Source organism: Taudactylus pleione, unplaced genomic scaffold (assembly GCF_031769625.1).
Source record: "Taudactylus pleione unplaced genomic scaffold, aTauple2 ptg000683l, whole genome shotgun sequence".
Lineage (NCBI taxonomy): Eukaryota > Metazoa > Chordata > Amphibia > Anura > Myobatrachidae > Taudactylus > Taudactylus pleione.
The window spans coordinates 796,730-1,085,087 of record NW_028285085.1 but is presented as its reverse complement, the minus strand read 5'-3'; the positions used below and the strand labels follow the sequence as shown (position 1 = coordinate 1,085,087).

At 45.6% G+C, this 288,358-nt stretch overlaps 3 protein-coding genes across 4 annotated transcripts; 2 read left to right on the top strand and 1 right to left on the bottom strand.

The window, feature by feature from the left end:
- The first annotated feature begins 93,063 nt into the window (after nt 1–93,063).
- IL10RA (interleukin 10 receptor subunit alpha) lies at nt 93,064–116,727 on the top strand. Its single transcript, XM_088455993.1, has 7 exons — nt 93,064–93,145; nt 103,607–103,727; nt 106,740–106,909; nt 109,280–109,449; nt 109,854–110,001; nt 112,899–113,023; nt 114,557–116,727. Exons 1-7 carry the CDS (start codon nt 93,073–93,075, stop codon nt 115,292–115,294), a joined length of 1,545 nt encoding a protein of 514 aa, XP_088312119.1. The 5' UTR covers nt 93,064–93,072; the 3' UTR covers nt 115,295–116,727.
- A 22,055-nt stretch (nt 116,728–138,782) lies between these two features.
- SMIM35 (small integral membrane protein 35) lies at nt 138,783–185,445 on the bottom strand. Its single transcript, XM_088456006.1, has 4 exons — nt 185,392–185,445; nt 147,280–147,396; nt 145,214–145,247; nt 138,783–138,900 (listed from the first exon to the last, which is right to left on the bottom strand). The coding sequence occupies exons 2-4, from the start codon at nt 147,386–147,388 to the stop codon at nt 138,783–138,785; spliced, it is 261 nt and encodes an 86-aa protein (XP_088312132.1). The 5' UTR covers nt 147,389–147,396; nt 185,392–185,445.
- Nucleotides 185,446–186,993: 1,548 nt separating this feature from the next.
- On the top strand, nt 186,994–285,926 carry LOC148477911 (transmembrane protease serine 4-like). Of its 2 annotated transcripts, none has more exons than XM_088456000.1 (13): nt 186,994–187,149; nt 229,101–229,146; nt 231,117–231,533; nt 242,066–242,218; nt 242,326–242,452; nt 263,944–264,042; nt 267,389–267,429; nt 280,091–280,253; nt 280,451–280,617; nt 282,794–282,892; nt 283,266–283,399; nt 284,492–284,647; nt 285,181–285,926. In XM_088456000.1, the coding sequence occupies exons 1-13, from the start codon at nt 187,147–187,149 to the stop codon at nt 285,190–285,192; spliced, it is 1,617 nt and encodes a 538-aa protein (XP_088312126.1). In that variant the 5' UTR covers nt 186,994–187,146; the 3' UTR covers nt 285,193–285,926. The 2 variants fall into 2 exon arrangements, with proteins under 2 accessions (XP_088312126.1, XP_088312124.1); XM_088455998.1 differs by lacking the exon at nt 186,994–187,149 and adding an exon at nt 195,371–195,684.
- Nucleotides 285,927–288,358: the final 2,432 nt, after the last annotated feature.

Genomic DNA, 288,358 nt, shown 5'->3' with positions numbered 1-288,358 from the left:
TGACTGGAGGGGAGTCATCACCGGAGGCCCGATCACCGGTCCCTGGAGTCAGGTAAGTAAAAAAAAATGTTGACAATTTTTTTTCTTTTTTTTACAGTAATCAACTTGCAGTCTGTTTAGACCACACAGCTGATTACTGGGACCGATTCCCGGCTCTGCTCTCCCCGTTAGAGCGGAGCAGGTGTCCGGTAACTGGGGGGGACCCTGGATAACACCACCTCCAGGTGGCATTATTATCACAGGGCCTCCCTAGGTATTTTTTTCACATTTTATTTTTAGTTACTCTGGTCGGATCACATTTCCCATTGCAATTATGGGAAATGCGATCTGATTATTAAAAATAAGTGATACTTAGGGGTTGGAGTAGAATTTTATGAATTCTACTCCAATTGCCGTGTAATAACTATAGGTGATACTAAAATAATGTGAAAATGGTGTGAAAACACCCTTTTTCACTTTATTTTAGTAAAAATAATGTTAATAAATAGAGCCCTTTGTGTGGTGGTCATAAAAATGCTCTCAGTATACTGTAGCATGTTGGTTACAAAAATGCTCTCAGTATTGTATGGTGATCACAAAGGTGGTGTCACTATTTATTGTTTGATGTAAAACATAAATAGCATGGCGTTAACAAAAATGCTCTCGGTATTGAATGACAGTCACAAAAGTGTTAATATTTTCTTATACTGTTAGTGTTATTTTTATAATTTATGTTGGTAAAACATCTAAAAATAAATCTAATAATATCTCAAGAAGCCCAGTTTTATGTGAGGAGTTGAGAGGAGGGAATTGGGGGTAACAGGGGCAGTATTGTTTAGCTTTGCCTAGGGCACCTAGAAACCTTGCACCTGCCCGGGGACGTAACTAGGGTATTTGGAGCCAAGGGCAAGTTACAAAAACGGAGCGCACCCCCCAAGTATGTTCGCGCACTCCGAAAAAGTGAGCATGGTCACATGCCACAAGGGGCGTGGCCACTGGAAAATGGGGGCAAGTCAACATGACACACCACCATTTCTCGTCACTCTGGGAACATTCCTTTCCATTCCATATGCACCTTAATGCCCCAAGTAGCAGTGCCCCTCTTGCAATGCCCACTGTAGTAATGCCCCCTATACAGTGCCCCCAGTAGTGCCCCTTATACAGTGTCCCCAGTAGTGCACCCATATACAGTGCCCCCAGTAATGCACCCTTATACAGTGCCCCCTGTAGTGCCCCTTATACAGTGCCCCCAGTAGTACCACTTATACAATGCCCCCAGTAATGCCCCTTATACAGTGCCACTAGTAGTGGTCCTCCTATGCAGTGTCCCCAGTAGTGGCCCCCCCTATGCAGTGCCCCTTATACAGTGCCCCCAGTACCGGCCCCCTTATGAAGTGCTCCTAGTAGTGCCACTTATATAGTGCCCCCTGTAGTTTATCCCCCTATGCAGTGCCCCAGTAATGCCCCTTATATAGTGCCCCCAGTAGTAGTCCCACCTATGCAGTGCCCCCAATAGTGGTCCCCCCTTTGCAGTGCCCCCAATAGTGGTCCCCCCTTTGCAGTGTCCCTTATATAGTGCCCCCCAGTAGTAGTCCCCCATATGCAGTGTCCCCAGTAGTGGTCACCCCTTTGCAGTGCCCCTTATATAGTGCCCCCAGTAGTAGTCCCCCCTATGCAGTGCTCCCAGTAGTGGCCCCCCTATGCAGTGCCAGTGCCCCTTACATATATAAGAACAAAGACACAAAAAAAAAAAACTTACCTGAATTCCCGCTGTATGACTGCCATCATCCGCTCCTCCATCCTCCCAGCCCGAGTCTGCAGTACACTATGGGAGAGACGTCATGATGTCTCTCCCATGACCCACTTTGGGAGCCAGGAGGCGGAGCTCATGCGTGAGCTTCAGCCCAGCTCTGGCAGTGGGCGCAGCAGCCAATGAGAGTCTGTCTGGCTCTCATTGGCTGCCAAAACAAACACATCACTGGCGGGTAGTATGAGTGTACTACCTGGTGCCGGCAGTGGTGTTTGTTACTGTGAAGTGCGGACCTCACTACACTGAGCAGTGTCCTGGTCCTCGTCCAGTGGTGCCCCCCCACTCCGCCGGTCCGATGGAGGCAAGGGCACGTGCCCTTCTCGACCCCTCCTAGATACGCCACTGACCATCTGTATCAGTCAATTCTTTATTGTCAACTTTAGACAGTTTTGTAATCTGGACCTGTGCCCTTTTGGGAAGACTACACACCTTTAGCTATTACTGTAAGCTAAAAGTCACTGCAAGGTATCTTATACACTATTACAAGATGGACTTTTAGGGAATTTCCCAACTTTGACACATCTGTCCCCTCTTGTACACCAGTATAATTAATGAGGACATCTCTATGGTCCCACTGCTGCTGACAAACATCATTCTTCTGGAACATCTTACTTCGTTCCTGCAATTCACCGCTTGTTTGCTGTCCACTGCACAAGACACTTGGTACCGGAAGCATATGACTCTTCATGCTAGTCTTTTAAGGATCAACCAGCAATAATTGCTGCTTGTGTTTATGTACTTCTGTCACACAGGGTTCAGTGAATGCCATTTTGGGTCCAGAATTCAATTTCAGAAGCTTATTCAACTTATTTTCCTCTTTTGATTTTCCCACTGCCTCATGGAACTTTTTCTAAGTTGCAGACAGCTGCTCATCCAGCTTGGCAATGTTTGACATGGCGCCTTCCAACTTGCTCTCCGACTGCAGAAGATTTCTCTCCATAACTTTAAATTCAGCAAGTCTCAACTTTTGTCTATCTACTTTAGACTTTGCCACATTTAATTTACATTGCAGCTCCAATTCTTTTGTATTCCCCTCCATTTGGAAGTTTTGAAACTGGTTCTGTGTAGTTAGCAGACATTTCTCAAGGTTCTCATTCTGTTCTTGCAATTTCACAGCCCTGCCATGGGCACGTTTAAAGTAACTCTCTCCCCAAAGCTGCACTGTGCTCTACGGTGTCATGCAGCCTTTCCTCCAGAAATTAATTTCTTTCCGTCACACCCTCTGAAACTGATCTAGCTGCAGCCAACTTGGATTATACAGTTTGTTCTTGCTCTATACAGCTGACTTCAAGATGGACAACCTCCATGTCCTTTGCACCATGCTCTTTCTGCAGCATCTGGAGAAATTTTTTCCTTTCTTCCATACATTCACGAAGCTTCTCAGACAGAGATTTATTTTCTAACTCACACTCTGCAAGTCTTGCTTTTGCGGCGACCACTAGTAAGTCTTTTTCTTCTAATATCAAAGTTAGATTCGCCACTTTTCCTTGTGAGCGCCCTGCATCACTCTGGTGTCCCTTGAGGCATACTTTTAAATCTTCCACTTTCTGCTGAAGCACCAGACACTTTTGATGCAATGTAACAATGTCTTGCTCTAATACTTCATTCTTTGCAAGCAGCACATCATTCTCATACTATGCAATAAATTTGAATGTTTCAGCTCCTCAAGGTGTTCAGACAGATACAGCTGCCAATTTGAGGGCTCTCTGTTTAAGAGCCTCAATTCCCAGCTCTTTCTCATCTTGCTCATGTTTAAGTGACATTTTCAAAGAGAATAATTCACTGAGCAACATTTCTTCAACTTGCTTCTGTACAAACATTTCTTTAGCTGACTTCCTCTCCAAGTCACTTATTTGTGCATAATAATATGTCAGTTTATCATGCATCACTTTGTTCATATGGTCAAACTCTTCCATGCTGACATAATCTGGTGGATCAAGCACCTTATTACACACACTGACAGTTTTACTCTGCTTTGGCAATTTAAATGTCTCTTTCTCTGGAACATTACTCGGAGCCCCAGTATTTTTTTGCTCCGAGCTTCGGAGCGAGTGAAGGTCTCACTCGCTACGGGGCTCGCACATGCCGCACGTGCTCACTGGGCCACCATCGACCCACTTGCGAGCGCAATGCGCTTGCGAGCGGGTCTGAATCAGGCCTTTTGTCTTCAAAAGTATTTTCAATACAGCAATACATTTTTGTTCATGTTGTACTACAATTACCAGCATATCAAGCATTGTCTCTTTAACAGACTTTCAATAGGAATCTCTGCTCTCTCTCAGTACCACACCCTGCTTTAATGAGCCAGAGAAAAATAACACTTTTGGTGCTTTGAGCCAGATAAACACAGTTTTTTCTTTCATTGTCATAACCTTTTGCATTTCTTTTAAATAACACTTTAGCAGTTTTACAAACAATTTTCCAGTTAGACCAAAGCTGGCGTGTATTGGTTCCTAGCCACACAACAGCATCCTGGCCTCTCATCTGCTTCCCTGCTCCGCAAGGTGCAAGTCTGTAGGGTTTGTTATTCTTTTTCCTTATGGATTTCAAAACTGGATAGAATGAAAGGTATATATGGATTTAGGTGACCGATAAATTGGGTAGAGGGAGCTTTAGGGATGGTATATTTAGTCCAATAAAATATTTTGTCACGGTGTGTATTTGTTTCTAACAGTGTTTTTTCCCTTGGTACTACTGGTTCCAGTGGGCCTAGATGCTAGGGCATGCTAGTGCTTGTATTTCTACAAGTGACAATGCTCTGGCAACCATGGTATACTGCAACCAGTAGTGCCAAAGAAACAATGCTGAATTCTGGCCCTGATTCAGAGCCGGATGCTCTGACAGAGCGCTCGCTCTGAATCAGGGCCGTCCTTCTTCATTTTTAGAGCGGCCTCCTGGCAATGGGAGAGGGCTGTGGGAAGCCCAGCTAGTGAGGCTCCCCCCAGCCTGATCTTATTGGAGGCGTGCCATGTGGGCACGCCTCCAAATAACGTCAAGTAGGTGGCGTGGCCTATGGTAATTAGGCCATGCCCCCATTTAAAGGCGCCCTCTTAAGAGCCGGCACAGGGTGCTCTAATCCCTGGAGCCGGCACTGCTTGTGGGTTCAGAGTTACAAAATACAGACCATAAGGGAGATGTATCAATCCTTGGAGAGAGATAAAGTGGAGACGTTGCCCATAGCCACCAATCAGCTATCATTTTATAGACTGTGCTAGATAATTGACAGTTAAATGCTGATTGTTTTCTTTGGGCAACTCCTCCACTTTATCTCTCTCCAATGGGGGTCTATTTACTAAGCAGTGATAGGAGACAGAGTGAAAAGTGATAAGGTGCCAGCCAATCAGCTCCCAACTGCCATCTCACTGGCTGTGTTTGAAAAATGACAGTTGGGGCTGATTGCCTGGCACCTTATCACTTTTCACTCTGTCTCCTAACACTGCTTAGTAACTAGACCCCCAAGGATTGATACATCTTCCCCCAAGTGTGGAATCTTGGTGTTGTCCTGGAATGTGCCGTGACACTTAAACAACAGGTGTCAGCCATGATCAAATCTTTATTTGTTCATCTGAGGGACATAGCCAGAATCAAGCACTTGATTCCCGCGACAGATCTGCCTACACTCATACATGAATTAGTATAATCATGCTTGGACTACAACAATGACACGGTCCCACAGCAAAAGTATTGCATGGTTTTCAACTGGCGCAAAATGACTGGTCCCTAAGTTTCGAAGTTTTATGTAGCCCGTGTACCCATTAGGAATCCTCATCACAGTCCATAATCTCTCTCCCCTTCTTTGCATACAGTATCAGAGCGGTATGCAGTTAGGAAACCGACGGTCTAAAAGCCGATCGCCGGCTACCCGACTGTGCAATCCCGACAGGGGACTAATGATAGCCATCAAAATCCCGACGCCTATCATTATCCCTACACCGGGAGCCCGACGCCCGGCATACCGAACAAAGGTAAGCCGGGCGGCGAGGGTTAGGTTATCGGCTCCTGGGGGGGGACTTAGGGTTAGGCACTCCCCCGGGAGGGTTAGGCTAGGAAAAGGGGAGGCTAGGGGCAGACGCCCCCGGGGGGAGGTTAGGGTTTTAGGGTTAGGCACCCCCCCGGGAGGGTTAGGTTTAGGCTGCGGGGATGGGGGGGTTAGGTTTAGGCACTTACGGGGTGGGGGTTAGGGTTAGGCACTAGGGCGGGAGGTTAGGGTTAGGCACCCCTAAGGGAGGGTTAGGTTTAGGCTGCGGAGATGGGGTGGTTAGGTTTAGGCACTAGGGGGGATGTTAGGGTTAGGCACCCCTAAGGGAGGGTTAGGGGGAGTAGACGGTTAGGTATAGTTAGTGTACTTACCTGTCGGGATCTTCACTGCTGACGGTCTTGCGGCATCGGGCTTTGAACCACCGGACATAGGTCCGGCGGTCATTTATAACAATCCCATCAATGCTATCCTTCCCTGAGGTATACCCTGTAGCACTTTATCTCTGGCTAATGCAGGAGCCAGCTAATCCACTGAGTATTCCTAAACACTTGACAGTATCACCTAAGCACATTAATACTTGACAGTTCCATTGCATAAGTAGCACATACTGTAAATACCATACTAACAAATAATCCATTATTTATGTACTACTGAAAGCTTTTCTGTTTATGCTTGCTCAAGTGTTTCTTTGTGCTTTCTGTGGTTTTAGTATGTGTATTTTGTCATTATGTTTATACAGCACCAGTTTATTTTATTGTGATTGTGTTTTGCAGCTTGTGATTTATAGTTTACTTCAACAATAAATGTTCTATATTCCGGGCAAAACATTCAGTTGACAATGAAACTCCTATAAATGATTAGAGGTTCCACATCACTCAGCTTCGCTCTGTCAGGGCCTGATTCAGCAGAGGACGACGTTGCTATCACAACTACTAACATGGCAGCAGCTGCGATAGCACTATTATGGCAATGCAGCAGGAGCCATCACGTCTCCTGCCTACATTACTGATCTAAACTTCGTCCATGGATCATCTGCAATCCCATAGGCGGCTAAGTGACCCATGGGGTCATGCAAGCCGGCCGCCGCAGATGCACAAAAGAGGCCAGGAAATCTCCATCAACCCGACGGAGATCCTGATCTTTTCTTCCCCAACCAACACTGCCCCCTCCCATCCCAGAATGACAGTAGACTGTCAATCACTGCCAGTCTTCTGCTGGCCTGCGTGCGGGATCACAGACCCATTTGGCACATGCGCATAGTACCGATAATCGGGAATCTGCGGTCAGCTTATTCAGGCCCTCATTGCATTACCACCTGAAACCTATAGACTCACCTGATCTTTGGAAGAGCCCTAATTCCCTTTAGTAGTAGGACTACATTGTCTTTTATAAAGAAACCTTTGTGTAATACTGTAATGGCCTCGGTTACCATGGCTATATGTGCAACTTACTGTATGTAAATATGTTTTTGTGTTTGTCACCCACTATGAAGGTCAGGAGAGAGATAACTCAGAACTCAGAAAGTCGCTCCCTGCGGTGCCATCTTTTCTCACTCAACGTCTCAGTGTTTCCAAAGTCTGCACCCAACGCACCGCCAATTACTCATGTTGTCATTCTTCAGGGACAAGGGGCATGCAGCTGTACCACCTTCTGGCCCTGGATGGCGGTAATGACCATACCATCCTCTGGGCCTAATTCAGATTTGGCATCTGTCTACGCAGCCTCTGTGCAAAATTATGCAGATGTCGCAGCCGATGGGATTTGTATTGAGACGCCCACCTGCGACAGTGCAAATCCAAGCATCTACGTTCAATGAATCGGCATCGGTCGCAGAAGTTTCAGTTAGTGCAGTTCTAAGTGACCCTCCGGCTTCTAAGAGTGTTGGTGAGAAATTACATTTTTATTATATATGGGATCGCAGGCGCAGGCTGTGACAAGCCCCGAAAGCAGATGCGACACGCCTGCGGTTTTTGCCGCCACTCCCCAATACCTCCGCCAAACGCTCCCTGGCTGTCAATCACACTGCAAGTAAAAAGTCACACTATGGTAATGTACCTTGATGCATGCGCAGTGCGACACATTCGTAGTTTACTGGTAGTTGCTCAACTGCATAAATATTGGCTTAGCGGGCATCTCTGAATCAAGCCCTCGATACGGCCCTGACTGACCCAACCAAGCAGGGGCGAGATGTATTACTGATCACGTTTATAATGTTTGCATACTCACCTACTGGATTGTCCTCCAGCATGTACTATACTTTTCTTCCATGATACATAACTGTCCCAGCCAGTGGCGGACCCAGCACTGGGGCTGCAGCGCAATCCAAAATTCAAATAGGGGAGTCACACCAACTGCCAGTGAGTCCCAGCCTCTATGTTTGGCAGCATTTGAAATGTCAGTTGGTGTGGCTCCCCTATTTGAATTTTGGATTGCGCTGCAGCCCCACTGCTGGGTCCGCCACTGGAGCCAGCTATGACTTGACCTCCGGCTTCCTGACCTGTTGGTTGAAATATGCATTGTGCAGCCATCGGCCTGCGCATACGCATGGGATTTGTGACTGTATATTTTCGAAAACAAGCCCAAAGGCTTCTCTAGCCGACACAAGCTCTGGAAAGTTGCGCTTTCTGGAGCTTGATGCATGTACATTTGTGGAATGATTTGCTTCATCATTCACCACCTCAGAGATATCCGTGTAGCATGAACCGATGATCAGCTGTGTGTTTTCGCACAGATTGAATTCGTTTTCGTCCCCACTTCAGAACTTTTTTTATGTACAAAAAGTTCTGGCATTTGTACCAACAACCTACAAAATGTATAGATCCCAACATGTTTTGCAGGAATTTTTTAAAAGATATGATGGAAAAGCTGCAATGGTAAGAGGAGTTTTAACTCTTGGCTATTGACATGGGTACCAGAGCTAGGAACAGTGGGTCTCATTCAGACCTGCTCGCAAGCGCCGATGCGCTCGCAAGCGAGTTGATGTAGAGGCCCTGCGCACATGCAGCGTCCGCACTGCGCGTGCGTAAGCCCCACAGCGAGAGAGAAATTCTCTCGCTCCGGGGCTTACTACAAAAGGGGCGGCTGTCGATGGTGATCGACAGCTCGCACCGCCTTGTAGGCAGGGCGGGGGGGTGGCTTGCCAAATGGAGGCGTTCCCGACGGAACGCCTGCCGTTTGGGGGCGGCCCCACTGACATCACTCGTGATGTCAGTGGTGAGCTTCCGGCTCTAATAGAGCCGAAAGCCCACTGGGGCTTGTGGCAGACGAGACCCTACCACAAGGGTCTCGTTGCAAGCCCCGATGGTCGCGATGGTCTTGACCATCGCGACCATCAATCTGGCTGCTCGCTAAAGCTGTGAGTGGTCACCCTAGCCTAGCAAGTGGCCAGGAGGCCAGGCCAGAAAATAAATGCGGCCGCCCTCATTCAGAGCGAGCACTCGCATTTTGCGAGCACCTCTGAACGGTCTGAATAAGGTCCAGTGTCTTTCAAATATCCATACCTGATCTTTCGAGTTAATAGGCTGTTCTTTATATTAAATCTTTCTCAAACAATGGTAGTTTCATAGTTCCGTTTAATTTCAGATATGGAAGAACCCATCTTGATTCCTTGGATGACATTAGGGCCTTAATAATCTATATGGCAAGAATGGTAGATGTTAGTAAATCAGATTGTCTCCTGGTCCTCTATGATGCCTACAAGAAGTGTTATTTGCAATGCTTACATTAGGCAGGGATGAGAAACCTGTTCCTTACAAATGCACATTCTACCAGATAGGTAAGCACTTTGTAGTTGGGGAGGCACAGGGGTGCTTAGGGCCTGATTCAGAGCCGGACACTATTTGCGCTCGCTCGTTCAGAAAAAGGGGCCGGATATTTAAATAGAGCGCTCGCTCTTTGCGGTCTGTTGACGCCTTTATGTCTGAACGAGCGAATGAAACATGCGCTCGCTATTTTTTAAAAACCGGCCCCTGGCCGCTCGCATCCTACATCATCTCCGCTATTTATTAGATTAATCGAGTACATCGAAAGGCGTATGAACTGCTCGCAGTGCTTGTGGTAGCATTTTCCTACCGCAATCATGCGAGCAGTTCAGGCTAAAAGACAACCAAGTGATGTGGTCGATGACGCTGCTTTGTTAATTATGCACACCCTTAAACGCCCGTTTGGCACGCCTGCGTTCCCCACTCCCCGTTTTCAAGCACCTTCCCCTGTTATCACCCACAAACGCCTCATTCTGTCACTCAAATTAGCAGGCATTCGCTATTTTGCGAACACACAATTTCCGACAGCAATGACTGGTTCGCGCATGCGTATTACAACCAATATGCATGCGCAGTTGTGCGAACATCGCGGCTCTGAATCAGGCCCCTAAATTGTTCACCAGGGCCGTAGGGAGGGTGGTGCGGCTGGTGCCTCCGCACAGGGTGGAATCCTCCAGAGTCACCAGCCACAAACTACCCGGCTCCAGAGGTCTGCAGGAAAAGACCTCCTGCCGTGCTTCGCGGCGTTCCAGAAACGCAGAAGAAGATCCCCACCCTCCACCCACCCCCTAGAGGAAAAGGTATGCGCTCAGGGAGAGAAGGGGGGAGTGGGGAACGAGAGAGGCGGTGCCGTCCTGATACGTAGCTGTTGTCCACTTACAGGTGCAATCAGCATTTTGCCATGAGAGCCGGGCAAGATACCGTCTGATGTATGTCGGCATAATAGCCAGACAGCGTCGGGCACTATAGATGACAATATAAATACAAAAAGTACAGGATTACAATAATTAGACATTGTGCAGATCGAATTTTAATTTTAAAATTAAAGTCAGAATCAAGCATTAATATAAGGAATCCTTAGTGCTCACCTTAACCTCTTGCCAAATAAGCATGGTCATACCACTCCATAGCCTCCAAGGGCAAAAATGTGTCCTGCAATCAGCCACCAGTTAAAATTTGGCAGGGTATAACATCATGTAGGATACCGGGGTGGTTCAGTAAAAGTACATGAATACATTGGGAATACTTTTTTGCACTACCAACCTGAACACTGCTGCTCATTGAATCTAGTACTGTAGATAACTTTGTTGCCTTTTTAATTGAATATTGCCTCTATCTATATAATCTAGAAGTGTAAGAATCAATGTTCGCACAGGGGCACCTGGTAGGTGAGCTTGCACGTGGATTTGGAGGGAACCGGTAGGCTCTTTCCAGTCTGAACTAAAGCTGCCACACACAAAGCGATATTTTACCCATTTGGATGATTTCGATGAATCGTGACAACAAATTGTGCAAAATATGACCAAATCGTGAGTTTCTACTCATGATCACGATGACGATGCGCGTCCCCGCTCGTCGTACTTCGCATCTTCAGATCTGCCATGCTGTAGTGCAGATTTGCCAATCTGGGACACGATTAGGTGCCTATCGTGAGTAGTTTTTTCCTCACGATGTTTCTCACGATTCATCATACGTTGCGGAATTTGACAGACAGGACCTGTACACGCCCATCCACCATCTTGTGCAGGTTCATGAATAGAAGGAAGCACGATTGGGAACCTGCACACTGAAGTCTGGATTGCAGCACTTTGTGAGTTTTGGTACTGTATTTAATGCAACCCCACTGCGCACCAATGTGTGCCTCTCACCTACCCACCAATGTGTGCCACCCACTTATAAATGCATGACCCAGCCACTTCCCGCTGGAATGAGGCGGGTGGTGGCTGGGTCATGCATTAACCTCCCACTGCCCACCAATGTGTGCCACCCACCTACCCACCAATGTGTGCCAACCACTTATAAATGCATGACCCAGCCACCGCCCACAGTAATGAGGTGGGCGGTGGCTGGGTTATGCATTAACCTCCCACTTCCCACCAATGCGTGCCACCCACCTACCCACCATTGTGTGCCACCCACCTAGCCACTCACTGGCCACCAATTTTACGGGCCACTTAATAAATACCTTCAAAATTATAAAACACTCAAAATATATTAAAATGCCATAAACAAATTTATTTCAACAACAAAAAAGAAAACATTACAACAACATCAATACATATATTCAATTTGTTTTTGTTCTTGTGATACATTTTATGATGTTTGAATGTCAACAACATAAACAAATACATTGCAACAACAACAAAAAATATATTCCAATACTTTTAAAAACACACTACATTCCTGTAAAAAAAAAATATTTTAATACAATAAAAAAATCATTAAAATCCTGAAAAAAAAATATTACAATACTATTAGAAACATATTACATTCCTGTAAAAAAAAACAAATTACAAGACAATAAAAATACATTAAAATCCTTAAAAAAACATATTACATTACTAATAAAAACATTACATTCCAATAAAAAAAATTTTTAATACAATAAAAATACATTCAAATCCTGAACAAAAACAAATTACAATGCTATTAAAAACACATTACATTCCTGTAAAAAAAAAAAAAATTACAATACAATAAAAATACATTTAATTCTTGAAAAATAAACATATTACAATACTATTAAAAATACATTACATTCCTGTAAAAAAACATATTAAAAAATACAATAAAAAAATTAAAAACCTGGAAAAAAACATTTGAAAAAATATTGAAAACTGTAGAAATAAACATTAAAAATTTACAAAACAGTTGACAATTATAGCTTAAAAAAATGTCCTTTTTATTTTTTCTTCCTAGCAATTTCTATGGATAGTGAACGCGAGTTTGTGACTGGATTCCTTGAAATCCTACAGTCAAAGGAATGTCTATGGCGGATATCCAGTAGACAATACCACAAGTCTCGGAAATTGGCAGCTTTGGGGTGTTGTTGGACTACACCAAACAGTTCATTGCAGATGCTGACCTTGAAACTGTACGCCACAAAATCCAGAACCTGCGTACCGTCTACATAATGGAGAAGAAAAAAGTGGACGATTCAAAAAGCTCCAGTGCAGGCACCGACGACTTGTACCAGTCAAAACTGTGGTACTATCATCTGATAAACTTCATCAGTGAACAGGAGCCACAATGCCAGTCTGTCGTCCTGAGGGCCGAGCGAGAGGGAGAAGAAGCGGCAAAAGTGAGGGGACCGTCTGAGGAAATTTTGGTAAGTAGAGACACAGTTCAGAAACCAAATCCTTTTATTGTTTTTGTAGCACTATCCCAATTGTCCACCATAGTCATTTATCTCACAGACAGTCCTCCTGCCCTAGTCCATTGAAGTAGGCCATATACTCCTCCCTCACTTCTTTGGCACGTGTGTTGTAGGAATTGGTGGTGCAGACAAGGATGTAAACTGGGCAATCTCCTCTGGACGTCCTACATCTTCTGGTCTAGCTGGGACTAGTCCTTGTTGTGTAGTTTTCCTTCGCAGAAAGTTATGCAGCGCACAGCACGCCATCACGACCCAGTCTATCTTCTCCACGCGTAAGTTTATGGTGGTGTTGAAAATGCGGAACCGGTTGCTGAGTATTCAAAAACATTTTCCACAATGCGAAGTGCCCGGGATAGATGGTAGTTGTAGATCCTTTTGGCTCTGGTCAGGCCCCTCTGTGCAAATGGCTTCATCACATGTTCATGTAATGCAAAAGCCTTGTCTGCGATGAAAACTTAATTTAGGCTGTCCTTTGTCTTGTCCAGTGATGGCAAGTTGACGGTTTTGTTGGTGAGTCTCTGGTAGAAAGCCGTCTGTTTGAAGGACCCACCATCTGAAGAACGGCCATTCTTGCCGACATCCACAAACAAAAATTCGTAGTTGGCATTCACAAATGCCTAAACCAGACGATTTTAAGAAGTTACCTGGGTTTTATCGCTCATCCCTCTATAGGAGCCCCACCACCCTCACATTATTTCACCATAGCAATTATTTGGAAAGTGTTCCCTGTCACTGGATCAGCAGTATTATTATCCTCTATGAAAAAGCTTCCCCCACTTATTCCCTCATCTTTTTAAGGTCATGGCTTAACAGATCCAAGAGTAGCTCACCTGTTCTGTCTGTTACCTTTTTCTCTAGTGCCACAATTGCCTGCCGAGCTTGTTTCAAGGAGGCTTCACTCCCAATTTAGGGATGGGATGATATCATGGGCTGTAAGGTGGACTGTTGTGAATAACTTTACAATAAAACTACAAGCAAATCTTTTGAGCCAACCTACAACCCTACTATGGCAGACATTCAGGCAGGGTATATTTAATTTATTAATTTATTTTTTATTTATTAACAGTTTTTATATCATGCACACACATATTCTGCTGCGCTTTACAGAGAATATTTAGTCATTTACATCAGTCCCTGCCCCACTGGAGCTTACAATCTATGTTCCTTTTCATATGTACATACACACACACACACACGCACACATACATTAGGGTTCATTTCTTTTTGTCAGAATCCAATTTACCTGCTAGTATGTTTTTAGCTATTGGGGAAAACCCAGAGCAAGCAACAGAAACTCACAAACATGGTGAGAACATGCAATTCCACACAGATAGGGCCTTGGTAGGACTGAAACTCAAGAACTCAGTGCTGTGTGGAGGTGAGTTTCAGGAGTTACACAAGCTGCGCCCACGACATCTAACCACAGTCTACCACTGGGTTTCATGCACTGGGGGTGATTAAGATTGAAAATAAAAGCAGGAGCAGTACTGAATATAACAAGCCTCTGATCACGGCAACAGTGCTTTGTTTTTGAACTCAGAATGTATGCTTACTGGCCTGCTGTGCACTTAGGTATTCTCAATATTCAAATGCAGGCACGTGCCTCTTATCCTCTGATACTTGAAGAAAATTGAGGAACATGTACACATAGGGCCATATTCAATTAGCTTAGTTTCCTCCGATGATGTAATTTTCGCTGTCTTTCACTTATCCCCGTATTCAATTTTAGCGAATTCAAAGTTTTGCCTATGAATACCCTCTGGAAAAAAGTGCAGAATTGGGGTTTTAGGGTGCAGAGGTGCGGAAACCACTCTGCACCCTTTGTACGCCCCCCTTGATGCATACTGCATAAAAAATGCATAAAAAAACACAAAGGACACCCCAAAAAAGCACTTTGAAAATGTGGTCGAAAAAATTCAAAGTGGGGGTACAAATTCAAAAACTAGCGAAATAGCCTTTGGGGGGTCTGCAAGTATGGGGGATGTTTTTTTTATATTGCAGGTGCTTGCTAGTGATTTGGAACTATGCTTGCACCCATTTTCATGTACCCCAAATTTGATGGGACTGCTGTACTTATTTTGGCCAAAAAAAGTTGCAAAATGCTATTTTTCACCACTTGCTCAAAGTCGCTATACAGCACCTATTGAGACCATTTAAAAACCCCAAATACCTTTAGCAGGGCTATTTGGGGGTACCCATAGTGAACCCCCATGTCAGAACATCTTTAGGGGGGTGTCAGGCTGATTTCTCCAAAAACAACAGGACTTTTCGCCTATTTTTTTTTCGCCGGGTCCTGTTTTCGCCAATTTGGAATTTAATACAAGTATACGCAGGGACGCGTGCGATAAGTTTTCGACAGCAAAACCTCTGATGACGGCGATAAGTCCAGCAACTGACTTTTCGCTCCAAATTGAATATGCCCCAAAGTTGAGGAACCTGTACACATAGCCTTCTACTAATTTCTAGACACAATTAGAGACACACGGTATGGATAAACTGAAAAAAAACAACATATTGTTTCACATTGTGGGGTTTATTTAGTAAAGTGGAGTTACATTTGTCCATGTTTTTTACTATTTATTGCATTTATATTTTCCCCATATTTATTGGTCGCATCATCGAAACTTGCTTCTGCCCCGTGGCATGTGCCGTTTCCACGTCTCAGTATGGCTTTCTATGTGAGCGGTTCAGTGTCTTTGTATACAGCTGTTTTCAGTAACAACACTGTAACATCTCTGTGTTTTTTAGCCACCCCCCTGTTACCTCCCAGTCACTGTCCAGGACCTCTTACCTCTTACATTTCTGCTACCACTAAATATGTACTGCAACTCTGTACATACAAAATTTTGAAACTCAGATGCACGCCCAGATGTAAAACATCACTCCGCTGCCTTTGAAAAAAGGAGAGAATATTTTCTCATACATACATACATATATATACTGTCCCACAGCAGCCCCATTATAGCCTAAGGCGGCTGCATGAACGAACGGACGGCCGATAAAGCTGACAAGTCCTGATTTTTCTGCACTTTTCAAAGACATAAACAGGCAGAAACCATAAGAATCCCTTTCTCCAGTTAAAATGCTGGAGAAAAGCATCAATTTAGTTTACTAAATAGATCCCTATGTCTGGAGTGGTACAAAGTATTTACAAATATATGTGCAGTGACTTGGGGCAGTGCCCACTGCACTTTCTGTAATCTTAAACTTTTTATCCAGCCCCCTGCTGACCTCCTTGCTAAGATATGTGCAGCACACACCTGCCAGTGGGGAATTGCTAATCTCAAGCCTCCCGCAACCACAGAGTTGAAAAGGAATCATCCCATCATGGATGAGGTAGAAGAATCTAAGACATTCTTGCCTTATGGGTAGGGGGTCTGAGTTTGGAGAATAAGGCTTTTAGGCCTTCTGGAGCAAATAGTCCCAAATAATGTCATCGGCATTTCAGGTTACAATGGAGATAAGGGTTGAACACCCCAAGTGGTAAGGCTTCAGACAAAATGGAGCGTGTGATCTCAGGCAGGCCACAGGCAAGCCATGCCAAAAAGTTTCATCTTTCTGCCGCATATGACTGCAGTATTCTCACCTAGGGCCTCACAATACTGTATATTAGTATCAGGGTCGAACTGGCCCACAGGTGTTCAGGGGAAATCCCTGATGGGCTCCACTGCCTGAGGGACCCGTCCCCTCTTCTAATGGTCGGTACACACTGGGCGATATTACTGAACGACTGCACGATTACGACATCGTAATCGTGCAATCGCTCAGTAATCGTGCACAAATCGTGCACTTTTATGTTGGAAACGACCAGCGATGCGCACTCCCGCTGGTCGTTTCCGACATTGTCCATCGCCTGAACATGCAGCACAACCTGACGTTAATGATATCGTTCAGCGGCTGTGCTCAATGTCATGAACGTCATTGAGCACAGCCTGCTGGGGACACACTACACGATATCGCTAAGGGAGCATATCGTGTAGTGTGTACGCACCTTTAGGGTCAGTAGCTTGGTGGAGCAGGATCATTAGATTAACTTGTTTCTATGGTAACTATATAAATAGATGGTTTGTTTCTATGGTAACTACACCAAGATAAACTTTGCTGCCCAATAAAGTGGCTGGTCTTGACACACTCCAGTCACCTCCTTTATAAAGGGGCACTGTTCTTTGCAAGTCCTCTGTAATGGTTTGCCAAGTCTCTCTGTGGTGGCTGGCCACACCCCTTAAATTTGGGCCCCTACCACTGCATTCCCTGATGGGCCCTTCACGCCCCAGTCCGGCACTGATTGGTATATTAGTATGCTTGGAGAGTGTTTTTAGAAGATGACTGTGGAATGGGAAACAGGTTCTACCACAAGCTGGATACAGAGGAAGGGATAATTAGATGTCACTTATAGACAGTTCCGTACAAGGCCCAATGGCCTCAGTAATTATGGGAAAATGGACAAAATATCACTTCTGGATAAAAGGGTTGAGTGGGAGAGAATTGGTAACGTGTGCTACTCAGTGCTCATCTAGGACAGGCCTGACATATTGGGCTCTATTTATTAACATTATTTTTACTAAAATAAAGTGAAAAGGGGTGTTTTCACACCCTTTTCACATTATTTTAGTATCACCTGTAGTTATTACAGGGCAATTGGAGTAGAATTAGTAAAATTCTACTCCAACCCCTAAGTATCACTTATTTTTAGTAAAACAGATCGCATTTCCCATAATTGTAATGGGAAATGTGATCCGACCAGAGTTACTAAAAATAAATTGTAAAAAAATACCGGGGGAAGCCCTGTGATAATAACGCCACCTGGAGGTGGCGTTATCCAGGGTCTCCCCCGGTTACCGGGCTCCCACTCTGCTCTAACGGGGAGAGCAGAGGCGGGAGCCGGTACCAGTAATCAGCTATGTGATCTAAACAGACCGCAAGCTGATTGCTGTAAAAAAAAGAAAAAAAAAATTTAAACATTTTTTTTTTACTTACCTGAATCCAGGGACCGGTGATCGGGCCTCCGGTGATGGCTCCTCTCCGGTCAGCTGGTCTCCCATAGTGCCCTGCTGCCCAGTCATCAGGTGATCGGGCCCCAGTGCAGTATGGGAGATCACCTGATCGGGAAGCCCGGAGAAGATCACCGGAGGCCAGGAGGATGCAGGTAAGTGTAATGAAGGGAGGGGGGGGGTCGCAGGGGGGGAGGGGGGGTCACGGGGGTCCGCGATCGTGGGAGGCGGGGCTTAGCGTAGGTAGGGGGTAGCAGAGACGGTGGGTCGGCGCATGCGCAGGCTTTTAGTCGCGGTATTTTTTCCGAAAATACCGCGACTAGAGTGCGGATGGGATCCGCAGGGACAGAGCTTTATCGCAAGCTCTGTCCCTGCACGGGATTTATAGTAAATCCCTGTGATATTGCCTGAATTCGCAATGCGAATTCACTCGGTAATATCACACTACAATCCGCATTCAATATGCGGATTGTAGTAAATAGAGCCCTAAATGTCTTTAACAAATTATATGTTTCTATGGGCTCTATTTATTAACATTATTTTTACTAAAATAAAGTGAAAAAGGGTGTTTTCACACCCGTTTCACATTATTTTAGTTTCACCTACAGTTACTATAGGGCAATTGGAGTAGAATTCGTAAAATTCTACTCCAACCCCTAAGTATCACTTATTTTTAGTAAGCAGATCGCATTTCCCATAATTGTAATGGGAAATGTGATCCGACCAGAGTTACTAAAAATAAATTGTAAAAAAATACCGGGGAAAGCCCTGTAATAATGCCACCTGGAGGTGGCGTTATCCAGGGTCACCCCCGGTTACCGGACTCCTGCCCTGCTCTAATGGGGAGAACAGAGCCTGGAGTCAGCCCCAGTAATCAGCTGTGTGGTCTAAACAGACCACACGCTGATTCACTGTAAAAAAAAGTAAAAAACAAAATGTACTTACCTGACTCCAGGGACCGGTGGTCGGGGCTCCGGGTGATGTCCTCCCTCCGGTCAGCTGGCCTCCCATGCTGCACTGTGGCCCGGTCATCATGTGATCGGGTCCCAGTGCAGTATGGGATATCACTTGACCATAGGACATGGAAGACATCACGGAGACCAGATCATGCAGGTAAGTGTAATTAAGGGAGAGGGGGCGGGGCTTAATTAAGGGAGAGGGGGCGGGGCTTAATGACGGGGCAGGGCTTAGTGCTAGGGGGGGTAGCAGCGACGGACGGTCGGCGCATGTGCGGGGCACTGGTCACTGTATTTTTTTTGCGAAAATACCGTGACTAGTGTGCTGAAGGGATTCGCATGGTCAGAGCTTTCTCGCAAGTATAATAAATCCCTGTGATATTGCCTGAATTCGCAATGCGATTTCAGGGCCTGATTCAGACCCGCTCGCGAGCACTGAGCGCTCGCAAGCGGGTCGATGTTGCCCAAGTGCACATGCGCACGACGGAGGCGTCTCCGTCGTGCGCATGCGTGAGACCCGAATAACGACGGCCAAGCCGTCGTTATGGGTCTCGCACCAAAGGGGGCGTGCTGTCGATGGTGATTGACAGCATGCCCCCTTTAGTGGGCATGCCGGGGGCGTGGCTGCCCAGACGGATGCGGTCCCATGGGAACGCCTACCATCTGGGGCCGGCCCCACTGACATCACTAGTGTGCTCTGATAGAGCCAAAAGCACTCCAGGGCTTGCGGCAGACGAGACCCTACCACAAGGGTCTTGTCGCAAGCCCGATGGTCGCGATGGTCTTGACCATCACGACCATCATTTTGGCCGTTCACTATAGCTGTGGGTGATCACCAACAGGATCCACCAGGAGGCCGCTCCAAAAAGTAAGAGGGAGAGCACTGATTCAGAGCGAGCGCTCTGTCAGAGCGTCCGGCTCTGAATCAGGGCCTCAGTTGGTAATATCACACTACAATCTGCATTACCAATGCGGATTGTAGTAAATAGAGCCCTATCTCTTGTCTGTTTATCTTAGTTTTATAAGCAAGAAAATTGATATTACACTACTGCACCAGGGTGTTGTCTGTGACTTTAATTTGTAATTTATGTTCATGTATGCTACATTGCGATAGTATACTCTATAACAAATATTTTATGTACATTTTTTTTTTTAAATCAAGGGCCCTCATTCAGAGTCGTACGCTCTGAGCAGAGCGCACGCTCTGAATGAGGGCCGCCCTCCATAAAAATGGAGCGTCCTCCTGTACGCTCGTATAGCTGTGGGTCACCACCCACAGCCTATACGAGCGTGCAGTTTGATGGCCGCGATGGTCTTGACCATCGTGACCATCGAAACTGCGAGCCGGAGCCTGCGGTTGAGGTTTTCAACCGCAAGGCCCGGAGTGATTTTGGCTCTATCAGAGCCAAAATCACTCCCACTGACATCACTAGTGATGTCAGTGGGCCAGCTTCTGACGGGAGGCGTTCCCGTGGGAACGCCTCCGTCAGGGAGGCACGCCCCCGGCACGCCCACCAAAGGGGGCGTGCTGTCAATCAACATCGACAGCATGCCCCCTTTGATCAGACACAACGAGCGAAGGACTTTCCTTCGCTCGTCGCGTCTGGCGCATGCGCACGACGGAGCTCCCTCCGTCGTGCGCATGCTCAGTGCAGAACATCGACCCACTTGCGAGCGGACAGCCGCTCGCGAGTGGGTCTGAATCAGGGCCAAAGTTTTTTATTAAAGTAGACCACACAATAGACATGAGTTAAATGCAGTGTTGGCTACAGATATTGTGGAGAGCATTGAAAATATACACACAAAGTGCTACACAAACATAAAAAATACTTTCGGAATCTCGAACATATTGATAAAATGGCAAATACAAAATCACAAAAATAACTGATTACAACCAGATTAATATGATGGAATATAAATAAATACATTTTAAAAAAATAGGAAAAGTAGGGGAAAAAGAAAGAAAAACAATAATCACAAGGTGGGGGGGAGGGGGGGAAGAAGCAGAAAGGTCAACAGAGACCGGGAGTGATGTGAGACTGTGATTTGAACCAGGGAGACTATGTCATCTGAAACTTAGCAACCCCATTATTTTGCAAATCGGTGATATATTCCATGGAAGCAATAAAGTTAATCTTTGCCACAAGGGCAGTCAGCGGTGGTGGTCTATGATCTTTCCTATGTTTGGCATTTAGGGAATTAGCTGCATTGCATATGTGTATAAGCAGTTTATCTTGAAATTTGGAGAGCCCAATAGGGCCACCACAGGATCCAAAGTCACCCCAGTCCAAAGAATACAGCAAATCAGTGAAAAGACCTGATCCCCAAAATAAAGTATAGAGGGGAAGGTCGCCATGTGTTGATAAAGGTGTCTTCCTTCCTGCTTAACCTCCAACACAAATTAGATGTAGCCGGGAAAATGGCGTGGAGTTTACTGGGTACTAAGGGGGAGATGTATTAACGGCAAAATGCGGTAAAACCCCCGAAAATGCAGTTTTCGGGGGTTTTACCGCATTCCCTGTATGTATTATGCGCTGCATTCTGCTGCTTCGCGTCGCTAGGTAACGCCACTTTCAGGAGGCCTTACCCAATAGAAGCCTATGGGCTTCTTAGCGCGACGCTCGGGGCCGGGAGGGATCCGATCAGATCCCTCCCATGAGCCCCCGCGGCCCGCGTCCTTCTGCGCATGCGCAGAAGGACTTCTGGGTGTTCAACCCGGAAGTCCCTCTGCCCGGCCGCATCGCAAAGGACAGCTCTCATCGAGAGGGCTGTCCTTTGCGAAATCCTTGGTACATACCGCGGTAATGAACCGCGGTATGTACTCGAAGTCGGGGGGGATGTACCGCAACGGCGATGTCGCCGTTAATACATCTCCCCTAAATACCACCTTGTGTAGACTTTGAAGCAAGTTTCTTTAATCATAACACTAATGGAGGCCTTAGCTGTACGCAGTCTAATCTCATCCCATTGATCATCTTCCAAGGACAAAGATAGATGAGATTCCCATGCTAATTCATGGGGTTCACGAGATGGGGGGTTGGGGTCCAAAACCGAATGGTAAATTATCGCAATGTTACCCTTTCTGCAACTGAGTATAAACATAAATGTTCAAATGGGGTAGGTGAGCGTAGTGAAGAAGATTTGGTTTGAGAACAGATAAAGTTAAGAACTTGAAGATACTGAAAGTGGCACAGGGAGGGTAGGCCATAGCAGACCTGGAGGTCTGAAAATGAGGGAGCAAATGTACCTTTGACATTGGTGAAGGCCATGATTACACCACAAAGCAGCGATCTTACTGTCTCAGCCTGGGGGAAACCAAGGAAGGTCCAAATCGGGGTCAGGGGGAAGGGTAAGAGGAGAGGTAATAGGTGGTGCAAAGCTTATCCCAAAGCTGGATAGTGAAGTAAATAGTTGGATCTGACAAAGTCAAGGCAGGCCTGCACAACTTGGGAAACCATACCAAAAAAATCAGTCCCTCCCTGGAATAAGGAGTTTTTGATGTCCATCCATTTCTTAATCCCTGGTGCAGAATGCCATGATACAATATGATTGATTTGGCATGCCGAATAGTAGGCTTGTAAAATAGGTAGACCCAGACCACCCAAGACTGTACTCTTAGCTAGAATAGACCTATTAATGCAAGGTCTACAGTATGTCCAGCCCTTATGAACTTGTTTCAAAGTTTCTGCAAGGAAGCAAGGGTCGAACTTAGTACTGCAACAGGAAGGGTTTGAAATAAGTCCAATAAACGAGGGATGAATTTAATTTTAATTGTATTAATCCTACCGACCCAGGAGATATACATGTGATTCCATTTGTCTAGGTCTTGTGTCAGTGTCTTAATAATGGGGAAGTAATTTGTCTTGTAAAGGGAGGAGTAGGCTTTAGTAATGGTCTGGATACTCCTAGATATTTAATGGCTAAAGGTCTCCAGAGAAATAGAAACTTGGATGTGATTTACTTTGTAACCTGAGAGGGAACCATATAATGATAGTTCTGTTTAGAGATTGGGGAGAGACACCAATGGGTTAGACATTAAAAGAACATCTGCAAACAGTGACAACTTGTACTGTTTTTGCCCCAGAGTGACCCCCCAATATTCAGGTTGGCCCTAATACGGGCCGCCAGAGGTTCAATACATAGATCAAAAATTAATGGTGAAAGTGGGCACACTTGGCATGTGTCATTAGACAAGTTAAACCGAGCAGAGGCCATTGGTCATAACTGTTGACGAGGGGTGAGAATATAGAGCCTTTATTGCAGACATAAAGTGACCTTGAAAACCGAAAGAAGACAATGTTGAAAATAAAGAAGGCCAGGAGATGCATCAAATGCTTTCTGCCCCATTGAGGGCCAGGACAACTGAAGGAAGTTTAGTAGAATTAATATGGTGAACTATATTAGTAGGCCGCCTCGTGTTGTCTGAGACCTGTCGAAATGAAGCCCACTTGATTAGGGTCAATTAGAGAGGCCAAAATACTGTTTAGTCTGATAGCTGAGTATTTGGCAAATAGTTTAAGGTTGCTATTCAGTAATGAAATGGGCCTATAGTTAGCGCAGAGGGAAGGATCTTTACCTGGTTTTGGTATAACTATAATCCGGGAAGTAGTCGAGTCGGAATGAAATGGGGCTCCATGCTTAATTTTGTTAAGCAGTTGAATCATATAAGGCATAAGTTGTGGGGCAAACGACTTATAGCATGCCATCGGGTATGCACCTGGACCTGGTGCCTTACATGGATTTTGAGATTTGATTGCTGCTTTTAGTTCCTCTACCGAAATATCTTCGTTCAACATTTGGCAAGAATCTATGTCAATTTTTGGTAGATTACTGGAGTCTAAATACCCTTGACTCTCCTGAACGTGAGGAAGAGGGTCGGGGGGAGGGGGGAAAATTGTATAGTGCTTCATAATATTTATAAAAGATGTTGTTGATACGTTTGGGGTCATAGGTTGGTTTACCTGAGCAATCCCTGACTAAATGGATAGCTTGGGGTACCTGTTTAGCACGAAGTTTATTGGCCAAGAGGGTTTGGGCTTTATTACTCTTAAGAAAGAATTTCTGGTTAGTCCAACGTAAAGAGCATTCAACACTCTCAGCCAGAATGGATTGTAAATTAGTGCGGAACTGGGTGAATTGGGATATAACTTTAGAAAGGGTGTGTTTATGCTCCTTATCCAACTCGCAATAGTGGAAGTCAAAGAATGAATACGTTGTTCCTGATCTTTTTTCCTATGAGGACATATTGAATTATAGCCACCCATCTAACTGCTTTATGGACCTCCCAGATCATGGACATGCTACATTGACCAGGGGGATTTAACGTGAAATAGTCTTGTGGTTTGGTTTTAATCACTTCCTGGAACTGAGGAATTTTTAACAAAATTTCATTCAGCCTCCAGGATGGTCTACCTCCTGTCGCTTCTAAAAGATCAAAAGATGCTACTAAAATAGAGTGGTCAGACCACGTGTTTGGAACAATAGAGGAGTGGTAAGCAGTCCGAGAGAGGGAGGCACAACATAACTGGTCTATACGAGAGTAAACGTTGTGAGGATTAGAATAAAAAAGTATAGTCTCGGGTGGTGGGATTGAGGGAGCACCAAACATCAAACAGACCAGCCTAAGCCATACACCTATGGAATGCAGAGGAGTGCAGCACTGCACCACTACATGAGGGGTACCTGACCTGTCCAAGCGAGGGGTGAGGACTGAGTTAAAATCCCCTCCTACTAGCGTCTTCCCTGTATGTAAAGGTAAAATTCATGGAAAAAATTCTGAAAAATACGGGACTGGCCAGTATTAGGGGCATATAGGTTTAGGCAGCATAACCTCCTTGTGTCCGACTTAACCACGTGTAACAGAGTTTGAATGGGAGGGAACCTGGAAGGAGAATTTCCACCACATTACGTTTAGAAATATGGTTGGAGTACCACACATTAGGAAAAGTTTTGGAGGACAGTGAGGGATCTGAATCTTTTTTCAGGTGCGTTTCCTGCAAGAAAATCACATCTCCAGATAGTTTCTTAAGGGTCACATGAAGATGTGACCGCTTCTGAGGGGAGTTCAGGCCCTTGGCGTTGATGGATAGGCATGTAAAGGGCATTGTATTAGGAAACACAGGGGGCACCTACACAGTGAAACAGTACCACGGACTCTGCAGCCTACAAAAAAAAAAAAAAAGTGTAGTGAACGGAGAAAAGACAGAAAGAGAAGAAAAGTCAATGAAATTAGGATAATAAGTGGCAAGAATGACCCTATATACTAAAGTGGTCAGCCACTAAGATTCAGCTTCACAATGATAGGAGCTCTCTTGAGGGATTGAAAATAATATCCGGCTATGAGCTCACTGTGAAGCCTTTTCAAGACTAAATTACAATAATCCATAAAACTGGGGGTGGAGTGGTCGGAGGAAAACCCTCCGAAACCCACCCAGAGCTAGAACTAAAATTACATTAAATACTATAAAATATCAGATAATATTGAGACCAAAGGGGGAAGAGAAACACAGAGAGAAACATCTGAGAACAATAGGAAAAATCAGTGGTCATTGTGGTAAATGTAACGGTGTGATATGTGAACTGGCGAGCTGAGAGAGACTGTAAATGGGCAAACAAGGCCTTAAAAGTCAGCCAGAGAAAAACAATACCAGTTGGTATAAAAAGCATCTGTGACATAGAAAACAGGATCAGCAGTACAGATACATTAGGAAGAAGGAAACAAATAAAAAACAGAAACACAAGAACATATTAAGCAAGGATTAAATATCAAACCCGGACCAGGAACACATCAGGTGGGGGAAAAGGCACTAGGTCTGTCGGGGCAAGGACCAGAGGATGGAGCTAGGCGAAGCTTGCGAAGCAACTGCATCCCTTCCACCACAGAATGACCTTCAATATACGCAGAGAGGCGGAAGGGGAATCCCCATCTATATTTAAAGCCGTTGTCCCGAAGTACAGTAGTGACCACACAAGGTCACGACTCTTGGCTGTGGTGGAAGGTGCCAGGTCCTGAAAAATCTGTATCCAAGATCCCTCAAACAGAGTCAAGGTAGCCGTTCTGGTTGCCATTGTAATAAAAAATTTTACCTTGAAGGACAGGAATTTAAGAACCACATCGCGGGGAGGATAGGAATCTTTGGGTTTAGGTCACAACGCACGATGGGCTCCTTCTATTTGAATGGAATCCACTGTCAGCGATGGTCACACGCAAGATAAATAGTCTCTTAAGATTTAATTCTAGGTCAGATGCAGCAACAGATTCGGGGACATTGTGAACGCGCAGGTTGTTCCGCCTTTCACGGTTCTCTTAGTCTTCCGTTTTGTCTCAGAGGAAGGCCAGTTCATTATGTAAGTAGTCCATTTCACGGCCAACTGTCGAGATTCCAAAGAGGAGGTGCGAGTGTCCAGGGCGGCTAAATTAGATTTAAGTTCTCCAATGGCCGACTGGAGGGCAGTGGTGAAAGAGGTTTTAAGGTCCAAAATCATAGCTTGGAGAGAATGTCTATCCTCTTTGGTGGAGGGAGCAGACCCAGGGTGCATCACTGTAGGTGGTGTACAAGAAATGGGCGAAGAAGCAGATGACTGTTTGTCATGTCAGGAGAAGTGCTGCATGATATCTTGTGTGCCACCTTTGTTCCCGATCTGCTCATAATATCTTGAAGATATTGGGGTTGGGGTAAGATGACAAAGAAAACCCAATTGGTCATGCTATTAGCTCTGGGGTAGGAATAACGGAATCGGTTTGGAATACCACTGGCCGCATGGCTGGCGGCTCAATTCCCGGCAGCGGCAGCCCGACACTGGAACAGATCCCGGCAGTGGCAGGCCGACAGCGCTGGAAATCCCGATCGTCCCTAGGTAAGCATTAACTAACCTAACCTACCCCCATAACCCTAACCCTCCCTTAGGGGTGCCTAACCCTAACCTCCCCCCCAAGTGCCTAAGCCTAATCCCCCCCTTCCCCGCTGCATAACCCTAAGTCCCCCGGGGGGTTGCCTAACCCTAACCTCCCCCCGGGGGTGCCTAACCCTAACCCTCCCTCCCCCTAGCCTAACCCTAACCTCCTGGGGGGGTGCCTAACCCTAAGTCCCCCCCGGAAGCCCTAAACCTAACCCCCTTCCCCTGCGGCTGTCCGCTCGCGGCACCCGGCATCCCTTCGATCGGGATGCCGGGGGCCGGTCTCCCAGTGTTGGGGAAATGAGCGGCGTCTACATCTAGACGCCGGGCATTTCACCCTTGCCGGGATATGACAGGAAGCTGGCTGTCGGTATAAGGTCAGCCGGCTTCCCGATTGCATCCCGGAATAACGGCAGGTAATGAATCACATCACATCTATCACAATCAGTGGAAATGGTCAACTGAAGAATCCCTTCACAGACAGTTCTCGTTTACTGATCTTCCCAGTACCAGGAGGTTCTTAACTAGATCAAAGAAGCATAGCTTTTCGGATCTTGCTTGCGTGTGCTAATACATGCAAGATGGCCCGCCAACTTCAATGGAGCAGTCCTGCCGGAGAGGAATTTTGTGATCCCTCTTTGGTTGGCTGGAGGAGATCCTGATGTCCTGCGCTTCTTGTTTGCATTGTGCATATGCAGCTGGTTATATGCACATGTACAGTAGTGCAGCAGGGTCTGAAATGTCTTAATGATCGCTGGGATGGGTTCTTATTGGAGGTCACGTCTCGGGGAGATTTTTACATTCCCCCGGAAATAAAGAATCCTTATTGCTGTGATGTGTTACAAAAAGAATTCTTACTTTTTCGGGGACATTTCTTAATAAATCAGCCCCTGTATATTCTCCCTGTGCATGGATGGGTTTCCTCTGAGTGTCCACTTCCTCCCCCCCCCCCCCCCGCTCCTAACACATACTGGTAGGTTAGTTGGCTTCTGGCAACAATATAGCATAATGTGCATGTGGTACAGACAGGGCCATATTCAGAGCCACATGGGCCCAGCCTGAAAATGATCAAAGGGTTATTGTTAGCAGCAGAGGAGGGTGTGACCCGTGCTATGTGGGTGTGGCCAGACCCATGTGGGCATGTACTCCCCCTAAACTATCAGCCCCAATGTCTCCCTAAATACATAACATTTGAAATATTGCATAGTTTTTGTGAGGAAAATAGAAATGTTATTTTAAAACCATGATTTATGGCCGACTGAGTGGCCAGCTGGGAGTCTGGCCATCACCATGTTGATGGGCCTACATTCATGTGGAGGCCTGGAGTTGTAGTCCCTTACGCCTCATTGTTTATCTGGCCCTGGGTACAGAATATAAATTGTAAGCTCCATAGTGGATGTGAATATGCTCTGTAAATGACTAAACATGAAAACTAGAAACACACATATATTAATTGTGGGATGTGGTTAATATCCCGACGATCGGGATGCCGACTGCTGAAATCCCGGTGCCAGAATCCCAATCACAGAGAGTACACCGGCGCCGGAATCCCAACATGGAGTTGTTATCAATTAGAGTGGACCCGTGATACTTTTTCGCCTCCCAGACTTTTCGCCTACATCGCGTCTTTTGTAGGCGGAAAAGTATCGCGACCGCACAGTCTATCTCATCCTCCTCATTCAACCCAAATATGTGGGATAGAGACAGTTTCTTAGTAACTCACTCAAATGTGTGTGAATATAATAGCAACAAAGGTAAAAGTTTAGATGCCAGCAACTCTAATTCTTAGATCTGGAGATGTATAGTTGTTCTTGATCCTGTATTCCGCCCGTCTCTCCTCAATCAGTGGTGTCAATTCACCTGACGTGTTTCAATAAAGAATCAGCATTGTCCACCTTGAAAAGAGAATGAGTTTGGAAGCTAAAAACTTGAAGACTGCAGTACCGGTATGTAAACTGAAATCTTTTAAATGGTTCAATGAATTAGCATTAATAATCATAAATAAATACATAATGTATATAGAGGACTGCATATGTCTTTAAAATCAGTATCATAATTCTTGTTTAGTATGATTGTGAAGTTGAAAGACTAAGGGGCCTATTCATCATAACTGAAATATTGATGGACGTAATTAGATTTAGAACTCGCATGGAGTTCTACTAGGGGTGTGCACCGGCCACTTTTCGTGTTTTGGTTTTGGATCTGGAACTTTCTTCGTGTTTTGGATCTGGATTGGTTTTGCCAAAACCACCCTTCCATATTTTGGGTTCTGGGTTTTGTGTTTTGGATCTTTATTTTTTTGAAAAAAAAAGCATAAAAACAGCTAAAATCACAGAATTTGTGGGTTTTTCTGTACCTATGCTATTATTAACCTCAATAACCTTAATTTCCACTCATTTCCAGTCTATTCTGAACACCTCACACATCACAATAGTGTTTTTATGTCCAAAAGGTTGCACCGAGGTAGCTGGATGACTATGCTAAGCGACACGAGTGGGCGGCACAAACACGTGGCCCATCTAGGAGTGACACTGCAGTGGCAGACAGGATGGCAGTTTGAAAAACTAGGCCCCAAACAGTACATACTGCAAAGAAAAAAAAGAGGTGCAAGATGGAATTGTCCTTGGGCCCTCTCACCCACCCTTATGTTGTATAAACAGGACATGCACACTTTAACAAACCAATCATTTCAGTGCCAGGGTCTGCCACACAACTGTGGCTGAAATGATTTGTTGGTTTGGGCCCCCACAAAACAAGCTGGCAATTAATCTGTCCCTGCACAAACTGGCTCTACGGAGGCAAGATGTCGTCCTTATCCTCCTCATCAACCGATTCCTCACCCTCTTCAGTGTTGTGTACATCCTCATCCTCACGGAGTATTAATTTGTCCCTGCTGGAATCCACCACCACAGGTCCCTCTGTACGTTCTGGAGGCTGGTCTCCCTGGAAGAGTTGATAATTAATTTATGAACATCATCTTCTGCACATTTTGTGGAAGCAACCTCCTACACCTTTCGCTGACAAGGTTCCCGGCTGCACTAAACGCTCTTTCGGAGTACACACTGGAGGGGGGCAACTCAGGTAAAATAGAGCCAGTTTGTACAGGGGCCTCCAAATTGCCTCTTTTTCCTGCCAGTACAGGTACGGACTGTCTGACATGCCTACTTGGATGCTGTCACCGATATAATCCTCCACCATTCTGTCAATGGTGACAGTATCATATGCAGTGGCGGTAGACATGTCAGAAATTGTTGCCAGGTCCTTCAGTCTGGACCAGATGTCCAAACTTGGTCCTGCCTGCCCTGCATCACCGCCAGAGGGTTGCTTAGGATACCTACGTTTTTTCCTGGCAGCCCCAGTTGCGGGACAAAATGAAGAAGGATCTGTTGACGTGTCACGTTCCGCTTCAGCTGACAGTGTTTCCACCAGCAGATCTTTGCACCTCTGCAGGCTTGTTTCAGCCGGAAAAAGAGACACCACACAGGCTTTAAACCTAGGATCGAGCACGGTGGCCAAAATGTAGTGGTCTGATTTCAACAGATTGGCCACCCTGGAATCCTGGCAAAGCGAATGAAGGGCTTCATCCACAAGTCCCACATGCCGAGCGGAATTGCTCCGTCTTAGCTCCTCCTTCACTTTCTCCAGCTGCTTCTGCAAAAGCCTGATGAGGGGAATGACCTGACTCAAGCTGGCAGTGTCTGAACTGACTTCACGTGTGGCAAGTTTGAAGGGCTGGAGAACCTTGCACAACACGGAAATCATTTTCTACTGCATTTGAGTCAGGTGCATACCCCCTCCTTTGCCTATGTTATAGGTGGATGTATAGGCTTGAATGGCCTTTTGCTGCTCCTCCATCCTCTGAAGCATATAGAGGGTTGAGTTCCACCGCGTTACAACCTCTTGCTTCAGGTGATAGCGGGGCAGGTTCAAGAGTGTTTGCTGGTGCTCCAGTCTTCGGCATGCAGTTGCTGAATGGCGAAAGCGACCAGAAATTTTTCGGCCCACCCAAAGCGTCTCCTGCACGCCCCTGTCACTTTTCAGAAAATTCTGCACCACCAAATTTATTGTGTGAGCAAAACATGGGATGTGCTGGAATTTGCCCAGATGTAATGCCTGCACAATATTGGTGGTGTTGCCAGATATCACAAATCCCCAGGAGAGTCTAAGTGGGGTAAGCCACTGGGCGATGATTTCCCTCAGTTTCTCTAAGAGGTTGTCGGTGGTGTACCTCTTACTGAAACCGCTGATACACAGTGGAGCCTGCCTTGGAACAAGCTGGTATTTCTGAGATGCTGCTACTGGTGACATTGCTGTTGTTGCTGCATAACGTGATACATCTACCCAGTGGGCTGTCACAGTCATATAGTCCTTAGTCTGCCCTGTTCCACTTGTCCACATGTCCGTGGTTAAGTGGACATTGGGTACAACTGCAATTTTCAGGACACTGAGGACACTTTTTCTGACGTTTCTATACAGTCTCAGTATCACCTGCCTAGTGAAGTAGAATCTAGACGGGATTTGGAACCGGGAACACACTACCTCCATCAATTGTCTAAATCCCACTGCACTAATGGCGGATACCGGATGCACGTCTAACACCAACATAGCAGTCAAGGCCTCAGTTATACGTTTTGCTTCAGGATGACTGCTGTTGTACTTCATCCTCCTCGCTAAGGACTGTTGGAGGGTCAATTGTTTAGTAAAAGTAGTGGTGTTCCAACATCCTCTCTGGGATTATGAACAACTCCCAGCAGCAGCAACAGCAGCAGTGGCAGCAGTAGGCGTAGCAATGCAGGATCCTCCGGAGGAATCCCGGATAGGAGAGTCAGTCATGCCAGTGACATGGCCTGCAGGACTACTTCCGATCCTGACTAAGGAGGAAATTGACGAGGAGGGAGTTGACGGTGTGGTTTGCAGGCGCTTGGATACAACAGGAGAAAGGTGTCCCTGGACTGCTTACGGTCTTAGCCAAAGTTTCTGAACTTGACAGTAACTTTTTATGAACGCACTGCAGGTGACATATAAGGGAGGATGTTCCTAGGTGGTTAACGTCCCTACCCCTACTTATTTCACCTTTACATATGGTACATATGGCAAGACAGTTGTCCGGATTTGTATAGAAATATTGCCAGACCAAAGAGGTGGAATGTTTGGTCTTCTGCCCAGGCATGACCGTGATGGGCATTTTCATCCCACGGACAACAACTGTCTCCCCCGGAGCCTGATTTAAACAAAACACATCACCATCAGAATCCTCCTCGCCAACTTCCTCCTCAGCGCCAGCTACACCAGTATCCTCATCCTGTTGTACTTCAACATTGACATCTTCAATTTGCATATCAGCAAGTGGACTGTGGGTGCTCCTTTCAGCACTTGCAGAGGGTGTGCAAATGGTGGAAAGAGCCACCTCTTCCCGACCAGTGCTGGGAAGGTCAGGCATCGCAAGCGCCACCACACATGGACTCTATTTGGGGATTTGTGATATCTTCTTAGAACGCACAGTTCTTCGCTGTGCTTTTGCCAGCTTAACTCGTTTGAATTTTTTAGCGGGAGGAGGTCTTCCATCGTCATGTGAAGCTGAACCACTAGTCATGAACATAGGGAAAGACCTTAGCCGTTCCTTGCCACTCCGTGTCGCAAATGGCATATTGGCAGGTTTACATTTCTCCTCAGATGATTTAAATGTTTTTTTTAAGGTCATTTTCCTGAACTTTGGGCCTGATTCAGACCCACTCGCGAGCGGCTGTCCGCTCGCAAGTGGGTCGATGTTCTGCACTGAGCATGCGCACGACGGAGGGAGCTCCGTCGTGCGCATGCGCCAGACGCGACGAGCGAAGGACTTTCCTTCGCTCATTGTGTCTGATCAAAGGGGGCATGCTGTCGATGTTGATTGACAGCACGCCCCCTTTGGTGGGCGTGCCGGGGGCGTGCCTCCCTGACGGGGGCGTTCCTAAGGGAACGCCTACCGTCAGAAGCTGGCCCACTGACATCACTAGTGATGTCAGTGGGAGTGATTTTGGCTCTGATAGAGCCAAAATCACTCCGGGCCTTGCGGTTGAAAACCTCAACCGCAGGCTCTGGCTCGCAGTTTCGATGGTCGCGATGGTCAAGACCATCGCGGCCATCAAACTGCACGCTCGTATAGGCTGTGGGTGGTGACCCACAGCTATACGAGCGTCCAGGAGGACGCTCCATAGTTATGGAGGACGGCCCTCATTCAGAGCGTGCGCTCTGCTCAGAGCGTATGGCTCTGAATGAGGGCCCTTGTCATTTGGGATTGTATATGCCCTTTACTATGACATTGGGCATCAGCCTTGGCAGACGACGTTGATGGCATGTTATAGTCTATGTCATGACTAGTGGCAGCAGCTTCAGCACTAGGAGGAAGTGGTTCTTGATCTCTCCCTATTTCATTTTTATCGGAGAAAGTTTGGTCCTCCATTTATGTTATATTGATATATACGTGTGGCTAAGGCGCACACAAACACAGAAAATCATTTTTAATTTTTGTTGGAGACTAGAGCACTTTGTGGGTTACACCACCCTTTAAGAAATGAGCCAGCCAGCTCTGTACTTATGGGACACAGGCGCACGCTTGGCACTGCTCCTTTGTTGATGCACGTGCAGCTACAGTGCACACAATTCACAAAGATAGAAAAAAAAGAATTTATTATTTTTTGTGGAGCACACTTTGAGGGTTACACCACCCTTTAACAGACAGATGCACGCTTGGCGCTGCTGCTTTGAGGATGCAGGTGCGGCTACTGCGCATACATTTCACACACAAACACAGAAAAAAAGATTATTTTATTTTGGTTGGAGCGCACTTTGGGGGTTACACCACCCTTTAACAGACAGACGCACGCTTGTTGCTGCTGCTTTAAGGATGCAGGTGCAGCTACAGCCCACACAATTCACAAAGACAGAAAGAAAAAGAAGAATTTTTTATTTTTTGTGGAGCGCACTTTGGGGGTTACACCACCCTTTAACAGACAGATGCACGCTTGTTGCTGCTGCTTTGAGGATGCAGGTGCGGCTACTGCGCATACATTTCACACACAAACACAGAAAAAAAGATTATTTTATTTTGGCTGGAGTGCACTTTGGGGGTTACATCACCCTCTAACAGACAGACGCACGCTTGTCGCTGCTGCTTTGAGGATGCAGGTGCGGCTACAGCCCACACAATTCACAAAGACAGAAAAAAATATATATTTTTATTTTTTTTGGAGTGCACTTTGGGGGTTACAGCACCCTTTAATGGACAAGCCAGCCGGCCCTTTACTTATGACACAGGCGCATGCTTGGCGCTGCTGCTGAGTTGATGCATTTTGCACACAAACACAGAAAAAAAAGAATTATTTTTTGTGGAGTGCACTTTGGGGGTTACACCACCCTTTAACAGACTTATGGGACACAGGCGCACGCTTGGCGCTGCTCCTTTGTTGATGCACGTGCAGCCACAGTGCACACAATTCACAAAAACAGAAAATATTTTTTTATTTTGTTTGGAGTGCACTTTGGGGGTTACAGGACCCTTTAACGGTCAAGCCAGCCGGCCCTTTACTTATGACAAAGGCACACGCTTGACGTTACTTTGTGATGCACGTGCGGCTACTGCGCACACAATTCACAAACAGAGAAAAAAAAAACATTTTTTGGAGTGCACTTTGGGGGAGCACCCCTGATGCACAGATCACCCCCTGGACAACACTACAGCACCCCTCTAGGAATACAGCCTTTATGGGACACTGCACAACACAGTCCAGCCAGCCCCTTATAGACTTTGGAGTGGACACAGCCCCTATGGACAACTGACTGCACAACACAGCCCAGCCAGCCCCTATGACAGCAGCACAACACATCCCAGCCAGCCCCTATGACAGCAGCACAACACAGCCCAGCCAGCCCCCATGGACAACACAGCCCAGTCAGCCCCTATGGACTGAGTGGTCACAGCCCCTATGGACAACAGCAGCACAACACAGCCAGCCAGCCCTAACTCCCACCCTCCCTCTTCACTGTCCACAGCCGGAGTGAGAAATGGCGCCGACGCGGGGACCTTTTATAGAATCCAAAACCCGCGAGATCCGGAAGGCGGGATGATGACGTTTTGCCTCGATTTCAGATCCGAGTCAGACGGGAAAAGTCGAGCCTGACTCGGATACGACTCGGATCGGAGGGGCTCGGGGAGGTTCGGATTTCAGAAATCCGAAACCGCTCACCCCTAAGTTCTACCTAATTACAGGAGGAATTCATCATTTCTCCTCTCCATAACTATCTATTCCGAAAAGCTGTAATTTTTGTGATGACAGCTTTTCAGGAAATAGATACTTCTCCCTGCCTACTCTACCTTACCGCAGCTGTAATCAGTGCTGCGCATGTGCCGTTACATTCACAACAGCGGCACATGCGCAGCACTGATTACAGCTGCGGTAATTCTGTGTCCCCCCCAACCACCCCCTCCTCCCTTCCGCTTACCTCCCTGTCCCCCACCTATCTGGCTGCTGCAGCCGCGGACCCCGACCTCCCGTCTGAAGAGGAGAAAACTGGTTAAAAAAAATATATACATTTTATTTTTTTCTTTTAACTTTACTGTGTTCTGCCGGGAGAACTCAGTGTTGGAGCAGCAGCCGGGACCAAGGAGCGATGGAGGGAGCCGGAGGAGGACCTGCCCACCTGAAAGCATGTAAGTGTAACTCGCTATACGCCACCTGAGAGTGGCGTATAATAACACCATCAAATTCCGAAAATACATAATTTTCGGAATTTGATGAATAGTTTAATTTCCATATCCCCATACTAATGTATGGGGAGTGTGGAAATTAATGCAGGCGGACTTAGCAAGGAGATATCAGTGATATCTCCTGTGTTAAGTGTGTTCATGAATACAAAAGAAAACGGTTATTAAGGAAAATGTCCTTAAAACTGTTATTTTAGTGTTGATGAATAGGCCCCTATGAAACAACACAGTAAAGTGTAATAGCTGACTCATTTCATACAGAAAATACCTTCAATCTGCATTTCAATCTGGAGCATTATAACTCAGGCAGTGGCGTAACTAGGGCAGGGCGAGCGGGGTTCGTGCCCTGGGCGCCGTTGGACCAACGGCGCGGGGGGGCGCCGCCGGCCATGGTACCGGCCCGCCCGCCCTAGATAGCCAGTGTAGCGCCGACCGCAATGAGTGCGGTCAGCGCTACACATTTGCACAGGACCGGCGCTAGGCTTCCAGCACCGGTCCTGTGCTGCACTCCTGAGCCCGTTCCCTCCCCCTGAGCGCTTGCCCAATAGCGCCAGGAGGCGGGCTCAGGCTGTGCATAACACACGCATCGCCGCCAGCGCTGGCGGCGATGCGTGTGTTAAACAGCAGCCAATGAGAGTCAGATAGACTCTCATTGACTGCTGCAGCACCCACTGCAAGAGCCGGACTTCCGTCTGGCTCCTGCAGTGGGTAATGGGACTGACGTCATGATGTCAGTCCCATAATGCTGAGCGCGCCAGCCCGGGACGGACTGGAGGGCGGGAGCGGCATCGCGGACAGGAGCAGCGTGGAATCAGGTAAGTATATTTTTATATATATTTATTTTTAAACCTATCTGCACAACGGGGGAGGGGTTGGCTACTACTGGGGGGGACATCTACTGGGGGGGACATCTACTGGGGGTGCCATTGGGAGGACCTCTACTGGGGGGGCTACTCTACTGGGGACTACTACTTGGGGGGGGGACTACCACTGGGGGCATTCTAAAAGGGGCCTAGTATTACTAAAGGCACTGCACTCGGGGGACCACTAATGGGGGCAGTAATAGGAAGGGCCACTACAGGGACCACTGGATAGGGGGGGGGGGGGGGGTCACTACTGGGAGCCTGCATCAGGGGGACCACTACTGGGGGCACTGCATGGCAGGGGGGGGGGACTACTGCTGGGGGCACTGCGGGGACCACTACAGGGGGCAATGCATGGGAGGGGGGGGGACACTACTGCTGGGGGCACTATATAAGGGGCTTACTGCTAGGGGCACTGCGGGGACCACTACAGGGGGCACTAGATAGGGGGGATCACTACAGGGTGCCTGCATAAGGGGACCACTACTGGGAAAACTGCATGGGGGGGACTACTGTTGGGGGCACTATATAAAAGGGCACTGCATAAGGAGATACCGCTACTGGGCGCACTGCATTGTGGGGACTGCTACTGGGGGCACTGCATAAGGGGGAACACTATGTGGGGCACTGCATTTGAGGGGGCCACTACTGGGGGTACTGAGTAAGGGGAACTAATTGGGGGCTGTATAAGAGGGACCACTACTGGGGATACTGTATAAGGGGCACTACTATGGGCCTGCATGAGAGGGACCACAACTGCATACTGGGGTTAAGGTGCATATGGATAGGAATGTTCAGTTTGAAAATAAATGGGTGTCATGTTGACACGCCCCATTTTTAAGTGACCACACCCATTTTTTTGCCGCGTGCACATGGGGGGGAGGGGGCTCCCTTTTCAAATTTGCCCTGGGCTCCAAATACCCTAGTTACGCCACTGAACTCAGGCTTTCCCTGATAAATAGTTTTATGAGGGTTTTTGCCTTTTGTATCAACAAGTTTTATCTCTCCCAATAGCTACTGTATGGTATGTGGTGCGGATGACGCGGATTGGACAGGGTCACTAAACGCATGGCATAAGGGCAGATTGTTGTTTGCCGGGGCCTCAATCTGGACTTGCGCCTTGTGCTTCTTGGCCTATTCAATCTGTCGTCTGACACACCATATACCATACTATTCGGAGAGAGAAAACTTGTTCTTAAAGCAGTTTTTATGCATTTAAAAAGCAGCCATGTTGGTTTTGATATTAAGTACAAATATCCAGGCATAACGGTTTCTAAGTTTATTGATACTTACAGCCATGTTGGTTGATTTTTTACCTCAGTATGATAAAAAAAATATTTATTTCACCAGAAAAAAATGTGTAGTGTTTTTACTCACCTTAAAGTAGTGGAACTTCAGGACATTGATAATGGCATCACAGGTGTCTGGGATAATGCGCACCAAAGCCTGGGGTGAAATGAGGGTCCCAAACGCCAGGTCTTCAAAGGACCTTCCTGTAGCCAGGTACCTCAAGGTAGCAATGAGCCTCTCCTTAGCCGGAATGGCCCTCCTCATATTGGTGTCCTGCCTCCGGATACAGGGGGTCACCAGATGCAGCAACTCTTGGAAGGTGGCATCATCCATATGCAGGTAGTTGCAGTAATTGTCCAGGTTGTTCTCCCTAATCTCCATCAGCAGGGGCCTATGGGAGCAAGTCTCCCGCCTCATTAACCACTCCTACGTCCAGCTAGACCTCATCCTCCTCCTCAGCTCTATCACCTTTCAGCTTCATATAGCCATAGGCTAGCAGGAGCTTATAGCGATAGGAATCCATCACTACAGAATAGAATGCAGAAAAACCCACTTTCTTGAGCCAGGCAAAACAAAGCAGAGCACAATAGCAATGTACAGCGTTCAGCAGGTATAAAACCAAGCCTCACTAGTCACAGAGCAGAGTGTGCACAGATCCAAAATGGATGCTGCCTTTTATACCCCCTAGATAATCCCTCCCATTATTTAAATTCCAGCAGATGCATCGTGAGGTTGTTTGCCGCATACGATATAACGTAATCGATTTGCAATAGTTTTACGACACATCTAATCGTATGCTCGTTTGTACAATCGATTCATTTGTTGGCACAAATCGTAAAGAGTTTCAAGGGAAATCGTAAACGAGATCGGCTCATATACAAATCGCACCGTGTATGCGCACCTTAACACAATAATCTTCTTGACCATACAGTAGAGACACTAATACAGAATTATGGGGCAGATTTATCAAAGATTGAAAAAGTCCTGCCATCAGCGAAAACATTAGAGTGGTACTGCTATGGCAAGGCTAATCAAGTGGTCTCTGACTGGAGGAACTTCACTTATACTGCATCAACATTAAAACAGCAGAGATCGTAAAATAAATTGTTGGAGTGTGCAATCATGGATGGAAATTCAACAAGGAGTATTGGAGTCTCATGCTTTAGAGGTGCCGCAATAAGCCAGCATTTAGCAAATCACAGGGTCACAGTAATAGCGTTTATTCATCTAGCAGTGCCAATTATTTTTGAATAAGTGAAAGTACTTGGTAAACTGAAATAAAATTTTGATTCAGCGGTTTAAGAACCTTGGCGACAACCTGCTCATAAATATATTTTAAAGCCATTTTCTTGGAAACACTATTCACAATGAACTCCTAGAGCCCGCAAACAGGAATGTTCTAAAACAAATAATACAGTGTGTGAATGAGTGTAACTATGATTCTGTCACCCATGAATGCACACATGACATGACCTAACATCAATCACATCAGGGGAAAATGCTTGATTTCGGAACAATGCAAAAGACACTTACTGAAGTAAGTCTACATCGGGGCACTGCCTTAGTCAGTTTGTGGCCGGGATTGTAATTCTTCTCTTTATGTCATATTTTTACAGTGGCAACAATTACAATCAGTACCAATGCTTTGAGAATGACAAAACTGATTTATAATGAATTGTGGCTTAAATAAAGTAAAAAAAAAATGAAACATGATCAATATTTTGTGACTACTAGAAAAAAAATCATACACGGCTTCCAATTCAAGTTATAAATGCAAAATAATACAAGATATAAAAAGTTTAACTAACTACGGTCCTAAAAGGGAAAAAAAAAGAAAAGAAAAAAATGTAGACACAATTCATTAAAGACTATCTAATGTACCTGGTTTCACCCGAGTGGACCTTAGATATTTACTGTTTCCATTTCCATCTCAACACATTAATCCTTCACCTCTATAGTAATGCATCACTGCAATAGTAAGATATTACCCTCCCTAACACATTCCCCTCCCTCACCTCTGTAGTAACACCTTTCCCTCCTTCGCCCGTGTTGTAATACATTTGACATTCCCCTCCCTTACCTGTGTAGAAATACAATCCCTCCTTCACACTTGTAGTAACTTATTCCCCTCCATCAGCTCTGGAGTAACACATCCCCCCATGTCAAAAAACTTATTGCATGATAAATCCACCATGAGGTTCCTCTGGCCAGATTTATACGGGTTAATGTCCAGTTTTGTAATGGATTTCTCATTGCTCTGCACAGGCAGCACCCTCCCTCGTCCATATTGTAACACATTCCCTTCCCTCACCCTGTAGTAACACATATTACATTCCCCTCCCTCACCTGTGTAGTAACACATCCCCCTCCAATACCTATATAGTAATACACTCCCCTCCCTCACCTCTATAGTAACACATTCCCCTCTCACTGCTGTTGTAACACATTTTTCTCCCTCACCTGTGTAGCAACACATTTTCATCTCTCACTTCTGTAGTAACACATTTTTCTCCCTCACCTATGTAGCAACACATTTTCATCTCTCACTTCTGTAGTAACACATTCCTTCCCTCACATTAGTACTAACACATTACCCTCCCTCACCTGTGGCCTAAGAACTATTGAGGAATCCGTAAAAACACATTTTACCCCTTTGCAGTGCTGTGTGCCTCATAAGCCAGGATCATACAGCTAATGGCAGCTCCAGAGGTGGTGCTGTAGCACAGTCCAATATTCAAATAGGGGAGCCACACCAACTGCCAGTGATGTTTGGCAGCATTTGGGGTGACAGTTGGCGTGGCTCCCCTATTTGAATATTGTACTGTGCTAGAGCCACGATCAGGAATCATTTAAGCCATTTTCTCCCATTTAGGAGTTGACTATTCTAGTCGGATTCTGTGGAACAAAACAAAGCCCAAATTATGTGAGTTTAGCTTTTTTTGACAATTTTTGTTAAAAATGCAAATCCAAAACAGTCACTGCACTTTGGCAAATCCAAAGCCAGACGATGAATCAGAGCCAAATCTAAATCCAGCAAAAATGGTCCGGTGCACATCTCTAATTTTTACCAACTAGTGTCACGAAGCTGGGAGTGTTAATGGATTTGGTGCTATCAGCCAGTATTAGCGCAGTCATAGACAAGGGTGTGGAATCTAACACACTGGTGGTTTTCGTGAGAGATACCTGCAAGGAGCTTTGGTACTAGGTTGCAGTCTCCTGCTCTGGTAACTAGCATGATAAATTAGGGGTAGCAATCACTAAGAGATGTTAGTAAGCCAGTGCCTGGTACACTTGAGGTCTCTTGTGTAAGCCACTAGGATTAGGCAGCAGGAATCATGAAAAAAGCCTAGGTCAGGATGCCAGGAGATCATATACAGTACGGGGTTACTGGGCTTGTGCAGAGAGAAGCCGCAAACACTGGATTAAACAGAGAGGAAGTCTCACTAGGCTGGAGCCATGTAGTGAACCAGGTCGGGTACAAGATATAGGCGCTCGGGATCCCAGCGGTCAGAATCCCGACTCCGCCATCCCCACATGGTTAGGATATCGACAGCTCTCGGTAAGTATCTTAACCATACCCCTAACCCTAACTCCCCGTACCATAAATCTAACCTTTCCCCCATAGAGCCTAAACCTAACACTCCCCCATAGTGCTTAACCATAACCCTCCCCCCTAGTGCCTTACCGTAACCCTACCCCTAGTGCCTAACCCTGCTGGTGCCGGGATTCTGACTGGTGTCGGGATTCGGTCGGCGGCATTCTGAGTCATTGTTTTCTTCATTGAACACACGTTCCTTCTCATACAATCCTAGATAAATATTAGCGCATGTGGGAGCTCAAGTTGCGCCCATTGCTATTCCCTTAATTTTAAAAATATTGTATTTCATCAAGAGTTTTTTTGTCCGGAAAATTTTGAACACATTTTGGGCCTCCACATTCAAAAATGTTCCCATGGCCTTCATCCCAGTGGTGCGATTTATGCCAGTGTCACTTGCGCACGCAGGGGGGGTTTCTGATATGACATGATTCCATTCGAATTGCATCATTTGGCTCTGCCCCCCCAACTGACTCGCGAATTGCGGCATTTTGTCACTAGGGGGAGGGACCTAATGACATGGTGCCACCCTGCCAGGTCCCATCCTTATCAGGTTTACAACCCGCAGCTGCTGCAAGGTAAGTGTGTGTGTAATGTATGTATGACATATGTTTGAGTGTGTGTGTGTGTGTGCAAGGTATGTGTGACATACAGTATGTATGTATGTGTGTGTGTATACATATTTATGTATGTATGTGTGTGTATATCTTATATACAGTATATATGTGTGTGTGGAAACCCCCCTGTAAAAATTCTTAATTTGCCCCTGAGTGTACAATGCCACCATGTCTTGGGTAATGAGCCAAATGGTGGAATTGAAAGTCATGTTCTGTATTTTCTTTATGACATCTGCGGTATATATACAGTATAGTGATTGTCATTAGAGATGTTCAGGTTCAGTTTTATTCAGTTCTTATCACCAAATTATCGCAAGTTTGGATTTCCATTATTGGCTAACCAAAACATGTGACAGCCGGATAGCCAATATGATGCCGTTTTTGACATTAGAACATATCCGAGTAAAACCGAACCGCATATCTCTAATTGTCATGGAAGGAATTTTCAAAAACAATGGTCAACAAAAGTACTGTTAGTCTTCCCATGCCAAACAAAATAGGGATTGTTTTTTTAATATTTCTGTATCTTTGTCAGAATGTATAGGGTACGTATTTTAGAATTTTGTTTCCATAATCAGTTTTTAGTAGAGATGAGCAGTTTGGTTTTGGCTCTGATCTTCCCGTCAAGTTCAGATCTCAGAACGAGGCAAAATTTACGGACAGCGCTGCAGGTATTTTGGACTCTGTAGTTTTTAGAAATATATTCCTTTACATGTATGACCTAGAATGAAAGGATGCATCTATCTAGTAAACTGATGTTTTTATAATTCTTTTTCACATATTTATTTTATTGACAAGAAACCAAGGCCCTATTTATCAATATTTTTTTTTACTAAAACAATTTGAAAAATTATGTTTTCACACCCATTTCACATTATTTAAGTATCACATACTGTAAATGTATTAAAGGACTTTTCTAGCAGTTTTTGCACTTTCATTTGCATAGATGTAGGAAGCAGATCACATTTCCCATATTTGTATTAGGAAATGCGATCTGTTTCCAAGTTGTAAAAGTAAATAGTGAAAAAATACTGAGGGGGGGGTCTTGTAATAATAAAGCCACCTGGAGATGGTGTTAACCAGGGTTCCCCCCGATTCCCCACTTGTAACTCAGACTTCCATGGGCTGAGTTACAGGTGGGGAAAAAGGAGGAAAGAGAGATCCAGTATGTTCCTGTGATCAGCTTGTGTGTCTGATGGACCACAACATTGATCACAGTGGAGAAAAAAAGATAGAATTAAATAAATAACATTTACCTGCACCCAGACCGATGATCGGTGCTCCAGTGAGGTCCTCAGGTACTCCGGTCAACTGGTCTCCGGGATCCTGCTCTGTGTACTCGGTCAGCTGCTTTATGCTGTAAGAGCAGTTGACCAGGCTCACAGAGTACGATCTAGGAAACCAGTTGACTGGAGTCCCAGTGGATCTCACCAGAGCACCAATCTCACCAGACAGGAAAGTGTAAGATTAGCAGGGTGGCGACCGCAGAGGGGAAGTGATTGCGGGGAAGAGGGGGAGTGGGCCGACGGCGCATGTGTGGTCTTACTGTCAGGGTATATACCCTGAAACGTGTGCGAAGACGATTTGCAGGGACAAAGCTTTGTCGCAAGCTCTGTCCCTGCATGCGATATTGATACATCTTTGTGATGTATTCAAATATTGCATTGTGAATCCTGGTAAATTTAGCAAATCACATCCACATCTGAGATACAGATTGTGATAAATAGGGCCCCAAGTAGCTGTCAATTATTTTGACATGAAGAATACTCTTACAATTGCTTATGGGATATGAACTGGATGAAATACTGTATCTTTCTAATTGTTATTTTATTATTTTATACTTTTACATTTTGATTGATAAATACAGTAGTCTGATATTAGTTTACCTTTAATCATTGAGCACAATATTCATGATACGATTTACAATACGCATATTACATTGCACCGTATAACATTTCACAGAATGAATAATCCCCATAATCTCACAACACAAAAATGTATTTATATAGGATTACATCTGCTCAAAGTTGTTTATTTTTTTATAGTTATTAAACAATTAAGTTGCAATATCACTCAAGAAGGAATATTGAAAGTTTGACTATCTTAAGGTACATATGTTTTAGTGGTGGTTTAGCTGTTATTGTACTTTAGAGGCATGCTCTTACACATTATGCCACACAGTAATGCCCCTTACACATTATGACACACAGTAATGCCACTTACATATTATACCACACAGTAGTGTAATGTACACATTATGCCACACAGTAGTTAACTTACAAATTATGCCACACAGTGATGTCAGTGGGGCCGCCCCCAAACGGCAAGCATTCCCTCGGGAACGCCTCCGTTTGGGCAGCCACCCCCCGGCCCGGCAACCAAACGAGGCGAGCTGTCACTCAACATCGACAGCTCGCCCCCTTTGGTGCGAGACCCGGAGCGACGGATTTCCCGTCGCTAGCTGGGTCTCGCGCATGCGCACAACGGAGCAGGCTCTGTCGTATACATGCACTGTGGGCCACCATCGACCCGGTTGCGAGCGCTCAGCGCTGGCGACCGGGTCTGAATCAGGCCCTAAGTCAGAGCAGCCCCCGGAGGATGGACCAGGGAGCGACGGAGGGAGCCGGAGGAGGACCTGCCCAGCTGGAAACAGGTAAGTGTAACTCGCTGTACGCCACATATACATACGCAAAATACATAATTTTCGGAATTTAATAAATAGCCTAATTTCTACATCCCCATACTAATGTACTAATGTATGGGGAGTGTGGAAATTAACTCAGGCGGACTTAACCAGGAGATATCAGTGATATCTCCTGTGTTAAGTGTGTTGATGAATACTAAAATAACAGTAATTAAGGAAAATGTCCTTAAAACTGTTATTTTAGTGTTGATGAATAGGCCCCACAGTATACATAAAACCACATATTTACAGTACAAAGAAGCAAGAGCACTGCTTCGATTCGAACCTCTGGCAATACCTAGTAACAAACATTACATTATTACATTGGCCACACAGTATCCCACTGTCTTTACTATAAGGGGGTATATTTAATAAAGTGAGAGTTTTAGAAGTGGAGATGTTGCCCATAGCAACCAATCAGACTCTACTTAACATTTAACTAGCACCTTCTAGAAGACAATAGCTAGAATCTGATTGGTTGCTATGGGCAACATCTCCATTTCTAAAAACTCTCACTTTAGCAAATATACCTCCTAAGGGCCATATTCAATTAGCCGCGATAAGCTGTTTTCGGCAAAAAAGTTTCGCCAATGACGTCATTTCGCCAGGCGAAAACTTATCCCCGTATTCAATTCCAAAGACTTTTCACATAGTGCTATGTAATAGTTTCACCTATGAATAGCAGGCGGAAAACAGTGCAGAATTGCGGTTTTGGGGTGCAAACTTCGGAAACCCCCCTGCAACCTTGGGACAGTCCACCAAAGCTAAACTGTAAAAAAAAGAAAGACTTTAGAACACCCCAAAAAAGTACTTTCATTTTGGGGGCAAACAAAATCACAGCTGGGGGACAAACTTAAAAACTAGCGAAATAGACTTCTGGGGGGTCCCCAAGAATGGGGCAGGTGTTTTTTTTAATTGCAGGTGCTTGCGGAAGGTGGATTTTTTACGTGATTTAAAACTTCAATTTAGCAACTTAAAAATATGCTAGCACCCATTATCAAGTACCCCAAATTTGCTGGGAGTACTTATTTTCACAAAAAAAACCTGCTTAATGCTATTCTTCACCACTTGTGTTAATGCGCTATTGGGCAGCAATTGTCACAACTTAAGTACCCCCAAATACCTTCATTAGGGCTAATCGGGGGCATCTATAGTGATCCCCAATGTTAGTGCTGCTTTTGGGGGTTGTCAGGCTGAGTTCCCCATTTTTGACAGGACTTTTCGCCTGTTTCGAGTTACTCCCCGGGGATGAGCCGAGTTGCAGGGTTAGCAATGAGCTGTGAGGCCCCTGGGGTCTTCACAGTGCTGGCCAATAGCATTGTTTCTTTACTAATGCAACGCTGCGGTGCTGGGTTCGTGAGGGATCTGTAAGTGACTTAATTGGATAGTATCTGTGTGATATTGTGGCCGGGGTTGTGTAAGGTGGGTGGGAGATGTGGCAGTGGGTAATGTCTCTGTGGGGACCGGATCTAATAGTAAGACTAGTAGTATGATGGGACTGAGTAACTATGTGAGCAACTGGGACTTATTTGTGGATAGGATTGTGTGAGTGCGTGATTAACTGGTCTGTGGGAGAGATATATGTTCCAGTGTGAAGTCGGTGTCTTTGTTAGTGTTGTATGAGGGTAGGTGAGATTGCAGGTTGTGGGGTGTGGTGGTTAGAGTGTCCTGGGTATTCTTAGTGCTGTCTGTGACTGAAGACATGCTTATTTAGCCGGTAAGGAGGGGGGGTTGCCTGTGGTGGTAATCAATGAGTGGTGTGGATGGTGGGGTGAGGGCAGAGCCGTAACTAGACTTTTTGGTGCCCTGTGCCAGAAAGAGCATTGGTGCCCCCCTATTTTTTGAATAGGGAGATAACACACCCGAAAAAGGGCCATGGCCTCATGGAACAGGGCCAGGGAAGAGATAGGAGAGGCCAGGAGATGCTGGGGATAAAATAAGAGGAAGCTACAAGTGACAATGATAATAAACAGAAAATGTACAGGCCCAAACAGCGCCCCCTACCCTGCAGTGCTCTGTGCCATGGCACAGGTCGCACTACCCTAGTTATGGCCCTGGGTGAGGAATGGTGATACCGGTGGGGTATTTGCGGTGTGGGTGCGGTGTGGAATAGGAGGAATGTATTGTGCAGAGTGTGGACAATGTGTGGGATCGGGGTTACTGTGTGGTCAGTGATGACTCCATAGTTGTTTAGTATTAAATAAGGTGCTGAAGGTGAGTTATTTATATGAGTGCTGTGTGGTCCGAAGTGAGACTGTGTGGTTTTTTACTGTGCCAGGGGTGGGTGATTGGCCTGGTTGTGGTTTGTCTACCACAGTGGTGGTAAGTGTTTATCAGGATGAAGGTGTGCAAAGTGGTGTGTGGTGAGAGGTGTTATGTGTATGGATGGGGTGAGGGTTTATGTGAGGGCTGAGGATGCGTGATATGTGGTGCTAAACCTGATGTGTGGTACTTGGGTCCAGTGGTGTCACAAAGGGGATGTGGGCCACACACAGGTGTCACCCACTGAGGGGTGACACCAAAGTGTTGACTCCTCTTTAGTGACAAGACAGTAATGCTACAGCACTTGGCTCCCGACACAGAGAGGGAGTCAGCACTGCACACAGACTGGTCCCCGCTCACTCATTGTCATCCTGCTTCCTTACTTCCCACTTGTCTACTTTTTAGTCCTTCCTCTGCAAGGACAAATGTGCCATCTAGGCCCATCCCCAGCATCCTGCTGCCCAACTATGTAATTTGCATCATTGCCCAGCAGGGGACTTGGCTACGATGGTACAATTCACATAGAAATGAATCATCAAGGCCTTGACCAATTCAGAAGAAAGCGAAACGAGATCTGGAAGAGTTGGCTATTATGCCTGGAGCACAGGAGGTCTTCCCGATATTCTAGAGTTTCCTGGACATACCGGGAGAATAGGCATGTATGCTTTAATTCCACCCCACAATGTTAGAGTTAAATTATTACTGGCTGGCCCAGCACTGTCTCACAAAGCCCATAAGCAGCACCCAATGCCCTGGACATACTCTGTGCTGCAGCTAAAATTCTAATGGCTGTACTTTGTCTAGTCTTGCCCACCTCAAAACTGGTAAAACTCTTGCATGTTTCATTTTATTTATCTCTCAGTTTTACAAAATAAATGGGGAAGTTTCATAATAAGGGGAATTCACTGAAACTGCTGGGGGAAGATATTTGTTTACCAAAAGGGTAGAACATGTTAGGCAAAGATCTTCCAACAGGGGAATTCAGATATGCTTGTTATAAGCTTATTACGTTATACTGACGACACCATTAATTAATAAGTAATATTAGAAGCCTTTTTTGGCAAGCTGGGCTTTATTAATCTGTATTTTGTAAGAAACAGAAGTGGGAACAGTTCATGTTCAAACTTACATATAAAGTAAAGTGTTTCTTAAATTTTATGAAATTACATGTAAAATTTTCTGTATGTTTAATGCATTAAAATTACATTCTTATTTATTCATATTCATTTATATATTATTTGTATTTATTCTGATACATGTAACCTTGTGCACTACTTAATACTTACAATGGTGCACAACTCATGTACTTTTAATCCTGTTGAAAATGATTCTGTTTGGATGATCTAACGTTTCCTCTTAGGTTTTGTTTACATATGGTAATTAACTGAGTGAGATTACACCCCTTTTCAATTGAGAAGTAAGAACATTGGTTCCAGGGTATATTCAAACCCATTGGCTTAGTGTCCTATGAATCAATGAGGATGCTTTAGGATTGGATGAGCTCCCACAGAAGTAGGGAGCCAGATGAGAGTGAACTTGATGACAATCAGATGAGCAAGCCGCTAAGGCGAAACGCGCATCCACCTGAAGGGTCTGCCTCAGAAGCAGCCCAACTGACACACCACCCGCAGCCTATCATGTGTGTTCACATGTAACAGAGGTATCTTTTCTTTACTTTCAATATTGCTCTCTCATCCCAGCATGACCGGCGATCTCCCTTTCAATGACAGCTGGTAACAAGGGAGAAACCAAGTCCTGAGCAGGGACAGCAGCAGCGTGTTTTCTGTTGTTTCCCCGGGGTACTGTGGGGACCACGCTCTCATTCCTGGTACGATGCGTGTAGACCAGGGAAAGCAGAAGTGATATGACACAGCTCCCTCACTGGGCTTTTCTACATTCCTCTATTCCACACACGGATGTTATTTGCTACATATACACAAAGAGAGCTTTATTCAATTGCTTCTGATGTTCAATTGCAGAAATATCTCTGAAACTGTGATCACATTACTATACAGGATTAGACTGACTGTACAGAAGCCAATAGTTTAGGATTTCCGTGTCTTTGTGGTTTTGTTTGTTTTCTGTGTGATGGTTACTATGTTACTACACATTCAATGGTTTTGATACTACCTCTGTTAGCTACTAATGTTTGATACATTTGGTATGGTAAAAGGCTGTTTGAGGATTTTAACTTATGAGTGAAAGTATGGGTCTCTATTGTTTTACTTAGGCAATTTGTGCGTGCCTTTATGTGTAGTCTTTATTTCTTATAATCAGTATGTGGTGCATTTACATGGGGGAGTCCGTCAGCAGTATTGGTCAGTTTCAGGAAGAGTTCTGGCTGTGACGATATTGTGGTACGTTAATCAGTGCCTGTGTGTAATTTTATCCAGGGTTTGTGTCAGGGACTATCTACTATCTTATGGTGATGATCGTTTATTCTGATTGCCTTTATTCGGTACTGCATTGTGCTGCTATTCATGTTTTATGCACATATGTTTTTATGTAAACACTGGGCCTGATTCAGAGCCGGACGCTCTGACCAGAGCGCTCGCTCTGAATCAGTGCCCTCCTACCTAAAAATGGAGCGGCCTCTTGGACGCTCGCATAGCTGTGGGTTACCACCCACAGCTATAGCGAGCGTCCATGATGATGGTCAAGACCATCGCGACCATCGGGCTTGCTACGAGACCCTGCGGTAGAGTCTCGCTGCCGCAAGACCAGGAGTGATTTTGGCTCTATCAGAGCCAAAATCACTCCCACTGACATCACTACTGATGTCAGTGGGGCCGGACAGCATCGACAGCACGCCCCCTTTGGTGCGAGACCCGAAGCGACAGCTTGGCTGTCGCTCGCCGGGTCTCGTGCATGCGCACGACAGAGCTCCCTCCATCTTGCGCATGCGCATTAGGGCACCATCGACCCGCTTGCGAGCGTCCTACACTCGCGAGCGGGTCTGAATTAGGCCCACTGAGCGGTTGCTAGGGCGACGGGTGATGGCGGATGACGTCACTTAGGTGCGACTTCCTGTTTCCCCGTGAGCCGGCGCCATGCATGGTGAAGGTGGTGGGTATTTAAGGTGAGCTGTTTGTATGTATCTGTTTATCCTGATGACGAGGGAATAAAGTACCCTTGAAACGTTGAAAACTACTGCCGTGTGTGGAGCTTTTTATTGACCGGAGTGCCACCTATTCTACTGCATATTGGGTACCCGTGCTACCGAGTTACTTAGGAAGGCACCTGGCGCTGTATCACAGGACTGAGGGAGTGCTGCCCATTTTTAGAATTTGTATTATAGCAACTGCACTATCAGTGACGGTTCCTTTAGGATATTATCCTCTACCATAAGCATGCACGTTAACAGGTGGCCGGCTGTGTGATTATGGCCGAGTCGGAGGACACGAGTGTGGTGGTGGAAAATGTGAATTTAGCCATGCAGACTCAGGGTACTATTCTGAGTTTTTCTGAGTCAGAGGCTGAGTCTATACTGCTGGGACAGCAATTGGTTGATGAGACAGAAGGACTGCCATTGGATCAGTTATACAAAGACTGGGTGTATTTAAAGCAAAAAGAGATAGACTTTTTATATCATGGTATCACTTTGAGTGATTACTACAAAAACAAACGGATACTCAGAGGCTTTAGGGTGCATAATGCACCCACTATTGGCAAATTTAATGTTGCTTTTTGTAAAAGATGGATCAGGGTGCTCAATAAGTGTAGTTTCGATTTAATGCTCCTGGTTATTGAAGAATCCACCAGGGAGCTTAATTTGATTAAAGCAAAATTAATTCCTTCGAAGCTACTCATAAAACTTCCTTTGAGGCTGATACGTCTAATAATTGGCTTGATAAATTGACAACTCAAATGGCAACCTATAAACGGGAGCTTATTGCATTCAAAAAGAAGAAGATCATCAAAGTCAATTTGGACTATGAACAAAATCGGGTTTACCATTGGGTTGGTGCTGGAGCACGTGAGAGGGGTCAATATGAGAGGGGTCGTAATCAGAGGCGTAGGATGCCTTTTAGGACTCCTGTTACTGATTCATTTTATGAGATACCATCTCCAAGCGATTCTGATGGTCCAGTAGCTCATAATTTGGAAGTGTCTGCAGTCGCTTTAGGGGTAACCACCCGCAACAATGTTATCGCCGGTTTAGGCGACACACGCGGAGGGGTGGCCAGAGGGAAAGGCAGAGGAAAAGTCGGCAGACCACCGCTGTTGAAGAAACGCTAATCTTTAATTTGTCCTATCATACCCTTACTGAGGATGAGGTGCGGGTCCTTAGCAAGGGTTTATCTTTCGTGCCCACCACCTCCTTTGATGAGCTTCAATGGGAGGTTGAGAGATATAAACTTACCCGTCAATTACATCGACATGAGCACTTTAAGGGATCCACGAGTTTGGAAAATGTTCCTAATGATGGTCAAATACCTGTACAGCTACGTAATTTGCTTAAGAAAAGTACTTTTGATCCTTGTTCTAATAATGACTCTATACGTACTTTTTCTCGCATGTTAAATGATGAGGTCGAGTCTATAGTTAAGAATAAGTTTCATAATGGTAAAAAAATGTATCATAATTTGTCTAAGGGTGAACATGATGCTCTGCATGATCTGTCTAATAATTCTGAGATTGTCATCCGTCCCGCTGATAAAGGCGGGGCAATTGTGATACAAGATCTTACAAAGTATAAAGCTGAAATTGACAGACAATTGGCCGATGTGTCTATATATAGATTGTTGCCTGGTGATCCTGAGGTTTGCTTTTCTAAAGAAATTGAGACATTACTATCTAGTGCTGTATCGGAGGGAATTATATCAATGGCATTAAAATTGGCCTTGATTCAGAAGCACCCTGTAGTGCCTGTGTTGTACACACCTCCTGGCCATCCCATCATAGCTGCCAGAGGCTCACTTTTTCAAAATATTTCTACTTATTTAGATGCCCTGTTACAACCATGTATTAAAGCTAGTCCTGGCTATATTCTTGACACGACAGCCTTCCTGACCTTACTTAGGGGTATTACTGATATACCGGATAACTGTTTTTTGTGCAGCCTAGATATCTCTAATTTATACACTATCATTCCCAACTCAGATGGTTTGGCAGCTGTGAGATCCCTTATCGGTGGGAATGCCTTATACAGTGGTCCTGACATCGCACTGATATTGGATCTCCTTGAAATGACTCTGACACATAATTATTTTCTTTATAACAGTAGGTTTTATTTACAGGTATCTAGTTGTGCGATGGGGTCCAATGTGGCCCCATCATACGCCAATGCCTTTATGCTTATGGCTGAGAAAGATATTTTCTTTGGTGATAGTGCCATTTCCACACATACTGTTGCATACTGCCGCTATATTGATGATTTATTTTTAATTTGGTCAGGGTCTAAACAACAGTTTGAGGAGTTTATGGGTATACATAATGCGTCTGCTAGCCCTATTAAGTTCACCTACCACATTGATGAGCATAAGGTTAATTATTTGGATGTACAGGTGTCTCTGGTGGATGGTGTATTAAAAACATCTTTATTTCAAAAGGCCACTGATCGTAACACATTTCTCCATGCCAGTAGTGACCATTCTAAATCGTGCAAATATGGGCTACCATTTTCCCAGTTTTTGCGTGTAGTGAGGTAGACGAGGCAGAAAGGCACATTGATAAAATAACACAGGATTTTTTGGCTAGTGGTTTATTTTTTTTTTATTATTATTTATTGCCAGTTATTTATATAGTGCACACATATTCCGCAGCGCTTTACAGAGAATATTTGGCCATTCACTTCAGTCCCTGCCCCAGTGGAGCTTACAATCTATATTCCCTACCACATGTACACGCACTAGGGTTAATTTTGTTGGAGCCAATTAACCTACCAGTATATTTTTTTTTTGGAGTGTGGGAGGAAACCGGAGTACCCGGAGGAAACCCACGCAAGCACAGGGAGAATATACAAACTCCACACAGTTAGGGCTGTGGTGGGAATCGAACCCACAACCTCGGTGCTGTGAGGCAGTAATGCTAACCATTACACCATCTGTGCTGCCTTGTGGTTATAATTATGAGGCATTGGTAAAATCTAAACAAACGGCTATGGCCATTCCTCGTGAGTCATTGTTAAGTACTAAACGTGTTAAGGATAAAAAGAAGTTTAAACCTTGGGTTAATCATTTTAATACATTCAATAACAGGATTAATAGTGTGTCTAAAAACTCTGGCCGATTGTTCAAACTGATGACACTTTGGATTTACAAGAGACTAATGTGATGTCCTGTTATACGAGAGGACGGAATATTAGGGATTGTGTTATGCGTAGATATTTCGGAACTTAAGGGCAGTTCTAGTAGTATTTCAAATTTTTATCTTTGCAAATGGGCTGCTATAGATGTTTAAATTGCCTGACTTGCAGGTATATGCAAACAGGCAAGTATTTTAGTCATCCACTTAGTGGAGCCAAACTTTTCATTCGGCATAGACTGACTTGTCTAACTAAGTTCGTAGTCTACCTCATAACCTGTCCTTGCGGACTGAGTTATGTGGGTAAGACTGAACGTACTATTCGCGAGAGAATGGCCTTGCACCGGTCTGCGATTAAGGCGGCTCTAGCCAATAAAAGTAGCGAACAACCGGTTGATAGACCATGTCCCTGAAACTTTACGCAGGGGTGATCGTGCAGCCAGATTATTACGGTGCGAAACCCGTTGGATCCATAGACTAGGAACTTTGTCCCCTCGTGGCCTTAATTAAAGTATGGGTCTCTATTGTTTTACTTACGCAATTTGTGCGTGCCTTTATGTGTAGTCTTTATTTCTTATAATCAGTATGTGGTGCATTTACATGGGGGAGTCCGTCAGCAGTATTGGTCAGTTTCAGGAAGAGTTCTGGCTGTGACGATATTGTGGTACGTTAATCAGTGCCTGTGTGTAATTTTATCCAGGGTTTGTGTCAGGGACTATCTACTATCTTATGGTGATGATAGTTTATTCTGATTGCCTTTATTCGGTACTGCATTGTGCTGCTATTCATGTTTTATGCACATATGTTTTTTTGTAAACACTGAGCGGTTGCTAAGGCGACGGGTGATGGCGGATGACGTCACTTAGGTGCGACTTCCTGTTTCCCCGTGAGCCGGCGCTGCGCATGGTGAAGGTGTCGGGTATTTAAGGTGAGCTGTTTGTATGTATCTGTTTATCCTGATGATGAGGGAATAAAGTACCCTCGAAACTGTCACAGTTGGTGCTAGCGAGTTACCTGTATCAGGTGATGAACTGGAATCACTGGAGGCCGGCTGGACTGGAACCATGGTTAACATGAATAGCTCTTTATTATAAGAAGTGGGTAGCAGTGAGAACTGCCTTTGGTGATGAGTGACTGGAACTGGAAACTGGAGACGTTGGAATGAGACCAGAAGGAACTTGGAGGGACCGGACTGGGACCGGCAGGTAGGCTGACTGAGCTGGTCGGGGTACCAGTAGATGAGCTTGCAGATGGATGGTAGCACGGAAGCTACTTGGTGCAGCTAATGAACCGTGAGGTGAGTGGACTTGGAGGAACCGGACTGGGACCGGCAGGAAGGCTGGTATCTGGGTGGCTACGTGGAGCGGCCGGTTAGCCGTGGGTAGACGCTGGTAGCTCGGTGGCTACGTGGAGCGGCTGGATAGCCGTGGGTAGACGCTGGTAGCTGGGTAGCTACTTGGAGCGGCTGGGTAGCCGTGGGTAGACGCTGGTAGCTGGGAGGCTTCGTGGAGCGGCTGGTTAGCCGTGGGTAGACGCTGGTAGCTGAGTGGCTACGTGGAGTGGCTGGATAGCCGTGGGTAGATGCTGGTAGCTGGGTAGCTACGTGGAGCAGCTGGATAGCCGTGGGTAGACGTTGGTAGCTGGGTGGCTACGTGGAGTGGCTGGATAGCCGTGGGTAGATGCTGGTAGCTGGGTAGCTATGTGGAGCAGCTGGATAGCCGTGGGTAGATGTTGGTAGCTGGGTGGCTACGTGGAGCGGCTGGAGAGCCGTGGGTAGACGCTGGTAGCTGGGTAGCTACGTAGAGCGGCTGGATAGCCGTGGGTAGACTTTGGTAGCTGGACGGCTACGTGGAGCGGCTGGTTAGCCGTGGGTAGAATCTGGTAGCTGAGTGGCTACGTGGAGCGGCTGGATAGCCGTGGATAGATGCTGGTAGCTGGGTAGCTACATGGAGCGGCTGGATAGCCGTGGGTAGACGTTGGTAGCTGGGTGGATACGTGGAGCGGCTGGATAGCCGTGGGTAGATGCTGGTAGCTGGGTAGCTACGTGGAGTGGCTGGATAGCCGTGGGTAGACGTTGGTAGCTGGGTGGCTACGTGGAGCGGCTGGATAGCCTTGGGTAGACGCTGGTAGCTGGGTAGCTACGTGGAGCGGCTGGATAGCTGTGGGTAGACGATGGTAGCGTGGAAGCTACTTGGTGCGGCCTAGGAGCCGTGTGGAGAAGCTGGTAGCGTGGAAACTACTTGATGCGGCCTGGGAGCCGTGTGGAGAAGCTGGTACCGTGGAAACTACTTGATGCGGCCTGGGTGACGTGTGGAGAAGCTGTTAGCGTGGAAGCTACTTGGAGCGGCCTGGGAGCCGTAGGTGAGAGGCTGGTAGCGTGGATAGCTGAGCTTACGGATAGCACTGGTCTAGGAACCAGCAGGAGCCAGGGACATACTGGCACACAGAGGTACAGCTATAGCACAAGCAGTACACCACGGAACGTAACAAGATGTTCAAGCACTGAGTGCTATAAAGAGGAGGATCTATATAGTCTGGCAGCGATTGGTGGATACAGACAGGTGGTCTGGCAGTGGCATTCAGAGTGAAGCAAGGCACAGCATGCAGAGGGAGTATTCATCTCTGCAGCCCTTGAGAATCAGGACCACACCTGTGATTCCAATTAAGACTAGCAATGCTCACAGACAGAGCAGGGTCCAGGTGTTTAATCAGTGTGGGGAGGTGAGAGCTCTGCACACACAGAGATGTAACAGCCAGCATGATTCAGCTAGAGCAGATGTCCTAGGAGAATTACAAACACAGATCCATGGAGCAGCTGGCAGAGGTAAGTCACAAAAGGTAAAAACTAGCCAGGATTGTGACAGTACCCCCCTCTTCAAGGGTGGACTCCGAACACCCAGGCAAAACTTCCTTCAGAAATACAAGAAATCTTCCAAAAGACTCGAAACTCGAAACACCAGGACAACTTGGAAAACTTCTAAAAACTTGGCTGAGCCTGTCCGATATCTTCAAGAACTTGAAACTTTGAGAACTCTAGAAGGTGTTTGGAAAATTGTTTCCTGAGGTAATTTGCTCAAAAAATCTTTCCTTGGAGAGCATAATGTCAATCAACTTAAACAAGCCATCTTCCTTAATAACCTTGACCCCAAGACTCTTTGCTTTCTCTCGCTTGGTTTTTCCACCGAAACGACCCATAACGAGATAATCGATTTTACTGCATATCTTCTCGGAAACTTTACCTCCATAACTCTCAATTAACAACTTGGCTTCCTCCTTTTCTATGGACTCAAAATATCCCACGATCACAAAGGTTAATTCCTTCAAGCATCTCTCTGTCCCTAGAGGAATTTGCAGAGTGTTAAGAAGAGTAGCTGAAGAATTTTCCTTTTTCAGCAAAGCAGTTTTTACTGGTAATTCTTGGGAGAACGTATGACTAGGAAGAACATGGTCTGATACCAAATGGTTGTCGAGGAAAGGAGTGTTGTCATGCACAGGATCTAATTCAGAATCCGAATCCATGTCCAAAGGAAGATCAGAGGAGTTAACATGACTTGAAAACCTAGAGGACTCCGGAGATGAGCAGAGGGAAACCCAACCAACTCTCATGGTATCATGTTGTTGATCTCTAAAAGTTTTTTGAGTCTTCTTCTTTCGGACTGATTGATCCTGTACCATATGATTTTGAGAAGGGAGAACAGCGGTGTATGCGAGTTTAATATCTGAAGGTGCTGAAATAACTCCAGAATATTTATCAGAACGGGTATCTGGAGACGGACACATAGGAGCAAATTCTTTAAGCAGAGCTGTACTGAAGGCTATTATGTCTTGTAGAATTGGATCCTTGGACTCAATGAGTGGATTGGCCCACTCCAAGGCTTTACCTCTAAAGTGCATAAAAAGAAACAGGACGATGTTGGTGGGAGTAATACCACAGGTTGGATTGGTTCTCATTAGGGCATCATAATGCTTAAGTAATACGGTGTACTGGGACACATCATCATCGAAGGTCATGGACACTATAACATCCTGAACTACCGCATTCTTTTCAGCAACTGAGAAGGAACCACTTATAAATTCTTTAACATGATGATTAGATGATTCAGCCGAACTTAATAGATGTTCTTCCATAGACAGGACATCGGAAATCTCCACCAAGAGTGTGGAACTTGAAATCTGCTCCTGGAGGACGGGACTTGAAACCCCCTCTTGGGACCATGAGACTTGGGACCTCCTCTTGTGGTGTGAGACTTAGGACCCCCTCTTGGGGTGTGAGACTTGGGACCCCCTCTTGGGGTGCGAGACTTGGGACCCCCTCTTGGGGAGTGAGACTTGGGACCCCCTCTTTGGGTGGGAGACTTGGGACCCCCTCTTGGGGTGCAAGACTTGGGACCCCCTCCTGGGGCACGAGACTTGAGACCCCCTCTTGGGGTGCGAGACCTGAGACCCCCTCCTGGTGTGCGAGACCTGAGACCCCCTCCTGGGGTGCGAGACCTGAGACCCCCTCCTGGGGTGTGAGACTTGACACCCCTTCCTGGGGTGCGAGACTTGAGACCCCTTCCTGGGGTGCGAGACTTGGGACCCCCTCTTGGGGTGAGAGACTTGGGACCCCCTCTTGGGGTGCGAAACTTGGGACCTCCTCTTGTGGTGTGAGACTTGGGACCCCCTCTTGGGGTGCGAAACTTGGGACCCCCTCCTGGGGTATGAGACTTGTAACCCTCTCCTGGGGTGAGAGACTTAAGGTCCCTCCTGGAGTACAGAACTTGACACTCCCTGTTGGAGTATGGGACCCAAAATCCCCTTCTGGGGAAGCTGACTCGACTTTTCCTTTTGGGGTATGGAACATGAACCCCCCTTTTGGGATGCGAGGACAGAGACTTCCTCCTGGGGTGAGTGACTCAAAACCCCTTCTTGGATTACGAGACTTGAGGACCCTCCTGGGGTAGCCCACTGAAGTCCCCTACCAGAGCAGGCAAAATCCGGGCTGGCACCGGAACAGGCAGAATCCGGGCTGGGACCGGAACAGGCAGAATCTGGGACGGGACCGGAACAGGCAGAATCCGGGCTGGGACCGGAACAGGCAGAATCCGGGACGGGACCGGAACAGGCAGAATCCGGGCTGGGACTGGAACAGGCAGAATCCGGGCTGGGACCAGAACAGGCAGAATCCGGGCTGGGACCGGAACAGGCAGAATCCGGGACGGGACTGGAACAGGCATTGAGACGTTGACACATAGTTATACTGCTGGAATTGCAAAGGGGACAGCTTTTGATAAAGTGGTCAGAAGCTCCACAATAGCGACAGAGATGTAGATCTTTACGCCACTGGCGTTCAGCCACAGAGAGCTTGGAGCGCAGGTAACTTTGATGTCTCACTTTACTTGGCATGGAAGAATCTTTGGTTCTTAGAGTTTCCCAGACAAAGGCCCTCATTCAGAGCCGCTCGTTAGCGGCAGTACGCTCGTTCCGAGCGATGTTTGCACATCTGCGCATGCGTACGCTTTTTAGTACGCATGCGCGAACCAGTCAGTGCGGACGAAAATCGTTTGTACGCTATATAGCGAGTGCCTGCTATTTTGAGTGACAGAATGAGGCGTATGTGGGTGGTAACAGGGGAAGGTGCTTGAAAATGGGGAGTGGAGATCCAAACGCAGGCGTGCTTAAAGGTCAAAACGGGCGTTTTATGGGTGTGTATATTTAAAACAGCAGCGTCAATGACCACGTCACTGGGTTATTTTAGAGCCAGAACTGCTCGCAAATTTGTGGTAGCAAACACCAACCACAAGAATAGCGAGCAGTTCATACGCTGGTCGATGTACTCGATTAATCTAATAAATAGCGGACATGACGTATGGTGCGAGCGGCCAGGGGGCGTTTTTAACAAATAAACGAGCGTATGTTTTGCTCGTTCGTTCAGACTTAGAGGTGTGAACAGACTGCAATGTGCGTACGGATCATTTGAATAGCCACCCCTTGTTTTTAAACGAACGACCGCAAATAGCGAACGGCTCTGAATGAGGGCCAAAGTTTTTAGTTGAGACAGAGGTAGCTCTAAGAAATTCAGGAATTATCTGAAAGATTTTGCTGAGAAGAGCCTGTAGCTGTTCCAGCAGTTGATGGAAAGTAGTTAGGGGGTCAGGTAAGATTTGGGTATCATCTAGCCGGTTAGTCAGAATTTGCAGAAACTGTAGTACTCGATGCTGTACCGCCTCCTGTGAATCCAAGCGAGTGATTAGGTTACGGAAAGCACTTGATCCAGGATTAGGTGCTTGATCCGCCACCATCGTTAGGCTTGAACATACTGTCACAGTTGGTGCTAGCGAGTTACCTGTATCAGGTGATGAACTGGAATCACTGGAGGCCGGCTGGACTGGAACCATGGTTAACATGAATAGCTCTTTATTATAAGAAGTGGGTAGCAGTGAGAACTGCCTTTGGTGATGAGTGACTGGAACTGGAAACTGGAGACGTTGGAATGAGACCAGAAGGAACTTGGAGGGACCGGACTGGGACCGGCAGGTAGGCTGACTGAGCTGGTCGGGGTACCAGTAGATGAGCTTGCAGATGGATGGTAGCACGGAAGCTACTTGGTGCAGCTAATGAACCGTGAGGTGAGTGGACTTGGAGGAACCGGACTGGGACCGGCAGGAAGGCTGGTATCTGGGTGGCTACGTGGAGCGGCCGGTTAGCCGTGGGTAGACGCTGGTAGCTCGGTGGCTACGTGGAGCGGCTGGATAGCCGTGGGTAGACGCTGGTAGCTGGGTAGCTGCTTGGAGCGGCTGGGTAGCCGTGGGTAGACGCTGGTAGCTGGGTGGCTTCGTGGAGCGGCTGGTTAGCCGTGGGTAGACGCTGGTAGCTGGGTGGCTACGTGGAGCGGCTGGATAGCCGTGGGTAGACGCTGGTAGCTGGGTAGCTGCTTGGAGTGGCTGGATAGCCGTGGGTAGACGCTGGTAGCTGGGTGGCTTCGTGGAGCGGCTGGTTAGCCGTGGGTAGACGCTGGTAGCTGAGTGGCTATGTGGAGCGGCTGGATAGCCGTGGGTAGATGCTGGTAGCTGGGTAGCTACGTGGAGCGGCTGGATAGCCGTGGGTAGACATTGGTAGCTGGGTGGCTACGTGGAGCGGCTGGATAGCCGTGGGTAGATGCTGGTAGCTGAGTAGCTACGTGGAGCGGCTGGATAGCCGTGGGTAGACGTTGGTAGCTGAGTGGCTACGTGGAGCGGCTGGATAGCCGTGGGTAGACGCTGGTAGCTGGGTAGCTACGTGAAGCGGCTGGATAGCCGTGGGTAGATGCTGGTAGCGTGGAAGCTACTTGGTGCGGCCTAGGAGCCGTGTGGAGAAGCTGGTAGCGTGGAAACTACTTGATGCGGCCTGGGAGCCGTGTGGAGAAGCTGGTAGCGTGGAAACTACTTGATGCGGCCTGGGAGCCGTGTGGAGAAGCTGGTAGCGTGGAAACTACTTGATGCGGCCTGGGAGCCGTGTGGAGAAGCTGGTAGCGTGGAAACTACTTGATGCGGCCTGGGAGCCGTGTGGAGAAGCTGGTAGCGTGGAAGCTACTTGGAGCGGCCTGGGAGCCGTATGTGAGAGACTGGTAGCGTGGATAGCTGAATGCAGCAGGCTTACGGATAGCACTGGTCTAGGAACCAGCAGGAGCCTGGGACATACTGGCACACAGAGGTACAGCTATAGCACAAGCAGTACACCACGGAACGTAACAAGATGTTCAAGCACTGAGTGCTATTAGAGGAGGATCTATATACCTAGAGTCTGGCAGCGATTGGTGGATACAGACAGGTGGTCTGGCAGTGGCATTCAGAGTGGAGCAAGGCACAGCATGCAGAGGGAGTATTCATCTCTGCAGCCCTTGAGAATCAGGACCACACCTGTGATTCCAATTAAGACTAGCAATGCTCACAGACAGAGCAGGGTCCAGGTGTTTAATCAGTGTGGGGAGGTGAGAGCTCTGCACACACAGAAATGTAACAGCCAGCATGATTCAGCCAGAGCAGATGTCCTAGGAGAATTACAAACACAGATCCATGGAGCAGCTGGCAGAGGTAAGTCACAAAAGGTAAAAACTAGCCAGGATTGTGACAGAAACGTTGAAAACTACTGCCGTGTGTAGAGCTTTTTATTGACCGGAGTGCCTCCTATTCTGATGTGTATATATATATATATATATATATATATATATATATGTATATATATAAATATATTTAAGAGTGACCCAGAAAGACTTTTTGTATTCTGCTTCTTCGCACAATATTTCCATGTGTTCTACACAAATTATTTTTGGGAGCACCACCAACCAAAGTTCAGATTGATTTATCATGTAATAGACCAACAATGTTGGTTTTCTAATGAATCAAACATATACTTTTTCAAATCTTAAAGTTATGTGAACATTAGTGCTGATTCCACCAATATTTCAATTCCAGTCTTCATATCTGAGTTCTACTCAGCTCTGGGATCTGCACAGTTGATCACATATACACAAAAAATTTCTCACATATCCTTTTGCCTACTCTCAGTTTCTTTTCTTTTATTCTGATGTTATCTATTTTGTAGTTCAATGTTTCAGACTTGGTGTTTTGGTAGATGGGCCCGTCCCTTCCACCAGGAGTTTATGTTTGCAGCTGGTCATTTAATAACTATACTACATTCCTTTCATACCCGAGTGGTGGTAATATGTCCAGTTTTAGTCTTAAAACAGAAGTGAATAGCAGAAGAGGATCTGGATAGCATATTCCCGAAGGAACTAAGTAATCATACAAATAATGAATCAGGTTGGGAGGAAGATCTTCTGAAATTAAAATGGACTCGTTAAAGACAAACTAGGCTTAATTGGGACCTAACTAGTTTCGAAAAATACTCTAGATAAAAAATTATTCCCAGGGGTCTATGACCCAAAGTGTTCCTTACGTTTGAGCTTTGCACAGACAATTTACAAAAGGAATGGGAAAAAAGCTTATTAAACTTATGGGCATTCTGATAAAACATAATAATTTAGAATTGGATGAATGCACCAGAGACATTGAAAAATTAGGGTTCCAATTAGTGGGAGCACAATTTGGGTTTTCAAAGTTGTTCACTAAAACTAAAAAAGAACCGGAAGAATATGACAATAATATCAGAGAACACAAACTTAATACTTTTACGAGAGTACGAGAGATAAACGAGATTTTGCGTCAGGTTGGATCTTCCACTGGAACAAACCTCAAAAGACAGACAGAACGATTGGAACAGGAGGTACACCAGCTTCATTTGAGATTGATACTTCGGATATGGAAGAGTACAGTGATTACAACTCCCTTTTGAGGAACCTGTCAGCTCATAGAGGTGAAAATCTCTCACATTTCTCCTCTTTTTTTAGAGGAAATTCATGGTACCCGTGGATGCCCCATAAGAAACAAATGAGGTGGGGTATTAAGAAGAAGCAGATGGGAATCCCCATCTCCAAATCGATATCCAATCAGGAGAAACAACAAAATGTAGAACATTTATCTTCAACACTTAGGATCATCAATCTGTCCAAACATACTCTGACTTCAGAACAAAGGCCCTGATTCAGACCCACTCGCAAGTGGGCGTACGTACGTTCGCTGTACGTAAAAAAATATTTAAATTCAAGCACTCGCTCGTTTTTTCCTACGCAGCTAAAAATCCACCCCAAACTCAGGCGACCCCTCCTCTGACTAACGAGCGTGCCAAATAGCGAGCGCACATCCCCGAAATGGCTTGAAGGGAACGCACGCACAAGTACAAACCGGAAGTGGGACTGTCAGATTCCGATTACCTGCTCGTTTTTTCGGCCTACCTCCCTCAATCGTATCATGCCAATCAATATATCAATTAGCTTAATTTTTTTTTTTTTTCAACACAATGCAATAAACTTTAATCTTGTCCGTGTTTGTATTTGCTCGCAGAATACGTACGGCTGAAACCTTCGCTTTTATTGTTCCAAAGACATGTTAGCCCCAATTAAACAATTGTTCTATTTGTTTGTCTCCCCACAATTTTTCTGTGGTTCATTTCTTTATTTAAATTAGCTTACGCATGTCACTGCATCAAGCCTATCATAACTCTCAAGAGATTTCTGGCCCTGTCGAACACATGACTCATACACTAACCAATAGAATTGGTCCTGTTAATTTCACAAATACATTAGCCAATCAAATTTTTTTGGGGTGCTTTATTAAAAATATTTTGTCAAAAAAACACCATTGCCATCATGAGATCCGCCGCATTCACCAGGCGCGAACTGCTGGTGCTGACGGAGGTGATGGACAGGAGGATCACCAGTCAGCCTCCACCCATCTCCAATAGGCGCTAGCGTTCCGCATATGCGGAGGTACGTCGACGCCTGCGCTCCTTTGGCTCACGCCGACATATTGGCCAGCTGGAAAGCAGGTGGTCGGACCTGCACCGGCGGACGCCCCGCTTGCTGGCATGCTTTCGCATGCAGATTGCGGAAAGTAAGTGTTCTGGACTGTGGTTTTCAAGTTTTTGTTGTGGGCCCTAACTGCGTGTGCATGTTTTCATGTCTGTCCTATTGAGTCATTGTAGTCATATCTGCATGTGCATGTTTTCATGTCTGTCCTATTGAGTCATTGTAGTCATATCTGCATGTGCATGTTTTCATGTCTGTCCTATTGAGTCATTGTAGTCATATCTGCATGTGCATGTTTTCATGTCTGTCCTATTGAGTCATTGTAGTCATATCTGCATGTGCATGTTTTCATGTCTGTCCTATTGAGTCATTGTAGTCATATCTGCATGTGCATGTTTTCATGTCTGTCCTATTGAGTCATTGTAGTCATATCTGCATGTACATGTTTTTATGTCTGTCCTATTTTTTTTTTTGGTTTCCTGTTGAAACTAACAACAATTTTTTGGTCATTTTTTAGGGGCACAGCAAACACTACGGCGGCATCGCCACACAAGACGCCGGTCCCGGCCCCTCTCTCCAACCCCCAATTCCTCTATTCCCCCCTCCTCCCCAGACCCTGTGGCCGATATTTCTGGACTACTTCCCCTCCAGCCCAATTCCCCCTCTCCTCCATCCGTCCCTCCTCCAAATACCCCCTCCCAGGATCAAGAAAACACCCTGCCCCTCGGGTTGGGGAATTTAGCCACCTCCGAGGTGGTCCAGGGAGTGGCTTCTGGCTCTCTCGTTTTGGAGAACGGTATGTTTTTAAAGTTTATTTTGGACACCACAAACTGTTTGTATGTAATCATGTGTCGTCCCCATTTTTTTTTACTTTTTTTCGCCTTAGGGTATTTTTGGGGGTTGTCTGTACCTGTTCCTGCTGATGTCACCATACACATATCACACCTGTGTGCCTTTTTTTAGGGCCCTTGTATTTTTGGCATACGACATTTTGGGGTTCTGGGTTTTATCCGTGTAATTTTTTTTTGGCCCTCAAGCTTGTAAGTTTTGGTTTGCTTGTTTTTTGTTTTTTTACAATGTTGCTTCATTATCGATTTATTAATCCCCAAACTTTTGTCACCCACAGAGGAACAGAGGCGTCGGGAAGAGATTCTGAATTGTGTGGGCCGTATGCGGGAGCAGGTCACCGGGCTAATGCAGGGCCTTGAGCATCTGTTGGTCCTCCTTAGGAATTAGTGTTTTTTTTATTTTTTTTACAAATTGTTTCTTAATAAATCTGTTTAAAATCAAGCTCTGTCTCATGCGTTTGGAGTAAATCCAAGATTCTTTACACTGACATAAGTAGACTCTTCAAGCAAGGATTGCCCCAGAAACTCACTACAGATTGTGTGTTGTATTTCGAATGCAAACAGGCACAAGAAACACCTCCCAGTACCAATGTCATTTTCCTTTTTTGTGGTGGTCAACATGATAGTTTACACCATTTTTCAGGTTCCTATTTGGTGGCCAAACTGCTCAGGACAATCTTACGAAGGCAACTGATTGTACACGATTCCTTGTTGTGTTGGTTAGTACCCTGAAAACATATTACATTTTAGCTCCACTTGCTTCATTACTGGGTTACCCCTTAGGTAAAATTAACGTTTGGGAGTTTGTTTACACTTGCTTCTAACGTGCCCAAAAAGGAAACAAATTACACTCTCCAAATATTTATTCACAACAGAAATCAAAATACAAAGTGGTCACTCACAAACAAAACACACAGTGATAATCAGAAAAACTCCACATAACAAAAAAACGAAACAAACACACAACAAATCAAGAACTGGTTGACGAAGGTCCATGTCCACATGATTTCAAAAATATGGCGTTGCAATATTGGTGTCAGAATATATTCCCGAAGTTTCCACAGAAAGGTTTTGGAAGGGTAGCAGGAATTAGTCATCGTGGGAGTGCCAAAGATTATGCAAACAAACAGAAGATGGTGCAAGAATATAAAAAAAGATGACCGTTAAAAAAATGGAACACATTGGGTATACACACTGTTGTTTGATCAATAATTACCTAAAATATCGGCCACCACATCATCGCGTATGGCCCCCCCACATACTGACCTCCGACCAACCTCGGGGGGGCCATCCTCAGGTAAGGCATCCTCTGGCTGCATTGGAACACCACTCCTTATGGCGATGTTGTGAAATATCCCACACAGGACCACAATTTTCGAAACCATATCCGGCAAATACATGAGCTCGCCACCAGAGCGGTGGAGGCATCTGAATCGGCCTTTTAAAAGGCCGATACAGCGCTCCACCACTTGCCTGGTGGCTGTAAGTGCGGTATTAAACTCACTTTGTGGACCTGGTGTGGGAGCCAAGTAAGGAGTGAGCAGCCAGGGCATGCAAGGGTATCCACTGTCTCCTGTGAAAAAGAATAGACAACATCAGGATCACTGTGTATCAAGCTTAACATTGTTATGTACTAAAGGTCTCCACTTACCCAGAAGCCACGCCTCACCAGCTTGTAGGTTGTTTAATTTGTGCCATATCCCTGATTGCCGGTGACGAAGGAGTCATGTGCACTTCCTGGTAATTTTGCATTCAGGGACAGGATCTGGAGGGAGGCATCACATACCACCATTACATTCAGGGAGTGATAGTGTTTCCTGTTTCGAAATATGGCCCCCAGCCGTGCTGGAGGCTGAAGTGGTATGTGAGTACCATCCACAACCCCTATGATGTGTGGGAAGCCAGCTATTTGGTAAAAATTGGCCTTGGCCACACTAAGGGCACCCATATCCAAAGGCATTTGAATAAAATGATGGAGGTGCTTGAAAAGTGCCTCCATCACTGCCCTCAGGATCCGGGAAAAGGAGGATTGTGAGATGCCCGCCACTATTCCCACCGTTGTTTGAAACGATCCTGAGGTACAGAAATGTAACACCGCCATAAATTGCGTAAGTGGTGGTATTGCTGTAGGACTGTCAATTTGCCGCTCAAGATCACTCTCTATTAATGAGAGTGTCTATGATGATTTTGGGAGGAAGACGGTAGCGTCTTAAAACCTCATCATCGGGCATTCCAAAAAGGGTGACACGTGTTCGAAATATCTGGGGCCTTGCACGCCTACGATGCCTACGCCTGGGACGAGATTGAGGTTGGTCGGCTTCCGGGAGCATGGCCAGAACAATCCGCCCTAGATCAACCTGAAATGGCAAGATTGGAATGTAAGGCTTTGGACCCACCCCAAAAGAAAATTCAAAACAAGTTAGCTTGATGATACCATCCATTGCTGCTTACATGCCGGGGTATTGTCATGATCCGTCCAAACTGAAATTAATCACAAAAATTATTTTACAAATTTCACTCTGTGCATTTTTGTTTCTAAATTTTGTGCTAGACCAAACTTAAAATATGCGAAACACACATTTGGCAAAAGTGCAAAACGACATTGCACACAGTACATCAAAATGGGTTGAAATGTTTGCACAAAAAGCGAAAGGGCAACCTCAAAAATATAAAAATGATTAATAAGCATTTTAAAAAGCGCTAATTAGTTCGCAAATACAAGTCACAATAGTAAGTAGTAAAAATGCGCTAATTAGTTCGCAAATACAAGTCACAATAGTAAGTAGTAAAAATGCGCTAATTAGTTCGCAAATACAAGTCACAATAGTAAGTAGTAAAAATGCGCTAATTAGTTCGCAAATACAAGTCACAATAGTAAGTAGTAAAAATGCGCTAATTAGTTCGCAAATACAAGATAAAAAATGGACTTACCAAGAGCAAATATATAAGAGTCCAAATCAAAAGGTCTTTGGGTCCGAAATTAATCAAAAGCTAAAATAGATGAAAATAGGGATCCAAAATTTAAAAAAACGAAGAAACACAATGAAACAACAATTGATCAAAAGTTAGACTTCACAAAACTTACCAAATCAAGAAACGAGGTCCAAAAAATAAAAAGCAAAAAAGAGAACGGAAAATAAAAACGCAAATCTACCAAACAAAATAATCTCCAAACGCCAACTCCTTTATACGCAAACAATACACTCCAGCCAAGGTAACCTCCAACAATCCAAAAACGCCACCTCGACTCGAGACACACCAAGCCATAAATAGTGTTTCGTTTCCCGCACAAATTAAGGAGGGATCATAGGAACGCACAATCAATGATGCGGCCGCAAAATAAGGACGCATGCATAAATACGTCACGAAAACACATTAAAATTCTGGTGTATTTCTTGTTTGGACCTCAGACATGGCGACAGACCAGGGAAACAATGCCCAAGAGTCAGGCGGTAAGTCTTTCATGCATTTTGTATCAATGATTAATTTGAAACATAAGATTGGGCAAGTTGTGATTTTGTGAAATCTGAATATTTACACAAATAGGTGAGGAGGATGACATGGAAGAGGCTGCTGGGCCCAGTATTCCGGCCAAAGCTGGCAAAAAAAAAAGGCAGCCACATTTCACAAGAAAGGAGATGGAGGTTTTGATACAGAAGTGTGTGGACATCCTGCCACAGGCAGACAGGAATATGAGTCTAAGCCAGAAGGGGAGAATGTGGGAAGAGGTAGCCGTTGCTGTCAATAGGGTGGGTGATTATGTCCGTCTAGCCCGGGATGTCAAACGGCGGTAAGTAAACACTTGCCCCCCTCAAAAACAAACAGCATTTTAAACAAAAGGATAATGGCTTCCATTTTTTCCCACAGATGGGGCGACTTCAAATATCGCCTAAAGCAAAAACTCGCGGACAGGGCTAGGCATGCAAGGGGGACAGGTGGGGGTCCCACCCCTGTGTCATTGGAGTTGACGGATTTAGAAGAGCTGGCACAGGGGTGTGTGCAGCCTGTGGAGGTGTTTGGCGTGGATACGGACATGCCAGACTTTGCGGCTCCTCATGTTGTCCCAGGTAAATCTTTTGATGTCATCAACTCTGAAATGTTATTGTGCCAATATGTAGATTCTAATGTGAGGCCTTTCTCTTTTTTCCTAACAGAGACACAGGCGGATGAGTCTGCTCCAGAGGGGAGCCTTGGCCACCGAATTTCTGCTGGCTCGGCAGGGGAGGAACCAGTACATCCGGCTGAGGACCCTGCAGAAGCCAGTCCAGGGCAATCCCCCTCGCAGGCAGTGTCCCTCCTCACAGAACTCAATTTCAAATCGGATTTCCATACGGAGATTCTGCAGAGGATGGACGCCAGTCTGGTACGGGTGGCTGAGGCCCTGGAGCAAAATGCTGCGGCCAACGTGACCATTGGTCAGGCCCTGGCGGAAAATACCAGGGCCAACATCCGCATCGCCAATGCCCTGGAGCAGCTCGTTCGCCAGCACATGGTGGAGCCGACCTCCCTTCCTGCCGGAACATCAGGATCCTCCACCTCTGGCACAACATCAGCCAATCCTCCAAATGTGCCTAGCCCTGTGCCTAGTCCAGAGGCCACAACATCTGCCTCTGGACAGGCCAGCCCGATGACATCCCGGACCCGGTCTGGCGCCCTCCCTCCCCCATCCAAACGGGTGAAAAAACGGTGACAGCAATGGTGACTTTTCCCACAATCCTTCTGTGCTTGGCTCATATTCCTTTCTGGTCAAAACTTCCCTCTCCTTTCTTGTGAAATGTTTTTAAATTTTGGATGTATGTTTATGTCAACAGTTATGTTGGGCCAATTTGTTTGATTTTGGGACATATCTTTGGCAAAAAAAGATGTCCCCAATATTTTAATTTTTTATTTTTTTGTTTGAGCAATAAATTGAAACAAAAAATCTGACATTGGATTGTGAAATTATTGTACAAATGGGTTACATTTATTCCTGGACCAAAAGGCAAAAACTGGCAAAAAACAAGAAAAATTAAAAAAAAAGAAATGGGCTCTTTAAGGAACGTTTAAAAAATCATATAACGAGGCAAATTCAAGAGGTAAAAATAAAATGGTGCGAAAATTAAAACATGATGACATTATTGTTACAATAGGCCCTAACCACCAAATTGAGGGCAAAATAAACCCCCACAAATGTACGCAAATTGATTGTGTCATCCTGACATTAGCAGCTCTGAGTTCCACCTGCGTACGGTTTTGTGCTATCCCAAAAAACTGATTTCAAAACACATACCAAGCCGGTTTTCAATCCAACACTAATTGCTTTTCAGCCCTCCCGCGATTAATCGCAACAACATCGTGGAGTCCCGGGACGGAGGAGAAGGCCATCGCCAATGTGGTCGAGTAATCCAGACCCTAAGCTGTGCAAGCATTTTGAAGGGAAAGAGGATCATCCAGTGACGTATGAGTCGGTCCGAACACATTTTACGCTCGCATTTGCTAATGTATGTACGCCCCAAAAACGCCTCGCCACGCCTGCGTTTTTCCATCTCCACCCCCGTCAACACCCAAAAACGCCCTGTTCTGTCAATCACATTTGACATGTCACTTCCTGTACGGTATTTGACGAACGAGACCCAAAAAACTCGCAATCTGCCGTACGCACATGCGCAGTGTTACACCGACGCATGCGTGGTTATTCAACATCGGAACGCAACGAGCGTACTGCTGTTTGTGAGTGGCTCTGAATGAGGGCCAAAGTTCAGTATTAAGTAAGGGTCTTTCATTTCCACCTTGTAATAAATTTGATAGATTTAAGTGGGAAACGAATTTACATCTTTTTGGGGCGAAAATTACTCTTAACCAAATTCCACAACTGTACATCCAAAGAGCCCGGACCAATGGATAATAATCCAGAAACTACTACCCTGTCACAATTGGAGAAAGAAGCCCTACAAGCATCGGAAGACCTTATAGAAGGAGATGACATTCAGACGACTCAATAATTACCGATCTACAAAAAAAAGTTCCATTTTCTTCCCACCGGATAACATCAGTCCGGAAATCCAAGTATTTTTGAACATGGTGGCACATGATTTTGACAAACTGTACAAACAGAGATCTCATAAACCAATGAAAAACCTTACATTTACCGAGGCAGGCCATCAAAGAGATTCAGAACTGGAATGATGTTGTAATCAAACCATCCAATAAAGGTGGGAACATCGTTATCTGGCCAATAGACCTTTTTTAGAGAAGCCAATAGACAACTCATTGATACATTGTGCTATCACACAACATTATTTGATCCTTCCAGCAATTTCAAAGATCTATACTCTAGAACTATTGATAAGGCCTTAAATAATGGGGTTATCACAAAAATAGAATATGAGTATTTAGAGACACCATTTCCCAGACCCCCAACATTTTACCTTCTACCCAAGGTTCATAAACACCTGGTGAACCCCCCTGGGAGACCTATAGGAAAAAGACACCACATTCTTAGTCTACCCTTGTATGTGAAAGATACCACAGATGTACTGCGCAAGGTTCACGATGTTGTTTTGGAAGAAACACACTTGTTGGTAAGCCTAGATGCTGAATCCCTTTACACATCCATCATACATGATGTTGGAATGGTAGCAGTTAAGTATTTCTTAACCATGGAAGAGATAGGAACATTCAAAGAATTTCTTTTAGAACTTCTCCATTTTGTGTTACATCACAATTATTTTGTCTTTAACAACCACTTCCACATCCAGAAGAATATCAGCTTGAAATAAACCCTCATCTGGATTCTTCATACGTGCCTTACTAGTTGAGTTGACACTGTCTGACAAAGTCTTTTGGTGCAAGTACTGGTTCAATACAGATAAACATAGAGGAATTATCTCAGGGGCACAAAAAACGGCAGAATTGGAAGCCAGAGCAGCACAAAAAAAGGCAAAAATGGAAGCCAGAGCAGCATAAAAAAAAGCAGAAATAGAAGCCAGTGCAGCGCACGAAAAGGCAGAAATAGAAGCTTTAGAGAAACAAAGGCCCTCATTCAGAGCCGTACGCTCTGAGCAGAGCGCACGCTCTGAATGAGGGCCAGGCTCCATTTTCATGGAGCGTCATCCTGGACGCTCGTATAGCTGTGTATCACCACCCACAGGCTATACGAGCGTGCATTGTGATGGCCGCGATGGTCGAGACCATCGCGACCATCGAATTTGCGAGCCGGAGCCTGCGGTTGAGGTTTTCAACCGCAAGCTCCGGAGTGATTTTGGCTCTATCAGAGCCAAAATCACTCCCACTGACATCACTAGTGATGTCAGTGGGCCGGCTTCTGACGGGAGGCGTTCCCGTGGGAACGCCCCCGTCAGGGAGGCACGCCCCCGGCACGCCCACCAAAGGGGGCGTGCTGTCAATCAACATTGACAGCACGCCCCCTTTGATCGGACACAACGAGCGAAGGACTTTCCTTCGCTCGTCGCGTCTGGTGCATGCGCACGACGGAGCTCCCTCCGTCGTGCGCATGCTCAGTCCATAACATCGACCCACTTGCGAGCGGATAGCCGCTCGCGAGTGGGTCTGAATCAGGCCCAATGTTAGCACACCACAGCAATGGTACGGTTAAAGGTTTTGGAACAAGCTGCCAGTGGAAGTGAAAGGGACAGCATCAGTGGAAGTGAAGTGGATGTTGAGGATTCTCTTAAGCGCACAAGAGACTACGTCCTAAACCAAAACAGTGAACCCCTGGTTGCTGCAGACATTCCTAACAGTGCAGACATTTTTTCAGAGCAAAAGGACTCAGATCCCTATGCAACACACCACATCTAAGGTCAGTACAATGCACAACCACTTCGTCATCCTGACCCATTTTCACACACCACAGTGCACCAAGGTCCAACACCTCAACCAGCCCAATATACAAACACCTGGTTGCAAACCAATATGCCAGTAAGTCACCAGGTCCCTGGCAACCACACAGTTTCAAATGCAGCGAGACCTATGGACTTTAAACCAGCTCTTAGGCTGAATGCCTATTCAGCCCCATATCTCCCTATGTCTCTTACCCAGAACACCACAAATAATATGAAAAGCACTACTCAGCCAGCAATTCCTTGCCCAAAGTCAGAGAAAACAAATATGTCAGACTTTGCAAGATACATGGTCTGCCGTGAACTTACTAAGACCAACCTCACTAGGTTCGACGACCAGCCTGAGAACTACAGAGGTTGGAAAAGTGCCTTCAGAACCACAATTAGTGATCTTTGCATTACTGCTGCCGAAGAACTAAATTTGCTGATCATGTGGCTCGGCCAACAGTCTACAGAATGTATCAAGAAACTCAGATCTGTTCATATTTATAATCCTATGGCAGGCCTTACTGCTGCTTGGGAAAGGTTAGAACAAAGCTTTGATCCTGAAGCCATAGAGAATTCTCTGGAGAATTTTCCAAAAATATCTGGCAAGGACAATGAGAAATTCCAAGAACTCAGTGACCTACTCTTTGTTCTCCAGCTGGCCAAAACGGATACTCATTTACCTGGCCTCAGTTACTTGGACATAGCTTATGGGGTAAACCCGATAGTTTCCAAGCTGCCATACAGTATTCAAGAAAGGTGGACTACACTTGGTTCAAGAAACAAAAGGGAAAATCTAGTCTCTTTTCCTCCCTTTTCCTATTTCTGTGAGTTTGTCAGGAGCATCGCAGAATCCAAGAATGACCCAAGCTTCTCCTACAGTGAGTCAAGTAATCCTGGTTCACCTACTCCCAAGTATGACAGTCCACGCTCTAACTACAAGAACCACAGAGGTCCAGTGTCAGTAAAAAAGACTGAAATCCTTCACACTCCAACATCAGCTCCTGACAAGAGCAGCCAAGGTGAAAGGATTGAAAACCCCAATCGCCTGTGTCCCATTCATAAGAAGCCTCATACCCTCAAGAAATGCATTGGTTTCTGAAAGAAACCTCTCCAGGAACGCAGTCAACTGCTAAGGAAATTTAGGGTACATATCAGATGTTGTGCCTCTACTGAACATTTTGCAAAGGACTGTAAAACCACTATTAAGTGCATAGAGTGTGGCTGTGAGGACCACGTGCAGGCACTTCACCCATCTAAATACAATCCTACACCGCCTGCACATTTCCCTTCTGCACCAAAGCATGTCGGGTTGAATGCAGATCAAACAGCAAGTCCTACTACTGTATCTTCTTCATGCACTAAAGTATGTGGGGAAGATCTTTGTGACAAGTCTTGTGTAAAGATATGTCTAGTCAATGTATACCCCAAGGAACAGCCAGAAAAGATTTGATCTGTTAAACTTAAAGGGAGATGCTTACCCTTACACCTTGGGTACCTGTAGTGGAATTACAGAGGTCTCTGGAAGAAGAGCCAGTGGACTGGTTGTAGCTTCTCTCAAGGACAATCTTGAGATACCCTTACTCACACTTGTTGAGTGTAACCAGATACCATCCAACAAAGAGGAGAGTCCTACACCAGAGGTCGCTCTTCATCACACTCACCTAAGGCCTATATCCAATTAAATACCAGCCCTTAACAAAAATGCAGAGATCTTACTTCTGCTCGGTAGAGACATCCTCAGGGTACATAAAGTACGCCATCAGATCAATGGACCAAATTATGCTCCATTTGCCCAATGTCTTGATCTAGGCTGGGTCATCATAGGCAATGTCTTTATAGACAAGATGAAGAAGCCTACCAGGATATCCTAATTTAAGACAAACATCTTGCCTAATGGTCGCAGCACTCATTTTCAGCCATGCCCACATCATTACTGGGTGAAAGAAAGGCTGGGCAGCAGTAAATTGCAGCATGACCGTCAAGATAACATGAACATGGTCCTGTCTGGGATGACAGTCTTGGATCGGCAGTGTTCAATTCAACGAGTGAGGACAACAAGTTAGCATGTGCAAGAGAAGATAAAGAATTTCTCAAGGTAATGGACAAATATTTCACCCAGGACAATTCCAACAGTTGGGTAGCACCTTTATCCTTTCGCTCTCCAAGAGTGAAACTGCCAAACAATCTACAGCAAGCAGTTGCTAGATTTTCCACTTTAAAATTATCCCTAAAGAAGAAACCAGAGATGGAGAAACATTTTGTGGATTTCATGCAAAACATACTTGACAGAGATCATGCAGAACCTGCACCATGAGTAAAGGAAGAAGAAGAATGCTGGTACCTTCCATCCTTTGGAGTGTATCACCCGCGGAAACCCAACCAAATTAGGGTAGTTTTTGATTCCAGCGCTCAGTATGGTGGTGTCTCCCTCAACGACCTGCTCGCTACTGGGCCAAACCTAAACAAAAGCCTCATAGGAGTGCTAATTCATTTAGACATGAACCTGTTGCAGTAGTAGCTGACATCCAGCAAATGTTCCATTGCTTCATAGTCAGGGAAGGCAATTGGAACTACCTGAGGTTCTTATGGCACAAGGACAACAATGTCAACAATGACGTCATAGATCATCGGATGAAGGTGCATGAATTTCACAACAGCCCCTCTCCTGCGGTAGCAATCTATGAACTCAGGAGAACAGCCCAGGAGGGTGAGAAGAACTATGGATCTGACGCTTGTCATTTTGTTGAAAAGAACTTCTACATTGATGACGGACTAAAATCCTTACCCACAAGTGAAGAGGCAATTGATCTTCTCACCAGAACACAAGAAATGCTTTCTGTAGCAACCTCAGGCTCCACAAGATTATCTCCAACAGGAAAAGGGTAATGGAAGTATTTCCCTCTGATGATCAAATCACCAACTTGAAGGATCTTAATCTTGGTTCTGATGTTCCTCCCATACAACGCAACCTAGGCTTACCCTGGGACATCAAACAAGACATATTTACATTCCGAGTATTAGCATATGACAAAGTTTTCACCAAAAGAGGAGTTTTATCTGTCATAAACAGTATCTATGATCCTCTTGGGTTTGTAGACCCAGTCACCATCCACAGCAAGATGTTGCTGGACCACAAGTCATCTCTCACCCATGAAGTTTTAGTTACCTTTCTTGCAGAAGTATCTTCTATAATCAATGCAAGACCACTTGTCCCGGTATCCTCAGACCCTGATTCTCCAACCATTCTTACTCCAGCCACTCTTCTTACCCAGAAGATTGGAGCTGCTTCAATTCCTCCTGAAATCTTAGATCACAGTGACATTTACAGGCATCAGTGGAAACAGGTTCAACACCTGTCCAATGTGTTCTGGCACTGCTGGAAGACAGAGTATTTACATATGCTTCAAAGTCATCACAAATGGCAAATGTCAAAACCCAACCTCCAGATCGGGGACCTTGTTCTTTTGAAGGATAAGGAGGCCCATCGCAATGAATGGCCAATGGGTCTTATCACCAAGGTTGCTCCTAGTGACGATGGAAAGGTTCGTGAGGTGGAAGTCAAAGTGACCAAAGGAGGCTCTGTCCGAGTTTTCCTCCATCCAATCACTGAACTAGTGCTTCTTCTTCCAAAAGAAGATATCACGTAAAGTAGGACTTGGCCACCAGACTCAGCTCATCATTAGAGTATTCTACCACAAACTTCCAGCTATGATATACCATCAACACTTTATTATTTGGATTATATTGTGGGTTGGTGGAAGTGTTTGCAAGTTGCGACTTCCCCAATCTAAAGATTTCAGACGGGGAGTGTCATGTCCCATTATATATATATATATATATATATATATATATATATGCTGTTAGTTTCTGTCATGTCATTATTGCAAGGCTTTGCATCTTTTTAATTTTGTCCTTCCTGGTTTTCTGTAACTAGGGTCTGATGTCATCAGCCCTCATTTCTTCCTGTCTGTAGCTCAGTGTGTGTGTCTGCCATTTTAGCTTGCAGCTGCACTTGTTGAGTTCTGGCAAATTATCATCTTTTCTCCTACTATGTTATGCATAATTACAAGAATATCAGCTTGAAATAAACCCTCATCTGGATTCTTCATACGTGCCTTACTAATTGAGTTGACACTGTCTGACAAAGTCTCTTGGTATAAGTACTGGTTCAATACAGATAAACACAGAGGAATTATCTCAGGGGTCTTACACTTACAGCCTGGCTATTGAGTCAGAATAACCAGGATGAACATACGCAACATGTGATTTCTTGGATGCATTATATAGATGACATCATATTGAGAGTGAACTGGATGAATTTGCCAAATCTCTCAATAATAACCAACTGAATTTGAAGCTAATGTACAATAGTAGCAGTACCAGCATCTAATTTCTGGACCTTCGCATCTACAGGGGGATAAACAATGTGATAAATACAGATATCTTCAGGAAAGAGACATCCACTAATAGCCTGCTACACTATAGCAGTTCTCATTTTCCACCTACCATCCTTAATATCTCTAAAGGAAAATTCCTAAGGGTACGTTGCAATTGCTCTACGAAAGAGTCATATGACATCCAATGTAATGAATTGACATTGTGACTACGTGAACGAGGATATAGCAATCGTGCTATTAAAAAAGCTAGACATGAGGTAGATAAAACTTCGAGGGAGTCCCTTATTTTTCGGATCAAACCAAAGGAAGAACGAACTAATGTGATTAGATTCATTGGAGACTTCTGTAGCAGTTGGAAAGAGGCAAGGGCCATACTACAGAAACATTGGCCCATTTTACTATCAGATGAGCATTTGGCAGAAGATTTGGATAAGCACATCAACATCAGTTGGCGGAGAGCCCCTAATTTAAGGGATCATCTAGTTAGAAGTCATCTACCTGAGACTACAAGGAAACCATCACAGACGACTGGAAGCCATCCATGTGGAAATTGTAAGGTTTGTTCACACATCACGAACACAAATAAGATCCTGGACAAATTTGGACATGAAGTGGTAATCAGAGATTTCTTTAATTGCAGAACGAGTAATGTCATTTACTGTATTACATGTACCTGTCCACAAAAATATGAAGGGATGACCACTAGGATGTTAAAAATAAGAACGTTGGCATATCTAGGTAATAATATATACGTAACGCAACCAATGACCTATAAAAGATGACACAGATCACGACAGTCGCAAGACATTTCCTCCTAAAACATTCAGGACATACACAAGACCTAAAAGTTGTTGGATTGGAGAAGGTAAAATTAGGACTAAGGGGTGGAGACCTGAACAAAACATTAACAATGAAAGAAAGTGAATGGATCTACAAACTAGGGACCCTGATGCCTACAAGATTAAATGAAAATATCAATTACAGCGCATTTTTGAAATAATGAGTTTTTCTACCTCTTGGAACTTTCTTATTCTCATTTTAATTAATCAGACTTAAGATCCAAAGATATTGTGTCATCAATATTTTTTTTCTTACACTTGAGGATTTATTATTCTTTTGCATATGATATATAGGACATTTATTATATATTATTTTATCAAAAACATTTTTTTTTTTTATATTTGTTTCTTGTCACTCTTGTTTGTGTCTTTTTTTCACAACACCTATGGATTTTTGTACTCATTCTACTACACTATCCTCTTTAGCACCTTTTAACCTACTGCAGTTTACTACTTTATTATTAGTATTTTTATAACCAATTTTTTTTCTAGCACATTAATTCCTACTGCAGTTTCTTAGTGTCTTTGTCATGCACCACCTTTGACAATACAGCAGCTCACGAGTGAGCTTTATTCTAGTTTATCACTTTCACTTTTCAAGGTCTTTCACATTTTTTTGCTAATTCTATATACACTTTCGGATCTTTTTAGCAATTTACTAGGATTCTTGATCGAATTTCACTAAGGTTTTTTCTATCTAACTGTACACTTATGACCTTTGTCATTCTCCACACTATTTTTCACTATCACACTTATATCTTAATTATTTATGCATCTTGAATTTAATTATATATGTATCTTCCTCTTTCTCACTATTTGGATTATCATGTATTATACATTTACTTGAGCCATTGTTCGTTTCGTATCTCTTGTATCCAAGAGTATCACATATTATATTTATTGTTGCTCTTGTATTTTATATTTTTCATGTATTTGAGGTAGTAAATGTTAGAGTCTATATATATATATATATATATATATATATATATATCTTTTTGCATATAGTTTTTGGTTATTATGGGTCAGATTACATGTTATATTAATTGTTTTTGACCTAAAACTGACATGCTATAATCAGGAGTATGATTGTATGATTATTGGATTTTCAGATATCCATATTCTTATTTATTCAAATTCATATTAATTTATATATTTTTTGCATTTATTCTGATACATGTAACCCTGTGCACTAATTAATACTTACAATGGTGCACAACTCATGTACTTTTAATCCTGTTGAAAATGAATCTGTTTGGATCATCTGACGTTTACTCTTAGGTTTTGTTTACATACGGTAATTAACTCAGTGAGATTACACCCCTTTTCAACTGAGAAGGAAGAACATTGGTTCCAGGGTATATTCAAGCCCATTGGCTTAGTGTCCCATCAATGAGGATGCTTTAGGATTGGATGAGCTCCCATAGAAGTAGGGAGCCAGATGAGAGTGAACTTGATGACAATCAGGTGACCAAGCCGCTAAGGCGAAACGCGCGTCCACCTGAAGGGTCTGCCTCAGAAGCAGCCCAGCTGACATACCACCTGCAGCCTATCGTGTGTGTTCACATGTAATGGAGGTATCTTTTCTTTACTTTCAATAGCGCTCTCTCATCCCAGCGAGACCGGAGCTCTCCCTTGCAATGCCAGCTGGTAACAAGGGAGAAGCCCAGTCCTGAGCAGGGACAGCAGAAGTGATATGACACAGCTCCCTCCCTGGGCTTTTCTACATTCCTCTATTCCACACACACATGTTATTTGTTACATATACACAAAGAGAGCTTTATTCAATTGCTTCTGATGTTCAATTGCAGAAATATCTCTGAAAATGTGATCACATTATTATACAGGATTAGACTGACTGTATAGAAGCCAATAGCTTAGGTTTTCCATGTCTTTGTGTTTTTGTTTGTTTGTTTTTCTGTGTGATGGTTACTATGTTGCTACACATTCAATGGTTTTGATACTACCTCTGTTAGCTACTAATGTTTGATACATTTGGTATGGTAAAAGGCTGTTTGAGGATTTGAACTTTATATGAGTCATTGTAGTTCATCCTCTATAGATGTATATTGAATGCTGTATGTTCTATTAAGAGGTGGGTGTTTCATCATTCTTTATTCAGACATATGAGTGACTCAGAATTATTCCTATTGTCTGATGAAGCCAAATGCTCAGATTGTCTGATGGTGCCGTGTGCTCAGATTGTCTGATGAAGCCGTGTGCACAGATTGTCTGATGGAGCCGTGTGCTCAGATTGTCTGATGGAGCCGTGTGCTCTGATTGTCTGATGGAGCAGTGTGCACAGATTGTCTGATGGTGCCGTGTGCTCAGATTGTCTGATGGAGCCGTGTGCACAGATTGTCTGATGGTGCCGTGTGCACAGATTGTCTGATGGTGCCGTGTGCTCAGATTGTCTGATGGAGCAGTGTGCACAGATTGTCTGATGGTGCCGTGTGCTCAGATTGTCTGATGAAGCTGTGTGCTCAGATTGTCTGATGGAGCCATGTGCTCAGATTTTCTGATGGAGCCATGTGCACAGATTGTCTGATGGAGCCATGTGCTCTTATTATCTGATGGAGCCGTGTGCTCAGATTGTCTGATGGAGCCGTGTGCTCAGATTGTCTGATGGAGCAGTGTGCTCAGGTTGTCTGATGGAGCCATGTGCTCATGATTGTCTGATGGAGCAGTGTGCTCAGATTGTCTGATGGAGCCGTGTGCTCATGATTGTCTGATGGAGCCGTGTGCACAGATTGTCTGATGGAGCCGTGTGCACAGATTGTCTGATGGAGCCGTGTGCTCAGATTGTCTGATGGAGCCGTGTGCTCAGACTGTCTACTGGAGCCGTGTGCTCAGATTGTCTGATGGAGCCGTGTGCTCAGATTGTCTGATGAAGCCGTGTGCTCAGATTGTCTACTGGAGCCGTGTGCTCAGACTATCTGATGGAGCCGTGTGCTCAGATTGTCTGATGGAGCCATGTGCTCAGATTATCTGATGGAGCCGTGTGCTCAGATTGTCTGATGGAGCCGTGTGCTCAGATTGTCTGATGGTGCCGTGTGCTCAGACTGTCTACTGGAGCTGTGTGCTCAGACTATCTGATGGAGCCGTGTGCTCAGATTGACTGATGGAGCCGTGTGCTCAGATTGTATGATGGAGCTGTGTGCACAGATTGTCTTATGGAGCCATGTGCTCAGATTGTCTGATGGAGCCGTGTGCTCAGATTGACTGATGGAGCGTGTGCTCAGATTGTCTGATGGAGCCGTGTGCTCAGATTGTCTGATGGAACTGTGTGCTTGGATTGACTGATGGACCCGTGTGCTCAGATTGTCTGATGGAGCCGTGTGCTCAGATTGTCTGATGGAGCCATGTGCTCAGATTTTCTGATGGAGCCGTGTGCTCAGATTGTCTGATGGAGCCGTGTGCTCAGATTGACTAATGGAGCCGTGTGCTCAGATTGTTTGATGGAACCATGTGCAGCCATTTGCACTTACAAGCCAACACAACAGATGAGATTGAGTACGCTCCAGTCCACTCCCCCTATTACAGCCCAGGAATGCCCATGGTTTTTCCTCTCTATTTCTTATACCAGCATTCCTGTACACAACAGCGTGCTTGTGCATACACAGAGAGTAATGCATGCGCCGTAGGTTTTCAGAATATTTAGCTCAACTACTGTACATGGACTGTGACATTGGCAGTGAGTGCACTTAGCATGCCCCTCTCAATAAGGCCCCATATATCTCCCTACCTAGGGTAGTGATATATACTGGAATAGGAAAATAGAAAAAAACAGCGCTAGTGTGGAGCATTTAGGTCTATTAGGTGAGGTTTAAGACATCAAACCTATGTTGTACTAAATGTTATTAAACATAATGGCATCTGGCTCAGATAAAAAACATTTAATCAGACATGTAAAACACAATTTGACAATGAATCACTTCCTAAACAGGAACAGTGGCATAAATACACAAATGTACAAAATCGCATGTGAAAGTATAGGTGTGCACCAATTGACTGATTGTATCTCTTAATTGTATGTTGGATCCTATTGTGGAGGAAAGTTGTTAGTGGTTAAGTCCCAGAATACTGTCCAGCAATGTAAAAGAGACGTTACCAATCCTTATTAGTGGTTAGCCAGATGTCCTCGCAAGAGTGTCCACATTTGCAGGGGTGTCCAGTGGTGTCTCTGTGGGAATAGATAAGCCGGTCCGGAACTGATGGCAAATGACATTTAGTACAACATAGGTTTGATGTCTTAAACCTCACCTAATAGACCTAAATGCTCCACACTAGCGCTGTTTTTTCTATTTTTCTATACTGATTTCATATTGAGGAGACTTACACCCTCCTCCTTGCACCTGCTTTCTTGATAAGCGCCACTCCTTTGTTTTTTTTTAGTGATATATACTGATATGAAATGGAAGAACTTCTAATTCTTTTAAAATAATATAAATAATTAGTAAAATCTGCCATTCTTGTCCCACAGTCTATTTACTCGACCTGTTGAGTGGGGGGTGGGCATGCACTCAGTATAAACTTACAGGGCCTGATGATGGAGTAGTGTGCTGGCATAGTTGCACACATGTCAGTTGCAAGTGCGGTCATGGAAATGATAACGCTGATCTTAATAGACCCTTTATCCTCCACAGCTCACATACAGCGGTCAGCCACCAGGTAACACAATGCATTTTACGGCCGGAGAATGATGGGAAACAACAAGACCTGTGTGTTTCCAAAACCACTTTATGCCTTTATTTTGGACAGACCGAATATTTTATAGCACTCAAATTAACATAGAGACAAAGAAATCTATTCTGCACATGTGCAACAAATTTTATTATCTACCTAATTAAAATATATATGAATATATTTAGCATATTCCAAGCATTACATACATCGTCAGTAGATGGCCTTATTGCCTAACTTATCAATAAACAAATATTAGTACTACTATCTATAGCTATAAATCTATTACCTCTCTCAAGGGATTTATTAGCCATGTCTATCGAGACAATACATCGTTGCTATAAGGCAGTCTTTTGACAACATACACCATTGTTCTCAATAGGACCATATAATCTCTTATCTTTCCTGTCATATAACTCAGATTTGAATACAAAGGATGAATACACTCTACTATAGTCTAAATTGGCTAACATAAGTTATTTCTATATGAATACATTCCTAAGAGCTAGAATAGATAGATAAGGAATGAGGGCCTGATTCAGAGCCAGACACTCTTTAAGAGCGCTCTTTCTGAATCAGGGCGTTTTTTTTTTTTGTTGCGGCCTCCTGGCCGCTCGCTAAGCTGTAAGTGACCACCCATAGCTTTTGCGGGTGGCCAGGTGATCGGGGCTTGTGACGAGACCCTTGTGGTAGGGTCTCGTCCATCGCAAGCCCCAGAGAGCTTCCTGCTCTAACAGATCAGGAAGCTCTCCACTGACATCACTGGTGATGTCAGTGGTGCCTCCCACAAACGGCAGGCGTTCCTTCGAGAACACCTCTGTTTGTGTAGCCACCCCGCCTACAAAACAGGGCGAGCTGTCGATCAACATCGACAGCCGCCCCTTTTGTAGTGAGTCCTGGAGCGAGATCATTTCTCTCTCGCTCCGGAGCATGCGGATGCAAGCGCCGCGTGTGCGCAGTGCCCCACCATCGACCCGCTCGCGAGCGGGTCTGAATCAGGCCCTGAGGCCCTTCTCAGGCACAATGTCTCACATAGAATATAATTTCTTCTTAGCATTTGAACACAAAATGGAGTCATGCTTTAACATGATTTTTCACTTTATCAGAAATAACTGCTTATCTTCATCCATATTTAGAGTTGACTGTATATATGCGACACCACCTCCACCATAAGTCGCTGTCTAGTCCTATACCTGGTGCAAGAGATGCGTCTGTATTCGCTTGCGCTGCCTGGTGAGACGATGGAGAAGGCATTGCATCAATACATGGCGCATGCGCAGTGTAGGACTGACAGGACATCCAGGCTTCCTGGATTATCACTTACCTTCCCGGGCAGGGGAAGACTTTGCATTGATCCGGAGGGTCAGCAATCCTGACTTCATTTCTTACTCACTGCGACTTCAGTCATCCATAAATACAAAATAGATCCAGTATCACAAAACAAAAGGTCTATTATTCTTGGTAGATATAAAATCTTCTCAAAACCCCAATGTGTGGAAAAGCAGTAGGATTTCTTTTATTACTCGCTACAAGGTCAGTGAGCTATAACCAGTACTTTAGAGCAAGATCCACAACCTCAATGTTCATTTGCCAGTGCAAAAAGACATAGACTATTCAGGGAAACATTTGCATCAAATACAATCTCAAAGTATTGCAAAATAGCATGGTCAGTCAGCTATATAAATATAGAGCTGCAAAAAGTTGTGTGCATCTTGCCACCGAATCTGGATGTGTAACTGGTTTACCACCAGACTGCATATGCATGGACACACCCTCAATAACATTTGTAAGTGTACATGTGATCAGGGCCATAATATTCTGCCATTTGCTGGCCACACCTCCCAAACGTGACATCACGATGAGGGGGCGGGCCTGCCAGGAAAAGGAAGGGGCTGAGCATCCAGCGTATACTTAGGGCACTCTGGTAGCTCTCTAGGATGCAGGGTACCCTGAAACCCAAATGCTAGTGCCATGTTGTATCGACGGCCCTGCACCCTGCGCTGATTAATGAATGAGATGCACTGCAAACAAGCGTGCGTTCATCTCTGCATCTGACCTCCTCCTATACATTTAAAAAAAAATTGATTGTAGCTCCTGCTGGTGGAGTGCACTCCTTCACCAAAGTGTGTGTCCTGGAGTTTAATTTGAATACCTTGCGGTTAAATTTAAGCCTTGCATCTGGAGAGATTTTGGAAGGACTGCCGCCTCATGGTATGACTGATTTCTGTGTTAAACTGATGCCATTTTGACACTAAACTGATGCCATTTTGACACTACGGCCTAGTTCAGAGATGTGCGCAATGCCAATACTTATTCCTTTGTGCAATTATCTGTAAACTGCGCATGTGTCTATGTTGCACTGTGCATGTATCAAGGTACTTTACCATAGTCGACTTTTTTCTCGCAATGTGACAGTCAGGGAGTGTATGTAGGAGGTAACGGGGAGTGGCGAAAAACAATGCAGGCGTTTTGCAACTGTTTTTGAGTTGTGTCACAGCCTGCGCCTGCAAAATAAAAATGTCTCCGGCGTTGCAGTCCCCGCGCCAATTCTGAGTAGCCATAGGGTTACTCAGTACTGCGATACTCGAATGATCTGTGACCGATGCTGAGTCTTTGTACGCAGATGCTTTTTATTTTTGCAGAGCCGCCAGTAGGCATCTCAATATAGTCCTCTGCGACTGCGACATTTGCATAATCCCTCACTACAGCTGGGTACGGGGTTCGCAGCTGCGATTACCTTAGCGTACATCTCTGTATCAGCCCGTATAGTTCCAGATTGTGTGACCCTTTGCAGCCTAATATACAGTAGGGGTGTGCACCGGCCACTTTTCGTGTTTTGTGTTTTGGTTTTGGATCTGGATCTTTCTTCGTGTTTTGGATCTGGATTGGTTTTGCCAAAACCACCCTTCCGTGTTTTGGGTTCTGGGTTTTGTGTTTTGGATCTGTATTTTTTTTTTAAAAAGCATAAAAACAGCTAAAATCACAGAATGTGTTGGTTTTTCTGCTCCTATGCTATTATTAACCTCAATAACCGAAATTTCCACTAATTTTCAGTCTATTCTGAACACCTCACACCTCACAATAGTGTTTTTATGTCCAAAAGGTTGCACCGAGGTAGCTGGATGACTATGCTAAGCGACACAAGTGGGCGACACAAACACGTGACCCATCTAGGAGTGATACTGCAGTGGCAGACATGATGGCAGTTTGAAAAACTAGGCCCCAAACTGTACATAATGCAAAGAAAAAAAAGAGGTGCAAGATGGAATTGTCCTTGGGCCCTCCCACCCACCCTTATGTTGTATAAACAGGACATGCATACTTTAACAAAGCAATCATTTCAGCGCCAGGGTCTGCCACACAACTGTGGCTGAAATGATTGGTTCGTTTGGGCCCCCACAAAACAAGCTGTCAATTAATCTGTCCCTGCACAAACTAGCTCTACGGAGGCAAGATGTCGTCCTCATCCACCGATTCCTCACCCTCTTCAGTGTTGTGTACATCCTCATCCTCACAGAGTATTAACTCGTCCCCACTGGAATCCACCACCACAGATACCTCTGTACGTTCTGGAGGCTGGTCTCCCTGGAAGAGTTGATAATTCATTTTTATGAACATCATCTTCTCCACATTTTGTGGAAGCAACTCCTACGCCTTTCGCTGACAAGGTTCCCGGCTGCACTAAACACTCTTTCGGAGTACACACTGGAGGGGGGGCAACTCAGGTAAAATAGAGCCAGTTTGTACAGGGGCCTCCAAATTGCCTCTTTTGCCTGCCAGTACAGGTATGGACTGTCTAACATGCCTACTTGGATGCTGTCACCGATGTAATCCTCCACCATTCTGTCAATGGTGACAGTATCATATGTAGTGACAGTAGACATGTCAGAAATTGTTGCCAGGTCCTTCAGTCCGGACCAGATGTCCAAACTTGGTCCTGCCTGCCCTGCATCACCGCCAGCGGGTTGCTTAGGATAGCTAAGTTTTTTCCTGGCAGCCCCAGTTGCGGGAGAAAATGAAGAAGGAGCTGTTGACGTGTCACGTTCCGCTTCAGCTGACAGTGTGTTCACCAGCAGGTCTTTGCACCTCTGCAGGCTTGTGTCGGCCGGAAAGAGAGACATCACATAGGCTTTAAACCTAGGATCGAGCACGGTGGCCAAAATGTAGTGGTCTGATTTCAACAGATTGACCACCCTGGAATCCTGGCAAAGCGAATGAAGGGCTTCATCCATAAGTCCCACATGCCGAGCGGAATCGCTCCGTCTTAGCTCCTCCTTCACTTTCTCCAGCTGCTTCTGCAAAAGCCTGATGAGGGGAATGACCTGACTCAAGTTGGCAGTGTCTGAACTGACTTCATGTGTGGCAAGTTCGAAGGGCTGGAGAACCTTGCACAACACGGAAATCAGTCTCCACTGCGCTTGAGTCAGGTGCATACCCCCTCCTTTGCCTATGTCATAGGTGGATGTATAGGCTTGAATGGCCTTTTGCTGCTCCTCCATCCTCTGAAGCATATAGAGGGTTGAGTTCCACCGCGTTACAACCTCTTGCTTCAGGTGATGGCGGGGCAGGTTCAAGAGTGTTTGCTGGCGCTCCAGTCTTCAGCACGCAGTTGCTGAATGGCGAAAGTGGCCAGAAATTTTTCAGGCCACCCAAAGCGTCTCCTGCACGCTCCTGTCGCTTTTCAGAAAATTCTGCACCACCAAGTTTATTGTGTGAGCAAAACATGGGAGGTGCTGGAATTTGCCCAGATGTAATGCCCGCACAATATTGGTGGCGTTGTCAGATATCACAAATCCCCAGGAGAGTCTAAGTGGGGTAAGCCACTGGGCGATGATTTCCCTCAGTTTCTCTAAGAGGTTGTCGGCAGTGTGCCTCTTACTGAAACCGGTGATACACAGCGTAGCCTGCCTTGGAACGAGCTGGCGTTTCTGAGATGCTGCTACTGGTGACGCTGCTGCTGTTGCTGCGTAAGGTGATACATCTACCCAGTGGGCTGTCACAGTCATATAGTCCTTAGTCTGCCCTGTTCCACTTGTCCACATGTCCGTGGTTAAGTGGACATTGGGTACAACGGCATTTTTCAGGACACTGAGGACACTTTTTCTGATGTTTCTGTACAGTCTCAGTATCGCCTGCCTAGTGAAGTGGAATCTAGACGGGATTTGGAACCGGGGACACACTACCTCCATCAATTGTCTAAATCCCACTGCACTAATGGCGGATACCGGACGCATGTCTAACACTAACATAGCAGTCAAGGCCTCAGTTATACGTTTTGCTTCAGAATGACTGCTGTCGTACTTCATCCTCCTCGCTAAGGACTGTTGGAGGGTCAATTGTTTAGTAAAAGTAGTGGTGTTCCTACTTCCTCTTTGGGATGATGAACGACTCCCAGCAGCAGCAGCGGCAGCAGTAGGCGTAGCAATGCAGGATCCTCCGGAGGAATCCCGGATAGGAGAGTCAGTCATGCCAGTGACATGGCCTGCAGGACTACTTCCGATCCTGACTAAGGAGGAAATTGACGAGGAGGGAGTTGACTGTGTGGTTTGCAGGTGCTTGGATACAACAGGACAACGGGATTTAGGTGTCCCTGGACTGCTTACGGTCTTAGCCAAAGTTTCTGAACTTGACAGTAACTTTTTATGAACGCACTGCAGGTGCCGTATAAGGGAGGATGTTCCTAGGTGGTTAACATCCCTACCCCTACTTATTCCACCTTTACATATGGTACATATGGCAAGACAGTTGTTGTCCGGATTTGGATAGAAATATTGCCAGACCAAAGAGGTGGAATGTTTGGTCTTCTGCCCAGGCATGACCGTGATGGGCTTTTTCATCCCACGGACAACAACTGTCTCCCCCGAAGCCTGATTTAAACAAACCACATCACCATCAGAATCCTCCTCGCCAACTTCCTCCTCAGCGCCAGCTACACCAGTATCCTCATCCTGTTGTACTTCAACAGTGACATCTTCAATTTGCATATCAGCAAGTGGACTGTGGGTGCTCCTTTCAGCACTTGCAGGGGGCGTGCAAATGGTGGAAAGAGCCACCTCTTCCCGTCCAGTGCTGGGAAGGTCAGGCATCGCAACCACCACCACACTTGGACTCTCCTTGGGGATTTGTGATATCTTCTTAGAACGCACAGTTCTTCGCTGTGCTTTTGCCAGCTTAACTCGTTTGATTTTTTTAGCGGGAGGAGGGCTTCCATCGTCATGTGAAGCTGAACCACTAGTCATGAACATAGGGAAAGACCTTAGCCGTTCCTTGCCACTCCATGTCGTAAATGGCATATTGGCAAGTTTACGTTTCTCTTCAGATGATTTAAATGTTTTTTTCAAGGTCATTTTCCTGAACTTTGTCATTTGGGATTGTATGTGCCCTCTACTATGACATTGGGCATCGGCCTTGGCAGACGACGTTGATGGCATGTTATCGTCTATGTCATGACTAGTGGCAGCAGCTTCAGCACTAGGAGGAAGTGGTTCTTGATCTTTCCCTATTTTATTTTTATCGGAGAAAGTTTGGTCCTCCATTTATGTTATATTGATATATACGTGCGGCTAAGGCGCACACAAACACAGAAAATAATTTTTTATTTTTGTTGGAGACTAGTGCACTTTGTGGGTTACACCACCCTTTAAGAAATGAGCCAGCCGGCCCTTTACTTATGGGACACAGGCGCAAGCTTGGCGCTGCTCCTTTGTTGATGCACGTGCAGCCACAGTGCACACAATTCACAAACACAGAAAATATTTTTTTATTTTGTTTGGAGTGTACTTTGGGGGTTACAGCACCCTTTAATGGACAAGCCAGCTGTCCCTTTACTTATGACACAGGCGCACGCTTGGCACTACTTTGTTGATGCACGTGCGGCTACTGCACACACTGGGGGTCATTCAGACCCACTCACGAGCGGCAGTACGCTCGCAAGTGGGTCGATGGTCCCCACTGTGCATGCGCACGATGGAGGGAGCTCCATCGTGCGCTTGCGCGAGACCCGGCGAGCGAAGGACTTTCCATCGCTCCGGGTCTCGCACAAAAGGGGGCGTGCTGTCAATGTTGATTGACAGCACGCCCCCTTTGGTGTGCGTGCCGGGGGCGTGCCTGCCAGACGGAGGCGTTCCCATGGGAACGCCTTCCGTCTGAAGCCGGCCCCACTGACATCACTAGTGATGTCAGTGTGAGTGATTTTGGCTCTGATAGAGCCAAAATCACTTCAGGGCTTGTGGTTGAGAAACCCGACCACAGGGTTTCACTCGCAAGTCCGATGGACGCGATGGTCAAGACCATCGCGACCATCTTGTTGGACGCTCGTATATGCTGTGGGTGGTGACCCACAGCTATACGAGCGTCCAGGAGGACGCTCCATTTTAATGGAGGAGGGCCCTGATTCAGAGCGAGCGCTCTGGTCAGAGCGTCAGGCTCTGAATCAGGGCCACAATTCACAAACACAGAAAATATTTTTTTATTTTGTTTGGAGTGTACTTTTGGGGTTACAGCACCCTTTAACGGACAAGCCAGCCGGCCCTTTACTTATGACACAGGCGCACGCTTGGCACTACTTTGTTGATGCACGTGCGGCTACTGCGCACACAATTCACAAACAAAAAAATATATTTTTTTATTTTGTTTGGAGTGCCCTTTGGGGGTTATAGCACCCTTTAATTGACAAGCCAACCGGCCTTTTACTTATGGGACACAGGCGCACGCTTGGCACTACTTTGTTGATGCACGTGCGGCTACTGCGCACACAATTCACAAACAAAAAAATATATTTTTTTATTTTGTTTGGAGTGCCCTTTGGGGGTTATAGCACCCTTTAATTGACAAGCCAACCGGCCTTTTACTTATGGGACACAGGCGCACGCTTGGCACTACTTTGTTGATGCACGTGCGGCTACTGCGCACACAATTTACAAACAAAAAAATATATTTTTTATTTTGTTTGGAGTGCCCTTTGGGGGTTACAGCACCCTTTAACGGACAAGCCAACCGGCCTTTTACTTATGGGACACAGGCGCACGCTTGGCACTACTTTGTTGATGCACGTGCGGCTACTGCGCACACAATTCACAAAAAATATTTTTTTATTTTGTTTGGAGTGTACTTTGGGGGTTACAGCACCCTTTAACGGACAAGCCAGCCAGCCCTTTACTTATGACACAGGCGCACGCTTGGCACTACTTTGTTGATGCACGTGCGGCTACTGCGCACACAATTTACAAACAAAAAAATATATTTTTTTATTTTGTTTGGAGTGCCCTTTGGGGGTTACAGCACCCTTTAACGGACAAGCCAACTGGCCTTTTACTTATGGGACACAGGCGCACGCTTGGCACTACTTTGTTGATGCACGTGCGGCTACTGCGCACACAATTTACAAACAAAAAAATATATTTTTTTATTTTGTTTGGAGTGCCCTTTGGGGGTTACAGCACCCTTTAATGGACAAGCCAACCGGCCTTTTACTTATGGGACACAGGCGCACGCTTGGCACTACTTTGTTGATGCACGTGCGGCTACTGCGCACACAATTTACAAACAAAAAAATATATTTTTTATTTTGTTTGGAGTGCCCTTTGGGGGTTACAGCACCCTTTAACGGACAAGCCAACCGGCCTTTTACTTATGGGACACAGGCGCACGCTTGGCACTACTTTGTTGATGCACGTGCGGCTACTGCGCACACAATTCACAAACACAAAAAATATTTTTTTATTTTGTTTGGAGAGTACTTTGGGGGTTACAGCAACCTTTAACGGACAAGCCAGCCGGCCCTTTACTTATGACACAAGCGCACGCTTGGCACTACTTTGTTGATGCACGTGCGGCTACTGCGCACACAATTTACAAACAAAAAAATATATTTTTTTATTTTGTTTGGAGTGCCCTTTGGGGGTTACAGCACCCTTTAACGGACAAGCCAACCGGCCTTTTACTTATGGGACACAGGCGCACGCTTGGCACTACTTTGTTGATGCACGTGCGGCTCTGCGCACACAATTTACAAACAAAAAAATATATTTTTTTATTTTGTTTGGAGTGCCCTTTGGGGGTTACAGCACCCTTTAACGGACAAGCCAACCGGCCTTTTACTTATGGGACACAGGCGCACGCTTGGCACTACTTTGTTGAGGCACATGCGGCTACTGCGCACACAATTCACAAACACAGAAAATATTTTTTTATTTTGTTTGGAGTGTACTTTGGGGTTTACAGCACCCTTTAGCGGTCAATCCAGCCGGCCCTTTATTTATGGGACACAGGCGCACGCTTGGCACTACTTTGTTGATGCACATGCGGCTACTGCGCACACAATTCACAAACACAAAAAAATATATATATTTTTTTTGTTTGGAGTGCCCTTTGGGGGTTACAGCACCCTTTAATGGACAAGCCAACCGGCCTTTTACTTATGGGACACAGGCGCACGCTTGGCACTACTTTGTTGATGCACGTGCGGCTACTGCGCACACAATTTACAAACAAAAAAATATATTTTTTATTTTGTTTGGAGTGCCCTTTGGGGGTTACAGCACCCTTTAACGGACAAGCCAACCGGCCTTTTACTTATGGGACACAGGCGCACGCTTGGCACTACTTTGTTGATGCACGTGCGGCTACTGCGCACACAATTCACAAACACAAAAAAATATTTTTTTATTTTGTTTGGAGTGTACTTTGGGGGTTACAGCACCCTTTAACGGACAAGCCAGCCAGCCCTTTACTTATGACACAGGCGCACGCTTGGCACTACTTTGTTGATGCACGTGCGGCTACTGCGCACACAATTTACAAACAAAAAAATATATTTTTTTATTTTGTTTGGAGTGCCCTTTGGGGGTTACAGCACCCTTTAACGGACAAGCCAACCGGCCTTTTACTTATGGGACACAGGCGCACGCTTGGCACTACTTTGTTGATGCACGTGCGGCTTCTGCGCACACAATTTACAAACAAAAAAATATATTTTTTTATTTTGTTTGGAGTGCCCTTTGGGGTTACAGCACCCTTTAACGGACAAGCCAACCGGCCTTTTACTTATGGGACACAGGCGCACGCTTGGTGCTGCTCCTTTGTTGATGCATGTGCAGCCACAGTGCACACAATTCACAAACACAGAAAAAATAATTTTTTTTTAGCACTTGGGGGGAGCACCCCTGACGGACAGAGCACCCCCTGGACAACACTACAGCACCACTTTAGGACTGGGACACTGCACAGGACTTTGGAGTGGACACAGCCCCTATGGACAACTGACTGCACAACACAGTCCAGCCAGCCCCTATGGACTTTGAAGTAGTGGACACAGCCCATATGGACAACAGCAGCACAGCGCAGCACAGCACAACACTACACTACACTACACAGCCCAGCCAGCCCTAACTCCCACCCTCCCTCTTCACTGTCCACAGCCGAGTGAGAAAATGGCGCCGACGCGGGTACCTTATATAGGATCCAAAACCCGCGAGACCCGGAAGGCGGGATGATGACGTTTTGCCTCGATTTCAGATCTGAGTCAGGCGGGAAAAGTCGAGCCTGACTCGGATCGGCATCGGATCGGGGGGGCTCGGGGGGGTTCGGATTTCAGAAATCCGAACCCGCTCACCCCTAATATACAGTATATTGATCATTTATTTCTTTGCAATTTAAGGCTGGAAGGTAGTGCCCCTAGCACCTGGGTACTGCTGGCTTCCCCGTTATGGTAAGGGCAGGTATCAGGCTCCTATTAGTCAGGGCTGTTCTAAATCAGGCATAATTGTTTACCAAAGTTTTCAAACAACAGGACACTAACGTCATACTATTTATCTGACTTACAAGAGTAATGTATATGAAGGCTGTCTGTAAACTGACTTTCCTTAGCCAATGTGGTATATCAGTTTCTCTAGAGTCTGCAAAATATCCCTTGGTATTTCCATGCGTGGGATACTGTATGAAGACACCTCCTCCAAGGCGTGCAGAGTAATGAGGAAGTGTAAGTGGTAAGTACTGATAAGCATTGTCTGCTTTATTATCAGTACGTGACAGAGTCATGCTCCTTGGGTTCCATGGCTGCACTCTCCATACTTGGCTGTGCACTGTTTCTCAGTGTCCCCGTCTGCCCGTTGTCATCTTCCAAAGGTAACCAACCCAATTTCTGGTGCCTGAGCTTTCATTTACAGGGATTTGTTACAATCTGTCGGTATAATAATAGCTGTGTGTTTGTATAGGTGATTGTGTGTGTCATATCTTTATCACATATTGTTATCATGTGTTGTGTAGTGTAAGATTATTAAGCGCACACACACTGCACTGTCTAACAGTATGAGGGGGAGGCAGAATAGGCAGCTGAATATTTAGCTCTGTCAACTGTTATGCAAAAAAGGTCTAAGGTTAAAAATAAAAACAACGGCAGAAACTAGTTATTAGAAAAAAAAGAAAAAATAAATATGTGTATATACAGTACTATATATATATATCTATATATATATATATATATATATATATACTATGCTCATTAGTGAGAATCAATGAGTGTCTCTTATTTGAATAGTATGATTATAGCACAAGGATGGAAAAGCCCACACTGATGATGACGCAGGTCCTCTCACTTCCCTAGTACAGTATGGGAAAGAACATCGTAGAGGAACTTGCAGCCATTTAGCAATGATTCTATGCATGTTCCTGCCAAACCCACAATATACGCCTTATTTCATTCAATAATCTGCAGATTTCACAGTATATACTGTATTTAGTAAAATTGTTTTTTTTTCTTTGACGGGTCAAAGGATCTAGTGCATATACTATAAAAGCAAAGATGTATTTTTATCTCCTAAATGTAATTATTATCAACAGCCAGTCACTACCAGCACTCTGTATTTGTGTGGGCTTTGTAGTCATTTACCGTGGTACAGTAAATGTTATTTTGCTTAATATTGCAAGAAAAAGCAAATCTGTTTATACTAATGCCATGCATGACATACAGTATATCCTGTTCCACATACATACAGTATACACTATTTATTGTAAGGTCAAACCACTTCCTGATTTATAGACTCTACACAAGACATCCAGGCCAGGTGCATTCGTTCTGTAAATGAACAAACTGTAACTAGATGGTGACAAGGATATAGCACTGTACTACTGTATATGTTTGTTCAATGCAACTAGCAACATAAGAGAACCAATATGGTTGGGTTATGGGTTGCCGGTGCTCGGGATCCCAGCGGTCAAAATCCTGACCCTGGCATCCCGACAGGGTTAAGAGGTTACCATCACCTGTTGGTAGGTATATTAGCCCTTCTCCTACCCCTACCCCTAACCCTCCCTTCCCAGTGCCTAAACCTAACCTCCCCCTCCCCGCACCTTAAACCTAACCCTCCCCCCCTAGTGCCTAACTCTAACTCTCCCCCTAGTGCCTAACCCTAATACTCCCCCTAAACATGCTACTTACCTTCGGGATGCCAGCAGTAGGGAAGCCGACGTCGGAATTCTGACAGGTGTTGGGATGCCACTGGTATTCTCAGTGCTGGCATCCCCTTTACCAATGTATTGACCCTATCCCCCAATAATGTCTGTGTATATATTATTAGGAGCATGAACATCTGACAATCTTTGAGTCCGGAATAGTTATCTAGGGGCATATTTTTAAAAATATGTTTTCAGGAAAACCCCTAAACAGCTGTTTTTTGGTGTTACCCACAAATATTGATGAACCCCAGGATTTAAGATTTAGGGACCGCAGACGATATCTCCCATGGTCCTTCCATTTTTGACCGTAGTGCAGCCCCCATGGATTTTTATGGGGGCTGCGCCTGCTAGATTATTGGATTTACCAAGCTCCGGAATACAAAAATGGCATCAGCCCTTAGTAGTCTATGGACTGCTCTATCGCCGATTCTTTTCCTTCTGCTCCAAGCTCTTCGCAGACAAGCTCTTATCAGAACCTGTGTCCCGGCAAAGAGTATAATGTTAAATTTGAATAAAAATTTAAATTTTCACTATTCAATATAGTTGATATGTTCATATCCACACCACGTTTAAAATATGGGATACGATAAATCGGCCCCCTATTGTTACAGTATATAACACAATTCCGTTTTTCTTTATTTCAACTATCTGCAGGAAATACTGTGTGTCACTTACAATTTCATGCAAGGCCCTATACAGCTAATGTATTTTTGATAAAGCCATACACTTAGACAAGAATCATCCTCCGTGTGCACTCAGGGTCTGATTCAGAGCCGGACGCTATTTGCGCTCGCTTGTTCAGAAAAAGGGGGTGGCTATTTAAATTAACCGTTCGCTCTTTGCGGTCTGTTGACGCCTCTAGGTCTGAACGAGCGAACAAAACATGCGGTCGTAATTTGGAAAAATACGCCCCCCTGGCCGCTCGCCTCATACATCATGTCCGCTATTTATTAGATTAATCGAGTACATCGAACAGCGTCTGAACTGCTCGCTATTCTTGTGTTTGTTTTTCCCTACCGCAATCATGCGAGCAGTTCTGACTATAAAATAACCAAGTGACGTGGTCGATGACGCTGCTTTGTTAATTATGCACACCCTTAAAACGCCCGTTTTGACCTTTAGGCACGCCTGCGTTCTGAACTCCACTCTCCGTTTTCAAGCACCTTCCCCTGTTACCACCCACATACGCCTCATCCTGTCGCTCAAAATAGCAGGCATTCGCTATTTAGCGAGCACATGATTTTCGGCCGCACTGACTGGCTCGCGCATGCGTATTACAATCCGTACGCATGCGCAGATGTGCGAACATCGCTCGGAACGAACGAGCGGCCGCTTACGAGCGGCTCTGAATGAATCCCTCAATGTGCACTCATGATGTTTAAAGTTGACATAATCCAGATACAGTAAGTGCCTAATCATTTCTGCTATTTCAATGACAAATACACATACACAGAAAATTATATATTTTTGCTCTTCTGTGGAATCTGTCATTAAGAAAGAGTAAAGCCGGGTGCACACTGGAGCACTGTCGGTCCAATATGCAGTTTAGTAACAACGTAACGCCTACATTGCTCAGTGTGTGCCAGCGATTGCTCGCTTCCGCGGTCTCTAGCGATGGTCGCCAGGTTTCATGTGCTGCACACCAAACCTAGCGATATCGCTAGTGGCAAGGGTGTATCTACCCACCTCGATCGGCACTGCAAACACAGAGGCTACGCAGACCCATCACAGAGTGATTAACAGAAAATGCTGTTTGAGGATGGTGACGGGGGGTGGAAGGGTCGGCCGAACGCAGGCGTGCCAGTGCGTATGCACGCCGTTACAGGGGGCGTGCATAAATTACCCACGCAGCCTGAGGTCTCATATCGTGCATGCAAGTTAGCAATTTCTGAGTAAGGTGAGGGCTTGTCCAAGTGTGCGTGAGGCTGTGAATGTACTCGATTGTACCGATGGTTTCGCGGTCTTGCTAAACATTAAGTATGTGTGCTGAGTAAAGTGGGCGTCCCTGTGCTGCGATGGCACTGCGGTTGCAATGGATTAGCACTCTATCGCTGTTGAAATGTGTGCGTAATCGCAGCTGTGAACGCAATAGCGATCTGTAGTGAATCAGGCACAGAGGCCCCCTCCTCTCTTAAAACACCCCTGGCCAGCGGCCAGTGCATTGTTAATAAATGACGCAACAGTGATTGTTCTGTCATTCATTGAGGGCAATAGAAATCTTGGGACCCATTACACAGATATTTCTGCCCCCCCCCCCCGACCCTGACCCCTTGCCGATGCCAGCAGTGACAGCCGGGGCCATTCGGTAGCATGGCCCTCGCTAACTATATTGCCCACTGGACCTGCATGCAGGGCCAACGGTGGATGTCACTGACGATGCATGGAAACGCGCTTCGTCAGCAACATATATATATATATATATATATAAATATAAATATACATACATATATAGATACATATATAGAATATATCTATCTCTCTCTCTCTCTCTCTCTCTATATAATATATAGGTCTATATATATATATATATATATATATATATTATATATATATATATATATATATATACATATAGATTTATATATGCTTATATGTATAATTAAGGGGGCACACTGCGCTGTCAATCTAAATGAAATGAACACTGTCTGTCACTTACCCTAACATCCGCTTGGACAGACAGTGCACTGTGGAGGACGGTGCAGACGGTGATTAATTCCCGTTTGGTGGCTCCTACTGGACTCCCTGCTGAGCCCGCTCCTCAGTGGGTGGAGTATGTAGAAGGAAGCCAGGGAGATGGGCTGGCGCAGCTGCGCGGCGTCATGACATCATACCCATGATGCCGTGCACCTGCGCCGGCCCATCTCCCTGGCCAAGCATCCAACCTCAAGCGAGTGAGACAGGGCCGGCCAGCCGGGCAATGCCGCGGACACGCGGCAGAGAGGTGCTTTGTGCCCCTGAGCCCCCGGGGCCTCTCAGAACCTCAGGGCCCGGCACTGGTGTGCCACTAGTCCCCCCCTGTCGCCGGGCCTGCATTAATTAAAGTCGTCCAGTGAGTGCGGATGCACAATCACTGTTCACGTGCATTTGAACAAATTTCCATTGCTCCAGTGTGTACCCTGTATACTGTTACAAAACACTACCATGTTCTTTCAGTGCACAAAAAGTTTCTATTGCAACGTCCATGTATTTCAGCCATTACTTGTGTATTAGCCAATCATTCAAATTTACCGTGTAATCTCTGTGTAGTCACAGCTACTGTTACAATGCTTAAAACATTTTTTTAAATGATTTAAAAAAAACTAATTATATAGGGATGTGCTGAAAGCAAGCTTTTAGGGAGGAGTTCTCGGCGCAGGCTTTTAGGGAGGAGTTCTCGGCGCAGGCTTTTAGGGAGGAGTTCTCAGCGCAGGCTTTTAGGGAGAAGTTCTCAGCGCAGGCTTTTAGGGAGGAGTTCTCAGCGTAGGCTTTTAGGGAGAAGTTCTCAGCGCAGGCTTTTAGGGAGGAGTTCTCAGCGCAGGCTTTTAGGGAGAAGTTCTCAGCGCAGGCTTTTAGGGAGGAGTTCTCAGCGCAGGCTTTTAGGGAGGATTTCTCAGCGCAGGCTTTTAGGGAGGATTTCTCAGCGCAGGCTTTTAGGGAGGAGTTCTCAGCGCAGGCTTTTAGGGAGGAGTTCTCAGCGCAGGCTTTTAGGGAGGAGTTCTCAGCGCAGGCTTTTAGGGAGAAGTTCTCAGCGCAGGCTTTTAGGGAGGAGTTCTCGGCGCAGGCTTTTAGGGAGGAGTTCTCGGCGCAGGCTTTTAGGGAGGATTTCTCGGCGCAGGCTTTTAGGGAGGAGTTCTCGGCGCAGGCTTTTAGGGAGGAGTTCTCGGCGCAGGCTTTTAGGGAGGATTTCTCGGCGCAAGCTTTTAGGGAGGAGTTCTCGGCGCAGGCTTTTAGGGAGGAGTTCTCAGCGCAGGCTTTTAGGGAGGAGTTCTCAGCGCAGGCTTTTAGGGAGGAGTTCTCAGCGCAGGCTTTTAGGGAGGAGTTCTCAGCGCAAGCTTTTAGGGAGGAGTTCTCAGCGCAGGCTTTTAGGGAGGAGTTCTCGGCGCAGGCTTTTAGGGAGGAGTTCTCGGCGCAGGCTTTTAGGGAGGAGTTCTCGGCGCAGGCTTTTAGGGAGGAGTTCTCGGCGCAGGCTTTTAGGGAGGAGTTCTCGGCGCAGGCTTTTAGGGAGGATTTCTCGGCGCAGGCTTTTAGGGAGGAGTTCTCGGCGCAAGCTTTTAGGGAGGAGTTCTCGGCGCAGGCTTTTAGGGAGGAGTTCTCGGCGCAGGCTTTTAGGGAGGAGTTCTCGGCGCAGGCTTTTAGGGAGGAGTTCTCGGCGCAGGCTTTTAGGGAGGATTTCTCGGCGCAGGCTTTTAGGGAGGAGTTCTCGGCGCAGGCTTTTAGGGAGGAGTTCTCGGCGCAGGCTTTTAGGGAGGATTTCTCGGCGCAAGCTTTTAGGGAGGAGTTCTCGGCGCAGGCTTTTAGGGAGGAGTTCTCAGCGCAGGCTTTTAGGGAGGAGTTCTCAGCGCAGGCTTTTAGGGAGGAGTTCTCAGCGCAGGCTTTTAGGGAGGAGTTCTCAGCGCAAGCTTTTAGGGAGGAGTTCTCAGCGCAGGCTTTTAGGGAGGAGTTCTCGGCGCAGGCTTTTAGGGAGGAGTTCTCGGCGCAGGCTTTTAGGGAGGAGTTCTCGGCGCAGGCTTTTAGGGAGGAGTTCTCGGCGCAGGCTTTTAGGGAGGAGTTCTCGGCGCAGGCTTTTAGGGAGGATTTCTCGGCGCAGGCTTTTAGGGAGGAGTTCTCGGCGCAAGCTTTTAGGGAGGAGTTCTCGGCGCAGGCTTTTAGGGAGGAGTTCTCGGCGCAGGCTTTTAGGGAGGAGTTCTCGGCGCAGGCTTTTAGGGAGGAGTTCTCGGCGCAGGCTTTTAGGGAGGAGTTCTCGGCGCAGGCTTTTAGGGAGGAGTTCTCGGCGCAGGCTTTTAGGGAGGAGTTCTCGGCGCAGGCTTTTAGGGAGGAGTTCTCGGCGCAAGCTTTTAGGGAGGAGTTCTCGGCGCAGGCTTTTAGGGAGGAGTTCTCGGCGCAGGCTTTTAGGGAGGAGTTCTCGGCGCAGGCTTTTAGGGAGGATTTCTCGGCGCAGGCTTTTAGGGAGGATTTCTCAGCGCAGGCTTTTAGGGAGGAGTTCTCAGCGCAGGCTTTTAGGGAGGAGTTCTCAGCGCAGGCTTTTAGGGAGGAGTTCTCAGCGCAGGCTTTTAGGGAGGAGTTCTCAGCGCAGGCTTTTAGGGAGGAGTTCTCGGCGCAGGCTTTTAGGGAGGAGTTCTCGGCGCAGGCTTTTAGGGAGGATTTCTCGGCGCAGGCTTTTAGGGAGGAGTTCTCGGCGCAGGCTTTTAGGGAGGAGTTCTCGGCGCAGGCTTTTAGGGAGGAGTTCTCGGCGCAGGCTTTTAGGGAGGAGTTCTCGGCGCAAGCTTTTAGGGAGGAGTTCTCGGCGCAGGCTTTTAGGGAGGAGTTCTCGGCGCAGGCTTTTAGGGAGAAGTTCTCGGCGCAGGCTTTTAGGGAGGAGTTCTCGGCGCAGGCTTTTAGGGAGGAGTTCTCGGCGCAGGCTAGGGAGGAGTTCTCGGCGCAGGCTAGGGAGGAGTTCTCGGCGCAGGCTTTTAGGGAGGAGTTCTCGGCGCAGGCTTTTAGGGAGGAGTTCTCGGCGCAGGCTTTTAGGGAGGAGTTCTCGGCGCAGGCTTTTAGGGAGGAGTTCTCGGCGCAGGCTTTTAGGGAGGAGTTCTCGGCGCAGGCTTTTAGGGAGGAGTTCTCGGCGCAGGCTTTTAGGGAGGATTTCTCGGCGCAGGCTTTTAGGGAGGAGTTCTCGGCGCAAGCTTTTAGGGAGGAGTTCTCGGCGCAGGCTTTTAGGGAGGAGTTCTCGGCGCAGGCTTTTAGGGAGGAGTTCTCGGCGCAGGCTTTTAGGGAGGAGTTCTCGGCGCAGGCTTTTAGGGAGGAGTTCTCGGCGCAGGCTTTTAGGGAGGAGTTCTCGGCGCAGGCTTTTAGGGAGGAGTTCTCGGCGCAGGCTTTTAGGGAGGAGTTCTCGGCGCAGGCTTTTAGGGAGGAGTTCTCGGCGCAGGCTTTTAGGGAGGAGTTCTCGGCGCAAGCTTTTAGGGAGGAGTTCTCGGCGCAGGCTTTTAGGGAGGAGTTCTCGGCGCAGGCTTTTAGGGAGAAGTTCTCAGCGCAGGCTTTTAGGGAGGAGTTCTCGGCGCAGGCTTTTAGGGAGGAGTTCTCGGCGCAGGCTAGGGAGGAGTTCTCGGCGCAGGCTAGGGAGGAGTTCTCGGCGCAGGCTTTTAGGGAGGAGTTCTCGGCGCAGGCTTTTAGGGAGGAGTTCTCGGCGCAGGCTTTTAGGGAGGAGTTCTCGGCGCAGGCTTTTAGGGAGGATTTCTCGGCGCAGGCTTTTAGGGAGGAGTTCTCGGCGCAGGCTAGGGAGGAGTTCTCGACGCAGGCTTTTAGGGAGGAGTTCTCGGCGCAGGCTTTTAGGGAGGAGTTCTCGGCGCAAGCTTTTAGGGAGGAGTTCTCGGCGCAGGCTTTTAGGGAGGATTTCTCGGCGCAGGCTTTTAGGGAGGAGTTCTCGGCGCAGGCTTTTAGGGAGGAGTTCTCGGCGCAGGCTTTTAGGGAGGATTTCTCAGCGCAGGCTTTTAGGGAGGATTTCTCAGCGCAGGCTTTTAGGGAGGATTTCTCAGCGCAGGCTTTTAGGGAGGAGTTCTCAGCGCAAGCTTTTAGGGAGGAGTTCTCAGCGCAGGCTTTTAGGGAGGAGTTCTCAGCGCAGGCTTTTAGGGAGGAGTTCTCAGCGCAGGCTTTTAGGGAGGAGTTCTCAGCGCAGGCTTTTAGGGAGGAGTTCTCAGCGCAAGCTTTTAGGGAGGACTTCTCAGCGCAAGCTTTTAGGGAGGAGTTCTCAGCGCAGGCTTTTAGGGAGGAGTTCTCAGCGCAGGCTTTTAGGGAGGAGTTCTCAGCGCAGGCTTTTAGGGAGGAGTTCTCAGCGCAGGCTTTTAGGGAGGAGTTCTCAGCGCAGGCTTTTAGGGAGGAGTTCTCAGCGCAGGCTTTTAGGGAGGAGTTCTCAGCGCAGGCTTTTAGGGAGGAGTTCTCAGCGCAGGCTTTTAGGGTGGATTTCTCAGCGCAGGCTTTTAGGGAGGAGTTCTCAGCGCAGGCTTTTAGAGAGGAGTTCTCAGCGCAGGCTTTTAGGGAGGAGTTCTCTGCGCAGGCTTTTAGGGAGGAGTTCCTACTAGAATCTGGGTCAGGGTGGCAAGTGGTGCAGTTGCCCCTTGGCCCATTCCCTATTATTGTTAATAAGTGTAGTGGAGCTCCACTTTGTACGACAAACTGATCTAGAGGCCTACTTAGACTCCCTTCACAGCCCCGAAAAGGAATATTCCTAATTGCGGCCATACAATATAAAATTTCCAGGTTATTTATCAAATGTCTCTTTCAGATTGATTATCACTTTACAATTGGGTTCAGACCCAGCTTGCAGACAGGGTATGTGCAGGCTTTTGGCCACACATGTGCAAGTGTAGGCTACTGGAGACTGATCTAAAGATCCATCTATTGTAGGCTACACAATGGCTATTGTCATCTGAAGTTGGTGTTAACTATCGGGGGCTCAAACTCCCAAACACTCTCAGATAAATTGGAGAACACTGTAGTTCCTATTAAATGAAAAGTGGAAACTGCGGTATGCTGTATTACTTAGCTGAGTGCAGGAGATATATAGATAACCCAGGTTTGCATAGAACAGAGGGCATATAAACCTCTAGACAGGGATGGATGGGGTTAATAAAGTGAAAGGAGGGGTAATTTAGGATTGGCAGTTGTTAAAGTCACAGGGATAGGTTGTTCGTTGTTTAGGGGGAGTGGTTACTGGAAGTATGGGTAATGCTGTAAGAATATTCTGCCTCATTGATTCTCATGTGTGGCAGGAAAGACCGGCAATCTGTAAAGCGTCCATATTGCTGCAGTAGGAGCGGTGCACACCCTGTCAATGCACTGGTTAGGCTAATTTCACCCTACTGGGGTCAGCGGTGCCTCTCATCCGGGTGGGCCGAAATGGTGCATTGGCATGGGTGTTGGATACCGTCTCACTTGCTATAAAGAGTGGCCCTTGCAAGTATTTTTTATTGGCATGGGTATCTTGCTTAGAAAGGGAGAGTGGCCCTTGCAAGTATTTTATATCTCACTTACCATTAATTGGGATAGTTGGCCCTGGTAAGTTGTGGATATCTTTTGCCTAAGTCAAGTGGGTGCCGGCGGTTTGCCGTTCTTTCCTCTGCCACCATACTCATTACTGTAAATAAATAAAGCTGACCTATTATTTTTGAATGGCAATAACTTGTCTGTGTCTTTAATTTTGAGAAAATATGGTTTAAAAGAACTTATAGTTACATCCATCATCTGACAGTAGAGAGTTTATTGATATCTCATGTCGTCAGCCTTTAGTAAATTGCTGAAAACATTTGGAAATCGCAAGTTTCCACATTATGAAAGTTGCAGCTACATTGGACTCATCCATGAAAGAAGACCGATGTAGCTGCCACATATTCTTCAAGCTTTGAAAACTGATAGTCTTTGAAGCGGGAAGTGAAGCCATCTTCAAATAGTGTTAGTTTTCCAGGAGGCCCACCCCATCTTTTAGGCATTAGGTCCAGAGTGTGAAGAGGGATGCATTTGGATCCTTTCACTGACCTCTCTGTGTGAATACATGAACTTAGTTGACACATGCGCACTTACACTGACTATTAGGGATATATTTACTAAAGTGAGAGTTTTTAAAAGTGGAGATGTTGCCCATAGCAACTAATCAGATTCTAGATATTATCTTCTAGAGAAGGTGCTATTTAAATGTTAAGTGGAATCTGATTGGTTGCTATGGGCAACAACTCCGCTTCTAAAAACTTTGGAAAGGGAGCGCATCGTAACTGAACTCTAAATTACAATGTAAAAATAAAGCTACCCACCATTTGTGTGCTACATGTAAAAGCAGGCAGTATTTGCCGTCATATGAAAAAAACAACAAACATTTCTACCTTTAGCTGTATTTTGGTCCTAACTATAAATGATCTACATAATATACTGTATCAATTTAATATAACCATATTTTATTCCTTGCAGGTGACAGCCTCACAAGCCCCAAAAATATCTATTTTCAGTTGGGGTTTTTTAGCCACATTTTGAATTGGACACATGACAATTCCGGGGCTGACGACATCTTGTATGAAGTGGAGTATAAAAGGTGAGAGATCACATAGTTGTATAGAATTTACATATTCAATATGTCTACCAAGTCTTTTACTGTTGTATTGGTAAATATGCCCAGTCCTCCTCATTATGAAATAGTACTTACATTCTTAGGGGCCATGTAATAACTTTCACATACATTGCCTGGTAGCTATTATTATCTGTGTTCAATACTACTCACAGTGATTACTGATTCATTACCATAGCTATTTACCAAGAAACTTGTGCTGGGACTGTGACTCTTATAAAAACCTGTCCCGGTGAAGACTATGGGCCGTATTCAATTAGAAGCGAAAAGTCAGTTTCGGCGATACATTTTCACCTATGACGTCATTTTCTCCGGTTTCAACTTATCCCCGTATTCAATTGTAGCGTGGTTTCCCCGGCGAAAACGCAATGCAATGTAATAGGCGGAAAAGTTTCGCCTATGAATACCCGGCGGAAAAATGTACAAAATTGGGGTTTGGGGGTACAAGTAAAAAAAAAACGCCCAGCACCTATGGGACAGTGGCCCTGATTCAGAGCCGGACACTCTGACAGAGCGCTCGCTCTGAATCAGGGCCAGGCAATTTTTTTTTTGAACGGCCTCCTGGCCGCTCGCATAGCTGTGGGGTGACCACCCACAGCTATAGCGAGTGGCCATGATGATGGTCGCGATGGTCAAGACCATTGCGACCATCGGGCTTACGACGAGACCCTTGTGGTAGGGTCTCGTTGCCACAAGCCCTAGAGTGCGTTCAGCTCTAATAGAGCAGAAAGCGCTCCCACTGACATCACTTGTGATGTCAGTGGGGCCTGCCCCAGACGGTAGGCGTTCTCATGGGAACGCCTCCGTCTGGGCAGCCACGCCCCCGGCCTGCCCACCAAAGGGGGCGTGCTGTCACTCAACATCGACAGCACGCCCCCTTTGGTGCGAGACCCGGAGTGACGGTTTGCCCGTCGCTATCCGGGTCTCGCGCATGTGCATGACGGAGCCGGCTCCGTCGTGCGCATGTGCACTGGGCCAACATCGACCCGCTTGCGAGCGCTCAACGCTCGTGAGCGGGTCTGACTCAGGCCCAGTCTCCCTAAGGATAACTGCGTCAAAATTTTTTTTTAAAAAAGGACTTCTGGACACCCCAAAAAAGTACTCTCGTTTTGGGGGCGAAAAATCCAAAGTTGGGTCACAGAGTTAAAAACTAGTGAAATAGACTGCAGGGGGGTCCCCAAGTATGCCCCGGGTGTTGTTTTTTATTGCAAGTGGTTGCGGAAGGTGGATTTTTCATTTTGTTTAAAACTTCACATTAGCAACTTCACAATATGCTAGTACCCATTTTCATGTACCCCAAATTTGGGAGTAGTTATTTTCTCCAAAAAAACCTCCAAAATGCTATTCTTCACCACTTTTTAAAAGACACAAAATAGCAGCTATTGAGACCATTTAAAGTGGCCAAATATCCCCAGCAGGGCTATTCGGGGGTACCCACAGTAATCCCCAATGTCAGTGCATCTTTTCGGGGGTGTCAGGCTGTTTTCCCCAAAACTGACAGAACTTTTCACCGATTTCAGTTTCGCCGGGTCCCGTTTTCGCTGATTTGGAATTGAATACAGATAAGCAGGGACGAGCATGATAGTTTTTCGCACCCAAAACCAGCGATGACCGCGAAAAGTCCGGCAACTGACTTTTCGCTTCTAATTGAAAACGGCCCTATATATTAAAGTGGGTTAATGGTAGAAGTGACTACAGCTCTCATCGTTATAATGGCCAATGCTTGGCAACAGATGTTTTCCAGCTGTAGTCAGGCAGGAAAATCTTGCTAGAGTCCTCCTCTCTCTACTGGACTGATCTGCAGCACTCAGCCAATTGGTCCTGGCTGGTCTCACGGTTTACCCGCTCCTGTGATATTTTCAGCTTTGGTGTAGAGACCTGAGGGCCTGATTCAGAGCCTGACGCTATTTGCGGACGGTCGTTCCAAAAAAGGGGCCGGCTATTTAAATTGAGCGCTCGCTCTTTGCGGTTTGTTGACACTTCTATGTCTGAGCGAGCGAACGAAAAATGCGCTCGCTATTTTGTAAAGACGCCCCTTTGCCGTTCGCATCACACGTCATCTCTGGTATTTATTAGATTAATCGCGAACATCGAAAGGCTTCTGAACTGCTCGCAGTGCTTGTGGTAGGTTTTTTGACCGTTAGGCACGCCTGCGTTCGGATCTCCACTCCCCCATTTTCAAGCACCTTCCCCTGTTACCACCCACAAACGGTACATTCTGTCAAACAAATTAGCAGACCCTCGCTGTTTTGCGAGCGCACGATTTCCGACCGCAATGACTGGTTTGCACATGCGAACTGGTTGCGCAGTTGTGCGAACATCGCTCCGAGCGAACAAGCGGCCGCTTACGAGCGGCTCTGAATCAGGCCCTGAGTTCCTGTGATTTCCTTGTGGTGTTGACCTGGTTCCCTATATATAGTTTTGCTGTTTTCTATTATTCTGAACTAAGCTTTTCTTATGACGTGATTTACTTGCTGCCAGCCCTGACCCCGGATTGTTTAACATTAATCGATCTCCAGCCTTTGACCTGGGCATGCACTATTGGTTTTGTTGGTTTATCAGTCTGCATTAATACACCATCTGGATCCAGTCATTGATATATTGGTGTTTGTTTATATGCAGTCTTGTGTTCTATAATATCTGCAAGTACTCAGTGTGTGACCTCTGAGTACATAACTGTGCGATCAATCTGCAACTATATTCGCAGCCTTTGCTTATATTGGACTGGTTCACCTGATATCAAAAATAATCAGTTTAGTGTCCTGACTACTTATACTATAATAATACCTTAGTAGTGATGAACTTCTACTTCTTTGAGTATTGTCAATTACATTATTACCAAAGGTCCATGACCCAGCAGAGGGGAAAGTGCCTGAACTAGCACCCCTAGTGCCGGCTTCTGCGCACGCCTATGAGCACCACTTTAGTGCTAGAAAAAAATTAGTATTTCATTTCTTTTAACATTTTTACTTTTTACAGTTATGGTGCCAATTGGACCTCTGTGCCTCATTGCATTCCTAACCTCCAGTATTGTGACCTCACGGTGGAGACCTTGCCCCCGAGCCTTGGATATTTCGGGAGAGTCAGGAGTATTCTTGGAAACCAGACATCAAAGTGGTCTCGAACATCACGCTACACAATCACACATGGTAATTGGCCTTCTGTGCCGTAGTTGTAGTTCAGTAATGGGGGGGGTCTTCATGCTTCGTACATGGATATGAGTGACATATTCCTGTTAGAATTGATTCTTATTCCCTACATTTCTCTCTAATGCATTCCCAAAGCACCTCCTTTGTCCAGGAATCTGCAGAGCACCTTTCTATTACCGTGGTAATCCTGACTGATAGCCTTTTCCTTTAGCTTACAAATAACCCTAACCCTCAATGCTTCTTTACATGCACAAGTGCACTTACACACCCACTACTGCTTTTCAAGGTGACTGCCAACATCCTTGGAATTGCCCTCCGAAAACCAATCTGCACCTTTTGTAGGGATTTGGATACACTTGAATGGTGCAACGACACCTTAAAATCCAACTTACTATTAGTTTAGTGCCACCCACCATAAAATTGTTCTGTTTTTATCCTAAGACACTACTAGGTTTAGCTTAAAGCAACAGTCACATTGCTTGTTTCTTCAGACTTCTAATTCTGATTGATAACTTCCACAATTTTATATAACTACCCTGGCAACCACAGTCACATGGCACATGATGTTGTGAGCAGACAGTCTTGGGAATGTCCCTCTCAGCTCTTTCTTCACTCTGACGTTATCCTCCCTTCTTTTGCCTTCACATGACACGCTGACAGTCTGAGAGCCTGCATCTGTGTAGCAGACAGGTTGTGTCTGTGTCTGACAGCCGGACATTTGGGGGGAATTCAATTAGCCAAAGGATATGCCCCGGGGCCAATTGACCACACCACGTGGGGAAATGCTGTTCAATTAGTCTTTACCTTGTGCTGTAAACCAGGGGTTACTGCACGCTAACCCACTGATTCCATGTAAAGTGTGGAATCAATGAGTATTCCTTGCGCGTTAAACCCCAGAGAGTGCCTTTTCTTGTGGAGTTTACCTTGCAGCTCCTGTGAGGGATAGTCCATCTCTGTGTATTAACGTGCAAGGTAAACCCCTGTTTTTGAATTGACCAGAGCAAGTAATTAGCCGTGGGGGCTGGATCCACCCCAATGTGTTTTATGTCTGTTCTGTGTTCTGTGACATCCTACCCCTCCTCCTTTCTCCAACCCCCCTGCCATCACATGATGAGGGCTGTCGTCCTGTAGCAGCGAACCATCCAGTGAGACATTGAAAAGAAGATAATGATCTGTAGGAGAACTAAGGGCCTGATTTACTATGGATCGCAATTCTGCTTATACCGCAGTTGCTAATATCAGCGGTGCGATTTAAGTTTTTGCATTCACACTGTGATCGCAAGCAGACATAAGTACGCCCACTTCCCCTTACTCACATCCGTATACTAGGGCAACATAGCAAAACAATCGGTAACATCGAGTAACATCGGACCCATATGCACACTTGCACAAGCCCTAACCTTAATCAGGAATTGCACGCTATCAGTGCTATGGCTGCTTATGGCCACGCAGTGGATAATTTATGCACTCCCCTGCAAAGGAGATGTAATGCACACTGGCACGCCTGCGTCCCCCCTGTTACCACCCCCAAAGGGCACTTCCTGTTAATCACTCTGCCATGGGTCAGCATATCCTCTGCTATCGCAGTCCCGATTGCAATGGCTAGTTTGCGCACATGCACTGCGATGAATACGAATGCGCAGTACGCAACAATCGGCCGCCTGCATGTGTATAAGCAACTGCATTCCTTGCTGAATCAGGGCCTAAGAACAATGACTGTCTGATGCATTCTTAAAAGCTATTTAACTTCCTATTTAAAATGAAAAATTATATGTTGGATGCTTAAAAGTATAGAACAAGAGCCAAGCTCTACCCCAGCCATGTACAAATGGCTGCAATTTCACAAACGTACGCGTGTGACCTCACAAACGACCATGGGGCATATGTATCAAAGCTTGATGTGAGATAAAATTGTGAGATATATATCACCAACCAATCAGCTTCTAACTTACATTTTGCAGGCTGTGTTTAAGAATGATAGTTTGGAGCTGATTGGTTGGTGATATATATTTCACAATTTTATCTCACATCAAGCTTTGATACATATGCCCCCATACATACATACATACATACATACATATTTTGTTGATTTTTTATTCTAGCCATACTCCCCAACTTCTGAACTTCATCTATCACGTAGACAAATCAGGCTACCGGTTATCAGAAACCTCTTGCCATGGAGGGGCCTCTTATTACCGTATTGCTGCTGCCCCTAGGGTGTACGAGGAGCTTTACCGATTGCCATGTAGCCAAAGGGATCCAGTCCCACCATCGCTGCCTGCAAAGAAAAACCGGCCTCTTTCCATTATCTTATTAATGGCTTGTATATAACTTGCACAATACACACTAATACATATGTTTCTCACACAGTTATTCTACCCCCACCGTTTGTATCGCTGGAGGTGGATGGCCCCTCTTTACTTGTTCAACTAAGTCTGCCCAAAATCGAGGGGAAGAACATCACTCGGCGTTACGAAGATATTTTTTCATATAACCGTGTGTACACTATATACATTCGACGAACTGAAGATAACCACACGGTAAGCTGGCGCAGCTCTATGTGTTTCATGTATGTTATACCTAGGGTTCTAAGGCAGCGCCATACCCAAGTTCACGGTTTCCACACTGCAATCATTTTAGATTAAGATCTGGTTTAAAGTGCGTTAGCTATAGTTATGTTATAATGGCTGTTGTTCTTTGTGTCAGGAAGTATGGTGTGCATAGGAGAAAGTGCCCCCACTTCTCCAAGATCAATCCATTATCGTAGTGTGGAATTGTACCGGCCTAGGCTAATTAGATCATTAATTAATAATTATATTGTTCCTAAACAATAATAGTTCCATTGCATTAAAGCATCGTTGAACACACTGGAATGCTTCTACTACATGTGCATTGTTCTCACATTTGTGTTTGATGTCCAGTTCTTATCTCTGGTTCTTTCCAGTTCATGCAAGTGAAGGATGCTGAAAGTTTCCATGTAAATGGCCTGGCTGCTGGGAGAGAGTACTGTGTGCGCGTTCAGCCCTCAATCTCTTCACGAGGCAACGTTGGAGAAGCCTCTCCAGAGATCTGTACTTACCTCCCAGAACAAGGTGAGATGGTGGCAGGGACAAATAGGTTATAAACCACATATTAAACATATTATCATACCTCCCAACATGACCCTCTCCAGGAGGGACACTATGCTCTGGTCCTGGACTTACCTGGTGAGAGGTGGGGCTGCAGCACAGTTCAAAATTAAAATAGGGGAACCACACCAACTGTCATTTCACACAATGCCAAACATCACTGGCTGGGACTCACTGGCAGTTGGTGTGACTCCCCTATTTGAATTTTGGACTGTACTGTAGCCCCGCCCCTGGAGCCTCCACCAATCACAAATTACCAGGGAAGTCCAGGACCAGAGCATTGTGTCCCTCCTGAAGAGGGTCATGTTGGGAGGTATGTATTATATTTTTATTGGTTCAGTGGATACCATTGGTGGCATAGCTTTGGTGGCACAGTGTCCAGCATTGCTGCTGCACAGCCCTGGAGTTATAGGCTTGATTCCAACTAGAGCCGTGTGTGTCAGATGTCTATGGGTGTGCGAATGGTGCGATTGCACAGAGAGTAGGGCTCTGTGGGCAGCACCATTGCTGCCCCATGGCCTCTGCATCTGGCTACCAGGGTGTCTGGAACTCACCATGCAGCTGGTATCGCTGCTGCAGTGCTGCCCGGACTGTCCTTTGGCTGTTCCCGGCAGGTACCCTACATTCTGTACAGCCACTCCGCACAGGGCTGTACTTCCCAAAGCTAGTGACCCCGCCCCGTCAGCGTGACATCATGCATCTAGGACGCGGGGCCGCATGGGGGGGGGGAGGGAAAGCACTAAATGACCATAGTTGTCCAGACTGGCTGCATAAGTGATCCTGGGTCTCAGCACTAAGGCCTAGCAGCTGATTCAGAAACTACTAAGGAATGAGTAAATGTGATGTGTCCTGGTTTCAGGCTATCACATCACCACAGACCGATCACAACATTCTGAGATGACTTTTATGATCATCATGGTTCACAGTAGAAGGTGCATTACTTGGATAATAAACCAGTGCAATATTTGTGATGAAGAAAGGAAAACATTTTCTTATTATTCAAATTTCCATAGTATACAATTCTATTTTGTTATACACAGTTTTTATTTAATGTGTTTTATTTGCAGTTTTATCATTTTATTTGAGACTTGAAAGCTGACAGACTTCTACGTCTTGTGAGAGGATTTTGTTGGAAGGGGGCGGAGGTTATGGCAGGTCTAGGCCCGGGCTTATTGTGTGCTGAGGGAAATGTGATGGGAGGAGACAGGAAAGCTGACAGACTGCTACGTCTTGTGAGAGGATTTTGTTGGAAGGGGGCGGAGGTTATGGCAGGTCTAGGCCCGGGCTTATTGTGTGCTGAGGGAAATGTGATGGGAGGAGACAGGAAAGCTGACAGACTGCTACGTCTTGTGAGAGGATTTTGTTGGAAGGGGGCGGAGGTTATGGCAGGTCTAGGCCCGGGCTTATTGTGTGCTGAGGGAAATGTGATGGGAGGAGACAGGAAAGCTGACAGACTGCTATGTCTTGTGAGAGGATTTTGTTGGAAGGGGGCGGAGGTTATGGCAGGTCTAGGCCCGGGCTTATTGTGTGCTGAGGGAAATATGATGGGAGGAGACAGGAAAGCTGACAGACTTCTACGTCTTGTGAGAGGATTTTGTTGGAAGGGGGCGGAGGTTATGGCAGGTCTAGGCCCGGGCTTATTGTGTGCTGAGGGAAATGTGATGGGAGGAGACAGGAAAGCTGACAGACTTCTACGTCTTGTGAGAGGATTTTGTTGGAAGGGGGCGGAGGTTATGGCAGGTCTAGGCCCGGGCTTATTGTGTGCTGAGGGAAATGTGATGGGAGGAGACAGGAAAGCTGACAGACTGCTACGTCTTGTGAGAGGATTTTGTTGGAAGGGGGCGGAGGTTATGGCAGGTCTAGGCCCGGGCTTATTGTGTGCTGAGGGAAATATGATGGGAGGAGACAGGAAAGCTGACAGACTTCTACGTCTTGTGAGAGGATTTTGTTGGAAGGGGGCGGAGGTTATGGCAGGTCTAGGCCCGGGCTTATTGTGTGCTGAGGGAAATGTGATGGGAGGAGACAGGAAAGCTGACAGACTTCTACGTCTTGTGAGAGGATTTTGTTGGAAGGGGGCGGAGGTTATGGCAGGTCTAGGCCCGGGCTTATTGTGTGCTGAGGGAAATGTGATGGGAGGAGACAGGAAAGCTGACAGACTGCTACGTCTTGTGAGAGGATTTTGTTGGAAGGGGGCGGAGGTTATGGCAGGTCTAGGCCCGGGCTTATTGTGTGCTGAGGGAAATGTGATGGGAGGAGACAGGAAAGCTGACAGACTGCTATGTCTTGTGAGAGGATTTTGTTGGAAGGGGGCGGAGGTTATGGCAGGTCTAGGCCCGGGCTTATTGTGTGCTGAGGGAAATATGATGGGAGGAGACAGGAAAGCTGACAGACTGCTATGTCTTGTGAGAGGATTTTGTTGGAAGGGGGCGGAGGTTATGGCAGGTCTAGGCCCGGGCTTATTGTGTGCTGAGGGAAATATGATGGGAGGAGACAGGAAAGCTGACAGACTTCTACGTCTTGTGAGAGGATTTTGTTGGAAGGGGGCGGAGGTTATGGCAGGTCTAGGCCCGGGCTTATTGTGTGCTGAGGGAAATGTGATGGGAGGAGACAGGAAAGCTGACAGACTGCTATGTCTTGTGAGAGGATTTTGTTGGAAGGGGGCGGAGGTTATGGCAGGTCTAGGCCCGGGCTTATTGTGTGCTGAGGGAAATATGATGGAAGGAGACAGGAATAAAGCAGATGAGCTATAGGCATTATTCAATAGCTATTTATATACAATTACTAGCAAAACTCATGTATTCGGTGCTTATGCCTTACCCCGTGCCATAAAGTGACTTACGTTTCTGCCTTTGTCTTCACAGAAGTGTCCAGCAGTACATTGTGGGTATTGGCATCCTGTATTCTGACTTTTGTGGTGCTGCTGATCTTTGTCAACTTCTTCATTTGTCTATATGTGCGAAAAGGTGGGAAGACCCCCAAAACACTGGTGAGTTATCCAAACTAACACACTTTTCAGTAAGACAGCGATAAAAACTCACCAGGTTACTTGTCAATAGGTTTAGCGGTTGCAGTTTCCTAAAGAAATAGAGTTGTACTTTTTTTGACCATATTTAAGGTCCATGACATGTCGTCATGTGTGGTGGCCCCTAACAATTTGAGATTAGTTACTCTCTCTACCTGTAAATGTTTTAGGGTAAGGGCTGTAAATTTGGCCTCGCACTGTTTACTATGTTTGTTTTACGTAACTGAAATCAAATCCCTTCTAAACAGATGTGTTCCCCGAAAGTCTCTAATTGTCCTGCACTGATCTCTTATATACTGCCTGGGTCTTTCACTAAATTCTCCTTGTACAACGCTGCCCTACCCTTGTGGTGCCTTATAAATAAAAGATAATAATAATAAAGGGCCCCGTAAAGTACCCAGGGGAGGGTTATTAAACTCTGGCCAGCACTCCATTTTCTTCAATACATGAACATTACATTATGGCAAGTGACTTGCGGCCTGATTCAGAGGTGCACTTAGTATTGATGTCGCACGCTAGCAGTCGATGTTTTATTTCTGCGTATGCTTCCCAAAGACGCGGACGTGTCACCTACAGCAACTGCATCTTAAGATTCAGGAGCACAGTTATTGGACGCTTTGTTCAGACTGAGAAATTGCACCTGCCATAGGGCTAGTGCAAGCTTCGAGGGTGCGTCCAGGGCCGTAACTAGCTACAGGCAACCAGTGACACCATACAGAGTGCCAGGGGCGTCTTTAGAGAGGAGAGGGCCCATGTGCACCCCCCGTCATGGGCCCCCTCCTCTCTCCCCGGCGGCCAGCAGCCGACTGACGTGGCTGGCCGGCCACCACAGAATCAGTAGACTCTGGGTACTAGAGTGTGCCCAGAGTCTACTGTGCACGCGCAGGTTGCTGGGAAAATGGCGCAGCCACCTTTTTCCAAGCAATTTCCTCACAGCGCATGCACAAACGCCGGAAAAATTGTAGCGGCGTTTTGAGCAGCGCTGAGGAACCCGATGCGGAACCTCGGAGAGGTAAGCATTATATAATATGGGAGCAGGGTGTGCGGTTCGGGCCCCCCCATGACCCGGGGGCCCGTGTGCACCGCACACCCTGCACCCATTATAGATACGCCCCTGCAGAGCTCTGTAGGCTGCACCATCGCTCACCTAGTATCCCTGTATCTGGGTAGCAGGGTGACTGGAATGGCACCCTGTTGCCAGAATCGCAGCTGCAGTGCCACCCGGTGCATCCAGAGGATCCAGTGGTCATCTCAGTAGGAAGATAATGCGTCGTAGCATTATCATAAAGACACAGTTGGGGCAAAACACGTGGCTGCAACTGAGTGTACCCTCTGAATCAGGCCCTTTGTGATCCTCAGCACTCCATTCTAACACCCTATAAAACATGACAGCAATATATGTAAAAAAAAATAACTTTTGTGCATAACATAAAAAATACTTTATATTTCACTTTTAAATGAATGATATATTTTTTATATATATTTATTTTTTTCCAGAAGTCTCTCTTTAAGCGCAGTTGGTCATGGATGGATAAACCTTCTTCACCAGTTATTGAGACTGCTCTGTGCTGGGAAAATGGCCTGATTGATCACCTGATGGCGGACCCCAGAAACGCGCTGATGCGTAGCAGTGCAGATAGCGGGTTCGGAAGCCATATCTTTGACAACAGCCTGTCACAGCCCCCTCCAGTGTCTTTGGGCACCGCTGTACATGAGAATGGCATAAGTGTGCCAAGGGCAGATTCTAACTTTAAAGAGTTTTCCATACAAGTCGAGATCCCTGATGAACACCACCCGGAGGAGGACAGTGGTATCAGCCTGTCCACAGGCTCTCCAAGCCTCAAGCGCACCAGCAGCTGTAGTGATACCCCCTATAGAGAGAACATACAAAGTTGTGGGGAAATAGTGGCAAATGTAAGTCTGGGATATCAGAGGCAACCGGGACCTGAGATGAAACTGAATAGCTTTGAAAATCTGGAATTGGAGAACACATGGCAATCACAAATTCAGGACTACCTTTCTCAATGTCCACAGAATCGGCATAAGGACCATATTGAAATTCACCACCAAGAGGAGGGTGAAGTATTCCCAGTACCGTGGGCTCAAATGCCAGAGGTCTTTCAGTCTTCTGTCCCACTAACAGTGGCTTTCAGTCCTTTCAGCCGGGTGCTGTGGGATTTAGGAGTCAGCTCTCCCTCTCTTGGAGACGTAGAACTCATGGACACCAGATCCTAAACTTTTCCTCTCTGAACATGAATGACCAAACTTCTCAACTTGTAAGACCCTGTTGCCATCAGTATATCCTGGCGGGTTAGGTAGTGGCCTCTATCCTACATGGACAAGGAGCATTGGTGCAAAAGAATCTCATTATATGTTTTCAATTTTGTATTATAGCTACATGTAGAGCTGGGACAGAATTTGCTGGCTATTTTACACACATAATCAGACCTTCAATACAAACTATGCACCTTAACTATTGAAGGTATTCCCAAAGGTACACGGAACAGTGACATATGTTTTGTATTATATCTTGATTTACTAATTTTTCAGATTACTCTCCAGTCCGGATGAGGGTACAATTGTATAAATTTGCATTTCATTTTTGCCAGATGTTTATATATCATTAACATCTCCTTTCTGAGACGGACACTTTTGACTGACAAATGATTGACAGTTTTACTTTCCAAAATATCTAATAACTCATTTGAAAAGTAACATAGAATGAAATGAGACTTTGTTCATAATTGCACTTTTTGTGTTTGTGACCTTTTTGCACTATGTTCTTGCACAAATCACTACCATTTTGCATGCATTTGTACTGTGCATGAGGAACATTGTGATGGAGAAGCTTTTGTTGCAAAAATTTTGCCATAGATGACAATGAGCAAACAAATTCTGCACAACGAATCCACTTGCACCGTGTTCACCAGTCACACTACTGCAAAAATGGCTCCATCTGTGATTGTGCTCTTTTTGTAAATAGAAATCAATACTTATGTTGGGGTCCTGGGTGCATGAGTAGTTTATAAATCTTCAATTCACTGTGAAGTTTACATTTGCACAATTAGTTATACACTAGTATATATTTATATTTATTTGTACATATTGTTGTAAAAGTGCGTACACATGATACAATTAAAATGGACGATATGAATGATAACGATATCGATCATATCGTTATCGTTCATATCGTGCATTTTCGGTGCCCAACGACCTGGGATTTGTGGGCACGTATGGACGATAACGATATCGTCCATCGACAGTGCATGCAGGCCAACCTGGTCGATATTGACCAGGTTACTATAGGGACCCGTGATCGTTGACGGGTTCGTGGTATGCTGGATGATCGATATTGATCATCCAGCACACCCGGGAGATCGTTCAATTATATCGTTATCGTTGTCGATCGTCCCATGTGTATGCACCATAAGTGGTACCTTTATGAATTACTAATGAGTTTTCTTTTTGTTGTCTATAGATGTCATCTGCTTTTATAAATATCATTGTATCAACCATTACAAAGACAGTATTATTTGTTATTGCAAAATGATGTGACAAAACCATTATTTGTAATAACAATTGAAATTGTGTTGCATACTCTAAAGATTCTAAACAGTGTTAACATGTAAATGACTCCCCTGACTATGCTCATGTGATGAGCAGAATAAAATATACTGAATAGAAATTATATAAAGCTCCATGGAATGTTTACCTTAGCATTTGGCCACGAAATTGTGCCTCTTTTTCTAGCAAAATGTGGTTTTCCAAGTCGCCCTCCATTTACACTTCACAGCAGAATTAATTGACCGCACTCAATCCAGCTCAATTCATAACCATTTTATGAAGTGCAGATCTACAAATTGTGGGCCTGATTCAGTTTGGATCGCAACAGCGATCACGGCAGAGATTACGCCTGCAGTCTCACTGCGATGATATGATAATCCATTGCGATCGCTATGCCATTGCATCACAACGTAACGATGCCCACCTTACCTTACACAAATCCGTAATACTTTGCAAGACTGCAAAACCATCATTAACATCGAGTACAATCGAAGCCTCATGCACAGTGAGACCCTACTCAGAACTTGCTAACCTTCCAGTACGCAGTGAGACCTCAAACTGTGTATGCCATCGCAGTGTATAATTTATGCACGCCCCTGCAACGGCGTTCAAATGCACTGGCATGCCCGCGTTTCGCTGCCCCCTCCCCCTTCCCCGTCACCTCCCCCAAATGATTCTTCCTGTCAATCACTCTGCGATGGATCTACATAGTCACTGTGATCGCAGTCACTATCTCAGTGGCTGGTTCGCACATGTGCACTGCGATGAATATGGATGCGCAGAACGCAACAATCGGCCAATAGCTGCGTAATCGCAGTTGCGATCCAACCTGTATCAGGCCCAGTGTGAGGAAATCTGTGGAATAGCAGCAAAAACAAAACTTTAATATTGTATCAGCACAACCTCATGCCTCTGCCTCTTCCTCCACAAAATCTGATTAGCACTCAATTTTTGCCTGGAGTTCTCATATCACCAATACTGAAATAAACTGTACAGACCTCTTCAGTGTGCACCTTCTAGTTTATAAACTACAGATATTGAACTAAAAAGTACTCATGCAGGAATTTGTAATAGGTAAAAAAAAATGATATATGGTATATTTATTAACTTTCAAGAACCGGTGCTTTTTCAGGGCATGTTTGAAGCTCTGCAGGTTGGTAGAGAGTCTTATAGGGTGGGGGAGTGAGCTCCATAGTAGAGTGTTCCATAGGAGAAGAGAAGCATGGGAGGTAATCAGCAAAAAAGAAGACCTGAGAGTAATAGGTTGCAGTAGTTCAGGAGGGAGATGACAAGTGATAACAGATTGGTTGCCTGCAGGGTGAAGAAGAAGGGTCTGGTCATGGAGATGTTGCAGAGGAGATAGTATGAATGTCACAGTTGAAAGCAGCCTAATACAACAAAAGTGTATATGACTTGTAATATGCGGAAAAGCTTTAAAGATGGCCAACAGATGCGCCTAATTGTGAGTTAGGTAAATGAGATACAACCAACACTTTGGATTAATAACTTGATGATAGCTTACCACAACATTGGTGGTCTTCTCCAATCCTATGTGAATTGGGCATCCAGCAAGGAGATAGGATGGTTTTATTTTATAGCACTATATGAACATATGCTACATTTCTGTGTTCCACTTACAGGTGTTGAATGATATTGTATAAATATATCTCACCTAATAGGCCATAATAGTGCAGTATGGGGGTCATTCAGACCCACTCGCGAGCGGCAGTACGCTCGCAAGTGGGTCGATGGTCCCCACTGCGCATGCGCGCGACGGAGGGAGCTCCGTCGTGCGCATGCGCGAGACCCGGCGAGCGAAGGACTTTCCATCGCTCCGGGTCTCGCACCAAAGGGGGCATGCTGTCGATGTTGATTGACAGCACGCCCCCTTTGGTGGGCGTGCTGGGGGCGTGCCTGCCAGACGGAGGCGTTCCCATGGGAACGCCTACCGTCTGAAGCCGGCCCCACTGACATCACTAGTGATGTCAGTGAGAGTGATTTTGGCTCTGATAGAGCCAAAATCACTCCAGGGCTTGTGGTTGAGAAACCCGACCACAGGGTTTCACTCGCAAGTCCGATGGTCACGATGGTCAAGACCATCGCGACCATCTTGTTGGACGCTCGTATATGCTGTGGGTGGTGACCCACAGCTATACGAGCGTCCAGGAGGACTCTCCATTTTAATGGAAGAGGGCCCTGATTCAGAGCGAGCGCTCTGGTCAGAGCGTCCGGCTCTGAATCAGGGCCAATACATTTGTTTTTATTTAAATAACAAGTCAGAAAATAGGTACATCAAAATAAATACCAGGTTATCTGCTGATTAGGTAATGGTCCACTCCTGGAGACCCTTCATGGGCATCTTCCTTGACAATGAAGAAGCACTTAGAACTAGGTAATAGGAGAGAGACAATGATGATGTTATATCAATGAATGTTAATGATAGAAGTAAAACTTCAATGAAATTATCATCATAGGGGGCGCTCTCTCTATATCAAAAGAACACATACAATAAATAAAATGATTAATTATTTATTGATTAAACGCTATACTAAAAGCAAATATGAATAAAATACAGGGGATACAAAGAAGTTCTACATAGTCATACTTGCCTCAAATATTAAAAAAAGGGACCAAATTCACTTCTGTATAAATATAGTCACTTAATAGCACAGGTCATCATTTGCAGCGGCCAATGCTATATTTATTTTGTGCAGAGGTTGGAATGTTCGTTGTAGTAACACAATCAGCCCACATCCAGTTTCTAGTTAGAGTGGAGATTCGGGGCACAGCTTTCTATCCTGTGATGTTATAAGCAGTTAGCCAGCTGGATGATTTGTTAGAGCAACAGCTTTCCAGTATATTTACCCAGCCGTCCTTTTCCTCCCAATCACTTGGGTGATTCGCTGGTCCGGTCTTATAAGCTCCTTCTGCGCTTCCACTCAGTGAGGCGGTGCTGGCTCAAACCACACTGTAACGAACAATCTCAGGTCTGTTCTATAAGTAAATGCACAGTTACCAGCCATCTTTTAGATCTCATATAGGGGTCTATTCATTATGTTAATTATTGGGTCCAAACGGACCACGATAATGTATAGGGATAGGGGGCCATTCCGCGTGGGAAAGGTAAGCAGGAGATATCTGTGATACCTCCTGCTTTACGTTCTTGATGAATGGCTGAACATGTAATTTCTACAATTGCAGGTGAAAATGTTCATTTTTCACCTGCATTTGTAGAAACTAAGTGATGATGAATATAGACCCCATAATGATGGCAGCTCCGATATAGCAGTGACTACAGTCAGTCAGCGAAGTGGCCTGTTGATAGTAAAGTTGACGCGTTTCTCTGACAAATTGGCATGACAATTTCTCCAAAGGGTCAGTGTAGATGGACTAGCATTGTAAATATCCATATATACCCCTTCTGCCCAATCCTGGTCTTGTAATTAGCTCATTCATTAAAAAACATTAAAGTAATAGTACTGCTTTGCTACGCATTTCATTTTGTGACTTTTGTCACATGCAAAAAGTGAAACAGTTTAGACAGTTACTGAGCCTTTTCTCAAGATAAGATATATGTAAAAGTAACATCATTTAAATACTTTATGAAGTCTGGAAATCATTGTTCAGGACTGGCGACCTAGTATATAGTGTAAACGATGATTGCATAAGACCGTTGACTCAGTATTAATTAGGCTGTTACTATAGGCATACGAATGTCACATATCGTCTCTGAGCTTGTCAGCAAAATTATCAATGCTGCCAACAGTCCATTGAGCTGACAGCTATGGGTTAAACTAGACAAGAAAAGCAAGACACAGATTCCCCCAGCACTCTGCAATGGGTCAGCCAAAGAGTGCTGATACTTGTATTGTCATATTGGAGGAGCTTGGGGTGCCTCCAAGTAAGTTGGCTCTCAATTTAGAAACATTTGAATACAGTATATGACCCAAACTGGGGCTATTAGTATAGGACCACCTTAGCAGAAATGCCGTGACCTGGCACAGGTGGCTTACCATATATTTGCAATTGTGTGTAACTGAGTCCTCTGCATTCTGTTATTATGTACTGTAGGCAGTGTCAGACTGGGGCACGAAGGGCCCACAGGGGATTGCAATAGTAGGGGCCAGCTAAAGGGGTGTAACCATCTGTCAAAGTGGGTGTACCCAGTGAACAGAGGCGTGGCAATAATATGTGCAAATAGATGAAGGAGGAATTAACTAGCGATAGAACGCCAAAAGCCAGAGAAAGGATTGTCCTGATTAATAAATATACCCCACAGAGTGACATTAATAAAAAAATAATGTGTTTATTGATATGCCAATCCAGGTGTTAATGATATGAGGATGATAGAAATTTAACTACTGAAAACTACTGGGACTGAGTATTAATCCCATTTTGAATACATATTATTTTTGGATTATTATTTATAGTTAAATGTGTTTAACCATGGAGTTGATGAGGGCTATATTTCATAAGAGACTTTTTTTTAAAGCAATTACATACAGGAATGAACAGAAACAACAAAATGCAAATACACAGGGCAAAAAGAAATCCACAAGGATGTAGGCACAGACACCATGATAGATGGTTTGTTAGTGGAGATGTATAAGTGTAATTGGGCACTCCCAAGTGTAAGCAAGCCTTTAGGACAAAAAGGTTTCCCTGGTAAAACCCGATATAATTGTTGAAAAAAAGATGGGGGTTTTGTCCTAAGTGAGGCGCTACTTGGATGCTGTCACTCTAAATAATCAAGGAGTTCTCAAGATAAATACATGAAACAAATCAGTTCAAAACCATTAAAGACACAGGGGTCCAAACAATGAAGGTGATGTTGTCACACTGAATATTTGAGATTTGTACATGAAACAAGCAATATTGCACATGAAACAAAAAACATTTATTAGGATAAATAAAAACCATACAGGACACAAGGGTCCAAACAATGAAGGTGATGGTATTAGATCTCAACCTTAGGTTGATAGCAGTAAAATGAAACAGTTTCACATCGGGGATCAAAATCCCAAATAGCAATAATAAAATGGTAAATAAAAATAAAAAGTCATTGCTGGTATGTGGATAGATGCATAAACTGAGGAGATCCTACCCGACAGGGAGTGGGGAGCCAGCGGGTGTTGGCTACAGGATCCCGGGTTGCCCTGCAGTGGCTCCAAACGCTTAAACCCAGCCAGGGAGGAAGTCCTGTGATGAATAAAGAATCCTGACGTTTGGCACAGATGCAGATTTGACTGACGCGTTTCGAGACCAATCGTCTCTTCTTCAAGGCTGTTGCTGCCACTGTGCCTGATGTCCCCTTTTATAGTGGTTAGTTTAATGAGGTGGGTGTGTTTAGGAAATTATTGCTTCACTTCCGGTCCGCGGGTTTTAGGTGGACGGAGGTGATGTCATCATCTTTCCTGATCAGAAGTGTTCCGGCGGCCATCTTGGAGTAGGGCGATTCATAATAGAAGAAGATTGGTGGACGCCATTTTGGAAGGGATTTCTTTCATCTTTCATACTTAAAAGACCTTTTTGAACAGTCTGTTTTGGATGGATGAAGGCGTCATATTGGTGTAGTCCAGTTGGTTTTTACTCTATATCTTCCGGCAGCCATCTTGATGTAGTCTCTTACTCTCAATAAGTGTGGTTACCAGAGGAAGTTGTTCCTTTCTTCCTTAATGGCAATCCTTAATAAAAATTAAGTATTTTGAAAAAACGAAGTGTATTGGAAAAACCTTATTCCGTCTTGTTCCCTGTACTGACAATCTAGAACTTGATATTGAAAAATAATGTTATTTTCTTTTTATTTATTTTGTGAAATATCTTCATTTTGAGAGTGTTCAAATAATTAGATGGTTTTCCTCGTGTTGGATACCTCATGAGAAGAAAGAAGTGGAAAAAGGTGGTTAGATGGTGAAAAAACAAAATAAGTGTTTTGGTATTATGAGAACAGAAAGAATTTCAGATTAAGATCACAAAATCAGCATTGAGACCTTTAGGGACCAAGGTTTGTAGTTTGTAGATGGTTTTGATCTCTGTCTAGGTTTTTTTCTATGTTCCTATGACTCCAGGTAGGTTTGATCTGTTTTAGACCCATGAAATATTTGATGTGATTTACGGAGCATTGATGGTGGATGCGGAAATGGCCAGATAGGTTATGGGTCATCACCCCTTTTTTATATTCCGGAGATGTTCTCCTGTCCTAGTTTTAAGCGGTCTTGAGGTTCTCCCAATGTAGGCTTTATCATATGAGCAAACCATTAAGTATATCACATTGGTTGAATTGCAACTTATGAAGTCTTCGGTTTTAATTTTCACATTGTTGACCTCTGTTTCTGTATATTTGGAAATAGTGCTCTTCACTTGTTTACAGGCTACACATATTCCACACCGGTGGAAGCCTTTAGTTCGGATTGGATTTGAAGGTTTAAGTTCTAAAGTGCTGCTGACCAAATGGTTTTTGAGGTTAGGTGCTCTTTTATATATGAGCTGTGGTTTTGCAGGAATTATGGTTTTCAAGATGGGGTGTTTACATCCGCTGTGATTAGGATGAAGATATGTTCCTAATCACAGTGGATGTAATGTCCTTCTATACCATTATTGCACACAATTTGGGAGCAGAAGCCATCTCCCATTATCTAATTGATACAGATTACAATACAGAAAAGAAAACATTCATAAAAGAATCCATTAAATTTATCCTTGAAAACAATTTCTTTTTTTCAATGGAGAGAATCTTTTACAAAAATGCGGGACCGCAATGGGCACCCGCTTTGCACCCAGCTACGCCAACCTATTCAAGTCTACAATAACAATTTGGTTGTTTGGAGCCGTTACATTGACAACATTCTCTTTATTTGGAAGGTCCTGGAGAAACTCTGGTCAATTTTTGTGAACAAATTAATAACAATAATTTAAACATAAAATTAACATTCAACATAAGCAAGAATGAAGTAAACTTTTGGGATCTATCAATCTACATCATAGAAAACAAGATACATACGAAAACTTTTCATAAACCTACAGATACTTACATTCCAAAGAACAGTGAACACCATCAAAGTTGGCTCAATGGCGTCCCCAAAGGACAATTCACAAGAATTAGAAGGATAATGTGTGTAAAACACAAATAAATGAACTAAAGAAAGAATTCACAAAAAAAGGCTATAAAGAACAAGATTAGGAAAACATTGCGAACACCATTTTACACACAGAAAGATCAAATTTTCTGGAAACGAAACCATCCACAAGCAAACAATCAAAAAACTTTCAATGGTCGTTTATAAAGGGATACAATTCAGACTACAAAAAGATGGAATCCAACACTGGCATCTACTAAAGGAAGACCCCATCTTGAAAACCATAATTCCTGCAAAACCACAGTTCATATATAAAAGAGCACCTAACCTCAAAAACCATTTGGTCAGCAGCGCTTTAGACCTTAAAGCTTCAAATCCAATCCGAACTAAAGGCTTCCACCGGTGTGGAATATGTGTAGCCTGTAAACAAGTGAAGAGCACTATTTCCAAATATACAGAAACAGAGGTCAACAATGTGAAAATTAAAATCAAAGACTTCATAAGTTGCAATTCAACCAATGTGATATACTTAATGGTTTGCCCATGTGATAAAGCCTACATTGGGAGAACCTCAAGACCGCTTAAAACTAGGATAGGAGAACATCTCCGGAATATAAAAAAAGGGGTAATGACCCATAACCTATCTGGCCATTTCCGCATCCACCATCAATGCATATTTCATGGGTCTAAAACAGATGAAACCTACCTGGCGTCATAGGAACATAGAAAAAAACATAGCCCAGACAGAGATCAAAACCATCTACAAACTACAAACCTTGGTCTCTAAAGGTCTCAATGCTGATTTTGAGATTAAATGGTTTTTGTGATCTTAATCTGAAATTCTTTCTGTTCTCATAATACCAAAACACTTATTTTGTTTTTTCACCATCTAACCACCTTTTCCACTTCTTTCTTCTCATGAGGTATCTAACCTGAGGAAAACCATCTAATTATTTGAACACTCTCAAAATGAAGATATTTCACAAAATAAAGAAAAAGAAAATAACAACATTATTTTTCAATATCAAGTCCTAGATTGTTAGTACAGGGAACAAGACGGAATAAGGTTTTTCCAAAACACTTCGTTTTTTCAAAATACTTCATTTTTTATTAAGGATTGCCATTAAGGAAGAAAGGAACAACTTCCTCTGGTAACCACACTTATTGAGAGTAAGAGACTACATCAAGATGGCCGCCGGAAGATATAGAGTAAACACCAACTGGACTACACCAATATGGCGCCTTCATCCATCTAAAACAGACTGTTCAAAAAGGTCTTTTAAGTATGAAAGAAATCCCTTCCAAAATGGCGTCCACCAATCTTCTTCTATTATGAATCGCCCTACTCCAAGATAGCCGCCGGAACACTTCCGGTCAGGAAAGATGATGACATCGCCTCCGTCCACCTAAAACCCGCAAACCGGAAGTGAAGCAATAATGTCCTAAACACACCTACCTCATCAAACTAACCGCTATAAAAGGGGACATCATGCACAGTGTCAGCAACAGCCTTGAAGAAGAGACGATTGGTCTCGAAACACGTCGGCGAATCTGCATCTGTGCCAAACTTCAGGATTCTTTATTCATCACAGGACTTCCTCCCTGGCTGGGTTTAAGCGTTTGGAGCCACTGCAGGGCAACCCGGGATACTGCAGCCAACACCCGCTGGCTCCCCACTCCCTGTCAGGTAGGATCTCCTCAGTCTATGCATCTATCCACATACCAGCAATGACTTTATATTTTTATTTACCATTTTATTATTGCTATTTGGGATTTTGATCCCCAATGTGAAACTGTTTAATTTTACTGCTATCAACCTAAGGTTGAGACTAATACCATCACCTTCATTGTTTGGACCCTTGTGTCCTGTATGGTTTTTATTTATCCTAATAAATGTTTTTTGTTTCATGTGCAATATTGCTTGTTTCATGTACAAATCTCAAATATTCAGTGTGACAACATCACCTTCATTGTTTGGACCCCTGTGTCCTTACTGGTTTTCAACTGTTTTTGTTTCATGTATTTCTCTTGAGACCTCCTTGATTATTTAGTGTGACAGCATCCAAGTAGTGCCTCACTTAGGACAAAACCCCCATCTTTTTTTCTACCATGATAGATGGCACAAAAAAAAACAGTAGACTGAACCCCTACAAAGACAGCACGTAGACTCCTCCACATGCCACTATTATGCCATCAGACTCTCCCACATGCCACTATTATGCCATCAGACTTTTCCGCATGCCACTATTATGCCATCAGACACCTGAGGGTCATTCCATTGTAACTCATGTTACAAAGTGATATAGCAATCAATTAGCAACTCCTATATACAATCTTCCAAAGCATGACCCATCTCACTTTCTCAGCAATCAAAACCAACCTCACACAAACTCCATTAGCTGTTGACAGTCATGCACACACTCGCCACGTTACTCTGCAACGTCAGTTACCATGGAATGCATGCCACTATTATTCCATCATACTTCACTGCCTACCACTATAATGCAATCAGACTTCTCTGTCTACCACCATTATGCCATCAGACTTCTCTGTCTACCACTATCATGCCATCAGACTTCTCTGTCTACCACCATTATGCCATCAGACTTCTCTGTCTACCACTATCATGCCATCAGACTTCTCCACCTACCACTATTATGCCTTCAGACTTCTCTGCTTGCCACTATTTTGCCACCAGACTTCTCTGCCTACCACTATTATGCCATCAGACTTCTCCGCCTGCCACTATTATGCCATCAGACACCTCCACATTCGTTTACACAGATTAGAAAATAAACATGATTCATTTAACACACATTCTTAACTATTACAGTATGCCCTAGCAGGGAAACTTCTAATCTGCCCAAACTGCCCAAGCTAGGGGCAGCCGTATCCATGTCTGTGTCTTTTGCCACATTTGTTTCTGGTACTGTATGCAAATGGAACTATAAAGCCCTTACCTGGTGTACATACATGTGGATGTGCAAGGACTGAGATGCCCACTTTCAGTGTCCATAAACGTTGAAATACAGCTTGTTGTGTCTTTACTTGCACCATCATTGCACCATTGAAACTTGTACCAGAACTATGGCAGATGTTGATTATCCGACTGAATTTAGCCTACCATGTAACCGGTTCTGTGTCTATGAATGTAACCACTATCAGCGGCACGCCTGTGACATTCCCATAAAACATAAACTCTATATGCCTCTATTTAGCCACCCCCATCTTACCTCCCAGTCACCACCCAGGAATGCCCCGTTACATTTTTGCTACAGTGCATCTAAATTCGTACTGTGGCTCCATGTACCTGTCAGTTTAAAGGTGGGATATACTAAAGTGTAAAATGCAGTAAATCCCCTGAAAATTCAGTTTTCAGGGATTTAGTGCATTTTCCATATGTACAAAGCACCAGAATGCACCGTCCCGGTAGGTAACGCCATCTTCAGGTGGCGTTATCCAATAGAAGTCTATGGGCTTCTTATCCCATCTCCCCCCGTGGCCCACGGCCTTCTGCGCATGTGCAGAAGGACGCCAGAGGGACTTCTGGGTGTTAAACCGGGAAGTCCCTCTATCCGGGGGCATCGCAGAGGACAGCTATTATCAGGAGAGCTGTCCTTGCAATTTTCTAAGTACATACCGCGGTAATCAACCACAGTATCTACCCGATGAGAGGAGGGATGTACCGAATCGTGGATGTGAATCTTAGTACATCCCACCCTAACTATAGGGAAGGTATGATGTGCCGCTGAGAAGTGGAAGCTGTCAAGTCTGGCTGACAACCAAAGCAGGGGGCCCCAGGTCTGCCAGCAGAAACTGTGAGGACCAGTACACAGTATACTGGCAGGGCCCCCTGCTATTTGCTCGCCAACCCCCTGGCCCAGACCTCGTCACTCCGCTGCCCAATGATCTGATATGAAAATAGTGCTAGACATTACCTTAAGTCAAAAATGATTACAGAAGTGGAGATCTTTCTATTGTACTATTATGTTTAGCAGTGCCAGGAGTTATGCATGGATGCGCACTCCATGCCCACGGGCAGAACAGTATGATAGACAAATGTGGACTGAGTTTTATAGCTAACGCTTTGTAATGTCTGTATAATTGTGCTATATTATGTTTGCTGAGTAGGGTTGTAAGTGCCTCTATGTCTGTGTTTTTTGTAGGGCATGTACTATGTTGAACAAATAACTGGATGTTGTATTATTTGTAGTTTACTTTGGCATGATATTATATGATGGACAATTGTTGTGGTTATATAATAAACTTGACACTAGAAGGTTTATTTACTACAACTTTTGCCAGTTTTTTGCCTAAAAAAAATGTAAACAATTTACTGATATAAATCCTGCAGCAAAACCGCAGAAAACACCCTCAATAAGCATTTTATAAACTCACCATTAGGTATAAGATCACCTTAGATTGTAATACACAGGCTAGCTGTAAGCATTTCATATGTTGTTCCATGAGGCTTTATTTTATTGTAGATAGGCCCTAGTGACGCTCAGCCCACCAGGTCACTTCCTGTAGCCCACAGTGTAATGCAAACAATAACCAGTCATTCAGCACTGAGGGCCTGATTCTGAGATGGACACAAGGCCGATATTTGTGCAGTTGAGTGATTTTTGGTAAACTGCGCACTGGACAGTCAGGGTACATTACCGTAGTCGCTCGCAGCAACTTCTCACTCGCAGTGTGATTGACAGTCAAGGATCGTTTATGGGAGGTAATGGTGACAAAAAATCCAGGCGTGCCGTGACCGTTTTTGGGGCGTGTCACACCCTGCATTTGCGACCCTGAATGCAGTGAAAGTGGCTGCGGCGTCTCAGTTCCCGCTGCCAGTGATGTGCGGTCAGGTGAGGCAGGTGAGGCAGAGCCTCTCCTGTCATACTTCAGTATACTCCATAGTTTTCACTATAAAAAATATAAGAAAAATGTATCATATAATAAATATCTTCTTTGTATTAATCTAATAATTTTTATTGTCAAAACTCTGGAGTAAAAGTGTCTGTCAGGTGAGGCACTGCCTCCCCTGTCTACCTTTATCTCCACACATCCCTGATCAAAACACACCAAATATCCAGCACTATATACTGCTGCACCTTTGTATAATGCCCACATGAACCATTGTGTTCATATATGTATCTGTATATCTGGCTCTGATACTAGCCAGTCTGTGAATATGGCCCAGAATCCCTTACCGTCTGCCTATTGGCAAAACACCTGAAGTTTGCTTTAGAAGTCAGTTGAAGTTCTAGGGGTATATTTACTAGTGTGTGTTTTTAGAAGTGGAGATGTTGCAACCAATCAGATTCTACTTATCATTTATCTAACACCTTCTAGAAGATAATAGCTAGAATTTGATTGGTTGCTATGGACAACATCTACACTTCTAAAGACCGCACTTTAGTATACTAGCATACCTGCTGAACCTGGATGGGCATTCTGTAATATATGTTTAAGGGACCACTGTGCTTAGTTAGTACTGTAGTTCTAGAAGCTAAGAACAGCTGTGTTGTTTTATTCTTGGAATCCTTGGAACAAACTGTAATTATGTATTATGTCTTTCAATTTTAGCTGAAAAGACAAATAATAATTTATAACTGAGAATGTCAATGACAAGGATGCACCGAAATGACATCCAACAAAAGTGAAGGTTGCAGTGGATACATAATGAAACTCAGCAGCTTCTCCTTGTGACAGGACAACATAATGTGTTCCTGCAAGGACATAATTGTTGCTGTGCCAAAAATGTAAGAAATGGAGCTGAAGTGAGGGGGCTCAGCTTCTCAGTGACTGTAGGACAGGGGCGGATTGGGCCGCCTGGAAACCGGGCTGGTTCCCGCTGGGCCGGTCCCCATAGTGGGCAGCGGCCACCCAGCACTTATCCACCCCCCGCTGCCGCGATCGGAGCTCAGCTCCGATCGCGGCAGTTCTGCAACTTCAGCCTCCGAGGGGCCCCGTTCATGTCCCCCGTCCCTTGCCTCTGCCGCTGGCCAACTGCTGGAGACAGGCACAAGTAGAAGCTGGGGCCAGCAGCCCGGCGCAGAGCTGAGTAATCAGGGCCGACCGGTGTAGCGCACGTGACGTCATAATGTCACGCCGCTGGAATAGAGAGGAGACGGAGTCGGGTCTGAGCTGACCGCCGGGAAATAGGAACAGAGCACCGCAGCAGGGCAGGCAGCCGCAGCAGGTAAGTGTGGGCTGGGCTGGAGTAACACGGCGGGTGGTCGAGGCCTGCAGATGAAGGGGGCAGATAGAGCTGAGACATACAGGCACTGGGGAGACACAGGCTGGGGAATGGGCCTGGGGAGAAACACAGGAGTCAAACTGAGAGATAGAGGGGGGAATGATTAAACTGAGGGACAAAGGGGGCTGGGGGAAGATTACATTGAGAGATGGAGCTGAAATATGATTAAAATGAGAGACAGAGGGGTCTGGGGGATGATCACACTAAGAGTCAGTGCGGCTGGGGGATGATCACACTGAGAGTCAGATGGGGCTGGGGGATGATCACACTGAGAGATGGGCTGGGGGATGAGAGACAGAGGGGGCTGATTAAATTGAGAGACGGGGCTGGGGGATGATTACACTATGAGACAGAGTGGCTGAGGGTTGATTAAACTGAGAGACAGAGGTGCTGGGGGATGATTAAGCTGAGAGACAGAGGAGAGATGAGTGGATGGCTGGAGATGGAGAGACACAGGGATGAGGCTGGAGACACGGATGGTGCTGTAGCGACACCAGCTAGGATGAGGCTGGTGCAACACAGGCAAGGATAGGGCTGAGAGACACTGGGGATGAGTCAATGGTCGACCTGCAAATACGTACTGAGAGGAGATAGGGGGCCCCAAAAAAATTAGTGTGGCGGGCCCCAGGATTTCTGTTGCCGGCCCTGGCGACACAGTGACGTGGCACCACGCGGCCAAGACAAGCAGCGGGCAGAGGAGCTGCAAGTAAGTGGTGGCGGCAGCGGTGGCTACACAGGGGGTGATGGGGGGGTTTGAGAGAAACACTGGGGCTGGTGGAAAGAGGCTGACACTGACACACATTGGGGCTGGGCCACACTGAGGCTGCTCAGACCACAGGGGCAGGGGGGAATGAGGCTGAGACACACTGGGGCTAGGGCACACTGGAACTGATACACACTGGGTCTGGGGGGAATGGGGCTGTAACACTTTGTGGGTCTGGGGGGGGGAATGGGGCTGAGATACACACTGGTGCTAGGAGGAATGAGGCCGACAGGGCTGGAGATATAATGAGGCTGAGATGCACACTGGGGCTAGGAGGAATGAGGCCGACACACTGGGGCTGACACACACTGGGGCTGAGAAAACACACTGGTGCTGGGGGGAATGAGGCTGACACACTGGGGCTGAGTCACACTGAGGCTGGGGAATGGGGTTGAGACACACTGGTGTTTGGGGGAATGAGGCAGGCACACAGGAGCTGAGACACACACTGGGGAATGGGGTTGAGACAAACACTGGCTTGGAGGAATGGGTCCGATAGACACACACTGGGTCTGAGGAATGAGGCTGAGACACGCTGGGGCTGAGGCACAGGCTGGGGGGATGTGGCTGAGAGACACACACTGGATCTGAGGGAATGGGGCCGAGACACACTGGGTCTGAGGGATGAGGCTGAGACACGCTGGGGGAATGAGGCTGACAGACACACTGGGTCTGAGGCACAGGCTGGGGGAATGGGGCTGAGAGACACACACTGGGTCTGGGGGAATGGGGCTGACACACTGGGTCTGAGTTAGTGGGGCCAAGACACACTGGGTCTAAGGGATGAGGCTGAGACATGCTGGGGGAATGAGGCTGAGAGACACACTGGGTCTGAGGGAATGTGGCTGAGACACACTGGGTCTGAGGAATGAGGCTGAGACACGCTGGGGGAATGAGGATGAGAGACACACTGGGTCTGAGGGAATGGGGTTGAGAGACACACTGGGTCTGGGGGAATGGGGCTGAGACACACTGGTTCTGAGGAATGAGGCTGAGACACGCTGGGGGAATGAGGATGAGAGACACATTGGGTCTGAGGGAATGGGGTTGAGAGACACACTGGGTCTGGGAGAATGGGGCTGAGACACACTGGGTCTGAGGAATGAGGCTGAGACACACGGGCTGGGGAATGAGGCTGAGAGCTACAGGTGGGCCTGGGTATGGAGAGACGCAGGGGGTCCTGGAGAGAGACATGGAGGCCTGGAGATGGAGAGACACAGGGAGCCTGGAGAACCACAGGGGGCCTGAGGATGGAGAGACGTAAGGGGGTCTGGAGTAACACGGGGGCCTGGAAAGATACAGAAATTGTTTGATCAGGGAAATTCACATTTTGGCCTGCACAAACACTTCTGTTACTATTCATTATCTGGTTATGATGATGACATTGGTTATATTTCTACATAAACAGGCATCTTCCAGACAGTGTGATCTACATGAATAGTGAATACCGGCTGAAGACGCTGTTCAGTGTGGTTCAAATTCTTCAGAGTTTCCCCCGTTGCAGAGAAACCACAATATAGGTAAGAAAAAAAGACTTCCAAACTGACTGGCCTGTACCTAGTTCAAAGGGATGGGGGACCCCAAAAAGAGTTTATCATTCACAAGATTTCTGTTGCTGACCCTGCTCCCCTCAGTGGCTTGCAAAAGCCCCTCCAGGCCCTAAGAGGAGGGAGTATCCTGCCCTCCTCAACAGACCCACCCCCTCAACAGACCCGCCCCCATAAGGGCTGCTTCCAGAAATTTCCCGGGCTGGTTTTCCATCCCAATCCGCCCCTGCTGTAGGATATTAGGAGTGCTCGCTATTTCTGCTATATAACTGCTGCCCTAGGGGCTAGCAGACAGATATTGATGCCAGCACTAGAAATTAGCTTCTGGCTATAAAATAAAGAGAGGAAGGACAAGGCTTGGAGGTCCTCCAAATATTGTACATGATGGCGCCAACACAACAACTACCTGTTATTTATGTTTGTCTGCAGTGCCATTGGCGTGTCACCCTACAACAGTGATTCTCAAACTTGGTCCTCAGGACCCCAAACAGTTCATGTTTTCCAGATCACCTGTGGATCTTTGAAATGTGACATTTGGTAATAAACCTGTGCAGCTACTAGGTGACCTGGAAAACATGTACTCTCTGGGGTCCTGAGGACCCAGTGTGACAACCTCTGCCATAGACTACAAGCACTTGAGGACACTCATAAGTCAAATAACGAGCCATAAAAAAAAAAAATATTATAACCATAAAAATACCAAGTTAAAACAACACTTTAGATATTTTTATGGTTAACATATTTTTTTTTTTTATGGCTCGTTATTTGATTTATGAGTGTCCTCAAGTGCTTGTAGTCTATGGCAGAGGTTGTCACACTGGGTCCTCAGGACCCCAAAGAGTACATGTTTTCCAGTTCATCTATTACCATCAAAAGAAAATATAATCTATTTAAATGAAATAATAATAATCTAACTTTAAATACATATGCAGATGTAGACTTATAGTGCTTAGTGAAAGCAGTGATGACAACTATACATTGAAACAATTGATAAATAAATAAATAGTGATCATGCATACAAGATGGCTGCGTTCTGTTATGAGCTGCCATCTCGCCTCATTATTGACGTGAGTCCCGGGACACTAGGTGGCCGCAGGGGATTGTGGTCCCAGTCAGGACTAGCAGCCAGGGCACCAGCTCTGCATGCAGCCCCCCTAGTTGCATTGAACTAGGGGGGCTGGTCTCACTGGCTTCCTGCTATTGGTGCAGGTTCTTTTTAAAAGGCAGCCAGCCCTGCACACCAATGCTGGTTATAGCTTATGCTCCTGCGTAACCTCTGGTCTGGATTCTGAATCCTGGTGTCTTTCCTGCGTGTGCCTTGCCCTGTCTGTGTACCTGGAGACCCCCAGTCTGATTGGAACCTGGACTGTCTCTACACCCGTGACCCATTGTATACTTTAGCCTCTGCATTTCTTTATTGAATTACCACCTGCAAGCTTATACTGTATATCATGCTTCTAAGAGTGTATCTATTCTGCTGTTGTATATCATTGCAAGTAACAGCATTGCTGTAGGTGCTTTCAGCATCTATGACCTATGTTTGTCTATATATTGCCTTGTTTATACTACTCCCGTCGATTATCCTGCAATCACTAGAGCACTAGAGAATTGTATAAGTTCCTACTGTCCTCAGTTTGAGGACCTGGCAGCATCCTAAGTACCGGTGAGTGTACTCTACTCTAAGGGAACAACGGGTGGCTGTTATAAGCAGAAGACCTCTGTAGTGTGGCTCTAGTGGTCTTATACAAATAATCTGGTGTTTTATAACACCTCCATTGAAATAACCCAGTTCTGTGTATAAATTCTGAAAAAAAATAATAAAAAGAGAAACATAGTGCACTAAAAATTACAAGTAACCAAATATAAACAACCAATATATCCATACAAAGAAGAAATATAATTAATGCTCATTGAATATCAGTGTCCTGACAGATCAAATCAATATACCGAACACCTCCAAAGTAAAGGAAAATACAGTATATAGTGTGGCACGGTCAGGTGAAGCTTAAATAAATACTAGTTCTCAAAACTAGCCCATGTACTGTACTTCAATAAAAAATATTCAGCATCATGGCTATTGGTTGTTTTAATTTGATGATTTGTTTATTTTAATGCTCTGAGGCCCTGATTCATAGCCGGACGCTTTGACAGAGTGCTCGTTCTGAATCATGGCTGGACTATTTTTCCTTTAGAACGGCCTCCTGGCCGCTCGCATAGCTGTGGGTGACCACCCACAGCTATAGCGATCGGCCAGAAAGATGGTTGCGATGGTCAAGATCATCGCGACCATCGGGCTTGCGACGAGACCCTTGTGGTAGGGTCTCGTTGCCGCAAGCCCCAGAGAGATTTCGGCTCTAACAGAGCCGAAATTTCTCTCACTGACATCACTCGTGATGTCAGTGGGGCCGGCCCCAAACGGTAGGCATTCACATGGGAACGTGCGCATGCACTCTGGGCCACCATCAACCCGGTTGCGAGCGCTCAGCGCTTGCGACCGGGTCTGAATCAGGCCCTATGTTTGGTGCCAACTGTCTATTCATTTTCTAACTTGACTAATTCAATAACTAAAGGGAATAATTTAAGTGCTTATGTTTTTAATTTGATAAAACATCAGATAAAAAACATAACAAATATTATAAGGTCAGTTAAAACACACTTGAAAACAATACACACACATTCTTGATATTCTAAAAGTAACATGTAGTATACAGTATTTTGGCTTAGCAAATACACATAATATTACAAGTGCACAAACATTCATAATAAAAAATAGGTTAAGAAAACTTTTAATTTCAATAATTTATTGGAAATGTTTCATATGGCTATTGTTACTAATAGCACTCAATATTTACAATCAGGTATCGCAACATATTGAAATCAGCTGGGAGACCAAAAAGGTAGAGAACAAATAAAGTCTATCCTACACCGAAAAAAAGACTGTAGGTAATGCCAGATTGACTGGGTAATGCCCAACCACCCATGTCAGCCAGACTCTGCACTGAGAGGAGAGCATCCATGACAATGACAGAACAGAATTGTAAGGAAAATGTACTTGTCACCTATTTATATAACTGCATAAAAGACAGAAATGTATATGTAACCTTGGGCACTCCAGTGTATATGGTGATCCAGTGTATAGGGTTAGAAGTGGGGAGCACCGTGATAATAACTACCACATAATGAAAAATTATTAAACCAAACATAGAACTAAAAAAAAAATAAGTTTGCCTGTTTTTTTTATCATCCAAAAAATGCTAATATCAGTGTAAATACAGTAGAGGAAATCACTAGAATGATGTGAAAACAGAAATGAGAACCACAACTTCCTTTTATTCTAAAATGAGACTATATTTTGTGCCAGAAAGTAATAACAAAATAGAAAATGAAAGTGTATGCAATTGGGGACTTTCGCTTTTTTTTTTTTTGTACTACCAAAAAAATAACTTATAAAAATTAAGATATATCGCTAAAGCCAGTCTTCAATATGATCGTCAGAAGAAAGCACAATATATGGACAATGGTGGGTGTAATTCTTCTGTGAGATCTAGATTCTGTTTAATATACTGTATAGTAGTGACTGCAGGTCATGATCGGCTCAGACAGAGCGATCATATGTAATGTGTGTCATCTCAGCAACTGCATCAGATATGGATATATTGTCGTGCCTGTCTGGGATCAGCCAGAGAGCAAGGTAACTATAGCAACATAGCAACAGCAAAAGAACCATGCAAAGGCTGACCTCCCAACCGTCCTGATTGCAATCAGTCCACCCCACCCGTCATGAGTACTTTGCTACTGATTTGTGGTAGGATTGGAGGTATTTCCATCAAAACACCATAATATGGCATTTTACAATGACTGGAGCCTGGCCACCCCCACACAGGGCATTTCCACACCCACTATGATGCAGGCACACCCCTGGTGTGCTGTAGCCACACCCTCCATATTGAATTACCATTGGCTGATGTTGGGATGTATGCAAATGGTAGGCGGCTGTACAAGGCCCTGTACCATTAAATAAAATGTGATTTTCAGATCAAACTTTATATGGCTTAATAATGAACTTATCTCCAAGCAGTTACAGCGGCAAGACAATAATTAGAATAAAATAAACATACATATAATTCAGACTAACGTTTCAAATTGCTACTGTTGCAATTAGTACTCAGGACCTGATTCAGACCCGGTCGCAAGCACTGAGTGCTCGCAATTGGGTTGATGGTGGCCCAGAACACATGCGCACGACGGAGCCGGCTCCGTCGTGCGCATGCGCAAGACCCGGAAAGCGACGGGCACTCCGTCACTCCGGGTCTCGCAACAAAGGGGTCGAGCTGTCGATGTTGAGTGACAGCTCGCCCCCTTTGGTGGGCGGGCCGGAGGGGGTGGCTGCCCAAATGGAGGCGTTCCCATGAGAACGCCTGTTGTTTGGGGGCGGCCCCACTGACATCACAAGTGATGTCAGTAGAGAGCTTCCGGCTCTGTTAGAGCCGAAAGCTCTCTGGGGCTTGCGGCCACGAGACCCTACCACAAGGGTCTCGTCGCAAGCCCGATGGTCGTGATGGTATTGACCATCGCGACCATCATCATGGCCGCTCGCTGTAGCTGTGGGTAGTCACCCACAGCTATGCGAGCGGCCAGGAGGCCGTTCTAAAAAAAAAAAAAGCTTCAGAGTGAGCGCTCTGTCAGAGCGACCGGGTCTGAATCAGGGCCTCAGTCCTATTGGATTCTGACTGGGGACATGCAGACATTACAATGGGTATGGGTATGACTTTATGATGGAGCAATGAGGGGCCATTCATAATAAAGTCATGGGGCCCAGACATTTCTAGCTATGCTCCTGCTCACGGATGAGCTGTGGCTCAAGACCAGCTCTGGCATGAATCACTGTGTGCGTGCCATAGCATCACATGATTGCTGCACGGGGTGTGGTGCCGCCGCACAGGGGCATGGCCTCAGCGCACACCCCTTCTCTCAGCATCCCGGCCGAGCAGTGTGCCGGGAGGCAGAGCTGCTCAACCAGGGTTTCAAATGGATATCAGAGGCGCTGTCTAAGCTGCAGGTCCAAAGGGGGTAGTCAGCCCCCTAATAGATATACAAGTACAAGGAATATGGTGAACCACGCTATTATCAAATGGAATGCTTCAATATCTTTCAACATTAAAAAATAATATGCATATTCATAAACATGGGTAATATAATCATATAGAATATAAATTGTTTAAACATACACAGCGGCTTGGTTGAGTGTAATCAAATGGTTTTAATATCAAATAAAATCACATAACAAATTGGAAAATGAAATAAAATCAATGAGGATCACCTCACATATAAGTAAGCAAGGTTCAGTCCAATGCAATGGTGGGTCCAATAAATTATATTGGCATGAAAGGGACAGTCTTGTGACAATCATATGGTTCAAGTTAATTGTAACCTGTTGTATACAGACATGAGTCACTGTTCAATCCGGATTAATGTCCAGCAATAAATAATTACCAGCCTCCAGTGGAGCGTCACGTCCTGATAAAGTCCAAAACTGGGCAGTATATTATGCGTGGTTCCAGATACAGGAGTGGGCTGGAATAGATGTGTTAGCCGGTCCGGAATCAAATTAGTGATATCCCAATTGGAATGATGGTGGGGGGAACAGCCTGGCTGGTAATTATTTATTATATGTGAGGTGATCCTCATTGATTTTATTTCATTTTCCAATTTGTTATGTGATTTTATTTGATATTAAAACCATTTGATTACACTCAACCAAGCCGCTGTGTATGTTTAAACAATTTATATTCTATATGATTATATTACCCATGTTTATGAATATGCATATTATTTTTTAATGTTGAAAGATATTGAAGCATTCCATTTGATAATAGCGCGGTTCACCATATTCCTTCAACCAGGGTTTCAGTCTGGACCGGCCAAACAGGCCATCGGCCCTTTGTTATTTGTCAGATAGCCAGTTTCGCCCTGCTCCTGCCATAGGAGCCAATGTGTCACAGTGGGTATATATTACAGCACCAAAACTTTTGTTATAATGTGTGGCCCAGCCTCTGCCCAGCTTTGTCTCACCACCATATTATGATGTCAGTGACCTCAATGGAGGGATAGAGGAGATTCTGTACAATGACAGGGACCTATGTGACACTGATTATACTGCATGACATTGCAGCAGAAGAGGATACCAAGAGAAAGACATGTGCAAAATAATGGGTAAGAAACAGGCCCAGGGCAGGGATGTGTCAGGTCACCTCAGGCAAGCAGCAGGACAGCTAGGTGTACACATCATGTGTCTCTATACATGTGTATGTTAGGGGTAATGAGTTGGAGACTGGGAGCTATATGTTTATTTTTGTCATTTAGTGACAGCAATGAGGAGTTAGCCAGCATGGATGATGTACAGAGAAAATACGGGATGCTGAGCTTCAGACAGGTTCTGCAATGAAGAAGTTGAATTTTAAAGACTCTTTGAGAATGTCCCCAATCCTCTTTCTATGTTCCCTTAGTCCAGTGTTTTTTCTCTTTACACCTCACTGTCTTGGAACTGAGAATAGTGATATCCTGCCATTGGGCCATGAGCATGCATTGTGCCACTGACGGTAAAGGGAGGTGCCAGCTCCAGGTCCATTGACTTCAGCTGTCTGCAGTAAAAAAGAAAGATGCATTATTAGATAGTACCAAACAGTTCTATGACCATATAGAGGCTAATTTATCACATCAGTATATACCGAGACAGGTGGCGAGAGGGTGGCAGGCACAAATGGCATGGGACTCTCTAGGGGCCCAAGAGTGCAGGGAAGGTGTAACCATGACGCTCATGATGCCAATACCATTCTCTATTGTGGGGCAGGCCAGTAGTAACGGGGGAGTGGAGTTGCGGATGCAGGCGTGCCAGAGTGTTTTCACGCTGTTTCTGGGGCATGCATAATTAACAGGCAGCGTCGTAGTACACGTCACCTGGTTGAATAATACACTAAACTGCTCGCAGTGCTTGCGGTATGGTACAGTCAACTGCATGCACTGCGGTCTGATCCGATGGAACCCGATGTACCGATGGTTGTCTATACTTCCTGGAGGACCCTGGTTTAGGCTATTATCTGGCCCAGGATGTGGAAGATCCGGCATTTAAAACCCCCATCCCCCTCCTCAATGTCTGAAAAATGTCATGTTTTCGATAGTGCAGGTAGTTTAGGCTGTCATTGTTTGGTGACCACATGTGATCACCGGAGGGGGCACATTGTTGTAAGTAGGAATGCCCTCTTTAGACAAGGGAGCCCTGACTTTGCAGGTGCCAGTGAGTGAAAGATGGGGCATAATTAGTGCCCTAGGCCATCTATGGTAAACCTTTCTGTAGTGTAGTGCAGTGATTCCCACACTTTCAGAATTATGGCGCCCTAGTGAATCAGAATTTGTTCCACAGCACCCCTAGGCCAAATATTTAATATTGAGAAACTGTGTAAAAAAATGTAAATGAAGTACACTGTGCTCAGCTGTCACCCTTAGAGTAAGGTATGTGGTGGTGGGCAGGATTGCGCTTCTGATTGTGATTGGCATTTTATGATTGCCAGCTACTAGCACTGGTTTTGCCTATCACATTGACCATAAATAATAAGATTTGGCCCTGGGCCACCAACCCATGGCACACAGTTTTGGAACCACGGTGTAGGGTGATATTGGGCCTGATTCTAAGTCGCCCATATCTGCAGATACAGAGGTATCCCATGGATTTCAGTGGAGGAGAAAAATTGGTGACTGTGCATGCGCAGGATCAGTCATACTCTTACTGAGGGAGGAGACCACTACTGCAAACAGATTGATCCCTTGCTTGACAGACCACACTTTCCATGAAAAGGCCATTTCTGGGCGGCGACTGTGCAATCAAATAGAACTCTGTGGGCATGTAGGACGTCTATTTCAGCTGGATCTTCTGCAGCCACCGTAGGGCAGGTGTAAGCGCCCATACTAATGATGACGGCTGCGGATGTGAGAACACCGGGCAGAATGGGCTCGAATTCTCGCATTATCATACATTATAATAAGCAGGCTGCCATGGACATATGGAGAACAGTTGCAGATGTGTCCAACTCAGATTCTTTCCCATTGTGTTGTGATCTATGGCTCCACATAATCTGATATATATATATATATATATATTCATATTGTGATAGAAGCACTGGAGAAGTTAGGGATGGCGTGTATTTGTGTCCCAGATTCCTGCAATATGTGTTTTAACCCCCAGGAAGAGTCTGTTTTACTAACAGATCTGAGTGTCGGCTTTTGGTAAAAGCCAGAGAATGGGTCCTGGGGGTGTGGATGTGAGAGAGAAGGGAGGGCTCCATCCACGGGGCCATTTCAGGTGTTAGGCCTTTCAGCCTGGGAGCAGGCTAATGAGTGATTACACCTGGAAGTGGCTCATAAAAGCTGTGTAATGTCTTGGTGCAGTGTCTCATACCTGGGAGAGCAGGCCCACAGGTTAGCTTGCTCAGAGACACTGTTTGCAACAATCCAGAAGGTACTGTGGATGTGAGCTTATTTAGTGTTCGGTTAGTGAGAGAATTTACTTTCTCGTTAGAGCCCAGACGGGTTAGGATTTATTTTATGTTTTGTTTATTTGAATACTGGTTTTGCGTAATAAAAACTGGTGCCGACCAGCTTGCACGAAAACCCATGACTGGGAGTGCTGTTTCCTGGCTGCTGTGTGTAAGGAGGTGTCCATCTACCCCAAGTGAGGGAACCCTACCCCGATCATATCACAATTGGTGGAGAATGTGGGCAGCACACACTGAAGTTGCAGCAAGGAAAAATTCTACATTGAAAATTTAAAGTGACAGACACCAATTTGTTGTGTTGATATCAAGGTTTTGCTACAAACCTACACCTAAAGATGACATGGAGGACACTGTTAAGGCCTTGCTCTAATCTAACAAAACTCTGCAGGAGGCTATCAAATCTCAGTAGGAAACAAAACAGGATTAAGCAAGTCACCATAGAGGAAACCCGTCAGGCCTTAAAAGATGTGGTACAACAGCTAGTAGTCCGGTCTGGAGATGCTTCCACTGGACTTCCAAACAACAATCACTCACTCCATACGGACCAGTCACTTTCTGCAAAAGATGGCCGACAGTGATGATGTGGAAGCGTATCTTACGACCTTTGAGAGACCTTTGAGAAAACCGCAGAAAGGGAGAGTTGGCCCAAGGAACAGTGGGCAAGTCTTGTGGCACCCTTCCTGTCTGGAGAACCACAAAAGGCCTATGATTTGTGCCTGGCTGATGCCAAGGACTATGCAAAGCTAAAACAGGAGATCCTAACTCACTTGGGAGTCACCTCGTTTGTTTGGGCCCAACGAGTCCACCCCTGGGAGTTCCTAATGGAAAAGCCTCCACGCTCACAGATGCATGACTTTGTCCATCTAACCACAAAATGGCTACAGCCCGAGATGCTGACAGGACCGCATATCGTGGAAAGAGTCATGATAGACCAGCTACCTGCATCTCTGCGCAAGTGGGTGAGCCATGCAGATCCTAAGTCCACAGACCAGTTAGTCGAACTGGTGGAGAGGTATGTGGCGGCCGAGGAACTGTTGAGTGTGCCCCACCGGGCCCCGATTCTGCAACGGCAATCTTCCGTGACTACTGGTAAGACTGTTCCAGGGGAGAAGGGTGCTGGGCGGTGGAATGAACTTAAGACTGTGGGTTTGGAACCTGGGGATAGGCCAGCCAGACCAGGAAGGTTCTTACCCCATAAGAGACTTGATAATACTATGATACAATGTTTTCGATGTAGTGAATTGGGCTATATTGCTGCTAATTGTCCACTCACCTCTGAACCTATGCAATGTGATTTTTCCTATGTACGTCGCAGAATGTCTTTCTTTGCACAACCTACTGCTGACCGAAAGACTGAGACAGATAAGCAATTGTGTAAGGTTGCTGTAGAAGGCAATCAAGTAGAAGCTCTGTTAGATTCTGGCAGCCTGGTTACACTTATGAGAGCTGAACTGGTGAACCCCTTAAAGTGCAAGGGAAAAGCTGTTGGTGTGACCTGCATACATGGGGATACTCAGTATTATTTTACTGTGGAAGTGAACATAGAAACACAGTGTGGTTCCGCCATAGTCTCTGTGGGTTTGGTGCATGGCTTGGGGTATGATCTAATGTTGGGGAGAGACTTCGCTCACTTCATGAAGTTGTTGGAAAGCCGATTTGTTACCGAAGTAAATAACCCTGACCCATTTGAGAAGGTTGCTGATGCAGTAGCAGGGGAAGTTTCTTCCGAGTTTGAGAAGTTCCCTTTTTCTAGCATGATTGGTGAACCAGAGAATACTGAGGTGGCAAGTGTTGTTAAGCCAGTTAATTGTCTGTCCGATCTTGAGGTCAGAAAAGAGATCTTTGCAGTGGAGCAGTTAAATGACCCTACTCTGGTAAAAGCCAGGGAAAATGTAAAAGTGATTGGGGGTAAATTAATAGACCCTGATAGTCCGTTGTCATGTCTTCACATGGCAGTACACCAGGATTTTTTGTATGGGAGACATCCAAAGGGATTACCTGACATTGCCAAGGAGACAGGGGAGGGGCAGTCCAGTCCTTATAAAACTGTCATTGAGCCTAGGAAAAGAAAGCAAGAACAGTTATACCATGTAAATCTTATTAAACCTTGGAAGGATAGAGCAGCTCTGTCAGCCATCCTGGCCCCTCCAGTAAACCTAGGGCCTTTGGTTCCTGAAGTGACAATAGCTAAAACCCTGTTGACCATTTAACAGCAGGAAGTTAAGGAATTTCTTATCAGAAATAGGGTTTTGTTCTTAGATGTACCGGGCAAAACCACAGTCATTAAACATGACATAATCACTGACCCAGGGGTTAAGATTAACCTAAAGGCCTATAAGTTACCAGAAGCCCAAAGAGAATCAGTGGCTAAAGAAATTTAAAAAATGTTGGAACTGGGTGTAATTGAAAAATCGCATAGTGAGTGGTCAAGTTCCATTGTGCTTATTCCAAAGCCTGATGGGAGTGTACGTTTCGGCAACGATTTCCGAAAAATTGAACAGTGTATCAAAGTTCAATGCCTACCCAATGCCAAGGGTGGATGAACTAATTGAAAAGCTAGGAACAGCCAGGTATTTAACCACTCTAGACTTAACCAAAGAGTATTTGCAAGTGCCGTTAACTGAGAATGCCAAAGAAAAGACAGCTTTTTCAACACCAGAAGGGTTGTTCCAATACAAGATGTTGCCCTTTGGGTTACATGGGGCACAAGCTACCTTCCAAAGGTTGATGGACAGAGGGCCTGATTCAGACCTGGCCGTAAGCGCTGTGCGCTCGCAACTGGGTCGACGGTGGGCCAGTGCGCATGTGCGTGAGCCCCGGAGCGAGCGCAAAAAGCGATCGCTCTGGGACTCACTACAAAAGGGGCAGCTGTCGATGTTGATCGACAGCTCGACCCCTTTTCTAGGCGTAGCCGGGGGGTGGCTTCACAAGTGGAGGCGTTCTCAAGTGAACGCCTGCCATTTGTGGGTGGCCCCACTGACATCACCAGTGATGTCAGTGGGAAAGCTTCCGGCTCTATTAGAGCCAGAAGCTCTCTGGGGCTTGCGGCCACGAGACCCTACCACAAGGGTCTCATCGCAAGCCCGATGGTCGCGATGGTCTTGACCATCACGACCATCATCATGGCCGCTCACATAAGCTGTGGATGGTAACCCACAACTACGCGAGCGGCCAAGAGGCCGCAACTTAAAAACTAAGCGCCCGCCCTGATTCAGAGCGAGAAAAAATGAGCGCCTCTGAATCAGGCCCAGAATTCTAAGACCCCATAGACGGTATGCTGCTGCTTGTCTAGGTGATGTGGTCATTCATAGTCCTGATTGGCAGTCTCATTTGCCCAGAGAACAAGCAGTGTTGGACTCCATCTATAGGGCAGGATTGACAGCCAACTCAAAGAAATGTTGCCTAGGGATGGAAGAAGTAAAGTATCTTGGTTACACCATTGGCAGAGGTTTAGTAAAGCCACAGCTTAATAACAAGGTGGTTCTTGGCATTACAAAATGTCAAGCTCACAGTAGAACACAGGCCAGGAAGCTAGCTGGCCAATGCAAATGCTTTGTCAGGTGTCCATTGTGTGGGAGCTGCATTTGTTCTGCCCACAGGTCGAAACAAAGGGGGGGATATGTGATAGAAGCACTGGAGAAGTTAGGGATGGCATGTATTTGTGTCCCAGATTCCTGTAATATGTGTTTTAACCCCCAGGAAGAGTCTGTTTTACAAACAGATCTGAGTGTTGGCTTCTGGTAAATGCCGGAGAATGGGTCCTGGGGGTGTGGATGTGAGGAGAAGGGAGGGCTCCATCCAAGGGGCCATTTCAGGTGTTAGGCCTTTCAGCCTGGGAGCAGGCTAATGAGTGATTACACCTGGAAGTGGCTCATAAAAGCTGTGTAATGTCTTGGTGCAGTGTCTCATACTTGGGAGAGCAGGCCCACAGGTTAGCTTGCTCTGAGACACTGTTTGCTACAATCCAGAAGGTACTGTGGACGTGAGCTTATTTAGTGTTCAGTTAGTGAGGGAATTTACTCTCAGTTAGAGCCCAGACGGGTTAGGATTTATTTTATGTATTGTTTATTTGATTATTGGTGTTGCACAATAAAAACTGGCATCGACCAGCTTGCACGAAAACCCATGACTGGAGTGCTGTTTCCTGGCTGCTGTGTGTAAGGAGGTGTCCATCTACCCCAGGAGAGGGACCCCTACCCCGATCATATCACAATATATATATATATATATATAATATATATAATATATACACACACACACTATATATATATATCTATATATACATATATATATATATACATGTGTGTGTGTGTTCATATGTATATATATATATATATATACATATATATATATATAAAATAATGATAAGAAACAATAGAAGACCTTACACAACCCCATCACTTACCGTATATTGCAAAGACTTAAGACAAAACTTGTTTCTAGGAATGAAATAGAAGTAGAATTAGTGTGAGTTAGGCACAAACAGAGGGACAAAGGCTGACAACATTCACCTAAAGGGAGTACCAAGAACACTGCACGGAGCAGCTGCACCAATTCTCATGGTTACAGACTGTGGAGACAGAGCCCATCATGGTTATCTGACAGCTGTATAACAATCCCACTGTCCTTGCTTCATAGCTCTCAACATTTTCCTATTGAAATCAGCATATATTAGTCCACATTTAAGTCCACTCAAGTGCAATCAGAAATTGAAGGCCAGACCTTATTACAAGGTCACACCCCGGAGAAAACTTGGACTATCGGGTGGTTATTTTATTACCTTTCTTTAAGCCTTGTTATGATATTTGCTTTCACAAAAACCACAAAAGAAAGGAAGTGAGCTGCTATGAAGCACTAGTCATGTATATGGAAAACTCAACTTATCATTTGTTAAATAAAAACTTGCTTAGTGTTATGACATATTAAAATCAGCAAAATTATATTAAAAATGAAATGTAAAAAGAGAGAATAAAGTGTATTTAATAGTAATCGTGTGTGCTCCAATTACAGATTATATATATTTTCCTGAAACAACTCTTGGTAGATGGACTCTACTTCTTTGAGGATTCCCATCAATAATCTGAGGGGAGGCACTATACCAATAGATTGAGGTAAGACCCTTACATTCTAACACATCTACCCAGGAGCGTAGCAGGTGGAGCACGTGTTCTGAGCACCAGGTCCAGCAGGGGGCGCTGTCTGAGGTGCGTATTTATGACCTCCCTAGTTGCAAGCCCTGGCCTCACCACTCCCAGAAAATGGGTTGACACGCCCCCGTTTTCCGGGAACAGAGGCCGGTCCTACCCACTCCACACCCCCAAACAGCCGCAGCCTGACAGTCAGGTTACGGCTTTTGATGAACTGTGAGAGACCTTGCAGTAGAAGACCGGCGCATGGGCAGTACAGATCCTGCATGCGCCGATCTTCTAACGTCGGCGTAGTACTACTCTCTGAATCAGGCCCAAAGGACCCAGAGACTATGGGGTCTATGTACTAAGCAATGTTAGGAGACAGAGTGAAAAGTGATAAGTGATAAGGTGCCAGCCAATCAGCTCCCAACTGTCATCTCACAGGCTGTGTTTGAAAAAATGACAGTTGGGAGCTGATTGGCTGGCACCTTATCACTTACTTATCACTTTTCACTCTGTCTCCTAACACTGCTTAGTAACTAGACCCCTATATACTGTATGTGTTAAAAAAAGTAAGGCGATAATAGAGAAAATTAAATGCATAATAAACAATTGTAAAGGTGCTATCAGAGCTCTGAGAAAGAGAAGAGAAGGTACTGTGAGAGAAAACATTATAATGTTCTGAGCTACTAAGGGAGAGCCAAGAAACATATTCAAGAGCTAAATAGAGAGACTCGTCTTGTACTCTCTTGAATGCCTATGAAGTAGAAAGAAAAAAAACTGTATATACTGTAGTGTCTGTAAGCTATAAGAAATAGCCAATGAGGCTTCAGGTCAGAGGGCCTGATTCAGAGATGGACGCTATTAACGTCTTTGTACGCAGCAGCTGTTCTAAAATGTGTAAAAAAGATGCCCCACGCCGGCTTCTCTGACTGCTGCTTCCGAAGACGCAGCATCAGATCAAACTACGTGACCTCAGGTTACTCAGGATGTCTGGTGAAATCACACTACCCAGAAAATGGAGCAGACACGCCTCCATTTTCTGGGACAGTTACTGAATTAGGGCCAGAGACTTTTACCCCATGACTCAACTGCAATCTAAGACTAACCATCTACCCCGTCATTATGTGAACTGTCCTGAAAGCAAGAAGAGAGACAGAGGGCAGCCATTTGTGGCGTTATTGTTCCTAAAACGGTGATAGTGTCAGAAGCACAATGTAAATGGCCACTTCAAGCCAACTGTTCCTTCTCATTCAGGAACATTTGCTATATAGAACCTGACAATGAATAACTATCCCCTCATTGTACCTGTACATTGCCCAATCATAAAATCCGTACTTACCATGACAGCACCGCCCACTTTGATACCAGCGAATCAGGATGTACAGGGCAGTGGCTCCAAGCATCACCGTCAGACTACTGCCCAACACTACGCCAAGAGCATCTACCATGGCTACAGCTGGGAGGGGAGGAAATAGTACATATTTAGACCCATGGTATACAGATCATTTAGATCTATAAATAAAAACATATCATACATAAAAGTAAAAATGATGTCAGAGTTGACATAGGATTAAGCAGAGATGACCTAAAAAATTAACAATAACTATGTACGGTGTGTGGGGAGTATATAGGGGGAGATATATCAAACTTTTTAAAGAGTGGAGAAGAGCTGCAGATACCTGATGCATTTCCCTGAGTCTTTGCCCACAGGTTCATCAGAGGTATATGCGGAGCCACGGGGAAATGCGTCAGGCACCAACCACTCATCCTGATTCCATTGCACAGCCGGAGAACCACGTTCTATTGCCATACTAAGCAGAGCCAACATGCCCATTGGAGCATCGGCTCTATTACATTGTATTGCTCACTGCTACCAGCCTACTGAATAGCTCACTGGGCAGCCTGTCACCATTGCTGAGCTGGGTCCTGTGCTGCCGGCACATAGAGTCTACGGAGCAGTGGTGCCACTCTGCCTCCAATATTTCCGGCTTATTGCGGGACATAACAAGCAGAACTAGGAAAGCTTTTTGCTGTGGAGGATTCACTTCACTATCAAGACTCCAGCTTGTGTGGAATAACCGCTACTTACCTTATACTCTGAAGATACTACATTATTATACATTTATATTTATGCTGGAACCTATTCCTGGATATTCTATAAGACCAATGCTGGACTCTACTCTTATAGAATATCCAGTAATAGGTTCCACATATGTTTCTAAGGGGTCTATTCAGCAATGTTTTTTTTACATAAAAATGCTAAAATGATCATTTCCGCATTCTTTAAGTAAGTCCACTACTCAGCAATGGATTAATGGAGATAACGGAATTATCTTCTCCATTAATTCCCTGCTCGCAGAGTACCGCACTGTAGGGATCAGCCATTGATCTCTACAGTCTTTTAACGCTTTTTGCTATTCAGCAAAGTAAAAAGCGTTAAATTACTTAAAAAATATTTACTATATATAATACCATCTCAGAATGGAGTTATATGAAGAAAATACTTAAATTTGCAGAAAACTGAAGGACAGAGGGAAATTTTAGTCCCTGTAGGATCTTGTAACTCTGCTCCAGCCTCCGTTCCTGCTTTGCGGTGACCGCCGACAGTTAAGTACATCTCCAGCCTGTCAAAACTGCCTAAATTGATTGAAATGTGTATACAGGCTTTATATTAGTCTGTATACATTTATATACTTTTATATTTAACATTTAATTTTAAATATTTTCACATTTTAATTTACATTTGAAATATAAAAGCACATAAATATAAATGTATACAGACTAATATAAAGCTTGTGTACACATTTCAATCAATTTGGACAGTATTGACAGGCTCTAGTAGGACTTAACTGTCATCGGTCACCGCAAAGCAGGGACGGAGACTATTCCCAAGCACATGACTGAGCACTGAAAAAGAAACTAGGTATTGTTTTCAGAATCCCGGACACAATGCCTTCTGTAATATCGCAAGGACAGCCTGTTACCGCAACCTCTGTCCCTGCATAAAAAATGCTGAATAGCTGACTTAAAATGTAATAATTGATAAAAAAATTGTGACGATGTTGCCCGATAATATTCAGGGCAACATCGTCACTATTGCTGAATAGAGCCCCTATTAACAAGCTAATTACTTTACCAGGATTGGCCAGGAGCAGTATAAAAGGACAATTAGAGTGATAGTCCTTGCACACTGACCCTCTGAGCAAACCATTGAGACGATTTGACGGAGAAATACGTCAGAGATTTCATTTATTACTGACCAACCAATCTGGAGACTGTTTGTAACCACTGTTATATCAGGAACAACTGCTACTACAACATAATCTGCAGGCTGGCTAACCATTATGCACAGATCATTGTACAGCCCTGAGATCACTCGCTAAACCTCGGAGCATGGGGAGATCTCAGTGGTAGCTGAAGACAGAGCTTAGGGGGAAGGACCAGCAATTCACCCAAGTGTTTGGGAGGCAAAAGATGGCTGAGTAATTATACTGGGACATTATTACTCTGATAAATTACATAACCATCGTATTACCAACACATCAAATGGTTGAGACTTTACTTTACGGTTTTATCCTAAGAGACACTCTGTATCTACCTTGGATGTGAGCGGACTGTGTTAATATAATAATAAAACATCTTTGACTATGCACCTTGGGGGCTATTCATGAAGCAGAGAAGAGCCCTGGTTAGCTGAAGTCAGGCTCTTCTCTGCTTCGTGCAATTCATGGAGCAAGTTACGGCAGAGAAGTGTATTACGTCTCCAGCTGTGCACCCGCTCCATGTCTGCATCGCATCGTCATACTTTTTGTGAGATTCATAGAAGAACGGAAAGCTCCGCTCCTCTGCTGCATACAGATTCGCCATCTGAGGATGGCGTAATCTGCACTGCTGTTCAGCACCCGGCGCTGGCTCCGCCCCCTTTTCCCAGCATCCATTGCAGCAGGTCTGACCTGCTGCTCTCAGACGCTGGTGCATGTGCAGTGAGAATAGACATATCGGGCTCCCGATCCATCTGTATTCTGACTGCGTCCAGGGCTCGCGGTGGGGCTGGATAGCACATGAAGATGTCGGAGAGGTAAGTATACATGAATGTCTACTAAACTTTACTATATATTGCATCGATGTGATGCGAGATATAGTGATATTTATCGTAAGCAACTTCATATTCTTTATGAATAGACCCCTTTATGAGAACCTGATTCAAACACCATATTGGTCACTGTAATGAACTGTACTAATAAGTGACGCTATATATATTCTTACAGGAGTGGGATTGGTGTTTTATTTATTGTATGTATGACAAGTGCGTCATTGATGTACCCCTTTGAATTTTATTTCAATGTTTTTTAGTTTAATCTAACAAATAATTGAATTTGTTTTATATATGTGTCTTTTGAAGTTGTAAGAGCGCCCCCTATGATGATTTTTTCATTTAAGTTGTATATAGCCATAAAAACAGGAGGCAGAAGCCAGAGAAAGTAATTGCGCAATGCTGGAAATGGTCCTGTGCCAGCTTCTTAGCATATTTCTCTCCCATCAGCGAGATTCCAGGAACTTTAAACCCCCAACTAGTGAAGTACATACAGTATGTAATGATAGGACTGTGTTTTTCTACTTTGTATAAACTTGAGACAAAATCAAAGTAGTTTATGTAGGGAAATATCTTTTGTTTAGCGTAAATGACAAATATATGGATTTTGTGACAATATGCAGCCATTGTAACATGGATCTGGGTGTCAAGGAGGAATACAAGTCTACACCTATTCCTTGGAGCAGCAATCATGGATCAAGGGATTCTAGATTAATGTGGACTGGGCGCTCTCCTACACCTCATTCTGCTCCTTCCTCTGAAGCACCTTTCTCTGACCCTGTGGGATATATACCGTCGGTGGCAGGGAGCCGGTCTGGTGGTGTTGGTGGTGGTGGGGATCAGACACCAGGAATAAAATAAATGTTGGGGCAGACATCTTTGCACTTTTGTCATAATAGAGTATACAGAAACTATACTGAGGGTTGATTGTTATAGGAATGTGAAAGTGATCTAATTAAAATATATATATATATATATATATATATATATATATATATACATACATAGAGCTATGTAAAAACACATCAATATTAGTATTTCTTTATCATAGAAAATTAAGTGAATCCAAAACAATGACAATTATATGAAGTGAAGCTGCAATCCATCATTTAATAAATAATGTGTGTACCACTGACATCTACAAGAGGTAAAGCATTACATGTAGTAAGTTCCATATTTCAGCCACTAGAGGGCGCTTAAGAATAACAAAAAATGTCTTTCCACATGCTATGCAATCAGTAAGCCTTGGTGACGTAATATCTCAGATGGTGTATAGAGTAAGTGACAGGGCAACTGCACAGTCATATTCATACATTCGCCTTTGTGCACCCTACACCCTGATTTTCCAGTTGGTAAACATATTTGCACCTGTTGTCTCTATTGATGTTTCTGTGCAGGGGCAGTGATGGGTTGCGGCTTTGACAAAAACATGACCAGTGGTTACAGTACACAGTATATGCATCCTGATCAAATTGATCTGATGAGTTCTACTGTAGCATAGCTTCCTGTACGTGTCGTATGGTCATTAAAGGCTTACTAGCGTGGGGAAAGAAAATATCCGCACAAGTATTTATAGCGTGGGGAAAGAAAATATTCGCACTGGTATTTGTGGTGCTGTGATACCTACTCTCCCGGAACCTCCGAGAGGCTCCCAATTTTCTGGGTAGTCCCGTACTGTAGGTACTCCTTCCATATCCCACCCACTTCTGTGAGGAGGAGGTGAGGCCTAGTGATGCGATTCTATGATAATTGTGTCATTTGGGCCCGCCCCCGATACATGCGCGTTTCGCAGCATTGTGCCATGATGGGGCAGCACCTGATGAAGCACATCGTCCTGCCTTGCCCGCACCACCGCCCACCTACATCTCCTCCCCAGGCTTCTCCCGGAGAGTAAACTACAAAAGTATGAAATGAGCAAGTAACTTTATATCTTGGACAAACCAAGTTGCGATGCAAGGGGTGCACATACATTTATTTATTTATTTACTTAGTTTTGTATGCAGGGTAAATACCGGCTGCTTCTGCATGTAGTCCAAATATGCAGGACAGCTTTATTACTACTACACTGCGATTTAGATTTCAGTTATGACAGACCCCTCCCAAATCTTATTCTCTCTGCACATTGTACATCTGCCCCACCTGCAGTGCCGCATGGTTTTACTTTTACCAAGTTACAAAGTTACCTGCACTTCTTTGCTCTGCTTCCAACTAGTTAGTTTTGCAAAACAAAGTTATATATTCTGCTGAATACTTGATGGAACCCCATTCTGTTAGAGTAAACACAGGAGCTAGCGATCAGCGTGGCGCTCTGGGTGCAGGAGATTGTACTATGACTGTCTCCTCTGAACTGCACACTTTGGGACTGGTTCTGAGGCTTTGATCAGGCCCTTTGTGTAATGTAACAGGAGACAGCTTTGTTTAGTCATAATTATTCATGGTTGACAGCATGAGATCATAGTAACTCCCTTCCTCAGATACAAGACATGATAATAACAAATGATAGTGAAAATGCCAAGTTAAAGTAAGCATGATTATTACCAAACAAGGATAACAGTGCTAAGGATTCTGAGCAAACTAATACAGCTACTGCCAGCTGTTAAGCGGTGGTCTAATAATAGGGCAACTGCGATTGAGCCCCTAGATAGCTGCTCTAGGACAATAATGACCATTGATGGTTAGCATTGATTGATGATTTGCAACCAATGCTTAATGCTTTTGCTTTTGCCATCCATGGTAAAGGTTAAATAGTTCTCCACCGATGGAAGTTTACTTTTTTCCCAGGTGCAGGGGACATGGATCTCAGCCCTGCCCAGTTGCACAACTAAGGCCCGCTCCCTGACTGGCCTGCTGATTAGCACTGACCCCTCATCACACCACTCAGTCCGGCCCCCCTTTTCTGACTGGCTTGCTGCCTGCCATGCTCCACAGCATGGATGCCCACCATCGATGCCCACTGTTATTCCAATAACAGTTACATCATCTTAACACACAGTAGGAACAAGATAATGAAGTAATTCTGCTGCCGGATTCTTGTCAGTGTGTTTAGAATACAGAGTCTTATGTGTAGCAAATACATGAAAGGAGACACAGGGCCTGATTCTGACCCGCTCGAGAGCGCTGAGCGCTCGCAAGCGGGTCGATGGTGCCCAAGTGCGCATGCGCACGACGGAGGCGGCTCAGTCGTGCGCATGCGCGAGACCCGAATAACGACGGCCAAGTCTTCGTTATGGGTCTCGCACCAAAGGGGGCGTGCTGTCGATGGTGATTGACAGCACGCCCCCTTTGGTGGGAGTGCTGGGGGCGTGGTTGCCCAGACGGAGGCGTTCCCATGGGAATGCCTACCGTCTGGGTCCGGCCCCACTGACATCACTAGTGATGTCAGTGGGAGTGCTTTTGGCTCTGATAGAGCCAAAAGCACTCCTGGACTTGCGGCAGCGAGACCCTACCGCAGGGTCTCGTCGCAAGCCCGATGGTCGCGATGGTCTTGACCATCGCGACCATCATTTTGGCCACTCGCTATAGCTGTGGGTGGTCACCCACAGCTATGCGAGCGGCCAGGAGGCCGCTCCAAAAAGGAGCAGGGACGGCCCTGATTCAGAGCGAGTGCTTTGTCAGAGTGTACGGCTCTGAATCAGGACCACAGTACAATGACACAATGGATGGGTGTGCCATTACACAAGGACTTACAGTACAATGACACAATATGGGGCCATATGGAGAGTAGACAAACTAAACACAAGATAAAGGATCACATAGAACAATAACACAATGTGTACAAGAGTAAGCTGGCACAAGCACTACACTTATTGGGTAACAAAGCTTGGGCACAGGTTAAAACAGGGTTAAATAATGAAATGACAGAAGGGTATGGAAATGAGGTTACTAGTAGGTGTACATTTTCCATCCGTAGGGTCTACAAAGTCGCAGATTGTCACAATATCCTCATTTTGAATTTCAATAGGCAGAATGTGAACAGTCCATGTTAGTGTTAGGCTGTGGTTATGGTGACAGTAGGGTATTGGCTATAATGAAAACGCTAATTCGCCATGCCGACTGTGACATTCTGACTGCCGACATTTTCTACCCCACCTGCCAGGGGAGGCGCAGTGCAGTAACACTGGATCCCTGGGGAATTTAGCTGTGTCCCTGCTGCTAACAAAAATTATTAATAGGTTTCCAAAGTACATATGTCCAGCATTATTTTTTATAGCTACTGTACTCTACATAGGTATATTCATTTTCCCGCCATATCACACATTTTAAATATATATTTGAAAGACATTTTAATGACATGTTTGGACAGGAATTATATACCGGAATATAATATACTGGTTTCACTGGAGTATACTATGCCATGCCAAACTCAGACTCTCTGTCCCACTCCAGCGTAACTCTTTAGTTATGTGCAGAGTGCGTCACTTACACAAGCGTGACAGTGTGAAAAAAAAATATTCTAGTTGGCAGGTCTGGTATACTACGATTAATTAGATAGTTAATAGATTATAAATACTTCGCATGTTTCTGGGCCTACAGCTGCCTTACTGACAAAATGTCGTCACCTTCCTAAGTGTCACCCACGGCTGACCTATTTCCACACTGAGAATAATGAGGACACGTGAGGGGCCCCACATTTGTCAAAGGATCTTGGGTGATGCATCAGTAACAGGACCTGTCCTGCAAGTCCTACAGTACAATCACTTCAGGAAAATGTAACCTTGTATCGTGCACATAATAACCCACATATCACACTCACACATTTCACAATAATCAACCGCTATCACCTGACATTTAGGCTGCTGCCAAACAAGATGACAATACTCAGAGGTCACAGGAGTCCATAGCAATGTTATATGGTAAAGAAACCTAATGTCTCCACTCTCCAGCATAACATCCGACCAGAGCCGTAACTAGACTTTTTGGTGCCCTGTGCCAGAGAGAGCATTGGTGCCCCCCTCATTTTTCAAAGGGACATAATGCACCCAAAAAAGGGCCATGGCTTCATGAGGAAGGGCAAGGGAAGAGATAGGAGAGGCCAGGAGATGCTGGGGATGAAATAAGAGGAAGCTACAAGTGACAATGATAATAAACAGAAATCTGACAGACCCAAACAGCGCCCCCTGACCTGTGGTGCCCTGTGCGATGGCACAGGCCGCACTACCCTAGCTACGGCCCTGCATCCGACAAATGCCTAGGTATCACCAGGGTGGGCACTAGTCCTTGAGATGCCTGGTGGCACCCTCCTAAAATCAAAGGCAGCAACACCCCCCACGTTGCCACGTTGCGCCCCCTAATTGTGCTGACAGGATCCTTTCCTTCTGTGACTGCAAGTGTGACGCTTATCTGTGACATCATAGCAGGGTTTCCACCTATTCAGAAATCAGGACATCTGTCTGGAGGGTTAACAATACCAGATTAGCAGTGTTGAGCAGTGTTGGCCAGCCCCCTCCCACCTCCTCTGCTCCATTCCGCCTCCCCCGACCATCCCATCTCACTTCTCTTTTGTCATTTTTTTTTTTTAGGTACAGTAGTGATGGCCATCGGTGGGTTAACTATCGATGGTCACCATTGATGGTACCATTGGTAGTTAACCTTGATGATATGAAACCATCAACATGAAAACCATTGATTATTTCACCCACCAATGATCAGCCAAGCGGGCCATAGCGGGCTAATCAGAGGTGGGGGCAGGGTTTGGCACGTTGAGTCCTGGCGCCAAGTAGAAAGAAAAAAAACATCAGTGTCTCTGTACCATTGATGGCAAAGCTATCTACCATTGATGGTCAACAATTGATGGTTATTAACAATCGATGGTTATCCCTAAGGTACATGAATGTTCTTTTTTAAAATGACTGTAAAGTCTGTTTGTTCTAATCTGCATCTAGCATTCCTTAGATACTCGGCTATTCTGGTTCTCAATGGTCTGATAGTGTGTCCAATGTACTACAATTGTATTACTGTTGGCAAGGGCACTCTAGTCTAGGCATACTTCATCATTGGTGATTAACGTAATTTTAGCCCCACCCCCTCCCTGCAGAGCCGCGATTCCCGGTATTATCTTTCCCTTTCGGCCCACTTCACCAGGAAGTGAGTGGGATGTGGGAGATCCAACCGCTCTTTAGGGGTTGCGGGGGACTACCCAAAAAATCATGAGTCTCCTGCGCAGGGTTGCCATCAGGGGGGGACTGTCGGGACTCTAGTACCGGGCCCAGACACTCAGAGAGAGGGGGGGCTGCCGGCCGTTCCTAACACCCACCATGCAACAGTTAGAGGGGGTGGCCCGTCCGCTCGCTAGCTCCTACCACACTCATGTGCAATGCAGTGACAGGCGCCTGCTGCTACTGCCGCGGCCTGGCGGCCGTGCAATAAGGTTTTCATTTGCCAGCTGGTGCGCGCGTGATGTCATGAGGCTGAAAGGGAGAGGAGCTGTGGCTGTGAGCAGAGAAGAAGGAAAGAGTTATGTGGGGTCTGGCGGGTAGAGACAGAAGGGGGGCTGGCAGGTGGAGACAGAAGGGGGCTGGCTGGCAAATACAGAAGGGGGGATGGCTGCCAAAGACAGAAGGGGGCTGGCTGGCAAAGACAGAAGGGGGGGTGGCTGGCAAAGACAGAAAAGGAGCTGGCTGGCAAAGACAGAAGGGGGCTGGCTGGCAAAGACAGAAGGGGGGCTGGCTGGCAAAGACAGAGGGGGGGCTGGCTGGCAAAGACAGAAGGGGGGATGGCTGGCAAAGACAGAAGGGGGCTGGCTGGCAAGGACAGAAGGGGGCTAGCTGACAAAGACAGAAGGGGGTCTGGCTGGCAAAGACAGAAGGGGGGCTGGCTGGCAAGGACAGAGGGGGGGGGCTGGCTGGCAAGGACAGAAGGGGGGCTGGCTGGCAAGGACAGAAGGGGGCTAACTGGCAAAGACAGAAGGGGAGTGCTATAAGAATAATCACAGTTACTGTGCAATCTGGCATAGAGTACCATCCTCATACCGCAACTACTCTGGGAGTGCTACAGGGAGTTGAGATCTACACTAGCGGTGAGGTGAATATGCGGTGGGGAGGTCGAGTATGATGCCAACATTCTGGGCTTACTGACGATCGTGTTTTCCATTATATATTGGAATATTCATCATTGTCCTATATAAAAGTAAATGACACTATTTGGAGTACTTATCTTCGTCCCATATAAAGGTGGAAAGTTTTACTGTACCGGAGTTCTATGCCAGAGTGGACAGTAACGAATAATCAGGACTCAATTAATTTTTTCCTTATATTTATTTTTTTACTTTTTAGCCATATTGAGTGGTCTTTATACTGTATTTATGGTATGTTTGCTTTTTTATGCTTTATTAAATGAACATGTGATTATTCTTATAGTGCTCCCTTGTGTGCTTTTATGAATTTAACCAACAAGTGTTTCAGGATACTGATTGGGAGCTGCAATTACAGATAACATCTGTTTTTAATTATTTCTTACTATTGCGCCTGATCTAGATAGTTTGTATCTGTGAGTAATACAGAAGGGGGCTGGCTGGCAAAGACAGAAGGGTGCTGGCTGGCAAAGACAGAAGGGGGGCTGACTGGCAAAGACAGACGGGGTTCTAACTGGCAAAGACAGAAGGGATGCTGGCTGGCAAAGACAGAAGGGGGGCTGACTGGCAAAGACAGAAGGGGGGCTAACTGGCAAAGACAGAAGGGGGCTAACTGGCAAAGACAGAAGGGGCTAGCTGGTAAAGACAGAATGTTCTAATCTGCATCTAGCATTCCTTAGATACTCGGCTATTCTGGTTCTCAATGGTCTGATAGTGTGTCCAATGTACTACAATTGTATTACTGTTGGCAAGGGCACTCTAGTCTAGGCATACTTCATCATTGGTGTTTAACGTAATTTTAGCCCCACCCCCTCCCTGCAGAGCCGCGATTCCCGGTATTATCTTTCCCTTTCGGCCCACTTCACCAGGAAGTGAGTGGGATGTGGGAGATCCAACCGCTCTTTAGGGGTTGCGGGGGACTACCCAAAAAATCATGAGTCTCCTGCGCAGGGTTGCCATCAGGGGGGGACTGTCGGGACTCTAGTACCGGGCCCAGACACTCAGAGAGAGGGGGGGCTGCCGGCCATTCCTAACACCCACCATGCAACAGTTAGAGGGGGTGGCCCGTCCGCTCGCTAGCTCCTACCACCCTCATGTGCAATGCAGTGACAGGCGCCTGCTGCTACTGCCGCGGCCTGGCGGCCGTGCAATAAGGTTTTCATTTGCCAGCTGGTGCGCGCGTGATGTCATGAGGCTGAAAGGGAGAGGAGCTGTGGCTGTGAGCAGAGAAGAAGGGAAGAGTTATGTGGGGGCTGGCGGGTAGAGACAGAAGGGGGGCTGGCAGGTGGAGACAGAAGGGGGCTGGCTGGCAAATACAGAAGGGGGGATGGCTGCCAAAGACAGAAGGGGGCTGGCTGGCAAAGACAGAAGGGGGGGTGGCTGGCAAAGACAGAAAAGGAGCTGGCTGGCAAAGACAGAAGGGGGCTGGCTGGCAAAGACAGAAGGGGGGCTGGCTGGCAAAGACAGAGGGGGGGCTGGCTGGCAAAGACAGAAGGGGGGATGGCTGGCAAAGACAGAAGGGGGCTGGCTGGCAAGGACAGAAGGGGGCTAGCTGACAAAGACAGAAGGGGGTCTGGCTGGCAAAGACAGAAGGGGGGCTGGCTGGCAAGGACAGAGGGGGGGGGCTGGCTGGCAAGGACAGAAGGGGGGCTGGCTGGCAAGGACAGAAGGAGGCTAACTGGCAAAGACAGAAGGGGAGTGCTATAAGAATAATCACAGTTACTGTGCAATCTGGCATAGAGTACCATCCTCATACCGCAACTACTCTGGGAGTGCTACAGGGAGTTGAGATCTACACTAGCGGTGAGGTGAATATGCGGTGGGGAGGTCGAGTATGATGCCAACATTCTGGGCTTACTGACGATCGTGTTTTCCATTATATATTGGAATATTCATCATTGTCCTATATAAAAGTAAATGACACTATTTGGAGTACTTATCTTCGTCCCATATAAAAGTGGAAAGTTTTACTGTACCGGAGTTCTATGCCAGAGTGGACAGTAACGAATAATCAGGACTCAATTAATTTTTTCCTTATATTTATTTTTTTACTTTTTAGCCATATTGAGTGGTCTTTATACTGTATTTATGGTATGTTTGCTTTTTTATGCTTTATTAAATGAACATGTGATTATTCTTATAGTGCTCCCTTGTGTGCTTTTATGAATTTAACCAACAAGTGTTTCAGGATACTGATTGGGAGCTGCAATTACGGATAACATCTGTTTTTAATTATTTCTTACTATTGCGCCTGATCTAGATAGTTTGTATCTGTGAGTAATACAGAAGGGGGCTGGCTGGCAAAGACAGAAGGGTGCTGGCTGGCAAAGACAGAAGGGGGGCTGACTGGCAAAGACAGACGGGGTTCTAACTGGCAAAGACAGAAGGAATGCTGGCTGGCAAAGACAGAAGGGGGGCTGACTGGCAAAGACAGAAGGGGGGCTAACTGGCAAAGACAGAAGGGGGCTAACTGGCAAAGACAGAAGGAGCTAGCTGGTAAAGACAGAAGGGTCTAGCTTGCAAATACAGAAGGGGGGCTGGCTGGCAAAGACAGAAGGGGGGCTGGCTGGCAAAAACAGAAGGGGGGCTGACTGGCAAAGACAGAAGGGGGCTAGCTGGTAAAGACAGAAGGGTCTAGCTTGCAAAGACAGAAGGGGGGCTGGCTGGCAAAGACAGAAGGGGGGCTGACTGGCAAATACAGAAGGGGGGCTGGCAGGTGGAGACAGAAGGGGGGCTGGCTGGCAGAGACAGAAGGGGGGCTGACAGGTGGAGACAGAAGGAGGCTGGCTGGCAGAGACAGAAGGGGGGCTGGCAGGTGGAGACAGAAGGGGGGTTGGCAGGCATAGCAGAAGGGGGGTTGGCAGGCGGAGACAGAAGGGGGGCTGGCTGGCAGAGACAGAAGGGGGGCTGGGAGGTGGAGACAGAAGGGGGGCTGGCAGGTGGAGATAGAAGGGGGGCTGGCTGGCAGAGACAGAAGGGCTGGCAGGTGGAGACAGAAAGGGGGCTGGCAGGTGGAGATAGAAGGGGGGCAGGCCGGTACTGGAGAAACACTGCGGGGCTGGAGTTACAGAAACATCCCGGCCACCAGTAATCTAACTACATCCTGTGTACAAATGTGTCCTCACTTATTCACTATAGGGCCGGCATGATACGCCTAGATCGACTGACACTCTCCGAGAGGGGTAGCGTACTGTATTTCTCTTGACATCTTGCCTTTTATTCGCATTGTAGACCCAGCAAAAAGCTGCTCACCATGTAGTAGAGATGCTGGACTGCGACTTTAACGGCACAGGAATTTGTTTTACAAAGTCGCAGAAGAAGCACAATGGAACGTGGTGTGAGGAATAGCTGCAGCCACTGCATCGTAGCCATTATTACACAGTGGGCCTGATTCAGACCGGGACGCTATTTGCGGCCGCTCGCTCTAAAAAAGGGGCCAGATATTTAAATTGAGCGCTCGCTCTTTGCGGTGTGAGGATGCCTCTATGTCTGGGCGAGCGTCCGCTAAATGCGCTCGCTATTTTTTCAAGACGCCCCTTTGCCGTTCGCAAATCAAGTCATCTCCTGTTTTTATTCGATTAATCGGGAACATCGAACGGCATCTGAACTGCTCGCAGCGCTTGAGGTAGGAATTATTTCCCGTAATCACTGCGAGCAGTTCAGGCTAAAAGACAACCAAGTGACGTGATCGATGACGCTCCTTTGCTAATTATGCACTCCCATGAAACGCCCTTTTGACCATTGGGCACGCCTGCGTTCGCACAATCACTCCCCCGTTTTCAAGCACCTTCCCCCATTACCACCCACAAAGGGCACATTCTGTCACTCAAAATAGCAGCCCCTCTGTGTTTTACGAGCGCACGATTTCCAACCGCAATGACTGGTTTGCGCATGCACATTGCGAACCCTACGCATGCACAGTTGTGCAACCATCGCTCAGAGCGAGCATGCGGACGCTTATGAGCGGGTCTGAATCAGGCCCAGTTTCGGACTCCAGGGCCGTAACTTGGTGTGTGTGAGCGGTGCGGCCGCACAGTACGCGGCGCTCTGTGGGCGACACTGCCACTCACCCACAGCTCCTCTGCATCTGTAACTACACCCTGCTGCCAAAATCTCTGCAACACTGCCCTTACAGCACCCTGGAGCATCCAGAGAAATTTATCTTCGCTTTCCAGAGCCTGACCATTCAGCAAGGTCGTCTTAAGGGCCGTTCTAGCAGAGCGGCCACACAAAAGCACCATCCCATAGGGGGTGCAGTGCTGTCACCACGGAGGCCCAGGACCAATGACCGGTGGCAATCACCTGCCACTGGTAGCACCGCGTCCCTGCTCCACAGTGCCTGTAAACTAACTTCTTGTCCGGGCAACACTGGGCTCATCTTCTGGGCAGCTCAGATGCAGCCCGGGCCACAACCTATACATGGTGGCATCATTTCATAGTGCCAAGCGTGTGCCTGTGTCATAAGTAAAGGGCCGGCTGGCTTGACCGTTAAAGGGTGCTGTAACCCCCAAAGTGCACTCCAAAAAAAATAAAAAAATATATTTTTTTGTGTTTGTGAATTGTGTGCGCAGTAGCAGCACGTGCATCAACAAAGTAGTGCCAAGCGTGCGCCTGTGTCATAAGTAAAGGGCCGGCTGGCTTGACCGTTAAAGGGTGCTGTAACCCCCAAAGTGCACTCCAACAAAAATAAAACATTTTCTTCCGTGTTTGTCAATTGTCTGCACTGTACGTGCATCCTCAAAGCAGCAGCGCCAAGCGTGCGTCTGTCTGTTAAAAGGTGGTGTAACCCCCAAAGTGCGCTCCACAAAGAATAAAACATTCTTCTTTTTTTTCTGTCTTTGTGAATTGTGTGGGCTGTAGCTGCACATGCATCAACAAAGGAGCAGCGCCAAGCGTGCGCCTGTGTCCCATAAGTAAAGAGCCGGTGGTGTAACCCACAAAGTGCACTAGTCTCCAACAAAAAAAAAAATTATTTGTGTGTGCCGTATATATCAATATAACATAAATGGAGGACCAAACTTTCTCCGATAAGAATAAAATAGGGAAAGATCAAGAACCACTTCCTCCTAGTGCTGAAGCTGCTGCCACTAGTCATGACATAGACGATAACATGACATCAACGTCATCTGCCAAGGCCGATGCCCAATGTCATAGTAGAGGGCACATACAATCCCAAATGACAAAGTTCAGGAAAATGACCTTGAAAAAAACATTTAAATCATCTGAAGAGAAACGTAAACTTGCCAATATGCCATTTACGACACGGAGTGGCAAGGAACGGCTAAGGTCTTTCCCTATGTTAATGACTAGTGGTTCAGCTTCAAATGACGATGGAAGCCCTCCTCCCGCTAAAAAAATCAAACGAGTTAAGCTGGCAAAAGCACAGCGAAGAACTGTGCATTCTAAGAAGATATCACAAATCCCCAAGGAGAGTCCAAGTGTGGTGGCGGTTGCGATGCCTGACCTTCCCAGCACTGGACGGGAAGAGGTGGCTCTTTCCACCATTTGCACACCCCCTGCAAGTGCTGAAAGGAGCACCCACAGTCCACTTGCTGATATGCAAATTGAAGATGTCACTGTTGAAGTACAACAGGATGAGGATACTGGTGTAGCTGACGCTGAGGAGGTAGTTGGTGAGGAGGATTCTGATGTGGTTTGTTTAAATCTGGCTCCGGAGGAGACAGTTGTTGTCCGTGGGATGAAAAAGCCCTTCACGGTCATGCCTGGGCAGAAGACCAAACATTCCACCTCCTTTGGTCTGGCAATATTTCTATCCAAATCCGGACAACAACTGTCTTGCCATATGTACCATATGTAAAGGTGAAATAAGTAGGGGTAGGGACGTTAACCACCTAGGAACATCCTCCCTTATACGGCACCTGCAGCGCGTTCACAAAAAGTTACTGTCAAGTTCAGAAACTTTGGCTAAGACCATAAGCAGTCCAGGGACACCTAAATCCCGTTGTCCTGTTGTATCCAAGCGCCTGCAAACCACACCGTCAAATCCCTCCTCGTCAATTTCCTCCTTAGTCAGGATCGGAAGTAGTCCTGCAGGTCATGTCACTGGCATGACTGACTCTCCTATCCGGGATTCCTCCGGAGGATCCTGCATTGCTACGCCTCCTGCGGCCGCTGCTTCTGGGAGTCGTTATTCATCCTAGAGAGGAAGTAGGAACACCACTACTTTTACTAAACAATTGACCCTCCAACAGTCCTTAGCGAGGAGGATGAAGTACGACAGCAGTCATCCTGAAGCAAAATGTATAACTGAGGCCTTGACTGCTATGTTGGTGTTAGACGTGCGTCCGGTATCCGCCATTAGTGCAGTGGGATTTAGACAATTGATGGATGGAATTGTGTGTCCCCGGTTCCAAATCCCATCTAGATTCCACTTCACTAGGCAGGCGATACCGAGACTGTACAGAAACGTCAGAAAAAGTGTCCTCAGTGTCCAGAAAAATGCGGTTCTACCCAATGTCCACTTAACCATGGACATGTGGACAAGTGGAACAGGGCAGACTAAGGACTATATGACTGTGACAGCCCACTGGGTAGATGTATCACCTTACGCAGCAACAACAGCAGCGGCACCAGTAGCAGCATCTCAGAAACGCCAACTCGTTCCAAGGCAGGCTACGCTGTGTATCACCAGTTTCAGTAAGAGGCACACCGCCGACAACCTCTTAGAGAAACTGAGGGAAATCATCGCCCAGTGGCTTACCCTACTTAGACTCTCCTGGGGATTTGTGATATCTGACAACGCCACCAATATTGTGCGGGCATTACATCTGGGCAAATTCCAGCACGTCCCATGTTTTGCTCACACAATAAACTTGGTGGTGCAGAATTTTCTGAAAAGCGACAGGGGCGTGCAGGAGACGCTTTGGGTGGCTCGAAAAATTTCTGTCCACTTTCGCCGTTCAGCAACTGCGGGCTGAAGACTGGAGCGCCAGCAAACACTCTTGAACCTGCCCCGCCATCACCTGAAGCAAGAGGTTGTGACGCGGTGGAACTCAACCCTCTATATGCTTCAGAGGATGGAGGAGCAGCAAAAGGCCATTCAAGCCTATACATCCACCTATGGCATAGGCAAAGGAGGGGGTATGCACCTGACTCAAGCGCAGTGGAGAATGATTTCCGTGTTGTGCAAGGTTCTCCAGCCCTTCGAACTTGCCACACGTGAAGTCAGTTCAGACACTGCCAGCTTGAGTCAGGTCATTCCCCTCATCAGGCTTTTGCAGAAGCAGCTGGAGAAAGTGAAGAAGGAGCTAAGACATGCGATTCCGCTCGGCATGTGGGACTTGTGGATGAAGCCCTTCATTCGCTTTGCCAGGATTCCAGGGTGGTCAATCTGTTGAAATCAGACCACTACATTTTGGCCACCGTGCTCGATCCTAGGTTTAAAGCCTATGTGGTGTCTCTCTTTCCAGCCGACACAAGCCTGCAGAGGTGCAAATGACCTGCTGGTGAAAACACTGTCAGCTGAAGCGGAATGTGACACGTCAACAGCTCCTTCTTCATTTTCTCCCGCAACTGGGGTTGCGAGGAAAAAACTTAGGTATCCTAAGCAACCCGCTGGCGGTGATGCAGAGCAGGCAGGACCAAGTATGGACATCTGGTCCAGACTGAAGGACCTGGCAACAATTTCTGACATGTCTACTGTCACTGCATATGATACTGTCACCATTGACAGAATGGTGGAGGATTACATCGGTGACAGCATGCAAGTAGGCATGTCAGACAGTCCGTACCTGTACTGGCAGGAAAAAGAGGCAATTTGGAGGCCCCTGTACAAACTGGCTCTATTTTACCTGAGTTGCCCCCCCTCCAGTGTGTACTCCGAAAGAGTGTTTAGTGCAGCCGGGAACCTTGTCAGCGAAAGGCATAGAAAGTTGCTTCCACAAAATGTGGAGAAGATGATGTTCATTAAAATTAATTATCAACTCTTCCAGGGAGACCAGCCTCCAGAACATACAGAGGGACCTGTGGTGGTGGATTCCAGCGAGGACGAATTAATTCTCTGTGAGAATGAGGATGTACACAACACTGAAGAGGGTGAGGAATTGGTGGATGAGAAGGATGAGGATGACATCTTGCCTCCGTAGAGCCAGTGTGTGCAGGGACAGATTAATTGCCAGCTTGTTTTGTGGGGGCCCAAACGAACCAATCATTTCAGCCACAGTCATGTGGCAGACCCTGGCGTTGAAATGATTGGTTTGTTAAAGTGTGCATGTCCTGTTTATACAACATAAGGGTGGGTGGGAGGGCCCAAGGACAATTCCATCTTGCACCTCTTTTTTTTCTTTGCATTATGTACTGTTTGGGGCCTAGTTTTTCAAACTGCCATCCTGTCTGCCACTGCAGTATCACTCCTAGATGGGCCACGTGTTTGTGCTGCCCACTCGTGTCGCTTAGCATAGTCATCCAGCTACCTCGGTGCAACCTTTTGGACATAAAAACACTATTGTGAGGTGTGAGGTGTTCAGAATAGACAGGAAATTAGTGGAAATTAAGGTTATTGAGGTTAATAATAGCATAAAGAGCAGAAAAACCCACAAATTCTGTGATTTTAGCTGTTTTTTATGCTTTTTTAAAAAAAAATACAGATCCAAAACACAAAACCCAGAACCCAAAACACGGAAGGGTGGTTTTGGGAAAACCAATCCAGATCCAAAACCAAAATACAAAACACGAAAAGTGGCCGATGCACACCCCAAGTTTATATGTATATATATATATCTTTATTTATATATATTAGGGGTGTGCACCGGCCACTTTTCGTGTTTTGTGTTTTGGTTTTGGATCTGGATCTTTCTTCGTGTTTTGGATCTGGATTGGTTTTGCCAAAACCACCCTTCCGTGTTTTGGGTTCTGGGTTTTGTGTTTTGGATCTGTATTTTTTTGAAAAAAAGCATAAAAACAGCTAAAATCACAGAATTTGTAGGTTTTTCTGCTCCTATGCTATTATTAACCTCAATAACCTTAATTTCCACTCATTTCCAGTCTATTCTGAACACCTCACACCTCACAATAGTGTTTTTATGTCCAAAAGGTTGCACCGAGGTAGCTGGATGACTATGCTAAGCGACACGAGTGGGCGGCACAAACACGTGACCCATCTAGGAGTGACACTGCAGTGGCAGGCAGGATGGCAGTTAGAAAACTAGGCCCCAAACTGTACATAATGCAAAGAAAAAAAGAGGTGCAAGATGGAATTGTCCTTGGGCCCTCCCACCCACCCTTATGTTGTATAAACAGGACATGCACACTTTAACAAATCAATCATTTCAGCGCCAGGGTCTGCCACACAACTGTGGCTGAAATGATTGGTTCGTTTGGGCCCCCACAAAACAAGCTGGCAATTAATGTGTCCCTGCACAAACTGGCTCTACGGAGGCAAGATGTCATCCTCATCCTCCTCATCCACCGATTCCTCACCCTCTTCAGTGTGTACATCCTCATCCTCACAAAGTATTAACTCGTCCCCACTTGAATCCACCACCACAGGTCCCTCTGTACCTTCTGGAGGCTGGTCTCCCTGGAAGAGCTGATAATTCATTTTGATGAACATCATCTTCTCCACATTCTGTGGAAGCAACCTCCTACGCCTTTCGCTGACAAGGTTCCCGGCTGCACTAAACACTCTTTCGGAGTACACACTGGAGGGGGGGGCAACTCAGGTAAAATAGAGCCAGTTTGTACAGGGGCCTCCAAATTGCCTCTTTTTCCTGCCAGTACAGGTATGGACTGTCTGACATGCCTACTTGGATGCTGTCACCGATGTAATCCTCCACCATTCTGTCAATGGTGACAGTATCATATGCAGTGACAGTAGACATGTCAGAAATTGTTGCCAGGTCCTTCAGTCCGGACCAGATGTCCAAACTTGGTCCTGCCTGCCCTGCATCACCGCCAGCGGGTTGCTTAGGATACCTAAGTTTTTTCCTGGCAGCCCCAGTTGCGGGAGAAAATGAAGAAGGAGCCGTTGACGTGTCACGTTCCGCTTCAGCTGACAGTGTGTTCACCAGCAGGTCTTTGCACCTCTGCAGGCTTGTGTCGGCCGGAAAGAGAGATACCACATAGGCTTTAAACCTAGGATCGAGCACGGTGGCCAAAATGTAGTGGTCTGATTTCAACAGATTGACCACCCTGGAATCCTGGCAAAGCGAATGAAGGGCTTCATCCACAAGTCCCACATGCCGAGCGGAATCGCTCCGTCTTAGCTCCTCCTTCACTTTCTCCAGCTGCTTCTGCAAAAGCCTGATGAGGGGAATGACCTGACTCAAGCTGGCAGTGTCTGAACTGACTTCACGTGTGGCAAGTTCGAAGGGCTGAAGAACCTTGCACAACACGGAAATCATTCTCCACTGCGCTTGAGTCAGGTGCATACCCCCTCCTTTGCCTATGTCATAGGTGGATGTATAGGCTTGTATGGCCTTTTGCTGCTCCTCCATCCTCTGAAGCATATAGAGGGTTGAGTTCCACCGCGTCACAACCTCTTGCTTCAGGTGATGGCGGGGCAGGTTCAAGAGTGTTTGCTGGCGCTCCAGTCTTCGGCACGCAGTCGCTGAATGGCGAAAGTGGCCAGAAATTTTTCGGGCCACCCACAGCGTCTCCTGCACGCCCCTGTCGCTTTTCAGAAAATTCTGCACCACCAAGTTTATTGTGTGAGCAAAACATGGGACGTGCTGGAATTTGCCCAGATGTAATGCCCGCACAATATTGGTGGCGTTGTCAGATATCACAAATCCCCAGGAGAGTCTAAGTGGGGTAAGCCACTGGGCGATGATTTCCCTCAGTTTCTCTAAGAGGTTGTCGGCGGTGTGCCTCTTACTGAAACCGGTGATACACAGCGTAGCCTGCCTTGTAACGAGCTGGCGTTTCTGAGATGCTGCTACTGGTGACGCTGCTGCTGTTGCTGCGTAAGGTGATACATCTACCCAGTGGGCTGTCACAGTCATATAGTCCTTAGTCTGCCCTGTTCCACTTGTCCACATGTCCGTGGTTCAGTGGACATTGTGTACAACGGCATTTCTCAGGACACTGAGGACACTTTTTCTGACGTTTCTGTACAGTCTCGGTATCGCCTGCCTAGTGAAGTGGAATCTAGACGGGATTTGGAACCGGGGACACACTACCTCCATCAATTGTCTAAATCCCACTGCACTAATGGCGGATACCGGACGCACGTCTAACACCAACATAGCAGTCAAGGCCTCAGTTATACGTTTTGCTTCAGGATGACTGCTGTCGTACTTCATCCTCCTCGCTAAGGACTGTTGGAGGGTCAATTGTTTAGTAAAAGTAGTGGTGTTCCTACTTCCTCTCTGGGATGATGAACGACTCCCAGCAGCAGCAGCAACAGCAGCAGCGGCAGCAGTAGGCGTAGCAATGCAGGATCCTCCGGAGGAATCCCGGATAGGAGAGTCAGTCATGCCAGTGATATGGCCTGCAGGACTACTTCCGATCCTGACTAAGGAGGAAATTGACGAGGAGGGAGTTGACGGTGTGGTTTGCAGGCGCTTGGATACAACAGGACAACGGGATTTAGGTGTCCCTGGACTGCTTACGGTCTGAGCCAAAGTTTCTGAACTTGACAGTAACTTTTTATGAACGCGCTGCAGGTGCCGTATAAGGGAGGATGTTCCTAGGTGGTTGACGTCCCTACCCCTACTTATTTCACCTTTACATATGGTACATATGGCAAGACAGTTGTTGTCCGGATTTGGATAGAAATATTGCCAGACCAAAGAGGTGGAATGTTTGGTCTTCTGCCCAGGCATGACCGTGATGGGCTTTTTCATCCCACGGACAACAACTGTCTCCCCCGGAGCCTGATTTAAACAAACCACATCACCATCAGAATCCTCCTCGCCAACTTCCTCCTCAGCGCCAGCTACACCAGTATCCTCATCCTGTTGTACTTCAACAGTGACATCTTCAATTTGCATATCAGCAAGTGGACTGTGGGTGCTCCTTTCAGCACTTGCAGGGGGCGTGCAAATGGTGGAAAGAGCCACCTCTTCCCGTCCAGTGCTGGGAAGGTCAGGCATCGCAACCACCACCACACTTGGACTCTCTTTGGGGATTTGTGATATCTTCTTAGAAAGCACAGTTCTTCGCTGTGCTTTTGCCAGCTTAACTCTTTTGATTTTTTTAGTGGGAGGAGTGCTTCCATCGTCATGTGAAGCTGAACCACTAGTCATGAACATACTAGGGATCGACCTTAGCCGTTCCTTGCCACTCCGTGTCGTAAATGGCATATTGGCAAGTTTACGTTTCTCTTCAGCTGATTTAAATGTCTTTTTCAAGGTCATTTTCCTGAACTTTGCCATTTGGGATTGTATGTGCCCTCTACTATGACATTGGGCATCGGCCTTGGCAGACGACGTTGATGGCATGTTATCGTCTATGTCATGACTAGTGGCAGCAGCTTCAGCACTAGGAGGAAGTGGTTCTTGATCTTTCTCTATTTTATTTTTATCGGAGAAAGTTTGGTCCTCCATTTATGTTATATCGATTTGATATATACGTGCGGCTAAACACAGAAAATAAATTTTTTTTTGGTTCGGACTGGAGTGTACTTTGTGGGTTACAGCACCCTTTAACGGTCAAGCCAGCCGGCCCTTTACTTATGACACAGGCGCACTCTTGGCACTACTTTGTTGATGCACGTGCGGCTACTGCGCACACAATTCACAAACACAGAAAATAATTTTTTTTTGGTTTGGACTGGAGTGTACTTTGGGGGTTACAGCACCCTTTAACGGTCAAGCCAGCCGGCCCTTTACTTATGACACAGGCGCACGCTTGGCACTACTTTGTTGATGCACGTGCGGCTACTGCGCACACAATTCACAAACACAGAAAATAATTTTTTTTTGGTTTGGACTGGAGTGTACTTTCGGGGGTTACAGCACCCTTAACGGTCAAGCCAGCCGGCCCTTTACTTATGACACAGGCGCACGCTTGGCACTACTTTGTTGATGCACGTGCGGCTACTGCGCACACAATTCACAAACACAGAAAATAATTTTTTTTTGGTTTGGACTGGAGTGTACTTTCGGGGGTTACAGCACCCTTTAACGGTCAAGCCAGCCGGCCCTTTACTTATGACACAGGCGCACGCTTGGCACTACTTTGTTGATGCACGTGCGGCTACTGCGCACACAATTCACAAACACAGAAAATAATTTTTTTTTAGGTTTGGACTGGAGTGTACTTTCGGGGGTTACAGCACCCTTAACGGTCAAGCCAGCCGGCCCTTTACTTATGACACAGGCGCACGCTTGGCACTACTTTGTTGATGCACGTGCGGCTACTGCGCACACAATTCACAAACACAGAAAATAATTTTTTTTTTGGTTTGGACTGGAGTGTACTTTCGGGGGTTACAGCACCCTTAACGGTCAAGCCAGCCGGCCCTTTACTTATGACACAGGCGCACGCTTGGCACTACTTTGTTGATGCACGTGCGGCTACTGCGCACACAATTCACAAACAGAAAATAATTTTTTTTTTGGTTTGGACTGGAGTGTACTTTCGGGGGTTACAGCACCCTTAACGGTCAAGCCAGCCGGCCCTTTACTTATGACACAGGCGCACGCTTGACACTACTTTGTTGATGCACGTGCGGCTACTGCGCACACAATTCACAAACACAGAAAATAATTTTTTTTTGGTTTGGACTGGAGTGTACTTTCAGGGGTTACAGCACCCTTTAACGGTCAAGCCAGCCGGCCCTTTACTTATGACACAGGCGCACGCTTGGCACTACTTTGTTGATGCACGTGCGGCTACTGCGCACACAATTCACAAACACAGAAAATAATTTTTTTTTGGTTTGGACTGGAGTGTACTTTCGGGGGTTACAGCACCCTTTAACGGTCAAGCCAGCCGGCCCTTTACTTATGACACAGGCGCACGCTTGGCACTACTTTGTTGATGCACGTGCGGCTACTGCGCACACAATTCACAAACACAGAAAATAATTTTTTTTTAGGTTTGGACTGGAGTGTACTTTCGGGGGTTACAGCACCCTTAACGGTCAAGCCAGCCGGCCCTTTACTTATGACACAGGCGCACGCTTGGCACTACTTTGTTGATGCACGTGCGGCTACTGCGCACACAATTCACAAACACAGAAAATAATTTTTTTTTTGGTTTGGACTGGAGTGTACTTTCGGGGGTTACAGCACCCTTAACGGTCAAGCCAGCCGGCCCTTTACTTATGACACAGGCGCACGCTTGGCACTACTTTGTTGATGCACGTGCGGCTACTGCGCACACAATTCACAAACACAGAAAATAATTTTTTTTTTGGTTTGGACTGGAGTGTACTTTCGGGGGTTACAGCACCCTTAACGGTCAAGCCAGCCGGCCCTTTACTTATGACACAGGCGAACGCTTGACACTACTTTGTTGATGCACGTGCGGCTACTGCGCACACAATTCACAAACACAGAAAATAATTTTTTTTTGGTTTGGACTGGAGTGTACTTTCAGGGGTTACAGCACCCTTTAACGGTCAAGCCAGCCGGCCCTTTACTTATGACACAGGCGCACGCTTGGCACTACTTTGTTGATGCACGTGCGGCTACTGCGCACACAATTCACAAACACAGAAAATAATTTTTTTTTGGTTTGGACTGGAGTGTACTTTCGGGGGTTACAGCACCCTTTAACGGTCAAGCCAGCCGGCCCTTTACTTATGACACAGGGGCACTCTTGGCACTACTTTGTTGATGCACGTGCGGCTACTGCGCACACAATTCACAAACACAGAAAATAATTTTTTTTTAGGTTTGGACTGGAGTGTACTTTCGGGGGTTACAGCACCCTTAACGGTCAAGCCAGCCGGCCCTTTACTTATGACACAGGCGCACGCTTGGCACTACTTTGTTGATGCACGTGCGGCTACTGCGCACACAATTCACAAACACAGAAAATAATTTTTTTGGTTTGGACTGGAGTGTACTTTCGGGGGTTACAGCACCCTTTAACGGTCAAGCCAGCCGGCCCTTTACTTATGACACAGGCGCACGCTTGGCACTACTTTGTTGATGCACGTGCGGCTACTGCGCACACAATTCACAAACACAGAAAATAATTTTTTTTTAGGTTTGGACTGGAGTGTACTTTCGGGGGTTACAGCACCCTTAACGGTCAAGCCAGCCGGCCCTTTACTTATGACACAGGCGCACGCTTGGCACTACTTTGTTGATGCACGTGCGGCTACTGCGCACACAATTCACAAACACAGAAAATAATTTTTTTTTTGGTTTGGACTGGAGTGTACTTTCGGGGGTTACAGCACCCTTAACGGTCAAGCCAGCCGGCCCTTTACTTATGACACAGGCGCACGCTTGGCACTACTTTGTTGATGCACGTGCGGCTACTGCGCACACAATTCACAAACACAGAAAATAATTTTTTTTTTGGTTTGGACTGGAGTGTACTTTCGGGGGTTACAGCACCCTTAACGGTCAAGCCAGCCGGCCCTTTACTTATGACACAGGCGCACGCTTGGCACTACTTTGTTGATGCACGTGCGGCTACTGCGCACACAATTCACAAACACAGAAAATATATTATTTTTTTAGCACTTGGGGGGAGCACCCCTGATGGACAGAGCACCCCCTGGACAACACTACAGCACCCCTTTAGGACTGGGACACTGCACAGGACTTTGGAGTGGACACAGCCCCTATGGAGAACTGACTGCACAACACAGTCCAGCCAGCCCCTATGGACTTTGAAGTAGTGGACACAGCCCCTATTAACAACAGCAGCACAGCACAACACAGCCAGCCCCTATGGACTTTGAAGTAGTGGACAACAGCAGCACTACACTACACTACACTACACAGCACTAACTCCCACCCTCCCTCTTCACTGTCCACAGCCGAGTGAGAAAATGGCGCCGACGCGGGTACCTTATATAGGATCCAAAACCCGCGAGACTCGGAAGGCGGGATGATGACGTTTTGCCTCGATGTCAGATCCGAGTCAGGCGGGAAAAGTCGAGCCTGACTCGGATCGGACTCGGATCGGGGGGGCTCGGGGGGGTTCGGATTTCAGAAATCCGAACCCGCTCACCCCTAATATATATATATATATATATATATATATATATAGATATAAAACCTTTATTGATAGGGGCCCCCACATGTTTGTTGCCCAGGGGCCCCCACAGAGCTTAATCCGGCCCTGATTGCCAGTGGTGTCCTCGATGCGGAAGTGCCGTCAGTGTTGGCAGAGTGGGGGCCCTGGCAGTGTCCTGAGTGCATAGTGCCGGCAGTGCGGGGTTGCTGGCGGTGTCCTCAATGCGAGAGTGCCAGTGGTGTCCTCAATACAGAAGTGCCATCAGTGTTGGCAGTGTGGCGGTGTTTGCAGAGTAAGGGCCCTGGCAGTGCCCTGCAGTGTCAGCAGAGTGGGGGTGCCAGTGGTGCAGGAGTGCTGATAGTGTCGGCTGTGCAGGGATGCCCTCAGTGTGGGAGTAGTGGCAGTGCGGGGTCACTGACTGAGTCCTCAATACGTGGGACAGTAGTGCGGGGGTGCTGGCAGTTTCCTTAGTGCAGGTTTGCTGGCTGTGCCGGCAGTGCGGGGGTTGCTGATGGTGTCCTCAGTATATGAAATGGCAATACTACGGTGCTGGCAGTGTCCTCAGTGAAGGGTACCGGCGGTGTCGGCAGTGCAGTGGTGTAAGCGGTGTCTTTAGTGCAGGTTTGCTGGCTGCGTCGGCAGTGCGGGAGTTGCTGATGATGTCCTCAGTATATGGAATGGCAGTGCCCTCAGTGAAGGGTACCACCGGTGTCGGCAGTGCGGGGGTGCCAGTGGTGTCTTTAGTGTAGGTTTGCAGGCTGTGTCGGCAGTGCGGGGGTTGCTGACGGTGTCCTCAGTACATGGAATGGCAGTGTGGGAGTGCTGGCAGGGTCCTCAGTGCAGGGTACCGGCGGTGTCGGCAGAGCGGGCGTGCCAGCGGTATCCTCAGTGCAGGTTTGCTGACTGTGTCGGCAGTGCATGGGTGTTCTCAATGCAGGGTGCTGGCGGTGTCGGCAGCATGGGGGAACCAGTGGTGTCAGCAGCGGGGCTGCCAGTGGTGTCAGCAGTGGGGGTGCCGGAGCAGGTGTGTCAGCTGCAGGGGGTGCCGGCCGCTGGAACCAGCGCCATCTTCTTTGTCCCTGCATTCAATGGGCTTAACGCTGATAGCTCTGTCAGCCAATCAGCACTTTGCCCATTGAAGGCAAAGGAAAGGGATTTTTAAAAATGGTTTCGCCTTGATTAGGGATCCGGGGCAGGAGGAGAGATCCGAGGGGCGCCTTGGATCACCCCAGATCCTCGAAGTTCGGGTGGGCCCGGTTCTCAGGGAACCAGACCCGCACATCTCTAGTGAAAATGCACGTTTTTCACCTGCAATTGTAAAAATTAAGGGGTCTATAAACTAAACAGCGTTAGGAGACAGAGTGAAAAGTGATAAGAAAGTGATAAGGTGCCAGTCAATCAGCTCCCAACTGCATAGTTGCCTACCTTTGCTGTCTCTTCCCCGGGAGAAGCCCTGGGAGGAGAGGCAGGTGGGTGGCAACGGGGCAGGGCCTGACGAATGGCTGTAAAATGCCGCGATTGGCTTAAATTTAAGAAGGGGGCGGAGCCAAATGAAGTTAATCGCATCGTTAAGCCCCGCCCACTGCACGGACACCCGCGATCGCCGCGGAAATTCACCTAATTCTGCCCACTTCACTAGGAAGTGGGCAGAATGCGGGAGAAATGCCGACCCTTCCGGGGGTGCGGGGGGTTACCCGAAAAATCGTGAGCCTCCCGCGAAAACCGGGAGGGTAGACATGTATGCCCAACTGTCATTTTCAAACACAACCTGTGAGATGACAGTTGGGAGCTGATTGGCTAGCACCTTATCACTTTTCACTCTGGGCCTGATCCAGATCCGCTTGCAAGCGTTATGCGCTCGCAAGCGGGTCGACGGCCAGGCAGTGCACACGCCGCGTGCGGGAGCCCCGGAACGAGCGAGAAATCACTCGCTGCGGCGCTCGCATCCAAAAGGTGCGGCTGTCGATGTTGATCGACAGCTCGCCCCGTTTGGTAGGCGGGTGGGTGCGGGGGGGCTGGCGTTCCCTATTAAAGCCGGAAGCTCACTGGGGCTTGCGGCAGACGAGGGTCTCGCCGCAAGCCCTGATGGTTGCGATGGTCCCCTGGCCGCTCGCTAAAGCTGTGGGTGGTCACCCAAAGCTTAGCGAGCGGCCAGGAGGCCGTGCTAAAAAGAAAATAACGCCCTTCAGACCTGCGAGCTGCCTTCGACAGTGAGCGGGTCTGAATCAGGGCCTCTGTCTCCTAACACTGCTTAGTAAATAGACCCCTAAGTTATCAGGCCATTCATCATGAAGGTAAAGGAGATATCACAGATATCTCCTGCTTATCTTCCTCTGGCAGAATGGCCCGCTGTCCCCATACACTAGTATCACAGATATCTCCTGCTTACCTTCCTCTGTCGGAATGGCCCGCTGTCCCCATACACTAGTATCACAGATATCTCCTACTTACCTTCCTCTGGCGGAATGGCCCGCTGTCCCCATACACTAGTATCACAGATATCTCCTGCTTACCTTCCTCTGGCAGAATGGCCCGCTATCCCCATACACTAGTATCACAGATATCTCCTACTTACCTTCCTCTGGCAGAATGGCCCACTGTCCCCATACACTAGTATCACAGATATCTCCTGCTTACCTTCCTCTGGCGGAATGGCCCGCTGTCCCCATACACTAGTATCACAGATATCTCCTGCTTACCTTCCTCTGTCGGAATGGCCCGCTGTCCCCATACACTAGTATCACAGATATCTCCTACTTACCTTCCTCTGGCGGAATGGCCCGCTGTCCCCATACACTAGTATCACAGATATCTCCTGCTTACCTTCCTCTGGCAGAATGGCCCGCTATCCCCATACACTAGTATCACAGATATCTCCTACTTACCTTCCTCTGGCAGAATGGCCCACTGTCCCCATACACTAGTATCACAGATATCTCCTGCTTACCTTCCTCTGGCGGAATGGCCCGCTGTCCTCATACACTAGTATCACAGATATCTCCTACTTACCTTCCTCTGGCGGAATGGCCCGCTGTCCTCATACACTAGTATCACAGATATCTCCTACTTACCTTCCTCTGTCGGAATAGCCCGCTGTCCCCATACACTAGTATCACAGATATCTCCTGCTTACCTTCCTCTGACAGAATGGCCCGCTGTCCCCATACACTAGTATCACAGATATCTCCTGCTTACCTTTCTCTCCTGGTATGGCCCGCTGTCCCCATACACTAGTATCACAGATATCTTCTGCTTACCTTTCTCTCCCAATGTGGCCCACTGTCCCCATACACTAGCATCACAGATATTTCCTGCTTATCTTCCTCTGGCGGAATGGCCCGCTGTCCCCATACACTAGTATCACAGATATCTCCTGCTTACCTTCCTCTGGCGGAATGGCCCGCTGTCCCCATACACTAGCATCACAGATATCTCCTGCTTACCTTCCTCTGGCGGAATGGCCCGCTGTCCCCATACACTAGTATCACAGATATCGCCTACTTACCTTCCTCTGGCGGAATGGCCCACTGTCCCCATACACTAGTATGGGGACAGAATTCATCAAGCTCCGAAAATACAATATTTTCAGAGCTTGAGTGCTCCCGATACCAGCTCCTTCTCTATGATAAGAAGTCGCGGGTCACGAAGAAGGATCCTTTCGGATCTCTCTGCCAGACGTCGGGGCTCTTGTGCGCATGCCACTGTATGTCACTGCTCCGAAAAGGAGCAGTGAAGACGCTCGCAGGGACAGGTGATCAACTGTCACTACGCCAGAGCAATGATGCATTGCTCCGGATTCCGCGGCGAGTTAGAATGTTAATTATCGGGGCCCGTTCGGACCCCGATAATTAACATCATGAATAGACCCCATAGAATGCAGAAATATCCCAGCTGCAGTCAGGAGTGTAGAGTGTGTATGCTGGACATTGTAGTGCGCCAATGTAGTATACTGTGATTTGCTATATGCAGTGGTATCTATGTGGCAGGGTGCTGCGCATGTCTGAGGTCGTACCTCCGTAGAGAGCCGCTGGGCCCTAGTGAGGGGGGTGTCTCTAACACTGCACAGTGCAGCAGTGTGCTTTGACCAGAGATGGGGGCCCTGACAGAGTGGGGCCCAGGGCACAGAGCCCCTCCTCCCCCCCCCTTTAATCCAGCTATGATAGCAAATGTATGTGGGATTTCCACTTACCATGTATTGTATTGTAGAATGACTGATGCCTAAAAATGATTTACGCTATTTTTTGTTCCCAATGTATTTGTCTAATGTAGTAATACAGGATGACTTTATACCAATATTGTTGCAATAGGACTGTACCTAGTTTCTATAATGCTTCTAGTAACTCTGACTACAGAGCTCACCATTTATTAGCGTTCCATTATTTTACTTTATCTTTCCCATAATCCCTTATCTCCTAGCAAAGCTCCCATGTTAATATAATTGCAGCATAATCATCTTTTCACAATACAGCAGCTTTGGGGCCAGGCCTAATGGTGAAAGATATGTATGACATATTTTGGGGCGATATATGATGTAATTGAGAGCGTGGCCAGATTTTATAAATATCAGTTGGCTAAATGGGAGCAAACACAACATGATACTGAAACTGATAGCCTATACATTATGCCTGTAGCCTATACATTCTGCCTGTAGCCTATATATTCTGCCTGTAGCTTATACATTCTGCCTGTAGCTTATATATTCTGCCTGTAGCCTATACATTCTGCCTGTAGCCTATATATTCTGCCTGTAGCCTATACATTCTGCCTGTAGCCTATACATTCTGCCTGTAGCTTTTACATTCTGCCTGTAGCCTATATATTCTGCCTGTAGCCTATACATTCTGCCTGTAGCTTTTACATTCTGCCTGTAGCTTTTACATTCTGCCTGTAGCCTATACATTCTGCCTGTAGCTTTTACATTCTGCCTGTAGCCTATTCATTCTGCCTATAGCTTTTATATTCTGCCTGTAGCTTTTACATTCTGCCTGTAGCCTATATATTCTGCCTGTAGCTTATACATTCTGCCTGTAGCCTCTACATTCTGCCTGTAGCTTATACATTCTGCCTGTAGCCTCTACATTCTGCCTGTAGCCTCTACATTCTGCCTGTAGCTTATACATTCTGCCTGTAACCTCTACATTCTGCCTGTAGCTTTTACATTCTGCATGTAGCCTATACATTCTGCCTGTAGCTTATACATTCTGCCTGTAGCTTTTACATACTGCCTGTAGCCTATATATTCTGCCTGTAGCCTATACATTCTGCCTGTAGCTTTTACATTCTGCCTGTAGCCTATATATTCTGCCTGTAGCTTATACATTCTGCCTGTAGCCTATACATTCTGCCTGTAGCTTTTACATTCTGCCTGTAGCCTATACATTCTGCCTGTAGCTTTACATTCTGCCTGTAGCCTATACTTTCTGCCTGTAGCCTCTACATTCTGCCTGTAGCTTTCACATTCTGCCTGTAGCCTATACATTCTGCCTGTAGCTATTACATTCTGCCTGTAGCCTATACATTCTGCCTGTAGCTTTTACATTCTGCCTTTAGCCTATATATTCTGCCTGTAGCTTATACATTCTGCCTGTAGCCTCTACATTTTGCCTGTAGCTTTTACATTCTGCCTGTAGCCTATATATTCTGCCTGTAGCCTATACATTCTGCCTGTAGCCTATACATTCTGCCTGTAGCTTATACATTCTGCCTGTAGCCTATACATTCTGCCTGTAGCCTATATTTTCTGCCTGTAGCCTATATATTCTGCCTGTAGTTTATACATTGTGCCTGTAGCCTATATATTCTGCCTGTAGCCTATACAATCAGCTGTGCTAGGTGCAATTACATAAAGAGGCTTCTGTAGACTTGTATGCATTTTGCAACAAAAACAGCAGGTGTTATATGTGCCCAAATGCTCGGAACTGGACTAATCTCAACATACATCCAGCTCTACCAGGGCAGCATATGTTCCAGCATTATGCCAGGGGAGAATAGAAATATACTGTACTATATGCCATACTTGCCTAACCTCCCGGATCAGCCGAGAGGCTCCCGAAAATCAGGTGGGGTTCCCAGCCGCCCAGAAAGCTGAGCAAATCTCCAGGAGGCTGGGGCCACCCGGCCGTCCACTTCCCGGGTGAAGTGGGGGCACAGGCGATAACGCAATTCACGTTGAACCATGGGTTTGGTAATTGCAGCATTGCAAAGCAAGGGTCGCCACGGCCATTTTCCCAGTGACCTGCACAAAACCGTCCATTCCTCATCCGCCGAGCCCCCTGCCCCCCCTCCTCCTGCAGTGCCAGCAAGTATGTTATATGAACAACTGAAGGCCAGGAGAAAACAGTAGTATATGTGTCTGGTATCAGCCAGGACATGTACTGTACATTGTCAGTGGTAAATGCCACAGTTACAGTACACAATTTATTCACAATATAGTAATTTAATGAGGTATCTATGTCTAATGCATAAGAATATGTCTGTGTCTGAACAGTGTTTTAATAAATAATAAGCCACAATTACCATGTAATATACAACTATATAAAGACAAAATAAAAATAGCCATTAAGTTTAAGTATATATATACACACAACAGTTTATCCCTTTTAAAAAAAACAAAAACAAATAGGAATTTTCTTTCATGCTGCAGAGCGATAACAAATAACTAATAATAAATAAAGCAAATAGTTCACAGCAGCCACACTAATAATACCAATATCAGTGGGAGGTATGAAGACACTCAGCCAATCAGAAGTCGCTGCCAATCATTATCGTAAGTGCAGATTTTGCTCCAGGTGTAAAGCACATGAAACAGCTGCTGTATATGTTGTCACCCGCACTGCACTCAGCTGATGCTTCCATAACTCCTCTGCCCTCTGGGCCTGATTCAGAGCCGGACGCTATTTGCGCTCGCTCGTTCAGAAAAAGGGGCCGGATATTTAAATAGAGCGCTCGCTCTTTGCGGTCTGTTGACGCCTCTATGTCTGAGCGAGCGAACGAAACATGCACTCGCTATATTGTAAAGACGCCCCCTGGCCGTTCGCATCATACGTCATCTCCGCTATTTATTAGATTAATCAGTACATCGAAAGGCGTCTGAACTGCTCGCAGTGCTTGTGGTTGGATTTTCCTACCGCAATCATGCGAACAGTTCAGGCAAAGAGACAACCAAGGGACGTGGCCGATGACGCTGCTTTGTTAATTATGCACACCCTTAAAATGCCCGTTTTGACCATTTGGTACGCCTGCGTTCGGATCTCCACTCCCCGTTTTCAAGCACCTTCCCCTGTTACCACCCACAAACGCCTCATCCTGTCACTCAAATTAGCAGGCACTCGCTATTTTGCGAACACACGATTTCCGACCGCAATGACTGGTTGCCGCATGTGCTTTACGACCCATACGCATGCGCAGATGTGCGAACATCACTCGGAGTGTACGAGCGGCCGCTTACGAGCGGCTCTGAATCAGGCCCTTTGTTCCTTGTCTCTAAGGGGCCTATGTACTAAAAATGTTAGAAGTGCTGCAATTTTGTTTTATTCCATATCGTAACATTTTGAACTTTTTATTCTCGCCTATATACTATTGAGATATAGCAGGGACAGTGGTTGCGAGAACCGCTCTCTCACAAATTTTCTTTCCAGCCCATTGAGAATAAAGGGGACTACGGTGTAAATGGCTAATTAGCCATTAGTAGGAGATTTATTTATGTACATAACTGGAGTACATAAAATAATGCTGCAGTTTCTACATAAACTTTATTTAAAAGGGGCTTTAGAAATAGACCCCTAATGGTTTTATTTACTAAGAGGTGCCACTTTTTTATGAGTTTAAGCCCTGGCAAAATGGCAATGATTTTAAGAGATAAATTGGATAGAGGATTTTTTTTTATTATTATTATTATTATTATTTGGTACCATAGCTGAATAAACTTATGTGGGGAGAACTAAATAAAATTAATTAAATGGAATATCTAATAGTACATATTAGGGGATCTACATTTTGGGCCAGACTATATAATGTATGTGTATAGTGCAGAGGTTCCCAAATTCCACCATTACAGTCCAGATTTTAAGGATATCCATGCTTGAGCACAGGTGACTTAATTAGTACCTCAGTAAATTTAATTTAACCATCTGGGCTCAACCATGGATATCCTTAAAACAAGGACTGTAATGCCATAGTTTGGGAACATCTGGTATTGTGTATAATGTTTTTTCCACGTCTTTCAAAGTTTGTATTAATTTCATGTCTTTTGTTGTTTAGGGGCGTATTTACTAAGCAGCAGGGGCGTATCTATAATGGGTGCACACATAATATTACTTACCTCTCCAGAATCCCACGTCGGCGGGATCTGGCGTTGTGAAAAAACCACTGGAAAATGGCCGTACAGGGAAAATGGCCGCTGCAGCCATTTTCCCAGTGACCTGCACATACTCTATAGACTCTGGGCAGACACTAGTGCACAGAGTCTATAACCCTGGCGCTGGCCGCTCACAGCTCAATGCGCTGCTGGCCGCCGGAGAGGGAGAAGGGGGCCTGTGTCGGAGACTGCACACGGGCCCCCTCCTCTCTAGAAACGCCCCTGATAAGCAGTGTTACGAGACAGAGTGAAAAGTGATAAGGTGCCAGCCAATCAGCTCCCAACTGCCATCTCACAGGCTGTGTTTGAAAAATTACAGTTGGGAGCTGATTGGCTGGCACCTTATCACTTTTCACCCTGTCTACTAACACTGCTTAGTAAATAGACCCCTTAATGTTTTTGACTGGAACAATTGTTTCTATACAACTATATAGGGATTTGTGTAGGAAGAAAAACAGACATTGATACCTGAATAAAATAAATACATGCACCTCCTGGTTCAGAGATGTTCTTAATGATTACATAGCATAAAGTATTGCTGTTTGCTGGCACTGCCAGTTGCTTATGTGCGATCGCCTCGTACAACCCAGTTCCACCTCTTTGTTCGTAAGTGTAGATGTGATCAAATGACATATGATTGTCGCCCATATTTGTGTGCACCCATTTCCAGAGCATAGGCAGTGTGAATTTGCACAAGTTACGCTCTGCAAAAGGGAGTACATTCAACTCTGCATCAGCTCCAGAGATGGATTAAGCAGTGGAACATAGGGGACACACAGAGCCGGAGCGATGCAGAACATGGGGTAAGCATTGCAAGGGGGTGCTGGGCTGGAGAGGCGCCCCCCACCCCTACCTTAAAAACAATAGCAAAGTAAACTGGCAATTTACACGTGTGATGTACATGATGATGTCACGCCGTACACTTACACACGCTCTCTCTGTGTGTGGTGTGCCCAAGAAGAATAGCTATGGAGGATCTGCGTACCGCAACGCCAGGAGGAGGACCTGAACAGTGAGACAGAGAAAGAGAAAGTGACAGCTGGCAACTTCCTGTCCCTGACGGACATGAGGGGGCCGTGAGGGGGCCGGTCAGCTCGCTTTAAGCTAAGCTTATAGATTTCAGGTACCTTTAGAACATTTTTGATGCTGCAGCCAGGAGAGGGTAACATTGTCAGGAACCCCAGGATTTCATCATTAGTTTGTCAATCGCATTGAAATATTTTTTACAAAAATCTTTGATTAAAAGTAAATTTTTGCAATATCATTATATATAAGTGACATTCAGATAAAAATATTTTATAAAATAATTTTGGGAAAATGTTAAAAGGCTGTTTCTTACAACACCAAACTATTATATTTGATTAACCTTCCTTTTTACTATTTTTTGAGCTCCCAAAAATCTAATTTCTATATTATTTTATAGTGATAAATATGTTATATTCCTTTTACACCAGAGCTAAAACCTGGGTTATTGCAGGGTTAACTCCTTGGTGTAAAAGGGGACAGGGTTGGATTCCCGGGTGGAGTGACCCGGCAATCCAACCCAGGTAATTTGCAGGGTTTAAACAGGAATAACTCGTGAAACACTGCAGTGTAAACGGCGCAATCTGGGTCACGATGACCTGGAGCACGCCGCATCCCGGCCTATTGGCCACCTTCAGTGGCACTTGGAGATGACGTCATCTCCAAGCGTCCACTTCCACACTGGAAGAGCCAGGTCACTGCAGACCCGGCTCCAGTGTGAACGGCGCCGTTGTTGCTGGCTAAATTCCGGATCTGATCCAGTTTGGAACCCTGTTCCAGCCTCCGAGTCAGACCCAGAATTAAGGTATAAAAGCAGTATCCATGTGTGGTCTTTCGTAATAAATAATGCGTAAGATAACCTGCTTAAAGGCTGAAAAGATATGGTACATTAGAAACAACCATGAATCAAATCACCTATTTTACAAAATATTGCACGTTACATTTCAAAATATGAAACTTTGGAAAGAGACATGTCAAAAGGACATACTTGTAGGAGGGCGCAAATGTATAGTTTGCAGGGGGCGCGCTGAACACCCTGGCTACAGCCCTGGGGGCACATGCTGCAGACCTTTCTCTCCCATGAATGGATCACTAGTTAGGTCTGGGTTGCCTTCCTGTCTCTCCATCCACAAACACCTGTGATTTGCTGCGAATGGCAGACAAGCTATCCCGGGAGCTGGGGTGTTATAAGCAGCTTCAGACTGGCCGATCAGTGAGCCATACATGTACTTACAGGTTTTAAGAGAGGATAAGAGGCTAAAATGATGCTATTATAATAGAATCTTATACACTATGAAGACAAAAATTATTGGACACCCCCATTGTCAGCTGATTTGGCATGGGTCCACTAGTTGTAAAGCATGTAACATTGACTCTGAGAAGTATAGAGATGTTCTCGATAACTCAGTGCTCCCTACATTGTGGCAGTTCTATGGGAACAATGAATGTTTTTATCAGGACGATAATGCCAACTGCCATGTTTCCAGGGCGACGCTGGACTGGTATACAATGTGGTAACCCGGACAGACTGGCCAGCTCAGACTCCAGATCTTAACTCTATTGAGAGCCTCTGGGACGAACTGGAGCGACAGGTATAATTCTAGGCCGACTCGGCCTTCTTCAGTGTCACAGTTGGTCACTGTACGTAAGGCGGAATGGCAAAACATGTCGCCTGATGCTGTCCAGGAACTTGTGGACAGTTTGCCAAGAAGGGTGTCTGCAGTAATCACTGCACGTGGTGGTCCTACAAAGTACTGACCTCAATAACATCTTGTTTATCTATTTGCTGTCAGTGTCCAATCACTTTTGTCTACATAGTTTATGTTGTTAATTATTATTTTACAGAGATGTGTGTGGACCCCGGTGTTTTGGTTTTAGCAAAACCACCCTCAAGTGTTTTGGTTCTTTTTGGTTTGGGATTTTTTGAAAATTGATGGAAACAGCTAAAAGCATGTTATTTTACACCTGTTTACTTGCAATCCAAAAACCCAAGATTCCATTTTTAAATCTGAGTTATGATCTTACAGCAGATCCATGTTGGGACTCGGTTTTACTCGGAACCCCAAAAGTGATCCGAGCCAGGACTCGAACCCTAAAGTTCAGGCGTGTTCGGTTTTCAGGAAAACCCAACCGCACATCTCTGATTATTGATACTGTATTACATACACTATTGAATGCATAAGGAGACCAATATGTACATATATGTCCAGGTGCAGTGCTAGTTCTACAGACGCTCTCTAAGGCTCTCAGACTTGCTGCAATGCTTTGCAAAGAAGGGGACTTGGATTGTGGAATAGTGACCTTGGGTGGGATGAATGATGCATCGCATTCAGGATGAGATGCATCCCACCACTCTTATGATGCATGGCGGGGTTAATTACACCGCTATGCATGAAGGAGACCTCAAAGGACAGCTTTCTCGGTAAGACATGTCCTTTGCAAATGAGGGACTTCTAGGTCTGTGATGCAGAAGTCCCTCTGGTGTCCTTCTGCGCATGCGCAAAAAGGACGTGCGCGCTTGTGGGGGTGATGGGATTGGATCCCTCTCACATCACTCTCTGAATAGAAGCCCATAGGCTTCTATAGGGTAACGCCATCTGAAGAAGGCGTTAACCACCGCATCCAAGCCCTAGAGTGCATCGCATTCTGGGACTTTGCGCATTTGACAAATGCGGTCAAACCCCCGAAAACTGCATTTTCAGGGGTTTAACCGCATTTCTCACATTGATGCATCCCGCCCCTAATCTGCGAAACAAAATTATTCATCGTAGACAGACTGGTAGTACTGCTGTATCTAACCACTTACCGTGAACGTTGACCCTGTATGTGTCTTACGTTTTACATACAGCAGGCTTCGTCCTTTTCCATTCTTTCACAGCCAGTGAGTCTTTGTAGCTCCGTCACAGAGAAGGAACAAGGAGCTGAAAATTAATGTGGGTGCGTGAAACATGCAGACAAATTATTTGGATTTCCAATAATAATAAACGTAAGGAATTGTTATTATTTAAACTACGATATTATAAAGTAAAAGTAAAATAAGAGTAATAGTAAATAAATAAAAAAATAAAAACATTTTTTTTTCTATTTTTAATTTTTATTGAATTCGCACCTGGAACCAAGAGGAAGCTTTCAGTGCAATGTGCCTGTGTGACCTGGCTTATCTAATTGTGCAAAGAAATGTATGTCACTTTTATTTTTGTTTTAAACTATAAGGATCAGCAAAATATTCCTTACTGTATTATCAGTGGCATGGTGACTTTGATTATGGCAGGGGCTGGTTATTTGGTTCTACAGCTCATTTAAATGGGTGAGTCTTAAGGTTCTCAAACTCGGTCCTCAGGATAGTTCATGATTTCCAGACCACCCAGCAGATCCACAGATATATTACCTACTGTCACATTTCAAAGATCCACAGGTAACCAGGAAAACATGAGCTGCTTATAGTCCAGAGAACCACTGATTTAGATGATTTTTTGGCCAATGTGTAGGTAGGAGGTGCTGATTCTCAGATAATGAGCCATGTTGCAGTACAGACAAGGGCCCTCATTCAGAGCCGTTCGCTATTTGCGTTCGTTCGTTCAAAAACAAGGGGTGGCTATGCAAATGATCCGTTCGCACATTGCAGTCTGTTCACACCTCTAAGTCTGAACGAGCGAGCAAAACATACGCTCGTTTATTTGCTAAAAACGCCCCCTGGCCGCTCGCACCATACGTCATGTCCGCTATTTATTAGATTAATCGAGTACATCGTACAGCGTATGAACTGCTCGCTATTCTTGTGGTTGTTTTTTTCAACCGCTATTTTGCGAGCAGTTCTGAGTTTAAAAAAACCAAGTGACGTGGTCATTGACGCTGCTGTATTAATTATGCACACCCATAAAACGCCCGTTTTGACCTTTAAGCACGCCTGCGATCGGATCTCCACTCCCCGTTTTCAAGCACCTTCCCCTGTTACCACCCACATACGCCTCATTCTGTCACTCAAAATAGCAGGCACTCGCTATATTGCGTACAAATGATTTTCGGCCGCACTGACTGGTTCGCGCATGCGTACTAAAAAACGTACGCATGCGCAGATGTGCGAACATCGCTCGGAACGAGCGTACTGCCGCTAGCGAGTGGCTCTGAATGAGGGCCAAGATGTATTGAGCAAGTGCACAGCATGAAAGCATTCATTAATGTATGATACATGTTCTTCCTTGTAACTAACAATGTAGCAACTAGTAATAAGCCCCAGAATCGATCCTTCCAGTAAGCAGCTCTCTCCCTGCTGTCACATTATCCTCTCACATATCCAGGTGAGTCAGGGCGGAAGAGGCTACGTAGCCAAGGTGTCTAGGGCAGGGCTAAACCTGGCTTTCCAGTTTCACAACTTTCAATGTGCCTTTTATAAAATAGAAATGTGGTCACGAGAGAGGACGAACTGAAATGTTGATATAGATAAACACAAGTAGGATCTTGGGAAACTTGAAGACACAACATATCCTGGGCATCCGTGATCACAGCAGTGGCCGGGGAACCCTCTAGGACCCCCCGACTACATCACTCTGACAGTTACATTATGGTAAGTGTGCCAGGTTCTGACCGGCTCAGCATAGGTAACGCATTGCCACTGTGTAATGCAACAACCTAGCAGAAAAAGAGGATTTATAATATGTTCTTTCTTTTAGATGCAAGTTAAGCTGAGGTTTATTAAATGGAAATATTCATTTTAAAATAAATATTCCCTTGCTGGCTGGTGTGTAATTTTAAATGAGCTATTTTTATTTTGCTTTCTATGCTATGCATTTACAATTATTCATATTGGGTCTGATTCAGTGTGGATCGCAGCTGCGATTAAGCACGCAGTCTCACTGCGCTGATATGCTAATCCACTGCGATCGCTATGTCGTCGCAACACAACATAAGGACGCCCACCTTACCTTACACACATCCGTAATACTTAGCAAGCCTGCGAAAACATCGGTAACATCGGAGCCTCACGCACACTTGCACAAGGTCTGTCCTTACTCAGGAATTGCTAACCTCATCGCACGCAGTGAAAGCCCAATCTGCTTATGGCGTCGCAGTGGCTAATTTAAGTACACCCTGTACGGCGTTCAAACGCACTGGCACGCCTGCGTTTCATCGACCACCCCCCCGTCACCTCCCACAATCGGCATTTCCTGTCAATCACTCTGCGATGGGTCTGCTTAGTCACTGCGATCACAGTCCAGATCACAGTCGCTGGTCCTCGCACACAAACTGCGATGCATACGCATACGTAGAACGCAACGACCGGCCGATTGCGTGCGTAATCGCAGTTGCGATCCTTGCTGAATCAGGTCCATTGTTGTCTATGGTCTTGTTGCTGTCATTGTGTTGCTTGTGGATTGGTCCAGGTGAAGAGGATAGTTTTGCTTATATTAATAATTAATAACTCCTGTCCATATGCTGTGATGCAGGGGAAGGGGACAGTAAAGGACACTGAGTGGTTTACTACTGTTAGCATCATTCCCCCCCGGGGGTATGTACCAAGGCAGATTCTGTGCTGGATCATTTGCACTTGCGTACTATTTTCTCAGACAATTGATCCTGGCTGACTTGGCATTAGGAATAAATGATATATGTGGTTTGTGTGTGGCCATGAACCGAATTAAAAATATTTTTTTTTATTTCTTTGTTAATAAATGATCACAACAATAGGCTGTACAGTAATATCCCATAGTACAATGATCTGTATTTTATGAGGTATTTTATGAGGTGCTGCTGTGAATAAACAGTATTGTTGTGAAGAGGCCCATAGCCATTAGGCTGGGTTTTCATGGGTGTTTCAGACCACAATGTTTGTAATGGCAAAACAATCTATACACAGCGTCTAGAACTATAGTTGCTGTTCCCTGCTGGAAAAGCACACTGGCTAGCTGATAGGCTGGTGACGTGCGTGCCTTTGGAACGCAATGTTTTTTCAGAGAAAACCAGCAAAGTTGTAAAGCAAACAAGTAGTGTATGTTCTTTTTCACACCTATCTGCTAAGTTGTTTTTTTAATAAAATGATGTAGAAGCTGCAGTTTCTGCATAATTTTTATTATAGCATCAACTTTGTATTGACAAGATTTTCCAAAAAAAAAGAGATAATATCCGAGGGGGGGACTGGAAGAACAGAAGGCAAGTAAGGGAAGGGGAACACAAGGATACATCCATTCCAAACATGACATTGGCCCTCATTCAGAGCCGTACGCTCTGAGCAGAGCGCACGCTCTGAATGAGGGCCGGGCTCCATTTTCATGGAGCGTCCTCCTGGACGCTCGTATAGCTGTGGGTCACCACCCACAGGCTATACGAGCGTGCATTGTGATGGTCGCGATGGTCGAGACCATCGCGACCATCGAAATTGCGAGCCGGAGCCTGCGGTTGAGGTTTTCAACCGCAAGCTCCGGAGTGATTTTGGCTCTATCAGAGCCAAAATCACTCCCACTGACATCACTAGTGATGTCAGTGGGCCGGCTTCTGACGGGAGGCGTTCCCGTGGGAACGCCCCCGTCAGGGAGGCACGCCCCCGGCACGCCCACCAAAGGGGGCGTGCTGTCAATCAACATTGACAGAACGCCCCCTTTGATCGGACACAACGAGCGAAGGACTTTCCTTCGCTCGTCGCGTCTGGCGCATGCGCACGACGGAGCTCCCTCCGTCGTGCGCATGCTCAGTGCATAACATCGACCCACTTGCGAGCGGACAGCCGCTCGCGAGTGGGTCTGAATCAGGCCCATAATCACTGACAAAACGGAAGACAATCAGTCAGTCGGTAGGAGTTACATATACTGAATCATGAACATTATTACATGGTCAGACACAATCTATCAGGTATATATACCCACACAAGAGGACCAGCGGCAGCTTGGGATAAACCACAGGACATATGACATAGATTGAGGAGCATTATGAAAAGACAACCATGGGACCAAGTAGAAGAGAAGAGAACGGCTTTATTGTCAACTATACTAGTGATAAATTCCATTTGGTAGGTGAACTATATCGCTTCCATAATTTCATTTGTAGAGGGAGGCAGATGGGACTTCCACTTGAAAGCATTACAGCACTTAGGGGCATATTCAATATGGGAGTGAAAAGTCTGTGCTGGACTTTTTGCTCCACATCGGAGGTTTTCCGGGGATAAAGCATCGGGCGCGTGCCCGCTTTATCCCCGTATTCAATTAGAAATCAACGAAAACAGGAGTCGGAGGAAAGGCAAGTATCGCCAAAAAAATTGAATTTTTGGGAAATATTCCAGGGACCCCCCTAAAGATGTCTAGACATGGGGGATCACTATGGGTACCCCAATTTTACCTGCTGAAGGAAGTCGGGGTTTCTAAAAGCCGCGGCAGGTGCATATTTGCAGCTATGAAGAAGGGTGAAGAATAGCACTGAGATTTTTTTGGTAAAATTAACTATTCCTGTTAAATTTGGGGTACATGAAAATGGGGGTAAGCATTTTTTTTAAGTCCCTAAAATGATTTTGAAAAATTCTGCAAAAATGCACCTGCCGCTACTCCCGCAATGAAGAAAACACCTGCCGCATACTTGGGAACCCCTCTGAATTTTATTTGACTATTTTAGAAGTGTTTTCCCCATTTTTTTTTTACTCCCAAAATAAAGGTAAATTTTTTCGGGGGGACCCATTTTTTTTTACTTTTTTTGACACAGTTTATTTTAAATGACATTCCCAGGGGTGCAGGCTGTTTTGTAAAACATGGTGAAAAATTATCCCCATTTTTTTACAAAGTCTTTTCGCACCGGCGAAAAGTCTTTGTAATTGAATATGGGGATAATTAAAACATGCGAAAATGACGTCATCGGTGATGAATTATCGCCGATTCCGACTTTTCGCTGCCTAATTGAATACGGCCCTTAGTTTCTGCATAATTTTATGAATTGCTGCTATGTACTATGCATGATGCAGGAGATTTCACAAAAATCTAAATTAGCACTGCAGACTACAGTCCTGGTTATTATCAATGGTAGTTAAGATTTTTTGAGTTTGACCCTGTTAGATTATACCAGTGGTTCTCAAACTCGGTCCTCTGGACCACACACAGTTCACCTTTTCCAGATCACTCAGCAGGTGCACATGTGTATTCATTACTCAATGATGCATTGTAAAAGATCCACAGGTGGAGCTAATTATGTCACTTATGATTCTGTGAGGAGACCTGGAAAACATGCACTGTTTGGGGTCCTGAGGACCGGGTTTGAGAACCTGTGGTTTACACCAGTGGCTCTCACACTCGGTCCTCAGGACCCCACACAGGTCACATTTTCCAGGTCACCCAGCAGGTGCACAGGTGTATTCATTACTCACTGACACATTTTAAAAGATCCACAGGTGGAGCTAATTATGTCACTTATGATTCTGTGAGGAGACCTGGAAAACATGCACTGTTTGGGGTCCTGAGGACAAAGTTTGAGAACCTGTGGTTTACACCAGTGGCTCTCACACTTGGTCCTCAGGACCCCACACAGGTCACATTTTCCAGGTCACCCAGCAGGTGCACAGGTGTATTCATTACTCACTCACACATTTTAAAAGATCCACAGGTGGAGCTAATTATGTCACTTGTGATTCTGTGAGGAGACCTGGAAAACATACAGGACCGAGTTTGAGAACCTGTAGTTTACACCATCTTCAGATGGTGTACTGTAAACTAATTTAAGCCTATGGAGGCTTACAAGCAGGATAGAGATCTTCTGATCTCTCTCTCTTGCAGCCTCTAGTGGAAACTGACACTTTGCGTATGCGCAGTGTTAGCTTCCCTCGGCGAAGTCTTTCATAAACATGAAAGACTTCTACAAAATGGCGGGGATATAACCCGCAGGGAAAGTGTTTACCGCTACCGTTGTCCCTGCAAATATCCCTTAGTACATAACAGGGATATTTTAATTAAAAATGAACGTAACTGCCGCGATACGGATACTTAATAATGGCGGCAGTTCTGTGATTATTAATACATAGGCCGTTAATTAACACCTGAAAATAGGACGGATGGTGCTATGAGGATACTTTAATAACTGTATTTTTTCTACTCTGAGAAACCCAGGGTTCTGCTGCTGGACAGGTTTACTATTGGAATAATAAGAGAGAGAGAGGCGCTGTCTATATAGTTATTTGATTATTATAAAACTAGTAGGAGTTTACTTGATTCAATATGTGATGTAAATATTTGGAGGGAGTTCTCCAGGTAAAAGGACTTTGATTACAATTTATTATGCAGGTATCATTATACCAAAGTCCCTGAGTGAGTGTGTGGCCGGCCACATGTATTACTGCTCATATTGCTTACATCAGACCTGAGCTAACGGGTGCTGTATCTGTTGCACTGGATGACACAGTAATTGTTTTATACTAATCTACTCCTCAGGATTTCACTCTTTGCCATTGCTAATCATTTGCATGCTAATTACCATCTACTAAGAACTAATCTGTGGCCACAGAGACAGTGACTAGAATCCTTTTTTATTTGTTTTCTATCCAGGCTCCTACACAGCAGCAGTCTAGAATATATTTTCAATTTGCGCATTCAGACTTCGGTGCAATTCGATCGGAAACAGAGTTTTTGTGTCGTTTTTATTTGTCCTATTAGCTCGTTCACCTTCAAGTCTCCAAATAATCAGTGCAGTGGTCACTTTTGGAGCCTCAGCCACCACACACCTTCCAAACCTCACAGACACGTAAAATGAAATCTATTATAACAAAATTTGATTTGTGTGACTTTTGCAATGCTGCTCCAACGCTTTCTATTTGGACAGGTCAGAATGAGGAAGTTCAGGTGTTTTATTTCCTCCTCGTCCTATTCTGTACATAGTCCAGCTGCCATCTGTTATAGTAAGGGGCCTGTTTATCAATATGATTAAATAATAATATCTTGGCGTTTATCAATTGGCTAAAGCAGGAGATGTCATAGATATCTCGTACTTTAACTAAATTACAGCTCAGTACCATGCCCCTATAACTTTATGGGTTCAGTAAACTGCAGTAACCCACACTTCCCTACTTTAAGTTTTTCCTCCCCAGGAGAAGCCCGGGGAGGAGAAGCAGGTGGGCGGTGATGGGGGCGGAGCCAGGTGGTTTATGTAGCTAAGCCCCATCACATATTTATCTAGGGGTGGGGCCAAATAAGGCATGTCTTATAAAATTGCCTCATTAAGCTCCGCCCCCTACTCGCCTGACCGCCGATCCCCAGGAAAATTCTCCCTGTTCTGCCTACTTCACTTGGAAGTGGGCAGAATGCGGGAGAGGTGCCTACTCTTCCAGGGGTGTGGGGGGTTAGCCTAAAAATCGTGAGCCTCCTGCAGTTCCCAGGAGAATAGGCAAGTATGCAGTAAGCTTAGCTGGAGTTTGGCCCTGATCGCTAAGGACATCTTCAGATGTTGTGAGCCACTGTATCATTTTACCATACAGGGGCCTTCCAACCCTTCCTCAGCAGCCTGTTCTGTGAGCATGCACGATCTGATTCCTGCAGTTAAGCAGTAGGCAAGCCAGGTCTGAACCCAGCAGTAAAGGCCCCCATACAACTACGGGCGGATTGCACAATCCAGCGACCGGAACAGAAAAAATAAATAAACCGCTGGTCGGAAATGCCAACCGGCGGCCATCGATGTTCCACGATCCGTCAGAGGATCGGTGAAATTATACATGTTAAATTTCACAGATTTGCAAATCACGATCCTCCAATCCGGCATCACAGGAACGTAGGATAGCGGCAATATGTTGATGGTGTATGGGGGCCTTATGGTGCATACACACGTAGCGATCAGCCAGCGATACGATATCGTCATGCACCCTCCCTGGTGGGCTGGATGTTCTATATTGATCACCCAGCACACCACATACTTACCAACAACAATATTTAAAATAAGCCCCATTGCTGGTTGCATTTGATAAACACAGAGCTTAGTTTTAAACACAGAATATGTATTCAGAAAATTACAATATTTTGGGTGTTTAGTATAACGGCAATTAAACTTCGCACATTAAAGTATTTATTTAAAATATGTTCACGTTCGGTGGCTGCAACACACTGGAGAGATAAGGAATCTTCTCAGGGTGTGACTTGGTATTTGAAGGCCCCATAGCAAAAGATAGTAAGGGCCCCTATGTATAGGCTGGCTTACTATACTATCACTTTAAACCCTCATGAATTAAACAGGTTCTGTGGCTGGCTGACTTCAATCCTGCATTTCACTTGGTTTTAGTTAGCCACAGTGTCCCAGTTTAAAGGGATAGTATGGTAAGCCTACCTATGTACCACCCAATGGTGAAAAATATATATAACACATGTAACTTTGACAAGGACGATGGGCCCCTCCCCCAGCTTTGGGCCCCATGGCAGCTGTACCTCTTGCACCTATGGTAGTTACACCCATGGGTCTGCTCACAGCATGGTCTGGATATCCTGTGGAGGGGTGAGGGGAGTAAGTGAGGGAGAGAATGAATAAGTGTGTAGCCCAGTGGTTCTCAACTCCAGTCCTCAAGTCGTACCACCAATAGGTCATGTTTTGTGTATTACTTTAATCATGCACAGGTGAGTTAATCCATGTTGCTGGGTCAGTAATTATCCCACCTGCTTCCACAGACAGAAATCCTTAAAATGCGACCTGCTGGGAAAACCTGAGGGTTGAGGTTGGGAACCACTGGTTTTGGTCAAAAGGGTTAAAGGTGTAAGCTAAAAAGAATAAGGATGAATGACAGCTGGAGAGCAAAATGTAAAGGAAACTGAAGAGTTGGCTTGCTGACCACCTGATCCTGCCCGTCCACATCCTGGGCTACACCGAGGCACTGGAGAACTTATCAATTGCAATTCTAAATGATCAAGTTTGCTGTCTAAAAAATTCTGTTATTTGTTGGGTGAAACTGTTCTATTAAACCTCCAAATAGGGCAATTTTAGAATAAATATGCTGGCCTTTTAAACATCAAAGCTAAAATCTAGTAATACTGTAAATTGTTGCCAAAACAAAGAAATACAAAAATAAAGTACTATAACAACAGGTAACATTATAACAGAATCCGGCCCTGGAATGAGAGCTGGGTGGTACTCCTAAAGCAGAGGTTCCCAAACTCAGTTCTTAAGGCACCCTAACAGTCCAAGTTTTAAGGATATCCATGCTTGACCACAGGTGACTTAATTAGTACCTCAGTCAATTTGATTGAATCACCTGTGCTCAACCATGGATATCTCGAAAGGTACATACACGATTTAATTAATGAACGATTTTAGTAAACGATTTTCTACCTTGAAAAAATGAACTAAAATCGTTTACTTAAGTTGTTCATTTGCTATGTTCATTTAATTGTAATGAACGATTTTTTAGAACTACAAACGATTTTTGCATATTCCCTTACTGAAAATCGTTGAATTGACAAGTCTGACTGAACTACAAACTACAAACGTGAACGCGCATGAACGAAAATCGTTCATCGTTTGACTCAGAAAGTGAACGATTTTTACAAACGATTATCGATAAACAATATCGTTTAACGATAATCGTTCGAAAAATCGTTGTGTGTGTATGCACCTGAAAACCTGGACCGTTGGGGAGCATTGAGGACCGCGTTTGGGAAACTTTGTCCTAGAACAGTGGTTCTCAAACTCGATCCTCAGGACCCCACACAGGTCACGTTTTCCAGATAACCCAGCAGGTGCACAGATGCAGTCATTACTCACTGACACATTTTAAAAAATCCACAGGTGGAGCTAATTATTTCACTTGTGATTCTGTGAGGAGACCTGGAAAACATGCACTGTTTGTGTTTGGGGTCCTGAGGACCGAGTTTGAGAACCTGTGTCCTAGAAAAAAAGAGCTTGATGCTAATCACTAATATTGGCAATAAAATGAAGCCTATGCAAATGAGAAGAATTCCTCGATGACCTAGCACCATACCCAGCTAGCAGCATCACTCTTCCCATCTGCAGCAGGAAAAAAGATCCAGATCCTGACAAATTATCTGGATCCACCACTAAACTGTTTCATTTAGCACAAATGTTGTGAACGAAGAATTCTGCCACGTACCTCAGTGGGTGTCTGTGTAGATATTGGAACACTCTTATTATGAGTACCACAAAGGTGAGTTTTGTTCCTCCCCTGGCAGTAATGGGTGCTGTTGGTATCGCTGGGCGGCTGTAGTAAGAGTTGGGGTGGCATTAGCAGCCAGGGACTGCTTTCATATGCCTGCAGATCCTACAAAAATAAATCCGTTATATTTCATTATTTATTAAACGAAGAAAAAAATATTATGGCTTTTAAATTTGTAACAGAAGCAAAAAAAAAACACCAGCAGCAAACTGTGGGGGAAATTCAATATAATGGAAAATGGCCGAACAGGTGGAACAGAGGTACCATGAAATAATCCCAGGGAAGCCGCCTACACCACGGGCATCAGACACAACATGCACAGTTATGTAATGGACGTTTTATGTGGTTGGTAAAAGACCATTCCGATCCACGTGCCGGTGTGCGTGCTACATGAGTGCAGTACATAGTACTATCGTGCTCTCTTGACGTGGAAATGGAATATAAACACTGCAAAAAATGTGTCCGTCAGCTGTACAAATACCACAGGCAAAAAAATGTAACACAACTGACGTCTTTAAAATAGAATCTTTTATGTGTTGAGTTAAATTGTTGTTATGGGATATCCCAAATATTGTCATTTTCTAAACAAGCTTGCTGTCTTTAATGAAAGGGCACTACAGTATTTATCAAAGGCAAAATGCTCCCGTATGGATTATTTTTGTGTTCTACCACTAGGGTGCTGAGAGGGGGGGTGTAGTACAAATTACTTGAACCTGCATCTTTCGGAAAGGGTCCAGGTCCGCCCCCCCCCACCTCTACCTGCACTTCATGTGTGGAGGGAGGGAGCGATCGCACTGATCTCGCCCACCTGCATCTGCTCCTGTCCTCCCTGTGTGACACAATATTTCTTTACAATTTTTTTTGTTGGGGGCATGGTCACGCTGGTACGATTTAGGGATGGGCATCAGAAGCCCACCATCAAATGATGGCTGGGCTTTCCACCATCAAAACTTTCGATGCGATGGTAAGTAACCATCGCATCAAAAGTATTAAATTAAAAAACTATTCATTTGATATTCGCATGCGCAATAGCCCTTTTTCACCCCTGGCAGGAGTTGGGATGGGGTGGGATAAGATGCTCGATGCTGATGGCTGCAGGCAGGGACAGCACTGCTCTCAGCATAAAGAAAAAATATAACCATCACAACACTATAAAATCATTGCCATTCAATGGCGACAAACATTGGAATGCCGCCATCGAATGGTAAAAACACTAACATCACAATAAAAACATTGATGTTCGACAAACATCAACCATTGATGTCCATCCCTAGACCGATATTGCCATGTCCCCTGCAGTCCCCAGGCCCAGCTCCGCTCTCTACAGCCCTGTGTACTGCTATTGCATCATATGAGTTATTGTCAGCAATAATCCCTGCATCAGTAAGTTTCCCCATGCCATTGCATGATTGCATTGAGGAGCCTATATATCCACCTTGGTGGTATTACTTACTTATAGTGCCCTAATATATGTAGTGTTAATGCCATCTCTAGCTGACAATAAAAAAAAGTAACTAGCACTGTAATAAATCATGTTCCTCAGTCTGAAAGTTTTTAAGTTGCCCATCCCCCAGAGAAAAATAGCATTGAATGGAGGTATGATTTATAGCAGTGGTCGCCAACCCGTAGCTCACTAACTACCTGTAGCTCGCGGCTGTATTTTGGGTAGCTCGGAGTCAAGTATAGTGTTGAGGAAGTGACCTTTGACGCACGCTCCCCCGTGGCGTCGATGCATTCCTTGTGGCTCCACCCACAGCATCGATGCCATGGCGGAGCAGCCCAATACATGATGGACACTGCGAATGACTCCCTCCCAGCCCTTATTTCTCCAGAATAAGAGCCTTCAGTTACAAATCGAATTGCTAGACCACTTTAATGTGTGTGTGGTGGGACACTGGATGCTTTAATTCCCTAATTATACATTATCTATTTTAATAAAAATCTGCATTGAGCCCTACAGTGTGAGCGCAAACAGAACGTATGAGACTTATTACTGCTGTAGAATATTTTACAGGTTTTTTTTGTAATATTTGAATGACAACAAAAGAAAAACCACAAAGAGGAAATATATAGGGAATATACATGGGCATAAGAGAGAAAGAGCTCATCGTACAATTTTTCGTAGCTCTTCAGGATGTTCCATTTATCATGAGTAGCTCACACCCCAATTAAGGTTGGCGACCTCTGGTTTACAGAATGCTTTTCACCTCTTGTTAAGTAGGCTTGTGTCTAGAGATCTATGGGGACAGTGGTAAGTGGCTGAGAGTAGGTTATTACTGGAAAAATCTCAGGAGAAAGGGCTTATTCTAGCTTCCTAAATTGACCCTGTGTGAGGCAATGAGCCCACCGAGCCATACAAATCATTTGTCCCCAGAGTTATGTTACAGACTTACTATACACATATAACACTCCTATACCATGGCACAGCAATTTTCCATCATGACATCACGCTGAAGGGGCGGGGCTGCCAGGATCAGGAAGAAGAGCAGTGCCAGATCGTCCCAATGGCGCTCCAGGTGGCTCTACAGGCTGCAGGTGGCATGCCCGACTGAGTTCAAAAGCTGCATGGGGCCATTCCAGGCACCCTATAAGCCAAATGTGATGGTGTCGCCCCCAAACCTTGTGCTCTGGGCAGTGGCACAGCTCGCACGCCCCTAGATATGGCCCTGCTCATATAGCTGCCTTTTCAGTAACAATCTCAGGTTTAAAAGATATTTTCCCGGTAATGTGTGTCCATGACAAAGCATTTTTTATTTGTTATTGACTAACTGGGGTGAGATGTATCAAAGTAAAAATTTTTCTAAATCCTACAAAAAAGTCCAGTTTTCAGAGTATTACCGCATCACTTATGGATGCCCATATGTATGAATAGGAGCCACAGCAAATATCTCTTGTGTTCACTCTAGCACCCTGCACAGGTCACAACCCGTGCAGTTCCTCTTTCCAGCCTGGGGTGTCGCTCTCATCTCTGACAGGTGCAGGGTGCTAGAATGCACACTATGGGGTATATCTACTAAAGTGAGAGTTTTTAGAAGTGGAGATGTTGCCCATAGCAACCAATCAGATTCTACTTAACATTTAACTAGCACCTTCTAGAAGATAATAGCTAGAATCTGAGTGGTTGCTATGGGCAACATCTCCACTTCTAAAAACTCTCACTTTAGTAAATGTACCCATATATCTCTGATACTGCTGTGCTCCTGTGGCACAGCAATCCCCATAGGGCTGTGATATGGCGGCATTTATTAAGATCTGTAAAGCGTAACTTACCGGAGATTGTGCTTATAGCTAATGAAATAAATAAATAGCAGGGCCGTAACTAGGGTAGTGCGACCAGTGCCGTGGCACAGGGCACCGCGGGACAGGGGGAGCTGTTCGGGTCTGTCAATTTTCCTGTTTATTATCATTGTCCCTTGTAGCTTCCTCTTCTTTTATCCCCAGCATCTCCTGGCTGCCCCTATGTCTTCCCTGGTCCTTCCCCATGAGGCCATGGCCCTTTTTCAGGTGCAAAATTTACGTCCCTACTTAAAAAATGGTGCGGGGGTTTGCCAATGCTCTCTCTGGCTCAGGGCACCAAAAAGTCTAGTTACGGCTGTTACATGACATTGGCTGTTGTAGCTATGGGCTTCTTTGCACAAAATTTGCAGAACTCTCCACTACTTCATTAAAGCCTTCCAGCTGTCATCCTAACTTGCTGCTACATATTCCTCCCTCCCCACCTACCCCATCTGTGTCCCTCCTGTTTGTCTGCCCCTCCATTTTAGAATGTAAGCTCTTTTGAGCAGGGACCTCTACCCTCTTGTGCTTCTCCTTACTGTATTTTCATTTATCTCTTACTCCCCACTAGGGCAACTAACACTTGGCTGCTTATGTGGGTGTAAAGGTCGCTGATATAGCAATGTTTATTATCCTTGTCCGTGTATTGTATTGGTTACCTAGGTGTTTATGTACTTTGTAAGGTGCTGCGGAACACTTGTGGAGCCATATAAATAAATAATAATAATAAAATAATAATAACTTGTCCGTTGTGCAGAAACACGGAAATCAAGCCAAGACAGCTGGTTATCACAGATCATCTTCTTACCCGCCAGCAGAGAAAATTTTAAAAAACCTGTTCATGTCATCACGATCAAATTGTGATTAATGATACATCTCGCTATTGGCCTTAATTGCTGTCATTTACAATTCTCAGTACCTACGGTTGTTTGTGATTTATTTATTTCAAATGTATTATTAAAATGAGTGCTTAAAATTTTATTGATCTGTATAACCATAGGGATGCTATACATCCCAGAATTTCCGGGATCGTACCGGAATTGGTGATGCGTCCCTGGCGTCCCAACGCACAAATGTCCCACTTTCGCATCGGGTGTAGGATGCCCCTGCGCAGTCTGATGACTATGGTTCCCATGTCCGCCCAGTCACAGTGTCCAGAAAGACTGGATCTTATGACATCAAAGGCTGCTGGCCGTCCTCCCTTCCTTCCTTCCCGCCATCCCTGCCTCGTGGGCACTCCCCGAGTCGCCATTGGTCTGGAAGGATCCAGTCCCAGAACCATTTCAGAGTGATACTGCTGTGACACAGTCATTGTCTACAGACTACAGGCCCTGCCAGTCACGACTCACGCAGCCAACCAGCAGCCAAAGAGGAAATCTGAGACCGAATCCACTGAAATTAAACGGGAAATAAAAACCTGTTCTGTTGCTGGACAGACATCCGTTGTGCATGAAATAACCCTAAGAGTGTGACTGAGCATGCATATGAAAATGCATATAGTCAGGATAAATTACAAACTATAAATGTGCTTTAAATGTCCAAACACCACTAAATTCTATGTATAACCTGTATTTTGTCTTCATGGCAAAATAATTCCCATATTATGGGGTTTATGTAATAGGGTGCGGGTTGACTGCGCCAACGAGATCCCACGAGTTCTGGCGTATTTGTAAACCATAGACCCCTATATGTGATAATGCATGTGTCCTGGATTTTTTATTTTCAAAACTAACGACCCGTCCTGGCTTTGCACAGGAGCAAATTCATCTCGCCACAGCCTCCTGCATTTCATAACCACCTACGCCATGTTACCACAGTCCCCTGTATCTCACCACGGCCCCCTACTTCTCACAACAGCCTCCTGCTTCTTACTCCTGCCCCACACAATAGCCTCCTGCTTCTTACTCCTGCCCCACACAACAGCCTCCTGCTTCTTACTCCTGCCCCCCACAACAGCCTCCTGCTTCTTACTCCTGCCCCCCACAACAGCCTCCTGCTTCTTACTCCTGTCCCCCACAACAGCCTCCTGCTTCTTACTCCTGCCCCCCACAACAGCCTCCTGCTTCTTACTCTTGCCCCCCACAACAGCCTTCTGCTTCTTACTCCTGCCCTCCACAACAGCCTCCTGCTTCTTACTCCTGCCCCCCACAACAGCCTCCTGCTTCTTACTCCTGCCCCACACAACAGCCTTCTGCTTCTTACTCCTGCCTCACACAACAGCCTTCTGCTTCTTACTCCTGCTGTGTCTGCATCAGAGTATCTTCATGGGTTCGTTTGATACTGTGTCTCATTCTCTGTCTACCTCAGACATAACCCTGCTCAGTCCCTGACTCCTTCCCCTCTCTAGGCTGTTGCTAAGCATCTCTGATTGGCTCACTGTCTCAGAGCCAATCAGGGCACAGCCCTCAGCCCTGCAGCAGCAGTCAGTCACTCATGCAGCACAAGTTTTTTCTGTGACTTGCTTCATTCCAAGCCTGTGTTTCAGATGCTCTCTTGCATTTTCAGCACCCTGGCCAGCTCCTATACAGCACTTTTGTGCAATATTTTTTCCTGTGACTTGCTTCACTAAAATCGTCACTGCTCAGCTCCCTTTTGTCACAGATGAATAGTTCATCCAACTAAACCTTCCTGGACCAATGCTATATAGAATAGTGAAAACCAAATCTAAATCCATCCAGTGGTTCAAGAGATTAGCCTGAACGAACAGACAGACCCCTAAACCGGGGACTTTATTTTATTTATAGAGAGACAGAGAGAGCGAACATAAAGCAACCCTATATTATCAGTACATCTAAGAGATCATGTGGATTACTGTATGTATAGTATTTTATGTGGAATGTATTTGACATGCATTACGATTATGTCCAGCAGTCATGCCATGTTGGGAATTGTAGTGTTAGGCCCCCTCCCCCTAAAATTTGGCACATGTGCAGAAGACTGTAGCACAGCACCATATTTCTGGTGATTTTATTTAAAATGTGTGGTCAGCGCCAGGTTAGCCAATGCATAGGAATATTACATGGCCAGGTTATGTTGCAGAAGTGTACTATTTTATGTATTTGTAGATTGAGGGCACATTGTGCTATGATGACTCCATTGGTCATGTTAATTTTGGTTTAGTATCATGGTCTGGGTCAGTATCATGGACGTAACTACCATAAGTGCAAGGGCGACCCATCTTCCTTGTCAGTTACATGTGTTATATATATTTTTCACCATTGGGTGGTACATAGGGGCCCTTACAAACTTTTGCTATGGGGCCTTCAAATACCTAGTTACACCCCTAGTCAGTATAGAGAACTAATGCGCAACCCATAGGCTGCAAGGTCATTTTTTGTGACCTGCAAGAAAGATCTACTGAGCCCAGGATGCTGGGTCAGAGATACTACAAAGTGGTATCTGTCCTGTGCCACACTGTGTTGGGTATCACTGCAGTTTTAGGGGTGGGTACAGTGAAGTCAGATAGTCTAACAGCGAATCAGAATGAATCAGCAGCACTGTAATTCGTTGCTGAACATAAGGGCATATTTGGGAAAGGGATTTGCTGAACCCGATATCTTATGAAAATTCCCATGTTGGCCCTTTCATAAATATTCCACAGTCACAAGTGCAACATTTCATGTGATGACACAAATTGCCATTAGTACACAGGTTCTCAAACTCTGTCCTCAGGGGGGATGGGTACGGGATGCCAACAGTCAGAATCCCGATGCCAGCATCCCGACCAGGTTACAATCCCAATGCCTCCAGGTAAGTAACCCTAACCCTCCTTCCCCGCAGCCTAAACCTAACCTCCACCCCCCCCCCACCCCCCCAGGGGCGTAAGTTTATCCCAGTTGCCCCGGAGGCAAGTTACAGTTTGGCCAAAAAAAAAGGAAACCAAATATGGTGTGTGTATGTATGTGTGTGTGTGTGTGTGTGTATGTGTATATATATATATATATATATTAGGGGTGTGCACCGGCCACTTTTCGTGTTTTGTGTTTTGGTTTTGGATCTGGATCTTTCTTCGTGTTTTGGATCTGGATTGGTTTTGCCAAAACCACCCTTCCGTGTTTTGGGTTCTGGGTTTTGTGTTTTGGATCTGTATTTTTTTTTTAAAAAGCATAAAAACAGCTAAAATCACAGAATTTGTTGGTTTCTCTGCTCCTATGCTATTATTAACCTCAATAACCTTAATTTCCACTCATTTCCAGTCTATTCTGAACACCTCACACCTCACAATAGTGTTTTCATGTCCAAAAGGTTGCACCGAGGTAGCTGGATGACTATGCTAAGCGACACGAGTGGGCGGCACAAACACGTGACCCATCTAGGAGTGACACTGCAGTGGCAGACAGGATGGCAGTTAGAAAAACTAGGCCCCAAACTGTACATAATGCAAAGAAAAAAAAGAAGTGCAAGATGGAATTGTCCTTGGGCCCTCCCACCCACCCTTATGTTGTATAAACACGACATGCACACTTTAACAAATCAATCATTTCAGCGCCAGGGTCTGCCACACAACTGTGGCTGAAATGATTGGTTCGTTTGGGCCCCCACAAAACAAGCTGGCAATTAATGTGTCCCTGCACAAACTGGCTCTACGGAGGCAAGATGTCATCCTCATCCTCCTCATCCACCGATTCCTCACCCTCTTCAGTGTGTACATCCTCATCCTCACAAAGTATTAACTCGTCCCCACATGAATCCACCACCACAGGTCCCTCTGTACCTTCTGGAGGCTGGTCTCCCTGGAAGAGCTGATAATTCATTTTGATGAACATCATCTTCTCCACATTCTGTGGAAGCAACCTCCTACGCCTTTCGCTGACAAGGTTCCCGGCTGCACTAAACACTCTTTCGGAGTACACACTGGAGGGGGGGCAACTCAGGTAAAATAGAGCCAGCTTGTACAGGGGCCTCCAAATTGCCTCTTTTTCCTGCCAGTACAGGTATGGACTGTCTGACATGCCTACTTGGATGCTGTCACCGATGTAATCCTCCACCATTCTGTCAATGGTGACAGTATCATATGCAGTGACAGTAGACATGTCAGAAATTGTTGCCAGGTCCTTCAGTCCGGACCAGATGTCCAAACTTGGTCCTGCCTGCCCTGCATCACCGCCAGCGGGTTGCTTAGGATACCTAAGTTTTTTCCTGGCAGCCCCAGTTGCGGGAGAAAATGAAGAAGGAGCCGTTGACGTGTCACGTTCCGCTTCAGCTGACAGTGTGTTCACCAGCAGGTCTTTGCACCTCTGCAGGCTTGTGTCGGCCGGAAAGAGAGACACCACATAGGCTTTAAACCTAGGATCAAGCACGGTGGCCAAAATGTAGTGGTCTGATTTCAACAGATTGACCACCCTGGAATCCTGGCAAAGCGAATGAAGGGCTTCATCCACAAGTCCCACATGCCGAGCGGAATCGCTCCGTCTTAGCTCCTCCTTCACTTTCTCCAGCTGCTTCTGCAAAAGCCTGATGAGGGGAATGACCTGACTCAAGCTGGCTGTGTCTGAACTGACACGTGTGGCAAGTTCGAAGGGCTGGAGAACCTTGCACAACACGGAAATCATTCTCCACTGCGCTTGAGTCAGGTGCATACCCCCTCCTTTGCCTATGTCATAGGTGGATGTATAGGCTTGTATGGCCTTTTGCTGCTCCTCCATCCTCTGAAGCATATAGAGGGTTGAGTTCCACCGCGTCACAACCTCTTGCTTCAGGTGATGGCGGGGCAGGTTCAAGAGTGTTTGCTGGCGCTCCAGTCTTCGGCACGCAGTCGCTGAATGGCGAAAGTGGGCAGAAATTTTTCGGGCCACCCAAAGCGTCTCCTGCACGCCCCTGTCGCTTTTCAGAAAATTCTGCACCACCAAGTTTATTGTGTGAGCAAAACATGGGACGTGCTGGAATTTGCCCAGATGTAATGCCCGCACAATATTGGTGGCGTTGTCAGATATCACAAATCCCCAGGAGAGTCTAAGTGGGGTAAGCCACTGGGCGATGATTTCCCTCAGTTTCTCTAAGAGGTTGTCGGCGGTGTGCCTCTTACTGAAACCGGTGATACACAGCGTAGCCTGCCTTGTAACGAGCTGGCGTTTCTGAGATGCTGCTACTGGTGACGCTGCTGCTGTTGCTGCGTAAGGTGATACATCTACCCAATGGGCTGTCACAGTCATATAGTCCTTAGTCTGCCCTGTTCCACTTGTCCACATGTCCGTGGTTAAGTGGACATTGTGTACAACGGCATTTTTCAGGACACTGAGGACACTTTTTCTGACGTTTCTGTACAGTCTCGGTATCGCCTGCCTAGTGAAGTGGAATCTAGACGGGATTTGGAACCGGGGACACACTACCTCCATCAATTGTCTAAATCCCACTGCACTAATGGCGGATACCGGACGCACGTCTAACACCAACATAGCAGTCAAGGCCTCAGTTATACGTTTTGCTTCAGGATGACTGCTGTCGTACTTCATCCTCCTCGCTAAGGACTGTTGGAGGGTCAATTGTTTAGTAAAAGTAGTGGTGTTCCTACTTCCTCTCTGGGATGATGAACGACTCCCAGCAGCAGCAACAGCAGCAGCGGCAGCAGTAGGCGTAGCAATGCAGGATCCTCCAGAGGAATCCCGGATAGGAGAGTCAGTCATGCCAGTGACATGGCCTGCAGGACTACTTCCGATCCTGACTAAGGAGGAAATTGACGAGGAGGGAGTTGACGGTGTGGTTTGCAGGCGCTTGGATACAACAGGACAACGGGATTTAGGTGTCCCTGGACTGCTTACGGTCTTAGCCAAAGTTTCTGAACTTGACAGTAACTTTTTATGAACGCGCTGCAGGTGCCGTATAAGGGAGGATGTTCCTAGGTGGTTGACGTCCCTACCCCTACTTCTTTCACCTTTACATATGGTACATATGGCAAGACAGTTGTTGTCCGGATTTGGATAGAAATATTGCCAGACCAAAGAGGTGGAATGTTTGGTCTTCTGCCCAGGCATGACCGTGATGGGCTTTTTCATCCCACGGACAACAACTGTCTCCCCCGGAGCCTGATTTAAACAAACCACATCACCATCAGAATCCTCCTCGCCAACTTCCTCCTCAGCGCCAGCTACACCAGTATCCTCATCCTGTTGTACTTCAACAGTGACATCTTCAATTTGCATATCAGCAAGTGGACTGTGGGTGCTCCTTTCAGCACTTGCAGGGGGCGTGCAAATGGTGGAAAGAGCCACCTCTTCCCGTCCAGTGCTGGGAAGGTCAGGCATCGCAACCACCACCACACTTGGACTCTCCTTGGGGATTTGTGATATCTTCTTAGAAAGCACAGTTCTTCGCTGTGCTTTTGCCAGCTTAACTCTTTTGATTTTTTTAGTGGGAGGAGGGCTTCCATCGTCATGTGAAGCTGAACCACTAGTCATGAACATTCTAGGGATCGACCTTAGCCGTTCCTTGCCACTCCGTGTCGTAAATGGCATATTGGCAAGTTTACGTTTCTCTTCAGCTGATTTAAATGTCTTTTTCAAGGTCATTTTCCTGAACTTTGCCATTTGGGATTGTATGTGCCCTCTACTATGACATTGGGCATCGGCCTTGGCAGACGACGTTGATGGCATGTTATCGTCTATGTCATGACTAGTGGCAGCAGCTTCAGCACTAGGAGGAAGTGGTTCTTGATCTTTCTCTATTTTATTTTTATCGGAGAAAGTTTGGTCCTCCATTTATGTTATATCGATTTGATATATACGTGCGGCTAAACACAGAAAATAATTTTTTTTTTGGTTTGGACTGGAGTGTACTTTGGGGGTTACAGCACCCTTTAACGGTCAAGCCAGCCGGCCCTTATGACACAGGCGCACGCTTGGCACTACTTTGTTGATGCACGTGCGGCTACTGCGCACACAATTCACAAACACAGAAAATAATTTTTTTTTTGGTTTGGACTGGAGTGTACTTTCGGGGGTTACAGCACCCTTTAACAGTCAAGCCAGCCGGCCCTTTACTTATGACACAGGCGCACGCTTGGCACTACTTTGTTGAAGCACGTGCGGCTACTGCGCACACAATTCACAAACACAGAAAATATTTTTTTTTTTGGTTTGGACTGGAGTGTACTTTCGGGGGTTACAGCACCCTTAACGGTCAAGCCAGCCAGCCCTTTACTTATGACACAGGCGCACGCTTGGCACTACTTTGTTGATGCACGTGCGGCTACTGCGCACACAATTCACAAACACAGAAAATAATTATTTTTTGGTTTGGACTGGAGTGTACTTTCGGGGGTTACAGCACCCTTTAACGGTCAAGCCAGCCGGCCCTTTACTTATGACACAGGCGCACGCTTGGCACTACTTTGTTGATGCACGTGCGGCTACTGCGCACACAATTCACAAACACAGAAAATTATTTTTTTTTTGGTTTGGACTGGAGTGTACTCTCGGGGGTTACAGCACCCTTAACGGTCAAGCCAGCCGGCCCTTTACTTATGACACAGGCGCACGCTTGGCACTACTTTGTTGATGCACGTGCGGCTACTGCGCACACAATTCACAAACACAGAAAATATATTATTTTTTTAGCACTTGGGGGGAGCACCCCTGATGGACAGAGCACCCCCTGGACAACACTACAGCACCCCTTTAGGACTGGGACACTGCACAGGACTTTGGAGTGGACACAGCCCCTATGGAGAACTGACTGCACAACACAGTCCAGCCAGCCCCTATGGACTTTGAAGTAGTGGACACAGCCCCTATTAACAACAGCAGCACAGCACAACACAGCCAGCCCCTATGGACTTTGAAGTAGTGGACAACAGCAGCACTACACTACACTACACTACACAGCACTAACTCCCACCCTCCCTCTTCACTGTCCACAGCCGAGTGAGAAAATGGCGCCGACGCGGGTACCTTATATAGGATCCAAAACCCGCGAGACTCGGAAGGCGGGATGATGACGTTTTGCCTCGATGTCAGATCCGAGTCAGGCGGGAAAAGTCGAGCCTGACTCGGATCGGACTCGGATCGGGGGGGCTCAGGGGGGTTCGGATTTCAGAAATCCGAACCCGCTCACCCCTAATATATATATATATATATATATATATATATATACACAGGTCCATAAATATTGGGACATTGACAGAATTTTCATATTTTATCCTCTATTCACCACCACAATGGCTTTGAAATGAAACAGACAAGATGTTCTTTAACTGCAGACTTTCAGATTTAATTTGAGGGTAATTACATCCAAATCAGGTGAACGGTGTAGGAATTACAACGGTTTCTATATGTGCCTCCCACTTTTTAAGGGGCCAAAAGTAATGGGACAAACTAAACAATCCTAAATCTAACTTTCACTTTTTAATACTGTGTTGCAAATCCTTTGCAGGCAATTACAGCCTGAAGTCTGGAACGCATAGACATCACCAGACGCTGGGTTTCATCCCTGGTGATGCTCTGCCAGGCCTCTACTGCAAATGTCTTCAGTTCCTGCTTGTTCTTGGGGCATTTTCCCTTCAGTTTTGTCTTCATCAAGTGAAATGCATGCTCAATCGGATTCAGGTCAGGGGATTGACCTGGCCATTGCATAACATTCCACTTGTTAGCCTTAAAAAAAACTCTTTGGTTGCTTTTGCAGTATGCTTCGGGTCATTGTCCAAGTGCACTGTGAAGCGCCGTCCAATGAGTTCTGAAGCATTTGACTGAATATGAGCATATAATATTGCCCGAAACACTTCAGAATTCATTCTGCTGCTTTTGTCAGCAGTCACATCAGCAATAAATACAAGGGAACCAGTTCCATTGGCAGCCATACATGCCTACGCCACAACACTACCACCACCATGCTTCACTGATGAGGTGGTATGTTTTGGATCATGAGCAGTTCCTTGCCTTCTCTTCTCTTCCCATCACTCTGGTACAAGTTGATCTTTGTCTCATCTGTCAATAGGATGTTGTTCCAGAACTGTAATGGCTTTTTTAGATGTTGTTTGGCAAACTCTAATCTGGTCTTCCTGTTTTTGTGGATCACCAATGGTTTGCATCTTGTGGTGAACCATCTATATTCACTCTTGTGAAGTCTTCTCTTGATTGTTGACTTTGACACATATACCTCTACCTCCTGGAGAGTGTTCTTGATTTGGCCAACTGTTGTGAAGGGGTTTTTCTTCACCAGGGAAATAATTCTTTTGTCATCCACCACAGTTGTTTTCCGTGGTCTTCCGGGTCTTTTGGTGTTGCTGAGCTCTCCGGTGCGTTCTTTCTTTTTAAGAATGTTCCAGACAGTTGATTTGGCCACACCTAATGTTTTTGCTATCTCTCTGATGGGTTTGTTTTGATTTTTCAGCCTAATGATGGCTTGCTTCACTGATAGTGACAGCTCTTTGGATCTCATATTGAGAGTTGACAGCAACTGATTCCAAATGCAAATGTCACACCTAGAATCAACTCCAGACCTTTTACCTGCTTAATTGATAATGAAATAACGAGGGAATAGCCCACCCCTGTCCATGAAATAGCTTTTGAGTTGATAGTCCCATTACTTTTGGCCCCTTAAAAAGTGGGAGGCACATATTGAAACTGTTGTAATTCCTACACCGTTCACCCGATTTGGATGTAATTACCCTTAAATTAAGTCTGAAAGTCTGCAGTTAAAGCATATCTTGTTTGTTTCATTTCAAAACCATTGTGGTGGTGAATAGAGGCCAAAATCTGAAAATTCTGTCAATGTCCCAATATTTATGGACCTGACTATGTGTATATATATATATATATATATATATATATATATATATATGAGCATTTGTGCCTGATTTGGAGCTGCTACGCCTTGGGGCAGTATCAAGACCCAGGGATAGTCCTAAAGTTAGTGCAAAGGTACAAACATATATATGTACTATAGTTCTCACAATTTGTACATGAGGCATCAGGCACACAGCAGGACAATGACATGCATTTCACTGTGGCTTTTACAAGGTTAGCCTTGGCAGTGCCGAATTACACACAGACGCTCATATACAATTATGCCTGATATGTACATTTTGTTCCAGGGCTACAGGTAACGCTGTGTGATAACGGCTGGTGGGGCAGAGTCATACAGACTCACCGAGATTCAGCCAACTCTGCAGCAGCATATGCTAGTGAGCCGCCATTTGTTGTGATGCACAATCAGCGGTTACCGGTGTGTGGCTCTCTGTACCGGTGGTCCCTGGGATAGAAGATCGGACAGGTGTCTCGGGTCCCAGCTCACTCTCTAACAGCAGTGGCCAGAATGGGGAGCATTTCCGTGGTGATCGTGGGTGTCCGTGTAGGGGGTGGGGCTTAATGGTGCTATTCATGAATTGCGTCATTTGGCCCCATCCCTATTTAAAATCGTGCCAGTCGCAGCAATTTACTGTGAGGGGGCGGGACTTAATGACGCGATTCTCCCGGGAAGAGGAAAAAAAGGTAGGCAAGTATGGGCTGAAGGTTATCAGACAGGATCCTTCCTGTCCCCTATTGCAGGTGTTAGCGGGCTCCCAGGATAGAGCAAATCAACGCTGTAGCAACAGCAGGTGCACCGCTGCAGTGGAAGATCAGTGGTCAAACTCGTTTTTCTCTGTGAACCACACAAGTGCTGCTTTACATGCTATACATGGAGGAGCCCCTTCAGGGCTTGGTGCCTGGAGGCAGGAGCCTCCATTGTCTCTGGGAGTTATGCCTCTGTCCCCCCCTGCAGCCTAAACCTAACACTCCCCCTAGTGCCTAAACCTCCTCCTAACCCTAGTACTTACCGTTGGGATCCTGGCGGTCGGGATGCTGGCTCCGGTATTCTGATAAGTGTCGGGATTCCGGTGTCAGGACCTCAACAGTGCATGTTTTCCAGGTCTCCTCACTGAATCACGAGGGAAATAATTAGCTCCACTTGTGGAACTTTTAAAATGTGTCAGTGAGCAATGACTGTACATGTGCAACTGCTGGGTGACCTGGGAAGCGGGACCTGTTTGGGGTCCTTAGTTTGAGAAGCACTGCATTAGTAGATAAAATGATGGTGTGTCTGCCCCAAACTCTGCTACGTTTAAGCAAGCTGTAGAAAGGGCTGCAGTGACTGCACATAGGGCCTGATTCAGACCCGCTCGCAAGCGCTATATGCTCACAAGTGGGTCGATGGTGGGGCATTGCGCACGTGCGACATGCGCAATGCACGTGCGCTAGCCCCAGAGCGAGTGAGAAATTCACTCGCTCCGGGGCTCGCTACAAACATCGACAGTTCGCCCCGTTTTGTAGGCGGGGTGGGGGGGTGGCCGGACAAACGGAGGCATTCCTGAAGGAACGTCTTCCATTTGTGGGCGGCCCTACTGACATCACGAGTGATGTCAGTAGTGAGCTTCTGACTCTATTAGAGCCGGAAGCTCACTGGGGCTTGCGGCAGACGAGACCCTACCACAAGGGTCTCGTCGCAAGGCCAGTGGTCGCGATGGTCGCGACCATCACCTGGCCGCTCACAAAAGCTGTGGGTGGTCACCCACAGCTTAGTGAGCGGCCAGGAGGCTGGGATTTTTTAAACAAAGCGGTCGCCCTGATTCAGAGCAAGCGCTCGCTTATTGCGAGCGGCTCTGAATCAGGCCCATAGTGTATAATGTATTCAATGTCCAATTTATTTAAATTAATAAGATTTTACAGTCACAATGTGGTTTAATGTTAATTGTTAGCCCTCACTCTTTGGCAATGTGTTCTAATTGGAATATCATATAGGATGTCGTCTGAAATAGCATAATGGAGCGTACACACGGTCAGATTTGTCAGACTTGTCAGATTTGTCAGATGAACGATTGAACGATTAAACGATCTGAACGATTTGAACGATTTGACCAAAGTTTTGAACGATTTGAACGATTTGAACGATTGAACGATTTTTGACTGCATTAAAATGAATGGAATCGTCCAAGTCTGACTGCAAACCCATCAGATGTCAGATATCGTTATCTGACAAACGGGAACGCGCATCGTTGATCGTCCATCGTTCAGGCATGTCAGATATGAACGATTTTCCTTCAGATATGAACGACTGAACGATTTTTAAATCGCTATCGTTCATATCTGAAGGAAAAATCTGATCGTGTGTATGCACCATAACAATGGCAGGGATACAGTATGCACTAGCTCAGAATTTGACTTCAATAATATTGATTGAATTAGTAACTGAAAACCTCATTTCTTTTTCTAAAGATTCAAATTGCAGCATTTCCAGATTTCCTTGTTCTAGCCTATATTTATGTTGGCTAGTGCAGGTGTTCTCCTGCCAATTATTGTTGTCCTTCATGTGTTGTTGTGTGAGGTATTAGATGAATGCAGAGGTGACACAGTTCAATGTAGGTTTTTTGGGGCAATGCATTTCAGTGTAACATTGGCTTACCATCAAAAGGTTCCCACGCGCTTCTGGCCACTATCCAAAGTATTATGGGTTGGACGTGTCCACTCCCTATTCTGTGGTTTTCTTCATAACTTAACAATGCGCAAATTATGTAAAATATCTATAAAATAAAAGGGATTAAAAAAAAAAAGGTGGTAAGAGCTCCTAGCGCTGGTATGTGCTGTAAGAGCTCCTAGCGCTGGTATATGCTGTAAGAGCTCCTAGCGCTGGTATGTGCTGTAAGAGCTCCTAGCGCTGGTATGTGCTGTAAGAGCTCCTAGCGCTGGTATGTGCTGTAAGAGCTCCTAGCGCTGGTATATGCTGTAAGAGCTCCTAGCGCTGGTATATGCTGTAAGAGCTCCTAGCGCTGGTATGTGCTGTAAGAGCTCCTAGCGCTGGTATGTGCTGTAAGAGCTCCTAGCGCTGGTATGTGCTGTAAGAGCTCCTAGCGCTGGTATGTGCTGTAAGAGCTCCTAGCGCTGGTATGTGCTGTAAGAGCTCCTAGCGCTGGTATGTGCTGTAAGAGCTCCTAGCGCTGGTATGTGCTGTAAGAGCTCCTAGCGCTGGTATGTGCTGTAAGAGCTCCTAGCACTGGTATGTGCTGTAAGAGCTCCTAGCGCTGGTATGTGCTGTAAGAGCTCCTAGCGCTGGTATGTGCTGTAAGAGCTCCTAGCGCTGGTATGTGCTGTAAGAGCTCCTAGCGCTGGTATGTGCTGTAAGAGCTCCAAGCGCTGGTATGTGCTGTAAGAGCTCCTAGCGCTGGTATGTTGGTATGTGCTGTAAGAGCTCCTAGCGCTGGTATGTGCTGTAAGAGCTCCTAGCGCTGGTATGTGCTGTAAGAGCTCCTAGCGCTGGTATGTGCTGTAAGAGTTCCTAGCGCTGGTATGTGCTGTAAGAGCTCCTAGCGCTGGTATGTGCTGTAAGAGCTCCTAGTGCTGGTATGTGCTGTAAGAGCTCCTAGCGCTGGTATATGCTGTATGTGTGCATATTATTCTGCTAGTGTCACACTGGAGCAGAGGCAGAGAAGCCGTGGCAGAACTTACACCCTCCAACGAAGGGGCAGCCCCCCACCCCACCAATGATGGGGCATTGAGTAGGAGATCCTGCCGGCTCAATGAGGAGGGGGAGGAGACCCTTGTAGGCAGGGTAGGGGGGTAGGGAAGATGACAGGGTCCAGGGCGACTTGGTCGCACAGAGAGACTTTCTCACTCAAAATGTGTGTTATTCACATAAATAAAACAACTGGGTGTGACAAAACTGTATACACAGTGCTACGATGCAACGGCAGCGGCTTTTCTCACGCCAAGTTCCATTTATGCTTCATCCGTGACTTTGTACGCTGCGTCTGAGATGCGGATAAGGTGCAAAATTTAAAGAAAAAGATAATGCACCTCGCGGATCGGCTCAGTTGCGCCGGTTCTTATTCCATATGGCGTATTGACGCTAGGTGTATGAGGACACCTTTTGTACATAAGTCCTACTTGTTAGTGCAGTGGAGCTGGGGCCTGATAATGTGATTTCCGTCATCAGGGTCCCACTCAATTCACGTTCTCCCTGTAGTCAGGTGTCCTGGACATTCTGGGGCAATAGGCAAGTATGAGCTGGGCAGACGCTTGTGTGCACTTATTTTTCCTTTTGTCGTGTTATGATTACATTTCAGAGGGAATAAGGAACTTATAGTGTCCCAGTAAACAATTCTGGTAATGGAAAGAATACCCCCATGTCATTTGTCCATACAAGTCACAGGTGTGGTGGGTTGGAGGGGGGACATTCATTCCATTCCAGAGGTCCGTTTTAGCCCAGTGTTAGGACTACCCGAGTTCTATCTATTCTGCTTAGAGACTGATATGTTACTGAAATCCATCTGTGTCTGCTACAGAGGACATCCTCACCTGATTTAAGCTTTTTTATTGTGCTTCTTCTATTAATAAAGTGTCATTTGTCTGATATACTGCACACTGTATATATAAAATATATATATATATATATATATATATATTAGTGTTGTTTTACAGTAGGAACTCAGTTCCTGAACCTCTCATTAACTGTGATTTATAACTATATTTTATAAATACAATATTTGTAGAAATAAATATATTTATGTGTATATCTTACACACATATAATTGGTTTCTATAGCTCCACCTCCAGTAGCTCCACTCACAGTTCCTGAAACTATTTTCCCAGAAAAATAGCCCTGTGTGTGTGTGTGATATATATATCTCCAAAATAGTCCACACTCACGTCAAAGTCCAAAAAGAAGGTGCTGGGGTAGCTACCCAACGACACATAGGTGTTACTGTAGATACATCCAAAGATAAGGGGTGCACTCACCAGTCTTCAAAAGAGCCATATTTATTCAAAATAGCCACATAGTATAACTTGTTACATCGACGTTTCGGTCCTACATCTGGACCTTTATCAAGATACAGACTACACAGACCAATCCAAATATATATCCTATGTGCAAACTAACAAACACCCCCAATTGGCTACAAGGTAGGCACCTACCTGTAGTCACCGAATTAGGATCAAAAACCGTTACCCTACGCCTTTCGTCTCCTTGGAGACTTTTTCAGGGGTTAATCTCCGATATTCAAAAAATAGTCAAAATTCCATATGTACTGTATGTTATCAGTACTGGGTAGTTGAATTCCACCCAGGTAAGCAGAGCAGTACATTCACCTTCTGTCCATGTGGATTCAAAATGGGAGTAATGCGTAGGGAACTGTGTTTTTGATCCTAATTCGGTAACTACACCACTACGAATATATGCTTTAAACCTAAGGGTGAATCATCCATGTTCAAATGTGGAACCCTGTAAACCTTATCAGCACCGTCTAAAATTGTATTGGTGCTGTATACATTTTTTTTTTTTTATTGTAATAAATTGTATTAAGCTTTTATAAGGGTGTCAACAGCTTTATGGCCACAAAAACTACTACATTTTTATATGTAAATGTTTTTATACTCTGATAGTTGTATTTTGAAGTTTTAGGGGTCTATTTACTAAGCAGTGTTAGGAGACAGAGTGAAAAGTGATAAGGTGCCAGCCAATCAGCTCCCAACTGCCATCTCACAGGCTGTGTTTGAAAAATGACAGTTGGGAGCTGATTGGCTGGCACCTTATCACTTTCTTATCACTTTTCACTCTGTCTCTTAACACAGCTTAGTAAATAAACCCCATAATCCGGAACGGCCTGTTTTATTAATTCTCCAGTATAACCTGTAAAGTTACTCAAGCGCTCTCTCACAGACCTTTTTCCACTTCTATTATCCAGTCCCACTAACAGGGGACTCTGTATGAGTAGCTGCTAGCTTTAGTTCTCTGTGTATATATATATATATATATATATATAAAATTATAAATATATATATATATATATATATATATATATAATATTAGTGGATCTAGATTTATCTTCATCTGAAGTTTTTAAAAACAGCTAAAATCATGTAATTTGTACAATCTAAAACCCGAAATTCGGATTTAAAATCTGATCTCGAAACTATCAGGATTCACAAAATTTGTGTGAATTCGGATGGAGAGCCGATCCACATACAGTATATTATATAATATAGGAGCTGCTATCTGTATGAATTCTTGATTGGGTGGATAAAGATAACTTTACATGTTGATGTGATCTGGGCGTTCGATCCTTAAGCCTTACTTTCACCCATCTGGCTGTTCCGGTGCTATTTGGGGGAGCACAGTTTTTGGAGTTTGGGAACTGTTAAAAATATACTGGGCCTGATTCATCACAGATCGCAATAGCGTATGCAGATTGGCCGATTGTGCGTATTGCGTATGCATCGCAGTGCACGAGTATAGGTCAGCAATGCGATCGCGTACACAGATACAATGAGTGAAAGGACATCAGCATTTGGGGGTGGTGACTTGGGAGGGTCGGAGAAACAAAGGCGTGCCTGTCTGAACGCCGTTTCCTGGGCGTGCATAAATAAGCCACTGCGACAGCATTCGCAGCTTGTGTACTTACTGCGTGCAACAAGAATTTCTGAGACAGGTCAGAGCTGCTGTAATAGTGCGTGAGGGTCCGATGTTACCGATGTATACGCAGGACTGTGAGGTCTTACAGATGTGAGAAAGCAGTAGTGGGCGCCTCTTTGGTGGCTGAGCAGTTGAAAGCATTAGCATATTTTCGCAGCAGAACATCGTAGCTGCGATCGCAATAGTTATCTGGAATGAATCAGGCCCACTGAGGGTGCTGATTGGTATTATTATTATGCCATTTTTCCCTATGTTTTCATTTTTACAGTATGTCTCCTGAGGATTCATTTGGTGAAGCATATTCTAGGGATTTAATAAGTTGTTCTGACGTGATTGGACCGTATGTTGGAACATTCTCCTTAGCTCAATTATTGTTACTTTACTGTTTTGTATAAAATTATTTAAAATTAATTGGCAGTAAAACCAAAGCATAATATAGAAGGGTACAAATTCATATAAACATGGGAGTAAATAACTACACACTTACACAGTCAACATAACCAGAAAATATGTGCTAGATGAACTGTACCATAGTTGATGGTGCAGCAAATAGTTTGAGTTACTGTTAGCATGTGGGGTATAAAATGTTACAAGTAAAGGAGGAGTATTCGTAGGAAGATAGAGACCGGCCTCCTGGATACAGGCTCGTTGAGCCAAAATGCATCAGTGCCACACTCACCCACAAGGCACAGCACCAACTCTTCCCCACACCCACCATTCATCTCTGGATACTGTTGTCCCCTTCTGGAGACAGTGATTAGGGGTGCCATCAGTAGGTTAACAATCGATGGTCACCATGAATGGTACCATTGGTGGTTGATATTGATGGTATGATACCATTGACCGATGATCATGCCTGTTTTAATACTGGCCGGGCAGTGGGCCAATCAGGGAGTGGGGGCAGGGCTAAGCTAAGCTCTGTGTTCCGCAATATGGAGAAAAAAAAGCATTGCTTGGCTCTGTGCCATCGATGACTATGAACCATTGGATCTCCATCATCAATTGCAAAACCATCGGCCATCAGCCGTTAACCATCAATTTTTTTCTAACCATCGATGGTCATCCCTACTTCTAATTTTGGCCATCCACCTCACACATCGCCAGCAGCACCACCAGTAACCAGACAAACCAGAACCCACGGGCTTATTGGGACACCTCATTTAGAAAGCCTTTACCTGCCAAGGAGTCAAGTGAAGACGCCCCTAGGGTAAGAGCTCCACTACAAGCTGACTAAGTAGTGGGAGCTCAGAAGGACCAAGCAATAGTTACGGACACCACTGCTCACTTACTGGTAGATTATTTTTATTTAAAGTATCCTTACCAGAGCGGGACCCTGCCACTGTTTTTCACCCAAATGCACTCAGTACCCACATACTGAGGGGAACGGGCTGGTCACTGAACTGCAAGACAAAGGTGCTCCTTCAAGCGGAAACCCCATTTCCCCCTACAGTGCACACCTGCAAAATCAGATCTACAAAGAGGGAGTATAGCTACCTACTGCTCCACCCATAATGGGGGGCTCCCTGCAAGAGCAGATCTGATACCAGCAGACATACAACATTTACTAGAGAGCACTGTGTCTCTTGTCAGTAAATGGTTTTTTCCCAGTTACACTCGTCTCTGTCAGTTTTAATTATGGTAATAGCGGAAAGAGCAGCGGGTGCAGTGTAACTGTGTATTGAACCATAAATAGTATCTAAATAATATACATTAACTGCATCAATTGCCAATAGTACAGTATATCAATTGGCTCCTAGTGGGTCGCCTGGTAACATCAGCATGTAAATCTGCGCTGCCTTTCTCCATGCGCACTGCTAGTGCTGAGCAATGTTCTTAGTGCCCTGGCTGTGAGCGTCACTCCCCCAGTCTTATGCATGCGCCAGAAATTTACCATAGAGTTTACTTGGTACCCAGGGGACAGATTTGACCATAGTACTCCTAGTCACATTTATGACTTTTAAACTTAATCATATTGGAATCACCAACCCTTATAGCTTAGGGTTCAGTGGGGTTGATTCAGAATGGTACGCTGATCACATTGCAGCTGCTTCTTTGCATGCAGCAGTGATGAAAATATGGTAATTCTCATTATTTATTTATTTATTTATTTATTACCAGTTATTTATATAGCGCACACATATTCCACAGCGCTTTACAGAGAATATTTGGCCATTCACATCAGTCCCTGCCCCAGTGGAGCTTACAATCTATATTCCCTACCACATGCACACACATATATACACTAGGGGTAAGTTTTGTTGGGAGCCAATTAACCTACCTGTATATTTTGGGGGGGATTATGGGAGGAGCCGGGGTACCTGGAGAAAACCATGCAAGCACAGGGAGAATATACAAACTCCACACAGTTAGGGCCATAGTGGGAGTCAAACCTACAACCTCAGTGCTGTGAGGCAGTAATGCTAACCAATGGGTCTGAAGAAAAAGATACCTCCTGTCGGCATCGCAAATCTGAGTACTGCGTCCGAAAATGCAGCATCAGATCACCATCATCAGCCATCTGAGTAAGCCTAACCTCAGGGGCCAGGAAATCTGCATCGGAAGACGCAGGCACTGGCCTTAGCACGCCAACTAAATGGAGACAACATGTCCTTGTTTTGCAAAATGGGCCCCGTGACCGGCCCCTCCTCATCCCCAGACGGCCGCAGCCTGTCAATCAGACTGCAGCTTAAAGTGCACTGCATTAGACAACGCAACGCAGTACCTATTCTGCACATTCGCAGTCCTCCCACCATCGTAGTTATATGCAAACAACTTTGCACATAACTATGAATCTGGCCCAGTATCCTCATTATATCAGTACTTAACATTTTTCTTTCTAGTGTCGATAGTTCCTGAACTTCTCTTTGTTACAAACGCATTACTTTACCCACTCACTGTGAGACAGAGCGCAGATAAAAATACTGTGTGAACATAGTGGATAGTAACAAACTGACTGCCTTGTATAATACATAGTACATGTACTATATAAATAGTTGGACTGTGTATAGCATGCAATTAAACATTTCGTAGTAAGGGCCTGATTCAGACCCGCTCGCGAGCGAACAGCACTCGCAAGCAGGTCGATGGTCCCCCACTGCGCATGCGTGAGACCCGGCCAGCGACAGGCGCTCCGTCGCTACGGGTCTCGCACCAAAGCGAGGCAGCTGTCGATTGTGATTGACAGCTTGCCCCATTTTGGAGGCGGGCAGGGGGGGTGGCTGGCCAAACGGAGGCGTTCCCGAATGCGCAGAAGGCCGCCGGCTGTGGGGGCTCATTCGAGGGATCCGATCAGATCCCTCCCAGCCTAGTGCATCCCTATAAGAAGCCCATATTGGGTAATGCCACCATATGGAGCCAAGCTTTAGACAAGCCATAAAATGGCAGGAGCCAGAGATCGCCACATGAACAGATCAAGGTCCAACCCCGCAGTCTGTGACTGCAATCCTCAAATGGCTCTCATCCAGAGCTCAGCATGGTTCTCCAGAAAAAGGCAGGGCAAATTCGCCAGGTCACAACAGGGTGCAGGGCCTGGCAGATGCAAGTGGCGAGCCAAGTTTCTATGCCCTTAGAGCAGGGGTTCCCAACCATGGTCCTCAAGGCACACTAACAGTCTAGGTTTTAAGGATAGCCATACTTGAGCACAAGCAACTTAATTAGTTCCTCAGTTATTTTGATTAGACCATCTGTGCTTTAGCATGGATATTACCAAAACCAGGACTGTTAGTGTGCCTTGAGGACCGAGGTTGGGAATCACTGCCCTAGAGTGACCACTTTTTAAGCTTTAATAGTAAACAAAAGAGTAACAACATAGGATCTGGTGACAGGCTCACTTATCATATTGTTTACAAAGTTGCTAAAGATGACAGATTTCCCCTTTATGGTGCATACACACGATCAGATTTTTCCTTCAGATATGAACAATAACGATTCAAAAATCGTTGAAACGTTCAAATCGTTTACTCGTTCAATCGTTCATCTGACAAATCTGACAAGTCTGACAAATCTGACCGTGTGTACGCTCCATTACTCATTTGGCCCCAAAATTTGCAGTTTTCCCACTCTTTCCACAACTGCTCGGCACAGTGCATTGGCTTTTGTTGCGATGAGTGCAGCTCTAGTCATATAAAATAAATTATACCACATGCAAATGTAAAAATACGTGGCATACTTGGAGATGCAAAAGTGAGACTGAAAGACTGTATCACCGCAGCATCACACCTCTCTAAAATAGCCTGTTCCATAACAAAACTTGCGTTCAATTTTGCTTCTCGCTAGTTACCAACATGCCTCTTTATCTACAAATGTCAATTATTTTTTCCTTGCATTTACATACTGAATTGACTATATTAGTCACATCTTATTGAAAACATACCTGATACTATAGCGCGCTGTCCTTCTGCATAATACAGAGAGACACCCTCAGTGATTTCGGAGGTGTGCTGTCAGCACCCTCATTACAGACAGCTGGATGTCTCCTTTCCTATACAGAATTTTCTCTTCTATATCACCGCAGAATAAAGGATCAGAATCTGCTGAGGGATATGACTCTGCTAACACGAGGATTCTGGGATTTGTATCCATGGTCTCTTAGCAACGTGGGCCTTGGCTGCCTGGTCCCCAGTCCTGATGCGCTTGCCTCTAGAGACTTTCCATCTTTACATTCAGTGCTGTCTGCTGTGCAAAAATTAACTCTTGAGCTCTAGTAATATTTTTAGAAAAGAGTAATGCATTCTATACCTGACATAAAGAAATAGCGCGGCACATTGAGAATATTCTACTTTGTAGCATCACATACTATCTGCTTATAGTGGAGACCTATTGTTTTTCTGGCTTATATCTGGATTTTTGTAATTGTGGGGGGAAATACTCCGATTTTTTGTTTTTTTTAAGAGAATAAATGAGTAGTATTTTTTCATAACATGTTTGAAACCAGTTTTGTATCTTTTATTGTCACCTCTGACAATGGGAAACACACAATTTGTTGACAGTAATTCTGTAGACCAGGGGTAGGCAACATTCGGCACTCCAGCTGCTATGGAACTAAACATCTCAGCATGCCCTGCCACCAAAACGCCCATGGATTTGTAATCTTATTTAAAGCATTTTAACAGTGACTGCGAATCTCCAACACAAACTACCAACTTCGAAGCACAAAATCAAATCTGCATGAATTTCAGGCCCTCAAATCAGTCTGGTCTTGTCTTGTATGTCATCGATCCACCAGCAATGCCCCTGTAATGGCTGGGAATTGTAGCAAGCAGGGCATGTTAATGGCAAGAATACATGTGGACTTATTCAGAGTCAGGGCAATATTCAGTTAGGCTGTGAAAAGCCGATGACGTCATTTTCGCCGTTTTTACTTTTCCCCATATTCCATTTCAAAGACTTTTCGCAGGTGCGAAAAGTTTTTGGCAAAAACTGGGGATAACTTTTCACCTATGATTAGGTGGCGATAAAAAGTGCAGAATTGGTGTTTTTGGGTACAAAGTAAAAAAAAGTACCCTGCACCCCTTGTAATCTGTGTCAAAATTTTGTTAAAAAAGTTCAACAGAATACCCCAAAAAATGTACTTTCATTTTGGGGACAAAAAAAAAAGTTCGGGGACAAACTTATAAACTAGCGAAATAGACTGAGGGGGGGTCCCCAAGTATACGGCAGGTGTTTTTTTAGAATGTGGCTGGTAGTGGCAGGTGGATTTTTAATGATTTTTAAAAGTTCACTTTAGGGACTTAAAAACATGCTTGCACCCATTTTCATGTACCCAAATTTGATGGGACTAGTTATTTAAAAAAAAAAAAAAAAATAAAGTTGCTAAATGCTATTCTTCACCACTTGCTGAAAGACGCATTAAAGAACCTTCAGAGACTGTTTTAAAAACCCTAAATACCTTTAGCAGGGCTTTTCGGGGGTACCCATAGTGATCCCCCATGTTAGTACCTCTTTTGGGGGACTAAAAAAACTGACAGTACTTTTCGCTAGTTACCTTTTTGCCGAGTCCCGTTTTCGCCGATTCCTAATTGAAAACGGGGATACGCGGGCACGCACCCCGATACTTTATCCCCAGGAAAACCTGAGATGACGGCGAAAAGGCAGACCTCAGACTTTTTCGCCTCTAATTGAATATGGCCCTTAAACTCAAGTTGCAACTGTTTTCTGTCTCAAAATCGTACATTTTTTAATCTACTACGCATGCTGTGACTAGAGGACTGAGACCAGGGCTGGATTGGGCATAGATTTCCAGAAAGTGGATATCAATGAGACTACAGTGGGTATGCAGTCACAACGAAAGTAAATTAAGGGTGTGTTCTGGGGATGTAGTCTTGAGTTAAGACAATATGGCCACGGAAAAGTCAAACGCCCCTGGTGTTAGTGAAAAAGTTGATAGTGATGACTGTGAAGATACTGATTGGTCGCAACTGTGAAAAACACGCTCATTTATTCACAATCCGCAGAACTGCAGGAGCAGTGTTTAAAATGTAATTTTTATACTGTATGGAGCCCTGCCCTGGTGTTTCAGAAGTAAAGACTGATTCCATGCACAATTGGGGATGGGGAAGCAAGCACATATGTTTCTGAGTGTTGGAATGAAGGGGAGATAACCTAGGTCCTAGGAAAGTTTTTCTTCTTAGTTCATCATATTGATTTTAATTCTTACAACTGACTGCACTAGCACAATTGTAGTAACATATGAAATTTGCTTCCTTGGGTAGTGAGAATCAAGGTCTTCATCTGCTTTGGTGGGTTCGGTATGACTTTCCATTCCAACATTTATAATGTAGATAGTCATAATGTAGACTCCAGAATATCGTCCGGTACTCCAAGTTAACAGAGTACTGTACATGTTGACATGTTCATAATATCGACATGGACGATGTTGACTGGGAACATGTCAACATTGCTATAAAGTCGTCATGTTGAAATGTCAACAGCTTGTGCTAACGCTAACCCTATGCTTTGTATTGTCTACATTATAACCATGTTTACATGATAGCTTGTCGACATGGAGCAATTTGACATTGTCGTATCAACATAATGACTGTCTATATAGCAAATGTCGACTAGATGACTACATACCACCCTGGTTAGTTTGACCCACCCCTCAGAAACTCCCCCCCCAAAAGAGTTTCTGGGCTCAAACAATCACAAGCAAGTACTCTCTGTAATGTGATTGGTTGTCAAAGAGGGGAGTCTTGGGAGCTCCCTGCATTGATGTCAATGGCTCATTCATTTCATTAGTTTTTTTAATTTTCAATGGTGTCTCTACATATAATGACCTATTAAATGAATGAGCCAATGGAATGAATAGGTCATTGGCATGAATGGAAAACATACAGTGCAATGTGGGTGTTATATATTGTAAATGGAAAGGGTCCTCCTAATTAGCTATATATTATAGACAGAGTAGTGTTTCTCTGATATTGTTCTTTCTCCCCTCCTAAAGGAATGAATGACTTGCAGATCTCGCACTGTAGCATTCCCTGCATATTGCTTCTGTTGGGTCCTAGATGTCCTGGAGGAAAGATTGAATTGCTCTAGCAGTGATAAAGATGTGATTGGCGCGTGTTTGGTACGGGCTTCCTTGACCAGGACAGTTACATTTATTAATGTTTCATGAGCAGCAGTGTGCAAGGTGCTGTCAGCATGGAAAACCAATGTATGATGCCAACTCACGGACGCGCACTGCGGTGCACGCGCATGTGCAGTACACGCCATCGGCCGATCTGCATACGCTGTTGCAGTTGCGATCGCTGCTTAATCAGGCCCTATATTCCCTACCACATGTTCTTACACTTATATTACACTAGACCATTGGTTCCCAAACTTTTTTGAATCACGGCGCCCTAGAGCGTCAGCATTGTTTTCACGGCACCCCTAAGCCAAAGTTTGTTATTGAGTAATTCAGAAAGCATGTAGTGAAGTAGTAAAGTGAAGTAAATTGTGCTACCTGTCATCCTTAGGCTCAGTTATGTGATGGGGACAGGTTTGAGCTTCTGTATGTCCACATATTTACATTACATTGACCATAAAAAATGTGATTTGGTGCTGGACAACCAACCTGAGGCAGGCTTGCCGACTTTCTGGCTACCCCTTAAGGGAGGGAGCAGCCAAAGCGGCATGACAGGGGGCGTGGCCATCGAGAGAAGGCAGGGCCGGCCAAACGTTGTGTATTTGTGGGCGGAGTGGGAGGCGGGGCCACGTGATCACGTAATTCTGGCCCCGCCCCGCTACACAATGCCGATATTACAGGCATTGTGAAGCAGGGTAGTGGAGCCAAAATGACGCGAATCGCGTCACCGGCCCCCCCCTGCTGCAAGATTTCTAAGGTAAAAGCGGGGGGGGGGGGGATAGGAGGGGAGGGCAGCAGCCAGGAGGATTGCCTGCCTTCCCGGGAGGTCGGGAGCGGCACCCAATTTTCAGGAGGCTCCCGACCAAATCGGGAGGGTAGACAAGTATGACCTGAGGCACCCCTGCAAGTGTCCCAAGGCACCCCAGGGTACCACGGCGCACAGTTTGGGAACCACTGCACAAGACATTAAACAAGAAAGTGTTGAAGTTTTTCTGAGCAAAGCTTTCTTTCACTTATCCACAGCAGGTTTCTATGTTGGAAGGGAGGTGCTCCCCTAATATACAGCAACAGAGTGACTGACAGCTTGGAAGTCCTGCTTTTCAGAAATCTGTGAATTCATTGGTCATAAATTGATTTCACTGTAGCTCTAATGTCTGCAGTGTAGTCTCAGCTTTATGATCTGCACAGATCCCATTGGGACACTGGGGCTGCAGCATTCCATAAGTATCGGGAATCTGTGCGTGAGCAGGGCCTGTTCTCTAAATGTGCAGAATAGGTCCTGCGTGATCGCAAGCAGACCCTGCTATGCCTCTATCTGATTGACAGAGAGAGGCATTTAAGGGGCGGTGCGGGAGACTGGACAGCCAGCATTACCAGAATTTTAGGCGTGTCTGCCCCGTTTTTCGGTAGTGGCAAAACTAGGGGCTGCGTTAATGGACGCAGTTCGTGGCCTCACAAGTTGGCCATCCTGTGTAAGCTTAGGCTTACTCAGTTGGCCAGCGCCATCCACCGGTCGCTATGTTTATCCCAGCATGGGACCGTAATGCAGCAGGGGATGTCATACAACTCCTGCTCTATTTGCATATTTGCAAGAACGGAATTGCAGAGTCACTTGCGTACAGCTTTGCAATTTCGTCTGCTGTTGAATTAGCCCCACTGTCCTGGAAGGAGCTTCAGCTGTCTCTAATGAAGTGAAAAGTTAAAACTGTACTCTTTGTAGTGCTGCATCTTCTAACAGAGGGGCCTATTCACTAATGAACTCGATGCAAGGGATACTTAAGTATCCAATTTGCAGCGGGGGTAACTTTACACCAGAGAAATTCATCATTGCGCCGATGCGGGGACAGCTGCTCCGAAAAGCAGCTGTCCCCTCGGTTAGTATCGCAGCTACGGATCCCCGATCCTTCCCATAAGAAGGAGCGGGGATCCGAGAACAAGCACCATCTGAAAATGGCGTTTGTTCTCTGCAGCAAACTCCGAAAACTTTCAGTTTTCAGAGTTTGCTGATATCAGGGGTCCTTTTCGGATCCCTGATTATCAGAGCCGGCCCTAGGCATTCTAAGCAAATGCCTAGGGCATCTGGAATTCCTGGGGGCATTCCATGGTCTGCTGGCTGTTGCAGAGATTGATAAGAGCTCAGCTCTCTGATCAGGCCAGTGGAGGGGGGTGCTGAGGGTAATTCCTCCTCTGTACTCTTCAGGATACATGTACCTTACAAGGAAGTGCATTGTTCTTCAGCAACCCCCTCTAGGGCCCCCCAGCATCGGCAGTGTCTGGCTACAGCTTCCCGGCTAAACAGTGAGTGGAGTGCAGTACTGCTGGGGAAACTCTATGAAGAGGAATGCTGCTACTTCTGCTTTTGTGATGCAGTGTATCCACTGCCCCCATTCACCCCCTCACTACCTGGGGAAATGGGCATGCATTTCAGTCACTGTGCCAGCTGTTGCAACCAGCAACAACTTACATTATACAGGTACCAGCAATAACTTATATGTCCTGTATAAGAATAGGAGGCTGTGTGCAGGATGTCAGAGGTCTGTTATGTGTGTCGGTCTGGAAAGACCACACAGTGTGTCGGTCTGGAAAGACCACACAGTTCAATATGAATTAATAGAACTGCATTCTAAGGGGGTGCAGAGGGGGTTAAATGTATTGGTGCAGAGCTGTCAGATCTTCTTGAGAGTGACAGCTTCATATATGGGCAGGGGGGAGATAAGAGAATGCTGCAAGGAAGCAACACTCACCTACACATGCACAATGTTCCAGAAGCTGCCTGAACTCCCAGTTTGTTGTATTTCTATGGCTGACATTACTGTAGTCCTATGTGAGGGTGCAGAGGAGGGCCCTCTGTCATGTGCTATAATAATAATGTGCACTGTCTGTGCTGTATGGTAGGTGCAGAGCCTCTAGTGCCAGCTGCAGGACAATGAGCCATGAGGTTCTGCAGATATGACTTTTCCTGGTCCTGTTGGACTGCTGCAAGGACTGATCTGGTCCCCATTCTCAGAGGCTTCTCCAGCACCAAGAATATCCCTGTTCTCAGTTAAAGATACATATGTATGTACTGTGTCACGGCATGTGTATTATGGAGCATGTGTATTTACTGTGACATTAAACAAATAGACACATCACACATTTTCAATGTTAATTTCAGCATTGTGAAGCAGGGGCGGGGCCACGATGAGGCAATTCAGTGCGAATCGCATCACCGCCCTCTCCCCCCCTGGCTGCGAGGGTTTTAATCATTACTGCAGGGTGGGAGGCTTGATATCTGCTAGGGGGCACCAGCCAAAATTTTGCCTAGAGCACCAAATTAGCTAGGGCCGGCTCTGCTGATTATGAATGGCCCAGTAACTTAAATATGGTTACCGGGCCATTTAGTGTTGATGAATAGGCCCCTAAGTGAACCAAATCTATATATGGGATAATACATTCCCTATTGTAAATTATATGGTTATTACAAGTCACTGAGGAGTCCTTAGACCATATAGAAGCACAAAGCTCTAGACTACAGGGGCAATTTAATAACCAGCAAGATGTAGGCATTTATACTGGTGAGTCTGCACAATAGTTTTATAGAGGTCTTAGAAATCAGAGGTCTGTTTTAATATACATAATTATTTACAGTAGCAGGTGCCTTATTCCTTATAATACACAATTGTTCCTAATGATTGCTGAAGTAATGTCATCAGAATTCACAGTTGCTACAGATGTCATTTGCAGGGATATATAGTATGCTAGCTGGGTTCATACCTTCAAACCATCCCAATTTTGGAGGGATGGTCCTGCTTTTCAGGCACAAAGCCCTTAAATCAGGACTGTTGAGCTAAAATCAGGAGTTGGGAGCTATAACATATAATCAAGTGACATTTTAATAGAGTAGCTTTATAGTTATTACCAGAGGCGGCTCCAACATTTGTAGTATAGAGGGGTTCCCCCTGCAGCAGCCCGGCTGCCTCCAGTACTCTTCGGCTGCTGCTAGGTGCATTGTGCAGGCGTATTGCATCTGCCAGGGCCCGCGACTAGTGCAGAAGCACTGGCAGTACCAGGGGGAGCAAACACCTCCCCTGGGACTGCCTGTCTGGCTGTGATTAGCACTTCTAATATGAAGTCACTGCCAGTGTCTGGGAACACTCACTGGGAGTCGCAGATTATACAGCCCCTTGGTAAAATTGGCCACTGTTTATTACCGAATGCAACCTTTGCACTGACTATTCTCAATTTGTGCCTCTCCCTCTCATTATTATTATTATTATTATTTCTTTTTAAAGCGCCACACAATTTCCCCAATGCTGTACAGGCAATATTCAGGTAACAGGGAAAATGCATACATCAAATGTACATTAATGTAATCTGACATCATTGGAATAATACAAAGCAAGTAACCAACAAATTAGGTAGGAAGCAGACTCGGTTGGCAGACTCACTATGGACGGGATGTACTAAGCATCGCAGCCGCGGTATGTACCTAGAATATTGCAAAGGACGGCTCTCCCAATAAGAGCTGTCCTTTGCGATGACTCCGGACAGAGGGACCTGGCTTTAACACCCAGAAGTCCTTCTGGTGTCCTTCTGCGCATGCAAGGGTCGATGAGTCACGGGGAATGGAAGGCAGTTCAGTACTCAATGAGACTGTAAGTAATGAAGGGCAAGAACAGACAATTGCTGAAGGGGATTATAAAATAAAGAGCAGGGAATGAGGGCTTACTTGCTAAGGAGATGGGTTAAGACATTGCAGGTGAATCTGGTAGAAGAGATGGGCAGGGGATGAGGGAAGAGTGGAGATTTAGGAGGGATGATAGGCTTTGGTGACAAGGTATGTTTTGACTCTTTTGAGTGAACGTTTGAAGATAGAGAGACTGGCAGAAAGGATCACACAGAGTGAGTTCCAGGTGAGGGCTGTAGATCGGGAGAGGAGTATAGGGAGCCAATGAAACAGGGTGCAGAGGGGGAGGACTAAAGTAAGCTACAGTGACTTGTGAGGAGATAGTTGTTTGTCAGAGTTGCTGAACAGTTTTACCTGTACTGAAACTTATCGGCAGACATTTCACAGTACAGTTCATGTTATCAGTTGGCTGCTGTTTTCCGCACTCAATAGCAATTCGCCTGGCAGGCAATAATTGTAGGAAATAATGTCAGTAGCTGGAGGAATGCTCTGATAGTCTCTCTTCTGTTTTTACTTCTGCAGAATCCAGGAGATGAAGCAGATATTGCATCTCCTCTGAACAGAACAGGTAAGAGCAGCAGAGGCTAGGGTGCTCATTTCTGTAACTGGTTATAGACAAACACAGTAGAGATCATTTGCAACGTGCATATAATGTGTTATACAAAAAGGCACTTATCAGGGTTGTCTTATGAGGGAAGGAGACCTGTGTGCTGTGTCAGAGGCCCCCAACTCCCTCGTGCCAGTGCAGTTACATGGTAGGGTCTACCATGCATGTACATATCTCCAGGAAAATGACGCCAGCACCATTTTCCCGGTATCCTCTTCTGAGGCAGCCGCAGCACTGAGCAAATATATTGAATGGGTGCACTCATTGCAGATACGTCACTGGCACTGGTATGCCTGGATAATCTGTCAAATGCATTCAAGGTGCAAGCCTAACTACAGTACCACTCTCAGGAGATGCCTCAGCCTAGCACCACAATTACATGACTCATGACAGTGTGAGGATGGCAGGTCAGTCATTATTAAATGTGGCTATTTTCCACGTGTGAAACTTTTCATTACATTGCTTGGGGTACACCTGGACCCTGATAATGAATATAATGAATAGACCCCTAAAGGTGGTGTCAATAGTATGTATTGTCAGTTGGCAAATATGGTTACAAATAAATGTGCAAACTCATTTTCCCTAAACATTATCCTCTAATAAGTCAGACATGTTACATATAGGTGTGTATGCATATCCTACATAGTATATGGGATACGTCAATATCCCTGCAAAGGGGATGCCGGCGCGTAGAATAACGGAGCCGAAATCCCGACACCTGTCAGAATTCCAGCGCCGGAATCCCATCCGCCGGCATTACAAAGGTAAGTAACGAGGTTAGGGAGAGGGTTAGCATTAGGGTTTGGGGTTAGGCACTAAGGGGGGAGGGTTTGGTTTAGGGTGCGGAGAGGTAGAGGTTAGGTTTAGGCACTAGGGGGGAGGTTAGGTTTAGGAACCGGTGAGGGAGGGTTAGGGGTGGGGAGAGGGGGAGGGTTAGGATACCTACCGACAGTTGTCGGTATACTAACCCTGTTGGGATGCCGGCATCGGGATTTTGGCCACCAGGATCCTGAGCGCCATCATCCCGTTCCCAACTCTAGTATATACCTCACTGCTTCTGTTAATTTTGTGGGACTCCATTCTTCCTCAGCAATCAGCAATCACATGCCCAGCACATACCTCCCAACATTTTAATATCCCAAGGAGGGACAGGCGTGGTTCATGGAAAAGGGGGTGGAGCCTATGGAAAACTGGGCGGAGCTTCGCGGCTTCCCCCATTTTCATCACTTTGGGGGCGTGCCCACTTTTCTACGAGATGCTGGGCAGCCCCCAGTCAGTCCGTACACAAGAGAAAAGATGCCGTGCGCATGCACACGGCATCTGTTCTTCTCCTGCACACCCGCAGCGGTTTGTGCACTCCCCAACTACCCCCCCCACCATGGGACACTGCGGCCTTCGGGTAGGACAGCGGGACAGTCCCAGAAAAACGGGACTGTCCCGCTGGATGAATCCTCCCATGAAGCTGCTGCTATTGCTCTCCTCCATGAGTCAGAGAAGCATGTGATGAGCTCCACCAATCAGAGCCTAGCACATGCCTCTGTGACCTTTTGCGGTGTCTCATGGGACGTAAACTGCAGGGTACTATTCCAGGCACCCTGCTAGCCAGAAGCAAGGGCCATGGAGCAGTAACTGTGCCGCCCACAGATTCCTGCACTCTGTGCCGCGGCATCGGCAGCACACCCCTAGTTTATGCCCTGCATATTGTGCGTGTTTTTTGGCTACGCAACTATTTTATTTAGCAGGATATTAATGTGTTAAATTCATGCTATTTTAACCTAATTCTTTTTTAGGCGATTGGTGTCCAAATTCTTGAATCTAAGCCTTAATCTTCCCTAGTTTATATCAATTTGCTACGTGTTTCATTTCAGCGCAAGTAACATTCAGTCTGCCTTAACTTTGCCTTTCACGCTCATTAATTACTGCTATTTTAGGTGCCAGAGATGGAGGTGGAGTTTCAGTGCAACCAACAAGACCATCACAGCCTGCTGCCATTACAACTAGTACTCCTAGTGGCCGACCCACAGGACCCACCACTGTCATTACAGGACCCACTCGTGTTCCAGCTCCTGTAAACACACCTCCAGGTCCTGCCCATCCTCCTGTTTCTAGGCCTGTAGGTCCCACTAGAACTCCTGGCCCTGTACGAGGTACTCCAAGACCTAATCCAGGACCTAATGCAAGGCCTAATCCAAGACCTAATCCAAGACCTAATGCAAGGCCTAATCCAAGACCTGGCACTGGAGCTCATCCTGCAAATTACAAACGAATTTCGGTACTCAGAAGATACTGTGTCCCAGTTACAACACTGATACTTGTGTTGGCTTCACTTGTAGTCATAGCTATACTGAGTAAGTGGAGACGGAAATAGTTGTTTATGTATGCATATGAGGCAGTGCACATTGATTTTGTTCACTTTGAACATGCTCAGACAGGAAAGGAAGATTCAGCTTCCATTAGAAATGGTTTCCCTTAGTATAACAATGATCTCAATAGAATGGAGTCACAGCTTAGTGGGAGCCAGGAGGAGGGGAGGGGGGGCTCCCACTAAGACAGGTATGGGGAACCTCTGGCCTTATAAGGCCCGCAGAATCATTTGGTCAGGCCCTCTGAGCTTTTTTCTGCTAGCCTCATCTGGCTAGCAGGGTGCCTAGAATGTCACCCTGCAGCCAGAATCTATGCAGCAGTGCCACCTGGAGTATCTTTAGGATGCTTCAGACAGTCACACCGCTACCCTTACAGCTCCCTGGAGCATCCTCAGGATCGCCTCCAGGCATTGCTGTAATCATTGGCATGTGACGTCACAAGGAGGTGGCGTGGCCTGCATTGGGCCCGCAAATAATGTTATATATATCAAAATGGCCCTCGGCAGAAAAAAGATTCCCCGCCCCTGCACTAAGATTATTGGTTAAGCATTTCAGGGGCATGGACAATTGTGTCCCAAATTTTGACTACCCTGACATATTAGTGGGCTCTCATCCCAGTCCAGACCTGAGAGGTGCCATGGGATAGTACCACTTCAGGGCAGAGAGCTTTCACTTTGGGAAACAGGGAAAATGGTGTGCGGTAAAGGCACTTTATAGGATGGGAATCTAAGACATGCAGTCAAGTACTGCATACAGTTCACATCTTCCATCCTAGCAGAATCTGGATCTCAATCAGAGGCGGTCGTTAGATGCAAGCGGTCGCTCTGAACGAGGGCGGCTGCTTGCGTCTTGTAGTGCCGCCTCTTGGTCGATCGCTAAGCTGTGGGTTACCACCCACAGCTCTAGCGACCAACCAGGGTGATGGTCGCCATGGTCAAGACCATGGCGACCATCGGGGCTTGCGACGAGACCCTAAGGTTGGGTCTCGGCACTCGCAAGCCCCAGGGAGCTTCCTGCTCTGATCGAACAGGAAGCTCCCCGCTGACATCACTGCTGATGTCAGTGGGGCCGCCCCATACGGCAAGCGTTCCTTCGGGAACGCCTCCGTTTGGCCAGCCATGCCCCCTGCCCGCCTCCCAAACGGGGCGAGTTGTCTCTCACCATCGGCAGCTTGCCCCCTTTGGTACGAGACCCCTAGCGACGGAGCGCCCGTCGCTAGCCGGGTCTCGCACATGCGCATGTCGGAGCCGGCTCCGACTTGCACATGCTCAATGGGGGAACATCGACCCGGTTGCAAGCGCTCAGCGCTTGCGACCGGGTCTGAATGACCTCATCAATCCCTATAACTGTACCATTTGTGTTTCCTGAGAGCTCACTACTCTCACAAGCTCTTAAAAAGATCAATTCAGGAGCATTTTTAATAGCAAAGGAGTGTATCCCTATAGAAAGACATTGGTGATGTGCAACACTAGAAAAGTAGCCATTCGTAGAAGATGGAAATTAAAGACCTCCTATAAATGAATAACTTATTTAATACATACATACATACATACGAGTGTGTTTATATATATATATATATATATATATATATATATAACGGGTGAGCGGGTTCGGATTTCTGAAATCTGAACCCCCCCGATCCGAGTCAGGCTCGACTTTTCCCGCCTGACTCGTATCTGAAATCGAGGCAAAATGTCATCATCCCGCCTTCCAGGTCTCGCGGGTTTTGGATTCTATATAAGGTACCCGCGTCGGCGCCATTTTCTCACTCGGCTGTGGACAGTGAAGAGGGAGGGTGGGAGTTAGGGCTGGCTGGGCAGTGTAGTGCAGTGTAGTGTTGTGCTGCTGTTGTCCATAGGGGCTGTGTCCACTCCCCCAAAGTCCATAGGGGCTGGCTGTGTTGTGCTGTGCTGCTGTTGTCCATAGGGGCTGTGTCCACTCCCCCAAAGTCCATAGGGGCTGGCTGTGTTGTGCTGTGCTGCTGTTGTCCATAGGGGCTGTGTCCACTCCTCCAAAGTCCATAGGGGCTGGCCTGACTGTGTTGTGCAGTCAGCTGTCCATAGGGGCTGGGTCCACTCCAAAGTCCTGTGCAGTGTCCCAGTCCTAAAGGGGTGCTGTAGTGTTGTCCAAGGGGTGCTCTGTCCATCAGGGGTGCTCCCCCAAGTGCAAAAAAAAAAAATATTTTTTCTGTGTTTGTGAATTGTTTGCGCAGTAGCCGCACGTGCATCAACAAAGTAGTGCCAAGCGTGCGCCTGTGTCATAAGTAAAGGGCCAGCTGGCTTGACCGTTAAAGGGTGCTGTAACCGCCAAAGTGCGCTCCATACAAAATAAAAAAATATTTTCTGTGTTTGTGAATTGTGTGCACTGTGGCTGCACGTGCATCAACAAAGGAGCAGCGCCAAGCGTGCGCCTGTGTCCCATAAGTAAAGGGCTGGCTGGCTTGTCCGTTAAAGGGTGCTGTAACCCCCAAAGTGCGCTCCACAAAAAATAAAAAATTCTTTTTTTTTCTGTCTTTGTGAATTGTGTGGGCTGTAGCTGCACCTGCATCCTCAAAGCAGCAGCGACAAGCGTGCGTCTGTCTGTTTAAGGGTGGTGTAACCCCCAAAGTGGGCTCCAACAAAAATAAAATATTTTCTTCTGTGTTTGTGAATTGTCTGCACTGTACGTGCATCCTCAAAGCAGCAGCGCCAAGCGTGCGTCTGTCTGTTAAAGAGTGGTGTAACCCCCAAAGTGCGCTCCACAAAAAATAAAAAATTCTTATTTTTTTTTCTGTGTTTGTGAATTGTGTGGGCTGTAGCTGCACGTGCATCAACAAAGGAGCAGCGCCAAGCGAGCGCCTGTGTCCCATAAGTAAAGAGCCGGCTGGCTCATTTCTTAAAGGGTGGTGTAACCCACAAAGTGCACTAGTCTCCAACAAAGATAAAAAATTATTTTCTGTGTCTGTGTGCGCCTTAGCCGCATGTATATATCAATATAACCTAAATGGAGGACCAAACTTTCTCCGATAAAAATAAAATAGGGAAAGATCAAGAACCACTTCCTCCTAGTGCTGAAGCTGCTGCCACTAGTCATGACATACACGATAACATGCCATCAACGTCGTCTGCCAAGGCCGATGTCCAATGTCATAGTAGAGGGCACATACAATCCCAAATGACAAAGTTCAGGAAAATGACCTTAAAAAAACATTTAAATCATCTGAGGAGAAACGTAAACTTGCCAATATGCCATTTACGACACGGAGTGGCAAGGAACGGCTAAGGTCTTTCCCTATGTTCATGACTAGTGGTTCAGCTTCACATGATGATGGAAGCCCTCCTCCCGCTAAAAAAATCAAACGAGTTAAGCTGGCAAAAGCACAGCGAAGAACTGTGCGTTCTAAGAAGATATCACAAATCCCCAAGGAGAGTCCAAGTGTGGTGGCGGTTGCGATGCCTGACCTTCCCAGCACTGGACGGGAAGAGGTGGCTCTTTCCACCATTTGCACGCCCCCTGCAAGTGCTGAAAGGAGCACCCACAGTCCACTTGCTGATATGCAAATTGAAGATGTCACTGTTGAAGTACAACAGGATGAGGATACTGGTGTAGCTGGCGCTGAGGAGGAAGTTGGCGAGGAGGATTCTGATGGTGATGTGGTTTGTTTAAATTAGGCTCCGGGGGAGACAGTTGTTGTCCGTGGGATGAAAAAGCCCATCACGGTCATGCCTGGGCAAAAGACAAAACATTCCACCTCTTTGGTCTGGCAATATTTCTATCCAAATCTGGACAACAACTGTCTTGCCATATGTACCATATCTAAAGGTGAAATAAGTAGGGGTAGGGACGTTAACCACCTAGGAACATCCTCCCTTATACGGCACCTGCAGCACGTTCATAGAAAGTTACTGTCAAGTTCAGAAACTTTGGCTAAGACCGTAAGCAGTCCAGGGACACCTAAATCCCGTTGTCCTGTTGTATTCAAGCGCCTGCAAACCACACCGTCAACTCCCTCCTCGTCAATTTCCTCCTTAGTCAGGATTGGAAGTAGTCCTGCAGGCCATGTCACTGGCATGACTGACTCTCCTATCCGGGATTCCTCCGGAGGATACTGCGTTGCTACGCTTACTGCTGCCATTGCTGCTGCTGGGAGTCGTTCATCATCCCAGAGAGGAAGTAGGAACACCACTACTTTTACTAAACAATTGACCCTCCAACAGTCCTTAGCGAGGAGGATGAAGTACGACGGCAGTCATCCTGAAGCAAAACGTATAACTGAGGCCTTGACTGCTATGTTGGTGTTAGACGTGCGTCCGGTATCCGCCATTAGTGCAGTGGGATTTAGACAATTGATGGAGGTAGTGTGTCCCCGGTTCCAAATCCCGTCTAGATTCCACTTCACTAGGCAGGCGATACCGAGACTGTACAGAAACATCAGAAAGTGTCCTCAGTGTCCTGAAAAAGCGGTTCTACCCAATATCCACTTAACCACGGACATGTGGACAAGTGGAACAGGGCAGACTAAGGACTATATGACTGTGACAGCCCACTGGGTAGATGTATCACCTTACGCAGCAACAACAGCAGCATCTCAGAAACGCCAGCTCGTTCCAAGGCAGGCTACGCTGTGTATCACCGGTTTCAGTAAGAGGCACACCGCCGACAACCTCTTAGAGAAACTGAGGGAAATCATTGCCCAGTGGCTTACCCCACTTAGACTCTCCTGGGGATTTGTGATATCTGACAACACCACCAATATTGTACGGGCATTACATCTGGGCAAATTCCAGCACGTCCCATGTTTTGCTCACACAATAAACTTGGTGGTGCAGAATTTTCTGAAAAGCGACAGGGGCGTGCAGGAGACGCTTTGGGTGGTCTGAAAAATTTCTGGCCACTTTCGCCATTCAGCGACTGCGTGCCGAAGACTGGAGCACCAGCAAACACTCTTGAACCTGCCCCGCCATCACCTGAAGCAAGAGGTTGTGACGCGGTGGAACTCAACCATCTATATGCTTCAGAGGATGGAGGAGCAGCAAAAGGCCATCCAAGCCTATACATCCAAAGGAGGGGGTATGCACCTGACTCAAGCGCAGTGGAGAATGGTTTCCATGTTGTGCAAGGTTCTCCAGCCCTTCAAACTTGCCACACGTGAAGTCAGTTCAGATACTGCCAGCTTGAGTCAGGTCATTCACCTCATCAGGCTTTTGCAGAAGCAGCTGAAGAAAGTGAAGGAGGAGCTAAGACGGAGCGATTCCGCTCGGCATGTGGGACTTGTGGATGAAAGCTTTCATTTGCTTTGCCAGGATTCCAGGGTGGTCAATCTGTTGAAATCAGACCACTACATTTTGGCCATCGTGCTTGATCCTAGGTTTAAAGCCTATGTGGTTTCTCTCTTTCCGTCTACACAAGCCTGCAGAGGTGCAAAGACCTGCTGGTGAAAACACTGTCAGCTGAAGCGGAACGTGACACGTCAACAGCTCCTTCTTCGTTTTCTCCCGCAACTGGGGCTGCCAGGAAAAAACTTAGGTATCCTAAGCAACCCACTGGCAGTGATGCAGGGCAGGCAGGACCAAGTTTGGACATTTGGTTCGGACTGAAGGACCTGGCAACAATTTCTGACATGTCTACTGTCACTGCATATGATACTGTCACCATTGACAGAATGGTGGAGGATTACATCGGTGACAGCATCTAAGTAGACAGCATCCAAGTCAGACAGTCCGTACCTGTACTGGCAGGAAAAAGAGGCAATTTGGAGCCCGCTGTACAAACTGGCTCTATTTTACCTGAGTTGCCCCCCCTCCAGTGTGTACTCCGAAAGAGTGTTTAGTGCAGCCGGGAACCTTGTCAGCGAAAGGCGTAGGAGGTTGCTTCCACAAAATGTGGAGAAGATGATGTTCATAAAAATGAATTATCAACTCTTTCAGGGAGACCAGCCTCCAGAACGTACAGAGGAACCTGTGGTGGTGGATTCCAGCGGGGACGAATTAATACTCTGTGAGGATGAGGATATACACAACACTGAAGAGGGTGAGGAATCGGTGGATGAGGACGACATCTTGCCTCCGTAGAGCCAGTTTGTGCAGGGACAGATTAATTGCCAGCTTGTTTTGTGGGGGCCCAAACGAACCAATCATTTCAGCCACAGTCGTGTGGCAGACCCTGGCGCTGAAATGATTGGTTTGTTAAAGTGTGCATGTCCTGTTTATACAACATAAGGGTGGGTGGGAGGGCCCAAGGACAATTCAATGTACTGTTTGGGGCCTAGTTTTTCAAACTGCCATCCTGTCTGCCACTGCAGTGTCACTCCTAGATGGCCACGTGTTTGTGCTGCCCACACGTGTCGCTTAGCATAGTCATCCAGCTACCTCGGTGCAACCTTTTGGACATAAAAACACTATTGAGTGGAAATTAAGGTTATTGAGGTTAATAATAGCATAGGAGCAGAAAAACCCACAAACACGTGGCCCATCTAGGAGTGACACTGCAGTGATACTGTCAGTGGTGACAGTATCATATGCAGTGACAGTAGACATGTCATAAATTGTTGGCACGTCCTTCAGTCTGGACCAGATGTCCAAACCGGCCCTTGACTTATGACACAGGCGCACGCTTGGCGCTGCTGGTGTGTTGATGCACATGCGGCTACTGCGCATACATTTCGCACACAAACACAGAAAAAAAAGAATGGTTTATTTTTTGTGGAGTGCACACCCTTTAACAGACTTATGGGACACAGGCGCACGCTTGGCGCTGCTCCTTTGTTGATGCACGTACAGTGCACACAATTCACAAACACAGAAGTAAATGTTTTATTTTTGTTGGAGCGCACTTTGAGGGTTACACCACCCTTTAACAGACAGACGCACGCTTGTCGCTGCTGCTTTGAGGATGCAGGTGCGGCTACTGCGCATACATTACACACACACACACAGAAAAAAAGAAGATTATTATATTTTGGTTGGAGCGCACTTTGGGGGTTACACCACCCTTTAACAGACAGACGCACACTTGTCGCTGCTGCTTTGAGGATGCAGGTGCGGCTACAGCCCACACAATTCACAAAGACAGAAGAAAAAGAAGAATTTTTTATTTTTTTTGGAGAGCACTTTGGGGGTTACACCACCCTTTAACGGACAAGCCAGCCACAGTGCACACAATGCACAAACACAGAAAATAATTCCTCCACCATTCTGTAAGTGGTGACAGTATCATATGCAGTGACAGTAGACATGTCAGAAATTGACATTGTTGGCACGTCCTTCAGTCCGGACCAGATGTCCAAACCGGCCCTTGACTTATGACACAGGCGCACGCATGGCGCTGCTGATGTGTTGATGCACGTGTGGCTACTGCGCATACATTTCGCACACAAACACAGAAAAAAAGAATTGTTTATTTTTTGTGGAGTGCACTTTGGGGGTTACACCACCCTTTAACAGACTAATGGGACACAGGCGCACGCTTGGCGCTGCTCCTTTGTTGATGCACGTGCAGCCACAGTGCACACAATTCACAAACACAGAAAATATTTTTTCATTTTGTTTGGAGTGCACTTTGGGGGTTACACCACCCTTTAACAGATGAGCCAGCCGGCCCTTTACTTATGACACAGGTGCACGCTTGGCGCTACTTTGTTGATGCACGTGCGGCCACAGTGCACACAATTCACAAACACAGAAAATAATTTTTTATTTTGTTTGGAGTGCACTTTGGGGGCTACAGCACCCTTTTAATGGTCAAGCCAGCCGGGCCTTTACTTATGATACAGGCGCACGCTTGGCGTTACTTTGTTGATGCATTTGCTACATACGGCTACTGCGCCCACAATTCACAAACACAGAAAAAAAATATATATTTTTTTGGAGTGCACTTCGGGGGAGCACCCCTGATGCATAGATCACCCCTCTAGGACTACAGCCTTTATGGGACACTGCACAACACAGTCCAGCCAGCCCCTATAGACTTTGGAGTGGACACAGCCCCTATGGACAACTGACTGCACAACACAGCCCAGCCAGCCTCTATGACAGCAGCACAACACAGCCCAGCGAGCCCCTATGACAGCAGCACAACACAGCCCAGCCAGCCCCTATGGACAACAGCAGCACAACACAGCCCAGCCAGCCCTAGCTCCCACCCTCCCTCTTCACTGTCCACAGCCGGAGTGAGAAATGGCGCCGACGCGGGGACCTTTTATAGAATCCAAAACCCGCGAGATCCGGAAGGCGGGATGATGACGTTTTGCCTCGATTTCAGATCCGAGTCAGGCGGGAAAAGTCGAGCCTGACTCGGATCGGGGGGGCTCAGGGGGGGCCGGATTTCAGAAATCCGAACCCGCTCATCCCTAATAAATAAATAAATAAATATATTATACTTACTGTATATATAAAAAAAACTAGCAAAAGAGCTTTAAGAGTCACTCGCCAGACTTTATAAGAATATACCTTTAATACAACATCAGTGAGGATGTTATACATCAAATATAGTATGCCCTGTCAACATTATAGGGTAGATGTGCTAAGCTCTGGAAAGTGATAAAATTGAGAGTGATAAACTACCAGCCACTCAGCACCTAACTGTCATGTTGGAGGCAGTGTTTGAAAAATGACAGTTAGGAGCTGATTGGTTGGCAGCACTGGCATAACTACCGTAGGTACGGCTGCTCTGGAGCCTGGCCATCCCCGTGCACCTACGCTGCCAGGCCAGCCGTGGTCGCTCCTTCAGCATGTATTGGGCAGGGCAGGCACATGTGCCCTCCCGGTTGGCTCTGGCTCCGGCTCTCCTCATTGAATGATACTGGGAGGAAGCATGGCCGCCTCCTCCCGGCATCAGTCAGTGAGGAGAGATGGAGCCGACTGGAAGAGGAGGTGTGCCTGCCCTGCGCAGCACATGCTGAAGGCGCGACCACGGGCAGTAGCGCATGCAGGAGGGGTTTCTGAGTCCCCAGAAACCCCCCTGACAAACTCGAGAGCAGGCATATAGCTCTTAAGCCCCGATTCGAGGGTCATTCGGGAGGAGGCGAGAATTGCATCATTTGGCTACGCCCCCTCCCGACTGACCCACGAATCGCGGCAGTTTCACGCTAGGGGGAGGGGCCTAATGACATGGTGCCAGCCTTCCAGATCTGCAAGGTAAGGATGTGTGTGTAATGTATATATGTAATGTATATATGTATGTGTGTTTAATGTATGTGTCATATGTATGTGTGTGCATATCTATGTGTGTATATGTATGTATATATATATATATATATATATATGTGTGTGTGTGTGTGTGTGTGTATATATATATATATATATATATATATATATATATACACACACACGGTATATGTTTGTGTGTGTGTTAGTGTATGGGGATTGGTGTGGAATAACGCCGGCAGCAGTGAAGATTCCGACAGCTGTAAAGGTAAGGACTAACTAACCTAACCCCCCCCAACCCTAACCCTCCCTTAGGCGTGCCTAACCCTAACCTCCCCCCCCCCCAAGTGCCCAACCCTAACCCTCCCTTAGGCGTGCCTAACCCTAACCTCCCCCCCCCCCATGTGCCCAACCCTAACCCCCCACTGTAAGTGCCCAAACCTAACCCCCACTTCCCCGCAGCCTAAACCTAAGTCTCCTGGGGGGGGTGCCTAAACCTAACCTACCCCCTGGGTTGCCTGACTCCAACCCCTCCTTCCCATAGCCTAACCCTCCCGGGAGGCAGCTTAACACTAAATCCCCCCCCCTCCCCGGAAGCCCTTAACCTAAGCCTCCCCCCCCCCCCCCAGACTGTCCGCGCCTGGCTTACCTTCGGTCAGTATGCCAGGCGTCGGGCTCCCGGCATAGGTAAAATTACAGGCTTCAGGATTTCGCCGCCTGTCATTAGACACCTGCCGGGATTAGACAGTCGGGAAGCCGTCGGTCGGCATTTCAACCGTCTGCTTCCTGACTGCATCCCTGTGTATGTAAACCACCCTGTAAAAATCCTGTGTTTGCCCCTGATGGAGCAGAGCCTCTACTGTAGAGGTAAGTCAACGACGGGAGGGAGTGCGGAGGGGAAGGAGGGTTTGCCGGGGACCTAGGGGGGCACGTGAAATTTGCTATGGGGCCACCTATGTCAAGTTACGCCCCTGGTTGGCAGTTTATCTCTCCAACTTATCACTTTCCAGAGCTTAGTATATCTGCCCCTATATAATGCAGCCAAAACTATAAATATTTGTAAAAAATAAAAAAAAAACCTGTAGTTGGACCCAGAAAACCTTTTGGAGAACTTTCATGATTGTTCCTATGATCAGGATTCCGTAGGTTAATGTTCTAGTTGTGAAGGCAAAATACATTTGGGTTCTTTTTTAATGGATGTATTGTGCACATTCAACTATTTTAATAGCCTTAAGTATACTTCAGAGAACAGTTATTTATCATTATTAGGAAATAACATTTTGTTATTTTTTTTATTTTAACTAAGATTCTCTCGGATTGTTTTCAAAATAATTGGTTGTGTTATTAGTATGTTGTTTAATTTTAACGATTTTATGTCATTCTATTTCCTTACAGTTAAAGTGGTCCTTGATAATTACTACTACTTCTGTAGCAAATCAGTTAAATTTATTCCATTGGACAAGTGGTGTGATGGGCAGTCCGACTGCGCCAACGATGAAGACGAATTGCGTTGCGTGCAGCGAGTAGACTTCAGAAACAATTCCATTGGTGAGCATTGCCCGCTGTGTGTTTGTGTGAAGGTCAAAGCTGCATACCTATTATTGTACTGTATATAATGACATTGGGATGACCAGCTAACTGTTCTTGTGCCACAGTCAGGGTATCAGATGCAGACTCCATTGTGCAGATCCTTACATCCTCCGGAGGATGGAGCTATATTTGTTTTGATGGCTTTGACGCCGCCAGCGCAAAAGCTGTATGTGCACAGCTGGGATACTCCAGGTATGTTATTTTTACTACACTGTGCTCATCAGACATTTTGGGGAAGTTGTACTATGGGTGATGGTGACGATGCCTGTAATGCCAGGCCGGCAGTTGATACTGGCTCACCTGGTACTCAGAGTGTAACAAGTGACGACTGTCGGTGCCATAACAAGGCTTTAATGTGCCCTGTGCCGCCCCGCCCGCTTTGCGCATGATGTTGCACATAGGGGGCGGGGCCAGCCAGCACTCGTAGGCACGGCAGTGCAGCTGTATACATGGCAGGGTGCCTACCTGTATCATCCAAAGAACGCTGTGGGCGGCACTACTGCATACGTGCCAACTCTCCCTCATTGTCAGGGAGATTCCCTGAAATAGCAGCAATCTCCCCCTTTATGTAGCTGTTATATTAAAAAAAAAAGAGATATATACATTTAAATGGGATCATTTGTATCATTTTCCTGCATTGGTTATAAAGCACAATGATACCTATGGCTACATGCATTTTCTGAGAAGTATCAGTGTGTTTTCATCAACAAGTAGATCTTACTAGCTGCTTAGGACACGCCTCTCAGATGTAACAGGACATGCCTACTTTACCTCCGCGCTCATAGGTGCTGCTTTCACAATCTCCCTGAAATACTTTTTCAAAAGTAGGCAAGTATGCACTACCACAGAGTTACTGGCTGCAGGCTACAATTCCAGGCACCCTGCTAGCCAGAAGCAAGGGCCATGGGGCAGCGATCGTGCCACCTTCAGAGCCCTGAGCTCTGTCTAGCGACACCGGTCACATACTGGGCCGCCATCAGGGTGGGGCTACCGGGCCCATAGTCCCGAGCCCAGAGAGAGCAGGGGCCCGGGTTGCAGTGGTGCAGAATCAGATATGCACCGGCAGCCAGTGAGAAACAGCATTGCCGCCGGCACTCAGATGTACGTCACAGCGCTGGCCGCATTCAATCACAACTCGCAGACCAGCAGCGGCCGCTCCTGATTGGCTGCCGGTCCGTGAGCTGTGATTGGCTCGTGGCCCGTACCATATATATGAAGTGCCGTCAGCAGCGCTGTTTATTTCTCCAGGTGCATACTGCAGGAGCAGAGACAGCCAGGCGCTTAGGTCCCGGAACAAGAGGGTATTCCACCTCAAGCTCAACGACCCCTATAGGACGGTCCAGATGGTGAGGAGTGGGCCACACTAGGAGTGTAACACTGAGGATGGGGGCATCACACTTAGGGAGGTGGAGGGGAGAGGAGACAGTATTGTGATGGGGGGGGGGCCTGCCTATTTTCTCTGTACCGGGCCCCACAATTTCTGGTGGCAGCCCTGGTCACGTACCCCTAGTTATGGCCCTGATGACATCAAGCGGTAATGTGATTCGCTGTGGCCTTCACTAGGCAAAGTTGTCAGTTAGATGAGACACAGACATATATACATTTATATATATATATAAATGTGTGTATATATATATATATATATATATATATATACATACATAATTACATATACACTATATCAATATACAGTATATATGAGTCACAGACAGAAGCCCGTATTCAATTAGCCACGAATAATTGGAATCCGCGAAAATGCAATGTAATAGGCAAAAAAGATTTGCCTCTGATTAGGTGGAGAAAAAAAGTGCAAAATTGGTAATTTGGGGGGCAAAGGTGGGGAAACCACTCAGCACCCTTCAAGACAGCCCCCAAAGGATAACTGCGTAAAAAAAACGTAGAAAAATTTGAGGAACACCCAAAAAAAAAACCACTTTGAAAATGGGGGTGAATAAGTACAAAGTGGGGGTACAAACTTAAAAACTAGCGAAATAGACTTTTGGGAGGTCTGCAAGTATGGGGGAGGTGTTTTTTTTGTTTGCAGTTGCTTGCTTCAGGTACGTTTTTTAAGTTACTTTAGCGACTTTAAACCATGCTTGCACCCATTTTCCCCAATTCAGTCAGCAGGAGAAACCTTATCGCATACGTGAAACTAATTGAATATGGACCTGAATATGGACCATAGTATGTATAAAATAAATATATTCAATACTGTGCAAAAGTTTTAGGTAGGTGTGGAAAAAATGTGGTAAAATAAGATTATAGAAGTGTTAATAGTTAATTTTTTTGCACAAAATGCAAAGAGAATGAACAGATTAATAAATAGCCTACATCCTTTTGGATTAAATGAGAGCATTAGCTATTTTTTTTTTTATAAATTAAGCAATTGAAACGCACATGGAACACCATCAATTTTTATTGTGTCTCTAGAAAGATTACGTTTTATAACCCAGTTACACTGAGGGCCTGATTCAGACCCGGACGCAAGCGCTGAGCGCTCGCAACCGGGTCGATGGTGGCCCAGAGCGCATGCGCACGACGAAGCCGGCTACGTCATGTGCATGCGCGAGACCCGGATAGCGACGGGCAATCCGTCGCTCCGGGTCTCGTACCCATGTGAACGCCTCTGTTTGGGGGCGGCCCCACTGACATCACGAGTGATGTCAGTGGGAGAGATTTCGGCGCTGTTAGAGCCGAAATCTCTCTGGGGCTTGCGGCAACGAGACCCTACCACAAGGTAAGCCCAATGGTCACCCACAGCTATGCCAGAGCGTTCGGCTCTGAATCGGGGCCTTTGTCCACTATTCTTTGGAAGAATAAAATTATATATATATATATATATATTAGGGGTGTGCACCGGCCACTTTTCGTGTTTTGTGTTTTGGTTTTGGATCTGGATCTTTCTTCGTGTTTTGGATCTGGATTGGTTTTGCCAAAACCACCCTTCCGTGTTTTGGGTTCTGGGTTTTGTGTTTTGGATCTGTATTTTTTTGAAAAAAAGCATAAAAACAGCTAAAATCACAGAATTTGTAGGTTTTTCTGCTCCTATGCTATTATTAACCTCAATAACCTTAATTTCCACTCATTTCCAGTCTATTCTGAATACCTCACACCTCACAATAGTGTTTTTATGTCCAAAAGGTTGCACCGAGGTAGCTGGATGACTATGCTAAGCGACACGAGTGGGCGGCACAAACACGTGACCCATCTAGGCGTGAAACTGCAGTGGCAGACAGGATGGCATTGAAAAACTAGGCCCCAAACTGTACATAATGCAAAGAAAAAAAAGAGGTGCAAGATGGAATTGTCCTTGGGCCCTCCCACCCACCCTTATGTTGTATAAACAGGACATGCACACTTTAACAAACCAATCATTTCAGCGCCAGGGTCTGCCACACAACTGTGGCTGAAATGATTGGTTCGTTTGGGCCCCCACAAAACAAGCTGGCAATTAATCCGTCCCTGCACAAACTGGCTCTACGGAGGCAAGAAGTCGTCCTCATCCTCCTCATCCACAGATTCCTCACCCTCTTCAGTGTTATGTACATCCTCATCCTCACAGAGTATTAATTCGTCCCTGCTGGAACCACAGGTCCCTCTGTACGTTCTGGAGGCTGGTCTCCCTGGAAGAGTTGATCATTCATTTTATGAACATCATCTTCTCCACATTTTGTGGAAGCAACCTCCTACGCCTTTCGCTAACAAGGTTCCCGGCTGCACTAAACACTCTTTCGGAGTACACACTGGAGGGGGGGCAACTCAGGTAAAATAGAGCCAGTTTGTACAGGGACCTCCAAATTGCTTCTTTTTCCTGCCAGTACAGGTACGGACTGTCTGACATGCCTACTTGGATGCTGTCACCGATGTAATCCTTTAACAGACAGACGCACGCTTGTCGCTGCTGCTTTGAGGATTCAAGTGCGGCTACAGCCCACACAATTCACAAAGACAGAAAAAAAAAAAGAATATTTTTATTGTTTGTGGAGCACACTTTGAGGGTTACACCACCCTCTAACAGACAGACGCACGCTTGTCGCTGCTGCTTTGAGGATGCAAGTGCGGCTGCATCGCACACAAGTCACAAAGACCGAAAAAAAAGAACAATATTTTAATTGTTTGTGTAGAACACTTTGAGGGTGTCACCACCCTTTAACAGACAGACGCACGCTTGTCGCTGCTGCTTTAAGGATGCAGGTGCGGCTACAGCCCACACAATTCACAAAGACAGAAAAAAGAAGAAGAATATTTTTATTGTTTGTGTAGCACACTTTGAGGGTGTCACCACCCTTTAACAGACAGACGCACGCTTGTCGCTGCTGCTTTGAGGATGCAAGTGTGGCTACATCGCACACAAGTCACAAACACATTAAAAAAAATTTTTTGATTTTTTGGAGCACTTTGAGAGTTACAACACCCTTTAACAGACAGACGCACGCTTGTCGCTGCTGCTTTGAGGATGCAAGTGCGGCTACAGCCCACACAATTCACAAAGACAGAAAAAAAAAGAACAATATTTTAATTGTTTGTATAGCACACTTTGAGGGTGTCACCACCCTTTAACAGACAGACGCACGCTTGTCGCTGCTGCTTTAAGGATGCAGGTGCGGCTACAGCCCACACATTTCACAAAGACAGAAAAAAAAAGAACAATATTTTAATTGTTTGTGTAGCACACTTTGAGGGTGTCACCACCCTTTAACAGACAGACGCACGCTTGTCGCTGCTGCTTTGAGGATGCAGGTGGAATCTAGACGGGATTTGGAACCGAGGACACACTACCTCCATCAATTGTCTAAATCCCACTGCACTAATGTCGGATACCGGACGCACGTCTAACACCAACATAGCAGTCAAGGCCTCAGTTATACGTTTTGCTTCAGGATGACTGCTGTCGTACTTCATCCTCATCGCTAGGGACTGTTGGAGGGTCAATTGTTTAGTAAAAGTAGTGATGTTCCTACTTCCTCTCTGGGATGATGAACAACTCCCAGCAGCAGCAACAGCACTAGTAGGAAGTGGTTCTTGATCTTTCCCTATTTTATTTTTATCAGAGAAAGTTTGGTCCTCCATTTATGTTATATTGATATATATACGTGCGGCTAAAGCGCACACAAACACAGAAAATATTTTTTTATTTTTGCTGGAGAGTAGTGCACTTTGTGGGTTACACCACCCTTTAAGAAATGAGCCAGCCGGCTCTTTACTTATGGGACACAGGCGCACGCTTGGCGCTGCTCCTTTGTTGATGCACGTGCAGCCACAGTGCACACAAGTCACAAACACAGAAAATATATATTTTTTTGGTTTGGAGTGTACTTTGGGGGTTACAGAACCCTTTAACGGTCAAGCCAGCCGGCCCTTTACTTATGACACAGGCGCACGCTTGGCACTACTTTGTTGATGCACGTGCGGCTACTGCGCACACAATTCACAAACACAGAAAATTATTTTTTTTTTGGTTTGGACTGGAGTGTACTTTCGGGGGTTACAGCACCCTTTAACGGTCAAGCCAGCCGGCCCTTTACTTATGACACAGGCGCACACTTGGCACTACTTTGTTGATGCACGTGCGGCTACTGCGCACACAATTCACAAACACAGAAAATAATTTTTTTTCGGTTTGGACTGGAGTGTACTTTGGGGGTTACAGCACCCTTTAACGGTCAAGCCAGCCGGCCCTTTACTTATGACACAGGCGCACGCTTGGCACTACTTTGTTGATGCACGTGCGGCTACTGCGCACACAATTCACAAACACAGAAAATAATTTTTTTTTGGTTTGGACTGGAGTGTACTTTCGGGGGTTACAGCACCCTTTAACGGTCAAGCCAGCCGGCCCTTTACTTATGACACAGGCGCACGCTTGGCACTACTTTGTTGATGCACGTGCGGCTACTGCGCACACAATTCACAAACACAGAAAATAATTTTTTTTTTGGTTTGGACTGGAGTGTACTTTGGGGGTTACAGCACCCTTTAACGGTCAAGCCAGCCGGCCCTTTACTTATGACACAGGCGCACGCTTGGCACTACTTTGTTGATGCACGTGCGGCTACTGCGCACACAATTCACAAACACAGAAAATAATTTTTTTTTTGGTTTGGACTGGAGTGTACTTTCGGGGGTTACAGCACCCTTAACGGTCAAGCCAGCCGGCCCTTTACTTATGACACAGGCGCACGCTTGGCACTACTTTGTTGATGCACGTGCGGCTACTGCGCACACAATTCACAAACACAGAAAATAATTTTTTTTTTGGGTTTGGACTGGAGTGTACTTTCGGGGGTTACAGCACCCTTAACGGTCAAGCCAGCCGGCCCTTTACTTATGACACAGGCGCACGCTTGGCACTACTTTGTTGATGCACGTGCGGCTACTGCGCACACAATTCACAAACACAGAAAATAATTTTTTTTTTGGTTTGGACTGGAGTGTACTTTGGGGGTTACAGCACCCTTTAACGGTCAAGCCAGCCGGCCCTTTACTTATGACACAGGCGCACGCTTGGCACTACTTTGTTGATGCACGTGCGGCTACTGCGCACACAATTCACAAACACAGAAAATAATTTTTTTTTTGGTTTGGACTGGAGTGTACTTTCGGGGGTTACAGCACCCTTAACGGTCAAGCCAGCCGGCCCTTTACTTATGACACAGGCGCACGCTTGGCACTACTTTGTTGATGCACGTGCGGCTACTGCGCACACAATTCACAAACACAGAAAATAATTTTTTTTTGGGGTTTGGACTGGAGTGTACTTTCGGGGGTTACAGCACCCTTAACGGTCAAGCCAGCCGGCCCTTTACTTATGACACAGGCGCACGCTTGGCACTACTTTGTTGATGCACGTGCGGCTACTGCGCACACAATTCACAAACACAGAAAATAATTTTTTTTTTGGTTTGGACTGGAGTGTACTTTCGGGGGTTACAGCACCCTTAACGGTCAAGCCAGCCGGCCCTTTACTTATGACACAGGTGCACGCTTGGCACTACTTTGTTGATGCACGTGCGGCTACTGCGCACACAATTCACAAACACAGAAAATAATTTTTTTTTTGGTTTGGACTGGAGTGTACTTTCGGGGGTTACAGCACCCTTAACGGTCAAGCCAGCCGGCCCTTTACTTATGACACAGGCGCACGCTTGGCACTACTTTGTTGATGCACGTGCGGCTACTGCGCACACAATTCACAAACACAGAAAATAATTTTTTTTTTGGTTTGGACTGGAGTGTACTTTCGGGGGTTACAGCACCCTTAACGGTCAAGCCAGCCGGCCCTTTACTTATGACACAGGCGCACGCTTGGCACTACTTTGTTGATGCACGTGCGGCTACTGCGCACACAATTCACAAACACAGAAAATATATTATTTTTTTAGCACTTGGGGGGAGCACCCCTGATGGACAGAGCACCCCCTGGACAACACTACAGCACCCCTTTAGGACTGGGACACTGCACAGGACTTTGGAACTGACTGCACAACACAGTCCAGCCAGCCCCTATGGACTTTGAAGTAGTGGACACAGCCCCTATTAACAACAGCAGCACAGCACAACACAGCCAGCCCCTATGGACTTTGAAGTAGTGGACAACAGCAGCACTACACTACACTACACTACACAGCACTAACTCCCACCCTCCCTCTTCACTGTCCACAGCCGAGTGAGAAAATGGCGCCGACGCGGGTACCTTATATAGGATCCAAAACCCGCGAGACTCGGAAGGCGGGATGATGACGTTTTGCCTCGATGTCAGATCCGAGTCAGGCGGGAAAAGTCGAGCCTGACTCGGATCGGACTCGGATCGGGGGGGCTCGGGGGGGTTCGGATTTCAGAAATCCGAACCCGCTCACCCCTAATATATATATATATATATATATATATGTATTACAAAAGGGAATTTCCTATCTTGTTATCCTAAAGACAATAATATCATGAGCTGGCGTAATAGAGTTGGATTCTTATCATTTATGATGAGTTAATAATAAATTATGATGGAATCGTGGATTTTTATATTATTAGACAACACGATATTTGTATCATTATAAATGAGGAATTTTTATTGGGATTATTTAATTGTAATCTTCACTCACAGATTTTCACTTCATTTTATTTAAGGATAAAATTTGACACATGCTAATTTAAATTTTCACCTTATTCTCACTATTAAAATTTTCTTATTAATATTATGTTGATATATATATATACTACTTATTTACCTCACTATTATTTCCTTACACTACTAACACTTATTCATACCACTATAAAAATAAATGCAAGAAAACTGAGAAAAAGGGTAGTGTATGGGTGCACTGGTCGAGTAGTATATGATAAATTACTAAAAATTTACTTTTATTAATTGGTAATTAAAATACATATAGTCCATCTAGAGATTTGTGGATGGCGAAGTATTAAAATTGAAGATTAAAGAAAGAAAATAGAATTTAAAATAATATGCCATGGGTTCCGTCACCTAATTGGGCAGAATTATTATTCTCCTCTGAAGACGTCAACTATTTTGTCTGTAGATACAATTATGCGTTTGTGTTATTCAGATGATTAAATCTCTTCTATATCTATGTGGCTCATATGAATAAATATTATATTACGCAATTTCTGTTGTCTCATTTATTTATGTGCTATGGACAGGAGACCCCATGATAACCATATGCTGCAGGTGGATGTTATTAGCAATTGCCAGCACAAATCCGCTGAATAGATAATGGCAATCTTCTATTATCAGGTTGCATCAGAATGTTGCAATCTGAATTCACTCTACAGTATCAATAATAATGTATCAGTTTACCTTTGCTATATAAATTGCTACACTCTTATGCTGGCCATACACGCTGCAATTATCGGGACGATCCGCCCGATATCGGCGGATCGCCGCGTAATTGTAGCGTGGGGGGGGGCGACCGAGGGTTAAATATTGCTCGGTCGGGCATGCTGGACTGTCGGCCGCATCGGGCAGTGTATGCCCAGCACGGCCGACAGACAGACATTTCCTGTGTTCCTTCCTACGGAAGGAACAGGGAAATGTCTCCTCCCCCGGGGGCGGAGCACAGATGTCGGGCTATACACTGTGAGATTTCTCTCACAGTGTATGCCAGCGACATATGCGGCTGGCAGCCGGCCAGATAAAATGTCTGTCGGTCTGACAGACATTTTATCTTGCCGTGTATGCCCAGCATTAGTGTGTCAGTCAGGGATATCTCTATCTGTTTGTGTTGTCTCTGTCTGTTCTTAATCTTGCTGCACTCTTATGGGTCTATGTACTAAGCAGTGATAAGTGACAGAGTGAAAAGTGATAAGTCTGTGATAAGGTGCCAGCCAATCAGCTTCCAACTGTTATCTCACAAGCTGTGTTTGAAAAATGACAGTTGGGAGTTGATTGGCTGGCACTTATCACAGACTTATCACTTTTCACTCTGTCACTTATCACTGCTTAGTATACATTTTCTTCATTATAAATAATTAATTTTTAATATGTATATAGTGTCAGTTAAGTTATCTGTCATTCTTTACTACGGATGCACGTACGTGTGTTTTGATATTCACATATATTTATTTCTTGTAAATGATCTCATTTTGTATGTATCTTGAAGTATATACAGCTCATGTAAATGTACTATTATTGATATTAATATACATGTTTATATATATATATATATATATATATATATATATATATATATATATATATATATATATATATATATATATATATATATATATATGTCTCTATATTTCTTATTCTTTGTTCACTGCAATTAATGAACAATCTTATTACAAAGATTACCTTGAACAGGGATATTTAAAGCACTTAGGCCCTCATTCAGAGCCACTTGCAAACAGCAGTACGCTCGTTGCGTTCCGATGTTGACTAACCGCGCATGCGTCGGTGTAACACTGCGCATGTGCGTACGGCAGATTGCGAGTTTTTTGGGTCTCGTTCGTCAAATAGCGTACAGGAAGTGACATGTCAAATGTGATTGACAGAACAGGGCGTTTTTGGGTGTTGACGGGGGTGGAGATGGAAAAACGCAGGCGTGGTGAGGCGTTTTTGGGGCGTACATACATTAGCAGATGCGAGCGTAAAATGTGTTCGGACCGACTCATACGTCACTGGATGATCCTCTTTCCCTTCAAAATGCTCGCACAGCTTAGGGTCTGGATTACTCGACCACATTGGCGATGGCCTTCTCCTCCGTCCGGGACTCCACAATGTTGTTGCGATTAATCGCGGGTGGTCAGAAAAGCAATTAGTGTTGGATTGAAAACCGGCTTGGTATGTGTTTTGAAATCAGTTTTTGGGGATAGCACAAAAGCGTACGCAGGTGGAAATCATAGCTGCTAATGTCAGGATGACACAATCAATTTGCGTACATTTGTGGGGGTTTATTTTGGCCTCAATTTGGTGGTTAGGGCCTATTGTAACAATAATGTCATCATGTTTTAATTTTCTCACCTTTTTTATTTTTGCCTGTTGAATTTGCCTCGTTATGTGATTTTTTAAACGTTCCTTAAAGAGCCCTTTTTTTAAAAAAAAATTTTTGTTTTTTTTTGCAAGTTTTTGCCTTTTGGGCCAGGATTAAATGTAACCCATTTGTACAATAATGTCACAATACAATGTCAGATTTTTGGCGTAAATTTATTGGTCAAACAAAAACTAAAATAATAAAAAATTTGGGGACATCTTTTTTTGGCAAAGATCATTTCCAAAATCAAACAAATTGGCCCAACATAACTGTAGACATAAACGTACAACAAAAAATTAAAAACATTTCACAAGAAAGGAGAGGGAAGTTTTGACCAGAAAGGAATATGAGCCAAGCACAGAAGGAGTGTGGGAAAAGTCGCCATTGCTGTCACCGTTTTTTCACCCGTTTGGATGGGGGAGGGAGGGCGCCAGACCGGGTCCGGGATGTCATCGGGCTGGCCTGTCCAGAGGCAGATGTTGTGGCCTCTGGACTAGGCACAGGGCTAGGCACATTTGGAGGATTGGCTGATGTTGTGCCAGAGGTGGAGGATCCTGATGTTCCGGCAGGAAGGGAGGTCGGCTCCACCATGTGCTGGCGAACGAGCTGCTCCAGGGCATTGGCGATGCGGATGTTGGCCCTGGTATTTTCCGCCAGGGCCTGACCAATGGTCACGTTGGCCGCAGCATTTTGCTCCAGGGCCTCAGCCACCCGTAGCAGACTGGCGTCCATCCTCTGCAGAATCTCCGTATGGAAATCCGATTTGAAATTGAGTTCTGTGAGGAGGGCCACTGCCTGCGAGGGGGATTGCCCTGGACTGGCTTCTGCAGGGTCCTCAGCCGGATGTACTGGTTCCTCCCCTGCAGAGCCAGCAGAAATTCGGCGGCCAAGGCTCCCCTCTGGAGCAGACTCATCCGCCTGTGTCTCTGTTAGGAAAAATGAGAAAAGACTCACATTAGAATCTACATATTGGCCCACTAACATTTCAGAGTTGGTGACATCAAAAGATTTACCTGGGACAACATGAGGAGCCGCAAAGTCTGGCATGTCCGTATCCATGTTGGACACGCCAAACACCTCCACAGGCTGCACACACCCCTGTGCCAGCTCTTCTAAATCCGTCAACTCCAATGACACAGGGGTGGGACCCCCACCTGTCCCCCTTGCATGCCTAGCCCTGTCCGCGAGTTTTTGCTTTAGGCGATATTTGAAGTCGGCCCATCTGTGGGAAAAAATGGAAGCCATTATCCTTTTGTTTAAAATGGTGTTTGTTTTTAGGGGGGGCAAGTGTTTACTTACCGCCGTTTGACATCCCGGGCTAGACGGACATAATCACCCACCCTATTGACAGCAACGGCTACCTCTTCCCACGTTCTCCACTTCTGGCTTATACTCATATTCCTGTCTGCCTGTGGCAGGATGTCCACACACTTCTGAATCAAAACCTCCATCTCCTTTCTTGTGAAATGTGGCTGCCTTTTTTTTTTGGCAGCTTTGGCCGGAATACTGGGCCCAGCAGCCTCTTCCATGTCAGCCTCCTCACCTATTTGTGTAAATATTCAGATTTCTCAAATTCACAACTTGCCCAATCTTATGTTTCAAATTAATCACTCTTGGCCATTGTTTCCCTGGTCTGTAGCCATGTCTGAGGTCCAAACAAGAAATACACCAGAATTTAAATGTGTTTTGGTGACGTATTTATACATGCGTCCTTATTTTGCGGCCGCATCATTGATTGTGCGTTCCTATGATCCCTCCTTAATTTGTGCGGGAAACGAAACACTATTTATGGCTTGGTGTGTCTCGAGTCGAGGTGGCGTTTTTGGATTGTTGGAGGTTACCTTGGTTGGAGTTTCTTGTTTGCGGATAAAGGAGTTGGCGTTTGGAGTTTATTTTGTTTGCTAGATTTGCGTTTTTATTTTCCGTTCTCTTTTTTGGTATATTTTTTTTTGGCCTCGTTTCTTGATTTGGTAAGTTTTGTGAAGTCTAACTTTGGTTCAATTGGTGTCTCATTGTGTTTCTTCTTGTTTTTAATTTTTGGATCCATAATTTCATATCTTTTAGCTTTTTTTTAATTTCTGACCCAAAGACCTTTTGATTTGGAATCTTATATATTTGCTCAAGGTAAGTCCATTTTTTATCTTGTATTTGCGAACTAATTAGCGCATTTTTACTACTTACTATTGTGACTTGTATTTGCGAACTAATTAGCGCATTTTTCTCAGTTTGTTTATTAACTTGTATTTGCGAACTAATTAGCGCATTTTTAAATGCTTATTAATCCTGTTAAATTTTTGGTGGTTGCCCGTTGGCTTTTTTGGCTTACATTTCAACCCATTTTGATGTACTGTGTGCAATGTCGTTTTGCTCTTTGGCCAAATGTGTGTTTCGCATATTTTAAGTTTTGTCTATCACAAAATTTAGAAACATAAATGCACACACTAAAATTTTTCAAATTATTTTTTGGATTAATTTCAGTTTGGCCGTATCATGACAATACCCCGGCATGTAAGCAGCAATGGATGGTATCATCAAGCTAAGTTGTTCTTAATTTTCTTTTGGGGTGGGTCCAAAGCCTTACATTCCAATCTTGCCATTTCAGGTTGATCTTGGGCGGATTGTTCTGGCCATGCTCCCGGAAGCCGACCAACCTCAATCTCGTCCCAGGCGTAGGCATCGTAGGCGTGCAAGGCCCCAGATATTTCAAACACGTGTCACCCTTTTTGGAATGCCCGATGATGAGGTTTTAAGACGCTACCGTCTTCCTCCCAAAATCATCATAGACACTCTCATTAATAGAGAGTGATCTTGAGCGGCAAATTGACAGTCCAACAGCAATACCACCACTTACGCAATTTATGGCGGTGTTACATTTCTGTGCCTCAGGATCGTTTCAAACAACGGTGGGAATAGTGGCGGGCATCTCACAATCCTCCTTTTCCAGGATCCTGAGGGCAGTGATGGAGGCACTTTTCAAGCACCTCCATCATTTTATTAAAATGCCTTTGGATATGGGTGCCCTTAGTGTGGCCAAGGCCAATTTTTACCAAATAGCTGGCTTCTCACACATCATAGGGGTTGTGGATGGTACTCACATACCAGTTCAGCCTCCAGCACGGCTGGAGGCAATATTTCGCAACCGAAAACACTATCACTCCCTGAATGTAATGGTGGTATGTGATGCCTCCCTCCAGATCCTGTCCCTGAATGCAAAATTACCAGGAAGTGCACATGACTCCTTCGTCATCCGGCAATCAGGGATATGGCACAAATTAACCAACCTACAAGCTGGTGATGCGTGGCTTCTGGGTAAGTGTAGACCTTTAGTACATAACAATGTTAAGCTTGATACACAGTGATCCTGATGTTGTCTATTCTTTTTCACAGGAGACAGTGGATACCCTTGCATGCCCTGGCTGCTCACTCCTTATTTGGCTCCCACACCAGGTCCACAAAGTGGGTTTAATACAGCACTTACAGCCACCAGGCAAGTGGTGGAGCGCTGTATCGGCCTTTTAAAAGGCCGATTCAGATGCCTCCACCGCTCTGGTGGCGAGCTCATGTATTTGCCGGATATGGTTTCGAAAATTGTGGTCCTGTGTGGGATCTTTCACAACATCACCATAAGGAGTGGTGTTCCAATGCAGCCAGAGGATGCCTTACCTGAGGATGGCCCCCCCGAGGTTGGTCGGAGGTCAGTATGTGGGGGGGCCATACGTGATGATGTGGTGGCCCGATATTTTAGGTAATTATTGACCAAACAACAGTGTGTATACCCAATGTGTTACGGTTTTTTAGCGTTCATCTTTTTTTATATTAATTCTTGCACCATCTTCTGTTTGTTTGCATAATCTTTGGCACTCCAATGATGACTACTTCCTGCTACCCTTCAAAAACCTTTATGTGGAAACTTCGGGAATATATTCTGACACCAATATTGCAACGCCATATTTTTGAAATCATGTGGGCATGGACCTTCGTCAACCAGTTCTTGATTTGTTGTGTGTTTGTTTCGTGTTTTTGGTATGTGCTGTATTTCTGATTATCACTGTGTGTTTTGTTTGTGAGTGACCACTTTGTATTTTGATTTCTGTTGTGAATAAATATTTGGAGAGTGTAATTTGTTTCCTTTTTGGGCACGTTAGAAGCAAGTGTAAACAAACTCCCAAACGTTAATTTTACCTAAGGGGTAACCCAGTAATGAAGCAAGTGGAGCTAAAATGTAATATGTTTTCGGGGTACTAACCAACACAACAAGGAATCCTGTACAATCAGTTGCCTTCGTAAGATTGTCCTAAGCAGTTTGGCCACCAAATAGGAACCTGAAAAATGGTGTAAACTATCATGTTGACCACCACAAAAAAGGAAAATGACATTGGTACTGGGAGGTGTTTCTTGTGCCTGTTTGCATTCAAAATACAACACACAATCTGTAGTGAGATTCTGTGGCAATCCTTGCTTGAAGAGTCTACTTATGTCAGTGTAAAGAATCTTGGATTTACTCCAAACGCATGAGACAGAGCTTGATTTAAAACTGATTTATTATGAAACAATTAGAAAAAAAAAACAAAAAAAAACTAATTCCTAAGGAGGACCAACAGATGGTCAAGGCCCTGCATAAGCCCGGTGACCTGCTCCCGCATACGGCCCACACAATTAAATATTTGTTCCTGACGCCTCTGTTCCTCTGTGGGTGACAAAAGTTTGGGGATTAATAAATCGATAATGAAGCAACATTCTAAAAAAACACAAAACAAGCAAACCAAAACTTAAAAGCTTGTGGGCCAAAAAAACATTACACGGATAAAACCCAGAACCCCAAAATGTCGTAGGCCAAAAATACAAGGGCCCTAAAAAAAAGGCACACAGGTGTGATATGTGTATGGTGACATCAGCAGGAACAGGTAAAGACAACCCCCAAAAATACCCGACAGAAAGCCAAAAAAAATGGGGACGACACATGATTACATACAAACAGTTTGTGGTGTCCAAAATAAAATTTCAAAACATACCGTTCTCCAAAACGCCAGAGCCAGAAGCCACTCCCTGGACCACCTCGGAGGTGGCTACATTCCCCAAACCTAGGGGCAAGGTGTTTGAGGAATCCTGGGAGGGGGTATTTGGAGGAGGGATGGATGGAGGAGAGGGGGAATTGGGCTGGAGGGGAAGTAGGCCTGAAATTTCGGCCACAGGGTCTGGGGAGGAGGGGGTAATTGACGAATTGGGGGTTGGAGAGAGGGACCGGGACCGGCGTCTTGTCTGGCGATGCCGCCGTAGTGTTTGCTGTGCCCCTAAAAAATTTTAAAAAAATTGTGGTTAGTTTCAACAGGAATCCCAAAAAAAAAAAAAAGACTAAATAGGACAGACATGAAAACATGCACATGCAGATATGACAATGACTCAATAGGACAGACATGAAAACATGCACATGCAGTTAGGGCCCACAAGATAAACTTGAAAACCACAGTCCAGAACACTTACTTTCCACAATCTGCATGCGAAAGCATGCCAGCAAGCGGGGCGTCCGCCGGTGCAGGTCCGACCACCTGCGCTCCAGCTGGCCAATATGTCGGCGTGAGCCGAAGGAGCGCAGGCGTCGACGTACCTCCGCATATGCGGAACGCTTTCGCCTATTGGAGATGGGTGGAGGCTGACTGGTGATCCGCCTGTCCATCACCTCCGTCAGCACCAGCAGTTCGCGCCTGGTGAATGCGGCGGATCTCATGATGGCAATGGTGTTTTTTTGGCAAAATATTTTTAATAAAGCACCCCAAAAAAATTTGATTGGCTAATGTATTTGGGAAATTAACAGGACAAATTCTATTGGTTAGTGTATGAGTCATGTGTTCGACAGGGCCACAAATCTCTTGAGAGTTATGATAGGCTTGATGCAGTGACATGCGTAAGCAAATTTAAATAAAGAAATGAACCACAGAAAAATTGTGGGGAGACAAACAAATAGAACAATTGTTTAATTGGGGCTAACATGTCTTTTGAACAATAAAAGCGAAGGTTTCAGCCGTACGTATTCTGCGAGCAAATACAAACACGGACAAGATTAAAGTTTATTGCATTGTGTTGAAAAAAACAAACAATTAAGCTAATTGATACATTGATTGACATGATACGATTGAGGGAGGTAGGCAGAAAAAACGAGCAGGTCATCGGAATCTGACAGTCCCACTTCCAGTTTGTACTTGTGCGTGCGTTCCCTTCAAGCCATTTCGGGGATGTACGCTCGCTATTTGGCACGCTCATTAGTTAGAGGAGGGGTCGCCTGAGTTTGGGGCGGATTTTTAGCTGCGTACGAAAATACGAGCGAGTGCTTGAATTTAAATATTTTTTTACGTACACCGAACGTACGTACGCCCACTTGCGAGTGGGTCTGAATCAGGGCCTTAGATCGTATGTTTGTTTACATATGATTGGTGTGTTTTGAATCCTCACCCTGATTGATTAGTCTGGATAATGATGTAGAATGGGGATTGAAATCCACATCACTTTAATATAAAAGCTACTTGCCAATTGGCTTAGCACATACGTGATGACACTGATGCGTCTTGATTGGCTAATACTAAGCTGGCTGCTGATTGGCTCGGCGGCATACATGATGACGCTGATGCGTCTAGATTGGATGATATAGAGCTGAATGCTGATTGGCTCGGCGGCTCATGTGATCATATTGCTGCGCTTTGATTGGCTTCCGAACCGGAATAAAAGCCACGCACAATCGGGTTGCCTTCAAAAAACACAAATGTTAGTGAAACGTACGTTGGCGTGTGCGGCTTAGGCGTGGGTTGCTGCTATTTCCTATGTGGCTAAAGGACCTCTGTGACGTATCCACCACGTGACCGCTGCAGGAGGCTGGACCGCTCCTGTGTTACCATACACTAAGGCATAGAGGGGGAATATATATTTGTGGCGAGCGCAGCGAGCCACCGTGCCCGAAGTGTGGCCAGCGTAGCGAGCCCGCGAGGGGACACTTTTGGTTCCCCGTTAGCATCCCCGCCCCTCCCCCTTTCAGGCCGGGTCACGTGGGTGTGACATCACAGGTCCATCAGTGCTGTATAGGCTAGTCCTAACCCTTAGGCGTGTGTGACCTTGCCGCTGATTATGTCTATGTTGTGATATTAATACTAAAATGAGTTACCTCCATTACCTGGAACTAAGAGATTAGGATTTCGTGTAGTAGGAATAATGATATGAACCAACATAACTCTTTCACCTGCACCACGGTTGTGGCATTATTGTGCAATGTACACTAAGTAGCTTAGCACTGCAAGTCAGCAATAACTATGCAGCCCTATAGGGGGAGCTACAATAACACTTCTAAATTGTACTGTTTGATGTACTCCTATAGGGGGCGCTATAACAAACACATTTTTATCAAAACACCTTTATCAACTAAGTTGACTGCCATAGACCATATGTTATGTGTGATATACAATTTGATGGGAGTGATTAGTGGAATGCACACTGATTAAAGCCCTATATAGGGGAAATACTAACAAGAACCTATATACTCCTATAGGAGGTGTTACAATTGATGCGCAAAATTGTGACCTATGGTGCAACTGTACAGCGCTGGTTGCAACTAATGCACAATTTTGCGATTTATGACGCAATTGTGCAATTTATGTACCCCACAAATATTCCACAAATTGGATAGCACTTAGTGATAACCATACATACTAGCCAATTAGGCTGCAAACAGTTGGCTATTCTTAACACATTAACAATCCTATAGGGGGCATTGTAACAATAGTACCTACAATATTAAAAATATCTATACACCCCTATAGAGGACGCTATAATAAAGAATACTAAACAATTAGCTATATCCATAATATATATAGCCCTTGCAATTTGATGGTTGAATGGTATGTATGGCCTTATCGGTGATTGTATCTAGCCCTATACAGGGGAACTATTAATAAGAACTTATATACTACTGTAGGAAGTGTTACAACCTATTTGCAAATTTACGCCTTACAGCACAACTGTGCTGGGCTGGTTATAATTAAAGCGCAATTTTGCGATCTTTAGGGCAACTTTGCAATTTATATATCCCATAAATATTCCACAATTTGGATAATATTTAGTGATAATTATATCTATTAGCCAGCTGGGCCGCAACAGTAGGCTGCTCTCAACTTATTAACAACCTTATAGGGGGCACTGCAACAATAGTACTTACAGTACCAAAAACCTCTATATATTGCTATAGGGGCGCTAGAATAAAGAATAGTTAATCATATGTACAATATACAGTGCATCCGGAAAGTATTCACAACGCTTCACTTTTCCCACATTTTGTTATGTTACAGCTTTATTCCAAAATGGAATAAATTCATTTTTGTCCTCCAAATTCTACACACAATACCCCATAATGACAACTTCTAAAGTTTTTTTGAGATTTTTGCTAATTTAATTTAAAAAAAAAAACACTAAGAAATCACATGTAAGTATTCACAGCCTTTGCCATGAAGCTCAAAATTTAGCTCAGGTGCATCCTGTTTCCACTGATCATCCTTGAGATGTTCCTACAGCTTAATTGGAGTCCACCTGTGGTAAATTCAGTTGAATGAATATGATTTTGAAAGGCATACCCCTGTATATATAAGGTCCCACACTTGACAGTGCATGTCAGAGCACAAACCAAGCATGAAGTCCAAGGAATTGTCTGTAGACCTCCGAGACAGGATTGTCTCGTGGCACAAAACTTGGGAAGGGTACAGAAAAATATCTGCTGATTTGAAGGTCCCAATGAGCACATTGGCTTCCATCATCTGTAAATGGAAGACGTTCAGAACCACCAGGACTCTTCCTAGAGTTGACGGCCGTCTAAACTGAGCGATCGGGGGAAAAGGGCCCTAGTCAGGGAGGTGACCAAGAACCTGATGGTCACTCTGTCAGAGCTATAGCATTCCTCTGTGGAGAGAGGAGACCCTTCCAGAAGGACAACCATCTCTGCAGTAATCCACCAATCAGGTGGCGGTTCATCTTTCAGCAGGACAACGACCCTAAGATCACAGCCAAGATATCAAAGGAATGGCTTCAGGACAACTCTGTGAATGTCCTTGAGTAGCCCAGCCGGAGCCCAGATTTGACCCGATTTGAACATCTCTGGAGAGATCTGAAAATGGCTGTGCACCGACGCTTCCCATCCAACCTGATGGAGCTTGAGAGGTGCTGCAAAGAGGAATGGGTGAAACTGCCCAAAGATAGGTGTGCCAAGCTTGTGGCATCATATTCAAAAAGACTTGAGACTGTAATTGCTGCCAATGGTGCATCAACAAAGTTTTTAGCAAAGGCTGTGAATACTTATGTACATGTGATTTCTTAGTTTATTTTTTAATTAAATTTGCAACAATCTCAAAAAATTTTTTACACGTTGTCATTATGGGGTATTGTGTGTAGAATTTTGAGAACAAAAATTAATTTATTCCATTTTGGAATAAGGCTGTAACATAACAAAACGTGGAAAAAGTGAAGCGCTGTGAATACTTTCCGGATGCACTGTACATAGCTCATACATGTACACTACTTGGGTAGCAGAGCATCACTCAGCTGTTTCTGCAATATTTTTTTAATAGAAATTGCGGAGATAAGGGATGCATCACTGCAATAAAAAAAAAGATCTAACTGGCTGCTAATAACACTGCACAACAATGAAAATGTTTCCGACGTGAAAACAGTTACTTCTAATTGATTTCAGCAGTTCCGTGATATAGCCCATTTATGATGATGTAGGGGTATTCCTAGTGACGTGGGCAGAATGGAGAGAATCTTACTAGCAATCTGCGTTCCGTGCAGAGGGGGCGGGGCCTAATGACCCAATTAAATGAATCAGTTATTTGTCCCCTCCCCTATTCAAATATATGTGATTCGCGGGATTACCCACACAAGATAACTGTGGTGCACTGAGTGACAAGCATAGTGAGCCATTCCACCAAGACATTTCAGCAATGGGACAAAGATATCAGGGTAGGTGACCCACTACTGTTGGACAGTGGCAAGAGATGCCCCAGAAGAGGAGTACAAGCGACAAGCAAAGAGAGAGCACCCTCATGAATAGGCCACTATATTACATAGTACTTTCCTATGCTGTATGTTTGTTTCGTATGCTGTATGTTTCGTTTTGTGTTCTTATTTGTGATTGATTGAATTAAAACAACTGTTATTTATTTTCTATCAAGAAAATAGATTATTTTTAAATAGCTTTTCACTATGACTATATTACTAATATACATACAGTATAGTGCAAGTAGTGTAGCTCAAAAATAGAGCTAGTAAAAACATTCTGAAATCATTTTAGTTTTTCTTGACCTCAAATTAGTAATGTATGACTATTTTTAGAAAGGAAACAAGTTAAAAGTATTAATTTGTTGTACAGTGTAATGAATAGACTATTCACTAAAAAAAATAATTAATGCAGCTGATGACTGCCATCTAGTGGTCACAAAGAAGTACCAACATATACAAAAATCTAATCATTTAGCATTATTATTATTATATTTTGCTTCAGTTGAACCTTTTTAACCTGGTCTCATATGCCAGTGTCATTGAAAAGTATTGTATTAGCAGTCTGTCTGACTGCTAATACTGTCTGGTAAAATTAGAAATAAATACCAAAAAAAATGTTTTAAAACAGCATGAGTGAGGATTTAATTAATTTGAAAGTGATACATTAGTTGTTTGTTTAATTTTTTTTCTAATCTAAATCTCACCTGAATAGGAACTGTAATGATGAAAGTGGTTGGTACTCTTTCTAAAAATAAAAATGTAATATGGAAAAGTCTGCTTGATCATATGCTTCTTTTTCCCAAAAATGTGATATGTAAGCAAGTAAAGGAGTTAAAGAAAAATCTACTGCAGGTTGCGCAGTTTATAGAGCTGTCTTTTAAGAATCTTTGGTAAAGGATGTGTGACAAAGTTTCACAGAAATATGCCAGCACACAGCAGCATGCATTGAGCAACTTTTATTTCATTTTGGCAAACAAAAGATGTTCTGACTTTCAGTGAAAGACATAACATTCAGATAATCCACCTCTATGACCTATCATTATATTATATTGCTGTTTAGTTCTGTTTAGTTACTTTTTTATCATCTTTCCTTCATTGCATATAGTTCATTAAGCCTGAATAGCTTTGAAAACCTGTAGCAGAAATTGTCACACTCATTTTTTTTCCTTTCAGTACCCCATCATTCTCCAGTATAACATCATCAGTATCTAATGGGCTGTACAGTAATATTCTGCTGAGTTCCAGTGGGATTCAGGTGGTTCCAATCACTGGGTAAGTTATCTTGAATTCTTGTCTAAAATACATATATCTGTCACAAATGGAGGATTATTGTCTAGGGTATTTGTTTTCTGGCCAAGCCCCCATAATTACCCTTTTTTAATATTATGATTATTATTATCCTTTATTTATATGGCGCAACAAGGGGTCTGCAGCGCCTTACAGAGTAGGAACAAAACAAGATAAAAAGTGACTTACAGTACAAAACATTGCAAGGTTTATAAACATTGATTATTTGGGACTTACGACTGTGGATGCAGCAGGGAGACGGCCGAACACAAAGGTTTGGTGCTGTTGTTGACAGTAGGGAAGATGTGATGATATAAGTGAGCGAGGGAAAGCACAAGAGGGTAGAGGGCCCTTCTTGTGAAATCTTACAATCTAAAGGGTAGGGGCTGGCAGACTGGGGGTGACACAGAGGGGAGTGATGGTGAGCAAGGAGCAGTGGGTTAGAATGAGCGTTGTAAGGCATGATAGAAAAGTGGGTCTTGAGAGTCCATTTGAAGCTTTGTAGGGAGATTGAGGGGCCTATTCAACATCGATAAATGGCCCGGTAACAATGCGGAAACGCTAGTTCCCACATCTTTAGGTTACCGGGCCATTCATCATCAGAGGTCCCAGATGGATCACCTGATATTCAGCAAACTCCGAAAACTGAAAGACGGCGCTTGTTCGCGTAGCCCCGCTCTTTCCTATGGGAAGAAGTTCGAGGGATGCGAAGAGGAATCCGAGAGGATCCATCCACCGCCTTCTCACTACCTCCCCGGTGGCTTTGCGCATGCGTGACCTTGGGTCAGGTATGCGTAGCCGCGCCGACAAGGAGGAGGTATGTAACGCAGCTACTTCTGTACTACCCAATAAGAGAATAAATATTTTGTCAAGGGCTCTCATTTTAGATTCCATTTGAAAGAAATATACCTAACGCAACTTCCAGCCCAGCTGTAACATTTTACTGACCTGTACAATATGTTACTATCATTTTAATTACACATGATTATATCGGATTAAAAATCCTCCCAAAAGTGAAAAAGGTTGGATTGCAAGGATTTCACTATTCACAGCTAAATATTACATTATTATTATTATTATTGTTATTATTAATAGTAGTATTAGTATTATTACTCCACAGCGCTGGGCAATGGCAAAAACAGGACATACATAAAATAGACATAATACCTTCAGGTTAGACAAAATATATGCAGTCCTGAAAACCAGGGGTGGTGAGGGCAATGGTGATAATAGGGCATGCATTCTAACAGGAACATGCCACAGCTGAAAGCAGAGGAGCCAGTGTGGCTGGGAGCGGAGATTGCCACAGCTGTATGAGGACATTAGTGTGAGTAATATAGCTGCCACTAAACCTTTCTCTAACAGACACCATTTAAAGGTTTGAAGGCTGTGAGAGTCTGATCTATCGTGATAGAGGATTCTGTAGGCCTTGTAGGTGGGAATGAGAGGTGGTTACCAGAGATACTAGAGGCGCAAGTCTATGGGCGAGTGTATTTTGAGATGAGATGTGATATGTACAGTATAAGGGGGTGTTGTTGTTGAGTTTGTGGGGTTTGTAGGTAAGAGTAACAGTCATTTGAATTGGATTCTGGAGGATACGGAAGACAGCTGGAGTGCGGTGCAACCAGAGAGGAAGATCAGTCTTGCTGGTCTTAAATGTTTGAAGCTGAGGATAGATAGAGGAGGAGGTGAATGTCAGACAGGAGGAAGTTGCTGTTTTCAAGGAGGGAGAAAATGAAGAAGAGGAAACTGTATTGTCAAGTGTAACACAAAAGCAGGGGGCATGGAAGATTGAGCAAATTGTAGTGTTACTGTAGGCAAAGGAGAAATGAGGGGTGGTGGTAACTCTGGAATGGGTGATTACTGATTATAACATCTGTTTTAAACATCCATAAGGGTAAAGCAGAGAGTTGGTTACATAAGAAAGTACAGGAGCAGAGGGTCATCAACATCACAAGCACAAGAGTTGTCTACTAGGTAATTGATCACTCCTGTCAGTGCAGTCTCAGTGCTATGTTGGGGTCAGCCTTCTGAATATCAAGTCAACCTTTTTGTTGTTGACCAATCGACAAGTATCCCCCTAAATTACTGCAGACCAATTGCAAATATCACTATATTAATGTGAAGTGATTACAGCAGCCGCATTACTGCGATGGATTCAGACACATTCAGCCAATCCTAATGCTGGGCATACACTCTGCAATTATCTGTCAGATATCTGTCAAATCTGTCTGGTGGGAAGGAAAATCTGGTCCGTTTTCTAGTGTTTGGGAGCAAATTTCTATTGTTATTTGCTCCCATACATTACCAGGTTTTCATTCCAACCAGCCAGATTGGACAGATATCTGACAGATAATTGCATAGTGTATGCCCAGCATAAGCAGTGGGTAGTTTCAACCAATCATCTGTTTGCATTTCGCCCACAAGTGATTCGCCTTCAGACAGATGCAAATGTTTCTCTCTTTTATAGTCCGCATTGCATGAATGTTGCGTGAACTTACCCTTACTGTACTTTGAGCCTGATTCAGCAAGGATCGCAACTGCGATTGCGCACGTAATCGCCCGATTGTTGCATTCTGCATATGCATCGCAGTGCACTTGTGCAAACTAGCCACTACGATCGGTACTACGATTGCAGAGACTACGTAGACCCATCGCAGAGTGATTGACGGGAAGTATCGTTTGGGGGTGGTGATGGGGGAGGTGGTCAGGTAAACACAGGCGTGCCAGTGCGTTTGAACGCCGTTGCAGGGCATGCATAAATTATCTACTGCAATGCCATACGCAGCTCGAGTGCTCAGTGCGTGCGATGAGGTTAGCATTTCCTGAGTAAGGTCAGACCTTGTGAAAGTGTGCATGAGGCTGCGATGGTACTCGATGTTTCTGATGGTTTCTCAGTCTTGCTAAACACGGATGTGTGTAAGGTAATGTGGGCGTCCTTTTGTAGTGCTGCGATGGCATAGCGATCGCAATGGATTAGCATATCATTGCAGTCAGACCGCATGTGCAATCGCAGCCGCCATCGCAGTTGCGATCCGTAGTGAATCAGGCCCTTTGTCTGTGCTTACATGCCCCCTCCAACTCCCGGTCCACCTCGCAGAATGTAGGGATGGTGAGTGCACAATGCGTCTACGCTGGAATGGATAAAGGTGCATAGAAAGTGCTTACACAGCTGAAGAAAACACCATTTGCTGTTAAAACAGGTTATGTTTGCCTCCAAGTCTATATGAGCCCCTAAATGTGAAGGGAGATGGGAGTACTTACCTAGCATGTGCACTTGTATCAGTACATTATTTTCTTCAGCTTTTTATTGTATCTATCTACTTTGCAGGAGCTGTACATCTGGCAGTGTTGTATCGCTGAGTTGCTCAGGTAAGTGCTTAAATCTATAGCTTTTATCTTTCTATTGCTTGGAGAGAGATAAAGGACCTCATTCAGAGTCGGTCGAAGCGGGAGTCGCTCGAAGCGGCCGCACGGTCATACGCCACCTGATGTTCGCTATAATGCGAATGCGTAAAGTTCGCAATGCGCGTGCGCAAACTAGCCGCTACGATCAGAAATTTCTCTCCTTGAACACAGCCAGGTCGGTAGTTTGAGTGACAGATTGAGGCGTTTGTGGGTGGTAACAGGGGAAGGTGCTTGAAAGCGGGGGAGTGGAGATCCGAACGCAGGCGTGCCTAATTATGCGAACGGCGTTTTATGGGAGTGCATACGGTTTATGGGAGTGCATAATTAACAAAGTAGTGTCATGGCACATGTGACATGGGAGGTTTTTACACTGACATCATCGTAGAGCTTAAGAGAGGGTATAGTCAACCTTAAGCTCTACGACCAGTTCCGATGGTGTCGATTAATCTTTAGATGACGTGCAATGCGTACGAGAAGGGCATATTTTTTTTAAATCCGGCCGCTTCCTCCCCTTGGTCGGCCAGCTATCGATCCGAACTTAGAGAGTTCCAAAGTACCATCCAATCAGCTCCTAATTGTCATTTTTCAAACAGAGCCTGTACAATGACAGGAGCTTATTGGTTGGTACTTTGGGCGCGATTCAGACCCGCTCGCTAGGAAGCGTTCACCTGTAGCCAGCCGATTTTCGCATTGTGCGCATCGCAGTGTGCGTGCGCGAACCAGTGCGAGAGATCGGGAAGCGTTCGCTCACTGCGCATAGACAGCCGAGCAGAGTGAGTGACAGGAGAAGCCGTTGTGGATGGTGACAGGGGCTGGCAGCTAGAAATGGGGGAGTGGAGGTGGGAACGCAGGCGTGCCTGAGCGTCTCATAGCCGTTTCAGAGGCGTACATAACTTAGAGGCAACATCATAGTACACGTCACCTGGCTGGTTTATACACTGAAGTGCTCGCAGTGCTTGCGGTAGGGTATGGTCAGCCACAAGCGCTTAGTTTGCATCCGATGGTACCGGATGGTTGCATACACTTCCTGGAGATGATGTCCACATGTGGGCGTCTTTAGAATGGCTGGTGGGCGTCTGCATACACAAACAGATCGCACACCAAGACATAGTGGGCGTGCTAATGCCTTGCCGTGCGATCGCCTGCCCTGCTGAATTCACATGCGTATTAGGCGATAGAACGCTTCTAGCGAGCGGGTGTGAATCAGGTCCTTTATCTCTCTCTCCACTTTATCTCTCTGCAAGGCTGAGTACAACTTCCCCTGTATGTGATTGGGTCTATGAGATAAATTGTCTGATCTGTAATTAATGGATTCCAATGGGCACAAGCAGTGGCGGACTGGGCCGGGGGGCAGGGTGCCATCTGCCCCCCCTGGGCCGGTACAATTCGGCTGTGCTAGGGCCGTCAATGCATTTTTTTTTTTTTTTTTTTGCTGTCTATAACTGCACAGCACCACCTAGTGGCCGCCGGCAGTACTGCAAGTGACCGGGAGCACAAGCAGATGCGGTGGCAGCAGAAACACCTTCAGCCCTGGGGAGGAGAGAGGTGCCTTTTCTGGACTTGTGATGAGGACAGAGACTGCTGCATCAGGTACAGTGTGAGCAGCAGGAGCCTAAGGGATGAGAAGTGCTTAACTTTTACAGTTCCTGCCCAATAGTTTTGTTGCAGAGGCCAGAATGTGCACTCACTGTCTGAGTACAGGTGGCCTGGCTGCAACCACCATCAGAGACTAATACCACCAGCCCTGTGCTGAGACATGAGATGTGCTGCCAGGATTATGGGCCCCAGAGGGCACTAAAAATACAGTATGCAAGAGGGAGCTAGAATAGGAACAACCCCATAAATAACACTGGAACAAGGTAATAAATTACTGCAGAGCACATGGCACAAAGCTGAAGGATTAGAGACTGCTGGCCCCTGTGCCATGGCTTTTGCTGGCCCCAGTGCCCTGAAGGTTAATGCTGGCACCAGTGCCCTATAGGCTGGTGCTGGGCCCTATTTAAAGTACAATAAATAGTAAAGTAGCTGTGGAAGCATGGAATATAATAAGGTGACACTATGCTGTGTAATGCAGGCTGGTCAGTGGTAGACAGCTGATACATTGATGAAGTACTTTAAGTATCTATCTAGACTTTACATTCACCTTGAATTTCTGCTAGGAGAGACTTTTACCAGCTGTTTCCTGGATTCAGCCCTTTCCCCCCACCCAAATGTGTGTTTTCCCCTTGCCTTCTGTCTCTTACCCTGTATCAGTGGCGGTTCTAGGGGCAGGCAAGCACAGCTAACGCCCTGGGCACTGCGACCTGAGGGCGCAGCCGCAGTCACCCCGCCAGTGCCCTAGAACCGCCACTGATGCTGTTCTTGTCCCTTGTTGACCATCCGCCGAAACGGCGTCACACAGGCAACCCCCGGAATTGGCCAGTATCAGAATGTGTGATTGTCTTTAATAAGACAGCATCTCGTACCTTCAGAGGTTGAGCAGCACTTGGGTGAGGGCAGGGCTGCCTGATGATTTTGGATATTTCAGCCAGTGGGTCATCATCAAGCAGCCATGTCCCCAAACTGGGGCACAGCTTCTCTCTATGTACCATCCGGCAGCAGCTGTGGGGAGAAATTTTATGTCCAGGAGTAACTTTTATGTAGGTGCAGTACAGTAAGGGTAATCGCGGCCGCCGGGGAAGGTGGGGTTATTTTATGCTGCAGTATTAGGTGGAGGGGAATGGGAACACAAGGGGGAAGATGAGGGAACCCTTTGTGGGATGTGAATAGGGGAAGGAGAGGGAGCCCTGTGTTGGTCCAGATGTGGATATGGGAAGGGGAGCAGAGTGTGAGTTGTGGATGGGAGAAGGGGAGCGCAGTATGGGATGTGGATGGGAGAAGGGGAGCGAAGTGTGTGGGTTGCGGATGGGAGAAGAGCGCAGTGTGTGGGATGTGGATAGGGGAAGGGGATCGCAGTGTGTGGGATGTGGATAGGGAAGGGGATCGCAGTGTGTGGGATGTGGATAGGGAAGGGGAGCGCAGAGTGTGGGATGTGGATAGGGGAAGGGGATCGCAGTGTGTGGGATGTGGATAGGGAAGGGGATCGCAGAGTGTGGGATGTGGATAGGGAAGGGGATCGCAGTGTGTGGGATGTGGATAGGGAAGGGGAGCGCAGAGTGTGGGATGTGGATAGGGGAAGGGGATCGCAGTGTGAGGGATGTGGATAGGGGAAGGGGAGAGCAGTGTGTGGGATGTGGATAGGGGAAGGGGAGCGCAGAGTGTGGGATGTGGATAGGGGAAGGGGAGCGCAGTGTGTGGGATGTGGATAGGGGAGAGCAGTGTGTGGGATGTGGATAGGGAAGGGGATCGCAGTGTGTGGGATGTGGATAGGGAAGGGGAGCGCAGAGTGTGGGATGTGGATAGGGGAAGGGGAGCGTAGTGTGTGGGATGTGGATAGGGGGAAGGGGACCGCAGTGTGTGGGATGTGGATAGGGGAAGGGGAGCGCAGTGTGTGGGATGTGGATAGGGGAAGGGGAGCGTAGTGTGTGGGATGTAGATTATTAATAAATATATATATAGACATACACACACTAGATAAGATAGATATAATATATGGTTAATAAATAAAGTAAATGTATATAACATTTATACTGTATCTATGTTTTCTGTCACAGTTTTTTTTCGTTGACAAGCCAGGGCCACTAGCTTGTATTTGCCCCCCAGCCTGAAAGTTGCCAGCCAGCCCCTGGGCACAAGCTATTTAGCTACACAGTCTAAAGCCCATACTGTATGTGTAGCTAGTTACATATGGGTCCACTGGATATAACTGACTGCCTGCACACATCTACTGTTAGTGCAAGTGACAGTATAAACTGAGGGTCAACCTGAAACCCAAAAAAAGGGGATGTCTTCTCACAAACCATATCCCTCACAGTACGACAGGAACAGACTTAGGGCCTGATTCAGCAAGGATCGCAGTTGCTAATACGCATGCAATCGGCCGATTATTTTGCACTGCGCTTGCATCGCACTGTGCATGCGCAAACCAGCCGCTGTGATCGGAAGTGCGATCGCAGCTGCGATGCACGCCCATCGCAAAGTGATTGACAGGAAGTGGCGTTTGTGGGTGGTGACGGAGGGGTGGTCAGGTGAACGCAGGTGTGCTAGTGCGTTTCAATGGCGTTGCAGGGGCGTGCATAAATTAGCCACTGCGATACCAGACGCAGCCTGAGGCCTCATAGCGTGCGCTGAGGTCAGCAATTCCTGAGTGAGGTCTGACCCTGCCTTAACTGTGCGTTTGGATCCGATGTTACTCCATGTTACCGATTATTTTGTTATGTTGCCAAAGTATATGGATGTGAGTAAGGGGAAGTGGGCGTCCTTATGTAAGGCTGCAAATGCAAACATTTACATATCACCGCTGATATTAGCCTCTACATAGCGTGCGTATTAGCAGAATAGCGATCCTTAGTGAATCAGGCCCTTAGTTTTGATTAACAAAGCCAGGACACAGTATCAAAAAAAACAAAAACATAATTATTTGTAAGGTGAGGCTGTAACTGTACTTACATACACTTTGGGCCTCAAACTATGGGATTTAACAGAAAGGTCACAATCTAGTTCTTAGCACATGGACCTATGTCAGTGCAGACTAGTCATGATGTCCTAAATCACTAAATTTAGGTGGAAACTGACCAGTGTAGTATAGACCAGTGCTTGGCCTAGAAAAAAATCCATCTCCTGAGAGGCAGCCACGTGTACTTTATATAACCTGATGAGCTTAGGGAGGGACACATGTTCTCTGGGAATGACATCACAGCACCCAGGACGTAGGAGTCTACAGTACACAGAATAAATGGGCCCTCACGGAAAAAAAGGTACCAGGTTGTGCCAAAATGAGTATAAGCACCTGCCAAAATGAAATGATACGGCTTGAGGCAGTACATCTTATCCATGGCTAAGAGTCTACAGATGGAAAGAAAAGGTCCATGACACATATAGAAGGACCTCTAAGTATAAACCAGCCACTCTCCGTCGTGGCAACGCTGCGCACTAAATATTAGAAGAACAATATCATTATTAATGGGTAAAGAATCCCATCACCTTGGGAACAAAGGTTATGGGTGATACGCAGCACAGCTTTATCTGTATGAAAGATCAAAAATCTCTCCATGCAAGACTTAATTCATCATTCAAATCGTAGTAGTAGTAGTAATTTATTATTATTAACTTTTATATATAAGGTGCAGCAAATTCTACGCATCACTATACAAGGTAAACATTTAAAACAGTACCAGGGTGCCAGAGCAAAATGGCAGACCATAGCATAAGTACCAGTCATTAGTATCGCACCATAGACTGTGTGGGACAGATAACAGGGGCAACTTACTGAAGTTACACAGAGTATAGTGTGGCGAGTCGCGGGTGGGAATTGATTGAAACATTTAATGTCACAATGTAATAAGCTCAACGGAGGATGTTCTAGCATAGAGAGGACTAGGTTAGGGACCCAAGATAGAGTCCATCCCATAAATGGTGGAAGGATACGGCGTACTCCATGGAAGAAACAGTCAAGATGTGGGGAAATGCTGCATTGGTAAGTTCTGCAGCAGAGGCGCTTTAAGAGAGGAGGGAACCCGTGTACAGTCTCCGATCGGGCCCCTCCTCTCCAGCAGTGCAGTAGACTGTGGCACTGTGCCACAGTCTACTGCATATGCGCAGGTCTCCGGGAACGTGATGCCCATGCCGCGTTCCCGGGACTTCTCTACTGCGCATGAGCAAATCACAGGGAAAATGGTCGCGGTGGCTACTTCCCCAGTGATTTCTGCAGCCAGTGCCGGGCCGATGGAAAGGTAGTTGGGTGCAGGGTGTGCAGTGTTTGGGGGCCCACGTGCACCACACACCTTGCACCCATTATAAATACGCCCCTCTGCAGTGAGATTTTCTCTGGATATTATCTGGAGTAGAGTATTTACAAGTGAATAGGAAAAAACCATTTGGATTTCAATAGCTGGATGCATTTGCAAGATAATTAGAGGGAGATGGTGCGTCCTTGAGGAACAATGATCAGTCAAAAAGGTAAATTCTATGGTGGTCTAAGCGACTGATTAACAAAGTCCAAGTACCATGTCCACTTTTGCCACACTGGAATGACAGACATTATTTCTTGAGTTTCCAGATCTCCCTATGCAGTTATCTATTTGTGGAAATAATGTGTACGACACGGGATGACTAATGAATGTACACAATACATGGGAAGTTTGTGGTTGCTCAGAGACAAGGGATTGTTTCAGGCAAACCACATTGAAACTAGGGGTGTGCACCGGCCACTTTTCGTGTTTTGTGTTTTGGTTTTGGATCTGGATCTTTCTTCGTGTTTTGGATCTGGATTGGTTTTGCCAAAACCACCCTTCCGTGTTTTGGGTTCTGGGTTTTGTGTTTTGGATCTGTATTTTTTTTTTTAAAAAGCATAAAAACAGCTAAAATCACAGAATTTGTGTGTTTTTCTGCTCCTATGCTATTATTAACCTCAATAACCTTAATTTCCACTCATTTCCAGTCTATTCTGAACACCTCACACCTCACAATAGTGTTTTTATATCCAAAAGGTTGCACCGAGGTAGCTGGATGACTATGCTAAGAGATACGAGTGGGCGGCACAAACACGTGGTCCATCTAGGAGTGACACTGCAGTGGCATACAGGATGGCAGTTTGAAAAACTAGGCCCCAAACAGTACATAATTCAAAGAAAAAAAAGAGGTGCAAGATGGAATTGTCTTTGGGCCCTCCCACCCACCCTTATGTTGTATAAACAGGACATGCACACTTTAACAAACCAATCATTTCAGCGCCAGGGTCTGCCACACGACTGTGGCTGAAATGATTGGTTCGTTTGGGCCCCCACAAAACAAGCTGGCAATTAATCTTTCCCTGCACAAACTGGCTCTACGGAGGCAAGATGTCGTCCTCATCCTCCTCATCCACCGATTCCTCACCCTCTTCAGTGTTGTGTACATCCTCATCCTCACAGAGTATTTATTCGTCCCTGCTGGAATCCACAACCACAGGTCCCTCTGTACGTTCTGGAGGCTGGTCTTCCTGGAAGAGTTGATAATTCATTTTATGAACATCATCTTCTCCACATTTTGTGGAAGCAACCTCCTACGCCTTTCGCTGACAAGGTTCCCGGCTGCACTAAACACTCTTTCGGAGTACACACTGGAGGGGGGGCAACTCAGATAAAATAGAGCCAGTTTGTACAGGGACCTCCAAATTGCTTCTTTTTCCTGCCAGCACAGGTACGGACTGTCTGACATGCCTACTTTGATGCTGTCACCGATGTAATCCTTTAACAGACAGACGCACGCTTGTCGCTGCTGCTTTAAGGATGCAGGTGCGGCTACAGCCCACACATTTCACAAAGACAGAAAAAAAAAGAAGAATTTTTTTATTGTTTGTGGAGCGCACTTTGAGGGTTACACCACCCTTTAACAGACAGACGCACGCTTGTCGCTGCTGCTTTGAGGACAGTATCATATGCAGTGACAGTGACTTGTCAGAAATTGTTGGCACGTCCTTCAGTCCGGACCAGATGTCCAAACCGGCCCTTTATTTATGACACAGGCGCACTCTTGGCACTACTTTGTTGATGCATGTGCGGCTACTGCGCACACAATTCACAAACACAGAAAATATTTTTTTATTTGGTTTGGACTGGAGTGTACTTTGGGGGTTACAGCACCCTTTAATGGTCAAGCCAGCCGGCCCTTTACTTATGACACAGGCGCACGCTTGGCACTACTTTGTTGATTCACGTGCGGCTACTGCGCACACAATTCACAAACACAGAAAATATTTTGTTATTTGGTTTGGAGTGTACTTTGGGGGTTACAGCACCCTTTAACGGTCAAGCCAGCCGGCCCTTTACTTATGACACAGGTGCACGCTTGGCACTACTTTGTTGATGCACGTGCGGCTACTGCGCACACAATTCACAAACACAGAAAATATTTTTTTATTTGGTTTGGACTGGAGTGTACTTTGGGGGTTACAGCACCCTTTAACGGTCAAGCCAGCTGGCCCTTTACTTATGACACAGGCGCACACTTGGCACTACTTTGTTGATGCACGTGCGGCTACTGCGCACACAATTCACAAACACAGAAAATATTTTTTTATTTGGTTTGGACTGGAGTGTACTTTGGAGGTTACAGCACCCTTTAACGGTCAAGCCAGCCGGCCCTTTACTTATGACACAGGCGCACGCTTGGCACTGCTTTGTTGATGCACGTGCGGCTACTGCGCACACAATTCACAAACACAGAAAATATTTTGTTATTTGGTTTGGAGTGTACTTTGGGGGTTACAGCACCCTTTAACGGTCAAGCCAGCCGGCCCTTTACTTATGACACAGGCGCACGCTTGGCACTACTTTGTTGATGCACGTGCGGCTACTGCGCACACAATTCACAAACACAGAAAATATTTTGTTATTTGGTTTGGAGTGTACTTTGGGGGTTACAGCACCCTTTAACGGTCAAGCCAGCTGGCCCTTTACTTATGACACAGGCACACGCTTGGCACTACTTTGTTGATGCACGTGCGGCTACTGCACACACAATTCACAAACACAGAAAATATTTAGTTATTTGGTTTGGAGTGTACTTTGGGGGTTACAGCACCCTTTAACGGTCAAGCCAGCCGGCCCTTTACTTATGACACAGGCGCACGCTTGGCACTACTTTGTTGATGCACGTGCGGCTACTGCGCACACAATTCACAAACACAGAAAATATTTTTTTATTTGGTTTGGACTGGAGTGTACTTTGGGGGTTACAGCACCCTTTAACGGTCAAGCCAGCCGGCCCTTTACTTATGACACAGGCACACACTTGGCACTACTTTGTTGATGCACGTGCGGCTACTGCGCACACAATTCACAAACACAGAAAATATTTTGTTATTTGGTTTGGAGTGTACTTTGGGGGTTACAGCACCCTTTAACGGCGTGGAGTGGACACAGCCCCTATGGACAACTGACTGCACAACACAGTCCAGCCAGCCCCTATGGACTTTGAAGTAGTGGACACAGCCCCTATTAACAACAGCAGCACAGCACAACACAGCCAGCCCCTATGGACTTTGAAGTAGTGGACACAGCCCCTATGGACAACAGCAGCACAGCACAGCACAGCACAACACTACTCTGCACTACACTACACAGCCCAGCCAGCCCTAACTCCCACCCTCCCTCTTCACTGTCCACAGCCGAGTGAGAAAATGGCGCCGACGCGGGTACCTTTATATAGGATCCAAAACCCGCGAGACTCGGAAGGCGGGATGATGACGTTTTGCCTCGATTTCAGAATCCGAGTCAGGCGGGAAAAGTCGAGCCTGACTCGGATCTGCCTCGGATCGGGGGGGCTCGGGGGGGTACAGATTTCAGAAATCCGAACCCGCTCACCCCTAATTGAAACATCATGTCCTGGAGACTTGTGTAAGTATCATTCTGGGTACAGAGGGCCTGATTCAGAGCCGGACGCTATTTGCGCTCGCTCGTTCAGAAAAAGGGGCCGGCTATTTAAATTGAGCGCTCGCTCTTTGCCGTCTGTTGACGCCTCTATGTCTGAGCGAGCGAACGAAACATGCGCTCGCTATTTTGTAAAGACGCCCCCTGGCCGCTCGCATCCTACGTCATCTCCGCTATTTATTTGATTAATCGAGTACATCGAAAGGCGTCTGAACTGCTCGCAGTGCTTGTGGTTGGATTTTCCTACCGCAATCATGCGAATAGTTCAGGCTAAGAAACAACCAAGTGACGTGGTCGATGACGCTGCTTTGTTAATTATGCATACCCTTAAAACGCCCATTTTGACCGCTTGGCACGCCTGCGTTTGGATCTCCACTCCCCGTTTTCAAGCACCTTCCCCTGTTACCACCCACAAACGCCTCATCCTGTCACTCAAGTTAGCAAGCACTCACTATTTTGCGAACACACGTTTTCCGACCGCACTGACTGGTTGACGCATGCGCATTACAACCCATACACATGCACAGATGTGCGAACATCGCTCGGAGCGAACGAGCGGCCGCTTACGAGCGGCTCTGAATCAGGCCCAGAGTCTTGCAGAAGAGCAAGTACACTTTTATCAGGCCTGGAATGAATAAAACTGATATTTCTGTACTGTAAAGCTCTGCCCACTGCATTATATTTCAGACCTCTTGCATTACTAATGGACTCCTGGTGCCAACCCTAATATTGATGTAGGTAACTGCAGTTGCATTTTCAAACTCGAAGCGCACCTTGGGGGGACATTCAAAGGAGGTCTGTTAGTGAACAAGAGCCGGAAGCAGTACACATCATGTGGGAATAGTTATCAAAAGGTTTGATACTCTCTTGGACCATGCGACTAGCAGCTGCCGATATGACAGCCCAACATTGTGGAAACAAGGTTCATCCTGATTTGCAGGTGTGATAGTCCACCAGAGCAGTTAGGGGTTTGGGTTGGAAATGGATTTCACTCATTTTTATTCCAGTGATGTAGAAACTGGGATTACATTTTCCTCATGTGGAATCATTAGAGAGTGATGTATTGGGGCTTTGGCTTGAGCCAGACAATGGAGATTGAAAGATGTAGGTTTGGATACATTTGCTGGTAGTAGAGTCTCTGAGATAGTTGTAGAGAACTCATCTTGAAGTTCATTAATACAGTAAGTCTCACTGTGCTTGATGGTAAAGTATGTGCATTGAGATGTCCCGATATGGGCAAAGCATTAGCATCATTTACCAAAAATGAGTTTTACTTTTGCCATTAGAAGTACAGGATGGAGGGCTTTGATTGGAAGTGTTTATGTTCTACTATTAAGTTGACGTAATGGAGGTACATCAAATAGGGTGAGTGATTTGGGATTTGCAGGTAGGCTTCCTATAGAATAAATAGAAACTATGCATATCGACTCTTGAGGGATTGAGGGATATCAGTATTTCCATGTGACATCTCTCCTTCTATTTAAAAGAAATAGGCATGAGTGGTAGTCTTTGATGTGCTATTCTGAAGGATGGCTGACTTCTGCAGTAGCTCCTGAAGAATATCTGTAAAAAGCAGAGGTCACAAATATTTGAAGGGTGACATTAGGTTAAGCCAACAAAAAGGGGAGTGTGGACGATGTAAGTTGCCCAGCTGAATGTTCTAGAATATCCAGAAACAGGTCCTATGATTCTGCATGGAGGGCTTTGAAAGTGATTGATGCCTTTTACACTTCCAGATCTTCTCTGATGGCTGAGAGTTCATTGGCTGGAATTAGAGAATGCAGGCTGGCTTCTGGGACAGTTTCTGCTCCTACCCCCCCTTAAAATAAAACAAAAAAACAAGCCACAGGGGGTATCATCCATAGTCTACAGACAAGGCATGGAGGAAACTAGAAGAGGCTCCATGCAATCTTCTGGGCCCTGGACCTAGCTGTGCTGGGGCTGACTATGATTGATTCTAATTGGTACCCATTTACAGAACAAAAAAGGGAATGTCACTGAACAATACCCTAAACAAAATAAAGAACTAACTGAACACAATATATCACTAATATAGGAGACAAATCCTAAAAGCCTCTATCTTTCTGGCACAACATGCAAAACTAGGGATGCTTCAGGTAGTAAGGTTGGTTAGTGTTTTGAGGAAGAGTCTGATTTAAACTCCTCTTCTCTATGGATTGTTCTGCCTCCCAGTGGTGAAGAAACAGAGGGCCCGATTCAGACCCGCTCTCTAGATGCAGTCGCACGCACCCAGTGTAGGCAAATCCGGCAAAGGCAGGCGATCGCACGGCAAGGCATTAGCACGCCCACTAAGTCTTGACGTGCGATCGCGGTGCATATGCAGACGCCCACTAGCCTGTCTTAAGACGCCCAGTTATGCACGTCATCTCCAGGAAGTGTATGCAGCCATAGGTAACATCGAGTACCATCAGATACTCGATACACTTGTGGTTGACCATACCCTACCGCAAGCACTGCGACTGCTTCAGTGTGAAATACAACCAGGTCACGTGTACTATGATGCTTTGTAATAATTATGCACGCCTCTGAAACGGCGTTAAGACGCTCAGACACGCCTGCGTTCGTACCACCACTCCCCCATTTCCATCGACCAATCCGTTAACGGCTTGTTCTGTCACTTACTTGAGCTATTTATGCGCAAGCGAACGCTTCCCGATCGCATGGACTAGTTCTCGCACGCGCACTGTGAACCATCGGCAGCTACGAGTGAACGCAGCCTAGAGAGCGGGTCTGAATCAGGCCTAGAAACCCCAGTTTTATGCACTTATCTAATTTAATGCCTGTTCCAAGAAATTTATGAAGCTATTGTCCAGGGCTTTGCTATACCGCCTCTCTTGTGTACAACAGACAAGTGACACGATTGGGAACAAGTGAATTCCTACAGTAGCATCAGCTTAGATTGCTGCACCAGTAACTTTATCCAAAACTTGTCTGTGTGAGACCTATATATAGCTGTAAGGTGAGTTGTGTTCTACATCTCAGCCATAGATAATACAGAATGCTACTGACCATATTACTGCTTATCGGATATAATCTCTTTCATGCCTCCTTCTCTCACACACTTTCATTTTATCTCATTCCATTTGTCTCTTTAGCTTGTGGCGTCAATCATAAGAAAGAGCGAATTATAGGAGGCCATGACGCCTTGATAGAGAATGTACCATGGCAAGTCAGTCTGCAGTACATGGGGCAACATTCCTGTGGAGGAAGCATTCTTACCCCCCGTATAATCATCTCTGCTGCTCATTGTTTTCAAAAGTAAGTCCTGGAGCACTTTACTGTATATATTCTCATTGCAGTTATTACACGGTGCACATGGGGCTGTGATGGCTGTACGGACATTGCTTGCATTCCTATTATAAAAACAGACAAGAAGTTACAATGTCATCTCTAGAGTTGGACATATAACTGTAATATTATCGTTGGGTAATTCCAAGTCATTCTCTCCAATATAGGACTGAGCAGCAAGTGGATAGATGGCGTGTGCAGGCTGGCGGTTCCACCCTTAAGTACTTGTTTGGCTCACAAGTGGAAAAAATCTTCATTCACACCCTCTACTCTTTAGACCAGAAACCATATGATATCGCCCTGCTTAAGCTAAAGAGTGATCTAAGCTTCTCAGGTAATAACCTGTTGCTGCTCTTTATTTCTCAAACATCCCATGTCAATGCAGATTGTACTCAATTGTACAGCAATTGATTAGACTTGATGACCAATACAAGGATAAGCTTTGCAAAGTATGTAAAATCACGTATATATGGTTTTGCTGGATGAACAAATAATGATCCTACCACTGAGGTACCGGAAACAAAGATAAAAGGTGATTTGGAAAGTTGTTCGGTATTGGCCTGCTCCTTCCATTTAGAGGGATATTACTTAAAAATGTGTAGTTATGAACGAAAACTTTGTCATTGTACAAAACAACAAATGATTTGACAATGAACTACAATTCGTAATAATCCTGTGGGCAACTTCACTTATTCTCTCTCTCAAAGGTTTAAAACATCTCCCCTTTAATGCATCTAAAGAGCTTTTTTGATGGCAATAAAGAAAACACCATATGGTTGGCATGGTTTGTATATCTGGGCACATAGTTGTCTATACAGGGCAGCACAGACGGTGTAATGGTTAGCATTACTGCCTCACAGCACTAAGGTTGTGGGTTTGATTCCCACCATGGCCCTAACTGTGTAGAGTTTGTATATTCTCCCTGTGTTTGCGTGGGTTTCCTCCGGGTACTCCAGTTTCCTCCCACACTCCAAAAATATACTGGTAGACTAATTGGCTCCCAACAAAATTAACCCATGTGTGTGTGTGAGCATGTGGTAGGGAATATAGATTGTAAGCTCCACTGGGGCAGGGACTGATGTGAATGGCCAAATATTCTCTGTAAAGCGCTGCGGAATATGTGTGCACTATATAAATAACTGGTAATAATAATATTTACTAAGCCTTGGATGGAGATAAAGTACAAGCCAACCAGCTCCTACCTGTCATTTTTCAAACACAGCCTGTGATATGGCAGTTAGGAGCTGACTGGCTGGTACTTTATCTCCGTTCACCTTATCTCCATCCAACGCTTAATAAATAGACCCCACAGACTGTGTGAAGCTGGTACGATCGGTGTGGAGCTGGACATTGGTCTGCTTTTTGCCATGCGGGTGTAGTATGAAAAGTCGATATTCAGAATGTCGAAACCAGAATGTCAACAGGTTCTGAATGTAGACAGTCAGAAAATCGACATGTACATTAGGTCAACAAGCAATATGTCGACATGTACAAGTGGTCAGCGGCGCCACAACTGTAAGTCCCGGTGCTCGGTGCAGGCCACGCCCCCTCAGCAAGATGTTATGCCGAGGGGGCGGGGCCACAATTGACAGCAATGCTGGCAGCATCCTCAGGATGCTCTGACGTGCTGGAAGGGCAGCGGTGTGCAAGTCTAAAGTCCATAGAGCTCACCCCTGGTTACGGCCTGCAAATGGTTAAACTGTTTACGTGTTCATCATATTGTTGATATTTAACCTGTCGACACCAGAATACATCTTTAGCCAAACCCTAAACCTAATAATAACACAAAAATGTACTGTCGAAGTTCAGAACCTGTCGACATTCTGAATGTCGAGTTCCTAACTGGATACCTTGACAGGCTACACGTATCCTTTAATGCAGCGGTTCTCAAACTCTTTTCTCAGGACCCCACACAGGTCACGTTTTCCAGGTCACCCAGCAGGTGCACAGGTGCATTCATTACTCACTGACACATTTTAAAAGATCCACAGGTGGAGCTAATTATTTCACTTGCGATTCTGTGAGGAGACCTGGAAAACATGCACTGTTTGGGGTCCTGAGGACCGAGTTTGAGAACCTGTGATTGAATGCATATTGAGCACTTTGCACCATAGCATGTGCCAGGTAATGCACAGTGCACTTTGTATTTATATCTTTACCATACTGGGCATACTGTTCTGTTTGCTCATCCTGTGCTGTCTGGCGCTCTACCACATAGATTCCAAAAAACATTGCCCTCCATGAAGAGGGATGTTGGTGTCAAGTTATATTTGAAACATTAAAAACCAGTCATAGAGCAATATCTCCCGTGACTAGATATGAATGGATAGATGAACCTAACCTATATCTTTTAAACAAAACCTCTTTCACGCATGAAGATATATTTTTGGTAGAGAACCGATATGGTTTGTAACACTGTAATAGTATGAGCCTGTTGTGTTGTCGGTGTGTCTCGTGGTCTCTTTCCCTTTGTAATACTCTTATTGTTTTATACATGTTTTGCATTTCAGCCACAGTGCAGCCGGTTTGTCTTCCTGGGTTTGATATCAACTTGCCAGGTGGTGCTCCGCTGTTGGTAACAGGCTGGGGTGACACGACGGAAGGAGGTGGTAAGTTGTGAGATGACCCATTGTATGTGACTTGTGCTTTGGAAATCTTCTATACATCATTGTAGTCCCAAGGCCTCCGCCCCATCATAGCTGCGATTGTCATGTTCAATAGGAAAGATCTGCTTAGTGGACAGCCTATGGAACTCCCACTATTATTGGTATACTTATCCTAAAGAACCCTTTCCATTCGTTGTCTTGCTTTAAAGTTAAGGAGTTTGGAGAGCCTGCCTGAAAACCTGATGTCCTCTGTCATTTGGTTTCATCCTCTCCTTTTTAGACTTTTATCACCTTTTGCTTATACCCACATCCTTCATTCTTACTTTTACGTGTCAAGCACTTTTCCACCACTCACAATTTCGCCTTTTTTCTACAGCCTTGTCCCCCACACTTCAGGAAGTCTCCATCTCATTGATCCCCAATGACGTATGTAACCAACAATATTTTGGCCAAATCCGGGACACCATGCTATGCGCTGGTCAGCTTTCGGGTGGAGTTGATGCTTGCCAGGTATTTATTTTCAAACATCATACATTTTCAGTATAGTGACTGTCATTTTCCCTAGGAAGCTCAGCTGAGCTGGTGAAATGTGTTGCACAAATACAGGAATGGCATATACCAGAGGTTCCCATACGCGGCCCTCAAGGCTCCCCAACAGTTCAGGTTTTAGAGATATCCATGGTTGAGCACAGGTTGTTAAATCAAATTGAGACGGTACTAATTAATTCACCTGTGCTCAACCATGGCTATTACTAAAACCATTACTGTTAGTGTGCATTGGACTGTTAGTGTGCAATCGGTGTAGCCGTTATGAGGTCATAGTACTCTAGCAGATTAGAGGCCTGTTCTGAGCGGGGGTGTAGTTAATAGACCGGCAGACGCGATGCCACCTGTCTAAATCCGGACTATACATGCCCGACACGGGACTTGAGATAAGCTTCGAAATATCGATGCCTATCTTAATCCCGACGCTGGGAGCCCGACTCCCGCCATCCTGATCGCCAAGAGCCGGGTAAGGGATGGGGGGTTAGATTTAGGGACCCCGAGGGGCTTAGGGTTAGGCACCCCCTGGGGAAGGTTATGGTTAGACTACAGGAAGGGGGGGGTTAGGGTTAGGCGCCACTAGGAGGAGGTTATGTTAGGAAGCCCCCCCCCCCCGGAAGGGTAAAGTTTAGGGTGCAAGAAGGGGGGGTTAGGTTTAGACACCCCCCTGGGAGTTTTTGGGTTAGGCAGCACTAAGGGAAGGTTAGGGTTAGGGGGGGAAGGGAGGATTAGGGTACTTACCAGCCGGAGGCGGGATGTCCTCCTGTCAGGCTGCTGTAGTCGTGATTTGAACCGGCGGCTAAACCGTTGGTATATCAATCCCATTCCTTCTGAGCCATTGGGCCACCTGCTCTCAAAAGGGGCAAAAGCAGGAAGTTTTGCTGTGGGACCCCGCTACCGTATGTCCTTGCTTGTGCTTGTTTATTAAAACTTCACATGTATTATAGTTGGTGGAGTTTGAGGAATATCACTATTATTTTGATATTGGATTAACATGTTTTATCTATGCTTTTCCTTGGACTTAATAACGCCTAGCAACTTTCCTCTTATTGGTTTTAGGGTGACAGTGGTGGCCCCTTGGTGCATTTGGGTCAGAACCTCCGCTGGGCACAAGTTGGTATTGTAAGCTGGGGGGATGGTTGTGGACGGCCTGGCAAAGTTGGAGTATATACAAGGTCCTCATCATATCTGCCCTGGATATATGGACTAATGAAGGTAATATTGTGCTGGGGTTATTTGCTTTCAGTGTGTGTGTATCGTGTAGCTGCATTAGCAGACGACAGCGAGAGATGTCTCCGTTAGCTGTATTATGTGTAATGGAGCATACACACGGTCAGATTTATCAGATTTGAATGATTGAACGATTTACCAAAGTTTTGAACGATTTTTGACTGCATTAAAATGAATGGAATCGTCCAAGTCTGACTGCAAACACATCAGATGTCAGATATCGCTATCTGACAAACGGGAACGCGCATCGTTCATCGTCCATCGTTCAGGCATGTCAGATATGTCAGATTTTCCTTCAGATATGAACGACTGAACGATTTTTAAATCGTTATCGTTCAGATCTGAAGGAAAAATCTGACCGTGTGTATGCACCATAAGAGCCTGGTCTCTGTGATTGTACGTTGTGCTGTAGCTTTCAGTGAGTGAATGAAGGTGGCAATTTGATTGTCGGTTTGTGTTCGAGGCTTCCAACACTGTCTTGATCTCTAAAATGTTTTCTTGTGTTTTCTTCTTTTCAGGCGGAATTGTAGCCCCTGTAACGGATCCAACCAACCCACCCTATTTATTATTGCTACCTCCTGGCCAAACAAAGGTCCTGGGCCATAACACTAAAGTGTGGTGCTCTTTGTGTCAGGGAGTGGCGTCATGGTTATATGCTCTGCGGGTCCAGAGCTCGGTGCTTCCTCAATGTTTTGCACATTTTCGGAACCATACAGGAAATGACTAATGACAATCTAAGCAGAGATACCCTGAGCTGTGCACCATGCCATTCCTCTCCGCTGTTCTGCTGTCCCGCTTATTTCCTTGTGGATCCTCTACGATGTAAACAAAATCAATTGCACTATATTTTTATACTAGATTTACAGCGTACCAAGAAGCCCACTGACAGCAGAGTAAGCATCGACATGGTTGGAAAACTACAGCCGCACCCCATACAGTATATATTCTGAGAGAGTGTACTGTACAGCCGCCTGGTAGTGTGATGCTACTGTGATATGCTATAGCGATCAGCTATCATGTAGCTGACAGATATGTCACCTGCCGTAGTTATTCAGGTACATAGATTATTGAAATAATACTCTGCAGAATTGCACTACAATACTGTGCATGGAGCCATACGATCCAGAGATCGATTGTAGATTACTAAGTGTACCCGTCGCCTATCTGTAGTGTATACAGCAGACAGCCTTATTGTATTCATCAGAATGCAAATAAATTACCCTAACAAACCAAGGGGTCTATTTACTAAGCAGTGTTAGGAGACAGAGTGAAAAGTGATAAGGTGCCAGCCAATCAGCTCCTAACTGCCATCTCACAGGCTGTGTTTGAAAAATGACAGTTGGGAGCTGATTGGCTGGCACCTTATCACTTTTCACTCTGTCTCCTAACACTGCTTAGTAAATAGACCCCCAAGTCTTCCACAGATGAGCTACCTCACAGTGGGGTTACTGGATGTATCCTAATTTGAGCATCATTGCAGTACCCTGCAAAGCACTCAGAAGATATTGGGGAGACTTCCTGTATACTGCAAACTATTAGACCTCAATCTTCCCCTAATTGTCCTTTTTTTATGGCTATCCGCACTTGGGTACAGTGCATGTGTTATTTTAATTCAACCATCAGTACCACAATAGAGGAGGAGGATATTTCTCCTCACAACCCAATCATTTTATTTCTGTATACTGAATCCCTTAGCAGACTCTGTGTATCCCTATTTGTACACTGCTACTACTGTGCAGGTGTGTCAAAATATGTACATAATGTATTTAGAATGTAGGTAAATTGTATATACAATATTTTTAATGCTGATTAAATGTTATAACTACAGTCATATGTGTAATGTTCTCTTTAGCAGGGGGTATCTCAAATACACCAAACCCATATTTCCAGCTGCATCTTCTGGCATTTATATAGATCTTGCACCATGAAAAAAAATCTAATTTTGATATATTTATTATTAATAGTTACTTCTATAGCACCTACATATGAGAATATTTAATCTTTCCCATCAGTCTCTGCCTTGCTAAAGCTTATAGTCTATATTTTCCTTGTTCACACACTAGGTTTAATTTTGTCTGAAGCCAGTATTTAGGGAGTGAGAGGAAGACCCAATAGGAGAACATACAAACTCCACAGAGATCCGGTCAAAATTAAGCCCAGTGCGAAAAGCCATGTGATTTAGCAATGATAACTACTGTGCCAACATGCTGCCACCACGATGGTTAGCCCTACCCTCTCTCTCCTGCACTGCAGCAAGATATAACCAGCTGGGTACACACTGACAGATATATCTGTCCAACCTGTCTGGTGGGAAGGAAAATCTGGTAATGTATGGGAGCAAATACCAATAGAAATTTGCTCCCAAACCCTGTAAGACAGACCAGATTTTCCTTTCCACCAGACAGATTGGACAGAAATATCTGTCAGTGTGTATCCAGCTTTAGTGATCTAATGCTATCTAGTATGATAAAGTGTGTGTGACATATCTATCTATCTTCTTCAGGGTCCATAGGGTTCACATGGAGACCTTGGGGTGTAGGTGGTGGTTGAGGACCGGGGCACCACGCAGTTAAAGCTTTCAGCTCCCAGGATGTATCTGTCCCGCCCCCTATACCCCGCTCCCGAGCCAAAGACACCTCAATTTCGTCAGTGCCCGGCCAGAGTCGGGTCACCATACTGTAGTAGGCTGCTTAGGCAGCCCAGATAGCATTATTTTTATGAATTTATTTATTTTTCGTAGTTTATCGGCAGAGCAGGTAGCAGCAGACTGTCCACAGGACGTCTGCGCTCCCGCTTCGACACCCCTCTGGACGCCGCAGTGTCCAGAAGTGGAGATGTTGCCCATAGCAACCAACCAGATTCTAGCTATTATCTTCTAGAAGGTGATAATTAAATGTTAAGTAGAATCTGACTGGTTGCTACGGGCAACATCTCATTTAGTCTCACTTTAGTAAATATACCCCCTAGAGTCTGTCACGGCGGTATCTGCACCCTGTGGCTTCACTCATGGAAGGCCAAAGCGGATTCTAAGAAGAGCTTAGAAGTATTGCCTTACAACAGGGAAATCTTGTTTGGCCAAACCCTTGACAAGATTGTAACCACATTGGTGGCATCAAATACTGAATTTCTGCCTTCAGTGCCTACTACTACAAAGCCTCGGTCTACATCTTTTAGGTCCTTTCATCCTCAAGGAAAGCCTAAAGGTCAGTCCTTTCCTAGGCAGACGGCTTCCACTAGGGTCGCCAAGCCCAGGACCGAGAAGGCCTGGACCAGGCACACTGCTTCAAAATCCAAGGACAAGCCCTTAGCCTGATGGGACAGGCCTCCCCCTGGGAGTTTGCCCAGTGCTGGTGTCAAACCACTATGGACACTTGGGTAAGAGAAGTGGTCTCTCATGGGTACGCCCTCTCATTTCTAAGACAGCAACACCACCAATTTTTCTACACTGGCCCTCTTTCAGACCCAAACAAGGCCCTGCCAATCCAGAAAGCAATACAGTCCTTGCTTCAAGCAGGAGTAATTGTGCCAGTCCCACTATCTCAGCAAGGGACCGGTTATTATTCTATTCTCTTTCTGGTTCAGAAGCCGAATGGGTCTCATTGGCCTATCCTCAACCTCAAATCTCTGAACAAATTCCTCAGGGTACCCAGGTTCAGGATGGAAACCCTACGCTCTATCATCCTAGCTATGAAGCCT

What these genes read in the sequence shown, in the direction of transcription:
- SMIM35 (XM_088456006.1), bottom strand. Translation starts at nt 147,388, where the DNA reads ATGGTAGATGCTCTTGGCGTAGTGTTGGGCAGTAGTCTGACGGTGATG. An exon ending in AAGTGGGCGGTGCTGTCATG is followed by an intron (nt 145,248 to 147,279) that starts GTAAGTACGGAT and finishes TTTCATTCCTAG; the next exon opens with AAACAAGTTTTGTCTTAAGT. An exon ending in TTAAGTCTTTGCAATATACG is followed by an intron (nt 138,901 to 145,213) that starts GTAAGTGATGGG and finishes TTTTTACTGCAG; the next exon opens with ACAGCTGAAGTCAATGGACC.
- IL10RA (XM_088455993.1), top strand. Translation starts at nt 93,073, where the DNA reads ATGGCTGCACTCTCCATACTTGGCTGTGCACTGTTTCTCAGTGTCCCC. An exon ending in TATGAAGTGGAGTATAAAAG is followed by an intron (nt 103,728 to 106,739) that starts GTGAGAGATCAC and finishes TACTTTTTACAG; the next exon opens with TTATGGTGCCAATTGGACCT. An exon ending in GGAAGACCCCCAAAACACTG is followed by an intron (nt 113,024 to 114,556) that starts GTGAGTTATCCA and finishes ATTTTTTTCCAG; the next exon opens with AAGTCTCTCTTTAAGCGCAG.
- LOC148477911 (XM_088455998.1), top strand. An exon ending in ATCTCCTCTGAACAGAACAG is followed by an intron (nt 229,147 to 231,116) that starts GTAAGAGCAGCA and finishes CTGCTATTTTAG; the next exon opens with GTGCCAGAGATGGAGGTGGA. An exon ending in TGACACGACGGAAGGAGGTG is followed by an intron (nt 282,893 to 283,265) that starts GTAAGTTGTGAG and finishes TTTTTTCTACAG; the next exon opens with CCTTGTCCCCCACACTTCAG.